Source organism: Equus przewalskii, chromosome 1 (genome assembly GCF_037783145.1).
Source record: "Equus przewalskii isolate Varuska chromosome 1, EquPr2, whole genome shotgun sequence".
Lineage (NCBI taxonomy): Eukaryota > Metazoa > Chordata > Mammalia > Perissodactyla > Equidae > Equus > Equus przewalskii.
The window spans coordinates 32,024,663-32,313,020 of record NC_091831.1 but is presented as its reverse complement, the minus strand read 5'-3'; the positions used below and the strand labels follow the sequence as shown (position 1 = coordinate 32,313,020).

Here is a 288,358-nt window from a genome sequence, read left to right as displayed (position 1 = left end):
CCTTTCTACACCTGAGGATCAGTTTCTCTGGGACGATGCTTTTCAAACATTAGTAAGCATAAGACTCACCTGGAAAGCTTGTTAAAACTAAGATCCCTGAGCCCTATTCTGAGATTCTAATTCAGTAGATCTGGTTTGGGGCCCAAGAATTTACATATCTAGGGAACAGGTTACCAGATGTTGATGTGACAGGTCAGTGGACCACACTTTTGCTGAGTATTGCTCAAGGGTCTTAGCTTTTATGCAAGAGTTTCAGTTTCACCCTCCTTAAGGCCTCTCTTGTCCCTACATAAGTGTTAAAACCCAAGTGCCTAGGTTACCCATACTGTGGTCATGCGCCACATAGCATTTTAGTCACCAACTGACCACGTAGACAGTGGTGATCCCAGAGGTTAGTACCATATAGCCTAGGTGTGTAGTAGGCTATACCATCTAGGTTTGTGTAAGTATACTCTGATGTTCTCACAACAATGAAACCACCTAACAACGCATTTCTCAGAATGTATCCCAGTTGTTAAGCGATGCATGACTGTAATCATCATCCATTCAGTATATCAGCACACTCTCCCCTCTGTCTTTCAGATTCTCCTTCATTGCCAGCACTTGAGACCTTTCCTACCAACCTTTTGAGCTTAGGTATGCATTGAGAGAGTGTGTGTGAGAGATGAGTGTATGTACTGCTTATACAAATTTTACTCATTATATGGATAAAATATCCCTATATTCTATTTAGATATTTATAATTACAGGACTTGTAAGTTATCTTTACGTATTTCCCTCAATAGTTTGGCCCCATTTATAAACCAATTACTGAGCAACTGGAAGTTTCCTATAAATCTTTATAGGCTTTTGGGAAAACATCCTTAAATACAACATTATTTTGGTTTCAATACTTAATTTAAGGAAATGCAGTGCTTTACAGTTATTTAGAATATCCCTTTTCATTTGAATATCTGTATAGTTATATAAAGCTTTCCAAATTGGACTCACTGTGTTTTGAGCTTAGTATATAATAATAAATCTTTTTTAAATGACATTCTTTTTTTTTTTTTTTTTAAGATTTTATTTTTTCCTTTTTCTCCCCAAAGCCCCCCGGTACATAGTTGTGTATTCTTCGTTGTGGGTTCTTCTAGTTGTGGCATGTGGGACGCTGCCTCAGCGTGGTCTGATGAGCAGTGCCATGTCCGCGCCCAGGATTCGAACTAACGAAACACTGGGCCGCCTGCAGCGGAGCACGCGAACTTAACCACTCGGCCACGGGGCCAGCCCCTTAAATGACATTCTTAATGGTTTGTTGACTTGTCATTTGTTTCTCTCCTAGAATTAGAATGTTAAATGTTTCTTACAAGCGATTTTAGTTGAGGATTTGGGTTGGTTAATTTCTACGTAAAGTTGTAGTATGGAATATTTTAAAATTTATTCCACGTTTTTGTCAGAAGATCTTGATATGACATGTACCCCTTAATGATTTTAAAGACTTTATCATATATCATTCTTTTTTTTTTAATTTTTTTTTTTTGAGGAAGATTAGCCCTGCTCTAACTGCTGCTAATCCTCCTCTTTTTTGCTGAGGAAGACTGGCCCTGAGCTAACATCCATGCCCATCTTCCTCTACTTTATATGTGGGATGCCTAGCACAGCATGGCATGCTAAGCATTGCCATGTCCGCACCCGGGATCTGAACCAGCGAACCCTGGGCCACTGAAGCCGAACGTGCACACTTAACCACTGCGCCACCGGGCGGGCCCCTATATATCATTCTTTATATTTTCTCTTCTTGAACTACATACAGAATTTCAAGGATCATTTCATCACTGTATAGTAGGGATACTGTAGTATGTAGTCCTCTTCCCAAAGACATCTAGCAGTTTTAGTGTTTTCTGTTAGCTATAATAACACACTTTTTAGTAATTGTAGAGTCAGAGAAGACTGTACAGTGATGTCTAGTACTTACTGATTACTTAGCATCAGTCATTGTATAAATATAATTTGGTTTTTTTTCCTTAAATTAACTTGTAGTTATGCACTCAACCGTACTAGTCTTTTCTGCACAGTCTGAAGAGATTTTACTGGACTGTTTATGTAGTCTTTTGTGCCATCTGAAATTCCCCGTCTGTATCTCCTTCTGATGATGTAATAATCACTTGTAATAATTAGATTAAATGCTGAAGTATCCTACTGCTTACACTTCTCCAGTCAAAAAGTACCCATTTCCTATCTTTAACCCAGTACACTAGCTGTATAACCTTATATTCTTTTCCTCAGTAGATGGAGAACTAAAGAAATGCTACCATATTCTGAAAATAAAACAGTTAATTCAAACTGTAATAAACAGGGCAAGAAAACTGTGACAAAGATGAATTGATTTGATTGTTCAGGTTCTCAAAGTGTGGTCCACGGACCGTCCCCCACCCCCTCCTGTGGTTCTTGAGACCCTTTTAGGGATCTGCAAGGTCAAAACTATTTTCGTAATGATATTTCATATTTCGTAAAAATAACTACTTAATGATAAAACCCTTGAGTACGTCTTATTGATATTCTGTGTAATGAAATGGGAAGTACGCGTAAAACACTTATTTGATTGAGTTGTGAGCTAAACGAGATGCTTTTTTCCTGGAACACCATTCTTCTTGGAAGAATGTCTGACAAACTGTGGTTATTCAGACTTCGGTAATTGACAGACATTTTCGCAAATCTGAAGTGAGCCTGTCACATCAAGGAAAAAAGATAACAGTATTTGTTGCCAAGGATAACATTGCAGCTTTCAAGAAAAAATTAGAATATTGGAAAACATATTATTCACCACTGGGAGTGTGACAACTTCCCTTAAAAAACCTGCCTGATGAGATTGGTATGATATTAACAAATGTGATTTTTTTTGGTCGGAAATTATACAATGAAACATGTCAACATTTTGAAGATCTACATAACTCAGTGAACTGATACTTTTGAAATGGCTAGTACTTAGTGTTACAAATCAAGCATTGGTCAGGGATCAATAGACCAGTGGATTTTTTTGTAGCAAAAATTTTATTTTTAAGTTAACATATATACAAATTGACCATTTTTGTACAGTTCTAGGAATTTTACTACATGTATAAATTCGTGTACCCATGGCCCCAATCAAGATACAGAATAGTTCCATCACCCCAAACAACTCCCTTTTGCTCTCCTGTTATAATCACCCCTCCCTAAACCTCTGGCAACCTTTGATCTGTTCTTCATCATTGCAGTTTTGTCTTTTTGAGAATGTCGTTTAATTGGAATCATACAGAATTAAGCTATTTGAGGCTGGCATCATTCACTCAGCATAGTGCCTTTGAGTCATCTAAGTTGCATCTATCAATATTCATTTTTTGGGGCCGGCCCAGTGGCGCAGTGGTTAAGTGCACACGTTCTGCTTCAGCAGCCCGGGGTTTGCCGGTTTGGATCCCGGGTACAGACATGGCACTACTTGGCACACCATGCTGTGGTAGGCGTCCCTCATATAAAGTAGAGGAAGATGGGCATGGATGTTAGCTCAGGGCCAGTCTTCCTCAGCAAAAAGAGGAGGATTGGCAGCAGTTAGCACAGGGCTAATATTCCTCAAAAAAAAAATTCATTTCTTTTTTAAAAATTAAAATTCACCATTTTAATGTGTATAATTCAGTAGCTTTTGGTACATTCACAGTGTTGTGTAGAACCATCACCACTGTTAAGTTTTGTAGTATTTTCATTACCCCAAAAGATATCCCATACCCATTACACAGCCAGCCCTGATGGTCTAATGTTTGGTGCTGTGACCACCATTGCTCAAGTTCCTTTCTTGGTCAGGGAACCACACCACCCGTCTTCTGGTTGTCACACCGTGGCGGATGCATGTTGCTGTGATGCTAAAAGCTATGCCATGGTATTTCAAATACCAGGAGGGTCGTTCATGGTGGACAGGTTTCAGCAGAGATTCCAGACTAAGACAGAGAAGGACCTAGCCACCCAATTCCGAAAAAGTTGGCCATGAAAACCCTATGAGTGGGGCTGGCCCAGTGGCCGAGTGGTTAAGTTCGCGCGCTCCGCTGTGGCACCCCAGGGTTTTGCTGGTTCGGATCCTGGGCACAGGCATGGCACTGCTCATCAGGCCATGTTGAGGCGGCATCCCACATGCCACAACTAGAAGGACCCACAACTAAAATATACAACCATGTACTGGGGGGATTTGGGGAGAAAAAGCAGAAAGAAAGAAAGAAAAAAAGATTGGCAACAGTTGTTAGCTCAGGTGCCAATCTTTAAAAAAAAAAAAACCTATGAGTAGTGGAGGAGTATTATACGATATAGTGATCCGAAAGGTGAGAGGATGGCACAAAAAGACTGGCCATGGTTCTGCTCTGCTATACACAGGGTCGCCAGGAGTTGAAATTGACTTAATGGCACTAAAGAAACCCGTTACATAGTCACTCCCTACTTCCCCTCTCTCATCCCCTGGCAGCCACTACTATCTTTTCTGTCTTTTTGGATTTGCCTATTCTGGACATTTCATATAAAATGAGTCATACAATATGTGGCCTTTTGTGTCTGGCTTCTGTTATTTAGCATAGTATTTTTTTAGATTCATCCATGTTATATCACACATCAGAATTTCATTCCTGTATTAGCTCAGGCTGCCGTAACAAACTGTTAGATGGCTTAAACGAGATATTTATTTTCTCACAGTTCTGAAGGCTTGGAAGCCTCAGTTCAAGGTCCAGCACAGTTGGTTCTAGTGAGTACTCTTCCTGGCTTGTAGATGCACACCTTCTCACTGTGTCCTCACACGGCCTTTCCTCTGTGCTTGAGTGCAGCAGGGCCCTTCTCTGATGTCTCTTCTTAGAAGGACACTAATCCTATCAGTTTAGTCCCTCCTCCCTCGACCTCATTTAACCTTAATTAAAGTACAGTTACATTGGAAGTTAGGGCTTCAACATATGGATTGGGGCAGGGGTACAAACAGTCCAAAATAATTCCTTTTCATGGCTGAATAGTACTCCATTGTATGTTTATACACCATTTTGTTTATCCATTCATCAGTTAACGGACATTTGGGTGTTTCTCCTTTTTGGCTATTAAGAATAATGCCACAGGAGAAAAAGGAACCCTCATACACTGCTGGTGGGAATGCAAACTGGTGCAGCCACTATGGAAAACAGTATGGAGATTTCTCAAAAAATTAAAAATAGAAATACCTTATGACCCAGCCATCCCACTACTGGGTATCTATCCAAAGAACTTGAAATCAGCAATTCCAAAAGTCCCATGCACCCCTATGTTCATCGCAGCATTATTTACAATAGCCAAGAAGTGGAAGCAACCAAAGTGCCGTGCAACTGATGATTGGATAAAGAAGATATGGTGTATACACACACACACACACACACACACACACACACACACACAATGGAATACTACTCAGCCATAAAAAAGGACAAAATCATCCCATTCACAACAACATGGATGGACCTTGAGGGTATCATGTTAAGTGAAATAAGCCAGATAGAGAAAGACAAATTCTGTATGACTCCACTCATAGGTGGAAGTTGACATATAGACAAAGAGAACTGATTGGAGGTTACCAGGGGAAAGGGGGGATGGGGGGAGGGCACAAAGGGTGAAGTGGTGTACCCACAACATGACTAACAATAATGTACAACTGAAATTTCACAAGGTTGTAAACTATCATAATCTTAATAAAAAGAAAAAGAAAAAAAAGAATAATGCCACAGAATAATGCCACTATGAACATTCATGTACAGCTTTTTGTTTGAACACCCATATTCATTTCTCTTAGATATATACTTGGGTGTAGAATTTCTGGGTCACATGGTAATTCCAGGTCTAACTTTTTGAGGAACCGCTAAACTGTTTTCCACAGGGTCTGCACCATTTTGCATTCCCATCAGCAGTATGTGAGGTTCTGATTTCTCCACATCCTCGTCAGCACTTAATTTTCCTTGTTTGTTAGTTTTTATAGCCATCCTAGTGGATATGAAGCGGTAGCTCGTGGTTTTGATTTGCATTTCCCTAGTGACTAATGATGTGGAGCATCTTTTCATGTGCTTGTTGGCCATTTGTAAATTTTCTTTAGAGAAATTTGAATTCAAGTCCTTTGCCCATTGTTAAATTGGGTTGTCTGGTTTTTTTTGTTGAGTTCTAAGAGTTCTTTATATATTCTGGATTCCAGACTCTCAGATTTATGATTTGCAAAAATTCTCCCCTATTTTGTGAGTTTTTTCTCTTTCTGTATAATTTTCTTTGATTCATGGAAGTTTTTAATTTTTATGAAGTTTAATACTTTTAAATTTTCAGGGTTTTTTGCTTATGCTTTTGGTGTCATATTTAAGAATCCATTGCTACATCCAAAGTCACAAAGATTTACCCCTGTTTTTTCCTAAGAGTTTTATAGTTTTCTCTCTTATATTTAGGTCTTTGATACATTTTGATTTGACTTTTATGTATGGTTTGAGGTAAGAATCCAGTTTTGTTCTTTTGCATGTGGTTATTCAGTAGTCTCAGCATCATTTGTTGAAAAGGCAGTTCTTCCCCACTGAATAGTCTTGGTATCCTGGTTGAAAATCAGTTGACCGTTGATGTATGGATTTATTTCTGGACTTTCAGTTCTGTTCTGTTGGTGGATATCTCTATCCTTGTGCCAGCAGCACACTGTTTTGATTACTATGGCTTTGTCCTAATTTTTGAGGTTGGGATGTGTGAATCCTTCAGCTTTGTTTTTCTTTTGGTTCAACTTGTTTCAAAACAAGATTGTTTTGGCTGTTTGGACTCCCTTGCAATTCCATATGAATTTTAGGATCAGCCTGTCAATTTCTGCAAAAAACATAGTTGGAATTTTGATATGGATTGCATTGAATCTGTAGATCAGTTTGGGAGTATTGCCATCTTAACAATGTTGTCTTCTGATCTAGGAACATGCAGTGTCTTTCCATTTATTTAAGTTTTCTTTAATTTTTTTAACACTGTTTTGCAATTTTCAGTGTGCACATCTCTATCTCCTTGGTTAAAGTTATTTCTAAGTATTTTATGCTTTTTGATACTATTATAAATGTAATTGTTTCCTTAATTTCAGATTGTTCATTGCCAATGTTTAAAAATACAACTGATTTTTGTATGTTATTCTTATATCCTGCAACCTTGCTGAACTTATTAGATGTAATAGTTTTCCTGTGGATTCTTCAGGATTTTTCTACATATGAGATCATGACATTTGCACAAAGAGGTGGTTTTACTTCTTTTCCAGTTTGGATGTGTTTTCTTTCTTTTTCTCTTACCTAATTGCCTTGGCTAAAACTGCCAGACAATATTGAAAGAAGTGGCAAGAGTGCACATCCTTGTCTTGTTCCTTATGTTAGTGGGAAGCTTTCAGTCTTTCGTCATTGAGTGTGTTAGTTGTGAGTTTTTCATACATGCTCAGTATCAGGTTGTGAAAGCTCCTTTCTATTCCTAGATTGTTGAGTGTTTTTGTCATGAAAGGGTGTTGGAATTTGTCAAATGTTCTTTCTGTATCAATTGAGATGATGTTATTTTTTTCCCTTTCTTTGTCTTAATATGGTGATTGATTTTTTTCAGTTGACTGATTTTTGTATCTTGAATCACCCATATATTCCTGGGATAAATCCATTATGTATAGTCCTCTTAATATGCTGCTGAATTTGGGTTGCTAATGTTTTGTTGAGGATTCTTGTATCTGTATTCATGAAGGATATTAGTTTGTAGTTTTCTTTTCTTGTGGTGTCTTTGTCTGTCTTTGGTATCAGAGTAACACCAACCTCATGGAGTGAGTTAGGAAGTATTCATCCCTATTCTATTTTTTGGAAGAGTTTGAGAAGAATTGATGTTATTTCTTCTTTAAATATTTGGTAGAATTCATCAGTGAAGCCATATTGCCCTTGGCTTTTCTTTGTCAGATTTTTTTTTTAATTTTGTTTTAATCTCTTTACTTGTTATAGGTTTGTCAGATTTTTTTTTTTTCTTGTTGAGTCCGTTTTGAAAGTTAGTTTCTAGGAATTTGTCCATCTCATCTGTGTTATCTATTTGTTGGCTTACACTTGTCCATAGTATTCTTTTGTAATCCTTTTTATTTCTCTAGTCAGTAGTGATGTCCCCACCTTCATTCCTGATTTTAGTAAATTGAGTCTTCTCTCTTTCATTTCGTGGTCAGTCTAGCTAAAGGTTTGTCAGTATTGTTAATCTTTTCAAAGAAGTTTTGGTTTCACTGATTTTCTCTATTTTTCTAATCTTTTATAAATCTCTGCCCTAATCTTTATTATTTCCTTTCTTCTGCTTGTTTTACATTTAGTTTCTTTTTCTAATTTTCCTTAAGGTGGAAGTTTAGGTTATCAATTTGTGATATTCTTATTAATTAATTAATTAATTGAGGAAGATTAGCTCTGAGCTAACATCTGCCACTAATCCTCCTCTTTTTGCGGAGGAAGACTGGCCCTGAGCTAACATCCGTGCCCATCTTCCTCTACTTTATATGTGGGACACCTGCTGCAGCATGGCTTGCTAAGCGGTGCCATGCTTTTGCTGCATCCCATATGTTTTTGTATATTGTTTTTTTTCCATTGTTGTCAAAGTATTTTCTGATTGTTATTGTGATTACTTCTTTGACTCATTGGTTAAGAATGTGTTGTTTAATTTCCACATATTTGTGAATTTTTCAGTTTTCCTGTTATTGATTCTAATTTCATTACATTATTGGTGAAGAAAATACTTTGTATGATTTACAGCTTGTTAAATTTATTGAGACTTTTTTGTGGGCTAACGTATGTTCTGCCCTGGAGAATGTTCCATGTATACTTGAGAAGAATGTATCTTCTGCTCTTGTTGGGTGGAATTTTCTATTAGTCTGTTGGGTCTAGTTGATTTATAGTGTTGTTCAAGTCTTCTGTTTCCAATTTATCTTTTATCTAGTTGTTTCATTTGTTATTGAAAGTGGCATGTTGAAGTCTGCAACTGTTATTTTTGAGCTGTTTCTTCCTTCAATTCTGTCGTTTTTTGCTTCATATATTTTGGGGCTCTTGTTAGGTGCATATGTGTTTTTAATCATTAAATCTTCTTGATAGATTGACTCTTTAATTTTGTAATGTCCTTTGTTGTCTATTGTAACAAGTTTTATCTTAACTTATGTTTCGTCTGATATTAGTATATCCACTCCATTTCTCTTTCAGTTGCTATTTTCATGGACTTTTTCTTTTCTTTCACTTTCAACCTCTTTGTGTCTTTGGATCTAAAGTGAGTCTCTTGTAGACACCATATAGTTGGATCATGTTTCTTTTATCTGTTCTGGCCATCTCTCCGTTTTAATGGAGAGTTTAATCCATTTACATTTAATGTACAGTCATGCATCACTTAGCAAGAGACATACATTCTGAGACATGCATCATTAGGTGATTTCACCATTGTGCAAACATCAAAGGATATACTTGCACAAACCTAGGTGGAAATAGCCTACTATACACTTAGTCCATACGGTACTAATCTTATGGGACCACTCTTGTATATGTGGTCCGTTGTTGACTGAAACATTGTTATGCAGCATAATTACTGATATGGAAGGATCTATGTCAATTTTGTTTTTTAAGTCCTCTATTACTGCCTTTTTTTGTGTGTTATGTAAATATTTTCGAGTGTACCATTTTGGTTCCCATCTCATTTCTTTTGCTGTATTATTTTTAGTTATTTTCTTACTGTTTGCCCTGGGGATATATAATTAACATTTTAATTGATAACAACCATTTCAAATTAATAACAACTTAGTTTCAATAGTATACAAATACTTTGATATAGCTCTGTCCCCCTGCTTTATGTTTTTATTGTTTTATTGCTTTATACATTATATGCCAGTCAACATAGACTTATAATTATTGTTGTATGTAGTTGTCTTTTGAATAGGAGTTAGAAACCAAAATACAACCTCCCTCCCTTCTTTTCTTTCTCAAATACTTTATAATAGAGTGCTTCTATCATGTTTTCAGATATTATTCTAAACAGTTTGCAAGTGTTTATTTAATTGTCTTAATTTTTTGAAATCAAATCAGTCATATAGTCAAGGAAGATGAAGCATAAAGAAGACAGTAACTTGCCCAAGGCCAGAGAACTATTAAAAGATAATGTCAGGGGGCTGGCCCCGTGGCCGAGTGGTTAAGTTCGCGCGCTCCACTGCAGGCGGCCCAGTGTTTCGTTGGTTCGAATCCTGGTCACGGACATGGCACTGCTCATCAAACCACGCTGAGGCAGCGTCCCATATGCCACAACTAGAAGGACCCACAACGAAGAATATACAACTATGTACTGGGGGGCTTTGGGGAGAAAAAATAAAATCTTAAAAAAAAAAAAAAAAAAGATAATGTCAGAAACTTGAAACCAGGTAATCTGGCTCCAGGATCCATACCCTTAATCACTAGTCTCTTCCTAGAGTACTAGTGTTCCTTCCATTACATTACAACATTGAGTGTAAAATTCAGTTGGATACATAAAAAATATTCATTCATGTCAAAAATTCAGGACAGATGAAGTGAAAGATACTGGGAGTCAACTGGGAGGAAAGGGAACAGTTGGAAGGGACTTGTGATCTATGGCCTTGAAGACCAAGCAGGGTCAAGACTGTTGAGATTTGAGAGAAGAACGTTTTAGGCAGAAGGAACAGGGTGAGGAGAGGGATAGGGATCAAGACAAGCAAAAGCAAGTTATATTCAAGAAACAATAGTTTGAATGTGCTTGAAAGAATGCAAGGGAGAGAGTGTTGAAAAGGTTTACTGTCGGAAAGATTTAAAAACCAGGCTTCATAGTTTGGCTTTTATTCTGTAGGTAATCATTGAATATTTTTGAACAGAGGACAACTATTAACAGTTTACTTTATATATAAATATGTATGTAAGTCCGAAGGCTAACTTAAACTTTAGTGTAATTTAAAATTTTCTAAAACATCCTGAAGCTTATTCCAGTGGGGGCCAGATTGAAGTTTGATCTGTTGTATTGCCATATATTAAGGTAGGTTGGAGGTGTATTATAAACTAATAGTTTTTAAAATATGCAAATTAGATATAGTTAAAAAAACGTGTTTGAGTATATCAAAAGGGATGTGCTTTCTTTCAACATCATCTCTTATATGAGAGGTGGGGGGATATTATATGCATTTATTTTAATTACGTGCCGTATACAGTAGTTCAGATTAGTTAGTATTTTTTGAGTGCTTACAACCAAGTTGTTTGCCAGATGCTGGAAATAAAACCTTAAATAAGACCTGGTTATATTTTCATCTCTTTTTCTTCCTAACTGGTAAACATTGAAATGCTCCAGTATTCACTCCTCCTCCTTCCTTTCCTTTTTTGTGTGCCCTAATTAGCTGATATGATCTCATCTAGTTCTAAGGCTTTAAATTTTATCTGTACTTTGATGATTTCCAGTTTTGTCTTTGTGATCCCAGTGTCTCCTTTAAACTTCAGACTCACCTATCCAATTACTTCCTGCATATTCCACTTTGATTTCTAAGAGGTTTGTCAGACTTAACACGTCCAAAACTGAACTAGATTTCTGTCTGCCCAACCTGTTTCTCCTCCGGTCTTCTCCATCTTAGAAAATCCTATCCCATTCACCCAGTTCTCAGACCAGAAGCCTAAGTGTTGTTTTCAACTCCTTTCCCTCACATTCCACATTGCATCATCAAAGCAAGTTGATTTTATCTTCAAAAAATACTCTGTATACCGACACTACTCTCTACTTCTATAAGTGCCACTCCATTTCAGGCTACCATTATCTCTTGCCAAGGCTATTGTAATAATAGTCTCCTAATAAAACATACCATACTTCATACCATATACTGCTTTAGTGCTGTCCCCTTGCCTAGAACATTCCTTTCCCAGATAGCTACATGGCTTATTCCCTCTCTTCATTCAGTGCTCAAACATGTTGCCTCTTAGAGTCTTTTCCTGATTTCTCTAAAAATTCTCCTCTCTACTCAGTCCCTCTCCAGCATTTCCCAATGTTATCAGTCAGGGTTTATCAGGGCTGACTTATTATCTTTCTACTCTGCTATATTATTCTTCAGCCACTGCTTCTTCTGCTTACCCTTATCACACATTATTTATCATCATCATCGTCATCGTCATCATCATCATTGTCCTCATCATCATCATCATTATTTGTATCATTTGTCTCCTCTACCAGAATTAAAGTTCCAAGATAGGAACTTTTGTCTGTATTGTTCACAGCTGCATCCCTACTGCCTCACTTATAGTAGATACTCAATAAATATCTATAGACCACCCAGGAAAAGAGGCTCAGAAACAATAGAAAACCTTTTTACCTTAACCGAAAACAAAAAAAAGCAAAAGACATTTCTGATTTCCCACATTATATTCTATTTTTAGTATCTTTGAAAACTATGTAAGGGCTAGCCTGGTGGCGTAGTGGTTAAGTTCACACGCACTGCTTTGGCGGCCTGGAGTTCACAGGTTCGGATCCTGGGCATAGACCTATACACAGTCCATCAAGTCATGCTGTGGTGGTGTCCCACATACAATATAGAGGAAGACTGACACAGATGTTAGCTCATGGACAGTCTTCCTCACCAAAAAAGAAGAAAGAAAAATATGTAATGACAAAAGGCTGTTGTAAATTCGGTAATGCTTTTTAAAGAAGTAAATGTTTTGTTCCCAGCAGAATATGTTCAGAAAAGTAGTGGCTGTATATATAGGCACATTTTTATTTAATTTACAAACAGTGCTTATATGGTTTTACTGACTGGGTAATGACTGAGTTCCTCTAAGGAATTGTGGCCCGCAGATTGTGAACTCCTGGTATAATTGACTCATTCCTAATCTACTTCAGATTTGCATTTAAATAGCTTCTTTTTAGCATAATCACTATACTCAAGATAGTTTGATATAATAGAAAAAATTGAACCAAAACTTCCCTTGGATTTCCAAAGAACTAAATTCATCTGACCTAGCTACTTTTACCTTTATGATTTTGGTTACTTAACATCTTGGAATCTCATTTCTGGAATTATGTATGTAAATATAATTATATGAAATTATTTTGGTAATATTCCAGAAACTCAGTATATATTCCTTTTCCCTCCTTAATATATTAATATCACTATTTTTCAGAACTTTCTCTCTCAATTTATTTCTGTCTTTGCTGTGATTATAGCTTTACACAAAAAAAGTGTCCTGTCATCTCCGTTCATGGACTAGCAAAGCAAGCCATTAATTATGTTTTGGTTTTAGTTCATAGATACAGGGAACTTGGTTGAGGTAGAGTGGAAAACCATCCTTTTTTCATCAAGTGTCAATTACCCTTCTATTTTATTTACTTTATTTCTGTCTCTTTGGGTTTTCAGCATACCAGACACACAAAATGGTGTCATTCTAAAAATCTCAAACCACTCAGGTAAATAGAAGGATATAGGAATTAGGAATGGTGTGTTTGCATTAATCCAACAAACATTTATTGACTGCAGGTTAAGGAATAGGCTGATGTTAAGAAAAAGATGAATAGGCGCCAGTTCTTTGCTCAAAATCCTAGTGGATAAAGTGCCAAGAAATTAATTAAGGTATAATTTATAAGTAGCACAACTTTAGCATCGATGAAGATGTTCCTAACTTTGCTTGTGGCTTGTGGGATAAAGGATGCCTTAGAATTTAACTACATTGAGGATTGCAGGAGAACATTGTAGGCAAAGGACATGCTATACTCATAAGCCTTGGAAGCATTGACATTGTTAATGATTGATAAATAAGTCTGGCCTGAGCATAGTGTATGTGGACAGAAAATGGTGGCAGGGGAGACTGAAAAGGTAGTTTGGGACTAGACAGACCCTCAGTGATCTTGCATGTCATTCAGGAATTTGAAGTCTTCAATATTGTCAGTCATCACAGGTTTTTAAAACCGAGAAAAGGTGAAAGAAGTGTAAGCAGTGGTATGAAGGATGGCTTCTGGTGGAGATGGTGGTGTAGGGGGATGTTCAAATAGTAAGATGAATTAAAAGTTGAGATGTTATTAATAGGTACTTTGATGAATCACAGGCTTTAGAATCACAAGCCTGGTTTTAAACCTGGGCTGTGACTCTAGTTGTGTGAAAAAATTAGCTGCTTAGATTTTCAGTTTTCTTAGCTGTACTAGGTAGTAATAATACCTGTTTCACAGTGTTCCTCTGAAGGTTCTGTTATAATGGATGTGAAGTACCTGATACAGTGCTTGCCTGACACTGAGAGCTCAATTAATGATAACTGCTACAATTATCAACCTGAATGATATGTACTGTAATTGTACTTATTAACATGAGAAATGGTCAAGGCCTGAATTTAGGGATGGAAAGAGAGAATAGATTTGGATTGATCTTTCTGAATTAGAAGGAATAAGTCTCAGTGACTGGAAGAGTTGGTGACTGACTTAGGGAAAGCGTGGAATCATGACCAGCTGAGATCTGTGACCCGAATGATGGGGGGATAGGGTTAGTGATGCCGTTTTCCTGGTAAAGAATACAGGAGTTGTCACTGGATGAGATGAAAGGAAAGGAATAGAAAGATTTTGATTTGGACTTTTTGAGGTATTTGGGATATCTTGGTGATGATATAAAGCAGGCAATTATAATTAAGTTCTGGGGCAAGAGATAAGAGATGGGAGAGTTATCAGTATATGCATTTAGCAGAAATGTGTATAAATCTTAATGGCAGGGTACATATATATATATTTTGTTGTTGTCGTCGTTTTTTGAAAGATTCACCTTGAACTAACATCTGTCACCACTCTTCCTCTTTTTTACCCCCTCCACAAAGCCCCAGTACATGGTTGTATATCCTAGTTATAAGTCATTCTAGTTCTTCTGTGCAAGTCACCACCACAGCATGGGAGCTGACAGACAGGTGGTGTGCTTCCACAACCAGGAAGCAAACCTGGGCTGCCAAAGCAACAAGTGCCAAACTTTAACCACTAGGCCATCGGGGCTGGCTCGGCAGGGGATATATTTTAAACATATCTGCTGTATCCTCACACTGGTGAGCTCTGTATAAATACTTGATTGTGTTTTGTTATTAAAGGTGAGGTTTTAAAAATAATATCCTTCAGGATGGCTTTGTGTATAGAAAAGGTAATGCAAGTAACTTTGATTTCTAATTTAATGTTCATTTTATTTAAACTTGGAAATTTAAGATCTAGTTCTAAAATACAGATCTTAGTCTAATTTTAACAAACTTTTAATAAGTACGGTCATGCACCACATAAGCACCTTTCAGTCAATGATGGACTGAATATATGACCACACATGATCCCATAAGATTAATACCATATAGCCTAGGTATGTAGTAGGCTATACCACCTAGGTTTGTGCAAGTACGATAGGGGACCGTCTAGGTTCTTCTGGCTGGTCAAAGAATTAAATTGACAGGAGACAGAGTAACAGGAGAAAAGCAAACAAAAGTTTAGTAACATATACATGAGAGAAACCTAAGGAAACCAAGTAACTAGCCAGAATGGCAGAAGCCCTCACCTTAAATACCATCCTTAGCTAAAGACAGAAGATGATGTTGGGGGTGGGGAGAATCAAGGACTTGAGATGCAAGGAAGGCAGTTCACATATAAGTGAAAAGGAGCACACATTTGAAAAACAAGTGTTTGGCTACACAGAAACAAAAGAACACAGAGGGGAGCCCAACAAAGAGACTTTTCTAGATTCCTCCCTGTATACCGCCTACTTCATATTATACTAAGATGATAGCTCCCTTCCTAAGATAGCTTTTTTAAATCTCAATTCTTTTAGGCAGTTAAAGGGGATGTAAGAAGAAAAGCTTTCTGAGTCTTTTGTTTCTTTAAAATAATCAGCCTAAAATAATCCTCATGATAAAGAGACACATTTTGGGGTGGCAAATTTTGTTTCCTTTCAGTACACTCTGATGTTCGCACAATGACAAAATTGCCTAATGATGTATTTCTCAGAAAGTATCCCCGTCATTAAGCAAGTGTGACTGTATTTTTGTTTAACTTCTTAAAACAGTTTATAACTATAAATTAAAATTTTTAAATTTTATCTTTAAATATTGATTTACCAAACAAAACCTTCTTAGACGCTTAAATAAATCTTGTAAATCTAATCGTGTAAACTTGGTGATGATTCTTAAAATACACTCTGCAGACTTACTAAGATTTTAGCCTAAAACCACAAGTCTAAAGCAGCTATTCAATTCTGTATTTTAAATTAGAATTACAGGGCTGGCTTCTAATAGGCCAAATTTTCTTAAAAATGTTACAAATATTTACCATGTATGTGTAGACTTATTTTGTTAACAGCTTTATTGAGATATAACTTACCTTAAAATTCACCCATTTTAAGTGTACAATTCAGTGATTTTTATTATATATAAAGTTGTTCAACTATCACCAAAATCTAACTTTAGAACATTTCCATCACCTCAAAAAGAAATGTGTCCATTTTCAGTCATTCCCATTTGACTCTCAGCCCTGGAAAACCACTAATCTACTTTTTTATCTCTATAGATTTGTCTTTTCTGGATATTTCATTTAAATAGAATCATATGGTATGGGGTCTTTTATTTTTGACCTTTTTCATTTAGCATAATGTTTTGAAGTTCACTTATCTATATTATAATAATATTTCATTGTGTGGATATACATACTACAGTTTATCTGTCCTAGATAACTTTTTTCTTTTCTTTTAAAGATTATTAACCTGCATAACATCTGTTGCCAATCTTCTTTTATTTTATTTATTTATTTATTTTTATTCTTCTCCCCAAAGCCCCCCAGTACATAGTTCTATCTTCTAGTTGTGAGTGCCTCTGGTTGTGCTATATGGGATGCCGCCTCAGCATGGCCTGATAATCGATGCCATGTCTGCACCCAGGATCCGAACCAGCGAAACCCTGGGCCACCGAAGCAGAGCACGCAAACTTAACCACTCGGCCACAGGGCCAATCCCCTACGTAACTTCTTAATACAAAAGAATTAAAGGTTTAGTTCTCTTAAATCATTCCTATACTTAATTCTTTGTTAAAAAAAAAAAAAAGAGAAACCTGAAAATAAGTGAACTAAGCTTCTGTCTTAAGTTAGAAAAAGAACAAAAGAGTAAACCCAAAGAAAATAGATAAACTTAGAGTGAAAATTAATTAAACAGAAAACAAAGATACGATGTAGAAGATCAAAAAAGTCAAAAGTGGATTTTTGGGGGGGCGGGGGGTGGTACTCAGAAAACAAACCTGGCAAGATTGATCAAGGAATAAAAGACACAGATAAATAATATGAAAATGAAGACTACAGATAAAGAGATTTAAAAGATAAGGGATTTATAGCAGCATTATTTACAATAGCCAAAAGGTGGAAGCAACCCAGGTGTCCATCGATGGATGAATGGATGAACAAAATATGACCTATGTGTTTATGGTATATTTTTCAGCCTTAAAAAGGAAGGAAATCCTGTCACATGCTGCAGCATGGGTGACTCTTGAGGACATTATGCTAAGTGAAATAAGCCAGTCAAAAAAGGACATATACTGTATGATTCCACTTAAGAGATACTTAGAGTAGTCACATTCATACAGAAAGTAGAATGGTGGTTGACAGGGGTAGGAGGGAACAGGGAGTTATTGTTTAATGGGTATAGAGTTTGAGTTTTGCAAGATGAAAAAAGTTCTGGAAATTGCTGGTCGCACAAACAGTGTAAGTATATTTAATGATACACTTAAAATGGTTAAAATGGTAAATTTTATATTTATGTGTATTTTACCACATTTTTAAAAAGATAAGGGAAAATACCGTCAACATCCATAGGCCAATAATTTTGAAATTAAAGAAAAATATAACTTGCCAAAAACCAACTCAAGAAGAAATAAAGAGCTTGAATGGTTCTATAAATATCAGAAAAGTTTAATAATTAAAACTCTTCTCTAAAAGAAAATAACCCCAGATGTTTTTACGTGTGAGTTCATCCCAACTTTTAAGGAAGAGAGCTTCCCAATTTTCTGTCACCTCTTCCAGAATATAGAAAAAGAGGGAATGTATCCCAGCTCTTTCTGTGAGGTCAGATGCCAAACCCAAACAGCTATTATAAGAAAAAAATTATAGGTCCATTTCACTCATGAAACAGATTACCGTTTTAGTAATAGAAAAAAATCATTGTTTTGTTTTATACTTTTATCCTTGAATTCTTCTGTCTGATATTGTTATTGCCAACTATGTCATTGCTTTCTCTTTTCGTTCCTTTTTTACATTTTATGTAGTTTCAACATGCCTGTGTCATCACTTTGAAGCTGTTATGAATTGCATAGTGCTGTGCCCTGACAATTTTTTCTCTTTTACTTTGTTAATTAAACAGTTAACATTTATTGCAACATGTAAGCATTTGGTATTATTCCTGAAATTACTTTTGTGTTTCTTGTTTAGTTGCTTGCTTTTTGTTTAATTTTTAATTTTATTTACTTTTATAGTTGACTTTTTTTATTGTTATTTCCTCTGGTGATTTGGAAATTCTTCATCTTTACCTATACATTTTAAGCAAATTTATTTTAAGCCTATATTTCTTTATCAACATCAAAGATTAATGACTCTTAACAAATTTCCCCCTCACCCCACATAAACACTTATCTTAGCATACTTTACTTAAGCATATTTTACTCTTACTTCACATAACATTTTGTTCTAATAATTTGAGATGTTATTCGTAAACCATTAATTTTTAAAATAATGTTGCATTCACCTACTTAAAGAATACTTTCTTATCTGTTATATTAAGCTGAACCCTTATGTTAGTAGCAACTATTTACCCTTAACTATTAGTTTTACTGGTATATTGCTTACCATTATTTTTTATATAAACAATGTTTCCCTTTTTAGGAGGTCTTTGTTCTGAATTATGTTTTATTTAGCTGAACTACTTTAAGTAACTCTTAGCCCTGAAGTAAATGGCTATCCTACTTTGCAAATCAGAGCATCTCTAGTACAGTTGTGCGTTGCTGAACGACAGAGAGAGATTCTGAGAAATGTGTCAGGTGATTCTGTGATTGTGCAAACATCATAGAATATACTTACACAAACCTAGATAGTATAGCCTACTACACACCTAGGTTATATGGTTCTAATCTTATGGGCCCACTGTTGGATATGCGGTCTGTCATTGACTGAAACATTATGTCGCACATGACTTTAATTTCTTTCTTTTACTCATATTTGTAAATAATAGATTGACTACAAAATTTTTTTTTACCCTCAGAATTTTGTAGACATAGCTCCTTTGGCTTTTAGCATATACTTTTTTTTTTTTTTTAAAGATTTTATTTTTCCTTTTTCTCCCCAAAGACCCCCGGTACATAGTTGTATATTTTTAGTTGTGGGTCATTCTAGTTGTGGCATGTGGGACGCCGCCTCAGTGTGGCTTGATGAGCGGTGCCATGTCTGTGCCCAGAATCCGAACCGGCGAAACCATGCGCCGCTGAAGCGGGACGTGCAAACTTAACCACTCGGCCACGGGGCTGGCCCTAGCATTTACTTTTTACTGATGAAATAATTGGTGATCTAAATCTCTTTCCTCTTATTTTAAGTAAAATTAAGTAAAAATTTCCCCTTATTTTGAGCTTTTAAGCTTTTATTCTTGAAATTCAGATATTTTACCAGGAGAGTTCTACAAGTATATACTTTTTCCCCCCTGAGTATTCTGCCCGAGTACATCTCAGAGCCCATTAGATACGAAGACTCAAGACAGTATTCAACATTAGGGAGTTTTCTTCTTCTCCTTTTTCTCCTCCTCCTTCCCCTTTTTTATAAATTAAACTTTTTTTTTTTAATTTATATTCTTTGCTTTGTTCTGGAAATCCTGTTTTACAGATTTTGAATCTCCTGGCCACCTCCTCATCTCTAATCTTATGGTTTTTTCCTTCAGATTCACTATACCTTATGAGGATGTTTCTTAAGTTGGTTTTCTAAATCACTGATTTGTTATATATTTTTCTACTTAAGACCGCTATTTGGTTATTTTGGCAGTTCTTTGTCTTTTTTTCCCCTCCCCCAAAACCATATTCTCCACTCTTTTTTGCAGAGCAGCTTGCTGTTTTTTTTTTTAATGTGGTTCCTTCTTGCTCTCAATAGGAATACTATTTATAATTTTTCTTCAAGTTGTAGTATTTTTTCTTCATTAATTGTGTTTGTTTGGGCCACTAGTTATGATTAGATTATAGTTTCTCTTCAGTATATATGGTGAAATTTCTTCATCAGTTCCTGTGCTGAGAGTTGTAAATGGGCCAGCAAATGGGCTCCTGAGAGTGCGTGGGCCAGGAGCAGATGCTCACGGAGTGAGGAAGAACTCTCAGTGAATGTAGTTATCTAGCAGCGAAGTGCACTGCTTAGTAATGAGGAGCCTGGTTTTTGTTTATTGCCTATAGAAGTTCATCCAGACTACTTTGGTTTTATGACACAATGAGATAGCTGGAACATCAATAAAAGGGGATTAATTACCTTATATTACCTTGGATAGAATATAAAAGATTATGTAGTCAGGTGCTTTTAAATTACTTTCATTTGGGGGCTTACTTGTAGTGAAGTTCAGTGTGGTGTTGGCAAGTTATACACCCTGAGTTTTAAGCAAAGAACTCCAGATGCTGTAAGTCCCCTCTTTGTTTATTAGGACATTAGTTGATGACTTATCAGCAAGCACCTTTGAACTAATATTTTATAAAATTATAATACTCTATTGAAGATTGAGCTCTTTTATACCAAGCACCAAGTTTTACAAGATATCCAAGGGACCTTGATGTAAAAATTGCTAATTTTTTGATAGGCTCCTAATTTTCCTTCAATACCTCTTTGTCTCTCAAACTGCTAATTTCTGTACTGCTTATCTCAGAGGAAAGGTTCCCAGGACCCATGAGCCATTTTTTCATTCCATCCATAATATTTTTCTTTATTTCAAAAGTACAGGCTAAATTGCTTATCTTAGTTGGCTATGTATTTGATATGTTCCTGTCCTGTTACTTATCATAACCCGCCTTTCCCCTTTTGGTTAGAAATAAAGAGAGTAGAGGTTGTGATTTAGATTGAAGAGGGAAATTTGTGAGAAATTTTGATCTTCTAGCTTTTGTTTTTGAGAGCTATGTGATTAAATCAGAAGCTAAAAACCAGGCATGTCGGTATGAGAGAAACGTTGCGGGAAACAGGAACACCTTCCTAGCGTTCCTGGAGCATTAAATCTCCTTGAGGAGATAAGACATAAATGTATGAAAAGAAATAAACCAGGATTTAGATAGCCTGTGACATTTTATTTTCCAGGATACTTGCATAGACAGTGCTTTGCACATGACAGAAAACATAAGGCAATTGACATTTATTTGAAAGGATCAGAAGTGTTATGTGAATTCTGAGGGTGAGAAAGCTGGAAACCACAGCTCCATGAGGGCAGGCACCACATCTGTTCACCACTGCCTCCTCGGTGCCAACGTCTGTTCCTGGTAGATGGCAGGCTGTCACTTAATGTATGTTGAATAAGCAAAAATGTATTTGTTGAACAAATCGAAGAGTGCCTTGAAGGACATAATTTATATGGGCAGAGGTCAGATACAAAGGCTTGAGAAAATATTAGGAGGTAGAAATGATGACCGAATACAAGAGAATACCAACCTGACTGGAGCACTAAGAATGAGCAGGAAAGTTCTGGGAAATAAGGCTGTTGACAATAGGTTGGGGTTAAATTACAAGCAGCTCTGATTACTGGACTCTAGATTTTGGGATTTGTTTTTTAAACAAAGTGGAATTTTTCTGAACAGATAGTGACATAGTCAAAGCAATGTTTTAGGAGTACAGTCTGAAGACAGTGCAGGTCGTAGTGAGGAAGAGCGTGGAGACCAGCTTTGAGACCAGTCGTGATGTTGGTTAAGAATTCTTTGGAAAGTAGTCATGTGCAATAATTTTATTAATATTTCTTTATAATATATTACATAGAAGTGCTTTTTAAGCCCTTGTGATTGAACATAATGACATGGCTGTCTTTTTCAGTATTTTATTTAATTTTCCATGGCATTTTGTTATTCATCTTCATGGCTTTTCTGTGAGATCATGGTATAAATTTTGAATACATTTTTTCTTTCCTTATTTGCCTTTTGTTAATGTCAAGCACAGCACATGAGACATTCCTTGTTGCTATGCAACTGCTAAATTCAATATTTAATATTAATAAAATTGAGTGGCATTAAATTCAGTTAACAGAGGGTAGCAAAATACAGCTTTACAGTGCCCAATTAATCATATTTCTAAGGTTTAACGTACTGTTGCAGATAATGAGCAAAAGAGGAGTGACTTGTTTACAGTTACTATTTTGGTCAAAATTGGTTGTGGTTAAGGCTTTGCATTCATGACCAGATTTTGTTTTTGTTTGATTCCTTTTGGTCTTTCCCTTTCGCTGCTTTTTGATGTGTAATTTGGTTTTGTTAGTGTCTGTGTGATATTGGTGAAGTTTCTATTCTGTTTTCTTATTCTTTCAAATTGTATTATCTTTTGTATTTTTAAAAATTTTATTTCCCAAAGCTTTTATTTGCTTTTTTCTTTCTCAGTATTATTTCTTGTTATATTAACATTTTTCATTTTCAAGAATTTATTCTTGGCCTGCAAATTTGGAATTTATCATAATTTCATATAAACCCAGGTAAAAGCGTATTAGGTTTGCTCTTTGGGATAAGTGCCACCTGTAATCTCCTTTAGTTCTTTGCAGTGTGTACTTGGTCCTTTCAAGATATTGGGTGCTTTCATTAATATTTGTGAAATCAGAATTTCTTTTGAGGTGGGTTGGAGGCCTTTAGAGTAGGAGGCAGGCAATGGGATTTATTTCGGGGAGGGGGTGCTAGTGCTGGGAATATTTAGTTTGCAGGCCCAAGATAGAATCTAGTAATTCCTTATCATTCTCTTAGCACCATCTCTCCACCCTCAAAACCTCCAGCTCAATCCTTCGCCTCCTTAGAGAGGTCATAGTGATTTAGTGGAAAATGCTTTAAATTATAGTGTGCAAATAATAAACAGGCATAGATACCTCCCATTTGCTTGAATGGGTACTGGTTGTTTTTTTTTTTTTCTTTTGCTAATGTCCTTGGAATAATTTTGATGGGAAGAACGAAGGAGAGTTAAAATAATTGTTCCTAACTAATAAATGAAAAATCTAGAAATCTAGAAAATAGTGGAAAAGAATCAACTCTCTAACTATAACGTAAATAACACAAACCCTAGAGATTACTCTGTTGAAAATGGTGGCTTAATACTAGGGACATTACAAAATTATTCCTATAACCAGATAACATACTGTTTCTAGGGACCACCTTTTCTACCCCCCTTACCTTCCAAACCCTTTATGATGACTGTGGTAAGGAAATGCTACTTACAGTATTTTAAAATAGTGATTCCCTCCCTTTTGAACATGAGTACTTTTTCACAATTCAAGTTTATAAACCCTTAGGTGATGGTAAATTCTGTAACAAAATACATACTGCCCCGAATTACTAGGAATTCAGTTATACTTTTTGTATTTTCTTAATTACAGTAATATTTCTCTGCATTTCAAAAATAGTATGTACACTGAATGTGCAAGACATACTAATTTTTTCTACAGGTCGTGCTTAAAGTAAATATGGATTCATGGCCCCCTTGTAACTATTTGAGTTCCCAGTGAGGTCCGTGACACATAGTTTGGGAATCACTGCTGTAATCCATTATTTCTGTTATGTTGTATAAAGGCACAATCTGATTCCCTTTCTCTTTTTCCTCCTTACTCTCTTAAGCACCCATAGAAAACAGCAAGAAAACAAAGATATTTTTAATTTTTTTTCTTTGAGTTGATCAGTACTTGAGGTAATAAATGAGAAAAGTTTTTTGTTTTTCATTTTCTGCTTTATAGTGGTAGAAGGTGATAATAGTTTAAACATTTATATACAGAGGTATTTGAATTTTTTCTCATGCTTTTTTTTTTTGTATGTATAATTAGTGGATTCTACTTTCATAAAGGAAGCAGCAAAGAAGTTACATGGCAATGTGAAATAATTACAAAGGTCTTTTTGGTTTCAAGTATTGTTATGGGTCTTTCTTTAGTGATACAGATGTTCTCAGTGAAGATTTTTCTTCTTCAGAAAACTGTTAGCTTGATAAATCTCTTATCTCAGTTGATATTGAGAAATATGCTGTTTAGATTTAAATTAATCCAGAACATTGTGGAAATTTTGAAGCAGTTTGACTCTTTCACTGGGAAAGGGACCTTTTAAAATGGAATTTTAAAGTTTATGTAAAAAGGTATTTGGGATCTTGTAAGATCGTAAGAGAACCTGTGAATTTCCACTGCTTCGTTGGTTATTCCTAGTGCTGTTTTGTATTGTTCTTGAACGTACTCTGAATTTGTTTGAATGTTAACCATTGACAAAAATACAAATGCTTTTAGATTTGTCATTGACTTTCTTTCCTCAGCATCGCTTCAGTAATAATCTGGGGATCCTTGAGAACTGGAAGAAAATACCATCGTTTTTTCATGCAACAGATTAATATTAAATTACTATAGGGAATATTATTGTAATACAGGATTTTTTTTTTCCATCTTTTCAGGATTTGAAAGTATTCTTGAAGGGCTGTTTGGACCTGCATTATTAAAAGATCTCAGTTTATTTAAAGGTACTTAAAATCTTCTTTTGGTATTTCAGATTCTTTCTGGTGACATATGATATGTTGGTGATTTAAGCCTCAGCCTCCTCTTTTTTATTCACAGTTTTATGTGGGTTAAAGCTATATCCATGTAAGCATCTTTTTGTGTTTACTTGATAATGCAAGTATACGTATGAATAAGTATATTAACTAGTGAGCCGTTATTGTTAAGAATTGTAACACAAATAAGGAACCTGTCTACTGCTTAGTTGAGGGGAAGGAGTTGCTAAGATAAATAATATTTCTGAAACTAGTTCTCATTTGTTTGCTGAAAAATTTTCTTTGTGACTATTAATTTGTTATTCCTACTATTTTTGCAGACTGTGAACCTGAAAGCATTTCTGATTGGACTTTTGATGCAAATTGTCTGTTTTGTTGCTTGAGAAGAGATAAAGTAAAGGTAACCAAGAAACTTGTGAAACTTGTCTAGTGTGATATTTTATAGTTTTTATTTTTTCAAAATTTGATTACTTTGTTGGAGAATTTGTAGGAAAAGGAAGGTATGATTCCATGTTTATAAAGGATTTGATAATAACTCAGTTTTGCAATTTAGACTGTTTCTAGTCTGTTGATTAGCCTATTGAGAAATCTATATCCCAACATGCATTGCTTTATTTATGTAGTTCACTAGGCAGAATAATTAACTAGATCTCAAATTGTTGTGTTTATTTTAAATATGAAATGTATGGTAATTCGAGTAATGGGAGTCATTTGTACGAAAAGAACAGTGACATGGATCTGGATCAAGTAGTTACTAATTCATGTAGATTTATGATGGACTATGGTTTATGCATTAGTATAAGATGTTTCTTCATAATATTTGAGTATGAATGCTGTTTTTATTCGATTGTAGAAATTGTACCTTTGGGTTTCTATTTTATTGCTTTGTGTTAAACGTAAATAGAATTTTTGTTTAGAAACACTTCAGTTGTTGGAAACATTTATTAATAATGGTTTACAGTCTTATGTTTTTTTCATAATACTTCTGTTCCCTGTTTTAAAGCTTTGGAAACATTTTGAATTCCTTTTTCTCCCTTGTACACTTCTAACTTCAAATCATTGACCATATTCTATCAGTTCTTCCCTCATAGTGAATTTCATTCTTTTTCTTTCCACAGTCATCATTGTAGTTTAGACCATTAGCATTATTTCTGGACTACTGAAATAATATGATTGGTCTCTCCCAGTTTTCTTCCGTCTGTTAAACAGTGCTACAAGATTAAACTCGTTCCCCCCAAGCCTCACCTCTCACATAGTGTGGAAATGTTACCCTATACCCAGTCTTCAGTGACTTTCTCATTGTCTTCTGGATTCGTTAGACTGAGGCTCAGTGCCTCAGTATCCTCCACAGTTCAGTCTGCTTCTCTTTCTAATGCTGCCCCACCAGTCTTACATAAAGTTTTCTTTCAGCTAAACTGGTCTCATCATTTGTATTAAACAACATGGTTTTACCATTTGGGCTACAGCATTGCATACTCATTGTTGTCTGTAGCTTGAAATTCCCTTGTTCTTACTCTTAGCTTAAACCCTTCCCTTCCTATAAATGCTATACCTCTGCTTTTACTGCATTTCAACCCTTCACAGTGTTGTAATAAATATTATCTATACTAGTTATTTGTCAATTAATATTTTGGCTAATTTTGTTCATCCTTTCCTGTGTTTGAATTTTATGTCCCTGACTACATTGTCAGCCTCAGAAGACTATAAACCATGTTGTGTGCTTCTTTCTACCTCTGCATCTGCATGTAGATTCTGTACCACTCTTTACCAATGTGGGCAAGTTGCTTTAAAATCTGAAAGCCCGTTTAAGAGCTTCTTAATGTTCTTCTTTTGTGGCGTCTTTTTCTTCCTTACTGCCTGAAAAAGTTGTTGCTGTGACTATCCAGGATGGTCTGTTTTCATTGAATTAGGAGTGTTTTGAAATTTAATGTGGTTTGAAAAAGACCAGAAAATTAAGCAACTGCCAATGAAGTTGAAATTCATTATTTTAAACTGTGATTGTGTTTCTGTGTGTTTTCGCGTGTTGTGACTATTGACCAAGTCATTTAATAGAATGGAAGAAGCAACTGTGAATTACTTTTGTTTCAGGGTGGGGTTCGGAAGAATGCCCTTCAATAGTTGAGTGCAGTATATACTTGTCATATGATTGGGTGTTCCATTGCTATATGAGGTTAAAATATTGTTTGAATATTCTTAGAAGAAAATACAGAAATAGCAAGGCATGGAACCATGTAGCATTTGAAGGAGTTGTTCTTACTGTTGGTAGTTCGACAGTTTTTAGTTGGTTTTCTAATTGGAATATTTCCATTTTACAATTCAGCTAGTTCTAGGAAATCTGTTTTTCTCCATTAGACACTCCCCTACCGTCTTTGGCCTTTATTTTTTTCAGAGACAGCCATAACACTATAGTGGAAAATAGGAAAAGAGAGAGCCTAGAAAATGTAAATTGTTAAGTATATATCTTTAATTGTGTTAGATTCAGAGTGATTGTGCTAGAAATCTTTGCAGGCACTTGGAGCATCTCATCTGAGGAGGACTAGAATCTGGAAATTAGATATATCTGTTGCATTGAGGCTTCCACTTCAGGGCTGGCTTGAAATTTCAAAAAAGAAGGAAATATCTGGAGAGTATGGTAACAGCCAAGAGGTGGTAGCATAGAGCATAATATTGGAATCTTGAGTTTGAGGTTGGTATGTAGAGGTAGCTGGATAATGTTTGGAAAAGCTGTTCGAAATACTGGTCTGATACTTGAGAGAGAGATGGAGGTTATGCATATTTCTTAGTTAATTGAATTTTCAGTAGATACTGACGCCTTTAGAATGCATAAAGTAAATGCATTATTTATATTTACTTTTTAAAATATGTAGGTGAAAAATACAAAGTAGCTTCTTTGGAAAGTAGAACAGGGATTCACCTAGAGATTAGTAAAACAATTGTTGATCTACGCTTCAGGAACTTACACTGGTTAGAAAATATAATTTGTAAGGGAAAGGCAACTAATATTTTTTGAGCATCTACAGTGTGCTAGTTACTTTTATTTGTTCCCCTTTAATCCTCACAACAACCCTATAAAATTGGTTAAAGGCATTCCACTTTTACAAATAAATGGGAAGGGTTAGAGAGACTAAGTTATGGGCAAAAAAGTCACAAAACTGGGATTTGATTCACATTTTTAGAATACATGCACTTTGATGACAAAACTAGGAGCAGGAACATGGAAAGTGGAGAGTAAGAATTAAGGAGGACTTGAAATTACTCAATTTGAAAGAGGGAGAGAATAAGTGAATACATGTGTAAATGGACATATGTGTATTTGAAATAACTAATCTCAGTTCTGCTATGAATTTGTTAGTGAGTGAATGCCTGGCTGGCTGGCTTCTTTCTTTCCTCCTTCCTTTTCTCTTTGTTGGGCACATAGTAGGCATTCTGTAAATTATTTACTAAATGAGGAACTAAGAAGTCAGGAGGCTTAATAAACTTGGAGCATTACAGTCTTTATAGCTAATTGTTTTGAGTGTTTACATGTGTCAAGCACATATACACAGTTCTCTGTGCATTATTCACTCATGAGGCTTTCATACTTTTTTTTAGCTTCTTTTTGAAATAATTTTAGACTTACAAAGCAGTTGCAAAAATAATAAAAAGAATTCCTGTATACCCTTTACCCAGATTCCCCAAATGTTAACATCTTGTGTAACCACAGTGCAATTATAAAAATCAGGAAATTAACCTTGATACAATACTATTATGTAATCTGCGAACCTTTCAAAATTCACCAGTTATCCCAGTAATGTCGTTTTTCTGGTCCAAGATCCGGTCTAGGATCACACTTTGTATTTGGTTATCATGTTTCCTTAGTCTGCTTTAGTCTAGAATAGTTTTCAGTTATTCTTTGCCTTTTATAATGTTGACACTTTTTTTTAAGATTTTATTTTTCCTTTTTCTCCCAAAGCCCCCCAGTACATAGTTATATATTTTAGTTGTGGGTCCTTCTAGTTGTGGCATGTGGGATGCTGCCTCAGCATGGCTTGATGAGTGATGCCATTTCCGCGCCCAGGATCCAAACCAGCGAAACCCTGGGCCGCTAAAGCAGAGCACTCGAACTTAACCACTCCGCCATGGGGCCGGCCCCTATAATGTTGACATTTTTGAAGAATACTGGCAAATTGATTTGTAGAATGTTCTTCAGTTTAGATTTGTCTTATGATTCCTCATTATTCAGATTGTGCATTTTTGTCAAGAATTCACTGAATTGATGTTGTGTCCTCCTTAGTGCACCATATCAGGAAGCACAGGGTGATGTTTACTTTGATCACTTAGTTAAGGTGGTGTCTGCCAGTTTTCTTTACTGTAAAAGTTTCTACTTTTTTTTCCCTTTTTTGTTTTTTTAAAAGATTGGCACCTGAGCTAACATCTGTTGCCAATCTTCTTCTTTTTTTTCCCCCTTCTTCTTATCCCCAAAGCACGCCCCCCTCCCCCATAGTTGTATGTTCTAGTTGTGAGTGCCTCTGGTTCTGCTGTGTGAGTTGTTGCCTCAGCATGGCCTAACAAGCAGTGCCGTGTCCACACCCAGGATCCTGACCAGCAGAACCCCGGGCCACCAAAGCAGAGCACATGAATGTAACCACTCAGCCATGGCCCTGTCCCCTTCCCTTTTGTACTTACTAGGTATCTCATGAAGAGGTATTTGGAGATTTTTGTAAGTATCTTTTTCTCATCATGCTAGTTTCTCATCATACACTGATTTTAGCATCCATTAATGAATTTTGCTTGAAAAAATTACTGCTCTGGTGTTTACCAAATGATGGTTTTCTATTTTTATTTTTTCTACCTCTATTAGTTGGAATTCTACTGTAAGGAAGAACTTTCCCTTCTCCTCCATTTATGTGTTTATTTGTTTACCTGTCAATAGCTTCATGGATTCTTATTTCATTCTATGATGGATTATAATTCCTCACAGTCATTGTTTATTATGTGGTTCACATTGTCCTAGATTTGGCCATTGAGAGCCCTTTAAAGTTGACTTTTCATCTTTTTGATATGATTCTCTCTTTTTTTTAAGCACTTCTTTACTTTTTGGCACCAAAAACTGTTCCAGGCTTACGTTTGCTTTCCCTCCTTAACCATGGATTTCTCCAAGGAACTTAGTTTCTTTTATTTGGAGACTTCTGTAAGTAAGCAAGGTCTGGGAACTAGCTATATTCATTGGTACTAGAGCCTCATTACTCTAGGCCTCCTCAGTTGTTTGAGCTAGAAAATATGTATATTTACTTAAATATGCATACACATTCATCTATATTTCTTACTTTGTCTATTAAAAACCGTGTCATGAGGCTTCTGTTAATTGCAGGATTGCGTTGATAGTATGAAGAGCTGACCCTGTAGTAGTGAGAGGGTGTTGGGGAGATGCGAAGAATAAAAAATTACTTTTGAATATTTACTATTGCTAAAAATTGGAGTAATTCTAAGGGATGACTTGATCTATGGTATGGCTGCTCTTGTCTGTGGCTGAGATAGAGTTAGAGAGCTGTTGTAGAGTAAAGAGCTTGGATATTTTAGTAACTAAAATGATGGGGGATAGGATGTTATACCAAAATATAAAATGTTTATGCTCTTAAGAAGTTTATTATTAAAGACTTAGTATTTGACTAGCATATTTGGAGAATATTTTAAGAAGTTAGGAGTTTAGCTGAAATTTTGAAGACTACATAGGTCTAGATAGGCAGAGATGAGAGGGGCATATCCTAGGTGGGGCAGAGCATTTACTTTTGAAAGTAAGCAGTGATAAGGTTGGAACCAGATATCCTTCAGTGCTCAGCCAGCCCAGGAATCATGTAACTAGATCCTTTTCATATTTATCATTAGTGCATCAGGTTGTGTTTACTCTGAACATTTCATAATTTCCTCTGTTTTGTAAGTATACATTAATTAGAAGTTTAGTTATATCCTTGGAACATTTTGATTTTTGTTGCTGTTTTTAACACATTGAAAGTTTTTAGTAAGAGCAGATGCTAAATCTAGTTAATATTATCTCATTGTATTCTATAACATATATTTATGCTGCATATATTAGCTTGGGCATATTCAGTGCTGCTTGATATGACTTTTCTGTCATCTTCTCCCAGAGTAACACAAATCAGTAAGTATTCAGAGTACCTATTATATAAAAGGAACTGTGGAAGAAAAATATATCAATATAGTTCCTGTCTATTAGGAGTGAGAAAGAAGAAACAAATATGAGAAGTTATTAAAGGTTATTTATTTATGAGATTTAAGTAGATACAGGGCAGAGTTAAGTTAGTACATGTTTAATTAACTACTTGGTTAACTGTACAAATTGAAATTACAAAACCTGACCTTGTATTTCCAGAGGTCTTTTATATAGATTATTTGAAAAGATTATGGAAAACCACTTGACACAGTGAATCATTGCTCAGTCTTAGATCCTATTAAATATCAAAGAGTTCACACCATCCCCCACCCCTAATCATTTGGCAAATTTATTAAATGTCTGGTTCTGTGGTAGGCCAGAGGGTATACCAAAGAAGTAAAAGACCGACCCCTCCTTGCTTATGGAACGTTGGTGAGGCCATGGGTGACTAATGCAATGAAAGGAGATTTAAATTAGGAAGATTTAAATCATCCTTCCTACACGCCCAGAACCAAAGCTCTGATATAGGTAGGAAATATATACAGTAAAATTTCCTTCTTCAGGGCCAGCCTGGTGGTGCAGCGGTTAAGTTCTCATGTTCCGCTTCAGCGGCCCGGGGTTCGCCGGTTCAGATCCCGTGTATGGACGTGGCACCGCTTGGCAAACCGTGCTGTGGTAGGCATCCCACATATAAAGTAGAGGAAGATGGGCACGGATGTTAGCTCAAGGCCAGTCTTCCTCAGCAAAAATAGGAGGATTGGCAGTAGTTGTTAGCTCGGGCCTAATCTTCCTCAAAAAAAAAAAAAAGTTTTCCTCCTTCGTTCTTATATATAATACTTTAAAAGGTAGTAGATAATAAAAGAAAATCTAAATACTATAGCAGTTGAGAAGTGCAGTGGGTGACAGTGGAGTTGCTTAATCAAGGAGTTGGAATTCATTGTGTACCGTAAGAAAATCTGTGTTTTACAACAATTGATTTGGTAGTCATTTTTAGGATGTAATGGAGAGGAATTTATAGTGGTGAAATTATAGGTGGCTCTTGTTATAATCCAGAAAATGAGCCTGAACTAGGGTCGTGGCTGTGAAGATGCATAAGGAAGGGATGTATGTAGAGAAACTGAAATAAAGAATTGTCAAAACTTAGTGATTAACGTGACTGTTTAAATAAGGGAGGGGAAAGTGATACTCAGGCTTTCCAAGCCAGTATGACTTAGCATGGTGAATTAGTAGAAGTTGAAAAGTAAGAAGGGAAAGGTACAATGGCCAATTTTTGTGGTAATAATAATGAGGTTATTAGCTGGAAGCAGTTTGTGGTGGAAGTGAACATTTAATTGGAGTGTCCAGTATACAGTTAGAGTTGTGGAAATTGAATTAAATGAGCGATCTGAGCTGAATACGTATTTGGAGGGTTTCTGAATACATGTGGTAATTGGAATATTTGAGCAGATGAAGTCTTTGGTGAGGGGTAAATAACAAAATACTGAGAATTGAAGAAGACCTGCATTTTAGGATGTGGGAAGAGGAATCAGATCAGAAGGAAGAGAGTAAATGAGTTGCCCATTTTGCATCAGATATCTTCCTGGCCCCATGCTGCGTGATGAGTATGGGAATAGATTGTTGTGTTGTTGCACTAATATGGACTCCTATGCCATTTCCTGAAATGGGCCCTAAACGGGTTGAGCAAGTACCCCCAGACATAGTACAATGGGCTTTCAGAGAATAGCTTCTCAAGAATACTGGTTGTGGGAGCCAGACTGTAAGGCTGACAGGGTTAATGAATAAATAGTTATTGTGGGAATTAAGAAATGGATGTAAACTACTAGTTCAAAAAATTGTTATTGACAGGAATGAGGAAAACAGGACCATGGAAGAAAGAATGGGCACTTGGTTTAAATAAAGATTTTTGGAGGAGGAAGGGCAAACTTACATAAGATTTATACTCTTGGAAGAAAAGAATCTGGAGGAGAGGAAGAAATTAAAGTTTTTAAAGGGAGGAAACAGTTGAAGGCAGCAAGATTGTAAGAGAACTAACAAGAAATTAGTTACTGAACAGTGATGAGAAATTCCTATTGAAATTAGAATACAGTCAGTGTAACTGTAGGGGTTAACATTTGCCTAAGAATAGGCAATTAAAGAATTGCCTAAGTATAAAAACTCTAGCTGACTGACTTGCTCACTCTGAGGGCAAAGAACAGTGAAGAACTCTCAGATAGGAAGGTGATGTTTAAAAAAATAATCAGAGGAAATAGGCTATAGTAACCGTACTCCTCTCACTTGAATTACTGCTTGGAGTTTTCTAGGTGTACCAGCAGCGGAAAAGATAGTTTCAAGAAAATTGGTTGGTAAGATTGCCTTGTCCAGCAAGGCATTTTTTTATCATTACTATTTTTTCTTTTTTTAAATTGAGATATAATTGACATATAACATGTTAGTTTCAGGCATACAGCATAATGACTCAGTATTTGTATGTATTGCAAAATGATCACCGCAATGTCTAGTTAACATTCATCACCACGCAGTGGCACATTTTTTTTTGTGATGAGAACCTTTAAGATTTACTCTCTTAGCAACTTTCAGATACACAATACAGCATTATTAACTATAGTCACCATGCTGTACATCACATTCCCAGGACTTATTTTATAACTGCAAGTTTGTACCTTTTGACCATCGTCTCTCATTTTTGCACACACATACGCACACACACACCCCGGCAACCACCAGTCTGTTCTATCTATGAGTTCGGTTTTTTGTTTTGTTTTTTTGATTCCACATATAAGTGAGATCATACAGTGTTTGTCTTTCTCTCTCTGTTTCACTTAGCACAGTGCCCTCAAGGTCAATATATGTTATCACAAATGGCAAGATTTCCTTTTTTTTTTTAATGGCTGAATGATATTCCATCGAGTGTATGTATAAATAGATAGATAGATCACATTTATCCATTAGGGACACTTAGGTTGCTTCCATATCTTGGTTCTTGTAAATAATGCTGCGCTGAACATGGGGATGTATATATCTCTTTGAGTTAGTATTTTCATTTCCTTTGGATAAGTACCCAAAAGTAGAATTGCTGGATCATGTGGTAGTTCTATTTTTAATTTTTTGAGAAACCTCCACACTATTTTCCATAGTGGCTGCACCCATTTACATTCCCACCAACAGTGCATGAGGGTTCCCTTTTCTCCACATCCTTGCCAACACTTATTATTTCTTGTCTTTTTGATAATAACCATTCTAACAGGTGTGAGGTAGTAGCTCACTGTGGTTTTGATTTGCATTTCTCTGATGATTAGCGATGGTAAGCACCTTTTCGTTTACCTGTTGGCCATCTGTGTGTTGTCTTTGGAAAAATGTCTATTTAGAGCCTCTGCCCATTTTGAATTGAATTATTTTTTTTGCTATTGAGTTGTATGAGTTCTTGATATATTTTGGATGTTAACCCCTGATCAGATATATGGTTTGCAAGTATTTTCTCCCTTTTGGTAGATTGCCTTTTTTGTTGTTGATGGTTTCCTACTGTGTGCTAAAGCTTTTTAGTTTGTTGTAGTCCCATTGTTTATTTTTGTTTTTGTTGCCTTTGCTTTTGGTGTCTAATCCAAAAAATTATTGTCAAGACTGATATCGGGGGATTACCATCTATGTTTTCTTTTAGGAGTTTTATAGTCAGATCTTACATTCAAGCCTTTAATTCATTTTGAGTTAATTTTTGTGTATGGTATAAGATAGTTGTCCAGTTTCATTCTTTTACATGTGGGCTGTCCAGTTTTCCCCACACCATTTATTGAAGAGACTATCCTCTCCCCATTTGTATATCCTTGGCTCCTTTGCTGTAAATTAATTGACCACATATGTGTGGGTTAATTTCTGGGGTCTCTATTCTGTTCCATTGATTTATTTGTCTGTTTTTATGCCAATTCCATACTATTTTTATTAGTAATGTAGTTTGAAATCAGGAAGCGTGGTGCCTCCAGGTTTGTTCTTCTTTCTCAGCTGTGCATTTTTAAGTAGGAAAAAAATCAGTAAAGTCTAGATTTTTAAAAACATCTTATTCTTGTCAATGTCATTTACATTTTATCAATGTAAAAATTTTTTTTGGTATTTTTTGTGCTTTGTACTTGCAATTCAGATGGATAGACATGGAGCTAATTTTCAACTCTAAAATTCTATAATTCTCTGAAAACTTTGTTTTTGAAATCTTGCTTGAGTTTCTTATAGTTAATCAAAGCCCTGAAAAAGTTTAGAATATGCCTAGTTATACGAAAATTTAGGTTAGAAAGACTCATATTATATTGAGCCCCTCGGTGTTTCATTTGAATGTCTTGTATTGAGTCAGTCTTTCATTTCTTTCTGGCCATTGGTGTGAGTCTCACTTTTTTCTTTCATTTCTTATGAACTGATATTTGCACTAGGCAGCCTTTCTCTTTGTTTTTTCTCCTCTATTATGAGAGCATATTTGTTGTTCTTTCTTCTTCCCCTATTCTTTCTTAGGTTTCTGTCTGTTTTGAAATTGTTTCCATTTAGCCATAGATTGTGCCCTGTTTTTTATTTCAGTATTGTAATAAAATATACAAAACATAAAATTTACTATCTTAATCATTTTTAAGTGTACAGTTCTGTAGTGTTAACTACATTCACAATGCTGTACAGCCAATCTGCAGACCTCTTTTCATCTCACAAAATTGAAGCTCTGTACCCATTAACCAATTCTCCATTTCCCCATCCCCCCACCTTCTGCAACCACCATTCTGCTTTTTGTGCCTTTGAGTTTGACTACTCTGGGTACCTCACAAGAGAGGAATCATACAGTATTTGTTATTTTGTGACTGGCTTATTTCACTTAACAAAATGTTCTCAAGGTTTAGCCATATTCTAGGATGTGTCGGAATTTCCTTCTTTTTTAAGGCAGAAATATTCCATGTGTGTATATGCCACATTTTGTTTATCCACTCATCCAACAGTGGACTCTTGGGTCGCTTTCACCTTTTGTAAATAATACTTCTGTGCATATTAGTGTACAAATATTTCTTCAAGAGCATGCTTTCAATTGTTTTGATTGTATAACCAGAAGTGGAATTGGTGGATCCTACGTTAGTTCTATTTTTAATTTTTTGAGGGATCACCAAACTCTTTTTCTACTTCTGCTGCACCATTTTACATTCCCACAAACAATGCATAAGGATTCAAATTTATCCACATTCTTGCTGACGTTTCTTATTTTTTGTTTTTTGTTTTATAGTAGCCATCCTATAATGGGTGTGGGGTGGTTTCTCGTTGTGGTTTTGATTTGCATTCGCTGATGATTAGTGAGATTGAGCATCTTTTCACGTGCGTATTGGCCATTTAAATATGTTCTTTGGAGAAATATTTATCAAGTCCTTTGCTTATTTTTAAATCAAGTTGCTCTTTTATTGTTGAATTGTAGTTCTTTCTGAATATTAAACCCTTATCAGATATATGATTTGCAAATATTTGCTCTACTTTGGCAGCCCAGGGTTCACATGTTTGGATCCCAAACATGGACCTACACACTGCTTGTCAAGCCATGCTGTGGCAGTGTCCCACATACAAAGTAGAGGAAAATTGGCACAGATGTTAGCTCAGGGCCAGTCCTCCTCACGCAAAAAGAGAAAGATTGGCAACAGATGTTAGCTCAGGGCCAGTCTTCCTCACTGAAAAAAATTTGATGTAGTCCAGTTTATCTATTTTTACTTTTGTTGTCTGTTCTTTTGGTGTCATAGCCAAAAAATCATTGCCAAATCCAATGTTACAAAGCTTTTCCCCCTGTTTTCTTTTAAGGGTTTTCTAGTTTTAAGTCTTTAATCCATTTTGAGTTAATTTTTGTGTATGATATAAGGTAAGGATCCAACCTGATGCTTTTGCATGTGGATATCCAGTTTCCCAACACCATTTGTTGAAAAGAATGTCTTTTCCCTCATTGAATGATCTTGGCACCCTTGTCAAAAATCATTTGACTATATATGTGAAGGTTTATTTCTGGGCTGTCTATTCGATTCCATTATTCTATGTGTCTGTCTTTATGCCAGTACCATATTGTTTTGATTATTGTAGCTTTGTAGTAAGTTGAAGTTAAGAAGTGTGATACTTGCAACTTTGTTGGGTTTTTTTTGCAAGATTCTTTTGACTACTTGGGGTCCCTTGAGATTCTACATGAATTTTAGGATGGATTTTTATATTTCTGCAAAGAGTGCCATTGGGATTTTACTAGAAGTTACATTAAATTTGTGGATCATTTTGGGTAGTATCGACAACAATACTAAATCTTTGCCTTTTTATTTCTTTTAATGTTTTCTTTTAACCTTATTTCTAAAGTTAAAATCAATAATATGTATGTATTTCGCTCTTACTGTGTCAGAAGTGCCAGGCACTGTGGTCGAAAGAGAGGTGCTGTGAGTGATTAGAAAGAAATTTTAGCCACAGTTGCTGTTTTCAAGAAACTATAGTCTAGTGGAGGAGGTAAGAAATATACGTATAAGTAAACATAATACAAGTTATAAAACTAGTACCGTCAGAGCAGTATAGATAACGTGCTGTGAGAGTCTAGACAAAGGCAAGAGTACCCTCAGCTGGGCTTTATAATACTGTTGCCTCAAATGTTCAGTTGGATATCTTTGTGTTTATAATGGTCTTGGGTATCTAGGGATATCCACAGTCATTATGGAGAACAGATAGAAATTCGGGAAGTCTTCTGATCAAGATTGGGTTCTGGATGAGAATTGGGGGAGTATAAACTTAATTTCCAACCAGTGGAAGGTTATAAGAAACCCTTGCCATTGACTGTGGGGATTGGCTTGCATTTGTGTTTTAATGTTTTTGATAACTGTATGGGCATAATGGAAGAAAAACTATAACAGCAAATGCTGATTGTAGATACTGGCGAATTAAGTATAACGGTAATAATAGTCATTTGTCACTTACATTTTAGACTTAATTTTCATGAACAGTAATAGCAATTAGATATACTAGTAAGAGTTGTTAATGGTAGGTTTGTTGTACGTTTTGAATACCATATTAACTCTTGATTGTGTATTCAGGCTTCAAACTTTGTTGTTTTGCTATCTTTAACTTGTTGGTCTGCTTAACAAAATTGAAGGTAACATTGACATACCTTAAAAATTTCATTAAGCACAACAATTCGTATTTTGTTAATGTAAAAAGCGATAATTTACACGAGGTAAGAAGGTTTCTTTTCAGATAAATGACCTTAAAGAGGTCAGTTTATGCTGTGTATGAGCATTTAAAATGCTGGAGCCATTTTCCCTAAGCTTTGCTGGCATTTAAAATAATAAGACATAGGAGAGTGGCATTTAAATCAATGAGTTGCATCTTGTCAGCTCTTTTTTTAGCTCATTGCTTGAAATGTCAGTAAGCCATGGGTAGCGGACATGGCTGTAGCTATAGGCCCATGATCTACTCAGGTATGCCTTTCTAACATAATTATTACAAAACCTGCATGCATACAAATACTTCTAATATCCAGATTGTCTATACCACATGCTATGAATTAAGAAAATATATATCATTTAAATTTGTAGAATCCAGGTACAGAGTGGGAATGATCTTGAATTTAGACAGGAATGGCTCTAAAAATGTTGCCCCTTCAGTTTTATATCACACTCCTGAAATCTAGGCCATCTTACCTTTTCCAAGTGAAACTTGTCATTATTTCTTCCATTTCCTTTCCTGAGGTGTTGTCTCTTAAAAAGAAAATAAACACCTATGTAAGCGTCCTCCCCTGTTCTTACCCCCCTCAAAACATTCAAACTCATAAGGTGACAAATATTAGTTACAAAAGAAACTGTAAGAAATGGTAATATTTATTTTTGTTTAAAGTTTAGCTTTATTAACTGTTTATTGCCCTAAGAACTGACTTCCACACTGCCATAATTTTGTTGCTTTATTTATTCAGTGATGTCCTTGCTATTTTAGAGACCAGTGGAGCTGTTTTTGTTACAATTCTTGGAGAAATTTAATAATTCTATCAGGGGTCAGCAAAGTATGGCCTGTCTCCAAATCCAGCCCACAGCCTGTTTTTGTAATGCCTTCAGACTAAAGAGTTGGGTTTTTTGGTTAAGAAAAAATAAATGGAGAGATGCAACAGAGACTGTATGAGGCCTGCAAAGCCTAAAATATTTACTGTCTGGCCCTTGACAGAAAATTTCTTATTTTGTCTTGAATACCTTCATCAGGTCTTTGAGATATTGAGACAAGCGTGAAAGTTGTTACTTCCGTATCCTGCTTACCATTCTCTTTGCTCCTCTTCCTCTGAACTGTATCAGAGCAACCCATAACATAAGCCAGATATAATTTAATGGCAAAACAGCTGGGATTATGGAGAAGGTAGAAGAAGAGACAGAGGAGATCTGGCTTATGGGACAAAAGTAGGATTCAGCATTTGTCCACTCTACTTTTTTGTAACTTTTTACTTTGAAATAATTTCACATTTATAGAAATTTTATAAGAATAGTACAAAAACTGTTATATAGCCTTCAGCTCGATTCACTAATTGTTAACATTTTGCCACATTTGCCTTATTATTCATTCTCATTCTTTCTCTCATAGGTATTACATATAACACATTTTCCTGAACCATAGGAGAAGAAATTTATAGACATACTCCTTATACCTCTTTACTCCTAAATATTTCCATATACATTTCCTAAGAATAGGGAGATGCACTTACTTAAGTACACATTACAGTTACCAAAATTCAGGAAAGTTAACGTTGATATATTATCTAATATATGAATCTCATTCAGATTTTCCCAATGACTTTATAGCTTTTTATCCCTCCTCCCCTTTAGTGCAAAATCCAATTTAGGATCACTCATTGAATTTGATTTTCAGTACTCTTTAGTCTCCTTTAATCTAGAATGGTTCCTCAGCCTTTATTTATTTTTAATGACATTGACTTTATTTTTAAGAGTACAGGCCAGTTGTTTTGTAGAATGTCTCTCAGTTTAGGTTTTCTGATGTTTCTTTGTCATTAAATTCAGGTCATAATCTTTTAGCAGGAATATTAAATAAGTAATGTATCCTTGTCAGTGCATCGCATGAAGTACACAATGCCAGTTTAGTAGGTGGTATTAACTTTGATGACTTGGCAAAGATGTCTGCTAGGTTTCTCCACTGAACTGTTACTATTTTTTCCCTTGTAATTAACAAGTAATTTGTGGAGAGATACTTTGAGACTATGTAAATATCTTTTCCTCATCAAACTTTCATCCATTTTAGTTCTAGTATTGATGGTAATTTTTTGCTGGAATCAGTTATTTTGCTGATAGTTTGAAAAATGATGATTTTTCTAACTCCATTATTCCTTCTACATTTTTTAGTTGGCTTTTGAGCACTTTTTTACTCTCTAATAAAAGATATTCTAAGTTCAGCTTGTCTTTTGCTGCTCCAGTACTGGATTCCATTTTTCTAAGGGGATCTGATGCCTTTGGTGAGAAATTGTTGAGGTACACACGCCCTTTTTTGGCCAATCTGCATACAACTTCATTAACAGAGACACAGCCAGCCTCTTTGTCTTGATTTATATCTAAGGGTATAGCAAAAATGGTGAAATGCCATGAATTTGTAGCCACTGACAGTGTATCTATTCAGCATACCATGCAAAGAAATGAATGATGAGTAAAAGATACTGTTTTCCAACCTAAAAGTATGTTTGCTTGAGGAGAGAGTCACATGAGGTTTTGAAAATATGTGTCACATTTCTACGTCACTCTGAAAATATGAGTAAAGATCGTTTCTTTGATCTCGTGATTAGTTCAAGATTTGAAATTCAGTGATACATTTAGAATCTTGTATCTTTAATATGCTGAACCAATTTTTAATGATTTTTATTAAGGTAATATTTATATACAATAAAATTGATCCATTTAAGAGAACAGATTAATGGGTTTGGGTAAATGTGTATAGTTGTATAACTGTCAGCACAGTCAAGGTACAGGACAGTTCCCTCACCCTAAAAAGTTTTCTCATGCCTCTTTATAGTCAGTCCTTTTCTTGGACCCCCAGACTAGGCCATCACTGTAGTTTTACCTTTTCTAGAATTTTATAAATAGGAGTCATATAGTATGTGGTCTTTTGTATTTGACTTTTTTCACTTAGCATACTTTTTTGATATTCATTCTTGGTCTTGAATATAATCTTTTTTTCCTTTTTATTGCTGAATTGGTCTCCGTAGCATGGAGGTACCACTATTTGCTTATCCATTCACTTTTTTATGAACTTCTGAATTGTTTCCAGATGTTGGTTATTAGACTTATTTACGTATAAGTCTTTCAGCATATATTTTCATTTCTCTGGGATAAATACGTATGATTGGAATTACTGGATAGTGTTGTAGTTGTATATTTAACTTTATAAGATACTACTATATGATTCAGCAAAGTGACTGAACCATTTTGCCTTTGCATCAGCAATGTATGGGAGTTCCAGTTTTCCATATCTTGCCAACATTTGATATTGTTGGTCTAAAAAACTTTAGACATTCTAGTGGGTCTGTAGTGGTATGTCGTGATTTTAATTCTCATTTCCCTGATGATTAGTGATGTTGAGCATGTTTCTCTATGCATATCTGTGAATCATTTGTTTGAATCTTTTGCCCATTTTTGAAAACTTACTGTTAAGCTGTTGTAGTTTTTTATATATTTTGTATAAAACCGTTTGTCCATCTTTTCTCTTAAAATTAGTTTTTTTAATATCCTGTCCCAGAAATCTTTACCTAATCCAATATCAAACTCACCAGAAAATCTCATATTTTCTTCCAGAAGTTTAGTAGTATTAACTCTTATAGTTTGATATCTGATCCATTTCTAGTTTGAGTGTATAATGTGAGTTAAGTGTTTAGGTTTATTATATTTTGTAAGATAATCCATTTGTTCTAGCACCATTTGTTTAAAAAAAACCTCCTTTCCCCTCATTGAATTACCTTGGCATTTTTGTTAGTTGACCATATATACATATGTATATTTGTGTACTCTGTTCTATGCCATTGTTCTATGCCAATACCACGGTGTCAGCCTTGATTACTGTATATCTGGAAATCAAGTAGTGTGAGTCCTCCGAGTTTGTTTTCTTTTTCAAACTTGTTTTGCTAATCTAGGTCCTTGACCTTTCTATATAAATTATAAAACCAACATCAGTTCTTCAAAAAAGCCTTTTAGAATTTTAATTAGGATTGCATTGAATCTATGGATTCAATTTGGAGAGGATTGCCATGTTAACAATATTGAGTCTTTCAATTTATGATCATGGTTTATCTCATTTTTATTTGTGCTGCCTTTATTTTCTCTCAGCAGCGTTTTGTAGTGTCATTTCCCTTCATCCTGAAGAATTTCCTTTAGCATTTCTAGTATTACAGAGAGAGAGCTGCTTCAAATTGTAGAGAAAAGGAAAGAGTAAACTCCTTATTTGAAAACATCTTTTGGATATTTGTTTTATTGCCATTCCAAAAAAAGTAGTGAAAGATGATAAAAGAGTATGTATGTTATATATGTTGTGTAGCTAAAGATAACCAAAAGCTTCATAAAGAACTTGAAGTCTTTTCTGTTGAAGAAGATTCCAACCCGTTCAGTATTATATCTCCTTGCTTGCTTTGGGTGATGGATCATCAGACCACAAAGTGTTGGTGGCTTCTGCACCTCTCTTTTCCTCTACCTCTCCCTATAACTCTCACAGCTCCCTTAAAAGAAATTACCTTAGGATATTGGAAAATTGACACAAGCAGAGAACATAGCAACTGAAGATAGATGACCTATACTTTCCTCTGAAAGCTGTATACAAAATTAAGTTTCACATACACGTATTCTTTATTTATGCCAGCAATAGCAGTAGAAAATAAAGGAAACATTCTTTTGATAATGACAATAAAAGTGTAAAATAATAAATATATGGGAACTATATGAATAAACAGAATTTTAATTGAGATCAATTAAAGCCTACTTGGGTAAATATAAAGCAGTTCCTGAAAAAGAAGAATGAATTTTTTCTTTTTGGTGAGAAAAATTGTCCCTGAGCTGACATCTGTTGCTAATTTTCCTCTCTTTGCTTGAGGACAATTGTCCCTGAGCTAACATCTGTGCCAATCTTCCTCTATTTTGTACGTGGGACACGACTGCAGCATGGCTTGATGAGCGATGTGTAGGTCACTGCCCAGGATCTGTAAACTGTGGGCCACCAAAACGGAGCACGTGAACTTAACTACTGTACCACCAGACCGGCCCAGGGTAATTGTTTTTTGGGGGTTTTTTTGAGGAAGATTAGCCCTGAGCTAACATCTGCTGCCAATCCTCCTCTTTTTGCTCAGGAAGACTGTCCCTGAGCTAACATCCGTACCCATCTTCCTGTACTTTATATGTGGGACACCTGCCACAGCATAGCTTGATAAGCAGTGCATAGGTTTGCACCCAGGATCCAAACTGGCAAACCCCGGGTCGCCAAAGCAGAACATGTAAACTTAACCGCTGCGCCACCAGGCCGGCCCCCCGCCCAGAATATTTTTATTTATTTATTTATTTATTTTTAAAGATTTTATTTTTTTTCTTTTTCTCCCCAAAGCCCCCCAGTACATAGTTGTATATTCTTCGTTGTGGGTCCTTCTAGTTGTGGCATGTGGGACGCCGCCCAGCGTGGTTTGATGAGCAGTGCCATGTCCCGCGCCCAGGATTCAAACCAACGAAACACTGGGCCACCTGCAGCGGAGCACACAAACTTAACCACTCGGCCACGGGGCCAGCCCCCTAGAATATTTTTAAAGATGTTACTTCTTCCTGAATTATTTTCTAAGTATAGTCATGTGCCACTTAATGACAGGGATACATTCTGTGAAGTGTGTTGTTAGGTGTTTTGTCATTATACAAATGTCATAGAGTGTACTTACACAAACCTAGATGATACAGCCTACTACACCCATAGGCTATATGGTACTAATCTTATGGGACCACCATTGTATATGTGGTCTGTCGTTGATCTAAATGTCATTATGCAGCGTATGGCTATAATGCTATTTACATCAAAACATAGCGTCTTTGGGGAGCTTGTGGTGGTGGGAGCAGAATTGACTAAGTGATTTTAAATATAATCTGAAAGAATAAAGGTAGAATGGCCAAGACATTTTTAAAATGTAAATAACAAGTGAGGATTTGCTTTCCCAAATACTAAGACTTGTTCTAAATAAATAATAATTTTAAAGGTATGATACTGATGCTTTTTTTAGTTCTTTATTAGTGGGAGAGCTTTTAAAAAACATAATGACTACTCCCTGCTCGAGAGCTACAGAATCAAAAGCTCTGGGAGTAAGTTCTAGGTATATACTTTTAAGAAGTTCACAGTAGATTCTGATATGACAGAATCACCTCCAGCTATGAACCAACCAGTCTAGGTGGACAAATTCCTGAATCCTGAAGGAACCAACTCCTAGGACACATAAATTACAGTTCAAATCTCCCACTTTATTCCTATTTAGTTCTGGGCAAACAAGCTGTTCTTTAATAAGTAGGGATAATAAATGCAAAGAAGAACAGTGGTTTTTGATTTACAGAAGAATATGTCACTTCATTTTATTTATTTTTTTTTGCCATACCGTGCATCATTTATGACTCTCTTTAGAATTCAGATACAGGGAAGGAGAAATAACATGAATTGTTTTACTTTCTATCTACTGGCTATTACATTAGCTTTATTAGTTCTATGTCATATGAACTTGTTTGTTCTTGTTGGTTCATTTAATTTTGGTATGTGTATGTATAGTGACGGAGGATGAGCTATGTTTTGTTTATACATCATTGCTATAAATTTTTAACTTGGTAACAAGATGCACTTGAAAAAAGTGTATGATTTTTGTGTATAGTTTTTATCTTTGGTTATTATTCTAGATAAAAACAAGTAAGTAAAACAACCATTTAACTGTTGAAACTTATTTTAAAACAATCATTTAAACTCTGGAAATAATTATCTTAAGGGCACACAGCAAATGGAGAATCATTTGTTTAAAAAAAAATCTAAATCTCAGTAAAAACAAGAGTTTGGCATTTGACTGGTCACTTTCTCTGACCACCTCCCTGAGCTCAGCTTAAAGGAAGCTCTGCTCTGAGGAAGAAGGTCTGACTAGGCATCTCTCATGCCTTCTAGCTTCTTGTTGCAGATGCTTTCTTCCAGTCAGGAGAGGTCTAAAGGCCTAGGGCTCGCTTCCCTCACTCAGCCTTTACTCAGAGTGGAGGTCTACTCCAGGCACAGTAGGCTGAGAATAATTCCCAAGAAAGTATAATTTCCAGTGAGCCCACCTGAACCCACAGTCGTTCCTAGTAGACAGAGGGAGTGCACCTGCTCAAGACAGCCTCCTGTGAAGTGATATCTGAGGCTGCGCACTGCCAGGGAAATAGACTTCAATAAACCTAGAGATAAAGAGGGACATTCTCTAGTGATAAAAGGGTCAGTCTGTCAGGAAAACATAAATTACATCCTAACAACAGAGCCTGAAAATGCATGAAGCAAAATTCAACAGAATTGGAGGGGAAAGTAAACAATTACACAGTAATGGTTGGACACATCAATACCCCACTTTCAGTAATAGATAGAGCATCTAGGCAGGAGATCAACAAAGATGAAAGACTTCAACAACACTCTGAATCAACCGGACCTAACAGACATCTACACTCCACCCAACAAGAGCAAATTACTCATTCTTCTCAAGTGTACATGCAACATTCTCCAGGAAGAGACCATATGCTAGGCCATAAAAAAGGGAATTTTAAAGGATTGCAGTCATACAAAAATATGTTTTCCAACCACAGTGGAATGAAATTAGAAATCAATTACAGAGAAAATGTGAGGAATTCACAAATATGTGGAAATTAACGTACTTCTAAGTAATCAATATATCAAAGAAGAAATCACAAAGGAAGTTGGAATATAGTTTGAGATGAATTAAAACAAAACCAAATCTTATGAGATGTAGCTAACAGCACTTAGAAGGTAATTTATAGCTGTAAAAGCCTGTATTACATATGTCAAGTCAATACCCTAACTGTCCACCTTAAGAGTCTAGAAAAAGAGGAGTGAACTAAATCTAAAGCAAGCAGAGAGAAGGAACTAATAATGATTACTTCCTTCCTGTTAGCAGAAATAAATGAAATAGTATAGAAAAATAGAGAAAATTAGCAAAACCAAAAGTTGGTCCTTTGAAAATATCGACGAAATTGATAAACCTTTATCCTGTGCTGATCCAGAAAAAAAGAGAGGTGACTCAAATTACTAAATCACAAATGATGTAGGAGAAATCACTACTGATTTTACAGAAATAAAACGATTTTAAAGGGAATACTGTGAACAGTATATTTGCCAAGAGATTAGATAATTTAGTGAAATAGGCAAATGCCTAGAAAGACAAACTACCGAAACTAACCTAAAGAGAAATAGAAATCTGAACAGACATACATTTTGCAGGTTGAATTGTGTCCCCCAAAAAGATATATTGAAATTCTAACCCCTGGTTACCTGTGAATGTGACCTTATTTGGAAATAAAGTCTTTGTAGATGTAATCAAGTTAAGATGAGGTTATAGTAAATTAGAGTGGGTCCTAAGTCCAATGACTGGTGTCTTTCTAAGGAGAGAGAGTTGGAAACACAGACAGACACACAGGGAACAATGCCATGTAATGATGGAGGAAGAAATTGGAGTTATGCTGTCATAAACCAAGAAAGACCAGCGATTGCTGGGGAGAGCACCAGAAGCTGCGAAGAGGCAAGGAAGGCTCTTTTTTAGAGCTTTCAGAAAGAGAATGGCCCTACTGACATCTTGACTTCAGACTTCTAGATTACAGAGATGTAAGAGTGTAAGTTTCTGCTGTTTTAAGCCATCTAGTTTGTGGTAGTATGTTCCAGTAGCCCTAGGAAACTGGTACAACTTAGAACAAGTAAAGAGATTGAATTAGTGATTTTAAAACTTCCATCAAAGAAAAGCCTATGGCCAGATGTCTTCACCAGTGATTCTACCAGATATTTTTAAGAGAAGTAATATACCGTTTCTTCACTAACTTTTCTATAATGTAGAGAGGAAGAAAGACTTCCTCATATTGTTGGGCCCGTATTGCTTGAATACCAAAACCAGACAAAGACATCACAAGAAAAGAAAACCACAGACCAGTATCACTTTAAATACCAACACAAAAATTCCAACAAAATACTAGCAAACCAACTCTAGCAACGTGTAAAAACTATGTACATTGTTACCAAATGAGATTTTTCTCAGGAATGCAAGGTGGGTTTAACACCCCAAATCAGTTAATGTAATACAATGTATTAATAGAATAAGTGACAGGAACCACATGATCATCTCTAATAGGTGCCCTCCCAAAAAAGCATTTGACCAAAGCCAACATCTTTTCAGGATAAAAACAACCAACAAGTTAGGAATAGAAGGAAACTTCCTCAACCTGACCTACAAAAATACACAGCTAACATACTTAATGGTAAAAGACTGAACAGTTCCCCCCTGAAACAGGAACGAGGATAAGGATGTTCACTCTCACTACTTATATTCAGCATTGTACAAGAGGTTCTAGCCTTGGAAATTAGGCAATAAAAAGAAACCAAAGTTACCCAGATTGCAAAAGAAGAAGTAAAAGTATCTGAGTTTGTTGATGACATGATGTTGTGTATAGAAAATCCTGGGGCTGGCCCTGTGGTTAAGTTCATGCACTCCGCTTTGGTGGCCCGGGGTTTCGCTGGTTCGGATCCTGGGCGCAGACATGGCACCGTTCATCGAGCCATGCTGAGGCAGCATCCCACATGCCACAACTAGAAGGACCCACAACTATAATATACAACTATGTACCAGGGGGGTTTGGGGAGAAAAAATCCTAAGGAATCTACAAAACACTATTAGAGTGAAATAAGTAAGTTCAATGAGGTTACAGAATACAGCACTTAAAAAAATTTAGTTGTATTTGTATACACTAGCAATGAACAATTTGAACATGAAATTAAGGAAACAGCTCCGTTTACAGTCTCATCAAAAAGAATAAAATACTTAGAAATAAATTTAACAAAAGTGTAAATCTCATCCACTGTAAATTACAAAACATTCTTGAAAGAAATTAAAGAAGATCTAAGTAAATGGGAAGATATCCCATGCTCATGGAAAGGAAGACAATATTACGAAGATGGCATTACTCCCCCAAATGACCTGCAGATTACTGCATTCTGTATCAAGACCCCAGCTTCCTTTTTTTTCAGAAATTAACAAGCTGATCCTAAAATTCATATGAGAATATAGGAGACCCCCCCCCCCGCCCAAATAGCCAAAACAGTCTTATAAAAGAACAAATTGGGAGGACTCACACTTCCCAATTTTAAAATTTACTAAAACTACAATGATAACATAGTGTGATAGTCACGTAAAGATAGATGCATAGATCAGTGGAATATAGTTGAGTGCCCAGAAGTAAAATTTATGGCCAATGACTTTTCACAAAGCAAGTTAGATCCCTTTCTTATACATACACAAAAATTTGCTTGAAATGGATCATAGACCTAAAAGTAAGTCCTAAAACTATGAAACTTTTAGAAGAAAATACAGGAGTAAATCTTCATCACCTTGAGTTAGCCACTAGTTTTTCAGATACAATACCAAAAGCATAGTTGACAAAAGAAAAAAATGATAAATTGGAATTCATTGAAATTCAAAAATTTTGTACAGTAGAATCAGTGAAGTCATAAGAAAGCTCAAAGATGAGAGAAATATTTGTAAATCATATATCTGATAATGGACTTGCAGCCAGAGTATATCAAGAATTCTTAGAACTTAACACTAAAAAGGTAAATATCCCAATTAAAAACTGGGCAAAGCATATGAAAAGACATTTCTTGGAAGAAGATATTTGGCCAATAAGCACATAAAAAGATGCTCAGTATCATTTGTCATTAGGGAAATGTAAATATAAGTCATGAGATATTACTTCTCATGTACTAGGATGGGTATAATCAAAAAGATAACAAGTGTTCATAAGTGTGGAGAAATCAGAACCCTCATTGCTGTTGGAAATACAATAAAATGGTGCAGCTACTTTGGAAAATGGTTTGGCACTTCCTCAAAGTGGTTAACATAGTTAACATATAATCCCAAAATTCCTCTCATAAGTATATATCCAAGAGAAATGAAAATATACGTCCACACAAAAACTTACACACAAATATTAAAAGTAGCTATTCATATCGTAGTAGCCAAAAAAGTAAAAACATCTCACGTTTATCAACCAATGAATGGGTAAAATATGGTATATCCATGCAATGAAATACTATTTGGCAGTAAAAGGGAAGTAAGTACTGATGCATGCTGCAACTTAGATGAGCCTTGAAAACTTCTAGGTGACAGAAGTCAGTCGCTAAAAACCTGAATATTGTATGATTCCATTTATATGAAATGTTTAGAATAGGCAGGTCTGTAGAGACAAAAAGTAGTATGGTCGTCGCCTAGGTTTGGGGCAAGTGGGAGAATGGGGAGTGACTGTTAATAGATACAGGATTTCCTTTTGGGGTATGAATTAGATCATGGCGATGGACCCATACCTCTCTGAATATACTAAAATAATCATTGAATTTTACACTTTAAATGGGTGAATTGTATGGTATGTGTATTATATCTCAGTAAAATTCTTGGAAAACACAACAAATAGGTGTGACTGTAATTGATGTGAGCCAACTAAAAGTAATCTGTATATTACAGAGTCCATGTTGATAAAATTGGTAATTATTTGATTCAAGAAAGAACGCGTGGCACCTGCCTTACTGAGTACGGCTAGATTAGTTGTTCTGTGTTGGTTCAGATTAGAAAGTAGCCTGAATGCTATATTAAACGTAGTTTAAGTGTAGATACTGTGTTCAAAGTCTGACTGAAGTGACTGAATGTAGGACTAAGGAGTTAAGTACAATGTATGCCATGTGATGTCTGACTTTTAAAAATCACTAAACAATGAAATGACATTAAAGTATAATACAATTGAGGATTTTATTGGACTCTAATACTTGTTCCTAATACCTTTTAAATGTTAAATCTCTATCAAAATTAGATTATTTTATTTGTGATTCATTTCAAAAAGTTATTCTTAATAATTTCTTTAGTCCATAAAAAAGAATGTCGGCAAATACAGCTGTGATAAAGGTTTTCTTAATGATTTATAACACTTGAAATATTTTATTTAAAATTTTTTAAACAAATTTTGTGGCAAACTTATGTCTTATACAGAAATGTTAAGGGATCATTGTGAGTTCTTCATATTAGAAAACTATTTGCAAAATACATATTTTGGTTGTACTGCTGACAATTCGGTTGATGGGGAAATCATAGAAAGCTGGTTGCAAATATTCTGGGTGTATTTAAAAATCTTTGAGGAAGTCATTTATGGATCATAACATGCCTTCAATGTCTTGTTCTTTCTTTTCATTGTGCCAAGTTATGTGCCCATTTTTAAGTTTAGAGCACTTTTAAGTTTTCCATGATATAAGTAAATGCATGTGTTGATACATTCCCATGATTCAAAGTAAATTATATGCACTAGCACTTAACACTTAAAAGATGTACTTTGCTTTTCTTTATACTCTTATTTTCTGTTATCATAGATTCCTGTTTGTTTATTAGCTACAAGAGTGGAAGTAAATGCAAAGCATTGTTGACCTAGTCCAGTGCTCGTGCAGTCTGAGAGCAGATTCAGGGTCGGTGACATGACTGTAGTGCAGCATTTTCCTCATTCTAGTGCAGACTTTCTGATCAGGATCCACTTTGTATTGCAAACCTGGTCGAGGATATATATGATAGTGAGGTGTTTCCCTAAGATACTGAAACGTTTACCCTTAGAACATGCAATGCACTCTATTTTTCAGTTCTTTTCTAAATGCTAGTTTTGACCTGTTAATTTCACAGCCCACTAATGATTTGAAAGATACAGTTTGTAAAATAGTACTCTAGGGACAGAATTATGCAGTCAAATATATTCTCCGAATTTTTCCTCCTAATTGTCCTTTAAAAGTGTTTGTTTTGTATCTGGGGAAAATAGATCTCATACTAGGAGGGCAGACATGATTCTCAAATGAGACATGGGATTTAAGGTATCTTTTTGTCTTAGTTGTCTGAATTATTGCTGTAGTGTAATAAGAACCAATATATTTGAATCCTCAAGGAAATTTTCCCTTTAGTAGTTATAGTTTAGAGTTTACCTGTAAGTTTTAAATAAAACTCACGATCAAAAAACATGGATAAACACCCAAAGTATATTTATATATTCACTTCGCTTTTATAGTTTTGTGAAGATAAATCTTATCCTGATGTAAAGTTTTGAAGTATTTTAATTGTATTGTAAACCTATTTGTCTTATCTGTTATTAACATTTGTCTTTGATTTTGCATCTGTGCTTTTGATATTGAAAGGGGAAAGATTTTTGTGCAAATATTTCATCACATATTTTTGCAGGGACACTTAGTCGGTCTGGATGAACCAGCTTCGGGAGCTGGGCAAGAAGCTCTGCTTAAACAAGAGCAAGCAAAAATCATTCGATTCGAGAGACAAGCAGAAGAGTTCCTCAATGCAGTCTTTTATAGAAAAGGTTGGTTCCAGTGAAGAATGACATTTAGCATCTGCTTGTCTTAAATTAATCTCCTTAATTTCAGTGTCATTTTTAAAAAGAGTTACTTTAAAAAATATTTTTCTTTATTGATAATACACTTTATAATTCTCTATATTTCTTTGGTCAAGTTAAATTTGGAGTAGGGTAAGGCAACTCCTCTCTCTCCTTTTCACTCAAGTGATGGTGCCATGTAAGTTTTAGTTAAACAGTTCTTAAAATTATTATGAAAGTCTAAAAATTGTAAGGTCTCAGTAGTTCTGTATTTTGCTAGACAAATTTTCTTACATAAGCAGTCACTGTTTTAATCACTTATAACCATAAAGCCAACTATGTGAAATTTTAGTAAGTCCTCACTGAAATTTCATTTGGGGAGAAAATGTAAAGTTATATCTTAAAATTAGATTTGCAAGCATTTTTTTCTTCTTGATATAGTCTTGTTTCCCTAAAACTTTTTAAATTATTCAGATTAGAGAAAGAAATTCATTATTATATATGAAAACTTTCCCCTGTACATTTGAGGTGGCATTTAATAGCTCCACTGCTTGCATTTCTCAGTTTGTCTTTCTCCTTGAAACTTTTGTAGGCTAGTTTTACATTTGTTTTCTGTGTCCACAAAGCATAATTGCCATCAGCAAAGACCTTCAGGAAGCTTCCCTTCATGATCTTTTCTAGTGAAGAGTCTTTACCTTCAAGAAATTCTTTCTAAATGGATTTGTATTCTTTAGTTACGCCTTTCCTCTAATTCCAAGATGGGGTTACTATGATAGATTCTTTAGAAGTTTTCTACGAACTTCTGATAATCCTGAAATTCTTATTTAATCTTAAGGAGACTTAGTGATTCCACTTTCTTTGATATTTCTTCATATGTTCTAGTTTATACCTCTCATTCCTCTAGAAATTCCCTCTGAAGTTTGAAGGGTGATTTTTGCCTGTACACTGGTTAAGTCTGATAAGTGCTGATTCTAGTGGGTTGGTTATAGTTGGAGACCAGCTGAGCTTCTCTGTAATGAGATCAATATTTTCAAAAGGGAATATGAGGTGAAGTGTCATATAAAGTTAAGGAATGCACAAGATTATTGTTTTCAGTGACACTTAAAAAAAATTTCTTTGATCAGATGCCTAGGCAAAATTAAATCTTTTAGTACATCCTCACTTCTCTTCTAATACCCTCCTGCATCCTCTGACCTAAAGCTCTCGACTGAGGCTCCCATGCTCACCTTACCATCCCCATAAAATACCCTGAATTCCAAAATTATGTTCAAAAATAGTAATTTTCTTAGTGTTATGATCATTTGATTGTTTTATTAAAGTAATTCACAAAGTATAAATGACTGATAGATCTGTTCTGTCAGTTTATTAACTAAATAAAATAACCTTACACTTCCTCTCTCTGCTGCTCCTCTCCTTTAGAATGTGTACTGAGTCATGGGTCTAATCTGCAGCAAACTTCCTAATTTACTTGGAGGAAGCACTTTTCATCCACTCTTTGCCTAGAGGGAGTTAATAAGGTCATCATAAGCAGATTCGTAGAGAGAGTTGTAGCTTGCTTCTCTACTATTCCCATCCCTTTGTCATGTAGGAATAATTTATGGTAAAGTTCTTTTAAGTTTTCTTGTTTAGAAATTAAACTTTTGGGCACATAAACTTTAGGGGAGAAATTCTTGCCTTGGAATCAGGCTCAAGAGAGACCTTGAGAGAATCCTCTGAAATTTTATGTAGAGTTAAGTTGTGTTTTTGTCTATATACTGGGATATGATGCTCAGAAAAAGAACTGTTTTTTTTGCAAGTGGAGGTCTTCCCCTTTGCTTTATGTGTTAATATTGTTATTTTTAGATATTTTATTAATCATCTTGGAAACATCTCAAAGATGGGCATTAGTACTCTTCAAATTAATACCAAAAATGTTCAATATCCAGAGATATGACAGGCAATTTAGCCTGAAGAGACTATTTTGTATTTAATAAATAATTCGGCTATTTGAATTTAGTCCTTTGTTTCCAAATATTGAAAATTGTATGTTTTAAATAATTGAGTATGAAAAGGTTATACATAGGTAGGTTGAACCACAGATGCAATAAAAGTAGGCTTTTGTATTATGGACTCTAATTCCAGTTTAAGAACAATATGCCTTCCCCAACTATCATAATCATATTTCTTTTCAGCTTTCTTTGTCACTTGTGTTGAAAAATTTGACATTTTTCTAAAAGTTAGATTTGCATTTTTTGAACATACAGGTGGCTGTGATGTAGCATTTACATGTTTTTCTATAGTTTTCATTTGACACAATTGTGCATGTTTCCCTAGGCATAGCTAGGTTTATAGATGTTGTTTTAAGTAAGTGAAAGAATGAAATGTGTTCAAGAAAGTTTCAAATGATGCAGAAATTCAAATGGCAGAGATGTCATTGATTCATAAACATGAATTGTGTTTCATGATTACATTAGTCATTCATTCAACAAAGACAAAATATGCTGCAGGCGTTTAAAGCTCAAAGGTAGCAATTTATGGTCTTTATCCTAAAATCTTTGACTCTTCACAAATCTTTTTAATTATATTTATCAATGTAGTTAAACACAAAGACATCTCATAACTAACTTCATTTTGCTTCCTATTTGGAAACTTTCCTCTGTTAGATATTCTCCAACTTTTCAGGAGATAAAAAGATAGCTAATACATTAAAACTTGAAATTATATACAGTCTCATTTGGAGGATTGTATGCTATATAAGGAAAAAATAGATCTTAAGTGGAAAGGTAAACGAATGTTAATAAGAAAACTCAGTAGAGAGATTTTAAAAAACAATGTATGGCTAAAATGTTTATTAAAACATTTAAGGAACCATTGTTAGTGATTGTAGTAACTTCTGAACCTTACCTAATTGAATACCTTTATTCTTAAACCATCCAGCTTACTCACAGTCTCTCTTAATAGAGGAAACTTAGAGTTAGAAATACTTTAGTAGAACAGAAATATCAGTATTGGTAGAGCAAACTTCATTAAACTCCAGAGAATTAAATAAGTGTTCTGACTTTATAACCATCTTGTGGTATTGAATATTGTCCTTCAGAAAAAAATTGTGTGTTCTTAGAAGTCCTATGAAGTTTTGATGGTGTGTTTGGTTTTTTGTGGAGATTTTAGATTTTAATAGTAACGAGTCAGTTTTTCTCAAAGTTTATAAATCAACCTAAGTTCCTTATAGCTCCAAAATACTAGGGATAAAGTAATTTACCTTGTGTAGTTAATTTTTAAAAGACCAATGAAACTCAGGTGTTCTGAGAACAGTCTTCTAAAGCCTCAGAAGTGTGGTAGGATGGTGAAGATCACAGGTGGAACATTAAGATTAGGGGGAGAGTTTTAATCAAGGGTGTACCACTGACCATCTATACAAATTTGAAGAGGCCACTTACTCTTTAGATCACATTTCCCTCATTTGTTTAAAAAAAAAAAAGAACTGTTTGATGTTGGTTGAGTTCACTGATCCACTTAATACTCAACTAATAAGAATGCATACTTTACACTAGGCAAGATTAGGTGCTGAGAATACAGAGATAGGCAAACATAATCTCTGTTCTCAAGAATCTTAGTGTCCCTGATAGTCTGGTGATGATAGAGAAATGATGATAATATATTTAATATAAAACATATTCCCTTTATTTTACCCCATTTGACCTTCAAGGTCCCTCCAGCGCTGAATGAGTTAATGAATTCCTATCGTCTTTATTTTAAAATTAATACTGATTAGAAATTGATAACTTAGATATTTATTTCATTACTTCCCTAGCTATTGTGTTTAATAGTTGACAGTGTATTTAAATAACTTATGGAAGATACATGGCCTCAGGCTTTTGAGATTTGGCATTTAAATTCCTAGCCTAAAATTAGGTTCTAAAATTATGGTCCCCGACCAGCAACATCTAGAAACTTGTTAGAAATACCAGTTTTTGAGCTCACCCTAGAACTGCTGAATCAGTAACACTGGGACTAGGACTCAGCAATCTGTTTTTACAAGACCTCAAAGTGATTCTGATGAACATTAAAGTGTGAGAACTATTGCCGTAGCCTGTCGTGGATCTTAATTTTAAAGATCTCCATTTACAATCTTGGTGTGCCTTCAATCTTTAACAAAAGGTAAATTAAGCACTCATGAATTGAGTAATCCATTCTTCAACAATTTAGGAAGAGATAGCTGAGGAAAAATCTTGGGGAAACCAGATGTGACCAGTAGGTGATAAACAGGGGAGTAATTATTTCATGAAAGAAGGGTTTTGGGATTTCTGTATCAGGTAAGTGATTCTTGCCCATAAGATATACTATTTGTTATCCCTTTTGTTATCCCTTTATGTGCTTTCATGATCCTGGGGTGTGGATGGGGGGATGTTTAGAAATAATTTTATGAAAATTTTATTTTTATAAATCTGATATTCATAAGATGTGAGATTAAAAATATAACTGAGGGAATACTATTTTTAGGATATTGCATTTTAAGAAAAAAATGAAATTTTATGTTTGCTTGAAAGCTGTCTTTTTTAGTACATTGTCCCACTTTAAAAGTTAATAAATCTTTGTTTACAGACAGTCCCTGGGTCTCCGACCCCAATATTCCCCTAGTGGCCCGTGAGATCATGCAGCGAATGATCCAACAATTTGCTGCTGAATATACCTCAAAAAATAGCTCTACTCAGGACCCCAGCCAGCCCAATAGCACAAAGAACCAAAGCCTGCCGAAAGCATCTCCAGTCACCACCTCTCCCACGGCTGCAACTGCTCAGAACCCTGTGCTCAGCAAACTTCTCATGGCTGACCAAGACTCACCTCTGGACCTTACTGTCAGAAAGTCTCAGTCAGAACCTAGCGAACAAGGTATGGTTTGATGTCAAGATCTCCTCTGTCCAATCAGAATACTTTAATTTGGGGAGAAAAAAAATTATTGGCAAGTAGGATGCCAGATGTAATAATAGGATAAAAACTAATGTGATTCTTAATTATTCCTGACTATGCGGTGATAGAAAAGTACAGATAAAGTGACAGTCTTACCTTTCAGTAGTTCATAGTCATGATTGATGCACCACTCAGGAAAGTTAGATGGTTACAGTTGTTCCTGATCTTTAAGTTACTTGGTATTTATGTAAGCATTTTATACTTTCCAAAGCATTGTCATATCCATTGTTTTTAAGACCCCTATGAAAAATTGTTTTTCCCCTTATCCGTCAACGTTCTAGGATTAGTACCTATTTGAGAAATAAATATGTCATGTTAAGTAAAAGAAATTATACTCTGAAAATAAGACAAAAATACATATTATTTGCATTTTTAAAAGAGAAATTCCTAGGGTTAGAAGTATTGAGAAGACAGTAGACACGCTTCAGCTTGTTAAGTGTCTTCAGTGTTTTATAAATAGACAAGCACATACATACATGCAGTATATTATGAATTAACCTTAGAGTATTCCCAAATGGTAATTGGTTGGTGAGGATCCTAATTTAGTGAAAAGGTTAAGAGGTTATCAATTTTACTTAGGAAATATTTCTTGAATCTTTGGAAAGTTTACTCTCAAGTACATAAAATATTCCTGTTGCTTTGCGATCTCGTTTTACCTTTAATTTCACAAAGATGAAATGAGCATTTCAACTCTGCCATTGTTTAAACCACTACAAATTGTAAATTGGTGATGTGTGTACTAATATTTTATTGTCATAGAAATCTTGAGTATGCAGAAAGGTTATGAGATGTGGATTTATTGGAAATGAGTACATGTTTATTTTGCAAAATAAATTTTAATTCTTATTAGAACCAAAAAGACTTTTTTTTGCCTATTGCAAGTAATTTATCAAAGATTTACACTTAATTGAGGGGCTTTAGTTGCTTCTTAAAGAATTTTTTTTGAATAGTTTTCCTTTGCTTTTTCCTGTTTCTATGTAGTGAACAGCAATCAAAATCTCATAAGTCGTGAGAGATTACCTAGCAGGAGACCTCCTAGTTGTCCTGTGTTCACATTGATCAGTCTCCCTTTGGTTACTGTATTTGCCAAGTTCTTCTCTTCTGTTTTATTGAGGATTGTTTTCTTTACCATAGATTGGTAGCTTTCATTAAAACTCTCTTTAAATATTGCGTTAAAAGCTTCAGATTTACAGTAGGAAAATGACAGCATGGAGGTTGTATTTAAAGTATTAGTAATGGAGATTAACATACAAAAATACCACTTAGTCTAATTTAACTTGTTACAGCTAGTGTTATGCTTAAGAGGTATGTTGTGTTTACAGCATGCACTTAACAAGAGAAATTTGAACTAGATGATAAGATTAAGATGAACAAACTTTTTAAAATTATATTTCCTAAATGGATTTTAGTGTGTTTTCAACTTAAATCACATTTTTAGTGGTAGACTTAAAATAGGTTGCCTATTTGATTAGACAGACTTAGAAGTCTTTAAATAATATTATCTTTGCTTGGAAATATTTTACAAGCAGTACATTTGCTTGTTAGATATCTAATTGAGTTAGATGTCTAATAGGATGCTTGGTTCTGTAAGTTTACAATTATGTTTTTAGAAATATTCATGAGACAACACTTATTTTGTATCAATGTGGGCTTTTTTGGTTTATAAGCTCAGTTACGTATTTATTTCTAACAGCCTAAAAATAGGGAGGTAAAATGTCCCCAGACAAGTCCTAAGTGGGTTCTATATTGGGGTGGTTTTTAACATAACTAGATAGCAAGACCTCTTTGCTGGCCAGTTGAAAATCACAGACGTTGAGTATTATCTTACTCAGTTGATTTTGGACAAAATGGCAGCTTTAAAAGTTGTCCAGACTATGAATTTTCTTTGCTAGACACGTCTGTAAGGGGGAAAAAGTCTTTGTGGGGAAAGTAAGTTCTAATTTTATGTTCTAAGAACATGAATTTAGCTTCAGTAAGAAAATGGTTAAACCTCTAGGCTGTTGTCAGTATCAAGACTATTTCCTTCTTTCTTTCCTTAAAATTTGCCCACCAATTTATAATAGCTTATTAATCAAAAAACCTTGTTTATAAAGATCAGCAAGTGAATTCTGAATCTCTGCAGGTTTTTTCCAAACGATTGAATCCACATATACAATTTTTTTCAGATGTGTCCAAAAAAGTAATGAGGACACATGCAAATTATAAATAGTTAACAATTGATTCATCTTACAGATTATCTTGTATTGTGTGTGTGTGTGTGTGTGTGTGTGTGTGTATGTAAATTGACTTTTAGGCTTGTACTTTAAAGTGACTTTTGTATTATTTAAAATTTTCTCAGGCCGTTCCCATGGCTGAGTACTTTAAGCTCTGCTTTGGTGGCCCATGGTTTTGCTTGTTCGGATCCTGGGCACAGACCTAGCACCGCTCATCAAGCCGTGCTGAGGTGATGTCCCACATAGCAGAACTAGAAAGACCTACAACTATGTACTGGGGGGCTTTGGGGAGAATATGGAAAAAAAAATAAATAAAAAATTTAAATAAATAAAATTTGCTAAATCAAACTTTTATATACTTTTCATCTTTTAGATAGACTTAGCTCTTGAGGAGTTTGGTTTTACAATTTGAATGAAATTGTGGCATTGAAAACTCATATGCTTTAGTCAAGGAAATTTAGAAAATGGAGTCTAATAGTTCTATTGCAGAACCTCATACTGTGTATACTGCTATTTCTTATATCTCACTATATTTTAACATCTTTAGTGATACGCTTTACCTTTCTTTTGCCCTATTAATAAAATACTTAACTCTTAGAGATATTAGATATAACAAGCTTTGCTAAATTTATGTTGCTTCTGGAGGAACAATATCCTAATTTTATTAATGAATGGATTTCATAACTCAAATATATGGCTAGTATGTCTGCTTAGTTGACTCTACCTACTGCTTTGTCATTTTTAGCCTATCCAGTTCACATTTGCTCCTAGTTTTTAATATCCTCAGGTGTTTCTTTGTGTCTCTACAGACGGTGTACTTGATCTGTCCACTAAGAAAAGTCCATGTGCTGGCAGCACTTCCCTGAGCCATTCTCCAGGCTGCTCCAGTACTCAAGGGAACGGGTAAGGGAAAATATTTGTAGCCTTCCACAGTTGTAGAGGGGACAGTTTATCAAAGATTGATGCCAATCTCCCTTGTATGTTTTAAAAATTAATCCTTCAGAGTAACACCCTTATAAGTGCGACTTTAGTAAAATGAGTTTTAGTCTGTCAATCAAACAATCTGTAAAGTCTAGAATTGGCTAGTATAGATCAATTTTGCCGGTTTAATACAAATAGTAAATAATCAGGAATATGGCAAGAATGTCTTTGGACTTTGTTGTTGAGTGTTTAGGAGTGTGAAACCCAACCTAAATAATTCCAGAGTTCAGATATCAAGGCAGTATTAGTGTGCTGAAGTTTTTGAATGAAAATTGGGCTCCAGTATTTAACTTGGTATCTCTAATGGAGTGTATGGGTCAGTGGGGGCTGTTCGTTTTTTTCTTGTTTGTTTTGTTTTGTTTGTTGATTTGAACTGCAATTTTAACTGTGTGGCAGTTCAGAAAATGTAATTGTATGTAATTTTTGTTTTTAAGTAGGTAAGACTGGTTGTAGATGTTGATGGATAACCATCTTATGCTGCCAAGACATTATTACATGCTCAGTTTTGATAATTCTTAGCAGACTAAAGTGAATTTTCTGACCACCTAATTTTATAGTGTAAGAATTGTCTAATTCTCCCTCTGTGTGCACATAGTAACCATTTAGAAAAGTCAGGTATCAGTGAGGATATTTAACTGCCAAATTGGAAAGGCATTTCCACAAAACTGTTGTGACCATAAATCAACTTCATCTAGGTATGAAAAATAATTTTGGTAAGTTAGTTAATATTTAGGTTTATTTAACTTTTAGAATATCAACATGGGGAAGTTGTTTAGATATTAAAGGAATAAGTAGAAACTAAATGGACTAATCTTTTTCAACTTACTCTTAATTACCTTCAAATTGAAGGATTACTTCACTGACTTCTAAAATGCTCCCTTTATTTTCTCTAAAATTCTGTCATTTTCCTTTTTCTTACCTCCTGTATTCACTCTAAAAATAACATTTAATCCATTTTGCGTAGTTTACTAATCTTTGTTTCCTTAAGGCCTTCTTTTCACTATAGTTTATGCTAGATGTAAGTCATCATGGTCCCAAATCATTGGGTTCCATTTATATATCAAAAAACTTGAGTTGAATAATTAAGGACACGTGTAGGAGAAGCTTAAGTGTGGTTTGCATAAATAAATCCCTTGCTTAAGATTCACTTTAAACTTGACCACCAGGTGCGTGTATTATATGGTTGAAGTTGCTGTGTTTATCCTTATGAGTGGAAAGAGTTTTCTATGTGGTATTGTTTTCTGGAAGACAAAAGCACCGACAGTACTGCCCATCTTTTAGTTGAATATTCATTGTTATCCTTTTTATGTTATTTATTGATAACAGCACAGAGTCTCCATTTTGGAGAACATAGCTGGTTTATCATCGCTTCTGCAGAGTTCCACTTTTGTGCCTAGTTAGTGTAATTATTCCCCTTGGGCATGCTTTACCAGTTGCCAGTTTTATCATTGATAATCTTTCTCTATTGTGAAAATGAAAACCGTATTAATTAACTTTGTAAAATAGTTGACTTTTTAAACATTGAAAGCTATCCACTTAAAATTTCAAAATTGATGTTTGGTATTTGAAGACGTTTTTTAACTAAAGGAAACTGCTACAAAATTGTGTGTATACCTTTGACAATAATTACTTTGACTAGAACATAAGAAATAAAGTTTTGGGGAAAATAAGGGCAGTTTCTTTAAAGTTTGGACTATTTCAAATGGAGAATCAGTGGTATTCATATATCTGCAAGTAATAGTGTTTTAAAAGGAAGAAGTGTGGTAAGTTATAATGCGATGGGTATTTTGGTTTGTTTTGGTTTGGGGTTTTTTCCTCCTTGGGGCCAGTAGCCATATTTTTTTTCCCCAAGCCAAATAAGAAATGTTATTTGGAATTGTTTAATTTTTGATAATGAACATCAAATTGTTTGTGGGATAAGTGATAATCATCTATGGGTTCCACCAATGTAAATGTTTCCAGTTTTATAGCTGGTTGTCATGAATGTTGAATATGTTGCATTAAAATAAATAATTTGGCTTACTCTTTTATTACTGTACTTGTTTAGTGGTAACGTCACATTGGTAACACAATTCTGTGTAGATCTATGGAGACTTGATGATTACTTTGTAATTAATAATTAAGGTGCTATTTTCAGACAGTTGCGCGAAACTTTTTCTCCGAAAATTTGTGAACCCAGCCAGAGACCAGCTGACAGGTTTAATTTTTCTTTGCCCAAAAAGCTCCTGGTTTTTTTTCTTTTTTCTTTTCTTTTTTTGTGAACAAGTTTTAAAACTAACTGCTGAGACTATTTTTTTTTAATTTTAGAGAAAAATAAATAAATAACACAAAGTGATGTTACCCAAGCAAGGCCTTCTAATAAAGGAGTGGTCCCCTCACCCACCCCTCCCTACCTGTGCAAGTCCTGCTCACATCAGTTTCCTTCCATCCAATTAGGCGACCTGGGAGACCCAGCCAGTACCGCCCAGACGGACTTCGGAGTGGTGATGGGGTACCTCCAAGAAGCTTACAGGATGGAACCAGGGAAGGTTTTGGACACTCCACATCACTCAAAGTTCCATTGGCTCGATCCCTGCAGATTAGTGAAGAACTACTGAGCAGAAACCAATTGTCCACAGCTGCCAGCCTTGGACCATCTGGATTACAGAATCATGGACAACACTTAATATTATCCAGGGAAGCCTCTTGGGCAAAACCACATTATGAGTTCAACCTCAGCCGTATGAAGTTCAGGGGAAATGGTGCACTCAGCAACATCAGTGACCTTCCTTTTCTTGCAGAAAACTCTCCCTTTCCAAAAATGGCACTTCAAGCAAAACAAGATGGAAAAAAGGATGCGAGCCATTCATCTCCTGTAGATTTAAAGATACCACAAGTTCGAGGAATGGATCTTTCTTGGGAGTCTCGCACTGGTGATCAGTACAGCTATAGCTCTTTGGTAATGGGTTCACAAACGGAGAGCGCGCTTAGTAAAAAATTAAGGGCTATTCTTCCAAAACAAAATAGAAAAAGCATGTTAGATGCTGGACCCGATTCTTGGGGCTCAGATGCTGAGCAGTCTACCTCTGGACAGCCATATCCCACATCGGATCAAGAAGGAGACCCTGGCTCCAAGCAGCCTCGGAAGAAAAGAGGGCGTTACAGACAGTACAACAGTGAGATACTGGAGGAAGCAATCTCAGTGGTTATGAGTGGAAAAATGAGTGTTTCCAAAGCTCAGAGTATTTATGGGATTCCCCACAGTACACTGGAGTACAAAGTAAAGGAGAGGCTGGGCACTTTGAAAAACCCTCCAAAGAAAAAGATGAAATTAATGAGGTCGGAGGGGCCAGATGTTTCTGTAAAGATTGAATTAGATCCCCAGGGAGAGGCAGCACAAAGTGCAAATGAATCAAAAAATGAGTAGGAATACTGTAGAGTGCCAATTACTGTACAAACTGGGTGAGCACTACTGCATTGTTCAGCTATCATTGCTTGTACCTAACTTCATTACTGTGACACTTGTTTCTTTGCAGTTTTTGCATTGACTTGTGTGCACAGAGGTGAAAGGTGCATTCTGAATGTTGCATATTTTAAAATTTTCATGTGCAGTATGGCTCGGGATATTGTTTGGCCTTTTGCATGTTTCTCTACAAAAGAGAATTGAGTTACCTCACAGAAAACAGATACATGGAAGTGGACTCCTTGCCTGTAGAGCCTGCATGCTTTTCTTTGTTTTTTTAAGTTATATTTGCCTTTATTTAAAAAAAAAAAAAAGGAAAAAAGCCCCCTTTTAGAAACCACCTCTGTCATACTGGGAGCTTTACCATTGCAAATTGGAAAGCCATCTTATAAAATTATTCATGTTTTTTTCTTCTGCAGTTCAACTAAATGAAGGATTAAACAACAACAACAAAAAACTTTAAGAACAATGAACCTTTGAATTTGAGAAATTTGGTTTTTCAGTGATAAATAATTATTTGGGTCAATTTACATTTTATGATTTTCTTCTCACTATTAAATTTACTTAACAAATGAGCAATCTATTTAGTGCTCACCCAGAGGGGAAGGAGGTGGAAAATGTGCACACACTACCTTCAGAAATGCTTCGGTTAATTACTTTGTAACACTACCTTTGCTGTAATTTCATTTGGGATTTTCTAAGGGTAGAATTTGGTCTCACCAACAAGTGAGGATATATAGCCTTATCTCATGGAGGACGAGCTCCGTTCTTACTCAGGAGCAGTCAGGGTACATTACATAAAACAATAGAGGATGCCTCATTTTAGCAAACTAAGTTTCTTTGTATTTTGAAATCTTTTTACAGATTTGATCATGTGCTAACTAATGACTGAATGCAACAAGTTTAAAATATTCAAGATCTCTTTATTGGGGAATAGGAGAAATAGGGAAAGAAATGTGTATAAGAAATTATAATATTACAAAAGTGGTATCTAGATTTTACAGCCTCAGTAGTCTGCCCAAATATCCACATGAATGAAGGATCCATGTTTGTGGTGAGAGAAAAAAACAACCTCAAGGTAACCTAATATGATTTAGGTTGCATTTCAGTTCTAAGAATAATTCAATCATAAATCAAGCTCATTAGTTTCTTTTTTAACCAATCCAGATACTAGTATAATGAGGGAGGGGTTGGTTTTTAGTTTTTATTTAATTTGTAGGTTTGAATTTTTTTTGGCATCCTACGTAATATCCCCTCCTTCACTTTTTCTGATATTTAGCTGATCTTTATGGTTGTTTAGCACACAGTTCATGACCTTTCAGATCATATTTGTATAAGCACTCCTTAAAGAACATCTAAGCTTTTTTTTGAGGTGGGCTTTTAAAATTACAGTAATTAAGTTTGGAATCTTTATTTTTTACAATTTTTTGCAAGAATAACTGATAAATAAAGCCCATGAAATTTAATTTTGCAGTGTGACCAAATTAAAGTTACTGTTTGTGCAAAACAAAATCCACGTTACATACACTCGATGTATTCAAATCTGCTGAGAAAGGTAGTCAGGCCCTTTTAAATGCTTAACCAAAAACACCCCCAAAAAATCATTGGAGTTTTTGTACAAAATAAAATCAAACTTGGAGTGTTATAAATTGAGGCTGATGATTTCAGATGGATACTAACAGTTTGAAGAGAAGTAGGTCCAGATGTTTCCAAGGCATAAATTCTCGCCTGGAAACTTTGGAGCAGTTAATTAGGCTAAATGTAATTTTCCCTCAGCATCCTATGTTTTCAAAGGTTAGGCACACCATTGCTGTTATTAAAATACATGCACTGCTCATTCTTGACCTAGCCTGAGCTTGAGTTCCTCTTTTGGTTTGGTTATTTTGTTTAATCAGTGGATGACTGAGCCTGTTTCCTCTTAGCTTTGTAGTCTTCTCAACAGAAAAGGCAGTTTGGATTCAGAGCAGTATATGACTCTGCAATATTTTCTAGCCTAGCTGGAAGTTGCAATAAAAATACTTTATGAAATGTATGGTTTTCATCTGCAGTTGAAGGAAGTTGTAGAAAGTTTGCTGAAAGCAAAAGGCTAAGCTTATGAAGGAATGCGTCCTTTGTTCCACATTCAATAATTTGTCACACACAATTAATTGCAGTCATGGTACCTTTTTTCATGATATTTGGGGTATTAAGTAGCCCAAGATTATTGTGAAAAGGTCCTTGGAGCAATTAATTTGTGCTTGTTTTTATCCCCTCTCAAAAAGGCATCATTTAAAGGCCCATTTAAAAATCTGGCCCTAAAAGTTCAACTTGTAGAGTTTTACTATTCAGAGAGGTTTAATCCTATGTGGTAGTCTATAAAGTGATGATGAGTTGAGTTATGTAAATTTTGTCATTGTAGTGTACATGGAGTGATCATTTTACTAACATAAATATTTTCTATGTGTGTTTCAGTGGATGACAATCGAGCAGCAGAAGAATGGTGTGCCTACCCTTTAATGCTGCAGTTTAAATAAGAGAACTTGTATTGTGTCATTTCAGATTGTAGGCTGAGAGTTGTAAATAGTGAAAATTTGAGTACTTCTATTATTTGTTTTGGTTAGAAAGTGAATTTAAAAAACAAACCAAACTCTAAACTTTTCTCAGATTAAAAGTCCTGAGACCTGAAGATTGTAATATTCATATCTGTGAAGCTTTTAAACATTACACTTGAGATCAGTCATGACTTGATATTCAGGTAAATTTTCTTTTCCAAGAAGCTTTTGAATAAGCATATTTCCTCCAAAGGTCGGTCGGTCTCTCTCTTTTTACTTTTTTGAGTGTAGATTATTTTAAAGCACTAATTGCATTACATTGGTAACTGCAATATAAAATAGCCATTATTGTTTTGTGAAGCATGGTTGAAATTAGATAGTGGTCCCTTTTAAATTTCATGAGCCTCTCAAAAAAAAAACTTTAAAAAAAATACAGAAAGCTGCTGAATATTTCAAAAGATATATATTTTACCTTATTGTAGGTTTTGTAAAGTTAGTTTGTAATATTCAGGTGCACTTTTAATGTTAAATTTTGTGTTCAGAGTTCCATTATACCATGTATTTCTCGGAGGTGGCTCATCACATGGCTGGCTGTCAGTCTTGGTGCCGCAGTGATCCCTTAATATTTGATTTCTCTCTTGATTTGCCACTATTCTGTATTGGCACTTTCAGTGTAGATATTCTAGTTGGGGGACGTCCTCATAAATGTGTAATAGAGATTGGTCTATTCGCATGCTTAATTTCTGCTACTCAGAGTTTTGCATGGCCCAAACAACAGTTGACCATTTTTGTGGTATGGGAAGGTATAGTTCACAACTGTTTTTGTCACAAAAGCCTTTCTCCTTGCATTTTCCAGTAGGCGGATGATGACATTACTCAAACAATATGATATTAGTCAAACTAATGTTAGGAGATAATGTATTTAAAGTCAGTTCTTGCATTTTTTATGAGAAAACATTGATAGAATAGATAAGCTGTGGCACTATAAAAATCAAGAACACTGAATAATTCTGTGGAGGATAGTTGGTATTTTTATCATTAGCTTTCTCATTTCTGAGACAGGAGAATCATCAAGCTTGACAGCAATGTATTGTATTATATTACTTTGTTCATTAGGCTTGCAGGTGACTCTGAACTGTGTTTGTGATGAGCTATATGCTTTTTCTCTTCTCCCAATACCATGAAGGACAAGGTCTCTCTTTCAGGAAAAATAATTTATATTTGTGTATAATACTTTTTAATATTAAGTTTGTTGTTATTCTGAAGTTTAGATGTTGCTTGATAAACCTTTGCTGCAGCAGATCATGAATATGAGTAAGGCTTTGTGTGATAATAGGGGTCCTTATGTGAAGTTAATTACTGTTCAGTTCTGGTGAGCAAGCTTGACAAGTGTGAAGTGTGTATTAGCTTTATTTGGTACACTTTTACTTTACAATATTGAAGTGCTTTTAGAACTCTGGTTATCGTATATAAACCATTACCTCAACCAATTGGCATTTCCATTCCCCAACATTTTACCTGAGCTATAATATGAGCTATATGGGATCAGATAGTAAAACAAATAAGGCACAATGAGAAGTTTAGTTCCCAATTTTCTGGAGAGAACTCTAAATTAGGCTAAAAATGACTACCTGCAAGGCCCATATCATAACTACCTTCTCTCATTAGGCAGTACACAGCAACCTTTGAGCTGCTAGTGAGCAATGTGTTCTCCCTCTGCCCCAAGTAAGCACATGTTGTGAGGCCTGGTTCTAAGCCTTTGTGATTCTCTTACATTTCATTGACCCGTAATAGTGAAGCTTGGATTCAGTTAGTTATTTTTATAAAGCAAATTAATGAGTCAGGCCAATGTCAGAACCTGAAATTATTTTGAGTAGTTACAGCAGATATATGACAGTTCAGTATCATTTTAAGAGCTCTTATCCCTGTAGATGTAATTTTAAAACCACACATTTTTGCTTTTGTAATTATTATTTCTTTAACTAAATGCCAGAGGTTGTTTTCACGTGAACCACCCTTATCTATGTATTCAGGTTGCTGTCATTGGTGATAGAATATGGCAATAGACTGAATTGCTCCACTTAATCTTTTATAGGAGACATTGAAGTTATAGGTTAAATTTTGACCTTCATGAAGAGATCAAAGATTGTTTTCCTTGTTACCTTTCCATTAGGTCTTCGTTAATACTGTGGTCAAGCCAGTGTTTTTAAAAACTTAATGGCTTTAGCCAAACAGCCCATTTAGGAGACTCTTAAGCTATATAGGAATTTTCTTTAAAAATCTGATTGCTTTCAAGCTCTACTGAGAAGGAAAAAAGTATAATTGTGGTACAAGGAATGCAGACCTCCAAAGAAATCTTCATTTTTCTGGATTCATTCTGTCCTTGAGACTTGAGTAGGATTTGTGAACTTGGTGACTGAAGGGAAAATAGAGGAAATTCTTTGTATATCCTCTGTCTCTTATTCCCAAATAACCTTGCAGTTGCCTTTTAAAGAAGCAGACGTTAGCCCTGTAGCTGTGTGCCCTAAGTGTTATGAAGGAGATTGGGAGGGGGGTGGGAAGTAGGATGGGAAAGTATGTAGACTTGAGAAAAGGCTAAAGATTCTGTCCTACAATCCTAAAAATGAGTCGCAGGATAGATAGTGTGGTTAAAGTTGGGCCATCTTCATTTGATAGTCAGGAAAATCTTTTAGATTGTTTGAAAATGAGAATCAAGGCTAGTTAATGTTGATTTGTCAAACAATAAAACATGAGTTAACTCTGCAACTATTTGGGGAGTAATTTTAAGGTTTCCAGTTCATTTAGAGCTGTATCAATAAAAGCCGAAAAACAAGCACTTTTAGTTAATCATAGATTTATTGGATGTAGCAAATGTTATAATATTTAATCTTTATTGTTTGAATATGAAAATGAACTCTTTACCCCATCTTGAACTGTCATTGAACAGGCTCAAGATGATCTTTTCAACACTGGAAATGACCCTACACACATACCAAAAAAATCTCAAGCAGTAAGGCATATTTGAAGATCCATACCTCTTAGACTTTTAGATTTGTCTTGGGAAAGAATTTATGAACCTATAACCAGTATTAGTGCAGTCTTGGGTTCCTTGTTCTGCATAATTGCACCCTTTCTCAGGTATGTCCTGAAAACATAAATTTTAAAATAATCTCTTTAGAGATTAGATTCTCAGTGGATAGTGTGTAAGGGGACTGGGGCGGGGGGTTGGACACAGGACACTGACACAGTAGAGCAGGGATTTTTAACATTCAATAGCCAAATAGAATTTCAATCTAGAATATTTTTACCCCCTCAGAATGAGTGAAACAACATCTGTTATTTGGTAAATACCTGGTGCTACACTCCTAAAAGTCTTTTCTTTCATCCAGGTGACTTTTTTTTTTTTCCTGCTTGGTGGAAGGGTATATAGTAAACTTTACTGTCACTAGGAAGGCACTTGTCCGAAATGTTTAAAGTACTAGAAAAGGGATAATTCAGCACTTTTTCTGTTACAACACTAAAAGTCTTAATTTATCTTCAGAGTCTTAGGTACTGTAAGTTTTAGGGTGATTATTTAAAAATATAAAGCATAACTACATAATATGGGGTCAGATCACATTAATATAAATAATTCTTGTCTTATTAAAAAAGACAATAACATTTTGTACCTTTCAAGCAATTCCAAGTGATTGCCTCATTTTTCCCGTTTCATTAAGCATTTCAGGCTTAAGAATTTGGAATTTGAGAGGAGGTGAGGGGAAAATTCCCCAAAATGAAAAGTTGTGTCAGACCATTTTAGAAAAATAAATCACTAGGAAAATGGGTAGGGATTCTCTCTCCCTTTAAGTCTTCAGGGAATGAGCAGTATTTAGAATCTTTGGCTGAAATTCAAGCCTTTTTACTGTGTAAATTTTTAATATTAATTCACTGACATGCTTTTTACATCAGAGGACTGAAAATGGATCTTAATGTTTTTAAGTTGTGGAAGGGTATATTTCTAAAATGAGGGGGGGATAATTAACTAGGTTAGTATACCAGCATTAGTAAGTTTAAGGAATTTTAGTATGTAATAGCAAGGTGTTTGATTAAAAGTCTAATCCTATATTGCTAGTCGAAATTAGTTACATTCTGATCTAGGAAAGATATAGTCATGGATATTGGTATGCTGTGCTGTCAGAAAACCAGACTAAGATAGAAACCTTTATCTGACTCCCACATGTTGCTTGTTCTGATGGGATGTATACTTTACAGCAGCTTGTTGCTGCTTTGGGAAGAAATGTATAAACTATACATTTGGAGTGTTTGCATATAATTCTTTATAACCTCTACTTTAAACTGTCAGACATTGGTATTTTATCAGTCCACACTGCTAAATAAAACTAATGTTCTTAGGAATCCAACTTGTACACACTGTTTAAAAACCCTCAGGGACAGTTTACACACTATTCTCATTCAATTCAGGTACTTTGATGCTATTCTTAAACCTAACAGTGACTTGTATTTTTCTGTTTTGCTTTTATTTCAACGTGCTGGTAGCACATCCTTGATGAATGTCAACTTAAAAACTCAGTTCAGGTATCCAGGTATAACTCAGCCAAACAGATTTTAAAGCTGCATATAACTCTCCAGCACACGGTGCCTCACACTCTTATAGTGGCATTCTATATATTCAGTTATTACTACTGAGCAGATAATATGGGGGTTCCTGTTAACAGTGTATTTAAAAAAAATGCGTAAATGTTTAGCCAGCACATGCAAAACACACATGCACGCACGCGCAGACACACACACACACACACACACACAGAGTTAAACTATATATTTTTAAATGCCACTAATAGCCAGCACAATTAAATGACATTCCTTGCTGCTTCTGTAAACCTAACAGATGCAGTTCCTCCTCAATGTGGCTCTTGCTTCTTCACCATACTACTACTAAATTCAAGCACTGGTCCTTGGGTGTCTGACCTCTACATTCTAGTTTATGCAATGTCTTTAGAGAATTCTGTGCACTGGCCACTGTGATGGAACCGTTGGGCCAGGAGTGCTCTGAGTTTATTAGTAGTGATTCTGCCAAAGTTGGTGTTGTAACATGAGTATGTAAATATCAAAAACTTAGCAGAGGTGTAGGTCTGCATATCAGCAGATGATTTTGTCAGTATATTTTGTAGCCTTGAAGTCCTCAGTGACAGGTGTCTTAAGATGTGAAGTTCTAATTCCAGTGTTTTAGCCCTTTGCATCTTTAATGTTAAGACTTGTCTACTAGAGGTCTTTATTCTTTAAAACTCCTTTTGTTTTCCTCAGTGTTGTCTGTGGTTAACAAAATAGATTATTCCTCTGCTTTAATATTTGATATCTTACATCTAAAAAGAATTCTCCGTATATAAAACCCATAGGCTTTGAAGATATGGAAAATGGCATCTTTCAGATTTCTAGAAATTCAAGTATCATGCAACAAAACAGGAACCCCCTTTACTCTTATGGACCTCATTTCAATATACTGTTTACAGTTTAACGGAATTGTATAATTTAATATTTCTCTTGTACTGTAGTTTATATTTATTTACAGATTTTTTGTACTGTGTGATTTGAACTTTTTGTTCCTTGCTATGATCAATGTTTATGTAGTAGAGCACTTATGATCACAAATTAAGTTTTTTGGTTTGATTGCACTACATTAAATTTTTTAATACAGTTCTGATTTTTGACTGGACTAAAATAAGCTGTGTCTTAATGTATGTGATGAGTACTTAAAACTTTAATCCATGTGGTCCCCTTTTTTTTGCATTGTATGTCAAAAGCGCTAGTTCTTTCGTGCATGTGTAAGATTTAATGGTTCCATTGTATTATTTGACCATGACATTTTGAAGAAACATTCCCAGCTGTAATGTTGTGTATGGTAGTTCTCACTGGATGCTAGACTTTTCAAAACCACTATTCTTCTAATAAATTTTGTTGTGAAAGACTGTTTTAAAAGCTTGGTTTCTACTTCCTAAGATTTTGATTCTTTTAAAAATCCACAAAAGGGATAAGGTTTTGAAGTGTACTGTAAATGCACGTGGTAATCAAAGTTGGTAATTTTTTATGATGAATTCTTGTCCAGATGAAGTCTCTTAGATAATGTAGAAGTTGCTCCTTCCCAGTTGTGCTTCAGTATTTGGATGCAGTACTGCCCTGTAGCTCTGTGCCTTTACTAATTTGATACTTCTCTACCTCAGTTTTCTTCATTGGATTATTCACCTAAAAAAAATATTTTCTGCTAAATAAGATACAATGATATTTTCATAATACCTGCTTGCTAGACTTAGTTTTTGTTAATTTTCTTAGCGTAAAACTTTATGCTGAGATTGCTTGCTAAAAAGAATAATGATTTAGTAATTTTTGTGTGCTCTTTTCTTGAGGCATAAGTATGAAAGCAACATTGTCAATCACTTAATTATAGTAGTTCTGGTTCTTGGGAGGGTGCTGGTGTTTTCTTTTACCAGGACAAATGAAAGAACAGCATATATGTTGCTCAACATTTATATTGTAGTTTTTAGAAACTAAGTCTCGAAAGAAGTTTTGTATTATAAAGTGATTCCTGTTGTAAGGTGGTTAGGGAACAGCTGGATTATAGTGATAAAGTTTAAAAATGAGAGCAAAATATTTTAGAAAGCTGGTTTTTCAAGCTCATGATACACATGTAATTAATGCAGGGTGGTTGAAGTGATTTCTGATCACTTCTAATGGCATTTGATATTCAAAAATGATGTGTTGGTAGTTGGTCTAGATTATCTTTTAGTTAATATTTTTTGTCTTATTTGCTTGGATGTCTAGCTATTTCTCCTTTTGGTTCAACGTTGATAGTATTGGAAATTTTTGTTGCTGCTACAGGCTTATTCACTGGTTCAGTTGTTCTCCTTAATCAGTTATGCTGATTAAGTTTATAGAACATTTTTCTGGAAACCTAATTATTCTTTCTTTGTATTTTTCTGTTTTGCTTTTATTTCAACGTGCTGGTAGCACATCCTTGATGAATGTCAACTTAAAAACTCAGTTCAGGTATCCAGGTATAACTCAGCCAAACAGATTTTAAAGCTGCATATAACTCTCCAGCACACGGTGCCTCACACTCTTATAGTGGCATTCTATATATTCAGTTATTACTACTGAGCAGATAATATGGGGGTTCCTGTTAACAGTGTATTTAAAAAAAATGCGTAAATGTTTAGCCAGCACATGCAAAACACACATGCACGCACTGGAGCTGTAGCTCCTTGTTTCTTGTCATTATCCATTCTAAACTGGTGGCCAGATCAGTGTAGTCTGATTATAATTTGGCAACTCATAAATGAATTTATTTTAGTGATCTAGTTGATACTTTCTCTTCAATTCTTGTGACCTTGTTTTAAAAAAGGATTTATTTCTTCTAATCCAGAATATTCTTCTCTGATTCTGCTGATACTTGGAATTAATTCAGGGATCCTTATGTCTTAAGAAGGTGTAAGAATCAGGGAAATGGAGTGGAAAAAATGGAAAATAGTATAACTTCCTGCCATTTCCTGAATTGTGGAGTTATTTTTTCGCCAAGGACTGTGACTTTCTCTCCCTGGACACTTGTATTCAAATGTAAAGACATATACCCAAGTCATATGGTCTTAGATTTTGTAGCTGAAATGAGTGAAAAATCCTTTTTTTAATAGGAAGTATTTATTAAATACCATAGTAGATAACTATTCTTGTATTCAGAATGTCCGCTTTATCATTATTTGCTTCTCCAAATGGTAAGCATTTTAACACAGAACTTTATTCCTCGTACTCAGCTTATATGTTGTTAGATTTTTGGTGTTTTGGGGGAAATGGTAGTGTGAGTATCAAACTGCGTTTACAGCTGGAGTAGACAGGCTCGTATTCAGAGGTTAGTGGAAAAGAAATGTTCTCAAAACAAAATGTTATTTAAAAAGGTTGATGGGTATATAATTAATGGTTTAAGCCATGATTTGGTTAGAGTTTAACTTGAGAGTAAGCAAAAATATATCAAAACACTTAAGTATTAAATCTTCTTGAGTCTGGAGCTTTTTATAGACGTAAGAATACTATTGTTTGTTGACTAGTAGTTTTAAAGTGTTGATTGTGCTCTTCTTGCCAAGTTTATTTATCAGCAATATGGAGTGATAAGGGTTATTTGGTACTGTAAATTTCTTTCAACTTGGTATACTAGAAAGATCATTTGTTTTTTCATCTGTAAAGTGAGAGTGTTGGGCTGAATGCTTTTTAGGCCTCATTTCAACTCTGAGTCTATTAAAAATGCAATTTTATATTAAATGTCAAGTAAATAGCATTAATTATATCTGTTTAAACATTGGGAAATAAAGTAGCATCCCTTTATTGGATAATAAGGTCTTAAAACCTTAAGTCTCGACTTTATATTGCAGCATTTCCTAAAGGAAAAAAAAATACATCTGAATGTCATTTTAGATGACTTTTATTTAAAACAAATCCATTTTCAGTTTTTATTATGAACTATATGAATCTGACGATACTTTTGCAAAAATTAGCTTGAGCAGTTACTTTTTTTTTTTTTTTAAGATTGACCCTGATCTAACATCTGATGCCAGTCTTTTCTTCTTCTTCTTCTTCTCCTCCCCAAAGACCCCCGGTACATAATTATATATTCGAGTTGTAGGTCCTTCTGGTTCTGCTCTGTGGGATACCACCTCAGCATAGCTTGATGAGTAGTGCTAGGTCTGTGCCCAGGATCTAAACTGGTGAAACCCTGGGCCACTGATGTGGAGCACGCAAATTTAACCACTTGGCCACGGGGCCAGCCCAAGTTACTTTTTATTCTGATTAATTTTAAGGTATATTATTCATGATTTCTATTTCTGTTGTGTGCAGACTAGTTCTACCTTGAATGTCAGAGCACAGAGAGTTCTGGGGATCATTGGATATAATCTGTGTCAGTCAGAAACAGTCTTTTAAGAATGCAGGTGCCTGGGACCTACAGTAGATCCACTGAATCAGTTTACAGTCATGCGTCGCTTAATGATAGTGATACCTCTGAGAAAGGTGTCCTTAGGTGATTTCATCATTGTGTGAACATCATAGAGTGTACTTAACAAACCTAGATGGTATAGCCTACTACACATCTAGGCTATGTGGTACTGTTCTGATGTGACCACTGTTGTATATGCAGTTCGTCGTTGACCAAATGCTGTTATGCAGCACATGACTGTTCAAGACTGTAAGGCTTTAACATGTTATATATTTTCAAAATGCAACACAGGAAGGTTCTTGGTTTGGGGTACCCCCTTTTTTTTCCCGTTTTTGAAGTTTGTTTATTCAGCAAGACACATAACGTTAAATTTACCATCTTAACCATTTTTAAGTGTATAGTTCAATAGTGTTAAATATTTTCACATTGTTGTGACCATAGGAGGTTTTGATTAACCCACTGAATTAAATGCTGTCGGTCCCATTCTAACCTTTAATTTTTTAAATAATAAAAAAGGAACTTGGGGGAGTTTGGGGGACTTGCCCTCCTCACATAATGAGTTGCCCTTAATACTCATGATTGCAAACCATTATACTTATCGCTATACCGCTTTGGTGCTCTTGAGTAAACCTAGAATTAGAATGAGGGTTTTTATCTACTAATAATTTTCTGTTTCACTTTTAACTAATTAAATCTCAACTATTAATTTAGCTTCCCTCTTGAATGAACTTACATGGTTTTTTAGGAAGAGAATTAAATCTATATTATGAAATTACCAGTAAACAAATTACACTTGAAGCATATAAAACGTCATTGTTAAATAGAAGTCAGCATTGTTAACTCAGTGCTGGAGGAGGTGAATCTTGAAGAGTAGGTAAAGCATCTATGGAGGGGAGAGAATATCTGAGTTTACAAGACAGAATTTGATGAGCCTGGCTTAAAATCCCAGCCCTTCTTCTTTCCTAGTACTTGATCTTGAGCAAGTTATTGAACCATTATGAGGCTCAGTTTTCTTATCTGTAAAAGGGAGTTTAAACTACCTACCTCAGAGATTTGCTCTGAGGCTTAAATGAGATACTCTATGTAGAATACTTAACACCACGTCCACGCTTTTTGCAAGTGCTCAATAAATGAAAGCTGGGAATGAAGCACCTGGCAGGAATTGATTTAGCATGAGGGGTAGGGAGAGTGAGAAAATCAGATTAAAAGTTGTAGAGGAAGCTGTTTATATTGATTAGAACTTCGAGGCAGATGAGTTTGTATTAGACTGAGACACTGGGCAGCCAATCTTGCTTTAGCTCTTCAGTCAAAGACATGAAAATGTTGGAACTACAATTGAAACCTGGAATGCTGCTTTTCTGCATTTCTTGATCCTGTCACAGGGGATTATTATCAAACTATTAATCATTCTTTGTTTCTTTTCAAAGACTAGATACAATAAAAGTTATTTGGAAAGTAGATGTTTAAGATGAAATATTATAAAGTTAGGTAGAATTTATTTGCATTTCCATTGTATACAGAGGTTTTTGTATGTTCAAGGTTGAAATTTTACATGCTTTAAATCTGTAGATTTTTCTTTTTATGTGGTGATGGAGTTTGAATAACAGAATGTAAGAACTAAGCATGGGAGTGTGGGAATGTGTGCGTGCATATGTGTTTAATCATCAAACCTTTAGTATTCCAGTGAAAGAATTTGGAGAATCTTCTGCCTGTTTGTGATTTTAGTTAACACTCTCATCAAATGTTCTGTGCATTTCAAACAGATAAATCAGATCATGGCTAGCACAGTTTAGAGATGTTCATTCCAGCGTCTGTTAAACTGACTTGAGACATTTTTGCCAGGAAAACCTGTCAGTGTAGCTTTAGCTAGAGAGAGAGGAATTAAAAAGAAAATAACCAGGATAGCAGATTCTGATGAGGGTCTAGGAATTGGTGAGTCTGTGTAGACCAGTTTTTCAAACCGGATCAACCAGTTGTGACCTATTAATCAGTTGTAAGATCAATTTAATAGGTCCTAACCAGCATTTTAAAAAGAAAAAGAGAGAGAATCAGAGAACATAGCATATAATAAGGATAAATACTATTTCATTGAAATTTGTGTGTCATCATATACATACAAACTGGGATATATGTACTGGGTCACTTTGTGAAAAAGTATTTCTTGTTCTGTGTTGCAGTCAAAAATTCTATGGCTTTTGAAAACCATTATGTAAACCATAGTTTTTCATCCCAGTATTTCTGTTACCTTGAAGAGCATACCAGCAACCTCCTGTGTGCTTAGAGTTAGTAGCCTATACTCCTACTGTCTGACCTTCAAAATTCGTTTCTCCCTTTCCCTGCCTTGTTGATTTGAATTCATTTTTGTTGAAAGCTTTCTTTTCCCTTCTGATTATATGTCAAAATGTTTCTTCTCCCCTTTTCAATTCCCATGAAAAATGTCTTGGGAAAATTATTTTCACTAATAGTAATTTATTTGGTTAGTTTATTCATCACTTATCCCTGAGAAGAGATGAGCTGGACCCCAAGTTTTAGGTAGTGAAGCTACCAAGTTAAAAAGGACAAAGTGCTGGACCTAGAGAAGGTTCACAATCCAGTGGAGGAGATAACCATGTCGACTGTTACCATGCAGCATAAGTGCTATTTAATAAAAGATAGAAACCTTGAGAATAAAGTTAGAAGAAATATCTAACACAGCCCCCTGCTGTGGAGGATGGAGTGTGAACAGTGGGAAGTTGACAGAAGTTTGATGCCAAAAAATTAAGATCAGAATTGGGCTACAGGAATATGACAGTTCTGGATAATGCGAAGCAAATTCTAAAATGGGCAGAAACTAGTGGTAGGGAGCTTAGAATGTTGTATTCTCCAAGGGAAGTTGAGTCAGTGTAGTTGGACTAGCTAGTGTATTGGAAGTGAGAGAAGTGATGGAAGTAGGGGTAAGAATTGAGGTGGAATAAATACTTAAGTTGAGTATGTGTGTGTATGAATGTGCATGTGTTTATGCATTTAGTTATGTTTTGTCTTCCAGTATATCTGAGTAAAAACTTGAGTGTAGATAATTCTGCTTAGTTCACCCCACTCCAGTATATCTCCAACAGTAGCCTTGAGTGTTTCCAGAGAGAGGTGGAGTGGGGAATGGTTATAAAGGACTGTTAATTCCAAGAGTGCCCCATTTTAAAATATACATACCTCCTCTAACATTCATGAGGTGAACAAGTGAGAAATAACATTAAATCTTTATAAGGTTCCATAAAAATCCTTTTTTAATGTTTTACCTTTTACAAAGTAGTCTAAGTCCTTTAATTACAATTATTAGGACTGCTGTCATTGTGTCAATTTTAAGTGATTTACTATATATATGACAATAAAAGTAGAATTTGCCACTTTTAAGGATTATGCCAAAGATTTGTATGATTTCAGGAATAGAGATGAAGAACCTCAAGAAAACAGGAGAAAAGTTAGGATATAGAAGATCCCATAAAAATCACAAAAAACGCTGAACAGTATCAAATATCTGCTTATTTAGATATATAATCTGCTAGTCTCTCACTTCCTTTCACCCAAAAAGAAACTAGAAATATTTGTCAAAAACAAAGCACTTTACGCGCGGCCCAGTGGCGTAGCAGTTGAGTTCTCACGCTCCGCTTTGGCAGCCTGAGTTTCACCGGTTTGGATCCCCAGCACTGACCTACGCACCGCTCATCAAGCCATGCTATGGCAGGCATACCCCATATAAAATAGAGGAAGATGGGCGCAGATGTTAGTTCAGGGCCAATCTTCCTCAACAAGAAGAAGAGGATTGGCAGCGGATGTTAGCTCAGGGCTAGTCCTCAAAAAAACCCCCGAAAAACATATCACTTTATTTCTTGAGAGGAAAAGACTGTGTTGCTGGGATCTGTCATGTGAACTATTAAATGTCCTTTTGTTTGTGTTTTTGTATACTTGTGTCAGCTCCCCATGCCTCCTTTAGGTCAACCCTCTGTATACACACTGCCCTGCAAGGTGGTGCTATGGGTTTTTGTTGAGTTTATCATTATTCTTATTACAAAAGAAACAATTTCCATTGTAGTGAACTCTTGCCTGAACTCTGACTCCTCTCAGTCCCACTCCAGGGAGACCATGGACAGTCCTTGGCCTCTGTTCAGCCTTGACAAATGTTTCTTTCCCCTCACCCTCCTTTAAAAGAACATCAGGATATGGTGCATTTTCTCTCACTTGAGGAATGAGCGCCTCTGTATTTTGCTTAAGCAGTAGTATTTTTTTAGCCCATCATTGTCCTGGTCATTTAAATTGGGAAATAAAGGCCAGTTTCCCCCAAAGAACAACATAAATTTTAATCCCCCACCAGACAGACAAAAACAAGAAAAGGCCAGTCTCACTGTCTTGTCATGAGCTCTCAGGTAATCCTGACCTTCTAAAATGTCAGTTTTGCCTTTAACATCCAGATCTTTCTTTAATCTGGTTTCACTAACTCAGTGAGGCTAATGGCAGACACTCAGTTCAAATCAGCCCTGGGTGGAAGTCTGTCCTCTTTGTTTGAAATTGTGTTATTTCCTGAAGTCTATTTCAAAGTGTTTTCTAAGAATTCTTAGTTATAATACTCATTAGATTAATAATTTAGGTTTGTACTCCCACAAATCAGCATTAGCTTTTTTCACTTAGGGCTGTTTCTTCCTCCACTTCCAGAAACTATCATTTTTTAAATTTATGCCATTCAGTCCAAAATCTTATGTCTTTCATAGCCTTTGAATCCTTGCTCCTTTTCTTTAAATTAATTAACACCAAATGTAATGTATTTGGTCTTGCATGTGTAGTCTTACTTGGAATGATAGAAACAAAAATCAGTTTGGTGAAAACTTGTTCAGTTTTTGACAGAACTGTCTTTTTTGTGAGCCCATGACATTCTTAGGAGATGGAAGCATTGTACTATTGTGCTTAATAACCTCTTGCTCTGACTTTCTACTCACCAAGTAACTTTCTGATTATATTTTAGCTTCCCAGGTACGTTTGCCTATAGGGTGAAAATATGTTAAATAGCGAACATGAGAATCTCTTTGATAATTATATTTTATATTATAATTTAATAGATTTGACAGTTTGGTTAAATTGTAGAGAAACAGGAGATACAATAGAGAAGCCTTAAACGGCTTCTATAATATTTAGATCTACTCTGAATAATAGCCTTTTATCAGGGATATTAAGCCCTGAGATACAGAAAAGCTAGCAGAGTTTTTTTTGTGTGTATGTAGAGGACCAGAAGTAAGGAATTAGGGAACCTAATTTCAGATTGTCTGACAAAAAAATACAACTCTTATTGCCTTGAATGGGAGCTGATGATGCATTTTCATGTTTTCTTGTATTTAAAGAACACAATCAGGCCAAATTAATTTACAACTCTTAATTTGGTTTACTCTGTCTAAAGTGTTGTCTGTAGCTTTCTCTCCTCATCTGTTTTCCTGGGACTACCTTTTTCTGCTACAAAGATTAGCTCCCATCCAAACATCGTTCACATTTTTCAGTCAACAAGAATATATTTTGATCATCAGTGATGTTGCATTTGCCAAAGCAGTTTTAGTGGTGGTTAGAGAGCATATATTAGAGAGACTTCTTGAATCCTGCAATCCCAAATTCTACTCCTAAAATTGTCATCTCAGCTCTCTGCCAGATCTCTTCTCTATTTGCTCTTTTTATCCTAACATGACATAAGCATTGACCATCCACCATTTATATTAAGCACAGGAATGCTTTCCTTTGGGAATTTAAGTACTGCAGTATTGACAAAGTAGGTGAGTTTAGCTGTGTCTAACCTCTGATCTAGAAAAACTTCATTGAGTAAATCATTAAAGACAGGGTTGTGAAACAACGTATGTTCTTAAATTGTGCCTTTCAAAGTTTTTATGAATATTATCTTATCCTTTTGCTACACCCTTAAGAATTAGGCATTGAACTGGGGATGGAAAGACAAAATGGTCAAGGTCATGTAGGCCATTTCTCACTAAGGAGAGAAGCTCGAAACTAATCCAGGTAGTTGGAAGTCAAGTTTCCCTCTTCTACAGCTCTTTCCTCCATTTACCAGTTCCTAGAATCTTACTCCTTTTTAATGGTGGTGGTGAAGTATTTCTGGTTGATAAGAAGTTCACTTACCTACCACAGGGAATCCAGTTGTTGAGCGGAAGAAACATGAAATCAAACAAGTGATTTCAAAATCTGTGATGAAGTATTGTGCTTGTAACAATCTGATACAGTCAGATGGGAAGGACGTACCATGATACCAACTGTAATCACTGAACTGAAAGACAGTGCTTGCGCTTAGGTCGAGCTGGTCTGCAGGACAGAACTCGTCCCTCTCTGGTCTCCCTGCTCCCTGCCTGAGAGTATTGTGAGTCAGGGCAAATGGTATGTTTAGGCTCTATGAAAGGCCTAAGGCTATTGGAAAACTTAAATAACTAGAAGCAAAGGTACAGACCAGCTGTTTAAAAGTGGCCAGCATCCATTTTTTTCAAAACATAAAGAAATAGTAATAGAATTAAACTTCAGCAATTTGAAGTTAATTTTAAAAATTAAATATTCAAATGATATGAAATTAAAATTCATCTAAACTTAGGTCTTATTGAGCAAATTTCTAGAGAAAATCAAACAAGGTAGGCTGGATAATTTAGAGGCACAGTCAAAAGTGATTTTATTACTATAGTTATAAAGTTAGCTATTATAACAGGGCCGTTTAATGACACCTGAACAAAGGTTAGTATTAATGTGAGGGTTCCCAGATCCAAGTGAAGCTTCTGGCGGGCTCGTGCCTGTGTGTCCAGTTGCCTACCAGACATCTCAGATTCTGCACCTTATGAACACTCAACTCAGTATGCACAGAACACAACTCATGAGACACATACACACCCCAGCAATCACCAGCTGCCGGCTTTATCCCCTGTTTTCCTATCTCAGTAAATGGTGCTGCTCAGGAGGGAAACCCAGGAAGCATCCTCGGTACGCCCTTTCCCTCTCTGCTCTTTTGCTGAGAGAAAACAGAAAACATGAAATGCAGCTCATCCTTACACTCAGGAAGCTTACGTCTGCTTTGAAAGCTGAGACAAAGACAAGACAAATTAAGTCAGTAAAAGATACAAATTATTGGGTAAATATGCAAGATCCTTTATAATTGCCAATGAATTTTACAAACCACTATGGCTTAGGATTTCAGGAAAGGATACACTGACTCCAGGTTCAGATAGTTTTGAGACGGCCCAAGAGGCAACTGATGAAGAGCACCCCACACTTGCTCTAAAGACCTGTGGTTCACCAGTACATTGTTCCTGATCCTTTTTACCAGGAAAACACACAAATGACCCTTGGTTCATGTCTCTCTCTCAAGCAAGGTTGCCATTTGCAGTTTTAATCTTTTCATCTCCTGAGCTTCCGCAAACCACTGCTGTAAATGACTCTAAAGGTTGGTGTAGCCTGTGTCAGCCTCTCTGATGCTATTTTTCAGCATCTGAATGTGGTACTGCATTGTTCCAGGTTAGAGTTCAGTGCATACTAATAATGTTTCTTCGGTATGCCTTAGTTGTGAAGGCGCCACCTTACCATCATGCTGTGAAAAAGACTAGCTGAGCCATATTGCCACAGTCATTGCTTTAGGGCTGATTGCACGGCCCTTTGGAAGACCTTACGTTAGTTGAGGGTAATTAAAATATTGAAGCACTACTAAATTATTGAAACATATGGGACAGCAGCAGATCCAAATCTCACAACCATAAAGGAAGTTAGATAACACCTATGGATTAATTATTGTTCGGTTTTTTATTCTGTGTGAGCATCATTTTAGAAGAAAGCACTTCCTCAGTTTCCCTCAGAGCACTCAGTCCTCTTATTGGGCACACACCTTGATTTCATTAATCTCCAGGCACGTTGTTCATCCCAAACACTGAAGCCGCCTGCTGGAGCACAGCCTCAGGCATGAAGCAGTCCAGAAGACTTTCAGACTGTGGCGATGGTTGTGCTTCTTGAGTTGGGAGGAACCATTTATCTCTTCAGTTCTTGTACAATAAGATGCCGTGATATTTCTTAATCTTTCTTGTAGACCTTTGTCACCCTTTTTTGTGTATTGTTAAAATGTACTTATAGTATAGTCTTTGATGCATTGAAAAGGCAGTAATATCCCACTTATTTATAGTCACCTATCTCAGAAGCCTCAGGAACACATCCAAGAACCAAAAACTGAGGAGTAAAGGCCTCTGAGTAGTTGAAGTTGTTGTTAGAAAACCCCTGTGCTTTACTCAGAAAACTATTCCTCACGCCTTCTTTCAGAGGCTAAAGTACCAGTCCAGCACTTGAGTTAGGATTTCTCAGCCAGTGAGCAGAGGTGCACTGCTAAACATAGAAGTGGGACGCCTAAACACAGCTGCTATTTGCAAGCCAATAAGGAGAAAGATTTTATAAAATGCCAACTGCCACTGTAACTTTTTTGTGTTTCGGCAAATTTACTTAATTGAGTAGCCCTCAAAACTATCAATATGTTTCAGTTGAGTACAATAAAATTAATAGCCAAAGTTCAATAATAGTGCACATGGTAGTGACCCTGAGTCATTAAGAAAGAATAAATTGTGTTCAGAGGAGGTTATAATTCTTAAAAGACTTCCATCAAAAATATTTTATACTTTTAAAGTGTTTGGTACTTGAAGGGTAACCTTTAATTATCTAGAAAATTCATTTTTTTCAGTTGTAAGAAAGCTTCATAAACTTTCCTGAGCTCTGCATTGTTTTTTTTGACGCACGTTTGATGTGATTGGCTGACAATAATGGTAACTGATATTTTCATAAACTTTGTAGGTTTTCCTTTGCAGCAATCCTAAGTGGTAGATGGGATGGGTAATCTACTAAGACCCAAAATGGTTAAGTGTTTTGGCGAAGGTCACATAGCTAGTAAGTGGCAGACTGCTCTCCACCGTCTCACAGTACTGTATCCTATAACACACATTGTGCTTTCGCATCACCTGATAGGCATAGCCACAAGGTACCTCTTGGAGGGGTCCTTCAGCAGGGGCCTTCTGACTTCTCCCTGAGCCATAAAGTCTCACGCAGCTGCATGAGGAGTTTGTTAAGCTCCCGTGTACGTCTTGTTGAGTGCAAGAGTTGGAAATGACTGAACAGTCACTAACCCAGGGGAGTCACTGGTGTCTCACCTATTCTGAAGGAAGGAGATACTATTTGCCTTTCTCACACAGCAGAGGGAGCTTCTTCCTGTTGACCTTCCAGATGTTACCTTTTTTTTTTTTTGAGGAAGATTAGCCCTGAGTTAACATATGCTACCAATCCTCCTCTTTTTGCTGAGGAAGACTGGCCCTGAGCTAACATCCGTGCCCATCTTCCTCTACTTTATATGGGGGACGCCTACCACAGCATGGCTCACCAGGCGTTGGCATGTCCACACCTGGGATCCGAACCGGCGAACCCCGGGCCCCTGAACCGGAACATGTGTACTTAACAGCTGTGCCACAAGGCTGGCCCTAGATGTTACCTTTTTAAAACTTTTTATTGAAGGACACTGTACAGAAAATATACACATCATTAGTATACTGCTCCATGAGTTTTTTCCTAGTTTCTTTTGGTCTTTTCTTTTTGTTAGATTTTGGCCCTGTTGCCCACATGTACTTTTAAAGTTCACCATCCCCATGTACCTGTTATAATACTTCTGTAATGGTCTTTTTTCTTGGTTTATTCATAATTCAGTGATGAGTTTCAAGTTTGGTATAGGCATTTTCTAAGACATTTTTCATCTTTCTAATCTGTAGTCTACTGTAGGCCCTTTCAGATGCCTGTGGCACCACTTAATAAAACTGCCCTCTTGCTAGTTGTGAAAAAAACACAGTGTAACCTTTTCTCTCGTAAAGCAGTTTAAACAACAGATTTGACTAATGGTTTCTTAGTTTTGTTTTGTTTTGTATTTAGACATGTCTCAGCAGCTTTATTCACCACTTGGTCTTCAAATTTTCCGTGAGTCAGGAACAGAGAAACTGAAATTGAGCACCTGCGGTTTTGTGCTTTGTGCTTTATGTACGTTATCTAATATTGAACAACAGTCCTTTGAAATATTGATAATCAGTTCCGACTTACAGATGAGGAAACCAAGGTTCAGAGAGGTTAAGTAATTTGCCTAAGATCCTGTAGAAAGTAAATGTCAGAGCTGGAAGTAGAATATAAGTTTTCATATGCCACAATCTGTGCTCTTTCCATTAAAACCACACTGCTTCAGAGGCCAGAGCAGAGTGGGGAAGTAGGAGGCTGATGTGGGCTGCCTGGGGTAAGCTTGCCTGTGAAGGCACCTCATGACTGGGTGATAACGTCAAAGAGTAAAGAAAAGAAGAATTAGCTGGAAGACATCAAACAACACCTGTTAACACACATTTATTAAGCTGCCCTCAGTACTCTGCTACATTACAGAGAAAGCCAGATAATAGGCTCTTGGGGAAACACCATCCCGAGAGAGAGAGATTGTATCAAACTCCGGAAAATTGGGGCATTCCCACTGCATGGGGTTAGTAAAACACGCAGATCCAGAAACTCAAGGCAGCTCTGAAAACAATGGCTGTCTAAGCAGGAATTGCCTCTAGCCTGTCTTGAATCTAGTATCATCCTTTCCCACCACCCCCACTATCCAGGTTAAACTCTAAGAGTTGTGCTGGAGAACTTAAGGAAATGATTGAAAAGGGTTCTTTAATGTAGAATGACTTCCTGTGGATTATTGTAAAGTGTTTGTTGGAGCTCTAGGAGAATGTAAAGACTGAGGTGTGACTGAAGACATGATACTGTTACCTTGCATTGACAGAGCCTTACAGTTTATAATGTGATTTCATATGTTTCTTCACTTAGAAGCTAGGAATCAGGAATTGCTTGTCATTCCATCCTTCAGTCTGTCTGAAATGTGAAGTTATTGATCTCTCTTCCTCTATGCCCCAGGAAAGGGTAGAAGGATTCCTGCATTACTGTTGGCAGAATTATAAAGTCCAGCCAATTGATCATGCTAAGGAACCATGTTAAAACTATATTGTCTCTAAGTGTTTTTAAACTAAGATTTGTAATATAGTGTGTCTGAATTGTCAGTATTGTGGGCTTATAAACTAATAAACAGGAATATCCAGGCCTAAAACAAAAGTATATGTTGACCAGCTAGAGTTAATAATGTGGCCAGAGTTTTATTTTTTGGAAAAAAAAATTTAATGATTTTTTTTCTCTATAAGATAAAAATTATTTGTGAATGATCACTTAAAAAGTATGAAGGATATTGCCACTAAAAATTGAGACTGTAACAGAGCTGGCCTTATATTTTAATGAGGTAAATACTCCTCATTTATTGAATCTAATCTGTATGGGCACTCAGAAGCAGTTTTGGCCGGAGTGTCCACTCTCTACAACATGAGTAACATCTGGTGAATTTTATAATGTAAAAATGGTTCTTTAGAAAATGACCATACTAATTCTTTCTTTCTCTTTGTCTGTCTAGTGAGAATTCATCCGAGGCAATAGCAGTAGATTCTAACAGTCAGTCGAAGTCCCCACTGGAGAAGTTTATGGTCAAGCTGTGCACTCATCATCAGAAGCAGTTCATTCGTGTACTGAACGATCTGTACACTGAATCTCAGCCAGGCACTGAGGACCTGCGAGCTTCTGATTCTGGAGCAATGGATGCATCCACTTGCAATGCCAGCTGTGCCCAGCTAGGCACCAAACATAAGGAAAAGGATGCTCTGTGTCTCAATATGAAGTCTCCTACTTCTGCGGATTTGTTTGTAGACTCATCGGGTTCTCATAGCCCTCTCCACTTGACAGAACAGGCCCTGAAGGAGCCTCTGCCTGAGACAAACTCTGTAGATGGAAGAGAGAATGCCTTGACTGTTGTCCAGAAAGATTCCTCTGAACTTCCAACCACTAAACCTAATTCTGGTAGTTCAGTGGATAGTTCCACTCTGGGATACCTCACTGCATCTAATTCTTCCTCATTAAACTTCCACCACATCTCTAAGAGCTTGGAGGGGCAAACCACTGGACAGGCGCAAGACACAAATGTGAAAATATGTGAGGATGGTAAAGACCATATGCAGAATTCAGCTTTAGTAGAAAGTCTAATTGCAGTAAAAGTGGCAGCTGAGAATAGTGAGGAGAGCAACAGCTGTATTGTTTCTCAAAGAAATTCGTTCAAAGCTTTATCAGAAGAGGCTTGGGACTCAGGGTTTATGGGGAATTCATCTAGAACTGCTGACAAAGAGAATGCTTTACAGTGTAGCTCAAAAACACCTTTGTGCCAGGATTTAGAGGCAGGTGAACAAGATTCAAGGCCAAAGCAGGAGAACCATCTTCACTCACTAGGAAGAAATAAGGTGGGTTACCATTTACATCCCAGTGATAAGGGCCAGTTTGATCATTCCAAAGATGGTTGGTTAGCCCCCAGCCCCATGCCAGCTGTACACAAAGCATCTAATGGACATTCACGAACCAAGATGATATCAACCTCCATTAAGACAGCTCGGAAAAGTAAAAGGGCATCAGGGTTGAGGATAAACGATTATGATAACCAGTGTGATGTTGTTTATATCAGTCAGCCAATAACAGAATGCCACTTTGAGAATCAAAGATCTGTATTATCCTCTCGGAAAACAGCCAGAAAGAGTACTCGAGGATACTTTTTCAATGGTGATTGTTGTGAACTACCAACTGTTCGCACACTGGCCAGAAATTTACACTCCCAAGAAAAAGCAAGCTGCTCAACACTAGCATCAGAGTCAGTGGTCACTCCCAAACAGACCCTTATAATTTCAGCCCCTAGACCGACAGTAGATGTGCAGCATCCCAGAGAAGACAACCCTGAAGAACCTATTAAAGAAATAACCTCCCTCAAAGAAGGAGACAGAGATGTTTCTTCTGAAAAGGACTCACAAGAGTCTGAGGTTTGCCCCATAACAAATAAACTGAATCCGAGCAGCTCCCCCAGGTCAAAGGACGTGTCAGCCTCCAGCCCAGGGACGCCTCTCCCTGCTCATCCTCCTGAAGAGGACATGCCAGAAGGCAGCTCCATGGTCTCAGCTACCACAGCAGGTGGCATACCTTCCCCCAAAGGAGACCAACAACCAGTTGAACTGCTGGATGCAAAGGAGATGAGTGTACCCCAAGACTGTCACCTGGTTCCCTCTACTGAGAGCGTTTCTGAGGGAGACAGTGAAGATGTTGTTTCTAGGCCTTGTTCTTCTCCTGAAATAGTCAGTAGAGAGGAAGGTCCTCTGTGTTCAGAAAATCAAAGTCCCACAGTGGGCTCGGAGCCTCCCCTGAGCCTGGGAAAGGCTGAGGACAACCAAAGCATCAGTACTGAGGCTGAGACTGAAGACACTCAGGAGCTAGACACTGACCCACTCTTGCAGGAAAGCAGCACTTTTACTAATGAAAATCCTGGTGAAACTGAGGAAGGTGAAGCAGCAGGTGGTACAGGAAAATTAGAGGGAGAGGGCAGTAATGTAAAACATCCTTCAGAAAAAGATATGTGTGATCAAAACCTTGACTTACCTGAAGAGAATTTGGACAAGAAGAAGAAAGGTAAAAAATTACCTGAGGCCTCTGATAGGTGCCTAAGAAGTCAACTTTCAGATTCTTCCTCTGCTGATAGGTGCCTAAGAAATCAAAGTTCAGATTCTTCCTCTGCTTGTTCTGAGATTAAGGTTTCTAAAAATCCTGGTGCAAAACGTTCTAAAAAAGAAGGGGCCCCTGGTGGGACAACACCTGAGGCCTTTCTGACTGTTGGTTTCCGTACAAAAGCTCTGGAGGACACTGGAAACCCAAATGTTGATGAAAGTCCCTCTGAGAAAGACGCTGAGCAGCAGGAAGGTGAAGGAGGAGGTGGAATCATCACGCGGCAGACTTTTAAAAACATGCTGGCAAAAGAAGTCAAAGGGGAAGAAGGAGATATTTTTCCCAGCAGTGATCCCATAACCACAGTTGGCCAGCCTCTGCCTGGAGAGAGACTAGAAACTTCCTCTACTTGTCCTGAGATCAAAGTTTCTAAAAATTCTGGTGCAAAACGTTCTAAAAAGGAAGGGTACCCTGGTGGGACAACACCTGAGGCCTTTCTGCCTGACAGTTTCCATACAAAAACTCTGGAGGACACAGAAAACTCAAATGTCAGTGAAAATCCCTCTGAGAAAGAGACTGAGCAGGAGGGTGAAGGAGGTGGGATCATCACTAGGCAGACTTTTAAAAACATGCTGGCAAAAGAAGTCAAGGGGGAAGAAGGAGATATTTTCCCCAGCAGTGATCCCATAACTACAGTTGACCAGCCCTTGCCTGGAGAGAGACTGGAAATCTATGTTCAGTCTAAGTTAGGCGAGAAAAATGCTCATGATCCCTCAGAAAGTATTCCATGTACTTTCCCAGAACAACCAAAAGAGAAGCCAGGACCTATTCCTACACAGGATATCAAGGAGGTTGTAAATGAGGTAGACAGTGCAAACACCCAGCATAAAGATGATGATAGTGACGTGCCATCTGGCACACTTGGGTTGTCAAGTAGTGGAAGTGGTGATGCTACTGAGTCCCCAAAATGGGTACCAAGGCTTACAAGACTGACCTCTTCAACCTACAACCTAAGACATGCTCATTCTCTGGACTCTTTGGATACTACAAAAGTGATTTCCGAAAAGGAAGTGGCACAAGGAAACCCAATGCCAAAGGAAAATGAAGCTTCAGAGAGTGGAGATCCCTTAGATGAGGATGATGTGGACACAGTGGTAGATGACCAGCCAAAGTTTGTGGAATGGTGTGCTGAGGAGGAGAACCAAGAGCTTATTGCTAACTTCAATGCCCAGTACGTGAGAGTCCAGAAGGGCTGGATCCAGTTGGAGAAAGAATCCCAGCCAACACCAAGAGCAAGGAACAAGTCAGATAAACTAAAGGAGATTTGGAAAAGCAAGAAAAGGTCACGGAAATGTAGGGGTTCCCTGGAAGGTCAAAAGTTTTCTCCTGTTCAGATGCTGTTTATGACAAACTTTAAATTATCTAATGTTTGTAAATGGTTCTTAGAGACAACTGAAACCCGGTCTCTAGTAATTGTGAAGAAGCTCAATACTCGTCTTCCAGGAGACATCCCCCCTGTCAAGCATCCTCTTCAGAAGTACTCTCCTTCTAGCCTGTATCCCAGTTCACTACAGGCTGAACGCTTGAAAAAACACTTGAAGAAATTTCCTGGAGCTACTCCTGCTAGGAACAATTGGAAAACACAGAAGCTCTGGGCTAAATTTCGAGAGAATCCTGACCAAGTGGATCCAGAGGACGGCAGTGACATCACCCTCAACCCCAATTCGGAAGACAGCATAGAGGAAGTCAAGGAAGGTAGAAATAGCCATCCTCCCACAAACTCACCCACTCCAGCCAGTACCCGGATCCTTAGAAAATATTCCAATATTCGAGGAAAGCTCAGAGCCCAGCAACGTTTGATCAAGAACGAGAAAACGGAAAGCCCACTTGGTCTGGCTGTGGAAAATAAACAGAGTTGTAAGAGTGTGTGCATCAACCCTCTGATGTCCCCCAAGCTTGCCCTGCAAGTAGATGCAGATGGGTTTCCCATTAAGCCCAAGAGTACTGATGGAATGAAGGGGAGGAAAGGGAAGCAAATGTCTGAAATCTTGCCGAAAACAGAGGTTCAGAATAAACGCAAGAGAACAGAAGGCGGCAGCACTCAGGACAGAAAGGACAAGGGGCCTGCAATGAAAGCCAGCAAAGAAAAGCATATTGATGGATCTACCAAAACCCCTGCCGCCAAGAAGCCAACTGCAAAGGACAGAATCAGCCAACTGCCCAGAAAGTCTTTGAAAGAGAATAAAGTGAAGATTCCTAAAAAGTCCCCTGGGAAGAGCTGCCCTCCCTCCAGGAAAGAAAAAGAGAATACAAATAAAAGATCTACCCAGCCTACAGCCTCAGAGACAGTGACGAAACCTGCAAAGCAAAAAGGAGCAGGTGAATCCTCTTCAAGACCACAGAAAGCCGCAAACAGGAAGCAAAGCAGTGGAAAGACTCGGGCCAGACCCTTGACAAAAACCCCAGAGAACAGTGCAGCCCAGAGAAAGCGAAAGCTGAAGGCCAAGCTGGACTCTTCCCACAGCAAACGGAGGCGGCTGGATGCAAAGTGATTGAGAGGGTGGTAGAAGAGTAAAACTGTTCTATAGAAGTAACCCTTTATTTTGCATTAACTGAATTCTGCTTTTATAAGCTTATCAAGCCTTTCAAATCTGCAGTTAATGGAGAACACCACAATTTAAGATGTCAGCAAATGCGTCTCAGATGGAGAAGGGAACTTGCAGAGTCTTTCTCTGAGGCTGAGTAAGGGAAGTTATATATTATATTCTGGTTGTTCCTTGGGTTTTAAACTTGGAACTAAGCAGTTTTAGTTTTTAAAAGTACAGTGCCTTATTTATCCTTTTTGTTTTTAAATTTACAGAAGCTAAAAAGCTGATCTATGTGATTAAAGGCTTGTATTTTATACTTGATGCACAAGCACTTGTACTGTAGCCGAGAAGACCACCATCATGCACATAAAAGTAGCTTTTCAGCAGCCACCCTGCAGTGTCTGTACGTGAACAGATGCTCCTCTTTGCAAACCCCAGCAGTGAACTTCCCTCTCTGTCTTGTTTGTTTGTTTAAATGATATTTGAAAGCTAAACCAAATCATTTTTATGGTACATGAAAATGCAGAGGGAATTTATAATTATTATAAAAGATCAATGTTTCTGTTATCCCTTTTTAAAAAATCATTTTCATTGTTGGTCACTTCTCTCACCTTTGATCTTTTGTCATTTGAAAAAATGTATTCCAAATTATGTGCACACGGGACAAAAGGTGTGTCACAAGGTGTTAGTATTGGTTTATGACCTCTAAAAATTACTCACATCCCCCGGATTATTTACATTACTGATTCTTACCATCCTTTTCATGTTTGGCCTTGCAAGCTTGCTAGCACTCTGACAAGGTTTTCCTCCTACTTGGGGAGAAAAAGTCTAGGATTATTTTTTTCCTCTTGAGCTGTAATTTGACAATTAGGATAAAAGTGACTGTTCTGATATTCTGTTTTACCCTGAGAACTTCCATATTCAAAGAAAGCCAAAATAATATTTCCAGTAATAGAAAAGTTTAAGAGTGTGTGTGTGCGTGTGTGTTTGGGTGCATTTGCGTGTGGTTATCAGCCACAAATGTCTCCCAACCCCAGTTCTACAGGAGGGAAGTAAAATTTTTCCTCCTTATGCAGTGTGCTAGGATGTTCATGAGCTGCCTAATTAGCACATGCCGGATGGTTTAAATGTGGCCCAGGGTCTCTGTGAGCATCCCTCAAACCACTTTGGCACCACACTCAGAAAAGTGTAAACAGCACAGAGTTATGTAAAGGTCCAAACAATTTTGCAGTTGGAGGAAGCAGCTCCAACATTTCGTAGTGGGCCCTACACCCAGAGCTGATGTTAGGCTGGCATGTTCCAACGTGAACGTACATGTTTAGAGTGGGTGTCCATTCTCATTGGTTAGCACTGTACTAGTAGTTAATGCTTGTAGTATTACTCCTGCCTCTATCATGTCGGGCTCTGTTCCATGGCTCAAGAGTGAGAGCTGCAATATTTGCAACTGGTGTTGTTTGCCTTTCCCAAGTGAAGCCTGAGATGAGTGTGTTGGCTTTGCCTTGGTGCCTATAACATTGCTCCATTGTAAAACTGTGTGTACTCAACATTTCCATTGGGTCACTCTACAAAAAAGGCTTGGTTGTTAAACCCGCAACCACCTTCTCTAACATGATCTGTCACTGAAATAGGTTTATATGGACAGCTGCTACACTGTCCTTCTTACTAAAAATTTTTCAGTTTAGATTCTTTCAGATCTGTTTAGATAAATCCAGATGGACTTTTTCTCATGCATTAGTTCATTCTGATCATGATAAAAACAGGCCTTCTACCCATTCTGTTAAATGTTTGCTGTATATAATGACAACTTCTGATGATTGGATCGGACTGGAGAAAAGTGTTTGATTCATGGGAAATTGAGAATTGTGTTGAATTTCATAGATAGTGAAGCTTACTATCTTCAATGAAGCCTTGCTTTTTGTTTCCTTTTGTTTTTGTTTTTTTGTAATGTCTCCTCTATCCCATGAGTCTTTTTTTTTCTTTTTACTATCTTTGACTTTGGCCATTCAAGAGCTACCTATGTTAATGAAACTGCTGAGTGTGTATGTTGGCAACCCTTTCTCAGCATTAAGTTGCACAGAAGCATTAATATGTTTTGAGTGGGTTCATTTAATCTTTAAAAAGTGGTTTTAAAGTTTAAAAGAAATCTTTTCAAATAGTCGTCACTGGATGTTGTTTTTGTGGTGACTTAAACAGCTGAGGTTTGCCGATGTCAGGTGTGCTGATTCCTGTACATGTGTTCAAGGTGCCCCCTTAGCTGCATATAGACTACCTTGGAAGGATGCTTGGATCAGGTAAGGGGGAGGTGTGAGGCAGTAAGTGGGTGGAACTTTCCCAGTTTCAGGTTTATAATTCATTCCATTCCTTTTCGAAGTTCTTTTTCATTTTTAAAAGCTTATTTCAAGGTAATAGCCTTCTCTCCCATTCTAGGCAGCATTTGAGAATAGGTATCAATGTGTATGTATTTATTTTATACACCTCACAATGCAATGGATCGTCTTTAAAATCAACTTACACTTTATGGTAGTGACTACATTTAAATAGACTGGGATTCTACATAATTAGACACTTAAAAGTTTAGTCTTATTTTTTATGTGTTGACCTCATTTTTCAGTTAATTCTGCTAATAGAAGAAAGAAAATCTTGAGGGCCAACTCTAGAAGGCCCTTAGAGCCGATGCTGGCAAGCCCGTCCCCTAGACACCTCCACGCCCAGGCCTCGTCTAGACTCAAGTCTCCCCTTGTTTTCCCTCTCTTGCAAAGACCTCCTTCCAGTAGCCATCTTCAGTGTGACTTGCCACCAGATGCAAAGGCAGTCTGTCCCACATTCTGGATTCCAAATCGTAAAGGAGTTCTGCTCCTGGGCCAATACTCAGTGCAGTGACTGTCGCAATGTTGGAGCTGAAGTTGATGACCAGAGAACACTGGTTTTACCTCTCAGCTTCTGGAGGAGCTGGAGATGCCTGGGAAGCAATCGCTGAAGCCTACTGTAGTTCCCCAGAGCTGGGCTGTCTTCAGGAGACCCATTTTCTGTCTCCCATTTTATATCCCATGAGGCTCCCCGGTTTGGGAGGACAGCATGGAGACAGCCCCCCAGGTGGGGTCTGGAGTCCTGCTCCTAGCTCTTCTTCAGACACGCAGCAATCTTGCAGCGCAGCAGGCAGCCAGGAACCTTTGTTCTGCTCTTGAGGCTTCCTACATAGGAATGGGATTGGGGTCTGTCCATCTGCAATTACTGGTCCCTCAGATCCCTTAGGTGGGCCCATCCTGTGGTGTCTGTATTTCCTTAAGCCTCCTGCACAAGCCTTATCTAGAACAATAATCAGGCTGTGGGCTGTATGCCTCACTGTCCCTGCAGGAGTACTGATAGATGAGGTGCAGTCAGTCAGCCCTTCACACACGTGGTGCTTCTGATGGGATCCTCTATGCATCACATACTGTGCAGGTGAACTTCTCGCTCTTCAGAGAGGTCATCAGTAAGACACAACTTCAAGACAGTTACTTTGAATTGAAATTTGGGCTCTTTCCTGCCTTGTGATGGATTCTGTGGTGAGGGCTAAAGCTGTCACTCTCATTTATGGGCAGCGTTCCTATTGATTAGTGGACCTAAGAGCCAAGTAGGAAAAGACAACATGCTATGCGATACAAGCTGGAGATGCTATAGTGTCACCATCACATGTGTGGCGTCTCGTCAATGCATCTGGCACCAGGCTGGAATTTCCCAAGGCACTGGCCCACAGAGCCACAACTGCTCCTTTTGATTTTAGGTCAGTTGTGCGGGCTATCTTTTGGCTTGCAGACTGGGCTGGTCAATCTTTTGTAAATAAAATTTTGTTGGGACATGGCCACCCTCGATTGTGTATGTATTGTCTCTGGCCACTTTCTAGCAGAATCGAGTATCTGCAACCGAGACCGTATGGCCCACAAAAGTTTGCTGACCCCTGCTTGAGAAAATAATCCTTTTTCAGGAACAAATCTTCCCTGATTCATCTTCTCCTTTCTTCTGTCTCTTCCTCTCTGTGCTCCTCTTTTCTTCTCCTTCTTCCTTATCTTACCTCAGTTTTGTGCTTCCTGTTACATTTCTTTATTTCTGCTTGCTAGAAAAGAGACACATTGGATTGCTCTAGCACATCGAATACCGTCTCCTGAAAGTGGAGCTACCTTAGCCTCACATCCTCCTTCTAGAATCACCCAAGTCATTTGGCTGTGATCAACAGCCAAAATGAGGCCACCTTGGGTACTTTGAGGAGAGTGTCCTTGCTCCTGCTTTTGCCCTAGAATTGAGCCAAAGCTGGTCAGTTCCTTCCATTATGTCCTCTCAGTCCCATCTTCCTTTTCCCAGAGCCCACATGGCTTCCGCTCAGTGCTCAGGAAGCATCCTTTGCTCTGTCCTTCAGAGAGGGGCCATTATGCAGTTATGCTCATCTGGTGAACACAGTGACACACAGGCTTTCTCACCTGCCCGGGACCATTCCACTTAACATAAGGTGCTCAGTAGGCAAGCCACATGGAAGTATAAACTGCCCATTAAAAAATAAAATTGGTGCTCAGAGTTTTATAATGTGCCAGAGGTTGGAGGAATGCATTTTACCTTTTTTTTTAAAGGATTATGTTCATATATATATACATATATATATATATATATATATATATATATATATATGTATATAAAACAGAAACCATATGTGGCTCACACAGCCTAAAATAAAAAATATTTACTACCTGGCCCTTTACAGAAAAGGTTTATGGACCCTTGCAATATGTCATTCAAGATCAAATTGTATGGACAGTTAGGCACAAACATATTTTTTCAGGTAGTCCAGAATTGCAACATTTCTTTCCTTTTAGATTTTAGGGAATCGTCCCTGTTCGTCTCAGCACACAGCTGCTGTTGCACCTTATTTGTGAGTAATGCTTGTGCATTAAAGAAAAAGAAAATATCCCTCCTTTGTTGATTGAATATTTGTTGAATCATGGACATACAATCTCACATAACTACTTATCCTATTAGGATAAGTAGTTAAAACTAAAAGTAGTAGTCTTCTTCATCTTTATGAATTAGAGTAAACTTGACTCTTGTGGAGAGACGGTCCTCTATGGCAGTGCTCAAGCTAAATGGATGTACTGATGACCCCAGTGCCTCTCCCGGCAAGCACAGGGCGGGTGCTTTTACCCCTTGAGCCCCTTTACGTTTTCAAGTACAGTATATTTGCAAGTTTGTCACTCCCCACGCTTCACTCATTACTTGTGAACGTAAGTGGCTGGTCTTTGCCTGTTTGAACCTCCAAGCCAGACCACCTATTCTCAGCTCTTTTAAAAATACCAGCACGTCGCTGGCACCCCGTCAGCACACCAGCAGCTTTAGACTGAGGAAGTTCAGAGGGCTCTTGCCTGGCCCGGGAAGCTCGGCCCTGGTCAGGCCTCACTGACCTCATTTGGAGGAGCCACCCTTGGCACTTTGCCTCTTCCCGCTTCGGCTTCTGCCACCAGCTCCCTGGCGGCATCCTCTCTGGAAGAGTCCTGCCTCCCAAGTGCTTCACTGAACACACATATGTCAGAAGCATTTCTCTTTTCACCACTCTTTAGTTTTCTTCTAGTATTTAGCCATTGGGTCCAAATGATACTCGATTTATCAACTTTTTCACCCCAATTGCTTTCTGTAATCTGTACCTCGTGTTGTCTTTAGCTGAAGCTGTAGCATTTGGGAGCTAGTTTGTGGAAAAGATGCTATACAAACAAGATTTGCATAATTTTGTATCTTTATACGACAGGTAGGGGTTAGTTTTAGAGCCACTGTAGCTTAAGGTTGTTAGTTTCACTGGTGGTTTCTGCGTTCTCTGTCGCTCCAGGGAACTGGTTTCAAATACATATATATAATACATATTTATACACACCACTGTGGAATTTATTTCACTGTGTAAGTAATATTTTCCTCTTCAATTGTTCAAATGCTTCCACAGAAAGTATTTATTTTAACAAAAAAATTAATTGTCAAAGGGCTTTCCAAAAAAGTGTTCTTTCTAGCCACTCTTCTCCTCAACTACCATGCTCAGCCATTGAACCCCCAAACACCACAGTGAAGGCAGAAGGGCGAGGCCTGGAAACCCTCACTGTATTTGGGCAGATGCAATGTGGATTGGGAACCTGAGCACATCCCACCACTGTCACCCCATCCCAGAACAAAGTGGGTCTCCCATAGTCGGTATGGCTGTGCCAGGCATGGCATGGGGACCTGCCTCACGCAGCCCGCTTTTTGCATGCACAGTTGGTACATTCAACTGTACACTTCAACAGGCTGTGCAGGGAAATGAGCCTTAGTTGTAACCCCAAGGAAATCCAAACCCATGCCTGTGGGAGATGGAGAAACTGCTGGTTGCCTAAAGAAAGCATTAAGATTATGTTAGTCTTTCTCACGTTTGTGAAAGACACTAGTCTCACTGTCATTAACCATGGGAGATAAGCATGTTTCCTTCTGCACCTTGACCATACTCCTGAGCACCTCAGCTCACCTCCCCCCACCCCGTCTCAGCAAGCATCTGTGCAGGTGGGGGCCAGCCCCCCAACCGAAGGTTACAGAAGGAGACCATCTGTTCTAAGATGTGTGCAGCTTTGCTTCTCAGGAGTCCTGGTCGGCAGTTCAGAGCACCCCTAGATGTAACAGAACTGATGCTTTATGGTCATGTTCCTCTTCCCTGTGCCCCATTCCTGGGCACCCCTGTCCAAGTCATGACTCTCATTCTGCCCAGCTGGCTGGACTGAGAACTGCAGCTCCAGGACTGCAGCGAGCTGGCACCCGACACACAGGGATTTTGTCATCCGTTGAACCATAATTTGCATATTTACTTATGGCCTCCCTTTGTCTTTTCTGAACAAGTGAGGAGGACACTTGAACAGTAATGCTGGAGAATGTTTTTTCTAAGATACTATTTGTAAGCAAATCTGATTTTAAGATGAAATGTGAATGGGTAACTAGGTGCCAGGGAATTTAGCACTGAACTAGACAGTCAAAACTTTTTTAACCTTTGCAGGAAGAAATAAATTTTGCTCTCATCTAAGTGTTCACAAGAAGTAATGTTGTAAATAGTTTTTAAAAATATTTATTACATGTGCTGTATACAGATTCATGTTCTGAGTGATGTTGGTTCGCATTGTAGTATTGTAGAGGAATATATTTTGAGCAGTGGACTTCCTTTCATGACACAGTTCACACATGGAGAAAACAAAAACCAGCAGGTTGAGAGCTGTTTGGGGCCTTTGATCTGTAAAGTTACATCAAATCCAAGCTTTAATTGCCCCTCTTCTCATCTGGTTATGTTATATATTATATATATACGTATGTATGATAAACTGGTCAGTGGTCAGTCCCCAGATCTGCAGAGCAGATTTCCAGGTGTTCTCTCTGAAGTGTTGCCCATAAGCAATAAGATCCTAGGTAATAACCTTTATTCCGGGCTCCGTGTTGGCCCTTGTCTCAGAGGATAGGGTGGGGGTAGAGCAGCTCTTGCTAAGACCTCTTGCCTTTGCTGGAGAGGTTGCTGTACTTGAATTTTTGCTTCTGTTTGTCTGCACGCTCTTTCATGTAATCCAACTCTAACAATGGATGAGAAATCTGCCAGCCCCAGACACATCAAAAATTGGGCATAGAGATTGAAAAATTATCAATTTTCTATAGATTTGTAGGGTTTTCAGAATCTAGTTGAGGCAAAGCTCATTTGGCTGTAAAGTAAATGTAAGAAGTTTTTACATTAGAAATTTAAATGGCCAATTAAAAGTCCTTTGACTATATCTGACCTGCATTTGAAAGCTAGCCCATTTCCTGTAATCCTTCTCTGTGCCTGGGTTTGAAATGTCTGAAGCCCCCTTCATGTCTGGGGTTAAACCATTGAGGTCAGTGCAAAGAGGGCAGTTGCCCCTCCGAGTCTCCCAGCGTGTCCAGTTCAACAGGTTTCTAAGCTGTTTAGCAGCCTCTCCTTGTGACCGTCCTAAACTTTATGAAAAATACCCCACACCCAAATAACCATGAATAGAATAATGTAGTTTTTTAGACTTTTGGACTATGTCTTCTCTTTTGTATTTATGATGGTGTTTGGAATTTTTCACTAGTGTTTTTTTAGATTGAAGTGGATGCATTAGGATAAAACTTTCCATTGCTGAGCCTGAAAGCAAGCAAGAGGAAAGAAACTGACCTATATTGTGTCATTGGGAAGGTGACTACTTCTTGTGGTGGTGGGAGGGCGGGGAGGGGGTGTCATAGGTTATGTGGGGGTAAAATAGAATTCTGGCCTGAGGCTCCCCAAGTCTTATTACCTTGTAATAAATAATCCCCTTATTAGCCTCACTTAATCTCAATAGAAGCCTGCTGTTTACCCTCAGGGAACAAGTAGTTTTCAAAATTGAGCTCCTCCAAGGTCATTGGCCAGTGCCTGTCTGCAGACATTGGTCATCTTTGTGAACTCATGGCATTATTTTCCCGTATGCATTATGATATTAAGAAATTCAACCCTAACCTGTATGAAAAGCACAGCCCAGGGTCCTACTTCAGGCTAGAGTTAATGCCTTTGAGGGGCCAGGGGGTCGTAGGAGGCCCATGCAATTTAACTGAAGCTCAGGTGCCGTGTTGGATTTTTATTCTTTTTAGGCCACCACCTTTCAGAATGAGTTTAGGGGCTGCTGATCCGGGTGTGGATCCAGGGAGCTCTAAGATGAATCTCTGCCGTTCCTTTAAAGGTCTTTCTGGTTCCTCCCAGTGTTGTCCTGCCGAGGTCAATCTCGTAGTTGTTCAGATGTGCTCCTTTTTACTGTCTTGTGAGTCTTAGCCAGTGATCCAGATGCCCAAGGAGACAGTCTCTGGAGGGCCTAGCCCCTTCCAGATGCCAAGATGTGCTCCTGGCCTGTGTGAAGGTGGTCTTTCCAAAAGCAGGGAAATGAGAAATTCTGCAAATGGTAATCCAGATGATCAGCGTGTCTCTCTTGGGCCTGGATTTCCACTGTGTTAGTGAGTGTAGGAAAATACTGTGTCTTTAATGGATGAAAATTCAATGTATGCTGTGAATTTGTTGGTTTGAAACATTGAAAGTTTTTCATTAGACAATGTTTACATACCTCACCTGAAGAACCTTTGAGAGTGTATATATGAAATTTAAAAATATATTAAGTTGCTTTAAAACCATATGTATAGCTATAAAAGTTGGAGTTATTTTAACTTTGAATATGTACCAAGTCTCTTAAATATTGAAATCTTGTGGACTTTTTGTGCTCCTGTGTTTTACTTTCCTATTAGGCCATGTAGGAAACTGTGTTCTTGTTCTTGGTGAAGGGGCCCTCGCTGAAATCCAAGCTTGGAAGGATTTCCTCTGTTGTTCTGGATTTTCTTGTTTGGTTTTGAGGGATGGGGGATGGAGCTAGAGGATGTGTGGGAGGGATTTCTCTAACATTGACATCTATTCCATGAGCTTTTTCTAGGCGCTTATTTTATTGCAGCGTATTAAACTTCTTTGATATGAAAGTGTGTTTGTGTAGTTACTGGAGAGGGTACAGAATGCATTGAAGCCCAGCATTCCACTTGTAGCCTATGACAAAGTCGGTAAGTTGCCAGAAGGAACCAAAAAGCAATACTTCTTAATACTTCTGCCTCTGCCACCATGTCAAGACTTAAAGGAACATTGCCTGCTATATCTGTGGCCATTTTGTGAGATGTGTCTAACTTCAGGGAAAAGAAACAGGATGGATCCTGGGAAAGTCCCATGGCAGAGTTGGAGAGGTGCCCGTGCTTCATCCTGAGGGGCATGGAGCTATTGAATTCATGCTCCTGATCTCAGGTGAGCCACTGTTCAATAAGGGGGCAATGTGCACAGCCACCCGGGAGGGCTGCCCCAGCTCTCTTTGGCCTATGTTGGGGTATGGCAGAAAGTTGGCAGGAAATCCTTCCATTTACTAGCCTCATGACCTGTTTCATTATATTCTTTCAACTCTGCTTGAGATAGGTCTATTTAAGGATCCAGTGGGCCAGTGATTGCTGTGGAACCAGCCCTGATTTCATTAACAAGTTCATCTGGCAGTGGCCATTGACATGCAGAACTACACCCAGTGACAGGAACCCCTCAGCTGGCAGATGGGCCACCCCTTCTTAATTTGAATTTGGAGAATTATCTTGTTCCAGATTAGGACTTTTCATTGTTAAAACAGACCTCTTTGCCTCTAGTGTTTATTAGACAGAATACCTAGAATATGACCTGAGAGGTGCAGACTGACTGGCTTGGGGTGAGGGGACATCTCTGAAGTCAACTCTGAGGCCTCAGGGTGTAGGGATAATAAAGATGCGTTATCCCCAATGTCAAGAAAACACGGCCCCTCTGGTTGGACACCTGGACGATCCTTGCCTTGCCTTGCCTCCACCCCACAGCCAAGCCCTGCTGTGCCCATTCCCCTGGCTGGGGGTTTCCTTTTAACTGTGAAGTTTGCTACTTACTTTACTTTAACTCAGAGTTTGCAAACTGGTGGCTCACAGTTGTGTTGTATTTCGCCTAGTGTTTAAAAAAAATAAGATATTTAAAAACTATGAGTGTTTACATAAAAATTGATTTCTGGCTTCTCTTAAAAAAAAAAAAGATAATGAAGATCTGACAAAACCAGTACCTGGGAAGAATCAGCTGTTGCTTAGAAGATTGGAAAATGTGTACTTCAGGTCACCACAGTTCTGTCAGTTCCATTTTTCCCTTTTTCTTTATGGTAGGAAAATAGGTCTCTGTACCTCTGCTTTGTCAGGAGTGGCACTACAGATGATGGGCTGGAAGGGGGCGTGCCCACGTGACTTTCCTAGGTAACCTACTGGCCACCCCGGACACTTGAGCTTACAGCCCTATTTTAACCCATTTTCTCTGCTTTACCTGGTTCATTACATTTCCTCCAAAATCCCTAATTGCTCTGAAGGCATTGCAGTTACCATCACTGCCCACTTTCAAGGTGACCACGTGCTGTTTGTTAAGATGTGGTTTGTGCGACCATCACTATGACTTCGTCCTCTAGTGGGAAATTAGTCTATGGTGCGGGCATCAGGGGAGGACCAGCCAGATGCCCTTGGTGTCGGGAACCTTGTCCAGCCTGACTGCCAGGGTCTGGCCTCACCTAGTTGCTCAGGTCATGCATCCTACAAAACTCCTGAGTGCAGTTTTATAGTCTGAAATCATAGTAGAACCAACGTAGAAGTATGTTAGCCCCCTTTCTCCACTGATCCCTAAGAACCGCTGTTCTGGAAACAGGCAGGTTAACCTTACAGGACAGTTTGAGAAGCCCCACTGCTTTCTAATCTGTTGCCCTGACACTCTGAAACCTTCAGAGCCAGGTTAAATGTGGGTATGGCTCTGTGCACAAGCTTACAAATTATGGGTGTGACAGCAGACACTTGGAGGGAAATGAGGATGAGCAGCCTCCCCAGGTCGTGTGTGCTGTGCTGTGCCAGCCTCTGCCCTCAGACTGACATCCCCAGGGAGCCATGACTGAGCTGTCCCCCAGACCTCCCCTTCCCTCTTCAGGAGGAGCCGACCTCCTTTGCCACTTCAGGAAGACCAGAGAGTACCGAGGGCAGACATCCTACATGTGCTGCACCTAGAGCTGTCCCTGATTGTGGCTGCTGTGTGGGCACCCTGGGAGGATGTGTCAGCAGCCCCAGGCTCATCCTTGATAGAGAAAAAGAGATCAACAAGGCAGAACCTGAGTGAATCAATGTCATGTTCACATGGAAGACAACAGACAATATCCAACATGTTCTAAAACAACACTTACAGGAAAAGGGCAGGCGTGGCTCCCTCACGGGCCTGTTCTAAGCAGTCTCTCTAAGAGTGATCCAAACAATACTACAGGAACCCCCAAACAAAGTCTCACAACCACATAATCAAACGAGACATTGGATGTTGACTTTAACATATAAAAATACTATAACAAAATGAAATACAAATATATATTAGAATCTGTTAAGTATTCTGTATAAAGAGATACTTTCGTGGTTAGGCTAACAGCAGGCAAAGAGGAGACGAAGTCCGGCCTTTTCCTTTTCCTGACACCTTCACAGGGTCCCCAGGCCACTCACCAGCCATGCTGCCAAAGCACAGCAACCTGGGGACTTGCCCTGCTTGTGTCTGTTCAGTGCGGAAATGGCCAATGGCGACGTCAAAGCAAACTGAAGGTCTTTACCAAAGGGGTGGCAAGGTGTGGAGATGATTTCTCAGAGAGATGAGGTCGTGGTAGCCGCCTGGGACTCAGCGGGCCCACATGTGAACAAACAAGATGAGCGGTGATCCAGTTCCTTAGCAACTTGCAGAGTGGTGGCTAAGTTGGAGGAAAAGTTGATCCTGGGGTACACGGCTCTCTCGGCCCCTTGCTGCCCTCACCCTTGTGGTGGATCCCAGTTTTCCAGCTCGACCGAGGGTGAGTGTGGAGCAGGCAGGGGGCATGGGGCATTGTGGAGGGGCAGGTGGGGGCAGCGACAAGCTCACAGAGTGTTCCCTGTGAACAAACTTCATCCTCTGCCCTCCCAGCCCCATGGCACTGGGAGTGCAGGACTCCTGGCAGCCATTGCATGTCTGCAGGTGCCCTTTCCACTTTCTGCAGAGTGAAGAGGCTCCTGCCAGTCCTTGCCCCTTGAGCCTGGGAGCTGCTTCTCCAGGGCAGTGGGGAATGGTGGTGACCAGGGGAAGGTACGTGGCTCAGGGTTGGTGGGTCCCAGAACACCTCTCTTCCATGGGAGGGGCAAGCTAGCTGCACTTGAGCTTTCCTGCCTATCCAGCCTGGTGCTAGCTGCTCTCCGGGCTCCCACCGTGGCCCAGAAACTCCAGGTAAAAGAGAGATGCCGTGTACCCCTAGGAGAAGCCCTGCAAGGCCCAGGCTGTGGTCCACAGTGGAGAGAGACCCTGTGGCCTTGCTCAGAGCTACAAGAAAATAGAGTCCGGCCCCTGGTGCAGGGCAGATCCAGCCATGAGGACACCTCCTGAGTTGGGCAGGGCAGGATCCTCTTCCCATTTCAGAGGTCTCAAGACTGAAACTCGCTGGCCTGAGTCCCAGTGTAGTGTGTGCCAGCCTCCCACAGCCACAGGAGGCCCCAGCCCCCTACTATTCAGCATCAGGAGCTCCCCAACGCTGCCCACAGTGGCTGAGGACACAGGCACAACGCCACCTCAACCTCACGGCAACACACTCCCCCAATCTGGCCTTCTGCTTGCAGACAGAAAGAGCCAGGAAAGGGACATGCTCACCACCCCCCCTTGCTCACAACCCCAGGGGTGCACTCTCCTGGGGAGACATCTGGGACAGAAGAGCATGACCTATCTTCCAGCCAGCTCACTATTTAGGCTCAAAGATAGTCTTTCTACACTTTCATTCTGCATGGAAGAGAAGCATTTGTAGTCGCAGGGTCAGGTATTCAGTGACTTCAAACACTGAGTGCTTCCTTGCAAACACCTCTGGTGAGCAGTTCCAGCCTGAGCCAGGTCTGTTTTTGGGGTGCTCAGCGGCTCAGCTCTCTTCCCAAGGCCTCCTGGTTGCTCCTGTGACGCTCTGTGATTAGTTCACATCTGTCCATGAGCACCCACAGTACCCAGCCTGTTAGGCACATAAATACTTGATGATGGGATGAATGAAAATGGATCTTCTAACTCTTCCAGCCTCCCTCCAGGAGCCGTAGTAGGGAGGGTCCACATTGCTCATTCAGTTATCCCACCTTCCCATTTGATAGCTGAGGAAACCGAGGCCCATGGAGAAGTTTGCCCAGAGTGACAGAGCCGGGTTTCTTGCTGCCTGGACCACTGCTCCCTACTGGTCTGCATGTGAGGGGATCTGAACCCAGTCTCCACTGGAGGAGATGCCCCCCCCGCCCCCCCCCCCCCCCCCCCGCCCACCAGGCCAAGCAGCCGAGCCCAAGCCCCTTACACCCCGTCCTTCTGCCAGTGGCTCGCCAGCAACTGTGGCTGGCTAGTGGCTGAGGAATCCTGGGACCAATGCCCCTTTCGTGGCTAGTGACTGGAGGTGGTGATGTTTATTCAACTGAAACCAAGAATCCCCTGTCTTTTTGATGGGTCCCCACCCCATGCAGCCCCAGTAGCCGTTTCCCCCACATGAGCCTCCTCCTTGAAGTTACAATGGTCATCCCATAACTTTAGGATTCAGAGGTCTGGTTCTAAGACCCACCTCCACCCCCAGCCGCCTTCCGGAGCGGAGCGAGCAGTGGCTGCAGCGCTGCCAGTCAGCTCAGGGAGCAAGGGTCACTCCCTCCCTGGCCAGCAAGAGGGGGCCCTTCCCCCCGCAGCTTGGCCCACTGTCATTAGACGCTGCAGCAGCAGAAGGAGCTGAGAGCCAGGCTGGCTGCCCCAGGGCGGGCTGAGGGTACTTCAAGGTTATCTGCAGGGGGCAAGGGGCTTCTGGGGCCAGCCTGGGCCAGGTGAGAGGGACAGGCTGCTTTGGGAGGAGCCAGTCCCTTCTTCAGACCCAGGTAGCAGGCAAGGACGGGTGTGTCAATATCTGCACTTCTTGGCCTGACCTCACGCACACATTCATTCAACAAGTATTTATTAAGCGCCTATTTGTGCAAGGCACTTCCGGAGAGGGCGGTCCTCAGCCCGAGCCACGCCCACCCGCTCCACCCCCACCTGCGCGCCTTTTGCTGTAGGAAGGCGGCGCGGCCGGGGTGAGGCCGGCCCCGCCGCCCAGGAGCGTCCTGCTGATGGCCCCACCCAGGCCCAGCGGCTGCTGCTCAGGCTCCGCTGCGGCCGTGCCCCTCGCTCGCCCTCGCCCTCCCCGTCCACGCCAGGCGCTACGCGCAGAGGGCACAGCCACACTTGGTGGGCTTCTCCACCTCCTCAGCAAAAGAGGTCCCGTCGCTGCACTCAAAGGTGAACTTCCTCCGCTTCAGCCGCAGGCCCTGGCAGCAGCCCTGGCCTGGGCAGGAGCCCCGGCACTCCACCCACGACAGCGGGCGCGTGGTCTGGCAGATGGCATAGCCCCTCTGGACCTGGTGAAAGTCCCGGACAGGGTCCCCCCGGCACTCGGACTCTGGATGGGACAGACACCAAGAGAAAGCCTCAGGGCACACCCATGGGCCAGCGCTGCCCCCGGGGGAGGCAGGAGGAGGAGAAGGAGGGCAGCATCCTTGGACGGGTCCTCTAGCTCTCAGACCCGCCTCTGTCCCCGGCATCCTCCCTGCCCGACATGCACATGCACTCGCTTCCTCCTGGGCCCACAGTGGTGGGGTCGGTGGGAAAGAAGAACTTTCTAGCTGCCAGGGCCCTCCAGGACAGATTGGGTGGCCAGGCTAAGGTGAGCTCCCGGTTGCTAGAGAAGTGCAAGAGGTGGCTAGAGGCCTGGGAGGGAACAATGTTAGAGAAGAAATTCGTGCCCAGAGGGTGTGGCCTAGGGGACCCTGAAGGTGGCTGAGGCCTGGATTTCTCAGGGTCCCCCTGCCCTCCTCAGCAGTCTTGATTCCAGCAAAAGCATCTTGGTCACGCGGGCCATGGAGGGCCTGGGAAAATTTCCCCAACCCTCAGACTTCCTGCTGCTCCCCTGGTCCCAAGGTGATGGGGCCAAGATGTAGAGGCTCGGGCAGGAGTTGTTAACCCTGGGTGGTCTCTTCTATAAAGAGAGACCCCAGCCAGAAGGAGCACTTACCCAGGATAAGGGGGCTGCAGGGCAAACAGGGCCAGGGAGAAAGGGGCATCTGTCTGGGGGTGGGGCTCAGAGCCCAGAGGCTGGAGGGCACTAAAGCCCAGTAGCAGCCCACAGTGCAGGAGTGGGGAGGGGCACAGAGGGGTCGCTGGGGTTGGAAGGAAGAAAAGTCAAGTCACTACAGAAAGTTGTGGGGAGGGGCCCTGGAGGGGGCATGTCAGGAGGGGGGCCCCTGACCTTGCTCACACAGCTCGCCCGAAAAGCCAGGGTCACACACACAGTGTGCCCCCTTGGTGGCCGAGGCCTGGCAGTGGCCGTGCAGGCACTGCAGGCCCCCGCAGGGGTCCGCGGGTGCCCCAGCTTGGTTGCACAGGGCCCCTGAGTACCCATCCTGGCACTGGCAGCTGTAGGAAAGAGCATCGAGAGGCACACATTTCCCGTGGACACACCTGGAGGGGACAGAGAAAAGGCACTGTGAGGACAGACTGGAGCCAATCCAAGGCCCACCTAAGGGTGCCCCACACCCCCAGTCTTGGCTTCATGGGATGTTATCCTCTTCTCACGATTAAGGGGAAAGGAGCAAAATGTGAGTCTGTGACTAACCCTAGGGACCTTTTCCTCAATAAAAACTGAAAACCAGAAAAAACTAATAAAACCCTGTGTTAGGCCACATGTTCCAATTTGGGGGCTTATAGTACAGTCTTTCCTCACCAGGGGAAAGTGGCACTTGCAAGGAAGGGAACCTGCAGGTGGGCAGGGGCGAGGGCTCACTTGTGGCCATGACAGGGGCCATCAGCTGGCTGGTCGCAGTGCAGGCCTCCCCAGCCGGCCTCACAGTGGCACACGGGCCCCGGGGTGGCGTTGGGCTGGCAGATGCCATGCAGGCAGTAGAGCTTTCGACAGGGCTCGCAGCCCGGAACCACGCCTGGCTTCATCCGCGTCTTGGTGAAGTCCTGAAGCTCATTGTTGATGTACAAGTTTCGGATGCAACCGTGGAAGCTGCTGCCGTTGAGGATCTGCCACAGGCGGAAGGCGGCCGAGTTCACGTCCACGGGCATCCCTGGGGTGGGGGAGGGGGCAGAGCTGAGCTGAGTCAGGCTCAGACCGTGCCTGGCACCCACCTCTGAGGTCTGCTGGCATCTCCACAGTGTTCCCTCTTGCCCTCGGCCTCTGTCCTTCTGTCTCTGCAACCCTGAGCCAAGGTCCTTTACCACCTTAGAGGGTCCAGACTCCTTTCCCAGAAGAAATGGAAAAGCTGCTTCCTCTGTGATCAGAGCCCAAGGGTGCCAGGCCTGGCAGCAGCCAGCTGATAAGTGAGGCTCTGGGTGCCTGACGTCTGGCTGCCCTCGCCCAGGGCTCCTTCCTTCCCTCTGGGACACCAGCCTTTACCTCCCAGAGACCCCAAAGCAGCAAAGGACCTGGGCCTAGAGCTCATGTGGATGGATGGCACTTTGTCACCCACTTTTATAGTCATCACTTCACAGCAACCCTGTGAGGTAGACATCGCCAAACCCCATTTGACAGTTGGTGCTCAGTGACTTGCCCGAAGTTGCACAACTAATAAGCAGCTGGGGTGGAACCCAGGGGTCCAAAGTCTCGGCAAGGCCCTCTGCAGCGCTGAGATGGCCCCACTGCCTCTGGAAACCTGCCTCGTCTGGACCTAGAAATATTCTAGATCGTGGACTGTGTCGTTTAGCCACAAAGCCTGTAAGCTTGCAGCAGCTCCAGGCCTCTAAGGCCCCGAGACTGGGAATGGACCCTGAACAAGTGACAAGCTCCTTCTGGCCTAAAGCCAAGAGGAAAGGTGCCCACAAGGCAGAAGACAGCTAGGAAAGTCCCAGGCCCCGACACCTGCTGTCCTCCAGGCCAGGCCTCAGACCCAACCCAGGCACCCATCCCTCCTGGTCAGTCTGGACTGGGCAGAGAGCAGCATGGGCTCTGGGCAGGGGAGGACAATCCATCAGCAGCTTGGCCATTGACTAGGGCCCTCCCCCACCATCCTGGACTGCCCCCCATAGTCCAGTGCCCTGGACACCAGCTCTCTTGGAAAGCCTCAGACCAGAGAGCAACAGAGGCCCCACCTGGAATGACTGTCACCATCTCCTGATGGAGAGGCCTAGGGGGGCCAGCTGCAGCTCCACCCAGGCCAGGTCCTCACCTCCCACATAGAGGGGGGCCTCGCTGTTTAGCGTGTAGTGTTTGCCGAAGTTGTCCATGGTCATGGGACTGCCGCCATCAATGGAGAGATTCACCATCTGGTCAAGAGTGACCAGCTCGACTGTGTGGAACTGCCCATCATTAATCGTCTCGGCACTGGAAAAAAACGGGGTGCCCCACCCCAGGGAATGAGCTTCAGTTTGGCCCATCCCTTCCAGGGCACTTCCCCAGAAAGGCCACTGGACCAGCAGCTTCTTCCCAAAGGACCAAATCTCTAAGGGAGGGGACCTGGGGACTCAGTGACCTATGGCCTGGTCCCTGATGCTTCCCTCTGGGGACTCTCTGGGGAAAGTGAGAAGTTTGGGGCAGGGGTGTCCAAGTTATCAGTCTCCGCTTCCCCACTAAGGAGCCCCCTGAGAGGTGGTGGTGGGATGGGGAAGGGTGGGACCACTGCTCAGGCCCCAGAAAGCCTCAGACCCAAGCAGGGGCTGGACTAGATGGTTTGAATGCCATTTCCGCTCAAGCAGCCCAGGTTTCTGGTGGTGCCAGGAACCACCTGCTCTTGGCCCAGGAGATGCCTGAGGGCTGCTGGTGGGCACGAGGAAGCCCTACCTGTAGATGGCAGAGCTGGGGTAGCTGCCTGGGTCGTAGCTGACACGCACATGGCCCTGGTACAGCTCCACTGCGATGTGGTCGTTGTCCCCGTTGTACAGCAGGATCCCATTGTCCTCTGCCGTGGAGACCTGATGGGCAATGGCACTTTCCTTCTACCCAACCCCACACAGCAGAGACACAGGCTGGTAGGTGGGGCAGTTGGGGGACCCACAATTGGAAGAGAGATGCTATGTGCAGAACTGTCCTCCCCTGGCTGCCCAGCCAGCCCAGGTGACACATCAAGGGGGTGCTGACAGAGGCTGGCAGCCCCTGGTTCATAGCCCATCCACTGCCAGTCTGGCCAGGGTTGGGACAGGCACAGCAGATGGGCCAGCTGAGGCCCAGAAACTAAGTGCTAGGAGGAGTAGGTAAGAGACCTTGGGACCATCTGCCCAGAGAGGAAAGTTAGACTAGATGTGCCGTAGCTGTTCTGTGGGCCTCAGGGAGCTGCCTTGGGGCCAGAGTGGGACCTGCAGAGGAGATCCAGGAAGACTCTCTAACCACCTGAGCCACCAAACCTGGAAGGAGCCCCTCAGGACAAAGTGCCTGTCACTGTAGCCATGCAAGCAAAAGCTGGAGTAGTGCCTTGGGAGGGAGATCCCTCTAGGATGCTGTAGGAGCCATGATCTTTCTTCCTGTCTTGTCCCCTTTCCCCTCTTTCTCCCTGTAAAGAACTGACTCCCTGGTCTGTAGAGCTGGCACATGGCCCAGGCTGGACCAATCATGGCACCCCATCTCGCTGGACTCAGTGGTTGGTCCAGGGATGGTCATGTGACTGAAGGCAGGCCAATGAGAGGTCTTCCCTGAGGTTGTTGACGGTTGTCCAATGAGAGCTGGCAGGGAAGAGGCAGCCATGGGGCCAGCAGGATAAACTGAGTCTACCTAAGATTGTGCCAGAGGCAACAGCTGCGTAGGGGTTGGGCAAGTTTTACTTTATGGAGCAGTTAGGCTGGCTGTGGTCTTGCTGTGTGGGCAGTGTGAGCGGATAGGATTCTGGGGAGCTGATAAAGGGAAGGAGAGCAGAGTGAGCATGTTTGAGAGGCTGAAGGGTTCTGAGAAAAAAAGAGAGGAGGACAAAAAAAAGGAGAGAGGAGAGATGTGGCATTTGGGATAGGGAATGGAATTTTGGGAAAAGAGAGAGATGACTAAAGAGGAGTTTTAAATTTTTTATCATGTGATGTACGATATAATCTACTCTCCTCTCCCTCCCCAAGAAATATTTAGCAAACAATCTGTTGAAGTGGGATTTGCTTTTTTTGAGGGCAACATAGTGATGTTCTGAGGTGGAATTCAAGACAGGAAATGGCAAAATAAGGGACCCCAGGGACATTTGGTTAAAGATATAAACCCAGAGCTAACTCTGGCTGTGTTCGAGCCACGTGGAGAAACGCCATCTGCAACATTAGGAGCTGAAGCTGAGGAGCAGTTGAGACAAGGGAGGGTGGGAGAGGATCCTGGTCAGTTTGGTTTTCTGCATCCAGTCACCCATGAAACCACGTCCACCTCCGCCCTTCTCTGAGGTTGGTTGTGTGACCCCATAACCTCTCCAACTGTGCTTTAACTAGTTCAAGCTCAGATCCTGACACCCACATCCAAAGAGCTTTGACTGATACCTGGGCAGGGATGCATCTTGATGCTCTGACCCGGGGGGTCCCCTGCTGCCCGGCTCCCCTCTGTGACCGGGCGCCAGGGCACGCACCTGCAGTGTGATGTTGGCCCGCGGCCAGTTCTGCAGGTCGGTGAACTGCAGGTAAGTGTCCCGATCCACGAAGTTGACACTGAGCAACTTCTCACATTCGGGGCCACCAAAGCCCGGGAGACACTGACACACCGGCCGGCTGCCCTGGTCCACACAGTCGGCCCCGTTCTGGCACTCGGTCCCCTCACAGGGGTTCCTGGGGGCAGGCGGGCGGGGAGGGGTCTCGCAGAGCTGCCCACTGAGAGGGAAAGGACACAGGTCAGAGGGAGCAAGGCAAAGGAGCAAGCGGGCGTCTTCCTCTCCCACAGTCCTGGAGAGACACTCACTGAACATCTCGGGAAACTGGATCCTTAAAGCAACCGAAGATGCTCCCAATGAACAGTTCTCCTGAGAGAATTACGAGCCAGAAGGATACTAGGAAACCAGATGAGAAACAAGTGTGGTCCCTGAACCAGCAGCAGCTATATCACCTGGGCACTTGTCAGAAATGGAAAACCTCCTGCGTCTGCACTTTAACAAGATTCCAGGTGACTCGTGTGCATATTAAAGTTTAAGAAGCACTCACTCCTCGTGTTGCTAGACTGCTAGCAAGTTTGACTATACCCATTTTACAGAAAAGAAAACTGAGACTAAAGACACAAGCAAAAGAGAAAAGGCTCATATTACTAAAGAAATAAGAGGGGACATTACTACCAACAGGTGGTTCCAGTACAGGCTACAGCACTCTGTGGCAGCAAGTATTCACAGTAGCCAAAAAGTGGAAACGACCCAAACATCTATCAATGGATGAATGGATAAACAAATGTGGTCTAGTCAAACAATGGACTGTTACTCAGTTGTACAAAGGAACAAAGTTCCAATACATGCTACCACATGGATGAACCTCGAAAACATGATGCTAAGTGAAAGCCAGTCACAAAGGACCACAGATTATATGATCCCATTTATATGAAATATCCAGAATAAGCAAATCTATAGACATAGATGTTAGTAGATTAGTGGTTGCCTAGAGCTGGGAGGGAGCGGGGTTGGGGTGACAGATAAGAGGTGTGGAGTTTCTTTCTGGGGTAATGAAAACATTCTAAGATTGATTGTGGTAATGGATGCACAACTCTGGGAATATACTAAAAACCATTGGGTTGTACACTTTAACTGGGTGAAGTATATGGTATGTGCATCGTACCTCAATAAAACTGTTAAAAAAAAAAAGATCCTGGGAGGTGGGGGGCAGAAGGAGGGCAGGTGCCCTCCCCTCCCAACCTCCCAGAGGAACCAAGATGCAAAGGTAAATGTCCTTAACGGCAGGACATATCATCAGAGGTTCTCTGGGCAGGTAAGTGATGGCGCACTGCCCAGTAATCTGTGCCCACCCGCTCCTCCCTCCACCAAACAGGTTAGGGACCCTCTGCCTATGCTCTGAGCAGCTAAGCAACGCTCCCAAGGCCACACAGCTGGTGACTGGCATAGCCATGGTTAAAACCCCAGGACCCAACTCCCAGGCTAGCCATGCCTGGGGGCTCCTGCCAGCCCGGGGCTGATGGCTAGGAGGAGTTGGTTACTCATGGTGCGTCCAGAGGCCACTCACCTGTAGCCCTCAGCACAGACGCAGGAGTAGCTGTTGACTTCGTCCATGCACTGGGCCCCATTTTGGCAGCCATGATCCCTGCAGTCATCCTGGTTCTCACTGCAGTTGTCACCTGTGTAGCCTGGGGCACACTCACACCTAGGGGGCAGGGGGCAGTGGTGGGCAGTCAGCCCCACACTCAGCCCAGAGCTCAGCCAGGAGCCTGTGGGGCCCAGGGGCTGGGTGTGTGTGTGCGACAGAGAACCTCAAGGCCCTGTAGGTCTATGGGGTCCCCCAGGAGGTGAAACAGAGCCCTAGATATAAAGATGCCCCAGCCCATCCTGGGACCCTTTTCTAGTAAAATGAGAGAACTTGTGTGGGCTTGGCAGGGGCGAGAGGCCAGGGGGCGGGCTCCGGGCTGGGAGGGTGGACACCAGGGGCTGGAGGAGATGGGACTCTTGTCATGGAGGACCCACCCTCACCAGCAACAGCACACCAAAGCCAAACTCCAGCCCCTTCTCAATCTGCCCGGCTGCTCCCCCTGCGCATGGCCCTGCGTCACACGGGGCCCACCATCCCTTTTCCCTGCCCTCCCCAACTCCAGTGGGCAGGCCTCTTGGCTCTCAGAAGGGCCAGTGCCTGCCTCTCTGTGAACTCCTGACTCCAGGCCGGCTCCTGCTGGGCCTCACTGCTTGCCTGAGTCTGTCCAGCTCTGCCAACCATCTGCCTATCAAAGAAAGAGCACGTCCCTCCACCCGCTTTTCAGTGACCCTCTTTTTTTTTGCCAGATTCTCCCCATCCTGCTCCCCCTACAGCAGGCCCACCCCAGCGGCTCTCTGCCTTCACCCCTCTTGATTCTGGAATACCCTCTTCTCTCTCCCAGCCGCAGTGCAGCCAAGCCAACACCTCACCTCCTCCAGGAAGCCTCTGGTGAACACCCCAGCTGTCACTGAGCAATCCCTTGCCGGAAACCCTTCCAAACTGCAAACTCCAAGGGTCCACCACAGAACCTTGCAGGTACGCGCTCCTGCCTGGACTTTTCACTCATTCCCAGTGTTTTTCAAGCTGTAAGAAATACCTTTCTACCCAGTACACACACACGCACGCACACACCACCCCCCCCCCCCCCCGTGAACCAGTTTCCTGCCGCCATACTTGTCCTTACTGTATAAAATGGCGTGATGCTCATTGATATTGTCTGTTTTATTTTTTCACATTCATCTTGACCCACCTGACTGATCACAATCCACTAGTGGGGCCCGGGCTGCAGTCTGAAAATGTCACAGTAGCTAAGCCACCACCCACTCACTCGTTTACACTCATTCTTTCATTCATTCAGTGAATGTGTGCTGAATACTCGCTGGCTCTCAGGTGCAATGCTAGGCGCAGCTGAGTGTCTGTTAGTTCCATCTTCCCGCCGAGACAGGAAGCTGAGAGAACACGCACTATAACCTGCGGTGTGCTCGTCTTCTTGTGGGGCGAGGGCCTATCCCAGTACCTCCAAACTGGACGACGTGCAGTCCTGCTTTATTCCCCTCTGAGGCCCAGCCCCTCTGAAGAGCGGGTATGCCACTTGATGTGCCACTGCCTCTTGGTCTCCCGCACCAAAGCCACCCAGCAGCTCACCCAGAAGTGCAGTGTCTGTCCACCACGTGGACGGAGGCCCCTGTGCAGCCCCTCGACCTCGGATCCGGGCCTCGATAATCCCCCAGCTCTTGCTTCATGCCCCTGGGCCTTGGGCGGCTCCTGTGCACCATGGGCTCCCTGGGGGACTCCACCCCCCGCCCTGGCCAGCTTCCTCAGCCACAGACCCTAAGAAGCCCTGCCCTGACCACCTGTGCTGCCCTGACCAGTGGATGCAACGCTGCAGATGAGAGCAACATTTTTAAAACCCATTTAAAACCTAAAACTTTCAAACAGCCGTCTTCAGGTGACAAAGCACTTCCACATATGCCAGTAATAATAATGGTGACAACAGTCAATGACCCCTTACCCAAACCTGCTGGGGCCAGATAGGTTGGGAAATTCAGAATTTTTTGGATTTTGGAAAGGTAAGAGTTCCTACAACTGTGTACTAGGTACCATGCCAGTGGGATCTGGGGCGGCCCCTTGATCAAACATGGCCACATTTCTGCTTCGAAATCTCTGTACATTCACATACGTGGGATGAATAATGGCTGAGTAATCTCCATCAGTGCAGCTCAGCTTTTATTCCAGATCTGTTCAGTTCAGGTTAGATTTTACTATCAAATGGGGTTTTGGTTTTCAGAGTTTTGTAAACTTTGTAACTGGAGATGAGGAACTGTGGATCTGGAATGATAACAGCTATTTGTGGAGCACTTATCAGATGTCGGACCTGGAGCCAAGTACTCTCCATGCATTTGCTCATGCGATCCTCACAGCCACCCCAGGAGGAAGCTCCTGGTACGCCCAGTTTGCAGATGAGAAAAACGAGGCACAGAGCAATCAAGGCATCCATTCAGGGTCATGCTATAACCCAGGCGTGTCTGGCCGCAAAGCTGTGCCCACCACCACCTCCTGCACTGACTGGCAGGAACCTGCACAGCCGAGACCTCGACAGGTGAGGAGTTAGCATGGGGATGGGGAGGTGGTGGAGGGGAGGGAGCTTGCTGTCCATGACCTTCCCTGGCCCTGGAAACGGGCACTACTGACCTGGGCCCATCTGGGGTGCCCACACACTGGGCCTCATGCTGACACGGGTTCAAATCCGGGGAGCAGAAGTCCACCAGCTGCTCACAGGCCCTTCCTGGGGGAAGAAGGAGGGAGAAGCAGGGGAGAAGCTGTTCTCTGTGCTGTTCCAGGCAGCCGGCCCAGCAGAAACCTCCTGCAGACACTGAGGCAGGTCCCCGGGTGTTCCGCCCACGGGAACGGGGTGTGCGTGGGCCCTGGCCTCCCCGCAGATGCTCAAACCCTGCCAGGCTTACCCGAGTACAGCAGGGGGCACTGGCAGGTGTAGTTGCCCACGCCGTCTACACAGATGCCCCCGTTGGCACATGCGTGCTCCACGCAGTCATCTGTATTCACCCCGCAGGTCGGTCCTTCAAAGCCGGTAGGACAGGAGCACCTGGGCGGGGCAGGGGAGGAGGGCGAGGTGGGTGGGCCCACACCCAGGTAGGCAGCCTTCCTGAGGCAGTGGTGGAAGCCTGGGGCCACCAGTCAATACGATTATCCCTGAGCTTTGGTCCCTACTCCAGGCCAGGCCCTTGCTAGGTGCTAGGGGTTAGAGGTGAACCAGACTGGCCCTACACTCGTGGGACTCACTCACAGTCTAGAGGGGGAGACAATGAGGAGACAGGTGACCAGAGGAGAGGTGGTGGGTATCAGGATAGTGCAACAGTGAGGCTGGGGAAGGTGGACAAAAGAGCAGAGGACACCTAACTTCTTCTTCAGGGGGAACGGTCAAGGCAGGCTTCCTGGAGGAGCTGATGCATTAGCCAAGGACCCCGACAGGAGAGAGCAGGAAGAGGAGGGAAGGCCTTGGGGGCAGAGGCATATGCAAAAGCCTGGAGGAGAGAGCCTTTCACCGTCCTATTGGAGGGGACCTACTCATCCAAATAGTTCAGGATTTGGGGAGCACACACTTCCGGGATGGGGTGAGAACGGGGCTGCAGAGTGAGCAGGAGTCAGGTGGTGGAGGGCCCTGGAGATCAGTGATCCTCAAACCGGGGTACACTGTCCCCTGGGGCACCCATTCCAAGGGGTATGTGGGTCACAGAGGTCTGAGAAATTAATTTCCAGATCTTCAAGTTCTGCACAAACTCCTCCCTAAATTGATCATCCCCAGAGCTCCAGAAAGGCGTGCGTGCCTCTCCCCGCCCGAGTCCAAGGAGGGACAGGCCTGGGGCTAAAATCCTCAGGTGCCAAATAAGGGGACAGCAAGGAATATCGATGTTCCCCAAGTGAATGAACAAATGCTTTTGCAACTCAAAAGGTCTCCAGTTCCGTGCATTAAAAATCACTAAGGAAGACCTCACGGAACTGTCAGCTGATAGAGCATTAAAAATAATTTTTGATGACAGATCACTCTGGGATTTTGGCATATAAACTCGGAAGGATTTCAAAATAATTAAATGACATGGCTACAATAAAACTTCTGATCCCATTGATTTATATATGTGAACCAACTTTCCCAGCATTTACAGCTATGTATATACATATTAAAAAGGAACTGATTGGCTGCTGAGCCCTCTTTCATTCTGTAATATTCACTCCTGGAAACAGGAACTGATGAGGAGAAAAGAACACCAAAAAGAAGCTCCATCTATCTTAGTAAGAGATACGGTCTAACAAAATTTTACTTTTGGGTGAAATGATTATCAATCAAGTTTTGTAGTACAGTTATGTTGCTTTGATCAAGTGTACAGTAGACTATTGATACAAAAAGGTTTGAAGCCTACTGTTGCAAGGCACGTCCTAAAGTTGAATTTTTTTTCCCCAAGAAGGCTTGGGGGGTTTTAAGCGGGGACGATGGGATCAGCCTTGCATTTCAGAAGGTTCCCCCTGCTGGGGGTTGGGGGCAGGGCAGTGGGCGTGGTGGGCACAGACGGAGGGTAACCCAGGAGGCCCTTGTAAGCCTCAGGGTGGAGGGACAGCTCAAGGGGGCACCCCCTTCTACCTAAAGGGCCCACCCTGACGGCCCCCGACTCTGTAGGGCTGCTAGATGTGAGGGGAGCTTCCACAACCCCCCAGCTGCACCCCCTCTCTGCCCAGCAGGGGGAGTTCATTGGGGGTGCCCTCTCAGGCCCCCACTCTCCACAGACTCCCCCCAGGAATCTAGCGAAGGAGTAGGGGGCTTTGACGGAGCCGCTGCCAAAGCCCAGAGGAGGACCGAGCCTATGGGAAGGACACTGTTTCCAAGGTGATGACGGGAAGAGAGGCCTTTGAGTGCTTTCTTTTTTACATCTGCTAATATGGGTTTGCAGAGACAGGTTTGGCCATTTTCTGCCCGTAGACTCAACCTCATTTTCTGAAGAGCCAATTTGTTCGACTGGCAATTTATTTTCAGCAACTAAATACTAGGTATTCCTTCAGAAAGTTCTGGGTCCGGGAGCCTCTGGGAAGGTGGGGGGGCGTGTTGAGGGGTCCAGGGGAAGCAGGGTCTGTGGAGGGGCTTGCATGGCGATAGCAGAGAAGAGTCATGAGGGCCGGCCCCTCACGGAGCGGTGGGAAATGAGCTGCCCATGTGCAACCAGTGTGACTGTGAGTTGTTGGGGGGAGGCCCCACCTCAGGCAGGCTCAGGGTGGTGGCTGGATAGGAAGGAGCTGGCTGGGCGCCCCACCTTCAGGCAAATTGGCCCAACAAGTAGACATTTCACTTTGATTGGAGGCCTTATGGGTTAGTGGAGATTATAGGGGTTTCAAACACCCCCAAACTGCTTCTTGGCACTGCCACTGCATATGCCCTTGGCCATGGTTCCCAGTACCATCAAAAGACCCTCCTGGCACCTGGCAAGAGCAGGAAGAGGCCTGGAGCAGAAGTGGGCAGCGCAGCTCCAAGCCCCAGCCTGTTGTGTGCCTGGGGCAGACCCTAATCTCTCTGGGCTTCCACTGCCTCTGGGCAACAGGGTCTTGGCCTGGGTGGGCATGGAGAGACCTCTAGTGAGGGCCTGCTCCCCCTGAGCCTGCCCTCCATCTCCTCCCAGAGCACAGGGGGACCTGGGCCATCCCATTCGGAGGAGGAGGGCACCGAGGCTTGGGTGCTGGACCTCATCAGCACCCTGCGTATCAGGTTCCAGCCCCTCCAGGCAACTCACGTGAAGCCGGCCTCTTCACCCTCTTGTGGGTGGCAGGTCCCACCGTTTCCACAGGGGCCGCTGGAACAGCTGTCCAGGGACACCTCACAGTCTCGACCCTGGGGAGAAAAGTCAGTGATGGGATCCCAGGGAGACCCAGGGGCCAGAGTGAGCCAACAGAGACAGCCACCCCCTCAGCAGCTTAGCCTGCCTGTCCGGGGAGTTACTTGTTCATTCATTAATTCATATGTGCGGTCATTAATTAAACATCCCCTCAAGCCTGCTCTGGGCCAGGCACTGCTCTGGGCACTGGGGACAGAGTAGCAAACAAGACAGACCCAGCCTTGCCCACCCTGCACACGAGCAGCCCTCCTCCTCCCGGCGCAGCCTCCACTCACCTTATAGCCGCTGGGGCAGGCACACCTGTACACCTCCAGGGGGTCGTCATGGCAGGTGCCCTGGTTCTGGCATGGGCTGGACAAGCAGGGATCACACTTGGCCTGGACAGCCAAGGTGGGGGGACCTGCGGCCAGGGGGAGGGCGTCAGTGCAGGCGGAAGGCAGGGCTGGCATAGAGCCCCTGATGCCGAGCACCCCAGCCCTGCAGGGACCTGCCAGAAGCCCTCTCCCCAAGGAGATTTTTGCCCCTCGCTGTATTTTCTCTGGGTTGTGTTCATACTCTCCTTTCGCAGTCCACCTCCAGGGCCTCTGGACCCGCCTCTGTAAAAGGGGGTTAATAACAGCCCCTGCCTCCGGGGCTGTAAGAACTAAGGAGCCAATCCACAAAAAGTGCTAATGGGCGCTGGACACCTAAGGAGGCCCCCAGCTGACGGCCAGGGCAGGGCCATCGGCATGCGAGTGTCACAGTCACTATTATTGACGTTGGCTCCCCATCCCCTCACACCCCTTGGAGGCAGCCTCCCCAGCCCTGTCACCCGCCGACCAGGATAACGAGGGGTCCTCCTCAGCAGGCTGGAGACGCAGCTTTGCGAGGAGGCCGTGCTTAAGGGGAAAAAGGTCCCTTTGCCTTGAAGTTATTTCTCTCCCAGGCTGATGCGGGAAGGACCTTTCCCATCACCTCTCCAGCTCTGGGCAAGACCTTCTCCGGCCCTTTGAGGACTCCCTGGTCGCTCTTCCCTGAACTTGGAGGTGGATGAGCTGGCAGCCAGGCTGCTTAGGGCGTCACCAATAAGGGACATGAAGACCTTACAAGAATACATAGTAAGACCAGCCAGTGAACTCCGGTTTCCACTTAAGACTCCTTCTAGAAGTGGAGAAATCTCGGCTCTGCTGCAAAGGCATGAGTATGAAAAAACAACACTTTTCAGTGACAAGTGAGGGAAGCGTCAGGGGCCTTCTCGGTACAGGCAGGGGCGGGCTCTGTTCCGTGATCCGGGCGCTGGTTACTCCGTGCATTCAGTTTGTGAAAATTCAGAGAGCCATTTACTTAGGATCTGTGTCCTTTTCTGTTATACGTGTTATATTTCAATAAAAAGTTAAAAAAAAAAATAACGAAAAACTTCTCACTAGTTCCACCCCACTCCGTTAAATAAATACTGAGCAAATGTTTCAACGTAAATTGGCCCGCTCCCAACAGCCAACAGCCGAGCCACAGATGGAGCCCCTCTGAACTGTGTCGCCTGTGACAGCATCCTGCACACAGGGTGGCCCGGGGCCTCCTCATTAACCTATGGCTGTCAGTTTCATTTCCGAGGATGGTCCTCGAGCTCGCAGAGGGCAGAGGCCGTGCCCCATGGCCTCCGGTGCCCTCCCCCAGCTGTCCCCCTGCACACAAAGCTGGGCCTGAGGCAGGCACTTGGCCACCTCCCTCTGCTCAGCAGGGCTCCTGGCACTTGGGCCGTCGGTCCATCAGTCAATCCATCCCTGAAGGGGCATTTACAGAAGCCCAGGGTGAGGTGCCTGCAATCACACTCAGGCCCTGTGTTTCTGCAAATGTCAGGAGAGTGGCAGCTGGGTCCGGTGCTCAGGGCTTTAAGCTAATTGCTGAGCACAATTCCTACCAAAGGGAGGCCTGAGTGCTCGCACTGCTGAGAGGCTTGGGGCTTCCAGAAACACTGCTGCTATTTTTATGTTCCTTACATAACCCCCGGGAGGGATTAAAGCCCTCACAGCCTGAGATTTTCTGCCTGGCTTTTTCGTTCCTTGGACATCAGGACTAGAGGGCAGCCATGCTAACAGGCAGCAGGTGCCTCGCTCCTGCCACCTGACCCCACCCAGCCGGTCCCTGCAGAGACATGGGAGTGTCTGGAAGGCCCTGCCAGGGTTGGGCAGGTCCTGGACCCCCAGCAGCAGGAAGGGGGGATGCAACCCACTAGCCACCAACGTTTCTCGCACTCCCGGGCTCACCTTGGCATTCAAACTTCTTGGCAGGCGTGGTGAGGAGCAGCTTGCCCTCCATGTCTGGGGGCCCGGCACAGCGGGCAATGCCCGGCTCCTTGTAGCCTGTCTTCACCCAGCTGGACAGCCAGCGGAGGTGGCAGTCACAGTACAGAGGGTTGGCACCAATGGCCCTGGGTCAGAGAGCAGAGAGAAGCAGGCGTTACAGCTTCATGGGGTCCTTCATCCACTGGGCACCTAGGGTGCTGGGCACTATGCCAGTACCCCCACTTCAAATCCAGTAGCCCCACTTCATGAGCATTTACTGTGTAACAAGCTCTGTTCTACGCACTTCATATGTCCTATCTTACTTAGTTCTCACCACAACCTACTATCCCCATTTTACATGTTGAAACCAAGGCTCAAAATAGTGGAGGCACTTGCCTAAGATTTCACAGAGAAAGAGGGGAGGCGGGATTTGAACCTGTGCCATCGAGGCCAGAGCCTACAGATGCTGTGCCTCCAGAGTGACCCAGGGAGAAAGGAACCACCATTTACCACTGCGATGAACCAGCTGCTTTTCCCACGATAGTATATCTAACCTCTCAGCCCCACAGTGTTAGTGTGCTTTTCTCCATCTCAAAGACGTGGGAACTGAGCCTCACGTGGAACAAGTAATTTCCCCGGGGTCACACAACTAGTGAAGGGCAGCCCCTGGACCCAGACCCAGAACTGTCTGACTCTGAAGCCTATACTCTTTTTCTTTTCATTTTTAATTAAATAAGGAGCACATGAATGTGTTGTCACCATAAATCATTTTCAGACATTGCAGACAAAAGTCTTCACCTCACGCAACAACATGAAGGTACGAAGTACCACTGAATTGTACGCATTAAAATGGTTGATTTTATATTACGTGAATTTCACCTTGATTTTTTAAAAAAGGCACATTCCTGGGGCTGGCCCAGTGGCACAGCAGTTAAGTTCACACGTTCCACTTTGGTGGCCCAGGATTCGCCAGTTCGGATCCCGGGTGCCAGACCTACGCACCACTTGGCAAGCCATGCTGTGGCAGGTGTCCCACATAAAATAGAGGAAGATGGGCACAGATGTTAGCTCAGGGCCAGTCTTCCTCAGCAAAAAAGAGGAGGATTGGCAGCAGATGTTAGCTCAGAGCTAATCTTCCTCAAAAAGAAAAAAAGGCACATTCCTGTGTTACTGACAGGAGTGCAAAATGGTACAACTCCTAGGGAGGGGAATTTTGTGCTCTCTATCAAGTCAACAGTGCAGTTGCCTTTGATTCAACAATTCTGTTTCTGGGAGTTTCTCTCACAGCTGTACCTGCACAAGTGTGTAAAGACATGTGTGTGATGGTATTGATTGCAGCATTGTTTGCAATAGAAAGCCTGGAAACCCCCATGTTCATGAATGAGGGAGTGAGTAAATAAACGACAATATATCCATATTACCAAAAAATGTCTACACCCACTGTTGCTGCCAACCACAGGACACATGGCCACATGGTCACCATGCTCAGGCATGCAGCCTTCCAGTCCTTTCCCATATTTACACATAAATTAAATCCATCCACCACACATCATTACTGAGCAGCTTGCTTGTTGCTAAACAGCATGTCTTGGAGATTTTTCCAGGCAGCATATCTGGATCCCCCTCATTTTATCATACTGCTTCACAGCATCCTAAATAATGGATATCTCATAGCTTACTGAGGCAGTTCCCTGTTGTCAGACATCTGGTCCACAACGGCAGTGGACACTCTTGTACGTGCCGCTTTGTGATGTTTGAGCATTTCCCTAGAACAGATGCCTAGAGGTAGGATTCAGGTCACAGAGGAAGTACATGTAAACAAATGTTAACAGCTGCCCTTCAAAAAAGGTTGTATCAGCTTACACTCGCGGGCAGTGTGAGGCCACGCCTGCTTCTTCACATCCTCAACCAACACCGTATACGGCCAGCCTCTTAACGTTTTACCAATGCGGTGTGCAAGCTCATAATCTTCTCACTAAACCACAGTGAGAGATTTAGAGATGAACAAGGCACGGATTTGGGGGCATGGAGGAGCCAGAGCTCTTAGACCCAGCAAACAGGAAAATCAGAGCATCCTGTCTGAAGCACATTTATATCAACCTTATTTCGAAAATATAAGGCTGTATAATGTTAATGAGAACGGGTAGATTTATTAAGCAACCCAGGGATGCACTGCCATTTTCCACCTGTTTTAACTGGGCAACAGAGAGGAGGTGGATCCCCCTGAGACGCATGCGGTGTGATGAGAGCAGCATCGACTCTGAGCAGGAATTCCCCGAAATAGCACAGCTGATGACTGTGCGATCTTATAAAGCAGGCTGAACATGACTTGGACTCCGGCCCCAGCGCAGCTGCTCACTGCCCGGGTGACCTTGAGCAGCTCGCTTAACATCTCTGGGGCTCACTTTATGATTCGATAAAGAGGCTGCAATCTGGAGAGGGGAGAAAGAGAAGCACATATAACCTAAAATGAGCACCAAGGGAATAATACAGCTTGGAAAAGAAAGCCAGTTGAACCTCGACATGTATTTAATTTTTTTCTGTCCTGATTTGCTGCCAGCATCCATCCTGGCTAATGGGACGGGGCAGACACCTCCCTCCTTCCACTGAGCAGGGCCAGCGCTTGTCAGAGGCAGAGGACGCTCAGAGGCTTTGATTTTTTGAAGCTTCAGTGTGTTAACACACAAAGACTTTTTTTTTTAAATAACAGGAATACAAAAATGATGGTATATTTAAAATGTTTACATTCACCAGATTAATATTTTTAACATAAAAAGTGCCAGGAAATGTAATTATGTTATTCAAAAGATAAATACAGAATTTATTTTAAAATATTTTTTAGAGTATACTGCAGGAGTGTGGTCTGGCAATAAGCCACAAGTTTAAAGTTTATTATGAATGGCGTCTTCTTTCAGCCCTGTAGCTTTTTCATAGAAAATGACAAAAAGACTAACTTGAGGCCATTATGAATGTGGAGGCCTTTGACATCTCTTAGGACCTCCCCAATTTCAATTCCCCCTTGAATGGTAGCAAAGTTGCACCTCGAATGTAAGTGTCCCTTTCTGACTCTTAATATAAAAATAATAATAAAAAAGAAGAAAAACTACCAAAGTCAATATAAAGCTATTCAAAACTTTAAATTCTGGCTTGACCAATACATGCTTTCCTTGTTTCTGTGCAGTGCAGACTGAGCTGCTCCTGAATTCAACATTTCAAGCTTTACTTTATCCAAAGTCCAGTTTTCTGTGGCTGCTTCAGTAGCACTAGTCATTCACTTTCACCTGGGGACTGTTTTCCCAGCTCCTGTGAACTCAGTGGGGAGTGGAGACGCACAGGCCCAGCTGAGACGCAGGGGTGGGGATGGCAGCCAGGCCACTCATCCGTCCAAAAGGACTGCGGATTCAGGTTCATACTCCAACACAAGTATAAATAGCCCTGCGTTGTTGGTCGTTGGGATAACTTGGAAATAGTTGAAACAGTAGATATTCGGTGTGTTCCTGCCAAGGCCCCACTGGGCTTCTATTAATGTAACCAGGACCAAAATAGCTTTCCTGCGGCTGCTTCACAGAGGCGCCGACTATAGAGTTTAGCAAATACTAAAACTTCAAAATCCCCTTCACCTGATCTGTACCTCCTCTGCCTGTCCTCCTCCCAGGGAATTTATGTGTGTGCATCAGTCTCCTTCTACTCGACCAAAGCTTCTTGAGAGCCGGAACCATAAATCCCCCACAGTGCCTGACACCAGCAGGCATCCTGTAAACGTTTGATGAATGAACTCCTGCTTAAAAGCATGAGAAATGCACAAGCCTCAGTATGAAAGCAAAGGAAACCCAAAAAAGAAAAGAATCACCTATCATCCCATAAATGTAACTAATTTAACTTTCATGTATTCCCTTCCAGTGCTTATGCTCATACGTGTACATCAATGAAATCAGAATGTACTATCTTCTTTATTCTGTGTTTTCAACAAGTAATAAATTACCGTGCCATAATTATCATAATTAACTCCTGACTATTCTGTCATATGGGCATACCATGATTTACTTAATCATTCCATCCTCACTTTTCACACTAAATCCTTAATGAATTCGTAAATCTAACCTTCCAGTGTGACAGATTAGAGGCAACAAAATGCCAGATTATAGAAATGAAGGATGACATTGGGGAACCTTGGCACAGGATCTGGCACATAGTAAATATGTGCTGATGGATGGATGGATGGATGGATGGATGGACAGAGAAATGGCAAAAGATGAACTAACAATATAAAAGCAAACAGCAGCAGAGAGATGTGCAGGGTATTGAAGCCCAGGGCAGTGATGAGCACTCACAATTATTATGGCATGTTCGAACCATAGCAGACCTTAGAAATAACCTTTCTACAGGTGAGGAAAGAGGCCTAAAGAGATGAATGAATTGTGTGAGATCCCACTGCAAGTTGATGGCAGAACAAGGACGTAACACCAGTTCAAGGGGTTAAAACATGGCAGACCTCACCCTCCACCACACCCTTGGCCCCCCCACCCACTCTTCTGCACACTGCTGGTGAAGAGGAGAGGCCCAGGCCAGAGTCACAGTAGGAACAGAGGGCACCTCCAGGGGCCAGGAACACTGGGTGCTAATTCTTGGGAAACCCCTGACTTGTTAACGTAGTCATGGGCGCATCCCTCCCTTCAGATTGCATGTGGCCTTTGTGAAGGCCAGAGTGAATATGGTGAGTGTCTGTCATCCTTTTACTATTCCTTGACTCCCTGTAAGTGCTCAAGAAATCCTTATGGAATAGTGGCAGCTCTTCCGTGCAGAGGAGATAATGGATACACGTGTGCACATGCACGTATGTTCCATCAGCATTGCATGTGCACACACCTGAATACATCATATGCACATCTCCCACACTACTGCCTAGTTCCATTTGAAACCCTGGGTATAAAGGGCAGAGTTTATTCACAAGGCTGTTTCATAATAATGGAAGATTTCTTTCACATAGATGCTGTCTTGTAGAGAAATGGGGCTTCAATGCAATTAACAAACACACCTAATCAGTAATACTGATGCCCTCTTCTACAGTTACTGCTTAATTGATCTTTACTTATTGGTTTATTGCTTACAAATTGGATCTGACTTCTGGGCTGATGTCACTGATCTCCCAAAGAAAGTCTGAATTTATAGATAGGCATGGGCTCAAAATTTGTTTTTGCAGCTTTGGTTTTTTGGTTGTATAAAACATATGTTGTTTGTTCATCTCCCATTTGAAACTCAAAGCCTTTCAATTTTGAGCTGGAGACAAGGTCAGAATGTATATGGGTATCGTTCAGTTTTCACAGGGAAGGAGGAAAGGTAGCCAACTGTACATTTAAACCCCAAGCATAAGAGATACACAAAGCGGGAATCCTAAGGCAGGAAAGGTGGACCAGATGCTTGCAAAGGCCTTGCCTGCCAGGTAGAGAGCTGAAGCAGATGCTCGGCACAGCCCAGGGTAAGCCAAGGAAGCTGCATGGGCCCAGAGCAGCACCAAACCTGGTGCCCAGCAAAGACGAGTGCAAATACTCTCTGGGGAGAAGTATCTCCAATTTTGGTCCTCAGAATTCCCAACGTCAGCAAAAAAATGAGCTCAAAACCAAAAATTATCAAACACAGATGGCAAGAAGCCCCTAGGAATGAGTGTCATCAAGAGCAATGAACAACACTGTCCCTGCCTGAGGAACTATCTCCAGCCAGGCTCCCTCCTGCCTCATCCCATCCCATCCAGCCTTCACGTGTCACCATGGCTTTCCACCCGTTTCTACAACTTAATTCTTCCACGATTCCCTTCTGTCTATAGAATAAAGTCCAAACTCCTTAGCATGGCACAAGAGGCCTTCACATTGGAATTCCAATGTCCCTTTCCAGATTCATCTCTTCCCACCTCACACTCCTTACCCAACCAAACCTCCTATATCCTATGCTAGACAACATGGCATCCCTGAATACGTCATTTACTTTCTTGCCTCCACGCCCTTACACATGCTGTTCCTTCTTCCTAGAATGTCTTTCCCTATCTTCTCCAAATGGCAAACACCTAGTGCCTTTCCAATGGCAGCATAAATGGCATCTCCTCTGTGAAGCTCCTCAGACTTCCCCAGAGTTAGTCACTGCTGCCTTTGAATTCATTTTATAATATCTCAGAATATCACAGAGGGCAGAAACCTTGTGTTAGTAAATTCTTCAGCACTTGACTCACTCTGGTTACTCAGGACATATTTATTGAGGCAATAAAGAATAAATAAAGAGCTTTGGAATCAGACACACCTAAGTTGAAATCCTGTCTCTGTCATTTCCTAGCTTTATGACCTAGAGAAGCTGCTTAACTTTTCAGAATCTGGGATTGTAAAACAGAAATAATAAATCTTACCACCTAGGACAGCGCCTCTTACCCAATCCACTCCCCTGGCAGACATCGCTAATCAATCACTGCACTCTTCCCAGCGAGTCCAGACTGGCCCTGGAATCTTCATTGCAGGCTCATGGCAGTCTCTGTCAAGTTCGTGGAGCCAGTGCATAGCACAAAACCTACTTCCCATTTTGGTCATGAAGTAAACATGACACCACAGATAAAGCATTCACACATAGTAAAGTATTTGTCCCAAGCAGACCCTCAAGAAGTGGCTCCTATTACTTTTCTATTTCTTCAAGACTAAGATTGTTAGATGTACTACTGATTTAACATGCTTTGGGAAGGGTAGAAAGATATTACCATATTAAATATACAGATCATTTGTAAGATACATTCTGATTTTAGAGATTAAAAATGTGGAAAAGGTGAGTCTTAGAACTGAGAAAATTCAGTGAAATTGTTGAGTGAAGGACCTTAAAGTAGAGGTGCTTGGACCCCAAAAGACTCTCTGATCTGGGTGGGCCAGCCCTCTCAGGCCCTGGGCCCTGGGCTGTGGGGCAGAGAGAAGGAGGATGCAGTAATACTCAGAGGCCCAACTGCAGTCCACCAGGCCCGAACACTGCCTGAATGTGTCCTCTGTGTCCGGCCCAACCTCCAGAATTAGGATGGCGCTGCCATGACCCATTGCTTTTTCATTTTATGGAGGTCATAATAGTTTATAACATTGTGAAATTTCAGTTGTATGTTACTATTTGTCAGTGACCAGATATATGTGCCCCTTTACCCCTTATGCTCACCCCCAACCCCCTTCCCCTCTGGTAACCACTAATCTGTTGTCTTTGTTCATGTGCTTGTTTATCTTCCACATATGAGTGAAAGTATGCAGCGTTTGTCTTCCTCTGTCTGACTTATTTTGCTCAACATAATACCCTCAAGTTCCATCCATGTTGTTGCAAATGGGATGATTTTGTCTTTCTTATGGCTGAGGAGTATTCCATTGTATATATAGACCATATCTTCTGTATCCCATCATCAGTCGATGGGCACTTGGATTGCTTCCACATCTTGGCTACTGTGAATAATGCTGCAGTGAACATAGGGGTGCATATATCTCTTTGAATTGTTGATTTCAAGTTCTTTGGATAAATACCGAGTAGTGGAATGGCTGGGTCATAAGGTATTTCTATTTTTAACTTTTTGAGGAATCTCCATACTGTTTTCCATAGTGGCTGCACCAGTTTGCATTCCTACCAGCAGTGTATGAGCGTTCCCTTTTCTCCACATCCTCTCCAACATGTTATTTTTTTGTCTTGGTAATTAAAGCCATTCTAATGGCTAAGATGATATCTCATTGTAGTTTTGATTTTCATTTCCCTAAGGATTAGTGATGTTGAACATCTTTTCATGGGCCTGTTGGCCATCTGTATATCTTCTTTGGAAAAAATGTCTGTTCATGTCCTCTGCCCATTTTTTGATCGGGCAGTTTGTTTTTTTGTTGTTGAGTTGTGTGAATTCTTTATATATTTTGTCAGATATATGATTTGCAAATATTTTCTCCCAGTTGGAGGGTTGTCTTTTCATTTTATTCCTGGTTTCCTTTGCCTTGCAGAAGCTCTTTAGTCTGATGAAGTCCCACTTGCTTATTTTTTCTTTTGTTTCCCTTGCCCGAGTAGACATGGTATTCAAAAAGATCCTTCTAAGATCCATGTCAAAGAGTGTACTGTCTATATTTTTCTCTAGGAGTTTAATGGTTTCACATCTTACCTTCAAGTCTTCAATCCATTTTGAGTTCATTTTTGTGTATGGCGAAAGGTAATGGTCTACTTTCATTCTTTTGCATGTGGCTGTCCAGTTTTCCCAAGACTATTTATTGAAGAGACTTTCCTTTCTCCATTCTCTGTTCTCAGCTCCTTTGTTGAAGATTAGCTGTCCATAGATGTGTGGTTTTATTTCTGGGCTTTCAATTCTGTTCCTTTGATCTGTGCACCTGTTTTTGTACCAGCACCATGCTGTTTTGATTACTGTAGCTTTGTAGTATATTCTGAAGTCAGGGATTGTGATGCCTCCAGCTTTGTTCTTTTTTCTCAGGATTGCTTTAGCTATTTGCAGTCTTTTGTTGCCCCATATGAATTTTAGGTTCTTTGCTTTATTTCCATGAGAATGTCATTGGGATTCTGATTGGGATTGCACTGAATCTGTAGATTGCTTTAGGTAGTATGGACATTTTTACTATGTTTGTTCTTCCAGTCCATGTGCATGGAATATCTTCCCATTTCTTTATGTCATCATTGATTTCTTACTGTAATGTCTTATACTTTTCATTGTCTAGGTCTTTCACCTCCTTGGTTAAATTTATTCCTAGATATTTAATTCTTTTTGTTGTGATTGTAAATGGGATTGTATTCCTGAGTTCTCTTTCTGTTAGCTCATTATTAGCATATAGAAATGCAATTGATTTTTGTAAGTTGATTTTGTACCCTGCAACTTTGCTGTAGTTGTTGATTATTTCTAACAGTTTTCCAATGGATTCTTTAGCGTTTTCTAGATATAAAATCATGTCGTCTGTGAACAGCGAGAATTTCACTTCTTCACTGCCTAATTGGATTCCTTTTATTTCTTTTTCTTGCCTAACTTCTCTGGCCAAAACCTCTAGTACTATGTTGAATATGAGTAGTGAGAGTGGGCACCCTTGTCTTGTTCCTGTTCTCAGATGGATGGCTTTCAGTTTATCCTGGTTGAGTATGATGTTGGCTGTGGGTTTGTCACATATGGCCTTTATCATGTTGAAGTATTTCCTTCTATACCCATTTTATTGACAGTTTTTATCATAAGTGATGTTGGATCTTGTCAAATGCTTTCTCTGCATCTATAGAGATGATCATGTGGCTTTTATTCCTCATTTTGTTAATGTGGTGTATCACATTGATTGATTTGTGGATGTTGAACCATCCCTGTGTCCCTGGTATAAATCTCACTTAATCGTGGTGTATGATCCTTTTCATGTATTGCTGTATTTGATTTGCCAGTATTTTATTGAGGACTTTTGCGTCTATGTTCATCAGCGATATTGGCCTGTAATTTTCCTTCTTTGTGTTTCCTTTGTCTGGCTTTAGTATCAGGGTGATGTTGACCTCGTAGAATGTCTTAGGAAGTGTTCCAACTTCCTCAATTTTTTGGAATAGTTTGAGAAGGATAGGTATTAAATCTTTGAATGTTTGGTAGAATTCTCCAGAGAAGCCATCTGGTACTGGACTTTTATTTTTTAGGAGATTTTTGATTACTGTTTCAATCTCTTGTGATTGGTCTACTCAGATTCTCTATTTCACCTTGATTCAGTTTTGGGAAGTTGTATGAGTCTAAGAATTTATCCATTTCTTCTAGATTGTCCAATTTGTTGGCATATAATTGTTCATAGTATTCTCTTATAATCCTTTGTATTTCTGTGGTATCCATTATAATTTCTCCTCTTTCATTTCTAATTTTATTTATTTGAGCCTTTGTTTTTTCTTAGTGAATCTGGCTGAGGGCTTGTCAATTTTTTGTATCTTCTCAAAGAACCAACTCTTTCATTGATCCTTTCTACTGTTTTTTTGGGTTTCAGTTTCATTTATTTCTGCCATAATTTTTATTATTTCCCTCCCTTGCTGACTTTGGGCTTTGTTTGTTCTTCTTTTTCTATTTCTGTTAGGAGTAGTTTGATTGCTGATTTGAGTTTTTTCTTGTTTGTTAAGGTGGGGTTGTATTGCTATGAATTTCCCTGTTAGGACTGCTTTTGCTGCATCCCATATGAGTTGGTATGGTGTATTTTCATTTTCAGTTGTCTCTAGATTTTTTTTATTTCTCCTTTAACTTCTTCAATGATCTATTTGTTGTTCAGTACCCTGTTGTTTAGTCTCCACATGTTTGTCATTTTCCCAGCATTTTCTTTACTTGATTTCTAGTTTCATAGCATTATGGTTGGAAAAGATGCTTGATATGATTTCAGTCTTCTTACATTTCTTGAGGCTTGCCTTGTTTCCCAACATATGGTCTCTCTTTGAAACTGTTCCATGTGTGCTTGAGAAGAATGTGTATTCTGCTGACTTCGGTTGGAGTGTTCTATATATATATATATTAAGTCCATCTGGTCTAGTTTTTCATTTAGTTCCACTATTTCCTTGTTGACTTTCAGTCTGGATGATCTATCCATTGATGAAAGTGGGGTGTTAAGGTCCCCTAATATTATTGTGTTGCTGTTAATAACTCCTTTTAGGTCAATTAATAGTTGCTTTATGTACTTTGATGCTCCTGTGTTGGGTGCACGTATATTTATAAGTGTTATGTCCTCTTGGTGGAGTGTCCCTTTTATCATTATATACTGCCCCTCTTTGTCTCTCATTGTCTTTTTTATCTTGAAGTCTACTTTGTCTGATACAAGTATGGCAACATCTGCTTTCTTTTGTTTTCCATTAGCTTGGGGTATCATCCTCTATCTCTTCACTCTAAGCCTGTATTTGTCTTTAGAGCTGAGATGGGTTTCCTGGAGGCAGAATATTGTTGGGTCTTGTTTTTTAATCCAGCCAGCAACTCTGTGTCTTTTGATTGGAGATTCAATCCATTTACATTTAGAGTGATTACTGAGGGCTTAATACTGCCATGTTATCTCTTGTCTTCTGGGTGTTCTATATTTCCATTGTTTCTTTTCTCTTGTATTTCTGACTGACATTTCAATTTGGTGGTTTTCTGTGATGGTTTTCTCAGGTTTCTCTTTACTTAAGATTTGTGGCTCTGTTCTGATTTTTTGTTTGGTGGTTACCACAAGGTTTGTTTAAAAGATCTCATAGGGGCTGGCCTGGCTGCATAGTGGTTTAGTTTGCATGCTCTGCTTCAGCAGCCCAAGGTCCTCCAGTTCAGATCCCAGGCATGGACCTACATACCACTTGGCAAGCCTTACTGTGGCAGGCATCTCACATATAAAGTCAAGAAAGATGGGCATGGATGTTAGTTCAAGGCCAATCTTCCTCAGCAAAAAGAGGAGGATTGGTGGCAGATGTTAGCTCAGGGCTAATCTTCCTCAAAATAAAAAGATCTCATAGATGAGACAGTCCATTTTCTGATAGCCTCTTATTTCCATCAGTGATTACTGATATATGAGGGCTTAATGCTGCCATGTTATCACTTGTTTTCCAGTTGTTCCATATTTCCCTTGTTTCTTGTTCTGTGTATTTCAGACTGACAATTCAGTTTGGTGGCTCTCTATGATGGTTTTCTCAGTTTTCTCTTTATTTATCATTTATTTCTCTGTTCTGATTTTTTAATTAGTGGTTACTGTGAGGTTTGTATGAAAGATCTCACGAATGAGATAGTCCATTTCCTGATAGCTCCTTATTCCCTTAGTCTAAGCAGATCCCATCCTTTTCCTCTTCCTCTTCTAAGGTACTATTGTCACAACTTATTCTATTTTGTGTTGTGAGTTTGTGCTTAAAATGAAGTGATTATATTTATTCTTGATGCGTTCCTTCCCTCTGTCTCTAATGTCATAATTGTTTGCTAATCTGTTCTGATAGAGAGTTGTAATTTTCTGATTGTGTCTGCCTATTTATCTCCTTGCTCAAGGCTTTGTAAACCCTTTCTTTTCTTTCAGGTATGAGGGCTTGCTTGATTATATCTTGCAGGGGGGATCTTGTGGCAAGGAACTCCCTCAGCTTTTGTTTATCTGGGAAAGTTTTTATTTCTCCATCATATCTGAAGGATATTTTTGCTGGATAGAGTATTCTTGGCTGAAAGTTTTTGTCTTTCAGAATTTTGAATATATCATTCCACCCTCTCCCAGCCTGGAAGGTTTCTGCTGAGAAATCCACTGAAAGCCTAATGGGGTGCCTTTGTAAGTTATTTTCTTCTGCCTTGCTGCCCTTAGTATTTTTCTTTGTCATTTATTTTTGCCAGTTTCACTAATATATGCCTTGGAGAAGGTTTTTTCACATTGATATAATTAAGAGTTCTATTAGCTTCTTTTACTTGTAATTCCAGCTCCTTCCCCATGTTTGGGAAGGTCTCAGCTATTATTTCTTTGAAGAAGCTCTCTCCTCCTTTCTCCCTGTCGTCTCCCTTTGGAATACCTATAATCCTTATCTTGCATTTCTTAATTGAGTCAGATATTTCTTGGAGAATTTATCTCTTTTTAGTCTTAGTTCTCTCTCCTCCTCCATCTAAAGCATTTCTATATTCCTGTCCTCTAAATTGCTGATTCTAACCTCCATAATATCAGCTGTGTTATTTAAGGACTCCAAATTTTTCTTTATCTCATTCATTATGTTTTCCACCTCCAACATTTCTGATTGGTTTTTCTTTATAGTTTTAATCTCTTTTGTGATGAACTCCTTCTGTTCATTAATTTTGATCCTGATTTCATTGAACTGTCTTTCTGACAGTTCTTTCTGACTCTCTTGTAACTCGCTGAGTCTTTTATGACAGCTATTTTGAATTCTCTGTCATTTAGATTACAGATTTCTGTGCCTTCAGGGTTGATTTCTGGGTGCTTGTCATTTTCCTTCTTGTATGGAGATTTAATATTATTTTTTCATACTGTTTGATTGCATGGATTTGTGCCTCTGCATAGTGATAGTATCTGGTTGCAGCTTCCACCTGCTGTCACTGGGTGGGGGTCAAAAGCTGTGTGATCTGAGCCTGCTATGATCCTTGTCAGCTATGCCTGCCCAAGCCTGGGCCACTCCTTGGGACCACAGTGGCCCTGTGGGCAATCCCCTTGGATGAGAAAGCAATCATGCGGAGGCTCAGGGCTGCTGCCACCTGCTCCCACAGTGCTGCCGAGATGTGCTCCCCACTTTGGGGCCACAGCAGTACTAAAGGTGTTCACAGAAGCTGGAAACTTGTTCCCCTGGGCAAGCAGATCTGCCACCTCTTTCTAGGTCACACTAGCCATTGTGTTTGGTGGGCTGGGCCTCCCCACTGGGTCCAAGCCTGGCCCACTCCCTAGAGACTGTGGCAACACTGTGGGCCCTCTCACCAGATGGGAAAGTGATCATGTGGCGGCTCAGGGCTGCCATCAACTGTTCCCACAGTCATGCCGAGGTGCACTCCCACCCTTGGGGTCGCAGCAGCGCTATGAGCACTCCAGCTGGGAGAGCAGTCGCACACATGTACAGGGCTGCCAGGGGGCTGGAGAGTGCTCACCTATCTCCACCACCTCCCTCTGGGTAGTCCATCCCCCTTCATTTTCTTTTCTTTTCTTTCCTTTTTTTTTTTTTTTTTGAGGAAGATTAGCCCTGAGCTAACTGCCACAAATCCTCCTCTTTTTGCTGAGGAAGACTGGCCCTGAGCTAACATCCATGCCCATCTTCCTCTACTTTCTATGTGGGATGCCTACCACAGCATGGCTTGCCATGCGGTGCCATGTCCACACCCGGGATCCAAACTGGCAAACCCTGGGCTGCCAAAGTGGAATGTGCAAACTTAACCACTGCACCACCGGCCTGGCCCCTCCATCCCCCTTCAGATGTATAGCTGCATGGGTCTCTCAGGCGTCCTGATGTGCTGTGTGTGTATCCTCCACTGATCAATGAATGTCCATTTAGTTTTAGTTGGAAGGGTGAGAGACAAAGGGAACAACTCATTCTGCCATGTTGTTGACATCACTCTTCTCATTGCTTTTTTCTTTTTTTTTATTGTAGTAAAAAATGTATAACACAAAGTTTGCCATTTTGACCCTTTTAAGTGTACAATTCAGTGGCCTCGATTATATTCACAGCATGGTGCAACCATTACCACTATCTCTTTCCAAACTCTTTCATGACCCCAAACAGAAACTCTGTATGCATTAAACAAAAATTCTCCACTTTCCCCTGCTCCCAGCCCCTGGAAACCACCATTCTCCTTTCTGTAGCTATGATTTTGACTATTCTGGGTATCTCATATCAGTGGAACCAGACGATATTTGTCCTTTTATGTCTGGATTATTTCACTTAGCATGTTTTCAAGGTTCCTCCATGCTGTAGCACATATCAGAACTGCATTCCTTTTTATGGCTGAATAATATCCCATTGTATGTATACACCTTATTTTGTTTATCCATTCATCGGTCAATGGACACTTGGGTTGTTTCCAGTTTTTGGCTATAGTGTAAATAATGCTATGAACATTGGTATACAAGTTTCTATTTGAGTCCCTGCTTTCAATTATTTTGGGCATATACCTAGGAATGGAAACACTGGGTCATATGGGAATTCTACTTTTAGCTTTTAGAGGAATTGAGCTTACTATTTTTTAAGAATCCTCATGATGCTGTCAGCTAAATGGTTTTGGAAGCAATTCTATATCCAATTATACCACTTCTTGGGGTCAGGAAATTTCTGGAGCTTATCCCCCACCATGTGATGTCAGAGGCACAATACTGGTGTCATGCTTATGAGCACGGGCTTTTGAAACAGAGACAGAAGACTCCAGCCCTACCAGCTACACAACTTTGGGTGAGCTTCTCACATTTTCTGGTCCTGTGTCCTCACGTGTAAAATGGGAATAGCACTACCTAGGTTGTAGGATTGCTGTGAGGATTAAATTAGGTGATGCAGGTGGAGTGCTTGGCAATCAATAAATGGTCATTACTACTTTTATTACTGCTTGTGAAGAACTGTTCTCAAATTCCGTTGTTGCGACTGATGAAAGACAGAATGTGTAAGAGCCTGAGATGGGGAGCACGTGAAGTTCACAACCTTAATTAGTTTCAGGTAAAAGCAACAAACTCTGACAGTCTCAGGAGGTGAGGTCTTTCCTGGAATCCAAGTTCTGTTTAAATCCAAAGAGGCCCTGAGAATTGGGCCAGAGTTACTTACAGGTGAGACAAGGAGGTCACGTCTGCGAAGATGCCCTCTCGGAGGGTAGAGATGTCATTGCCATGCAGGGATCTGAGGAGAGAAGAAGCCGTCAGTGCCTCACCTAGAGAGAGACACGTGAGCACTGATGGAGGGATGGGCGTGGCCCTCTGCTGAGAGGGACTTGGCGTCTTACCCCTCAGATGTCTCAGTCTATGGGGGAGATGGCCGCCAGCTCAGAGACCCTGTCCTCTTGGCCACCAGCAAGTGAGTGGGAGCCCCTAATAATCCACATAGACCACCCTGCCCCTTGGCCCTTCTGGATGACTCTGTTTTTGCCATCATAAATAACTCAAGCACCATTTCTGTTTATATAACACATGGAACGTGTGCAACCGTGTGCCCTCCCTCACTTGGGCCAGGAACGTGAGGGAGTAGGCATCTTTTTGGTAAGGAAGTTACTCTGGGAAGCCATAGGCTGGGGGTGAAGAATGTCACCTTGCCCCAGGAGGGGCTGCCAGACCACTCTCATGCATAGATACATGAGAGGCCATCACAACAGGCGTGACAGAGGGCTTTGATCACAGGGCAAAAACCTCACAGTGGGAACTCTTAGAAAAGGTTCACGAATCTCTTGCAAACAAGCATTCTCCATCTGAACAGGAGACTCACAAATGAAGGGCTAGATTATCTTGGATGCTGCCCCATAACATCCTCCCCCAACACTCACCCCTAACACGACTTGGGGCCAGACAGCAACCCCCATTTCTCAGATAGTGTCCCATTCATTCCTCAGTCTCTGTCAGAGGCTTGAATAAGAGCGGACTGGCCTCCCACCTTTGGACATAGTTGGCCCCGCTGGGGCCCCAGATGTGGGGACCTTACTGCCCACTGGGTGGGTGGCAGGGCCCTCAGTGGGGCAGATTTCCCTGGAGGAATGAAGAGCGGGGAGACTTACAGTAGGCGCAGGGAGCGCAGGCCCTGGAAGGCCAGAGGAGGGATGCACTGGAGGGCGTTGTAGCTGAGGATCCTGTGGAAGGGAGGGAGGGAGAGAGGAGGGAGGGAGGAAAAGGGGAGAGGTGGAGGAAGGGAGAGAGGAGGAAGTGGGGGAGAGGGGAAGAATGAGGCGGGAGGCACCACAGTGCCGCCCAGGCCCCTGCAGGCCCAGGGAAGTGCTCAGGACACAGGGGCAGTTTTGCTCAGCAGCTCTGTGGGGGAGGCCAAGCAGTGGATGAGAGCATGGGCTGAGGCTCTGGCCTAGTAAACCAGTGATCTCCAGCATGTCCCCTCGCCCCTTTATGCCTTAATCAGCTCCCTCGGCAATAGAATAGGGACAAAAACAATGCCAACTTGATAGGCTCTTCTGCGGGTTAAAGGAGACCCCCCAGGGGAAGCTCCCAGCTCAGTGCCTGGCTCCCAATAACGGCTCAGTAACGGGGAGCCACTATTAGGAGGACTGAGGACATCCCCTTGTGGAGGCTGCACCAGCAAGGGGCACAGGTGCAGGCCCTGTGAAGTTGACCCTGACAAGCACCTGCCCGGGGAACATACCATCTCAGTGCATCACCTCCAGAGGGGACAGGGGCAGGCTGGGCATGTATCGTAATTTACCATTAGGAAGCTGTGATGATGAGGGAGGGGCCATCACGAGCCCCGTCATACAGACGAGGAGACAGGCTCCGTGAGGTGAAAGAACTTGCCCAGGGCCATGTTATTAAGTTGGTAGACTGGGTTTTCATCAGTTTTTCAGTCTCCAGAGCCCACAGGCTAAACCACTCTCCCCAAATGCTTCCAAATAAATGAACCCATCAAGGGCAGACAGGCAGCCTGACAATAAGGGAAACGATACTTGTAGTAGCCCCAAGTGGAAAGAGCCCAAATGTCCATCAATGGACGAATGGATAAACAAAACTGCGGGACATCCGTACAATGGAATACCTCTCATGGATGAAAAGGAAGGAATGACCAGTACATGCAACAACCTGGAAGAATGTCAAAATAATTATGCTGGCTGAAAGAAGCCAAACCAAAAAGGGGTGCTATTGTATGATTCCGTTTACGTAAAACTCTAGAAAATGTGAACTCATCTATAGAAAGCAGCTTGGTGTTTGCCTGAGGCTGGGTGCTGGGAGGGGCGGGGTGGGGTTGATTATCAAGGGGCACGAGGAGACTTCTGCCAGGTGATGGAAGTGGTCACTATCTTGATCGCGGTGATGGTTCCACAGGTGTGAACACAAGTCAAAATGTATCAAATTGTGCATGTTAAGTATGTGTAGTTTATCATATGTTAATTACACCTCAGTAAAGCTATTGCTAAAGTAATAAGAGAAAGAAGACGTTCCTGTCACAGGAAAAGGCTCTGTTTCCCTCGCAGCTGCAGGGTCGCTTAGACCAGGATGTCTCAGCCTCAGCACTACTGACAATTCTTTCTTAAGGGGCTGCCTCGTGCCTTGCAGGATGTTGAGCAGCATCCCTGGCCTCTACGCATGAGATGCCAGTAGCTAGCCCCACCCTTTTCCAGCTGTGACATTGCCAAATGTCCCCTGGAGGGCAGAATGGTCCCTGGTTGAGAACCACTGCCCTAGACCACAGCAGGTTCACACCAGGCTCCTGAAGACTTTGGAACAGGAACCAGCTGACTAGCAGAGCCTGGGGCAGATAAGTGCAGGTGAGAAACTGGAACCCGCACTTCGTGGCCTCGGGCCGGCATGCTGCTCCTGCAGGCCTGGCTGGGTCAGGACCCCGTCCTGGCTCTAGTGTTGGACTGCAGCAGAACCTAATGGAAAATTTTAAGTTCTTGGCACATTTTCTGTAAAATGAAGTGTGGAGAAGGTGAATGAGATACACTCTTAAGCTCCAGACATATATAAGCCATGTTTGTTAATACTTTCCAGCCAGTCACTTGGAAAATAATTAAAGCAGTCAGTAAAATATCTTAGAATATGGGCATAAAAGTGTTCAGAGGGTCACTGTCCACAATAGTCCAAACTGGAAACAACCCAAATATCCATGGAGAGTAGAACGGATAAGGAAGGTATGGCCTGTTCCTAGAAGGAATAGTATGTGGCAGTGAATATCAACAGACCACAGCTTCACACAAGATGGGTGGATCTCACACACATAATGGCAAATAAAAGAATATATGCTGTATGATTCAATTTATATAAGGTTCAAAGATGGGCACAATTACACTTCATTGTGCAGAAATGCATATGGAGATGGCAACACTACAAACAAGATCTCATCTTACAAGTCAGGGTGGGGACTGCCTCAGGGTGGGGGAGGGAGGAATAATGCCCAGGAAGGGATAGGGGGACTTTTGGGGTGCTAGCTGTGTTCTATTTTTTGCCTTAAGTGTTTACACATGTGCTAGCTTTATGATTATTTATTAAACTGGACATTTATATTTTTTGCACTTTTCCGTACATGTGCTGTATTTCACAATAAAAAATGTTTTTACAAGTCTCTTCAGCTGGCAGCCCTGCCACACTCCCTGGAGGGTGAGGGAGTCTGCAGGCTGCGAGCAACCGCCAGGCTTGGGGAAAGTCTCTGTGGCAGCGGCCGCGTGCCTTCCCCACCTCCCCCGCCCTGGGACTCACAGAGTGGTCAGCTGGCTCATGTTGGTGAAGGAGGAATTGCTTAAGGAACTGATCTTGTTGTTACTCAGGTCCCTGGAAAAGACAAAAGCATCATCGTTTAGAAAGAAATAACTCAACCCTGGCTCTCTTACGGCTCCTCAACCTCCCCCTCTCTGCCCACGGCCACCCCCCAGCCAGGTGGGCCAGCGGCTCCAGCTGCCACTCCAAGGGTGTGGGGAGGGGTGGAGAGAGGCACGTGATTCACAATTAGCTACAGCCCTCTACCCTGCTCCCTGAACTCGCTAGGTCCCCCAGGCTTCATATCTCCATTTCCTCACCCCCTGCCCCAGGCAAGTATAGCCTTGTTCCCGCCCCCTTCCAACATGGACATGCTCCCACCAAGGGCACGGGCCGCCTCAACTGCCAGATCTAGTGGGTGCTCTCCTTTCTCTCTTGCTAGCACTCTATGCAGGCTGGTTCACTAGACCTCCCTACAATCCTTTGGGATTCTTGAGGGGCTGCCTTGCACCTTGCAGGATGTTTAGCAGCATCCCAGCCCTCTACTCTATCCTGCCCTCTTCTCAAACCTTTCACCTCCCCATCTTTCCTCAGACCCCTGACGTCTTCCCGCTCTCCCCTCCTCCCTAGCTGAGCCTCCTCCGTCTCTGGGCAAGTGCTTCTTTCTCACCCACCCTCAGGCATGGGGATCGCTAAGGCCCTACCTCTCTCTTCCTCTTCCTTTAGTCCACTCTGGGTGCTCTCGGGGATGCTCCTGCTTCTGTCACCATCGTGTGCTGACGGTGCCCTCCTCTGTGGCCCCAGCCGGCCCTCTCTCATGAATTTCCCCCAGGCCTGATGTCCCACAGACACTGAAACTTGCCTCCAGATCTTGTGCTTTCTCCCACCCCCGTGCCCCGTGCTGCACCTCGCATCCTGGTCAACAACTCCGACAACCTAGAAACCCCGCCCTATCCACTCATATCCACCTCCACATACCCTCTCCATCCCTCGTCTTATCCATCACTGGCTTGTACCTCTGTTCATCTGTCACATCTGTCCCCTCCCCCTAAGCTTCTGCTTATGTCAAGCCACTGTCATCTCTGTCCTCACACTGTGCCTCCAACCCTCACCTCATCTCTCACCCACAGCTTGGCCCCATTTCGATCCATCTTCCACAGGGGTGGGCACCTGAGCAATCTCTCTATGACACAGATCTGACCAGGTCACTTCCCCACCAAAAACCTAAAGCACCAACTCCAGACCCTTTAGCCCGGTCACCTGCCAGGGCCTCCAGGGTCTGGCCTCACCTCTCCCTCATTACTCCCCACACATCTTGCATGGATTTGCCCCTGGATATCCTGTTCCCTCCGCCCATGTGGTGAACTCTGGCTCTCCCCGAGCCCCGCACCCTGAGTTCATCACTTGCCCACCTTTGAGCCACAGCCCTGATCTGCATTTTCCTCTGCTGGAGCACTCACACTCCACACGACGTCACATGCTCCCGCTTCTCCCTTCTGCCTGTCCCCCAGACCGTGACATTCGGGAGGAGGAACCAGGGCTTATGGGCATTCACATCTGCTCGCTTCACGCAGCTCTTGGCTCAGCAAATGTTCGTAAAAGGAAACCCCGTGCCCTGCCTTCATTTTCTCTTAGTAAACTTCCTCCAACCAGTCTCACTCAGAATCATTCATTGTTCCGAGATACACATGTGAGTGCTTCACGAACAGTCCGTACACTGTGTGGTCCCTCCTCGTGATGAGGAGGGGGTGGTATCCTGACCCCTGACAGGCTGTTTCCAGTAAGAACTGGCCCAACGTTAGCCCTCTTTCCCTCCTTTCCTCCTCAAGTTTATCCGAGCTGCCTCAGATTAGACCAAAGAAGGGTTGTCTCTCTCTTTGGCACTCGGTCACCAGCCACCAAATCACTACGCAGCCCCTCTCTGGCACAGTCGAAACACATTTGCTAGGTCATCAGCAAAGACAGAAAGCTGGAGCTTCAAAATTCTGTAAGCCAAGGCGACTCAAAATATCCAGTCCTTGAACTGGATGTCTGAACAAGGAACCTGAGCCTAAATGCAGTCACCTATGACACGAAACACACAGCTAGCTTAGCTAACGTTTTTGTCACAGCAAGACGTTCTCAATGAAGGAGGCAGTAGGATGATTTACATTCTGGCGCAAGTTCCTTATCTAATTGCCGACCCACTACCGACGGTTCTCGGGCTGCCACTGGTCCACAGACCAAATTGTGAGTAGCACTGCTTCAAGCAAAACTAAGATGGAATGTTCTCTGGACTTCTTTTTGTTAGAATCTGGCCAATGAGCAGATAAAGACAATTGAAGTGAGGTGTTAATTAGGCTGGAAGGCTCAGAGGAGCTGAACTTATTCTCAGGCTTGTCTATTTTCATGGGGCGGAAAGAGTGAAAGGTGGAAATAACAAAAAAGCAGATGTTAGCCTAAAGAAAAACTTAGTTATAGATGTACATCATAGCTGCCGTATTTCATATTTGGCTTGGGGGCCAAGGGCGGACTGTTTTCCATCACCCTGTACTTCTGCTCTGGCTCCCACCTTTGCAAGGATGACCCACATTAACAATAATCACCAGCCAAGAGGGAGGCTTGGGGAGATGGCTGGGCAGAAGCAGACAGGGTCCAACCCAAGGGAGCCTGGAACAATGCAATTCCCAAGCATGGCCACTAGGTGGCAAAACAGCTCTATGCACGGATGCTCCCAGAGGGAAGGGGTGAGATTAAAAAAACAAAGTCAGCCAGAAGTGGGGTCTGTAGGGACCCTCCACATTTAGATGCTGATGGCCCTCCTGTCCTCGGAGGCAGGTCTGGGATCCTCAAGTGGCCTGGATACTCACACAAGCTGCAGGTACTTGAAGGTGGACAGCTGTCCTGGAACCAGTGTGAACTGATTGCCATCCAGGTAGCTACAGGAGAGAACACAAGCAGTTAGTGCCACCATCTCGGCCTCTGGCGGTGCCTGGCGCTGGGTACATGTAGACCACACAGCCAGCCCGGAATCACTTATGGGAGGAGAAAACATGTAAATTTCTTAGGCTGTTTGGGTAGATGCCATACAAAGAACTTGGTAAAAGCCACTGAGACGTGAAGCCTCTCTTGGCTTCCTTCCCGCCCCCCAGTCTCACCCTCTCGGCCTCCTCCCTGTCTGTGGGCACTACTCAGGGCTCAATCCCGGGCCCCCTGCCCTTCCCCCTCTGCTCTGCACTTCTGGCCAAACAGATGGGTCTGCATGTTCACACCTCCCAGGCACCCCTGCCAGGCCCCTCACCAGCTACTACGGCCCCTTTCTACCCGCGGGGAAGGTGCATGAGGCCAGTCCTGTGGAAGCCCCAGATCCAAACATCTCCAAACCTGAGCTTGGTGTTTTCACACCCAAACCGGCTTCCTCCAACTCTATCAGCATCACAGTCCATGTTCCTAACCACCCAGGCTCAGGACGCTGATGTGATTCTCCACCTCCCTCGGCAGCCAGTCCCACAGCTGCTGGCTTCTCCTGCCCACTGGTCTGTCCCCATTTGCTTCTGTTCTGCTCTCGCATCACCCCTGACTGCGCACCATCACCCGTGCCTGGGCTCCCGCAGCAGCCTCCTTCTCCCCACCTTGGCCTCCCTTCTGAGACCCACTACGTACACTGCCACCCTAGTCATTGTCCTTCAAGCCAAGCCCAGCAAGAATCTCCCCAAAGAGTCTCAAGTTTCCCCATGTCTACAGGGTAGAGCTTGGGCTTCAAGATGCGACCTGCCCGCCCCTCCCCCCACCGCCACCAGCCATCCATCCTTGCTAAGCAGCGACCCAAGCGCCGGGAGCTGAAGCCCCTGCTGGGCTCCCCGCACAGGACCCACCGACGGCGGCCTCCCCCTCCCCTCAAGGGTCCAGAGAGCAGCAACCTCAGGCTTGACTCCCCCTGACCATCAACCTGTGTCATTCAAAGGGGCTGCCCGCCCTTCGCATTTGATCCTCTCAGTGGCCCTTGTCAATATGCCCAAGTAGCCCCATTTTACAGCCGAGGAAACTGAGGCTCAGAAAAGTCAAGTGGTTTTCCCAGCCTCTGCACTTCAGCCTCTTCAGTCTAAGAAGGCAGGCTGTCCCACCCGTCCCGTGACCCCCAGGGTTGCGAGGAGGCACCAAGGAGGAAACGGGGACACTAACACTGCGACAGAAAACTACGCAAGGGACGGGGAAGGTGAGTCACAGGACAAGGACTGCAGTGGTTGATGTGCTTGTGAAGAAATGGCCAGGCTTGCAGGTAACGAAAGAAACACAAACGAAAACCTCGTGCACTCCTCACAGGGAGAAGAAAGGCTCCAGTACAGAGGCCGCCGGGAGGGACCAATCCAGGGACAGGAGGAAGGACAAGCCTTCCCTCTGGAGGTGTCCGTCAAAGAAGACCAGCTCTCCACCCGTCTGTCTGCCGGACACGTTGACGTCCACCCCCGCCCCCCGACACGAGCTCAGATACCAAAGCCAAATCAACAAAGATTTTAGCTGCACGACGCCCAGTGTTGAAGGGCGGGGGTAGGGGCAAGAAGGCCATCTCACACGCGGCCGTGGGAGCACAAAGGAAAAGCTTTTTTGGAAGGCATCAGGCGAAAGGCCGCAGGAGTCCTAACTACCCCTGCTCTTTGACCAGCAGTGTCACCAGAGGGATGTCCACCTTGATGCTATTTACCATAGTGAAAAACTGGAAACAACTTAAACAGCCAACAAAGAAGGATTTGTCATACAGATCACAGTCGATTATGTCATGGGATATTATGCAACCAGTAAAAATAGCTTTAGTGAGAGAGTTTTTGACAGAGGGGAATGCTCGTGAGATGATGTGAAGTAGAAAAAGTAACATTATTTCTTATTTTAAGGGCAGAGCTTAGTTTAAAGGGATAAAGTGCCCGCCATGGGTGACCGCGCCATCGGGTGACCGCAGACGGAGGTCAAGGAGAAGCTCACAGCCTCTCAGACCAGCGTCCCCTGCGAAGCCCCAGCTCCAAGCCCCTAGTCACCTAATGTCTGCTCTCGGTCACCTTCTCCTCCCGACACCAGGCTGTGGGGTACTCACAGTTCGGTGACATTCTTGGGGATGCCCTTGGGCAGGGCCTGGAGGTGCTTATTGCTGCATCGGACCACGGTGTCCAGGCAGGCACATTCCTGGGGGCACTGCGGGCGGGGCAGGCAGCCCCCCTCCTCTCGGCCTGGGGAGGAAGGAGGAAGCCACGTCCATGAGGGGACAGGCCTTCTTAGGGCCTCCTAAGCCAGGGCCCCGCTCTGGGACGCCTCAGAACGGAAGCCCCTCTCTGACCCTACCTCATGCCCCAGTCAGTCTCTTCCTGGCTGCACCCCTCCCCACCAGGGGCAAAGCCCCCTGGACCCATTTTGAGGTTTTCTTCTGCCTCAGATCCAAGGTGGACCCAGGCACAGCAGGGAAGGGGGACGGCAGCCATACCATTTCTTGAGGACCCACTATGTGCCGGACACCGTATCTCCCATAATCTCCCTGACAATGCAGTGAGGGGTGCCACTATCACCCCTAGAATGCAAGCACCACGAGGACAGAGACTTGTGTCTTCCTCTTCTTTGTTCACTCCAGGAGCCCAGCCCCTAGTGCAGGGCCTGGCACGCAGGAGCCCTCAAAATAGATCCCCTGAATGAATGAATGCCTGGATTGCTATTTCACTGAGATCTGGAGAAGTTAATAATTTGCTCAGGTCAGAAGGCTGGTCAGAGGCAACACAGGGTCTACACCCAGGTCTGGCAGAATCTGAGTTCAGCTATCACAATATCCTTCATTGATTCACTCATTTATTCAATAAATGTTACTGAGCACTGGCTGTCTGCCTTCCTTTCTTCTGAGTGGGTGTAGGAGGGACAATAAGAACATCATGGTCACAGTTGCTGAGAGCCCCAGGAAGCTGGTGACAGTGACTGTCGGTTATGGAGGGCAGTCACGTGCAGGCCTGTGTGATAAGGATGAACTGAGTCCTCAAAATCTCTCTCTGGGGGACGTGCTATCAGCCTGCTCTAGAGACGAGGAAGCTAAGGGTGGAGTGGTTAAGCTACCTGCCCGAGGTCCCCCAGCTGGAAGAGGTGGCACCAGGACTGGAATCCAAGCCAGCTGCCTCGGGCTCCTGCCCTCTTGACCACTACACTCTCCTGCCTCTTGGCAGCAACATCTCTAAAACATTCACATCCTTTCACTTCTACGAAGTCATTCTAAGGGGAAAACCACGTAGACGCGTGGAGAGTTATCTTCCAGGATGTTCCTGATGGCCTGAGTCATGACACCAGAACTTTGGAAGTCCCTAAACGCCAAGCGGGAGACCGCGGGTTGTGTCCGTCGTGGTGTCCTCCAGACAACAGACCATCAGCTTAAAAAGGTTTGCACAGGCGGTGCTGCAAGGTCCACGTGTGTCACCCACATGCACAGAGACGCACAGCAAAGATGGGGAAGGTCACACAGCGGAATGTTGACCGGAGTCACCCAGGGTTGGGAAGCGGGAGGGTCTTCACATGGTGACCTTTTTATTCTCCTTCTGGATTGTCTGTTGTGGTGGTTGTTTTTAAAGAAATGATGATGCGTCACTTCATAATAAGAAAAATAAAAAGAAACTGTGCCTTGGAAAAAATAATGCTTTAGAAGGATACTTAACGGCATACGACTATGCCCAAAATATATAGTTAGGTTAAAAAAACCAGAATTTTTTTAAAAGACTAGCAAGTTACTATTATATAAAATGATATAAAAATATATATGTGAATAGTATGGAGTTTTTCTTTTTCTTTTTTCTTTTTCTTTTAAAGATTGGCACCTGAGCTAATATCTGTTACCAATCTTCTTTTTTCCTTCTTCTTCTTCTTCTTCTTCCCCCCAAATCCCCCCAGTACATAGTTGTATATTCTAGTTGTGAGTGCCTCCGGTTGTGACATGTGGGACACCACCTCAGCATGGCCTGATGAGCGGTGCCATGTCCGCACCCAGGATCCGAACCGGCGAAACCCTGGGCCGCTGAAGCAGAGCGCGTGAACTTGGCCACGGGGCTGGCCCCATGGAATTTTTCTTTTTAAATTGAAAGCAAAATTGCTCTTAGAAAATCCGTTGATTTTGTTTAGAAAAATACCCTGACAGTCTTATCTGGGGACCTGAAGGTCCCCACCCAGTCCCACCCTCCCCTGGCCTGGATGGGCCAGCCTGAGAGCTGAACTGGCCCTGGAAGCAGACTGGAGAGGGCAGGAGGGGGCCGAGGTAGGAGGAGCCCAGGGAGCAGGGATGGGGGCTGGAAGCCGTAGGCAGTGGGGAGAAATCCCCTGTAGCAGGGCTCAGATCAAGGCCGGCTGGGCCGAGATGCAGCTTTGCTCCGTCACCTTCAGTAAAAATCTGCTTCAACCGCTGCCTTGTGTGGGTCATGCTCTGAGGGAAAATGAGAGATGGGGTGACCTTCTGCACGTGTAGGGAAAGAAGGGAGTGGCCACAGAAGAGAGATTGAGAATTCAGAGGAAACAGGAACATTGGCACAAGAAATGACCAAGCTTTCCCCCATGGAGGATGGGGGCCCAAGAGGGTCCCATTACATATGATGCACAGGGTGACTCCAGGAGTCTGGAGCACTTAGGAACAGCCAGGAGGCGGATCTCTGGGTTAAATGTACATATATGAAGAAAACACACTACAACGTGAACTATGATTTTCTCTGAGTGATGGGCTAATAGGTAATGTTTATTTCCTTCTTTTATCCATATTTTCCCTTTTTTTTCTTAATAACAAGCACAGTATTGCTCTTCTAAACACACAAAGACACCACTATGGAGGGGTAGGTGGAGGACTAAGAGGGGTCTCCCTGCTCCTTGCCCCTCCCCTCTACAGCGCCTCCCCTCCCCACGGGACCCCTCCAAAGGGCAGGTCAAGAGGCGCTGCCCGCCCCCTCCCCACCCCCCGGACCTGGCCCGCCTGCCCTCTCCCCCACCGCCCAGGGGCTCATGAGTTACCTTCCTCACACCTGAAGTCAGGGAAGGCCACGTCCTGCAGGGGAATCTGCCGCAGGAAGTCTGGTTGCTGGCACCGCGGGTTCCCCGTCACGATCTTCCTCTTCCGCAGCCAGTCGCCCAACCAGGCCAGCTGGCAGTTGCAGTTGAAAGGGTTGGCCAGAAGGTTTCTGGAAGAGGCAGGCTGCGTGACCACGAATTGTCTGGGTTGTCCCCGCAAAGCCCTGTCCCGCCCGCCACGTACTGGCCACACAACCACCCAACACTCTTTCTCAGACACCCAACAGCTACCAAGAGGCAGCATTCTAAGATGGCAGGACCCACGTCTCAGCAAACCATGATGCCCCAGACATCCCCAAGTGAGTCCTTTTAAGTAACCACTCGACAAGACTGTACCCTTGGGATGGCGAGGGGTGGGGGGGTTCCCAGGGTTCAGATGGCTGATGTCGGGGCCCGGGCCTGCCTGTCCTCTGAGGGCTGGACTTACAGTGTGGAGAGGGCCTGGAGGGTGTCGAAGGCTCCAGGGGAGATGGTGGCAATCTGGTTGTCATAGAGCGAGAGGAGTCGGACGTTGCGCAGGCCCGTGAAGCTGTCGTTGTGGATGCAGCTGATGCGATTGTTCCTCAGCATCCTGGGGAGGGCGGGCAGAGGAGGGGAGAGCCATGCTGTGCCCTGCAGCCGTCTGCCTGCGCTGTGCCCGTGGCCTTGAGCCACAGGGAGGGGAGCCACAGCACCAGACTTGTACACACCTGTGCCCCCCTCCAGGCCCTCCTGCCTCTGAGACGCCCTCCTCTCCATCCTGCCTGCCCGGCCCCCACACCAACCATCACCTTCACTCCTTGGATGCCCAGCGCCTTGCCCACCTCCAGGCCACACTCCACATCAATGCCCGACAGACTTTCCTAAAACCTAAACCCGGTCATGTCCCTCTCCCGTGTAAAGCCCACAGCAGCCTCCACATTGCCCACAGAATCACGTTTAAACTTTTTACTGTGACCTACGGGAGCCAACTCAGCCCCAGCCCAGCACCTGTCCCCTCCCCACACAGGGCGACACACCCTCAACATCCCTGTCCTTCAGGCAGGCTGCACAGCCACATCGCCATGGCCTTCCCCACCCATGACTTCCTTCTAGAATGACCTTCTTCCTCTTTTATATCTGCAAAGTCTCTGTTCACCCTCAAAAATCTGGCTCAATTCCCCTCCCCAACCAAAAACAAAAACCAAGCCTGACACAGAATAGGCAGCTTGTGAAAGAAATTAAAATGGTTTATGAACGTTCATGAAAAATGTGCAAACTTACTAGGAATCAAGGACATTTAAGCAATATTGAATCTTTGCCTGCCAAACAATTAAAAATATAATAATAGGGGCCGGTCTGGTGGCACAGCAGTTAAGTTTGCACGTGCCACTTCGGTGGCCTGAGGTTCACAGTTTCGGATCCCAGGTGCGGACATGGCACCACTTGGCAAGCCATGCTGTGGTGGGCATCCCACATATAAAGTAGAGGAAGATGGGCATGGATGTTAGCTCAGGACCAGTCTTCCTCAGCAAAAAGAGGAGGAGTGGCAGCAGATGTTAGCTCAGGGCTAATCTTCCTCAAAAGATAAATAAAGAAATAAATATAATAATAACAATAACAATAATAATAATGCCCAAGCTCAGCAAGAGTGGGAGTGAATGGGCACTTCCACATGGGCTGGCAGGAGGACAATTTGGGACCCACCCAGAAGTGTGTTTGGTAACATCCTTTTCAGCACTTTATGCTTCCACCCAGCAAGTCTACTCTTAGGAATTTATCAGAAGGGAACAATCCTGGACAGGCACAGGATTTCACAATAATGATATTAATCACAGTATTGTTTAAAAATTAGAAATAGCCTAAATTTCCAATAATTATGTAATATATAGTCATTCAAAATGATGTCATCAAAGAAATTTTAATAATACGTAAAAGTGCTCACATTGTGTTAAAAGAAAAAGCAGGTTACTAAATAAAATGTATTAAAGGATTCCATTCAAAAATATCTGTATGGATGCAAGCATATGTTATGTGTGTGCCAGTCTCTATATATATATGAGAGACTGGAAGGATAGCTGTTTTGATCAACAATTAACACAGTTGTTTCTGCATGGTGGAAGGGTGACGGGCATCTCTCTTCCTGTGCCTGCGCCGTCACTCGTGCCCTCTTGCTGGCTCTGACCAGCACCAGCCCCTCCCCTCTCGGCCCCTGTCCAAGTCTTCCTCAGAAAGGACCTAAGTGGATGAATAGCTCACAGTAATCCTAGGCAGGTGTAAAGAAGAAGGAGGCAGCCCTATATGAACAGCCTGGAAAGATGGCCACGCTGTATTCGCAAATGAAAAAAGGCAAGCTGCAAAACACAGCGAATAACAAAATTCCCTTTCCGTAAAACAAACAAAAATCCCCAGGGAATCCCTCCACCCATTCATTGACCTTACACAGATTCCATGATACGTGCTCGGAAGACAAATGCGCAGCCCAGGACAGGGCTGGGATCTAAACCCAAGCAGGTGGCTTCTAGAGCCGTGTTGCCAGCAGAGTAGCTGCTAGCCATGTGTAGCTGTTTAGATTTAAATTAATTAAAATGAATTCTACAATTTAGTGCCTCAGTAGCACTAGCCACAGGTCAAGTACACCATAGCCACGTGAGGCTATCGGATTGGACAGTGCAGATATGGGACATTTCTGTCACCGTGGGAAGTCCGACTGGACAGCACTGGCTCTTGGACACCCTAAGGGTCTACATGCCCATCTGAAGAGCTGGTGCTGCCTGAGCAGAGAGGGGGTTCCCTGCAGCCTTCGCAGGGGTGGGGGTGGGGTGGATGACCCCAGGGTCCTACTGAGTCCCAAAGTCTGGTTAGCTATGGCTGGGCTCTGGGGCATGGGATCCCAGAATCCCAGGGATGGTGGGCTATCCCTGCTCCCCCATCTACACCCACTTGAGTCACCTCTGCAATGTCCCCTCCATGGGGCCATCCAGCCCCTCCTGCCTGCAGCAGTGCTGGCCACTCCTGAACTGAACACACGTGTGGTGCTGCTGCAGCCTGACCCCAGGGCAATGAAAGGGAACCTCCCTCCACCCCTTCACCAGGCGTCAGCCTCACACCCCGGGGACCAAGAAAGCAGGCCTCACCACAGTCACTAACACCTGATACTTGGCCCACTGCAGTTAGGGTCCTCAGCTGTACCCACCCTGCCAGCTGGAGCTGGGGGAGGGGGTCTCTCACCCTCTCTCCTCCTTTCCCTTTAATACGGACACCCACATCTGCCTTGGCTTTTGCCTACCGCAGTCTGGCCGCCCATTCTGCTCCCCGGCCCGTACACTCACAGGGTCCTCAAGCCATCCAGGCCCCGGAACATGCCACTCCGGATGGACTCCAGCTGGTTGGCGGTCAGGTGCAGCTCGCTCACGGACGCCGCCCCCTCAAAGGCCCCGTCTTCGATTTCCGACACCTTGTTGTTGCTCAGATTGCTGGGAGACAAGGCATGGGAGGAGGATGGAGCTCAGGAGCCCTCTTCTGCACCCCACCCCATGCACGGGGGCCCTGCCTCTCCAGGCGAGCTCCCCCACATCCGGTATTTTCCTTCTCCTTCCCGGGCCAGCGTCCTAACTGCAACCTTCCCACCAATGGTAACTCACATTTTCTTCAGATGATTGAGTTTTTTAAACATCCCAGTGGCCTCCAGAATGGAAATCTCATTGTTGTTTAATCGTCTGTAAGAGGCAATGAAGAGAACGTACACAGCCATCAATGACAAACATCAAAGCGTCTTCCAACCTGAGAATATTTGGGACTGAAACAAAGGGTGCTCCCAGAAGAATTTAACTGGAAGGGTAAATTGATCCTACTTCAAAGGAAGGCTAGGGGGTGAGTGGGGATACTTTTAACACTAAAAATGCCATGAAAATTGACATACATAAGTGACAGATATGTGTAGGTATTTACACACGTGCATTTATATGTGCGCAAATTTATATTTTTAGGGAAAGAAAAGCAATAGTTAAAGGATGGCTTAAGCCTCAACTTGATCTAATGGAACCACGTCATCCTGGTGACCTGCCCGGGGGCCAGAGACTGCTCCAAGGGCGTGTAGGGCTGTGAGTCAGAAGCAGAGGGGCTGCAGGGGTGGGGAGCTGCTTCCTGCCAAAGCCAGCAGCTGCCATGCTGGTGTCTCCCATGGTCCCTAAATGGAGCAAGACCAGAGGGAAACCCAGAGAAGGCCCAGGAAGGTTAGTGGGAACTGGGGGCAGGGGAGGGGCATGGAGGGGCGGTGGCCCTCACAGCTCGGCTGTGGACTGGGGGACACGCTCCGGGAGCTTGGTGAGCTTCAGGCTGGAGCACTCCACCATGCTGGCCTCGCAGCGGCACTTGTGGGGACACACCACATCGCTGTTGCATTCGCTGTTCAGCTGGTAATCCTCCGTGCCTGCGGTGGGAGGGAAGGGTGGGGGAGCTGAGGGGTCCTGGGAAGGCTCCAAGCAGCCTTGAGTCTCCCAGGCCCCTGCAGCCCGCCGCCCCAGCCCCCTGCCCACCCACTGCCACCATCCCACTGAGGCTGGCCTTGGTCCCCTCTCCTACCTGGAATGAAGTATTGCTCTTTGGCTGGGGAAAGAAGCAGAAACGCATGATGCCGAGACTGCCCAGGACCTATGGGAAGAGCCCAGGCCCCCGCCCCACTGCTGGGGTGAAAGCACCTCAGGGACAACGCTGGGGTCCCAGATCAGGGCCCCAGAGCCCATCCGCCCAGCCCCTGGGTGGAGAAGGCCTTGCTACAAGCACAGATGTTCCCTGCCTGGGACGATCATCAGTTAAACCTCTTAGGAAGCACAAAACCCTGGGCACTCTCACTTGCAAAGGCACAGGATGGGGACAGGGCAGGGAGGCTGCAGGCTCCTGACCAGGATCCGGGCTCAGAAGCTGACCCACACTGTCCCCATCCAGATGCTGTTTCTGCTGCCCCAGAGCCCAGAGGAGGCTATCTCCCTGAGGAGGGTCCTCAGGCCCCATGAATGTCCTGGAAGGCTTGAAAGCAGCAGCAAGAAAGAGAACTGGCCTGGGCGTAGAGGGACCTGGGTCCCAGTCTAGGACCTCCCTGGGGACCTTCAGCAAGCCCTACTCATCCCTCAGTCTCGGGAAAACGAGATTAGGACAAAACAACTGCTCAGACCCAAGTCTAGAACTGGGGCCGACTCCCTCCAGGTGGGTCCAGAGTGGCCTAAGACACCCTTGTTGGAGTCATCCAGGAAACATCACGGGGTCCCTGAGCAGACTGAAGACAGACAGGCAGGTGGACAGACAGACAGGCGGGGGAGCAGCTACCTGAGCACCGAAACTTCTTGCTCTTGATCTGCCCGATGCGCTTGTTGGCGAGGCGCCGGGGGCTGGCGCAGCGGGCCCCGCTCGTCTCGATGGGGTTGGTGCGCAGGAAGTCCGCCAGCCACTTGAGGTTACAGTCGCAGATGAAAGGGTTCTGGGCCAGGTGCCTGTCCAAACAGGGCAGGATGGGGGATCAGAGGCAAGGGCTGCAACGCTGCACTGACCTCCACCTGGATGGGGCCTCGCTGCTTGCTCGTGGCCTGAAACCTGTGCTGTCCCTGGGGAGATGTGCACCACCTGGGGGCAGCCACCAACCACACAGGAGTGCTGCCAGAGCATCGCAGCAGGGAGGGTCTGCGCACGGCTCTGGAGCTTCCAGCTGTCCCTGCCACAAGCCCCCTTCAGGCCTCACTGTGTCCCCTGTCTTTCTACTCACCTGTCCCTCCCTCTGCCCTGGGACACTTCACAAGCATGAGTGAATGCAGGGCGATCTGGGGACTAGTCAGAGCACCCTTGTCCTCCCACAGGTGCGGGGACAGAACGGGCACTAGAACCCAGGACCATCAATGCTCAGAGGTCCTTAGACACCACAGCGCCACAAGTCATGGGTTGTCCCCTCCCTGTGGCCTCGAGCAGCAGCAGTCTCTCTCTCACGGCCTCAGTCAGGATGGGGATGGGGCCAGGGGTGGCAAGGCTGGGCCTGCAGCTGGGTGGGAGGGTCTCAAAGCTCCTGCTGCAGAACCTCAGCTTTACCTGTAAGCTCCATTCCCATCCTAGCCATAGCGGCTACCTCCCCTTGACCATTTTACAGGCAGTCTCTCTTTTTTGGGTGAGGAAGATTGGCCCTGAGATAACATCTGTTGCCAATCCTCTTCTTTTTGCTTGAGGAACATTGTACCTGAGCCAATCTTCCTCTATTTTGTATGTGGGACTCTGCCACAGCATGGCCTGATAAGCAGGGTGTAGGTCCGTGTCCAGGATCTGAACCTATAAACTCTGGGCCAACAAAGTGAAGCGCGTAAACTTAACCACTGCACCACTGGGCAGGCCCCTACAGGCTGTCTCTTGATACACGGGAAACTCAAAAAACATCACTGAGTAGCTACTCATTGGGGAACCACTCATATTCTCTTCCTGGGGTGGCTGTGCTATCAGCAGGAAAAATACGGGGCAGGGGCAGCTGACAGGCGACACCAACTGATGCAACCTGGGTTGCTGTGAGAGACCACATGGGTGGCTTTCCCACTCTTGGGTCCTGACTGCCCCAGCAGGCTCAGACCAGCCACACCTGAACCGCCCCAGCAGCCAGCTTACCCACCTGCGTCTGGGCCACCACAGCACAGGGCATACCCTGTGTTCCAAACCAAGACAGCCAGGGAAGAATATTCCAGCACCTGTCCTGGCTACGTACCTGAGAGCCAATGCTTCAGCACAGAAATACAGGGAGACAGAACAGGGGCCAGCTCAGAGCACTTGCCATGCCTCGGCCATGTTTGCTTTGTCTAATGTCATCAGTTCAGACCATCTACTAGCCTCGGCCCAGCCCCTCTGCTGGGGCTGCAGAGCTCTCCCAGCAGAGGCAAGAAGCCTGCCAGGGTCTGCGCCCAGCTCAGTGCAGACCTTGGCCGCTCTCTCTCCTGTCCATCACCTCCTGGGCTCTGCCCTCTGGCTCCTGATGGGGGTGCTTGCTCAGAACCATTCCTGCCCAGCCGTCTCTGCCACTCCCCTTTGCAGCGCCCGCCCCCCCCCCCCCCCCCCCCCCCCCCCGCTTCCCCCTGAGTCTCAGCTCCTCTGAGCCTCACCAGGTAGGCTGGGCACCTCCCACCCCTTCTGCATCCAGTCTGACATTTGTTTGCCAATTTAAACTGTCAATTTGCACAGCGAAAGAATGTGTTTGCTGACTCCCCAGGGCAGAGTTTGTAGCGAATTTAAAATACACTAGGATTCAGGGACTGCTCTGGGATCCTCCCAGCGGCCCATCCACATCTGTCTGTGCCTTAGTGCCTGGCCTCTGCCTGAACTAACTGCTTCCCTTTGTCACAATCTTAGTAGAAAACTCTGTTTAAAATCAATTCAATTATATCGTTTAGAAATGTATTAAAATGTTCAAGGGGTGTGGAGTAGAAAACATCTTTTTTAGGAACAGGCTATTTCTGTCTAAACCAACCTATGAAAACTTAAACCACCCACAGAGAGTCAGGTGGCTTCTGTACAAACTTAAGTATTTGATACAAATTAGAATGTTTAACAGTTGCAAAGGGCAAGGAGCTGGGGAGGGAAAATGCTCAGGAGGAAGGAAAAAAAATCTGTTGGGGAAAAGATAGTCATGTTAGAGGCACAGCCAGAAACGTGCCACCCATGTGGCCATGCAGTTATCTCCACGAACAGTTCCAATCGTGGAAGGCAGAAACAAGACTGATCCTGGTGTCTTTCTTGGAATAGACATTAACAAGTCACACCAAAAATCTTTTGGGGCAGATGCTCAACATCATTAGTCAAATTAAACCCACAATGAAGACACTACTTCACCCCTGCTAGGATGGCTATAATCAAAAAGACAAATGACGCCAAGTGTTGGCAAGGAAGTAGAGAAATTGGAACCCTCTTAATACATGGCTGGTAGGAATGCAAAATGGGGCAGTCACTTTGGAAAACAGTGGCAGTTTCTTAAAACGTTAAACATAAATTTCCCATGCTACCCAGAAGTTCCAAGAGAAATGAAAACATTTGTCCACACAAAGATTTGTAAGTGAATATTCATAGCATCATTTATTCATGATGGTCCCAAAGTGAAAATCCAAACGTCCATCAACTAAAACGGATAAACAAAATGTGGTCTATCCATACCATGGAAAATCATTTGGCAATAAAAAGGAACGAAGCACTCTTACATCCTGCAATGTGGATGGACCTCTGAAACATTATGCTAAGTGAAAGAAGTCAGTCACGAAAGACGATATATGGTATGATTCCGTTTTTATGAAATGTCCAGAAGAAGCAAATCTATAGGGACAGAAATTAGATAAGTGGTCGCCTGGGGATGGGCTGGAAACAAGCATTGATTGTAAATGGGCACGAGGGATTTTTGAGGGGTGATGGAAATGTTCCAAAATTGGATTGTGGTGATAGTTGAACAACTATAAATTTACTAGAAATCATTGAATTGTACACTTAGAATAGGTGAATTCCATGGTATGGAAGTTATACCTCATGAAAGCTGTTTTAAAAAAGATTTCTTAATCTCTTGGGCCAAATTAAACTGCAGCAAAATCAATACTATGACCCAGGGCCCTCAGCCACAGATGGTGGAGCTGTAGACAAATAAGACAAGAGCTGGTGAGTTTAAACCTGCTGGGGTCTCACACAGACCCAGTCAAGGGGTTTAACCACCTGAGGCTGGAATAAGAATATCCGACCACACTTTGGATTTGCATTTCTTTTATTCTTGCTCCAACTTGTACTTCAGTTGTTAATATATAATAGTTGTTCATGAAAGTTCACTTTTGCTTTACAGCCTTAAATAACGAGGTCCATTCTTACGGAAAAAGCACAATTGAGGAGGAAGCTAACTGATTTCTCAGTGATGGTGAAGAGATGCCTGAGACCAGATCCTTGCTCTACTAGATGCTGGGTGACCTTGGGTGAGTGACGTACCTTCCCTCTGCCTCAGCTTCCTTATAAGTAAAGTCAAGGATGATAGGCTCTACCTCCACAAGCCAGTGTAAGTATTAACTAAGATAATACACACAAAGAACAGGGGTGGGCATTCAGGAAGAGCTCGATAGACATAATGGCTGTCACTGTTCTCAGTATTACTACCACGACTATCTGACCTTTCTGTTCTAACATTCTGCTCCACTATCACCCTGGTGGCAGTGGCCAAGATCCCAGGGACAGTACTTGGTGGGCAGAAGCACTGTCTGAAATCACGCCAGGTAAATGGACACAGACAGAGGCCACCCGCAGCGAGCACGATCTGTTTGATTTATTCACTCTCCTTCCCCCTCAAGAGGGAGACGGCTCCTCGCATGAGACCTTCAGTCCCATTCCCCATCCCCAAGGCTTTCCCATGTGTGGGTCCCCATGAAATCTCCTTAGTGTGTTTCTCTTGGACGCTCCGCCAGCTGCATAAAATAATCTACCTTGCCAATGTCTTCCTATAATCTCTGCTTTCACATATGTATTTGGCAAGATGTCCCTGTGGTGCTCCCCTTCCCCGGCTATAAGTAAACTAATTAGCAGGAGTGGGCTGCAGGCAAGTGCGTGGGCCTTAGTGAGTTTCCTGGCTGACGTCCCTGCTGACGTGCAGGGTCCCCAGGGAGCAGGAGCTGTGCCTTCTACTGGACCTTTTTGCACCTGTCCCGGTACTCCCTGAAAATATTATCTGACGGAGAGCACTGCCCAGCAGATACGGTGGCAGGGATGGCAACAACAGCGATGACCACAACAATATTAATAATTAAGGCCCATTAAGCATGCATCACAGGACCCATGGGTCAGGGCATCGAGTCAAACTCCAGGCTCAGAGCTAAAGACGCAGAATGGAGGAGACCACGCAAGTGCCAGAGTTTAACCAAACAGCAGAGGAGAAGTTTCCCTATACAGAAGCATTCCAGCTAAAAGACAAGGACTTTTTTTTGAAAGCATAACCACAGCAGCATTATCAAATGAAGAAGGAATGTTGGGATTCAAATATCACCATTTCAGGGTTCCTAATGTATGAATGGGTCCAGGCACTGAAATCAATGGCTGTGTTTATTACAAAAAGAGAGACAACCAGCCATCGTGTGTCTCCTGATGGAAGCACACAATCCTACCCGTGAAGTCATCTTGCCAAAAAAAAAGAAAAAAAATCTGATCCTGCCCAAGCTCCTAGATGACATTTCCTGTGCAGGACACAGGACACAGGACGGTGTGGGACTACTCCACGGGGAAGGCAGTCAGCAAAGTCCAGCTGAGGGGATCTCCACAGATCCAGTAATGCAGTGTCCTCAACAGATAAATTGCAAGGAAGACGAGATGGAGAGGACCCCTATGGATTTAAAACAGCTCAAGTGATGCATCAACCCATGGCAGCCAGTAGTATGCACAGGCCTTCTTTAAATCCTGACTCAAACAAATTGTTTCAAAAACTGTGTAACATGCATGAGATGCTTGGGAATTTGAACACTAATTAGATACTTGATGATATTAAAGAATTGTTAAGTTTTTAGATGTACTAATAGTGTTGCGGTTGTGTTTTTAAAGAATGCTTGCCTTTTATAAATATGTACGAAGTCTGTGTAGATGATAAGTGATTATCTGGGATTTACTTAAAGTAGTTTGGGAGGCATCGAGGAGGGGAAGACGGGCCAGGAGCTACAGCTGGGGGATGAACCCTGGAAAGTTCACTGTGCGACTTCTCATATGCTTATAATTTTCTATAAGAGATTAAAACAAATTCCTAGAGCTGTTGCTCTCTAATTTTTACTTTATAATCATCATTGCTGTTACTATATTTCATGTGATTTAAGACATTATCAGTTGCAAGATGTACTATTATCTTATGTATTATGAAGAAAGAAAACAATGCTGCCAATTAAATACTTCGTCGATTGTAATATGCAGCCCAATTTCAGAGCTGTTAATGTAAAAATAATGTGTGTTTTAGAATCAATGGGCCATAATAATATTATTATTAACTGTAGCCAGCACTTAAGAAGCAGTTACAATGAGCTAAGCTCTGTGCAAACATCCCCTTTAGTCTCAGAACAACCCTATGAAGATGATACCCTCAATTTACGAATGAGTAAACTGAGGCCCAGAGAAGAGAATTAACTTGCCCAGCGTCACACAGCCAATAAGAGGTGTAGCTGGGATTCGAACCCAGGATTGTCTTACCCAGAGTCTCTGCTCTTTCCTGTAAAAAAGGCCACTCTGGTAAGCAGGTACAGCAAGACAGTTGCCTGTACCTGCAGGCTGTTTCCTCCCCCTGGGTTTGCTGCTGGGGTGGAGGGGAGGAGCACAAGAGGACACTCACAGGGTCTGGATGGCCCGCAGGGAGGTGAAGGTGCCCTTGGCGAGACTCTGGATCTTGTTGTCGTACAGGGAGAGAAGAGAGAGGTTCTGCAGGTCCTGGAAGGCATCGGGCCGGATGCAGTTGATCTTGTTGGCGTTCAAGAGCCTGTGGGCAGAGCCAGGCGGGAGGAGAGAGGCACAGAATGGGACTCATCAAGACGCCCGGGGCACCTTCCTCGGCACCAGGCATGCATCATCTCAGGGAGAAGTCCCCGGGAGCGAGCCCAGAGCATCTGGCCCTCTGGATGCCCACTCCATGCAGAGGAGCCGAGAACTCTGACTGCCTCTTCGTGCACAGGGACCATCTTAGTCCACCCAGTCTTCCCTCCTTCCAGGAGCCACTAGAGGTGCCCCAGGATTCTGGGGAAGCAGGGGCCACAGCATAAGGCCGTCTCCCAAAGGCATTCCAGGGCTCTTCTTCCCTCTCGGAGTTCTCCTGGGTCCCCCAGGCAGCCCAGAGGGAGCCTTTGGGTTCTGTGCCTCTTGGATCCCGGGAGAGAACTCTTGCGTGAACTCTCAGGGCTCTAGGAGGCTGAGCTGGGCCTGGTTGTCCCCGTGCAGCAAACAACTCTGTCCCCAGCCAGGCTGAGCTCCTCAGGAATGCAGGCTGCTCTCAGGAGCCTCTCAGCTCAGGCGATCAGCTCTGAGTGTCCCTCTCCCTCCCTCTCTGGCCTCTGCAGGACCCCACAGCCTCTCACAGCTTTGCCAGGTCTGCCTTCCTCCCAGCTCATTGCTTCGAGTAAGTCCCACACCCCAAAGAGACGGAAAAGGCCAGTCTGAGAGGCCAGAGGAAGACTGGCCCCCTCCTTGGGCCCCCCAAAGGACACCCACGGACAGGTCCTTACAGGAGCTGCAGGGTGTACAGGCCTCCAAACACACCCCGGGGGAGGTCTGTGATCTTGTTCCCATAGAGGACTCTGGAGAGAAGCAGAAAGAGAGAGTGAGAGGGCAGCCCTCCGGATGGGGCATCGCTCTGTAACTCCTGCACACACAATGACACCACCTCTAAGCCACCCATGCCCCACATTGTACTGGTGTAGGTGCGTTGTAAGAAGTTGCCAGCAGAGGGCAGTAAAGATCACTAGGAAAGGGTGGCCTCTTTCCAGCTTGCACAAAGGTACCCAGTGGCTAGTGGCGCCGGGACCCCCACTCCTGCAGGAGCACTCTCCCAACGCTGCCCTCACGCACGGATCCCACAGCAGCTGCAAAGCGGCCCTTCAGGAAACCTCATGGGAAATTAACCTGGATCCAAAAGGAATCTGTTCAAAGAGGGGAGAATCCCACCAGCAGGGATAATTAACATATTTTCAAAGAATTACAGCAAAACACTTGAAGGCCAGACGGCACGAGCGAGCGGTATGAGCTCCAGCACGCCAAGCAAGTCTTTCCAGAAACACCAGAAGGAAACAGACCCAAGAGCTAGCCATGCTGAGACCTGGGTGGTGGGATTGCAAGTGGGGTTTTGATCCTGTAGTATTTTCAGTTTTCTACAGTGAGCATGAATTCTGCATATAATTAGAAAAAAGGCAAAGGTTTGCCAAAGGCATGCAGGCAGGATGGTTCAGGCAGACGGTGACAGCATCAAGGGTTCGGGGGGTGTATTCCATTCCCGATATCACCAATAGCCCCTACATGCCACCCCGGTCAACATTCGGTCTGAGTAAAACAGACCGAGAGCTGTCTCTTCAAATGCAGCTTCAAGATCTTTCCTGAAGGGGAGCGCAGGAGCGGAGGCCCTGCAGGGGGGTCAGGCCAGCCCGCATGGGGAGCTCCGGGTGGCTTGAGTGGAGGCAACCATGGGACCACAGCTTGGATTGTACCCAGTCAGTGCCAGGAAGCCTCTGAGACGTGATCAGATCTGCCTTTGGAAAGATCCCTCAGTGGGCTGCGTGGAGAGCGGGTAGGAGGGGGCAGGAGATGCAGCAGTGAGGCAAGATCAGGACCTGCGAGATGGACGCTGTCAATGAGATCTGTGTGCCTGACATCGGTGGAGAGGTGGCTTCGACCAGGTACCCAGGAGCATCAGGAACCCACTGAAATGGGTTATTGTCATGTTCCCATTTAGGAGGAGTTTCATTCACTTCTCAGAGGAAGAGCCCTGCATTTTGGCACGCCACCTCCAGGGTCTGATCGCCTTGGTCAACGATGGTGACCCATCTCCAGCCTGTTAGGTACAGCTGTGTAGGTTGTACACTGCACAACTTAAAGGGTGCCATTCACAATTGGCCCCACCCACTACCTCAGACTCTACTCCCAGAGAAGAGAGTGCACACAGAAGGCGCTGAGCTGGCAGTCTCCTGCACTCCCCAAGGGGGAGTTCCATTCTGTTCCACTTCCCAAGGCCCTAATCTCTGAGAGGCATGTGTCCAGTGCTGCTGAGGGACAGGTAAAAACACTCATTCTTAAGAGTAACAAATGGCCCCTACTGTCGGGGAGCTTGCCCGACCACAGGGTGCCCTGAGCGCACTCCCTGTAGAGACAAAGTGCCGTGGGACCGCAGAGAGTGAAGGGCTTGGTGACCCTGGGGGTACAAGGAAGGGTTCTTGGAAAAAGAGAGATGAAGTAACAGTTCTGAGATGAATTTTTGATGCTGCACAACATTTCATAGATTGACAGGCCCCCCCAATAAACCCTTGAAGGAAAGAGAAGGGAAGTACTGGAGACAGGTGAAGAAAAACACAAACTTCACATCACCCACCACAACTTGGGATCAGAGCACGTTTGGGATAAAAGATACAAGGTGTGGCAAATGTCACAACTGGAGCTGGTGGCCGCTGCCCTTGTGGGTGACCTGGGAAAAGCTCCTCTGTGGGGAGACAAGGCCAACATGAAGGCTGGGCCAAATCAGATGACTGCTGCAAAGAATGCTGGGAAAATCCCCATGGCTGGGAGAGCACCACAGTTGCCAGGGGCAACTGTTCTGCCTAGCTTTCCCATGCACTTGGCCCTTGATTCCCTCTAGCCCTTCCAGCTGCAGAGGGTCCACCAGTGAGGAAGAGGGAGCTGGGCACAGCAACCCTGGACTTTGCAGCCAGAAGGAGACCCACTGAGGCCAGGGTGGGCAAGGGCTGTGGTCCCCCTCCAGCACCCATCAGAGGGACCCTGGGCCCTGCTGGCCTCCCTGGGGACGCCCTGGACCCTTGTGGGAGCCCTGGTGCTGCTACTCACAGCGAGTTCAGGGAGCGGAGGCCCTGGAAGGCATCGGGGGCGATCTCTGCGATCTGGTTGTTGCTCAGGTCTCTGCAAGGTGAGCAGAAGGAGAGAGGGTGGCTGAATCCTTCAGGGGCCACCAGGCCCTGACTGGCCCCCTCTAACTCCCAGAGGCCATGGGAGGGCAGGGCTTTCTTTGAAATTAGAAATAAGGGACCAGTTCTCCCGTCCATCTGAAAAACCCACGGCCACTAATTTCCCCGTGCAGTCAGGCAGGGCAGGGAGCTCCAGCCTCGGTCCATTCCTGACAAGGCTTCACCCTGCATCCCAGCTGTTGCCTAGAACCCCTCTCGCATCCACAATTGCTCCTATTGGTGCCTGAGCTGAAATGAGAGGATGACAGTCAGCTCTGGTCATGTGCCAGATCGGGCTCAGCACCCCATTTAGGCCTCACAACAGCCCTGTGAGGAGGCCACATGGCCACCATCCACACATCACAGATGAGCCTGGCGGAGGCTTGCCCAGGGCCACTCAGCAGTAGGAATCAGAGTGAGACCTGCCCGGGGCTGTGGCACGGTTGGTCTAGGCCCGTTCTCCTGCCCCAGGCTGACTCCCAGGGGGCAGCGGGAGGCACTCACATCCTCCGAAGCTTTCTGTAGGGAGAGAAGGCTCCTGGGGGGATGGACTTGATCCCGTTGAGCTCCAGGCGGCTGCAGAGAGAGAACACAGAGGAAGCCCAGGGTCAGGTCGCCCCAGCCCCAGCTGTTGCCTGCTGGGCTCGCCCACCCAAACCAGGCCCTTTGCCCCTGCTGCGCCCGCTCCCACCTCCATGTGGAGTAGATGGGCTGGTACAGGCAGAGAAAGGGGCTACTGTGAGTCAGGATCCATCATCCCAGGCTGCTGTGGCTGACAGTGGCTACGACTGATGCTAATGCTGACTGATTCTAGCAGACTCACCCAGCTCGGCTGGACAGATGGACCACAGAGGGACACCCTTCCCTAACCCTCCAGAGTCGCCCAGGCTTAGGCAGAGAGCTCAGCCCAGCCAAGGCAAACTGTGTCTTCTCCATTTGCTGAGGGGCCTCAGCAAGCCCTGGGGTGGTGCCTGTTCCAGCCCTTCACAGGACCAGCAGGGCCTGGCCTAGCCCGGGGGCCTGTGTCCCAGCACCTGCCCCACCCTGTACTCACATCTCCGTCATGGTCTCGGGCAGGTTGGCGGGGATGGCGGTGAGGCCTTTGCCACGACAGTCCACGATGCCATTGCTGCAGGTGCACATGGCTGGGCAGGAGCCCGAGGAGAGGGTGCAGGAGGGCACGCGCCCAGCCTCCCCCTGGCCTGCGGAAACAGCAGGCTGTGACCTGGGTGTCCCATGTCAGCACCTCTGTCCCCAGCTGCACACTGATGGGTGGGGACAGGGGACACGGTGCTTTTCTTGATGAGGATGAACCAGCTGAGGTCACCAAGAACCACGCTGTAACTGTGGGTGCCCAGCACTTCGCCGGTACTTGTTTGAAGTTTGCTGATCTTGAATCTGAACCTAACAGGGCTGCAAGACACTGTGAGTCACACACTAGGAACTCCTGTCTAGATTCTGGAGCTCCGGGTCCTAGTCCAAGTCACTCAACACTTCTGAGCCTGAGTCTCCTTGTCTGTCACCAGGGATGACAAGGACTATGTTTTTTGAGTGCTCACTCTGTGCCACATGCTGGGATAAGTGTTGTACATGCAGCATCTCATTTAATCCCCCTGCTCAGCTCATGAGGAGCATGACATTATTGGGGCCATTTTAAAGGTGAGAAAACTGAGTCCTTGATATTCGTTCATTTGCATATAAACATTTTAATTGAAGTATAAATTATATAAAGTGCACTATCCTAAGTGTATAACTGGCTGAATTTCTACTTACAGATACACTCACGGAACCGTGCCCCAGACACGGAACATTTCCGTCACCCAAGAAGGCTCCCCCGCCCCTTCCCCAAGGTCACCACTATTCTGAGATCTATCACCAAGATTTGTTCTGCTTGTTTGTGGGCTTCACATAAACGAGATCAGACAGCAGCTTCTCTGGGGTCTGGCTTCTTCTGCTCAACATTAGCTCGTAGAGTCGCTTGTGGTGGTGTGTGTTTCAGTGGTTTGTTCTTTGTCATTGCTGAGTAGTAGTCTAGTGTATGGACGATTAGTGGATCCGTTCTCTTGTCGGTGGACATGTGGGTTGTCTCCAGCCCTGGGCTGTTAGGAGAAGCCCAGGATATTCCTGGAGGCATTTTTGCAAAGCATGTGCATGTACCCAGCAGTGGAGTCACAGGGTCATGGGGTAGACAAATATCAAGCTTTTGAAGTTTCTGTCAGACACTTCTGCAAGGTGCAATCCCATTTACACTCCCACCAGCATTGCCACCTTGAATCCTTCCCTTGGCTACCCTGAAGGTGGGTGCCCAGATCAAAGGAGACAAAGCTACGAGAACTTCTGGCAGACTGTGAAAGTGCCCTTCGAAGGAAAGGGGATGCCAGGGTGAACAGACTCCAAGGAGAAAAGATGCCTGAAGCTAGAGACCGAGGCCCTCCAGATGCAAAGCGAAAGGCTCCATTTCAAAATGAAAATTGTCCAACCCCAAAACCTGCAGCAGCTGTGATGGCTCAGAGGGGCAGCCTCAGCCCCAGCTCTCCTCACACGCGAGTACCTACCCATGTGTGCTCACACTCAGACACTCACACGCTTGCACACTCGCCTTCACACACTCGTTCTCTCAATACACATTCACACAGACTCACTCTCACACACACACTTTCTCACACACTCTCATACACACTCACACAGACATACTCACACACTCATATACTCTTGTACACACTCACACACTCACACTCACAGAAGCCCAGAACACTGCAGTGTTCAAGCACAGTCTCGGGCGCTGCCAGTGCTGTGGAGGAGGTGACAGCCGCCCCCTCCCCAGAGCCTCACATTGAGGAGAGGAGGCCGAGCCCAGTAGGTGCTTCCCCTTCAGCTGCACGTGGCTGGCAGGCTCAGAGTCCACAGACTTGGGAAAAATGGGCAGCCCCTCATCCTCTGTTGTGAATCTGAAAACCTTTCATTTGGGGCCGGCTCGGTGGTGCAGCAGTTAAGTGTGCACGTTCTGCTTCGGCGGCCCCGGGTTCGCCAGTTCGGATCCCGGGTGCGGACATGGGACTGCGTGGCAAGCCATGCTGTGGTAGGCGTCCCACATATAAAGTAGAGGAAGATGGACATGGATGTTAGCTCAGGGCTAATCTTCCTCAAAAAACAAAAACAAAAACAAAAACAAAACCCATTCATTCACTCAGCAAAGATTCCTTGAGCATTTCTGTGCCAAGCATGGGCCAAGTGCTGAGGAGATCGCCGGAAACCCCAACACGCGTACTCCACGTGCTCATGGAGCTTCCAGTCTATCGGGGACCTCCCCCAGGTCAGAGAAGGCTCCCTGGGCTCTGGAGGGTAAAGAGGAGTTGGCGGGCAACAAGGTGGGAAGGGAGTGCCCAACAGGGGCACAGCCTGTGAGAAGGCCAGGATGGGAGGCACCTGCTCCAGGAAGGGCAGAGGTGGGCATGGCCAGGATGCAGGGAGTGAGGAGGCACCGGGTAGGGGGAGGCCGAGATGAGCTGGCCCCAGCCTTGCAGAGCTGGAGGGCAGTTTGGACTCTCCAAGCACGGGGCCCCGAGTATAAAGCAGCAGTGACCTGTGCAGACTTGTAGGTCCTTTTAGGTCTTTCTGGTGCAGCATGGAGATCGCAGGAGCGGGAGAGGAAGTGGGGTGGCCAGTGGGGAGGCTCTCACGGGCCCCCAGGTGGGAGATGGAGGGCACAAAGTCTGGAGTCCACCTTACCTCAAACCGAGGCTAGAAGGCCCAACTCAATGACTCTTCCAGGTAGCAGGTGAGGCAATGGGAGGAGGGGAGAGGTGGGAATGGGAGGGGCAAGGAGGGGGGAGGTGAGAGGGTGGAGGAGGGTGGGAGGAGATGGGAGGAAGCATTGGATGGCAGCAAACAAACTAAAGCGTGGGGCAGAGGGGACGATGGTGGAGGAGGCAATGGGTGGGGGCCAGGAGAGGTAGAGGGGCAGGAGGGATAAAAGAGTGGAGGCAAGAAGTGATACATAGGGACAAAGGTGATAGATGAGAACAGGAGATAATGGAAAGGGCAGGATTGGGAGATGGGAGGGGACAGGAGGTGATGAGTAGGGACAGGAGGTGATAGATGGGGACCAGAGGTGGTGGGTGGTCCAGAAAGTGATAGATAAGGACAGGAGGTGATGGGTGGAAAAAGGAGGTGAAGGGTGAAGACAGGAGGTCAGGGGTGGGCCAGATTTAATGTATGGTGACAGGATGTAATGGGAAGGAACAAGAGGGGTGGAGGGAGGTGACAGGAGGCAGTTGACAGGCAGCCAAGAGCCCCAGCTGGGCCTACACCCACCTGAGCAGCTGAACTCGCTCTTCTGGACCTCGGCCACGTTGAGGCCGCGCAGGCTGGCGGGGCCTGAGCACTGGGTGAAGAGCCCGATAGTCGGCCGCTGCCTGAGCCACTGCGAGAGCCAGGCCAGGTGGCAGTCACAGAATAGGTGGTTGGAGTGCAGGCGGCTGCAGGGGGACAGGGCGGCTCACAACCCACCTGGGTCCCCAGCCCCCAGCCAAATAGTGGGAACTCCTCCACCTGGGCAAGGGCTGAGCTGCACTGGGCCCAGGCCCGGTCTACACCGTCAGCTGCACAGCTCAGCCCCAACTTGGGGATTATCTGAGCAGCGGGAGGCTTCCCGGCAGCTGCCCCCTCCCTGCCAGCACGCTCGGGGGTACCCCTGGGCTGGAGTGTGCCCAGAGGATATCGGTTCACCTCACTGAGCTCACCCAGACCCATGCCCCAAATCACACAACTCTTTTCCAAACACAAAGACAAATCATTTGTCTCCCAAGGAAAAGTCAAATATAAATGACATTCAACGGCCTTGTATTTTAGATCACCTCCCTCCCCTCCGACTCCAGTCAGCCCCCACCCTGGGCTGGCCGCTGAGGGTGCAGAGGAGAACGAGCTCCCCCACTGCCAGCGGAAGCCTTTGCCCCCTCTCCCCACCACCCCGGCACGGGTGCCCCCAGGCTCACTCACAAGGTCCGTAGCTTGGGCATGTGGTTGAAGCTGGACACAGGGATGGTGCTGATGTTATTGTTGTTCAGGGTCCTGAATGGGAACCAGAGTCATTTCGAGTCTGCCCCACAGGAAGTTACGTGGGAAGGGACAGCGCTTCACTCTGACAAACGGGCAGACTCTCAAACCGTGTTCCATGGTCTGCCCTTGACGGGGAGCAGCACTGGGCTGGACACGGGGGCTATGCCGGAGACCAGCAGACACCAAGCCACCCACAGGGAAAACCCCGACCTGAGACAGTGATTATGGGGCAGCTGCATCACAGGCTCTGAGTCAGGCAGGACAGGGGAGATGGAGCAAGGAGAGGGAGGGGATGCGTGCAGGCTTGGGCTGACTTGGGAGAAAGGTTGGAGGGTTTAGACAGACAGAGGGAGAAGGGGGAGGCATTCCTGCCTCAGGTGTCAGAAACTCCTTGAAGACACAGCCACTCGCCCTGGGCCACATCAAGAGCGGGGAAGGCCTGGGTCACGCTGCTGTGGCAGTGACCCCAGGAGCGTGTGTCCTCCCATCCTTGGTGGCACGTCTGGGAGAGCAGAGAGCATGGCCTCCGCCCTGGGCCTGGAACCCGCCTCCCCGGTCTCCTGCCTCCTGCACTGCTCCCAGGCCCCGACTCCAGCCACCTGGGCCTTGGCCCCTGCGTTAGGGGGGCTCTCCATGCTTCTGCCTCCCTTCCCAGACTTTACTTACAGCACCTCCAGCCCCCGCAGAGCTCGGAAGGCCCCTTCCTCGATGCAGCTGATCTGGTTCTTGTCCAGCTGTCTGTGAAGCAAAGGAAAGTTGTAGAGCAGAGGGCACGTGGCCCAGGGCAGGCATGTCTGCACGTTTTGATCACGCATTCCATTAGTTTAAAAAACGAGAGGCCTGACCCCAGTCATTTGTGCAGCACATGCATGTCTATCCCAATAGTGAACGATAAAAGCTTAAACTATTTCTTATTTTTAGTTAAAACAATAAATATAAAGAAAAGTTACATTATATTCCTCTACCCAACCTTGCATATCTCCTGGGGAGCAGGAACCACCCCTCAACTTCCCATTTTGGAGACCACCTACAAGGGTGCTGGCAGCTGAAAAATGAGGCTGTCACAGGAGCGGGGGCAGCCAGAGCTGGCAGACTGATTTTAGCCTGAGCGCCAAGGGCGACTGACGAGTGCGGCTACCTGGAGTAAACCGCAGCTGCGATGGGGGCCCCCTGGGAAGGAAGGCAGTGATTCATCACCAAGGTCTACTACAGGCTCTGGGGGGCGGAGGGGAGGGGTGAAAAACACGCCAGGCATTTGTCATCTCTGCGGCAGCTAGACTTCGGGAAGGTGGGAAGCCTGGACCAGAATAAATTTGAATATGAGAAATAAACCATTACATTTAAATAGCATTTGGCAAAGTGTATTTATTTCCATATCTCATTTAAACCTCAGAACAAGCCTGTGAGGTAACTATGATATCCCCATTTTACAGAACAACATATCAAGGGCCAGTGAAGTTAACTGACTTGCAGCAGCTTATACCACATGTACCTGGAAGAAGAGATTCAAACCCAGCCCTCCCAAACCACTGGAGGGCAAGGGCACAGAGACTATCCATTTAAACGGACGGAGAACATCACCCAAGCACCCCACAGTTCATGACACTTCCAGTCCCCAAAGGTTGCCTGTTTCCTAGGACCCCAGAATGTTCCAGAAGACTTTGCTGGCACCAGCCATCTCAGAACTCAGACCAGCTCCTTGGCTGCCTGGACCACAGAGCACAGGGAGACCCTCAAGGACGATGCCAGGGGCGGCCCTGCAGCCCCCGAGCCCCTCTCCCTCCCAGGCCTGTACTCACAAATTTTTGAGATCTGTAGCTCCGCGAAAAGCTTTCCTGGGGATGGCCTGGATGGTGTTCTCACTCAGGTCCCTGGGAGGATAAAGCCAGAGGGAGAGAAAACATTGGTCAGAAAAGATTTCTCCAGAGTGCCCTGCTGAGTCAGGGAGCTCGGTGGGCCACACAGCACCCAGACCAGTCTCAGCTGCATCCCAGTACATGGGCCAGGGCTGGACACACCTGGTACGCATGCGCTGAATGAATGAATGAGCTGCAGCTCGTCCCAAGTCACTCCCCTTCTCTGGGCAGAAGGGTTGCAGCTGGAGGGAGAAGCCTGGGACACTGGTGACCCCAACCCTGCCTGCCAGACCCACAGAGGTCAGCTCGTCCCTGGGGCATCATCCAGAGATGCAGAGGGGCAAGCAAAGGAGGGGCTTCTTGACGGCCCGCAGCCGCCCTGGGACCTGGGGCGGGTGTACCGGCATCTCACTCTGTGTTTTACTGATCAGGAACGGAGTCTCCAGAAGAAGGCACGACTGGATCCCAGGTAACCCAGCCAGAAGGTGGCCAACCCAGGTCTGAACTCCAGGCTAGTCTGACTCCAGATCCTGTGCTCCCGGGGACTGCAGGGAGCAGAGCCACCACTGAGAGCCTGGGCCCACAGCGGGGTCTAGAGCAGGCTGGCCCAGGGGCTCAGTGCAGCACCCCTGCCCTGCGGCTTCATCACCTCCCCATTATTAACGTCCTCATGTGAGCGAGGATGCATTGCAGGGACTCTGCAAATCCCGGGCCTCTGCGAGCCCCAGGCCAGCTTCCACTCCCAGGCAGGACTGGGCCTCTGGCACCTGTCCCCCTGTCTGTCCCTCCCTCTCTCAACACCCTCCCTACAGACTTTAACAAACGCCCCTTTCCGGGGGAGCTTTTCCTTCCAACAGAGGACGTAGCGACTGCTGCCGTGTTCCGAGCACAGCTCCCCAGCTGCATAGCCCAGCACTTCACACGCGTGAGAACTTGACCCTCACACTAACTGTGGGGCAAATACTGTTCCCATGCCCAGTTCACAAAGGAGGAAAGGGAGGCTCAGAGAAGTTAAGCAGCTTCTTCGAGGGAACACAGCTGGTGTTCCCAGCTGGTGGGTGGTGACCCCAGAATTTGAACCCAGGCAGTCAGGTCCCAGAGCCTCCCCTTGCACGGCAGCCCCGGGAGTGGGAGGTGGAGTGGGAACTGTTACCTCGCCCATTTTGCAGAGGAGGGAACTGACCTCAAGAAGCTAAGTAACTTACCCAAGGTTAGACCAGGATGGGGCCCAGGCAGTCTGCTGGAGAGCCCTGCATCGGACACATCCGGCAGCCAGGGGCTGACTGTCCTGACGTGAGACCCAATGCCAGGCAGTTTGGAGGAGCCCCAGCCCCTTCTCCTGGGCCTGGCCCATGGGGGTCTAGTCATCCCTTTCAGCCATTCACCCCACAGGTCCCAGGGTTCACTCTGAGCCACGAGAACACGGCCCCCAAGGTCCCCAAGCGCACCGTCCCTGAGCTGTGGGAGCTGTTCCCCCTCTGTCTGGGTTTTCCTGCTGAGACAACAAAACAGAAGCGCCACAGCAGAGCGCAGGGGGCCCTGAACTCAGAAAGGCCACTTCGAATCCCGGCTGCCCCACCTCCTGGCTGTGTGTCTGTAGGGCAGCCCTTTTCCCTCCTGAGCCTATTTCCTCATATGCCAAGCAGGGGAATACAAGCCCGGCAACGACTGGCCCCAGGCCCCCAGCCCTTCACAGAGCAGGAACCAACGTCTGTAAGCTCCCTCCTCTCCACACCCCAGCCTTCCTGTCCCCTAGCCGCCCACCTGACCCCAGGCACCTGTGGTCCAAAGGGGCTTTGTGGCCATCAACACCCCCCGTTCCCTGTCCTCTCTCTCTCTGAAGGAAGGCGTCCCAAGCCTGTGACACAGATACCTCTCTCTGCTCCCAAACTGAACAGTCTTCCATTCCAGCCTGTGTCCTCCTCCACTCTCACCGGCCTGTCTGCGCCCCTTAGTGCAACCACGTTAATGCAACAGAAGCACCAGGCTCCCGCAGGTGAACTGCTGCCTCTTCCTCCCAGCGGGCAGCTTTTGGTGGTTTTAAAACATGTCCACACATTCTCTGACATTCTTCCCTTCCAAAGACGGAGCCTAACTCTCCTCCCCTTGAGTGTGGAAGGGACTTAGTAACTCAATTCCAAAGAAGAGAATATGACGGAATAACTTCTGAGACTAGATCGTGAGACACGCAGCTTCGTCCTTACTCTCTCTCATATCACTCCCTCTGGGGGAAGCCAGCCGCCATGTCACAAGGACACTCAAGCAGCTCTCTGGAGAGGCCCACAGGGAGAGGAACTGAGGCCTCCTGCTGAGCCAGCACCGTTTGCCAGCCATGTGAGGGAGCCGTCAGGAAAGCAGGTGCTCCAGCCCCAGTCCAGCCTTAAGATGATGCCGCCTGCTATTATGGGAATGTCTGTGTTCCCCCAAAATTCAGGTGTTGAAATCCTAATGCCCAACATGATGGTACTAGGAAGTGGGGCATTGGGGGGGGTGCTTTGGTCATGAAGGGGGAACCCTCGTGAATGGGATTAGTGCCCCATGAAAGAGGTCTGAGAGAGCCCCCTTGTCTTTCTGCCACATGAGGACATGGCTACGAGCCAGGAAGCGGGCCCTCACCAAACACCGAACCTGCCAGCACCATGATCCTGGACTTCCCAGCCTCCAGGACTGTGAAAAATAAGTATTTCTTGTCTATAAGCTACCCAATTTATGTTTTTTTCTTTTTTTTTTTTTCAGGAAGACTGGCCCTGAGCTAACATCCGTGCCCATCTTCCTCTACTTTATATGTGAGACGCCTGCCACAGCATGGCTTGACCACAGCAGAACATGCGAACTTAACCGCTGCGCCCCCAATTTATGGTATTTTTGTTATAGCAGCCTGAACAGACTAAGGCACAGCCACAGCCAACATCTTGGCAGCAATCTCATGAAAGACCGCCAGCCAGAACCACCCAGCCACCTAAGAAAGTGTGAGATAATAAATATTTATTGTTCTTTTAGGCACTACATTTCGAAGTAATTGGCTACAGAACAATCAATGACAAAAACAGTGGTGTTGGGGGGAATGGTCGGGGAGATCAGAGGCTTGGAAGTTGTGCTGGAAAGCATAGTGCTGCCCGAGGGCATGAGGACCCCTGAGAGCCTTTGAGGATGGCAAGGCCATGCTTAGACCGGATGTGAATGAACTGAAATATGTTGGAGACTTGGCTCCATCATTTCCCTCTTTGGGCCTCAGTTTCCTCAATTGTCAAATGCGTAGGCCAGAACAGATGATCTTGAGCACGTGGGCCCACCACATGCGGAGGACTCCAAGACATAACAAGTGAGGCAGTCGCTTCTTAGGGCATCTGAGGTCCCGGGGGAGGGGAGGTGGAGGGGAGGGAGAGGGGAGCCCATTGCTAATGAGGAGTGGGATGAGAGAGGATGGACCCGGCCACCTGCCTTCTCCTACCTGCAGGGAGTCAGGGAGAATGGGGCATGTATGGTGAGGGCAAGAGGAGGGCAGGGAGGGGCAGTGGACTGGAGACTTCTGCCAAGTCAGGAAGATGAACACACAGAGGGTGGGGACCTCCAGCGGGACCCTCATCCGGTCCCCAGCCGGCAGTCTGCCCTTCTGCCACGCCTGGGAGGGAACGCTGCACCAGCAACTCACATCCATTATTCCGTTTAATCCTTACCACAACCCTGCAAGGAAAGTTTTTTATTTGCATTGATTAGTTTATTGATTGAGGCCAACCTTGTTCCAGAAAGGCTTTAAGGCAGCTTATAGGGATTTATAAAACAGCAAGAGAGCAGGAGTGAAAAGTAGGGCAAAGAGAAGAAGAAAAATCAATAGCAGATACCAAGAAGGCAGCACCACGTGACCCACACCCCTGCTAGGTCCGGGCAGAGTGTGGGCTCTGGGCTTTCTGAAAGCAGAGGTGGAAAGGGGGAAATGGCCAGTTAACAGCGTCCTCAATATCCGTATAAATGTAAATGGACCAGTTTCTCAGGAGTATAGCGGATTTGGGCACTAAGATGAGACAAGAATTTCTCCAGTGGTTTTCATAAAAAAATAACAGTGTGGCCTAATCACTAACACTAGAACCTTATAACAAAAGGGTTCCAAGTGTCTGTTTGTTATAACAGCTTTGCATCAAGGTATGATGCAGGAGAAGCAATTTTATAAGGACTCACATGGGGGCTAAGTGGGGAAGGGAGGGGAAGGGACAGTCTGTGCGAGGGCAGGAGCCCTCACAGAGGGCACGATCCAGGAGGAGTCACTCAGGTTTGCCTGGAGCGAAAGAGGATGTGGGCAGGAAAAGGCTTTGCAGGCCAGAGAAGGTGACAGCTTATACCAGAGAGGGGTGTGCTCCGATGGCCTTTTAGACTTGACTCTGGGGCACCAGCGCTTACAGAGGAAAGATACTGCCCCCAGGCAGGCAGGTGATGGGACACCAAGACCCAACCCATAAGGTGAGGGTCCAGGGGTGTGTGTGGACCCACTCAGGTCCAGCCCACAGCAGTGAGCAGCTCACACTGTTAAAATGAGTAAAGGAAAATGAATTAGAGACACTGGAAGAGGCCAGCCTCTGGACCAGATGGGTGCACCTTGGAAGTCTGAGGAAAATGTGGCATGCTGGCCACAGAGAGGGTGTGGAGAGAGCCTGAACTCCCCATTGAGAAGGATCCAGATTCGATTCCTGCTTCTACCATTTATCAGCCATGGGGCCCGGAAGGAACACACCAGGGGGCTTCAGTTTCCCTATTTGTAAAATGACGATAGAAAAACCTACCACACAGGGGTTTGGAGAAGATTAAATGAGTTCGTGTATTAAGCTTCTGTCCTAGTACCTCCATCTGGCAATATTTAAGAAATGCTGGCTTTCCTCCCACCTTAAATGCCAGCCAAACCCTTTCCTAAGGTCTTGCCTGCTGTTTCCAGTTTGCTCACTAGGCTGCGCCAGAAGCCTTCCCTGGACTCGATGTCTTCCCAGCCACATCCCAAAGGAAAGAAAGCTATTCTTACTGGTTTTGCTCCAGCTGACCTCCTACGTGGTCAACAATTGTCTTGTCTTCCCAAACCTCTCTGAAATAAAGTTTCTCATCTCCATTTCCACCAGGTTGACATGCAAACCCAAAAGGCACCACCTCCATCCTTCCTCACCGCATTTTCCCGGGTCCTGAGCCTCCTTTACCTCCCTCAAACTTGTTCATTTTTGCCCCATCCTCCTCCACAGTGACCTTGTCACAGGCCCCGAGGTGAGGAGCATGGCCTGGGGGGTGTCGGGGAGAACGAGATACACGGAGAGAGGCCATCCCAGAAGAGGGAGGATTCTGGAACTGGAAGGACAAACCAAAACCGGGAATAGCTGGTGGGCTGATCCTGGCCCCAGAAGGAAGCAGAGGCGCAGAGCCATGGGGCAGACAGGGGTGCAGAAGGAAGTCCCGGGCAGACAGCGAAAAGCAGGTTCCCAGGACAAGGACGCAGCAGCCAGCCCATGGACAGGACTGGGGAGATAAACACAGGCCTGGGGACAGATTCTAAGCGTGAGGATGAGGTCCTGGATTTCTGACAAGCTCCCAGGGGATACGGATGCTGCAGGTGCAGGAAGTACACACTGGGAGGCCAGGGCGTACAGGAGAAAGCCCACAGCTGAGTGACACAACAGTGACTTGGGTTCACAAGCCCTGGCTCGCGCACTGAAATCATGTGGCCTTGGGTAAGTCACTTAACCTCTCTGACCTCAGTTTTCTCATCTGTAAAATGAAGGTGAGAAGTGGCACCCACCTCGCAGGATCTTATGTGACAAGTGCTGTGTTCTCACCTTTGCCTACTATTCCACTTGTACTGATTTCCCCAGTTCTTCAAATCCCTCCTGCCTAAGGACCTTTGCACTTGCTGTCCCTCTGCCTAGAATATTCTTCCTCCACTCTTCACCCAGTAAACTCCTATTCATCCTTCACACTTCAATCTATAGACACTTCCCCTGATGATCCCTCTGCTCCGGGCTCCCAGGACCCACGTGCTTTTCCTTCTCAGCACTAATCCAGGGTTAGACTGAAATACTGAGTTTCGGTTAACATCCCTCTCCCCCTCCAGACCATAATCTCCCCAGGGCACTGTGTCTTTTCTCCCCTAATGCAACCCTGGACCTGGCACACTGCACGGGCTCAGTAAATCTTAGCTGAATTGAAGTGGAGTAGCTCCTTATGTGACTGTCTTGCTCCAATCCTTCTGCATTTTCCTGAACAAAACAAGGAATTAGGACAGGCTGTGTGGCTGAGATGGGGAGGCGGGGGCTTGGAGCGGGACAGGCTGGCTTGGCGTCATCACCGTGAGAGGACACTGGCACCTGCTCTGCCTGATGGGCACGGATCCAGTGGGATGTGGGCTCTGAGACGAGGGCGGCGCTGGAGAAAGCAGCACTGGTCGTCGATGCTGTTCAGTCCACTCAGGCTCTCCTCCCCTGTCCTCAGGGCATATGACTAACCCACTTCGGTTTATTATGAGCATGAGCAGGTGCTTTGGGTGGCCTCTAAGGAAGGTGAGCAACTCTCCCAGGACCCCACAGGAAGAGAGGGAACTGGGGCCCCTGAGAGTCCACCCTTGGGGGTTCAAGGTTAGGGTCCTGCCAGCAAAGGTCCCCCAGCCTGAAGCCCAAGCTCAAGGGCCCCGAGCGGCAGCCCCTGGGCCTGGGAGCATCCCAGTGACCCCAGCTGGGTCCGAAGAGGGCAGCCAGGCCCACGCCCGACTCAGGCACCGTCCCAGGGCCCTGCTCCTGCCGCGCCGCCTCCGGCACACTTGTCAAGCCCTCCAGCCTCTGCCAGGGCTGCTGAAGCACGGCTGGGAAGCCGGGGTCGGGACCCCATGTTCTCGCGGCTAATCCCCCTTCACGCTCTAACCAGATTGGGCCCTGCTGGCAGACCAGCCTCCCAGGGGATCAGTGACGGGCCCTGCTGGGGACCGCTGGGGACCAGCCAAAGCCCCACTCGGCACAGGGTTCCTGCCGCCTGCTGGCCCACCTACTCCCACTGCAGAGCTCGGAGCCTGTCCAGCTGCCTCAAGCCACACAGAGGATCTGGGCCACCTGGCCTGTCCCCTCGTCCCTCTGCAGCCTGTCTGGTTACCCTGAGCCCACCAAACAAGGGGCCTGACTGGCAGGGAACTGGGCCACCTCACCTCACTGTTGGATTAAGGACTCAGCCCCAGAGCAAACAAAACCAGCTGTGTCCCCACCAAGGGGCCTCATGCAAGTTTCATACCCCCTGAGCCTCAGTCTCCTCCTCTGTCCGGTGGGAATAATCTAGGGGTGGTGGGGCCTAACCGAGGCTATGTGTGGCGCTCTGGGTCAGGGCTGGCAGAGTCGGTTGCCATTGCTTGTACTTTATAATTGTCCTTATGGGGCTCTGTGTTCGGGTGGGTGGGGGGCGGCCAGGCTTGAAAAATCCAGGACTGGGAATCAGGAGGGTGAGGCTTGAGGTCAGCTCCGCCACCAGCCGCTACATGATCTCAGTCTCGCCTTCCAACAGCACTGACTCCCAGCGAGGTGGGGAGGATTGAATTGCACACTGTGGGGGTCACGCCCTCCACACCCAGCATGGGCAGCCTCACACTGCTGCTGCTGGTGGGCACACCAGGAGCCCCACAGCGGGTGACTCAGCACCCATGTCTCAGGCACCTGGACCAGCGTTGGCGGAGCCACCTGGGAGTTTGTTAGAAATATGAACTTTCTGGCCCCACTTACTGAATCAGAATCTGCAGTTTAGCAAGACCCCTGGGCGATTCATATGCATATTAAAGTTTGAAAAGTGCAGCATCTAACAGAAGGAAGTCTAAAAATGTTTTCTGTCCCCAGATAGGGGGAGAACACACTGGGCTGCAGCCCCTGTACCTGACCAGCGTTTCAAAGCAAGGGGCACAGGCACCACCTCCTCTTCTTTGGAGCAGGGTGGGGGGCCTTGAACACAGACACCCCCCGTGGGCAGAGAGAGGGAAAAGCAGCCTGTGACCCATCCCCTGTGGCGTGCCACTGCCCACCTTCATGGGGAATGGAAGAGAGGGCAGCAATGATGGCCACTGCATTGGCACACTGCCCCCCATGCATTCCTGCTGGGGCTGGGGCAGGTGGACACTGTCTGAGAGCATTGGTAAGAACCAGGCTGTGGTACTCAGCTCCTCTGAGGAGCTCAGGAGTCACCGCTCCAGCTCCGGGCCCCAGGCCTGGGCTGGGAGACAGAGCCCCCTGGGCTGCTCTGCACCCAGGCCCCCGCTGCAGGATGAGCTCCCAGGGCAGAAGTTGGTGGCGCCCCCTATTGGGATGCCGAGGGGCTCCTGGGATCTGGCGGGAGCGTCCCTCCCTTGTCTCTGCCTGTCCTTCCAGCCCTCCCTCAAATCCCACTCTTCCCACCCAGGAGGGAAACAAATTCTGCGATTTCCCCTCCCCGCCCTGCTCTCCCCAGCCCATGGCGGGACATTCAGGTGCCCCAGATCCACGTTGTGTGGGCGTATTACATGTGTGTGCACAGGTCCCCAGGTGCCCTTCAAGGTAGGTTGTTGAGAGGCATTTGGTGATAAGGACCTGAACCTGCCGCCTCAGGCTGCGACCTCAGGGCAGGGACCAGGGCTTTGTCACTCCCACATCTCAGGTCCTCCCAGGAGATGCAGACTCACAGCTTCTCCATGGCTGGTTCTCTGTGTGAATGAGTTTGTTTCATCACCTCCAGAAGTCAAGTTTGGGTAGGGGACAGGGGAGGGTGCTGAAGAGACCAGGGAGCAGTGTCAAAGGGACACATGGGTGAGGTGAAGGAGGAACTGGTCCCCTGGCCAAAGACCTACTTTCCTTTGGTCTTGGGCCCTGCCCCCCTGCCATGGTCCAAACAAAGGAAAGACCCCAGGGAGCTGCCCCTCCCTCCTCCTCTGAAGTGGCCGGTCCCCAGTCCCCCTTGCTCATCCTTGTGTGCTCTCCCGACCCCTCTCCTCTGCTCCCCTGATGCCAGAGTCAGGCCAGCTGGAGTAAGCGGCTGAGAAGCCAGTGTCCCCAAAGGAAGCCTCAGTGAGGGTGAGGCTCTGATCAGCCAGTAGCTGGTCTGGGAGGGCAGCCAGGTGACCTGGGTTCAAAAGGAAGCTCAGGGGCCGGCCCGGTGGCACAGCGGTTAAGTGCACACGTTCTGCTTCAGCGGCCCGGGGTTGGCTGGTTCAGATCCCGGGTGGGGACATGGCACCGCTAGGCAAGCCATGCTGTGGCAGGCATCCCACATATAAAGTAGAGGAAGATAGGCATGGATGTTAGCTCAGGGCCAGTCTTCCTCAGCAAAAAGAGGAGGATTGGCAGCAGTTAGCTCAGGGCTAATCTTCCTCAAAAAAAAAAAAAGGAAGCTCAGCCCCAACTGGCTGCCTCTTTGTGCCTCAGTTTCCTCTTCTGTAACATGAGCTTACAAGGGGAGTAAATAAGGGAAGGTATGTGAAAAAATCCAGAAGACCATCTGGCACTCTGTAAGTGACAATCAATTGTACTTTGGTAAGGCTTCCAACTACCCCGACTCGTTGCTGGGCGGTCCAGCTCTGTCCCCTCTCCTCCTCCCTCCTGAGGCAGCTATAAGATACATGGAATCAAAATACATGCATGCTCTGTGAGGTTTTCAGGTTTTAAAGAATGTTGAACACCCCCTTCCCCCAGGGAGCTCCTGCAGGTGGTTTTGGAGGCTGACACCATGGATGGTGGGGTTGGAGGTTTGAGGAGAAAAGGGCTGGTCTGAGTACCCAGTGTGTGCCAGGCGCTGTCGGCTGGAGAGGTGCCCTCCCTTCCCCGCCGACCATACCGCCGGAAACCTGCACATCCTCCGGGGGCCGGCCCCCTCCCTCCAGCCCCGCAGAGTTAATGTTGCAGAAACCTCATTAGGAAGAGACATTAAGCAGCCCCGGATCCCTGTGCCATAAAACCAGCCTGGGGAGCGTTTCCTTGAACCGGGCTGTTTGCTATGCAGCCACTGAGCATCACTGCCAGTCAATTCCCACAATAGAGTCATCAGAGGAGATGCATGCAGCCCACAAAGACCACGGAGCCTTGCCAAGGAAAAGCTGCTCAGAGTCCCAGTCAGGAGCGAGCTGCTCGGGGAAAAACAGGAAACAGAACCAGCAGGCCCAGGTCTCAGCCACCACAGCAAGAACAGAGTGATGGCAAAAGGTCGGCTGAAGCAGGCAGGGGGAATGCAGGCCGCTCCGCATTTGAGTGACAGGCAAGGAGGCCGTCACTGTACTCAACCACCACGCACAGAGCCCCAGGAAGCCCCAGGTGCTCTGCTGAGTCCTAAGCGGGGGTGCACTGGGGGAGACAAGGCTCTTGTCCTAGACACCTACAAGTTGTTAGGACCAATAACTTCAGAGAGTCCCAGCCTAGAGGCACAATGATGAGGATGCAGCAGGAGACAGAATCAAAATAAAGAGGAAAGAACATGAGTCAGACAACCCTGGGTTTGATTCCAAGCTCCACCATTTACAGCCTGTGTGGCCTTGGGCAAGTTACTCAACCTCTCTGAATCTGAATCATGTGTAAAGAGAGTTAATCTCAGCTCCCTTTTGCTGGGTTGTGGTGAGGACTGAATACCACATGTGCATTTACATAAAGCACAAAAACAAGCAAAACGAATCTATGCTGTTAGAAGTCTGGATGGTGGTCACCCACGGGGTGGGGATTAACGACTGGAAGGAGGTACACGGGGCTTCCAGGTGCCCATGATGTTTTCCTTCCTGATCTGGGGCTGGCTACACGAGAGTGTTCACTTTGTGAAAATTCAGCGAGTTATAGATATGAAGATACATAACACAGAGAGAGAAAAGTTGCACTTTTCTGTAGGTATGTTATACTTCAATGAAAAGTTTTCTAAAATAACATGTAAAGCAGTAATTCCGTGTGCGGCGCTTTGCAAGAATTCAACAAATGCCAGTGCCCCGCCTCCCTGATCCCCCCTGGAGGAGACAAATGGAGAAAAAATCTTCCGAGGTGACAAACACTCGAAGAACTGGGGCTTACAATTGTAGGTGGTGGGGAAATTCCAGGCTGAGGGGAAACTGCCCAGTGGACACTTCAGGGGAAACAACGCCCACCCCAAAGTGACGAGGGGCTGGGGACCAACTTCCAACAGCTGCGGAGGGAGAGAGTGGGCACCGGGGTGCATGCACATGCTGACTGCTGGGGGAGGATGCTGCATCCCAAGGACGAGGCGTCTAGACCTCAGGATCAAGCCAGGCGGGGGGGGGGGGGGGGGGGGGCGGGCTGGAGAGGCGAGGACTTGGGGGAAACCAGGGCAGAAGTAGGGAAAACGAACCAACAGAAGGGCCTTCTGAGCAGGTCTGGATTCCTTTTCCACCTTGTTTCAGGTAGGGGTTAAGGCAGTTTTAAGAATACATTATAAAATGGAGCAAGATAACAGGAACCAGAGGAAGAGTAAAAAAAAAAAAAAAGAAAAGAAAGAAAGAAATGAGTAGAAATACCAAATGAGAAAGAGAAGCACGCCCTACAAAAGACTTTGCATCTGCTACAAATGGGCGCTGGGCTTCTCCCAGCCTAGGGGACGTCAAGACTGATGAGCAATTTACCAGGTCCGTACATGAAAACAAGCTTGGGAGAGGCGTGACCTTTCCTGGTTCTAAAACCAAGCATGGAGGCCTCCCACGGGTCCCTATGAAGAGGCAGCCATAGCATGGAAAGGCAAGACCCTCACCAGCATCCCCAGAGGAGGCCCAAGGACGCTAGGTCACCTCCTTCTGAGTCACTTCCCCAGAAGCCCAGTCACAGATCAGCCAGTTCTCCAAAGGGTTAATTTGCCAAATTTCTTTGTTTCCTTTACCAATTTGGTTTTAATTGGGTTGCTTTCCATTTGTCTTCACAACGACCTGTTAGGGGCAGTTGGGTTACCCCTGCCCCAGCTCCCCGCAGTTACAGGAAGAGACCAGGACAGGGACTTCACTAATTTACACACCAGGGCAGAGACAAATGGGACAGTCCTTAAAATGGCTATGATAAAGACAAAATGCAAACCAGTTGACTCACACCAAATAGTTAAAGGAAGTAAGTCAATTTGATGAATTGGTCATTTGACAAATTGGCCATTCAGTGAATTGACTTTTGGCAAACTGGCTTTTAGCAAAATGACATTTGGTAAATTGGTCTGCTTCTGACACAGCAATGTGTTTCACAGGGCAATTACTCACACACTCCCAGTCCAGACTCACGGCCTGGTACCAGAGCTCAGAGAAGTCATTCTGCAGACGGGTCAACCCCACACCATCTAGGACACTGCTCTCCACTGGACTGGTTTAAGCCAGGGTTGATTTCAGAATATTTTGAGGGATGCATGCCCTGCACAGCGTGCAGGCCATCCTTCATCTGTCTCGTTTTGTTAAGCTCATCTAGACTCTGTGGGCAGACTCTGTGTGTTCTCCCTGATAAGGATGTGGGAGTAGGATGGGCAGGATTCAATGTGGTTTGGGAAGATAGAGAACCAAGGAGAGGGGCAACAGGGCTGGGCAAGTAGAATCCAGGCTGTGCTGGGGAAGGGGCCTCCACTCAGGGCAAGTGACCAAGTTCCCAGTGTGAGCTTCCCCAGAGAAAATTCTGAGGCCCTGGCAGGGCAGCCCATGCCAGAACAGATGTCTCATTGAAGCCTGTGGCAGGAGCAATCCACCAAGGAGGCCAATAGAGTACCACTGAGCCCCGGGGGCATTCCCAACCCTCTCTTCCCTGGCCCCCAAGGGAAACTGCGGCCCATTTCTTTACCAAAGACCTTGCCATTGTCTCTAGTCCAAAAGACCCCAACTCCCTCCCTGGTAGGCAGAAAGACAGAGCCCTGCCATGTTATGGGGCAAGGAAGGTTTCTAGGCCCGGCTGAGTGTGACCTGCAGGTGGTCACAGCCAGGAGAGCTCAGAGGAGCCAGGAGGAGAAGCTGTCTGAGGAGCTGTCCGTGGTCCTGAACCCTCTCAGCAGCTCTACCTCTGGGCAGGACTAAACACACACCTTGGAGCCTAGCCACCTCCAACCTTACCCATACAGCCCCCACTCCAGACCTTGTCTACTCAGCTTTTCTGTTTTCACAAGCCCACAGGGAGTCTAGCTCATAACATACACACAGAGGGTTTGGAGAGCAGTATTATGAGCCTCAAGGGACCCACGCTTAGACTCTTAGGAGAGGCATGTGCTGAGTACCATCCATGTCACTGAGCTACTTCTAGATGGAGGTGAAGCTCGACCTTCATCCACTTCTTCAGAAGTCCGACCTCCCACTGCCTGGACACAGACCCAAGCACAGAGAGGCGCTGAGAAGCCGTCTGGCCATGCCCCAAAAAACTACCCCCAGATCCTCACACAAAAGCCACCCACTTTAAACCTTAAGACTTAATTATCATCACTGACTCTTGTAGAAGACACAACTATTATTAATGAGGATGATAGCTGCAAAAATTGAGTATTATGTGCCTAGCACTGTGGTAGGTATTTTATATGTTTTGTATATGTTATCTCATTTAATCCTTGAAACAACCTTCTGAGATAAATAGTCCCATCACTCTGGTGTGGATGGGAACAGTGGGAGAGGTTAGGCATGTCCCCCATGGGGCGGGGCATGGGGTGGGGGTAAAGAGCATATGGGAACACTCCATGCTTTCCAGTCAATCACTCAATTTTGCTGTGAACCTAAAACTGCTCTAAAAAATAAAGTCTATTAAAAAAAAATACTCTCACCATACCTGTTTTCCAGATAACGTAATTGAGGCATAGTAACTTTCCCAGGCTGTCTGACTGCAGAGCCCACAAGCTAACCCACCACGCTACACTGGCTCACACACTAGAATCATCAAAGTGATGGACAGGTGGGTGGGGAGGCATCTAGAAGCATACACATGTCAGCAGTGACACTTGATAGATGAACCTGGAGGGAGGAGGTGAGAGCCTAAAAAGCACAGTATGATAATGAACATTCATAATGTTGACACTGAGTCATCAAGAAAAGGTGAAACTCTGTTCAGGACTCTCTGTTTTAGAACTTGCATAATTGTATAATAAATTTTAGACATATCTCATCAAAAATGGCATGAGCTTCCCACGTTTTCCCTGAGCAGCTGTGCCGTGGGAGAGCAGAATGCCAGCCCCTGCCTGGGATGAACACTGCCCGGGGACTTCTGCTTGCACCTGGCTTCCCATAGGTATCTCAGAAACTGTCACTCCTTCCAAACCCCTTCAGGTTTGAAAGACAAAGAGGCGAGCTTTGGAGTCCCGTGGTGAGAGGCTTCAATCACAAGTCAGTACAGACAGGTGGCATCCCCTGCGCCTCTGAGAATGAAGGGGTGCTGGTGAGGGGAGCCTGGAGGGAGGACCCAAGACCATCAGCCACTGGCTTCTCACAGAGCCTCTGGCACAGCCCCTGGGCCACCATGCAAGAGCCCCCAGCAGAATGAATGATCCTCAGGGCTCCTGCCCTCAGTCTTCACCTAGGTGTGGAAATGAGACTAACTCCGCAAAACCTGGAACACAGAGGGTGCCCAGACCTCCTGGCATGGTGGCTGAGGCCAGCTTCTAGGAGAGACAGGCAGAGGATGGGGGGGGGGGGTTGTCTCTGACCACCAGTGTGAACAGCAGAAACTGATGTTCAGGCTCAGGAGCCTTCACCTCAGCATCCAAGTCGGTCCAATTTCTGATTCTCTAGAAGGGACAGAAACACCCTCCAACTTCCAGGAGGCTGGCCCCAGCAGCCCTGCCCACCCCAGGGAATGGCTGGCACTGCCAGGCACCCTGCTGTCCTGCCTCATCCCCTCCGCACCCCAGACCACGGGCCCCCAGCCAGGGGCTACAGAGACTCAAGGACCATACAGCGGTTGCAACACCTGGGCATCCTCATGCACACCTAGCATTGTCTGCAGACTGAATGAGAGACATGTAGAACCTTGGGCTTCACCTCTCTGAGCCTTATTGTCCATGTCTGTAAAATGGGGACAGACAGTCATGATCTCAGAGAGGTGCCACGAGGATCAGGTAGGTGGGCGGCCAGTTCAAGGCCCAAGGATGGGAGCTATTGCCGTTGCTGGTCTTCCTAGTCCTCCCACACGGGTGTGGATGCTGTTGTGATAGCTAAGACACGGATTCAATTAGAAGTGCTGCTGGATTCATAAGGTCTTCCTCAAACATGCCATGTGTTTTCTCAGGCACCGCAGAACTGGGCCCATGCTGTTTTCTTCTGAGCACTTACCATAGCTTTACTCAATCGATTATCCATGGAATTATTTAATTAATGTTTATCCCCTCAATTAAAGTATGCCTTCCATGAGGCAAGGGCCATGTCTGTTCACTGCAGGCCTGGCAAAGAGGTGAGATTCAGTAAATATTGGATGATTATTTTCGCTACTCAGAAGGTCAAACTAGCATTCGGGAGGGGGTCTGTGATGTGTTGACATTAAAGACAGGTCCCCCTTGGGGACTGTCAGGTATACGGGGTCCCCTGCCTGTGACCCCCCCCCCACACACACACACACACAGCTGTTGTTCCTCTCAGGGCTCAGTTGTTCTGCAAAAGACAACGGCTCCGAACTGGATCCAGACTGCCTTTGTGACCGCGTTGGCTGGGGAGGGCCACAGCCCCTGGGAAGAAAAGCTGAGCATCCACTTAGACTGCCCTCTTGCTGTGCTCCCAGCCCACCTCGCTGTTCCGCCCTCTCCTCGCACATCCCCCTCCTCGGTGTCTCACAGTAGCCTCTGCCATCTCCGTCGCTGCACCCGTCACATCGCACGTCTGTGTGTCTCTTGCCTTCCGATAATAACGACAGCGCAGGTGTGAGAAGGACTCATCTGCCCCCTGCCTGCCTCCTGGAGGAAGGCACACCAACAAGAATGAGGGGACAGGCCATCACCTGAGCCACACCTAAAGTGGGCACAGCCACGCCTCGATGGCGCGGCAGGCACACAAACACACCCTCTCCTCGCTCCCCAAACACCTGCCTGAAGCCGCTGTCCACTGCTCGCGGTTCCTGTACCGAGTGTCCAGCCAGAGGCGCTAACACCCTGGATCTGATCCCTCCAGTCTAACCTCGTGCTCCAACTCAGGATCACCAGAGCTCGGCCCTGGGTGGACTGCGTGCCGAAAGGCCCAGTCAGTATTTCCCAGTTTTCGTCTTTCACTGTTGGAGAACAAAGCCAGGTTGGAGAACAAGAGGTGGAAACTAGAGCCTTGTTACTCAAAGTGTGATCAGAAGATGTGCAGAACTGACCTCCAGAGAAATAGGGCCTCTCGGGCCCATCCCAGACTGCAGAATCAGAATTTGCATTTCATAAGGGGACTGGTGTGCACAGTAAAGTTGTGAAGCACTGGAGAGAGCAGAGGTTCTCAAAGTTGGCTGCACATTGCAACCACCTGGGGAGGTTTAAAAATACTGATGCCTGGACCCCACCCCAGAGATTCTGGTTTCATTGGTCAGGGGTGGAGCCTGGACATTGAGATTTTTCAAAGCTCCTCAGGGGATTCCCAAGTGCAGCCAGGATAGAGAATCCTTTCTATGCAGGTGAACTTTAACACTGTCAGCTCTGCCCCTCAGGCTCCTCATCTTGTCGTCCGCCACCCAGTGCCCCACTTCCAGTGATACTTCCTTCTCCAGCCCTTTCTCTCTCAGTATTTCCAATCCCCCAAGATGACTGGCGCTAATCAGGTGTTAAGGAAAGTGGGCCCAGTGGAGTAGTTCATACTAGCAGGTGAATGACTGATAGCCCCAACTTCCACAAAGTATATGCATTTTAAAAAGAGGAGGATTCCTGACTCAGCCTTCATCATTGGTGACATCTGATCAGTCTGAGGAATGTAAAGGAAACATTTTGAGCAGAGAGGGCCTTCCTGGTAGCCTTGAAATTCACCTTTTCTATTCAGCCAAACTTACTATTCAGGAAAAGAGGTTTTTATAGCACAGTGGAAAGTCTGCTACTAAAATAAGATGGTTGAGCAAAGACACTTCTGTGCTTATCTGTGCATATTTGCCCAATTTTCTGCCTCCTACTGAGCTGTCCCAGGACATTTTTGGTAGGAGGGAGAGAGAAGAAACGGGACCTCAGAAGCCAGGAGTAGGGGCTGGAGGCCAACGCTGCAGGTACAGGATCAGAAGGTGAGCGCCTCCATGAAAGGAACGAAGCACCACAGCTGCCACGCCTTCGTGGTAACTCTGGCGTCAATGTCCCTGCACAAAGATGCTCCCCTCATCCTCACAGGCTGCCATGGGGAGAGGCCAGAGATCAGACCAGGCTTGTTTATCAGATGAGCAGCAGAGGCCTGGACAGCAGCCAGAATCTCAGGTCACATGCTCCCAGCCCCCCAGGGCACCCTTGGCTTGTACCCCGGAGGGAGAAACTGCAGGAAAGCACTGGGCTGTGGCCCTGGGGGAGCAGCAGCCAACAGTCAGGCTCAGGCTATCTGGCAAAGCCATCAGTGGACAGGCAAGGGAGCCAGAGACAGAAAGCTAGGGATGAGAGCCCAACACAGAGACACAAGCAGAGAGAGAAGGAAGAGAGACGCTAAATGAGGAAAAAGACAAAGGAGGCAGACAAAAAGAGAGGAGAGAGAGAGGCCAAGACCCCCATTGGGGGGATGAGGCGCTGAAGCGGGAGATGGGGCACTGGCTTCACAGCAGCGGGAGGCGGCAGCGAGTCCACGCCGCGCCTGACAACCAGCTAAGGTGCAAATGGAAAGCACGCAGCGTGGAGCCTGCTGGGCCCCTGCCTCTCTCAGGCCGGCCGGCCACCACAGCTGGAGGTGTCAGGCTCTGATGATGAGTGTGAAGCCTGCAGGTGACCTGCCTGTGAGGACACACCCTGTGTGTCTAATCACCGGGCAGAGGTGGCAATGGAGTTCCGGCCACGGCAGCCCCTTCCGGGCAGAATCAAATCCCTGGGTGTGTGTGTGGTGGGGGGGTGCTTCTTGTCTGCACTGTGGCTGGGAAGGGAAGGTTTCTGGAGCAAGAAGGACCTGCAGCTCGGATGGCTGTAGGCTGGGGGACAAGGCGAGTAGGGGAAGGCTGCCATCATGGAGCGGTGGGGGCACTGGGGAACAGTGGGGCCCTGGGTGCACAGTTCATGTTTTCTCTCACCCGCCACCATTCCAACAAATACTTTACATGGAAGTTACGAGACTGTCTGGGTTTGAATCCTGGCTCTGCCTCTTACTAGCTGGGTGACTCTGAGCTTGTTGCCCAACCTCTCTGTGCCTCACTTTCTTCTGTAGAATGGGAATAAATAATAACTATACAGTCAAGGATGTTTTGGTCAACAACGGACCGCATGTATGACAGTGGTCCCGTAAGATTAGTACCATACAGCCCAGGTGTGTAGTCTAGGTTCATGTAAGTATACTCCATGATGTTTACACAACGACAAAATCGCCTAACGGTGTATTTCTCAAAGCGTGTCCCCATCATTAAGCAATGCGTGACTGTATCTGGCTCACAGGCTGTTTCGAGGATTCAGCGAGTGAATAGGTGTGAAGCGCCTTCAGACCAGTCCCCACTGGCTCGTGGTGAGTGCCGGGTGTGTTAGCTGTCACCATCCTTGCTGCTGTTGTCCACGCAGCCCCCTGTAAACGGGCACTGAGGCTGGGGCTCAGGCACAGCAGTGACCAAGACAGATGAGGTCCATGCTTCCCTAGGTGGGGCGGAGAGAGTCAATAAAAAGCACAACCAAAAAGACCAGGAAGCTGATGTCAGAGACAGATGAGTGCCGTGAAGGACCCCGAGCAGGGCACCACGCTGGAGAGTGACCAGGAGGAGGGGCTTCTGTGGCCAAGGAGGTCAGGGAGGGCGGCCCTGTCTGCCTAAGGGGAAGCCAAACGGTGAGAAGGAGGGAGCCACGCAGAGTCCTGGGGAAGAGCGGTGGAGGCAGAGGAAGCAGCAGGGGAAAGACTGTGAAGTGGGAATGAGCTTGAAGTGTCAGGGGACAGAAAGGAGGCCAGCGTGGCCAGGGTGCCATGAGGGAGGGAGGAGACGCGGCTGGGAAGGTAGGCAGGGACCCAGCAGAGAGGGCCTCATGGGCTGGACTTGGCATGAGTTAGAGGGTGTCAAGCAGGAGAGGCAGGATCTGATCGGGATTTTTCAAGAAGAGCTGGCTGCTGGGAGGAGGCTGAATTACGGAGGCGTTGGGCGGGGGACAGGGAAAGCAAGAGCCCAGCCCTCTTGACATCCTTGGGAGGTGGGGTTTTTGAAGAGGAGGAAACTGAGGCTCAGACAGGTGCTGCAGAATGAAAGGGGTACAAAGAAGGGCCACATGGCCACCATTTCCTGAGTGCTTACGTCTCCCCAGGCTCGCGCCTCGGTACTTTCACCGTCGCCATTTACAGAAGAGGTTAAATTGGGAACCTGAGGCCGTCCAGCCAGTGCTGGAGCGTGGCTAGGCCCCAGGTCCAGCTGACCCCAAAGCCCGCGCCCTTGCACACTGAGGCTGGCGCTCTGTGGGTGCTGAGGGGTGGAGAAGACCCCTGAGGGGCCCTGGGTCTGAACGTGTGCAGGGCTCTGTCCAGCTCCAATCGCAGCCCCTCTGCCTACTGCATAGGTGGCAGCTCTCCACCCTGAGGGGAGGAGGTCCGTCCAAGGGCGGAGGTGGTGGTGGAGGCAAACCCTTTATAATGTGCTGAGATCATTTACCTACATCGAGAGGATACCTCCTTGTGCTATCAAACTGTGGCCCTACCAAAGGTTCACTCTGGTTTGATATAATTCTATCACTTATCCCCAGAACTCAGAATCTGTCTTTTACAGAAGGCAAGTGCTAGAGATTCAAATCACAGGTTTAGAGTCAGCCCTGATGGCCTAGTGGTTAAAGTTCTGTGCTCTCACCACTTCAGTGGCCCAAGGTTGTTCCCAGTCATGGAACCACACCACCTGTCTGTCAGTAGCCATGCCGTGGTGGCAGCTCAAATAGAAGAACTAGAAGGACTTGCAACTAGGATACACAACTATGCATGGGGGCTTTGAGGAGAAAAAAAAGAGGAAGATTGGCAACAGATATTAGCTCAGGGTGAATCTTCCCCAGCAAAAAAAAAAAAAAAAAGTGTCTCAAAGCACGGATTTGTTTTGATTTTTTTTTCACTTAACATTCACTTTGCAACCGCATCAGAAAACCCATTGGTGTAGGCCTGTTCAGACATGTTTCGTGCATTCTTTCTACCATCTTCTCCACGGAAAGGAGCTTCTCCTGATGTCTTTCCATGAAGCTAGCCAGGTTCCCCAGAGAACTTCCTTTTTCATTCTACTAGCGATCAGGGCCTCTATTCTGTGAAGTGACACGTGTACTTGTAGATTTTTGTGTGGGAGAGTAGCAGATTATTACTGTCTGGTAGAAGAGATAACCTCAAGGGTTAGTGATCGCCCTGTAGGACATTAAGCAGCTTTGTATCTAACTGTAATTTTATTTCAACATTCTCTGCCTGTCATTGATTATAAGCTCTCAGCGCCTCAAATTCGCCTTGAAACCACTGTACCATCCTGCTGGTTTTCTCATTAAGGAGTTAAATAAACCTTTGGCACACGGTCACTCGAGATTGGTACGAGAATAGTGTTTCTAACTTTTCACAATTACGCCGTGGCAGTGGTATTATCTGCATCTTGCAGACGAGACCACTGGGGCTAAGCGAAGCCGGTGGACCAGCTGAAGGTCGTGGAGCCAGCAGGTGCCAAGGCAGGATCGGACGCCCCTCGGGCTGAGGCCAAAGCCCACGGTCTCACTGCGCCAGCAGGTCTCACAGGTCGTCTGAGGTGACAGGCCTAGAAGATCTGATCAGACTGCTGTGTTTCACAGGAGAGGCCCTGACACCAAGAGGGGCGAGGAGTCTTGCTCACAATCACGCACAGGGAAGGGGCTGAGGGCAATTTCAGCTGAAAAGACGTCTCTCCTTTAACGACTGCCTCGTCTCATACACTTGGCTCAGGTCTCTGCTCAACCCAGGACCCCCACCGGGAGCAAGAAAGGGCACCTGCCGCATGGCGATCTCCCCCACCTGCTGGAGCAGGGGCACCTCTCCTCAGTGTCAAGCAGGACTCTGACCCAGAGCCCATGGAGGCCCTGGGGGGCCACAGAGGGGCTGTCCGAAGTCTGTGCATCCACTGGAACTATGTGCAAATTGTGCCCACATGCATGTGCATCAGATTCTCAAAGGGATCTGACTCCGTAAGACAGCGCACCCTCCTCTGAGAGACTGTCTGCAGAAGGCCCTGCTGGGAGCACGAGAGCCGCCTGAGAAGGAGAACACGTGACTCCCCAAGCGCTGGCAAGTGGCCTGCTGAGACGGGCCCCGGGGTGCTGGACGATGAGATCGAGGGCATTCCTGAATGGGGGCACTTCATCGTTGAGGCACCTGGGAGGCTCTGAAGCTGTAAGATTGCATGTGAGAGGCTGGGGCCTAGAGACACAGACACCCACACGGATGCCACCGCTGGTGGCACCAGAGCAGCCAAGGGCCAGAGCGTCTCCCCCAGCACGACGGGACGTCAGATCCCTCAGGGATGGATTCTTGTCTGTTTTGTTGGCCAATTATCCCCAGACCTAGAAGAGAGCTGAGTATATCGCAGATGCTCAATAAGTATCCGTGGACTGAAGGAGAATTGTCCAGGAGGTAAGAGACACGTCCCTGACTGATGATACCTCTGAAAGCCAGGCCAAGGGCAGCACCCAAATGATAATAAGATGAACAGCAACTAACATGCCCTGAGCTTTTCCTGTGCACCAGGCTCTGGGCTCAGGGCCTTCCCTGGCCCCCTCTCCATTCCTCACAGCAGCTCCCCAGGGTCGTTCACTACTGTCAGCTCCATTTCACATGCGAGGAAAGTGAGGTTCAAAGAGGTTCAAAGAGGTTCAGGGACATGCCCAAGGGCACAGAGCTGGGGAGCCCAATCCCCAACCTGGATCAGGTCTGTCTTAACCCAAACCTGAACCATTGCACAAACCCTGCCCTCCCTGGATTCCTGGGAGAAGGGGCAGAGGAAGGAGCCAGCGAAGAGAGACAGAAAACGTGAAGTGGGGGAGGAGAGGGCCGCAGTCAGAAGATGGGACCCAGGCTGCACGGCTCCGCTGGGACAGCACTGACGAGACCCTGGGAGGGGACAGGAAAGGCGAAGGGAGAAGCAGCAAGATGCAGCAGAGGCTGCCAGCTGTCCCCAGCCAAAAGCCAGTCTCCTCTTTTTCCTTCTACTAGAACTGTGGCTTTTATTTTGCCCCATGTGCCCAGAAAAAAATTTACATTTTCTACCTCCTTCGCATATAGGAGTAGCAACAAGAGGTAAGCGGAAGTTGCTGAATGAAAAAGCTTCCAGAAAATCTGTGTTAAAGAGACTGACTTAGTTGATAGAGGTGCCGTTTTATCCATCCTTCCCCTCTTTCCTCCTTTTTCCTGCCTAGAACTGATATGAGATGACTGGAGCTCCAGCAGCCATCTTGAACCATGAGGTGACCTTAAAGATGGAAGACAAAGAAAGTTGGAGCAAAAGATAGAAAGATCCTGGGACCCTGGCTCCTAGCTGACTCTGGAGCTGTCATACTTTTATGTGAAAGAGAAAATCCTATATCTAGTTTCAGTGACCCTTTAATTTTTTTTTTTTTTTTTTAGCTTTCTGTTATATAGGGCCAAACCCAATCCTCCCAACTGGCACAGAAATCAACTTGGAGGAGGAAAGCAGCAGAGCTGTGGAGCACCCAGCACCACATCTGCAGAAACAGCAGACGGAGGAGCTGCATGCCTTGACACTGGGCCTGACTGCAGCAGAGAAGCAAAGTCCTGAGACGAGGGGGACAGGCCTCCTTCACCAGAGGCTGTCTCTTGGGGCAGGTAACAAAGGAAGGCAGGGGGCCACAACAAAAGTGACGCTAAATGACAGAATGCCAGAGAAGCTGAGGACCGTAAAGATAGGGATTTTCAGAAGGTGACACAAAAACCACCTGGGAGAAGACTGTTCCAGTGCTGAGACTGTCACTCGCTTTGCAGAAAGGCAGCTGGGTTCAGCACCCCAGAGGTCCTCTTCATCCCATCCAGAAGAAAGGCCACGGCCCCCAAAGCATGTGGATCTGTGGGAATATTCTAGGCAGCAAGTTCCTGGGCTAATGCTGGAGCCAGAACCTCCAGGACCACTGCCAGGCCACGGGGAACCCTTGTGGAAACTAGAAAAAGCTGCCCCTTCTTCAAGACACTTTCATTTACTTGGAAATTGTCAAAATAAATATACAAATCTACATCTATGATGTGTGAATGGTGTTCCTTAGAGGTGGCGCCCTTGGACAGTGCACAGCCTGCACAACTGTACACAATGACTTTGCATATCTATCTGGTCCCACCACACCTGCATCGACTGCCTGGCTCCAAAACTGGCTGAATGCTATGCTCCTAAGGATGTCCTAGCCTTATTGAGTGACAATTATGTGAGGACATGTAGTTCCTGGTTAAGAAGACAGGAGAGATTTCTACCCTAAAAAAAGATGCAATGTCGAGTTTGGGCACCTGGGTTAAATGTCACTTATAAGGAAAATGCAGCTGTGTGGAGCAGGCAACAGCTATACTAAGACCAGAAGTTACGTATCTCTTGTCCACGAGTGTGATAAGGACCCAGCACAGTGCCCAGGGAGAAATCCATCTAACAGGAATTTGTGGACTGCGTCAATGTATGACAAAAGGAATGGGAGCATGATAGCTCTGAATTTTATTATAATTAATTAAAGCTACTTTATGTCATTTTACTGTGCTTTTTCCCCCTTGGAGAGAAGAAAGAACGTTTACAATTTATGGAATTATTTTAAAAAACTAAATGCAAATGAGTATACCTCAATAAATAAATTATTCCAACCTTAATTCCCCACCCTGCCCCAACTGCCCGCAAAACCCACCCTAATTAAACTTCACGCCTGCTTTCCAGCCAGGGTCCAGCTGCTGATGTCACCACATCTTAACGCGCCGTTCTTGCAGACCACCCACTGTTTCCTGCGTAAGGTCCCCCTGCTTGGGGCCCTCCACACCCTCCACAAGCCCGTTGCCCTTCACACCTTCAGACGCCAGCTCAGGGACAAGAGAGGGGAAATTAGCATGTCCCACATGAAGGAAGGGGTGGGGCTGAGTCAAGCGCCAGTGGGATTCTTAATGAGAAGAAGTGGAGTCCGCCTACAATGCCCGTGGGTTCCTGAAACCAGTCCCCGGGGCAGAGGCGAGCCACCGCGCCTTGGCAGGAAGAGAAGTGACGCGGTACTTGTTGAACTTGCATTTGTTCTGGGCACCATAATGGATGTGACGCTGATGGGGAAGAATGCTCCGGACTCTGATTCAGAGGCCGAGGCCTTTGTTTTCTGCACTAGCTGGGTGACCTTGGGGGAGTCCCTCTGCCACTCTGGGCCACAGTGTCCCCACCTGCAAAATAAAGGTCCTGCCGATCACCTCTAAGGCAGTGCCTCTCAAGCTGTAATGTGCACGCAGTCCCCTGGAGACTTGTTCCCATGAAGATTCTGACTTGGAGAGTCTGGGGTGGGTCTGGATTTCCGACAAGCCCAGAGGTCCCTCCTGGACCCGGCCTGGTGCTTTGGCACCTCCCCAACAATCAAGCAGAGAGAATCCCTCGCCCGGAGTGCGGCTGGCAGCTGGCCCCTCCTGCTCCACTCTGGCACCCGTTAGCATTTCAGCCCAGCAGACAAAACAGCCAGCTGCGGACAGAGCCCAGGGACCCAGCCAGCTGTCTTCTGCTTTTCCCTTTCCAAACAAAATTTGAGATATCACTTTTTTTAAAATCACAGAACAGCTGAGAAAAGAAAACAAGTATTTCCTCCACATCCATCTCTGCTTCCCACCCCAACTCACCACTTGCCAGAAACCAGCCTTGATATCTTGCCGTCATGGGTCCCAGCCCCCACACCATCACCCTCGTCTCACAGGGTCCCCCCACTGCTCCGGCCCTCCCCACTGCTCTCTGGGCTCACCTCTGGCAGAGCTGGCTTGCCAGGCTTATTTTTAACAGCTCTGATTGAAACTAGGATCCCGCTGACATTTACACTCCCTCATCATTATCAGTTTGAAGCTTCCAGCAGCCAAGCTAAAAAGGCTTCGCGGAGCAGGAGGGGCTGGGAAGGAAATGTCAGCGGCTCGGGGCTCCTGCCTCTTGCGGAGCTGTCTCATCACCTGCCTGGGCACAGCCCACCAGCAGCAGCCTGACCGGGAGACGGGGGAGGCGCAGAGCCCCCACCCCCACAGCCCGGCCCCCAGCAGCCAGCGGCTTCTTGTTCTCACCACCACATTTTCTCCCCCAAGAATCAGGACACGTGGTGTGATTTAGAAAGGCACGGATGTGAAAAGACTTACAGAGGCAGAAAAATTAAATCCCATTTAGTTGCGTATTTAATGAGAGCCACCAACAGGCCGCTCCTGGGCAGCCTTCTCATTTAGACAAACAGAAACCGCCCAACCATGGCTCTGCTGAGCGTACAGCTTCCTGTCCTCTCTTGAGTTCTGGAAGATCCAGAGCTCCCGCTTTCTCATCTCTAACACAGGGGTGACCCTCCCCGTCCTCAGACGCTTCCTGGGAGGACGAGATGAGAAGAGGCAGCACCAGGCCCCCAGCAGAGGCAGGTGCTGGCCCCCTGCTCACGCCAGCGCCCCGCCAGCCGTGTCCACAGCCGGTCGTCTCCCCCAGGACCTCCCTCCTCCTGCCCATCAGACGTCAAATGCTGCCACCGCTTCTCATCCTTCAAGCTACGGAACTGCTGCGCCTCGGCAAGAAGAGAGGGGAGAGCACGGAGCGCCTGATGCTGCTCTGCCTCCGAAGAAATTCGTGGTGGTGTTTTATGTCTGCTCAGCAGGGTCAGAGTTCACGGGAACGTGTCTGATTCGTTTTGAAACTCCAGTTGTAGAAGGTCTCGGGGACCACCAAATAATGTACTCCTGGGTCAAAGAGGCAATAATTTTTACAGAGAAAGCATTTCCAACTCAATACACGAAAATGTCAGTTCATTAAGATGGTGGAGGTGGGGTGGGGTTTAGAGGTAAGAATCAGGGTGACATAACGCTTCCGTTGGGAGGAGGAATTAGCTATTAAAGCACAGAAAGAACAACCACCGTCTAGATTTCTTGTTGGTTTCTTTATCACAGATGTCTTGCCTTGACTAGATGGATACTAACACGAAAGCAAACAATCTAAAATTTTTGAAAGAGATCTTAAAATAATAAAAAGCCCCATCCATCTCAAGGAGCCCCCTCCAGGAAGTCTTCCCTGATTCACCCCACTCTGATCATTCACGATTACTTTGCAATCTTGCAGCACTTGGCTATACGGTCTGGTCTGCAATCCACTGCACGTTAGGCAAATCACTGCACTTCTCTTGTTTCCAGCATCCAGGAAAGGCCTTTGCCAGCCATGTACCCTGTCCATGGGCAGCCACTCGCCTCGTCCTTCGCTGCCATTTCCTGTGGAGAGAGGTAGCAGGCCGCGGTTGGCTTGTTCAGTGCACTGACTGCCCTCCACTTCCACACACACAGCTGTGATCACCAGCCTAATGACTTGGTTAATGTCACCGTTCTGATACGAACATGCCAAGAGAATCAGGAGCCCAGCTGATGGCTCGGTTTGCAAAATTCTGATCACGCTGCCAGCTATCAAGCGTCGGCAAAACCAACAGCCTTGAACTGTCACAGCTGGGACAACGACTCCCCAGGGCCTTCCACATAAAAAACAGCGGCCAGACAGTGTGGGGGTGCAGCGTGCATGCAGCCACGGGCCAGGCCCTCAGGGAGCTCACAGCCTGGCACTGAGAAACAATAACAGTGACGATACCGATGGCTAAGAGTTCCAGAACTCTCTCTGTGCTACACATCATCACATGTCACCTTCACAGAAGCCCTACAGCTCAGTGCTACTGCGGCCCCAGGTCAGAGCTGGGGAGGGAGGCTTAGATGGTGGCCGCTTGGACCACAGGTGGTCGCACTGCTAGGAGGCAGGGGCCAGGTTTCCAATCCGATATTCTGACTCTAGAACCTAAGTCTTAACAATGAGGCCAACTCTACCACCTCAGACCCGGAGAGAGACAGGACCGGAGGGAGACAGGACCTGAGAGAGACAGACCCTGAGAGAGACAGGACCTGAGAGAGACAGACCCTGAGAGAGACAGGACTTGAGAGAGACAGACTCTGAGAGACACAGTCCTGAGAGAGACAGGACCTGAGAGAGACAGAGCCTGAGAGAGACAGGACCTGAGAGAGACAGGACCTGAGAGAGACAGACTCTGAGAGAGACAGAGCCTGAGAGAGACAGGACCTGAGAGAGACAGACCCTGAGAGAGACAGGACTTGAGAGAGACAGACTCTGAGAGACACAGTCCTGAGAGAGACAGGACCTGAGAGAGACAGAGCCTGAGAGAGACAGGACCTGAGAGAGACAGGACCTGAGAGAGACAGACTCTGAGAGAGACAGAGCCTGAGAGAGACAGGACCTGAGAGAGACAGGACCTGAGAGAGACAGGACCTGAGAGAGACAAAGCCTGAGAGAGACAGGACCTGAGAGAGACAGGACCTGAGAGAGACAGGACCTGAGAGAGACAGACTCTGAGAGAGACAGAGCCTGAGAGAGACAGAGCCTGAGAGAGACAGACCCTGAGAGAGACAGGACCTGAGAGAGACAGGACTGGAGAGAGAGACAGACCCTGAGAGACAGATCCTGAGAGAGACAGAGCCTGAGAGACACAGGACCTGAGAGAGACAGGACCTGAGAGAGACAGACCCTGAGAGAGACAGAGCCCGAGAGAGACAGACTCTGACAGAGACAGGACCTGAGAGAGACAGGACCTGAGAGAGACAGGACTGGAGAGAGACAGACCCTGAGAGAGACAGAGCCTGAGAGAGACATGATCGTGAGAGAGACAGATCCTGAGAGAGACAGGACCTGAGAGAGACAGACCCTGAGAGACAGATCCTGAGAGAGACAGGACCTGAGAGAGACAGAGCCTGAGAGAGACAGGACCTAAGAGAGACAGGACCTGAGAGCGACAGACCCTGAGAGAGACAGACCCTGAGAGAGATAGGACTTGAGAGAGACAGACTCTGAGAGAGACAGAGCCTGAGAAAGACAGGACCTGAGAGAGACAGGACCGGAGGGAGACAGGACCTGAGAGAGACAGACCCTGAGAGAGACAGGACCTGAGAGCGACAGACCCTGAGAGAGACAGACCTGAGAGAGAAAGGACCTGAGACAGTCAGAGCCTGAGAGAGACAGGATCGTGAGAGAGACAGGACCTGAGACAGATAGGACCTGAGAGAGACAGACTCTGATAGAGACAGATCCTGAGAGAGACAGATCCTGTGAGACAGACTCTGAGAGAGACAGGATGGTGAGAGAGAAAGGACCTGAGAGAGACAGGACCTGAGAGAGACAGTCCCTGAGTGAGAGACAGACCATGAGTGAGTGAGTAGGTCAAGCACTTAACAGCCTCTCAGACAGGGCTACCCAAATGACCCGAAGATTGAGGGGACGTCAGAGAGAAGAACACCCCTGGCCTAGAGCCTGGGAGCTCATCAGGATGCGAGGTGAGGGCCTCTAGAGGAGAGGGCGGATTCAGAAAGACAGTCCTGAGCATGTGGTGGGGCTGAAAAGCCTGGCTGCCCTCATGGCATGTGGGGAGAAGCCAGCTTGGAAGGAGCCTGGTGCCAAGGGGCCCTTGAAAGCCACCGTGAGGAAGGCGGACTTGAGCCAACAGCATGAGGACCCCTGCAGAGTTTTGAAAATGAAAGCGACCAGATCCATGATGCCTTAGGAAGATGATGCCTGGTGCCCCAAAAGGATGGCTGGAAGGGGGAAAGGGCAAAGGAGGGAGGTGGGACCACTTGGGAAGCCACACCACTCCTTAAAGCGCTAGTGATGGGGATCCCAACTCGGAGGACCTGGCTTCTCCCAGATGTGAAAAGTATCCGGAGAGGTAGATCAACGCGGCCGTGAGCATGAGCTCTGGAGGCAGTCTGGCCGAGGGGCCCTGGGCAAGACACTTAGCCCCTCTTGTCCCCAGTTCCCGGGCGATGAAACAGGGATAATACTAGATGCCCACGTGGCTCTGCTGAAGGGCTACACAAGCCCATGTGCGTGAAGTGCTCAGCCCAGCACCTGGCTCACAGTCCCACCCGCCATCAGCTGTCATAACTAACATTAAAGAAACACGGAGCTGGCGGGAGGTCCTGGGAGGCGCTGTGACTGCATCTCCATGAGGCTACCTGGGAGTGAGAGATAGGGCTAAGGAGAGGAGTCAGGGCCAGCAGCCTGGATTTGGGAGTCTCAGCGGAGAGCGAAGGCTTGAGTCACAGGAGGGCGTGAGATGTCCCCACAGGGCTTGGGAGCGAGCACGGCACACGGGCCCCCCAGAGCAGCAGGTTCAAGAACAGCCGATGGGGCCACTGCCACCTGGGAGTTCCCAAAAGCAAAAGTTGCACAAAGGGAATGAGATTCTCCAGGGGTAGGGGCCAGAAGTTACTGGATCTGTTGTGCGTCTGGTCAGGTGTCCATCTGTCTGTCTCTGGCTGCCGCTGGCTCACCCATTTCCACCTCTGCCTGTGGCTGGGCCCTGGCCCTCTGTCTGCGCACACATGGACACATGTTGGTATTTGGGGGTAGGGTCGCTTCCAATCTTTTCCTTCACTTTTCCTTTTAAGCAAGTCCAGTTTGATGGTCCCTGGGCAGCTGCCCTGACCCAGGTGTGGGGACAGGCGGTCCCGGAAGGAGAGGGGAACCACGGCAACTTCCCGCCTTGGGGAGGCAGTAGACCCCGAGGGGGCCCTGCAGTGTCTGGTTGCCATGAAATGGAATTTATTTGTGGAAATCGGGAGAGAAGCGGCCGGGGCACCCCAGTCAGAGCTCTGACGGAACTGACAGCTAATTAGACAGCTCCATTTGAGCCTTGCATTGAAAAGCCACTTAATAATTAAACGTCTTATCTGTATTTAAATTCCTCTGACAATATATACTTAGAGTGTGGCCAGAGAACCCATTTTCTCACTTCCATCATTCTATAAGACACAGTATTTGAATCCAGGCATCCTCCCCAAGTGACATCATGTGGCTCGGTTTGTATCGGGAGCGCTCCAGCGTCGGGGAGCTCTTCCTCCCGGCTCTCGGATTGAGGCAGCACAGAGACTCTGGCTCAGAAACAAGCTCGACACAAATATGTCCCTTCACAAGCCACTGAGCTGCGACCGGACAGGCAAGGGGTGGGTGAGGGGACCCTCAGCCTAGTGGGGCACAGGGAGGGGCAGTGGGGTCAGCTCGGCTGAGCGTAGCCAAAAGGAGCGCATTGTCTGTAAAGCAAGAATAGAATCTTTAAAATAACAAAATAAATAACACAGTATTCATTTATGAAAATAAGAAGAAAAGTCAGTCCACTTTTCATTACCACTATGCAGAGGCAGTTCTAAACAGTGTCAGTGAGAAACTACTGCTGCGCGCTAACAAGGAGGCTCCCCCTACCCCTCTCTGGGCCACTGCCACAGCCGGGAAGCCACAGGGCCCATTGGGGAGGGAGGAGGAGGCCAAAGCAGAGAAATCTGCTTAGAGGGAGGAAAAGAAAGGTGTGCCACATGTTTAAAGGGACAGACAGACACAGGCCGGTTTGGGCCCCCAGGCATGCTCTGCCCAACCTGCAGGAGCAGGAGATGACGAGGGAGGGGACCTCTGTGTGGTCCAAGGAACCTGCACTCCACCCTGCCAGCAGTAGGGGCCGTAATGTCGCCAGTGCCCCCACGAGGGCTGTGGCGGCTGTGCAGAGCTATGGGGGATGGGTAAACACCAAAGGAACAGGAGGAAGCCTCAAAAAGGAAACCAGCTTCAGGCGGGAGAGAGTCATGGAGATTCCAGTTTGGGACCCAGATGGAGCAGCTGGAGAAAATAAGAGAGGGAGGCTTCCCGCATCCTCCGCTGTTTGATTGGCGCTCTCCTCCCAGGACACCCCAAGCACTGCTTCTCCCCTTCTCCGGGACAGCCTCTCTGAGAGCACAAGGCTGCACTTCCATCTCCCCTTCTGGAAGTTTCTCTCACCATCCAAAGGAGCCAGTGAAATCCCTGAGAGTACACATTCAAAGGAATAAGATCTGGAAGAGAATTTAAACATGACCTAGTTCAACTCTCTCTTCTGACAGATGTAAAAAGCCCAGAGAGGTCAAGTGACTTCTCTAGAGTCACCCAGCTGGTTAGCTGGTGCTCCTTCCATCCCCTCTGCCCACCATGCTGTTGGGAAGCACTACAGCATCACAGGGCTTTGCAGGCAGTAAGCTGTGGGTTCAGACCCTGCTCTCCTCTTACAGCCATGCAACGTGGGGACACACCACACAGGCTTCCTGGCCTCGGACAACAGCCTGGGCTGGCGGCTAGACTGACCACGAGCCGCCGAACAGCGCCCAGCACCACACAGCACCAGCCCTGCTCTGGGGGTGGCTATGACTTTGCATTTCTGGGGTGCTTGAGTCACAACACCCCTTGAGTCACAGCCAGTAAGACTAAGTCTATCTGGGACTCAGTCTGATGACCGTTAAAACTGGCCTGGACTATCATTAAATTCTGGAGCATCGAGGATCTCGGCAAACACTCACTGCGCCTGCCTGAGTTGTGAGCCTACCCTCAAGGTGTTCTGGTTCCAGTGGGTTCAACCTGTGCCTCTCACCGCGGGCTGTGGACCAGCAGCGTCCACCTCACTGGGGGCTTGTCGGAAAAGCAGAATCTCAAGCCCCTCCTGGACCTGCTGGATCAGGAGCTGCAGTGACACAAGACCCACGGGTGATTCCGATGCACATTCAAGCTTGGGAGGCACTGGTCTAGGACACTGTGGGGACACCCAAAGCTGATGACCTTGGAGAGAGGCCAATGCTCTGTACATCATCAGAGACCATCACAGACTGTCCATCTCAGGGTGGGTGTGACATGGTGCCACCATTGCTCTGCTCTCACACAGGAGAGGATGGGAACAGCTGGGCTCAGACACAGCGCAGGGGGAGAGGTTCTGAGTTTCAGAGGATGGCAAGCTTGTTGTGCTCCAGGGTGAGACGTCATGACGCAGCCAGCCACCAAGTTAGGAAGCTGCTCTACATAGTGTCTGGGGAGTCCAGGCTCTGGGGTCCTGCAGACCTGGGTCTGCATGCCTGCTCTTCATCTGCTAGCTCTGGGATCTGCCGCAAGTCCGCTAAGGTCTCCAGGATGCATTTCCGCAACTCACTGTGATGTCAGGACGCGAGGAGATCCTGGGTGTAAACAGTGGGCACTGGCTGGGTCCCTGGCAGGTGCTGTTAGCAGTAACAGCTGGGACTGTGAACTGGGGGAGTGAGGAGACTGACTGTTCCTCCCAATATCCTCAGGGGGCAGACCCGGGCCGGGTGAGCAGTGGTTGCACATCCCAGGACAGCTGCTTGGCCTTAGTACATGGAAGGACCGTGGGCAGGGAGCTCCCAAACGGTCACTGCTCAGCAAGGGTAGGCACAAGCGCTGCATCGGCTGGAGGAAGGAGGAGATGGAGAGTGAGATCCTCTCCTCGTTTCTGCTGCTGTAAGGTGGGGGTTCCAGCCTCTCCCAAGATCCAAACAGGCATCTGCCGCTTCCTCTCTCCCTGCAGCAGGACAGACGAAGCTGCACCGGAGTGGACGCCAAGGACCCGCCAAAAGCCCCCCACACTCTTGTTCCCAGCAGCAGCTTCCAAGCAACCCCCACCAGGTAACCAAAAAGGAAGGCGCCACTGGTCTCCTTAGTAACCACTTCCAAGGCCCCTCGGTAATGATTTTCACAAGCTTCCAGCTCTCTCCCCAAACTGCTTAATTTTTATAACAATCATACTCTTCTCTTCTAAACATCCATTTTAGCACATTTGAACAGAACACAATGTGATTTCCAAACCAAGCCAGACAGTGATTTATTCACAAAGTGCAACGCCCTCGATTAATGAACCCTCTGGGACTGAAGTTCTTTCTGACAAAGACACCATTAAAAATAAAGCCGGAAAAAACCTCACACAACCCCTAAACGTTTGTCACCCAGTCACAACCGACAGGGGGTGTGCACAGTGGCGGCTACAGTGACGGCTCACATTCAAGCAGGCTCCAGCCATTCTTGGCTACTAAAGGAAGGAGGGAGCAAGCCATGTGGGTATCTGGAAGAAAGAGTATTCTAGGCAGAGGGGATGGCCAGTACAAAGGTCCTGAGGCAGGAGCATGCATGGTGGTTCCAGGAAGAGCAAAGACATCAGGGCGACTGGAGTGGGAAGGGAGAGAGAGGTAGGAGGGTATGGATTTTGGATATCACACTGAAGGAAGCAAGAAGCCATCAGAGGGATCTGAACAGAACAGCAACTTAGATTTAGAAGACGATGCACTTAAGGCACTACGGACAGTACTTTGCACAGAGTAAGTGCTCATTTAACATTAGCCGTTGTTATACACCACCCCCTGGACTTCTATCTGGTCACCCCGCATATGCAAATGCACACACCACTCAAAGCCCTCAGCAACACCCCTCTACCTACTGAGGGGCCCCAGATCATTCCATCTGAGATTCAAGCCCCTCTATGACAAGGTCCAATGCACCCTTCTAGCCACCACCCCAACACACGTGCCCCCTCCAGACTCGTTCTCCCTAAACCTGCATATCTTCCCTCTTCTTCACTTTCGCCTGTGCAATTCCCTTCCTCCTAGAGGCCCTCTTCTTTCAGCACCTCCTATCATCCTACCCAAAGTCACACCCATCTCAAAGGCCACCTCCTCCATGAAGGCTTCCATTATGCACCCCCAGATGGATGTCATATGTCCACTCTTAGCCAAGCACACCATGCCACTCATGGACTTTCTCATCCTTGGTGTTGGTCTCATCCCCTACCGAACCCCACCTCTGGCCCCCATTGTCACCTGTGAGGAAGTGACTTATGAAGCTCCTCTGCAGGGCCTGGCCAAGGCACCAAATAAGCCGTTATGAAAATGAGCGGAATAACACAATAAACGCACAGTCCCTATTTGCCCCCATCCACTTGGCAGAGACCCAGCTAAGACTCAGCCAAGCTGTGAGGGGGCGGCGTTGGCCTCTCCCAGCCTGTCCACGGGGCCCGTGCAATTATAAATGGAAGGGGCGGCATTCCTCTTCTTTCACATCGAGAAACTCAACAGACGAATCTAATGACTGCTCAGTTCCATCCAGGTTAAGCCCAAAGGCTTGAGCCCCTCTGTGAGCATAGATGCAGGTATCTCACAAGATAAAAACAGCCACGACAAAGAGGAGGAGGAGACGCCCAACACCACACACACACAAAAGCCCAGCGTGGCGGCGCGGCCACATTCACATCCTCGCATCTGGAGAAAGGGCATCCTTCACACACCAGGAGGTCCTGGAGCAGCCACCAGGCACGAACCAGACGAGAAGGCACTGAGGCTGTTCTTGCAAAGTCAGCAGCGGGGAGCCCTTTACCCACCTCACAGAGGCCTCCAGGGACCGAGGTGGGAGGAGGGTGGGGGATGTAACTCACCACCCCGTCTTCACAGAAGACACGTTAAAGAGCACTGAACCCCACGTGGTTTTCTGAAGCAGGCAGAAGAGATGCCAGATCAAACGGGGGTCAGAATCTTCTAGATGACTGCTTAGCCTGATGCAGACAAATCACAGGACCACAGAGCAGCCTCCGGAGGGTCTGAATTAAGGAGCTCATGGTGCAAATAGGGCCAGGACTCATGAACTGCTGTTCCCCGGGCCTCTTGGGGACGCTCTGGCTCCTCTCTCTCAAGCCATTTCACCAGGCTAGTCCCTGCTCAGGGCCAAGAACCCAGCAGACAGGCAGCCAGCTAGAGAGGCGGCCGGCAGCCAGGCCTTTGCCAGAGGCATACTCAGTTGGCTCCCAGGTCCCACAATGGCACCTTCCATGGACTTCCAGTGGTGGCGCTTCTGTCTTCTTGCTGTCTGCAGCAGCTGCTCACCCTACTTCCCAGCGATAACCTCAGTCGTTTTGTTTTGTTGACCACTCTGCTCTCGTGGTCAGGTGGACAGGACTCCACTCCCAGCTCTGGGGCCACCTCATTATTTCCATGGTCATGATGATCAGTTGGAAATGGCCACAGAACCCATCAAAGTCAATATGATGGTGTGAGACTTTGGGGACAGAGGCTAACATTCTTTCCTGGTGGACTTGGAGCTAAAGGCTGGCGCCTCTGTAGCCACTGTGGAACATGAATGGAGAAAGTGCTGAGAATGGGGTTGAGGTGGAAGAGATTAAGGGAAGGAGGCAGAGAGAGAATGAATGGATGGATGAATGAATGAATGAATCCGGCCCTGGTATCATCATTTGAGCCCCTGCTCAGGCGTCATCTGTTTCAAACTCAGGTCTGCTTGACCCCAAAGGAGGGTATTGAGTGTTTATTGCTGGGCACGATGCACCTGCCATTGCATTTAATCCCCACGAGAACCCTGTGAGGCAGGCTTTACTTCCCCCTTGATTTGTAAACAAGGAAACCGAGCTTAAAGAGGCAGATTCACAAGAAGTGAAACCGCAACCAGGGGTCACCCCCAGGCTCTGACCTTTGAGCTGTGTGGCTCCACCCCTGGGCGAAGAGGCCAGAGCTCCAGAGAGGGCCGGGGCCCGGGAGTTCACCTTTTGATAATGGAGCCAGAGGAGGGCTGCCCGCGGAACGGAATGGCTGCCGAGGGACTAACAGACAGAATATTCTTGGGGAGAGAAATGCCACGTCTGCTGGGATATGCGTCAGGAAGATCTCTCAGGGCCACAGAAACCTGCAGAAGAGCAGCTGATAAATGTCAGCGCACACAGTCATCCTGGGTAATCCATACGAGCGGGCAACAGCCTGAACTTTTTGAACAGCAGCGACTCTGAGCCATCAGCTATAACGCCAGAGGCAGCCCCGAGAGTCCTCCAGGGGGATTGCCAAGGACACAGGCCGAAGCCAGAAAAGGTACAAGGCAGTGACACCATCAGGAAGGTGTCAGAAACAAAGAACAGCAAGGGACGTCAGGGAGAAAGCACTCTCTGCTACTGGAGATGCTCATCCCTGCCCTCAGGCCACGCTGCTGCTCTGAGGGTGAATGAAATGCCAGTGGCCGTGTGTTTCAAAATGCGAAGCTGTCGCATTATTTTCACTCTACTTGGTCTGGGCCTCCTCTGTTAAAATGAAACCCTGGTCTTTCCCCAGGGAGGGCAAGGCAGCTCGGGTCTCCCTTCCCTCTGGGCACCTCACATCCTAACTGGACCACACAGGACCCAAAGTCTGCTGATTCCCTTGCCTTTGAAGCCCATTTGGTCGTGGATCAGTGCCCACTCTCCAGACACGGCTCTTCACTGCCCAGAGAGGAGGATGCAAGGATGGCAGGAAATACTAACGAAGAAAATTAAGGAAATAGCCAGGACACGTACAGGGAGCCTCCTCCAAGGCCTGGCTGGGGAAGCTCAGGCCCCCAACCTGCTGGGCTCCCCCAAAGTCTGGGAGACCTCGCCCGCCCATATGCTGCCAGCCCGGCTAAGAGTGGGTGGGCTGGTGGAGGCGGGGAGCCCCCTGGGAGGGATAAAGCAGAGCCAGGGCTGGAGGCAGCAAGGTGCCAGCCCACTCAGAGGGGGCCCTGTGCACCCTCCCACATTCCCTGCCCATTTCACCCACAGGGAAGAGGAGGAGAAAGGCCCCCTGCCTGAGGGTCACTAGTATGAGGACAGGGCAGAGGTCGCTGCGTGAAGAGAGAGCAAAGCTGAGGCTCTGGTCTGGGAGGAAACAAGGAGTCTAACTGAGGCACCCTGTGCCGGATCCTTCCTGCCTCCAGGCACTGCCCTCCTCCCCCATTTGCCCGGGAGACGCCTCCTTGGGGAAGTCCTCCTGACTCCCACCCTCCTCCTCTTCTCTCCACCCATCCCGCCCCTCCACAACAGTCCCCTGGGGGATGTATCAGCTCCCGGCAGGTGCCTGCGTGAAGCACTTTCTGGAAGGGAGAAAGCAGCGGTAAGAGCGTGGACTCTCCTTGGCTGCCTGGGTTTACATCCCACCTCTGCCACTTTGTCACTTTAACCAAATCATTTAACCTCCCTGTCCCTCAGTTTCCTCATCTGTAAACCTGAGATAAAAATGACAACCTCACAGTGTTGTTGCAAGGAGTAAATGAGAGGATGTTTCTAAGGAGTTTAGCACAGTACCCGGCACACGGTAAATCTCAATAAACACAACAGGTTCTGTCATTTTAGTAATAATAATGCTGGCATTACTATCAATAATAAACAGTGAGCACCCTGAGGCCATTTGCAGTCACAGCCACTCTCTCAAGAGTGACTTAAAGAAAGAAAGCAGAATGGAAGGAGGATCACCTCTGAGATGCTGGGGGAGAAGTGCCTTCCCACTCAGGGCCCTGATCAGAAGAAGGTTCTGGAAACATCCTGGCAGGGACCCTTCCCAGTGAGAAGCTGTGGGCCCCTGCTGCTCCCTGCATCTCCTCTCCAACTCGGCCGTCTTCCCTCCTCACACGTGAGCCTTGTCACACAGAGAGGGAGGCATGAAAGGATGGAGTGTGGAAATTAACATTTCAAAGTCAATATTGGACGGGCGCTGCCATGAGCTCCCTGAGTGGCACGTGCGGGAGCCCCAGCACAGAGGAGGGTTTCGGGGCGGATCTGGCATGTGCGATCCCCACAGCTTTTGTGCTTGATCAGTCGTCTCTCATTTTCCTTCTGTAGCACATTAAAGAGAAACATCGCCAACAAACCTGCCGCAGACAAGCTGCGCCGGCGTTCAGACACAGCCCGGCCCTCCCTGCTCGGGAAGAGATGGAGAAACTTTTGGCCTCCTCTCCTCTTGCAGATCCCCATGAGCCCAGATGGGCCAGAATTTGAGGGGAGAGAACATTGTGCTCAGCCCGGTTAACTCAGATACCCATCCAAGCAGGATTAGTTCAGACAGCTACTGACCTCCCAGACTGGCCCAAATGAAGCACAGAAAAGCGTCCATCACTTATCCATTGACCCACAGTCCATCCAACAACCACTGAAACCGGCTTTTCCTTGCGAAATATTTGTTGGCTCATTCTCTGCCTGACAGGGGGTCACGCCCATGGAGAAGGCACAGACAATTCCATGGCCCATAACCATACACAGGACCAGTCAGCCCTCACTCAGGGCATGGTCGAAACAGTCATGGTGACAGACTCTCCTGAGAGCCTTGAGAAGGGCACGGGGGAAAAGGGATGGACAAACTGGTACAACCATTTTGTAAAACAGTTTGTAAGAGCCAGTAAAGTTGATGATGCACATGCCCATTACCTGGCAAGCCCACTCCCAGGTATTCACCTAAGAAACGCTCCCAAACGGGCACCCGGAAGCACGCCTCAGGATGTTCCCAGCAGCATCGTTTGCAGCCAAAAAACCTGGAAACAATCCAAATGTGCACTGGCAAGAAAATGGATACATTGTGAGAACTCTATACCATGGTGATAATGCACAAGCCACAGCCACCCACATCATCAGGGACGAATTTCAGGAACATAAGGCTGAGTTATAAAAACAAACCATATTGCCGAAGAATGTACACAGTTTGGTTCCTTTTATAAAAGTTAGAGAATAAGCAAAACTTAAACAAATGCTTACATATACATGTAATTATACTACAAAGGAAATAACAAACATGAAAATAAGTCTGGTAGCTCCCTCTGTTGCTGTGGTTGGGGTGGGGAGGGGACCAGGGAGGGGCAGGGGCCATCCAGCAGCCCTGTGACGCTCTTTTGCTTGAATTAGGTGGTAAATTCATGGATACTCATCTCATTATTCTGCTCCGCCACTAACATATACTTATCAAGAATTCACTTAAAAAAGTATTTTCAAAAAGAGGGCTGGCAATAATACCGGTAGGGGCATCTGAAGGCAAAAAGGGGCTGGAATTCTGAGGAGCCACAATTCTGCTGAAGCCAAACCGGATGACCACTAACGTCCTGCCTGCTGAGAGTTCCGGTTATTGAAAACCACAGAGACAAATAACAGTAATAACTGAGGGCCCATCGTGTCATCAGCACAGGCTAGACTCCTCATATAGATTATTCTAATTCTCATCTGTGCAAGACAGGTGTCGTTACTGCCATGGAAAGTACGGTGAAGGGACAAGGCCAGGGTCACCAAGCTGGTCCTGCCACTCAGTGGGAAACCAAATGCCCCCTGTGTGTCCACGCCAGCAAAGACTGCGTCTTTCCACAATGCCAAGCAGCCGCTCAAATATTTATAGACATAAATGGTGAATGAACCAAAGCGCAATTCAATCCAACATATATTTATAAATATTTATAAGCAAATGCTTTGCTTTGATAAGGCCTATTCTCTGAAGTGCCTGGCGTCAGACAAACAGGGCTTTTTCTGCGGGAGTAGGCTGTGGCTCACCTGGGAACGTCCGCTCGTTTCCATGAACACACACACTTACATCTGCGCTCACATCCGTATCCAGATGGCCCACCACCCCTCACTCATCGTCATTAATTTAACACACCGTGAAAATAAGACTTGGGCGCTCAGGGACCACAGGATGCTATGTTTGTGAGGGAATTCGTGCTTCTCTGCCAGAGGCTCCCCATCACTTTCAGGATGAAATCCAAACCCCTCAGCAGAGTGACACGTCCTGGCCGAACTCCCCAAGCTCCCATCTTCCCACTCGCAGCTCACACCCACATCCCGACCCGAAGGCTCAGTTCTGCCCGCAGGTTCTCGGATGCATCGTGCTCCTTCTCGCTGCCTGCCCTTGCACAGGCTGTTCCCTCTGCCCTTCCTCTCTTCACCTCTCTCCTGCCCTGGCTAATGCCTACTGGATGCTCAGAGCCCAGCAGTGGTGCCTCCTCCTCCAGGGAGCTTTGCCGTGCATCACTGCCAGGCCCCCTGGTACCCAGCGCTCCATACCAGCTCTCTCCGTTTTCTGCTCTGTTCTCCCTACAGACCTCGAGCTCCCCTTTCTGCATCCCCAGCCTGTAGGCTGGATAGACATGAACTCAGAGCTCACTATAAATAAATGCGTGTTGTCACCAGCATCTCACATCCCAGGGCCACATCAAACAACAGTGGGCCAGGATAGACGATCCACGTTCACGCATATGTGCCAGCCTGTGCTGAGCCTCCACAGCATTATCTGACTTAATCCTCAGAACCACATGGTGAGGCACTGCGCCCCCGCTTTCACAGAGGAGGAACTGAGCTCTAGGAAAGCCAGCGACAGGAACAGAATCACGCCAGCCGTCCCCCATGCCTGTCTGACTCCAAAGTCCATGACCTGTGATTAACTTTTTGAATAAACCATTGAATACTCTCAGAATCTGGAAATCAGAGGACATTAGACCTGAAAAGCATCTTGGGAAGCAACAACAACTTTCAGAGGTCATTTTTGTGTCCCTGAGAGTTTTTTTTTTTAAACCATCTGCAAAGATGCACTAATGACAACATCTTAGATTTTGTACAGCCCCTTGCAATTTCAAAGGATTTTCCATCTAAATCGATTTTTCTGAAAATTTCCCTTTTAGGATTTTTAAGGTGGGTTTCATGGGTTGTCCCCAGGGTGGCCTGACCTGGTCCAAAGACTTTCCCACAGATGTGTGAAGAGTCTCACTGGCCCCAGGCAGGGCAGGGGAGTCGGCGGGGGAGGCCAGGAGGAGGACAGCCCCCACCCCCCCACCCCTCAACCCCCCCCCCCCACCTGCTGGACCCTTGGTGCTGCCCGTGGCCACTCCCACCTCTCCCAGGCCTTCAGGACACAGCACCTCCCCAGCAGGGCAGGAAGTGGAGATGAGTGACCCAGCAAAGGAGCATCGTCTGCCCAGTTTCTGACCACTTCTCCACCGGGCGACTGTCCACAGCGGCCGTGTTATAAGCCAGGAGACCAAAGGGATGAGTGAGAACAACAATTCACCCCAACCCTCAGGGCCAACGTGGGGCAGCCAAGGAGGCCCCGAGTCCCCCCCAGAATAAATGGGGCTGGGCATAGGGTACATTAGGGCTGGGAGGTGGGGGGTGTCTACCTCAGAAGCACCAACTCTGGGGTCTGCCCAAGGGGGACAACTCAGCCTACAGGGGGCCTGAGTGAGCCCAGAAACAGAGGGAGAATCATGATTGCCCACTCCCAAGTCTTCCCAAGAAGGACCTCAAAGGCCCGGGACACCTGGAGCCACAGGAAGAGTCCCAAGGCAGCTCGTCTTCCCAGCCTCCTCTGAGCCCTCCTGAGCTGTGGGATCTTACGCCAACCCTTGGCTTCTCTGACTCTCAGTTTTCTCCTCTGTAAAATGGAGAAAATAATTCCAACCTCATAAGGTTGTTGAGAGGATTAAATAAGACGAAGTATATAAACCCCTCAGCGCATAGGAGGCACCTGATAAATGGCATCTCCTGTTCGAAGGTTCTGCTGCTACATGCAAGAGCCTTAGCCACATGCTGCCTGAGAACGGGGACCCTGTCCGTGTTGTCACCATCGGATACCCGGTCACAGAGCAGGTGCTCAGCAAACAGCTGAGGCCATTTGGCCTGGGAGGAAATGCATGGATGACAGAATGTGGGGCTGGCCCAGCTCAGGAGCCCCTTCCTGGCTTCCCTGCAAGGCTGGTTTATGGGCTGCCCACCCACGTGCTGCTTGCACACGCCCAGGGCCAAGGTGCTCACTACCACCAGAGGGCCGGCATCCACTCTCAGGCCCTTCTGCTTTAGAAGTGACCTGAAGTCTGCCCAGTGCGGGTCCCACTTCCGGAGAACGTGGAGTGAGCCACTCCCTCCCGTACTTGACCCCTTTCTTCAGAGCTCGCAGCAGCTCCGGGGACCACCCCCAGCCTTCTCTTCATTGGCTCAAACCCGTCCAGTCTCTTCACTGACCCCTCACAGGTCGATGCTGTGTGCTCGTGCATTTGGCAAACTTTTCTGCAGGTGAGGCGTGTGGAGCCCAGCCCATCACTGGGCACCTGGGTGTGCTGGGTCCTTCTCCTCTAGAAATCCAGTTCCCACTGATGAACCATCCCGACCTCCCAGGGCACTAGAGAAACAGTATTTCTCTGCCCTTCCTTCCAGGCTCAGAGAGGAAGCCTGTGTCAGATTCCAAGTCTTCTGCAAACTAAGGAAACATATACTCCTCCCACAAGGACTAAGGGGCAGCTGGGGAAAAGGGAGCCTTGCCGTAAGGTCGAGGGCTCCGTCCTTGTCAGGCAGAGTACAGGGGACATGGCGGAGTGGACCAAGGGTAGGCTCTGGAGTCACACCTGCATACAAGCCTTGACTGTGTCAACTCACCTGCTGTGTGCCCTTGGGCAAACTGCCTGACCTCTCTGAGCTTTAATGTGAAAAAAGAATCAACAAAACATACCTCACAGGGCTCTTGCAAGAATACAATGAAATAACGTATAGAGAGAGACATTAGCTGGCCTGGGTCAGGGCAGGTACTGAGTAATAGTCTTCTATGATGATGATGATGATGGTGATGAACAAGAAGGAGGAGGAGAAATAATGGTTAATCACCACACCACACCACTTCCTCCTCCTCACTGGAGAGGACGGCCTTCCTGAACTGTTGGAAGCCCACTGCAAGTGCATTCCAGGGTCCTCCTCCCTATCTGTGCTGAGGCCTCGGATCAGCACCCCTTTCCCACCTTACAGAGGCAGGAAGAGTGGAGGCCCCTGACAAGGGGGTGCCCGCCTTCCACAGGCCTGGCCAGGCCTCCTGGACTCTCTCTGCAGTCTGCTGAGCAGGAGCATGTCCTAGCTCCTTGACGCACGGCAGGCAATGAGGCTTGTCTCCTTGGCCTCGTTCATTTCTGGAGACAGTGGGGCCAGGGGCTGGGCGCCCTGCCCAATTAACACTCTCAAGAATGCCAGGGGGGCAGCTGCGGTGGCAGTCGGGCTCCCCAGGGGGACGGGCCCAGGTGTTCCTGCCTCCTCTCCTGTGCAGGCCGGGGGAGGGCCCAGGAGCTGCAAAGGGGTTGGGGAGGCAGGGTGCCTGCCGAGAGCCTGCCACCAGGCCCAGCCCACCCTAGGACATCTGGGCTTCCTTGGTAAAGGTGGGGGAGCATCTGGCAGCCCACGTCCCCTCCGTGACCTGCACACCATGGAGACAAGAGGATGGGTGGGCTCCAGAACTAGAAAGACCTGCGATTCACTGCTGGCCTCCCGCTGATTACTTGTCTGTAAAATGACACCACGCTCTGCTTCACTTGGTCGGAAGCTGACGTGAAGGCGCCTGGCTTGGGACTTAGTCCCCAGTCAGCCCCCAGTCACATGCTGGTTTTCCCTCTTCCCCTCCCATCCGTGTTTAGCGTGGGTGGCAGAAACACCTGATACCTCACTTCACAGAGGGAGAAGATGGAATCAGTAACACACACACACATGCAATTTTATCTCTGTGCTTCTGAGAGAGAGACGAAAGAAAAACGCTTGACATGGAAAAAGGTTACAGAGGCTCTGACATCGAGGAACGCTACCCTGGAAGGTCTGAGAACGAGCGCATGAAGGGGATGTGCAAAAACTTAAGTAGGTAAAAAAGGAACCAAATACAGAGAAGAGAAGGACGAGAAATAACATCTATTAAAAAATCATAAGGAAAGACGGCTTCTTGCCTCTAATAATTTATTTGCTTATAAAATTTGCTCTAAACATACTCTACTTCAATATTTATGCTTGCTTGCATTTAGCTAGCTTAATAAAGCTATTTATCTTTGTGTTAAAAAAAAGAAGAATGTGACTATTCAAGGTGTAAACCCATGAGGGTGTGGATTTCCAGGAACTTAACCCTCAAGGGGCTATAGGACATCACTGCCACCTGGTGACGGTGTGCCCAAATTGGAGGGATAGAATTTGAGAAGTACTTATACAAGTCTCTGGTTGCTGAAGCTGAAAAACGCCATGAGGCTTTGTCCACATCACCCACATGCAGGTCGCTCCTCAGTTACCAGCAACTATTTTGAAAAATCAGTGAACTAAGGTCTATTCCCAACCCTACTTGAAGGCAACTCATTTCTGAATTGCAATCTAACCTTTTTGTTCCCTATGAAATGAAGGGAAGGGGCCTAAAAGATCTCTGAGCTCGCTGCTGGCTTGACATTTGAAAGTTCTATGAACGTATTTCAGAACCCCCAGGGGTGTCTGTCAAAATGCAGATTTCTGGGGCCGGCCCCACAGCCAAGTGGTTAAGTTTGCTGCTCTGCTTCGGCAGCCTGGGATTCACCAGTTTGGATCCTGGGCGTAGACCTACACACCACTCATGAAGCCATGCTGTGGCGGAGTCCCACACGGAAGAACTAGAAGGACTTACAACCAGGATATACAACTATGTACTGGGGCTTTGGGGAGAAAAATAATAATAATAATAATTAGGTACCTTGAGTTTCTCAACCTCTGTAAGCAGAAAAGGGACCTTGTGGGCCAGCCCCGGGGCCGAGTGGTTGAGTTCACATGCTCCGCTTTGGAGGCCTGGGGTTTGCCGATTCGGATCCTGGACACAGACCTGCACACCACTCATCAATCCATGCTGTAGCAGTGTCCCACATACAAAATAGAGGAAGATTGGCACGGATGTTAACTTAGCAACAATCTTCCTCAAGCCAAATAAATAAGTAAACAAAAGAGGAAGATTGGCAACGGATATTTGCTCAGGGCCAATCTTGCTCACCAAAAAAAAAAAAAAAAAAAAAAAAGGCAGATTTCTGGCTCCAGTCTCAGATTCTGAATTAGAATGTCTCAGGAAGGGCTCTGAATCCACATTTTTAACAAGCAGGTTCTTATCTTTCTAATGGTTGAGAATGGCCATCCCAAGGCCTTGAATGTCATATCTAAGATGCTGCTTTATTAGACCCAGAAGTGTTGAGGCGTCTGGCCCATCAGGGCGCCCGAACATTTCCTGAGGGCCTGCATATCACACAACACCCAACGCAGCTTCACAAGGACCCAGGGTGTAAGGAGGTTTTAGGCCCATTTTGATGATGGGGAAACTGAGGCTTAAAACAGTGACATGAACAGCCCAAGATCACAGGCTGAGTAAACTGTGGCTGTGTCTGAACCCTCATTTTCGGAATGCCCATCAACTCCCCAAAGATCCAGAGCCTTCTTGACTCCACCCTCCACTTCTCGGTGCGGTGGGGCTGGGCTTCCCACAAAGCCACGGAGTTCAGGGCCCGCTCCCAGCTGTCAAGGGCCTTCTTCAGCCTTGCAGGACGTACTTCCAACTCCAGCCACACTAACAGGGGATCAGCACCCCGTGTCATCCCTTGTCATCCCGTGTCATCCCGTGTCACCCGTCAAAGCGCTCCTCCAGCTCTAAAATGGTCATTGTGGGCTTTGACGTTCAACCAAGAAAGGCGAAGCTAGAACCAAAACCTGTGCTCCTCTCATCTGCCAGGAGCACACACGTTTCTTCAGGAGGAAGAAAAGGCGGCCAGTCTCTCCTGTAACCGCTACTTCCACCTAACAGACAAGAGCAACACGCTGAATGATTCAAACCTCAGCTCTGTCACATACCAGCTGTGTAACGTTGGGTAAGCTACTTTACCTCTCTGAGCTAGCATTTCCTCCTTGGAAAAGTGGGGATAAAAAGTCCTCACCTTATAGGGTTGCTGTAAGGATTAAATGAGATAATACATGTAAGGTGTTAACCACCATGACTGGGATATTTTAAGCACTCGATAATGGTAGCTTTTAAAAAAATGTATTCACACACTTTCACAACATACGGCTTAGAAAGAAATGGAAGTAACTCTCTGCTCTGAGCTGTCCATCTCACCCAGACATGCACAGGATCACCCAGAAGCTGGAAGGGGCCGTGCACCCACCACTGATGCTCACTGGGGACCGTTGGGGGCAGGCACCATGCTAGACTCACATCTGTTCTCCCAGAGGACCAGCTTCCTAGACTGGGAAGAGCGCCCCTTCCCCACCGCCCCTCCCACCCTCTTGTAAACCCACAGGGACTTCTCTGGGGAAGCCCGCCCTCACCATGAAGGTCAGGAGGTCGGCTCATCACCATCTTTATCATCACACAAGATGGCAGGCAAATCCCCTTTCCGTGATCCTTTGAGGCGGGGTCGGTCTGTCCATCTCTAATGGAAAGGGGAGGGGGAGTGAGCCGCTCCTGGCCAGCCGAACCGCCGCCTCTGTGTTCTTCAATTACTGGTACAAAATGATTTGATGAGAGGAACCAAGCCGACATCTGGGTTTCAGTTAGCATCTGACATGGGGCCTTGCTAATTAATCTGGAGACGTGAATTGACAAAGGCTCAAATCTGAGCGCAGTCAGGGGGAAAGCCGGCTGATGGGCCGTGAACAGACGGTGGTGTGCGGCAGGCGGCGCGTGGAGGTCACTGGGAGTGTCCGGGAGGACTTGGAGATGGCGCCTTGGGTTCACCCATCCTCCCTGGCTTTGTCATCTGACCCCCAGAGGACAAGTGGGAGGTGGCCCAGCAGCGGCTGGGAGGGGCAGGGCTGACGCCTGGTCTGAGTCAGCAGCCAGCTAGGAAGAGACAAAGGGGCCCAAACATTTCAGCCCTATCAGCCAGATGGGTCATTTTGTTCCCACCTGGCCCAATGCTGGCACATCTTCCTGGCTTCAAATTCTTCCTCATATCATCTTGAAAGTGAAAAAAAAATTATATATATATATATATATATATATATATATATATACATACAAAAGGACAAAAAATTTATATACATATACAAAAGGACCTATCCATTTAACAATTACTTATCAATAAGTCACCTTTATAGTTGACCCCTTACTAGGCACTGCACATGGAACTAAGACTTTACACACGTTACATTTAATCCTTACGCTAACCCAATGAAGTGTTATCTCCATCTTATAGTTGAGCCAGACGAGGCCCAGAGAGGTTAAACTAGTTGCCTACGATTGCACAGCTAGCAAGTGCAGAGCCAGACTCCAGCCCAGGATTGAGCAAATGAGGACAGTGTACCAGGCCCCCGGTTAGCACAGGTAGCTCTCCACACCCTCCCCTCCTGCCCCCCACTCCCTATAACCATTTCAGTGTGACTGTTTGGGGCAGGAGTGCTGGAGTCACAGAATCTCTGATGATTAGGGCCAAGGAAGCCCTGAGATCATCATCGACTGTCAAAGTACATCCCCGCTGGCTCTGGAAGCAGCCTGAGGCCGAGGGGCAGCGAGCAAGTGGACAGGCACCCTCTCTGCCCCGTGTCCATTTACAGCACCAGGTTTGCTGTGAGACTTATTTTGAATAAACAGACTGCTGCCTGTAAAATCTGTGCCCTGCTGACTCAAATCCACCACTCACATCTTAGAGCTAAAGAAACAAAACTCCAGGCAGGTGTGGTAACTGGTCCGGAGGACGGAGCTGAAACCCAGCTTTCCCAAGCCCAGTCCTCACGCTTCACACTGTGTCCAGCGGGCAGCTCAGAATGAGGCGTGGTCCTTCCCGGGCACCATGTTCTCTCAGGCTTTGCATCCGCTAAGAGCACGGGGCAAGTGCCTCCCGGCTGGGATGTCGTAATTCTAAGTGGCCAACACCCAGGCGTGCTCGGCAGTGTGCCTGGTACACGCACACGCTCCATCAACAGTAACTATTGTTACTGCTTCGCCTCACTGCTCCACAGTGCCGAGAAGGCTCCCAGCCGTCCCTGGACTCTGGTCCTCCCTCTCCTCCCATCCCCGCCCAAGGGGGAAGCTGCCTATCTGAAATGAGAGCCGATCCAAAAAACACGAACACAGTCCCTGGCATGAGAAGAGCTCAGTCAAGGTCGGCCAATATTGTCGTGACTGTTAGGATATTCCCCGGAAGCCTTCTCTGCTCCCGCCCCTCCATGACTACGAGACATCCAGAGCCGTCCGTCTCGGCGGCCTGGAAGTGCCAGCATCTCACGCCTTTCTCCCGGCTGACAGTTGGCACTCCTCGGCATTCTCTCCTTCTGTAGACCTAGTCATGGCTCCCCGGTTTCCTCTGGCTTTTGAAAATTAATTATCAGTGATTTGTTAAGTTCATTAGCTCTGCCTCTCAACAGCACGGAAGGCCTGCCATCTGGACCCGTCGTCTCATTTCTATGCGAGTTGTTCCGTAATTACACAATAAGCGGGGTCACCCTGTGAAGCCACGCTGCACACATTCGGCATCCCCATCATTTCTTCAGATGGGCACAGTCCCTTACCAGGACCAGAGGATCTGTCTGCTGCTCTTGGAGCCGCCATCCCTTCAGACATGTGCAGAACCCCCACCATCCTTCTCTTCTTAAGCACTTACTGAACCATACTACACGCCAGGTCCAGTGTAGGTGCGGTTTATACATCCTTGTATTTGCCCCACAGTAATTCTGGGAGGTTATCATCATTAATGCATCTGCAGATGAGGAAACTGAGCTTCAGATGGAGGAAGCAGCTTGCCCAAAATAATGCATAATTTTCAAGGAGTGGAGCCTAAGATTTGAACCCAAGTCCTCAGCTGACACCACAAAAACCTCAGGCTGAGTGCAGCATGATCCTACAAGGCCACCCCCAGCCTTTTCGCTGATTCCCCCCTGCCTCCGCTACAGGCCCCGTCAGAGGGGTCGTCCTTCGCTGAGCTCCATTTCATCTGCCCGTTCCTGCCCGATCCGTTACAGGCCAGCTCAGCCCCGGGGCTTTACAGGCGTCAGGTTCTTCACAGGGTGGACTCAGGTGAAACGATATGAAGGACGGATTATACTTACTGAGCACTCACTATGTGATAACTGCTAAATGCCTAGATTTTCTCAGTGAACCCACACAACCCTTTTATAAGGAAGGGAACTATGGGAATTGTCATACCCACTTTATAGAAGGGAGACCGAGGGACAGAGAGATTGAGCCCTTGGTCACCCAGTGAGTAACTTACAGAAGCAAGATTTGAACCCAGGCACCCTGACTCCAGAGTCTACTGAGCCATCCTCCCTCACAGGGAAAGAGCGAACTATGTCCCAGAGAGGCCGCCACACACGTAAGGACACCAACCACACGGACGATGGGTCTAGCACGTCAGGAGGCGAGTGTAGACAGATGCCCACAGCTCCATTTTAGGCAAGTGAAACCCTGTTTTCAAGAGAACAATAACCTGTAGGGAAGATGATTCTTAGAACATTCATGCAAGAAACATTTACTGAACACCTGCTAGGTCTCAAGGGCCGTGCCAGGTACTGCGGACACTGAGAGCACCACAGATGTGTACCCCAGTCTTCAGGAGCCAGACTCTGAAGAGATCATTACAAGAACCCAGAGGCCTGATGCATGTTACGAAGAGGTGAATCAAGGGAGCACATGGCAGAGAAACCCCATCCAGCCCACGAGGAGAAGGGAAGGCTTCGCAGAGGAAGCAGCATCTCAGCTGAGATCCGGAGGATGACAGAAACTGTCCAGATGATGTGTATGTGTGTGTGTGCCCGTGTGTATGTGAGTGCCCACACACGCATGTGCATCTCCCCAGGGAGATGTTTGTCCTGGGCTGAGAGAACAGCATGTGCAAGCCCAGAGGTGAGCAGGGGGATGGCACAGCGGAGGAACTCAGAGAGGCTGGTACCACCTGGGAAGCAGCAGGTGACTCATTTGTCGAACAAATGTTTAGTGAGTGCCTGTGACGCTCCCTGGGATTTCCTTATCTGCAGCTGCTCTGCGAGGCCAGCAAATCTGCCCTGCTCTGCAAGTCAGTCCTGCAGCTGCCTCGTTTTCTGGGCTCCTCGGATAGTCTCCGAGTCCACGCCTCGCCCGCTCCCCAGCTCTCCCGGAAGTTTGTTTCATCCGCCTCTATCTCAGGGCTCACCCCCTCCAGCCCTCCTAACATTTCAGCTCTGGTCCCCGTCAACCATGCAACAGCCCACCTAATCGGGGAAGGGAAAGGAGCCAAGGTTTGTTGAAGCCAGCCCTGCCCCAGGTGCCTTCACACACCCTCCAATGAACCCAAACAACACCTCTATAAGTTCTGCTATTATCCCCATTTTACAGACAAAGAAACTGAGGCTCAGGGAACTGCGTGACATGTGTCCCACATCACAGAGCTGGTCATGCTCTTCCCAGCATTCCTTGCTCCTTTCTTCCCCAAGAAATGATCTTCCAAAGTCAGCGTTCTGTCCTCCCTGAAGGATTGTCAGAAAGTCACAAACGTTGAGCAGCTTCTCCCTAAAAACCTGACATCTTTTATCAGCATGCCACACTTCAGCAAAGCAAACAGATTCCTTTCAAACTTCCGTGAGGTGGAAAAGTGTGAGCCATCCAGCAGAGGGGAAATGGAGAGACTGCCCTTCACTCAGCAAAGAACGTAACGATCCATGGCGAGCCCAGACAATCAGACTTCTCCAGACGGTCTGGACTATGCCTGGACCATTCAGAACAAGCACCTACTATGTGCCAAGCTCAGCTCCAGGCACATTTGGAGACAAAGAAAAAACCAAGTGCAGGGTCCCTGTTCACGAGGAGTTAACAGTTAGTAACCGAGCCACAAGAAATATTGACATGCCAAAGCAAAGTCCTAAAGCCTCAGTTCTCCGCCAGGTTCGCCAGCCCCCAGGCGGCGCAGGAGGTATCCCAGGGGGTCCTCAGCATCGCTCCATTCAGCACTGTCGCCTGAATAAACAGCGGGCCTTTGGCGTGTCTGTAGACTCAGGGGGATGAGTCAAAAACAAACTCCCTTAAAAGCATTCCTGCAGTGGAAGCCTCGGGGGAGACCGCACCGGAGTTCGCTTTCTACAGGATACAGTTCTGGGATGTTTGCATTTTTATAACGGGTATGTATAACCTCTATAAATTCGTAAATAATGTAAGTGAAAGTGGTCTTAAGTTCGTGGTATCTCGTCCCTGTGCATTTTCTCAAATGAGACACTCTCAAAGTCCAGATACGACCCCAGGGCAGTGGAGCCGGGTCTATGATTCTTTTGACATTCAGAAGGGACCACCGGCCTTGGGAAGGTTGGGCCCTCGGGATGGGGGCCTTCCAGCCTTGTGCTCCCGCTCAGCATGGTGCTGCCCTCCCTCGGGCCCTGCTGTTCCAAGGCTGAGGCCATTTTATGCCTTATTAATAATTCACGGGTACAAACAATATTGCCAGCTGGATAGCCTCTGTCAGGGGGAGGGGCCTCTGAGGAGGATGGCGGGAGAAACCTCTGACCTTCTAGAAGCAAACATCCACCATGTGCCCACCCAGCCTACCAGAAAGAGACAGGACCTGGAAGCACTTTAAGAGTCAAGTTCCAGGGGCCGGCCCAGTGGCACAGTGGTTAAGTTCACATGTTCCGCTTCGGCGGCCCGGGGATCACTGGTTCAGATCCCAGGTGGAGACACGGCACCGCTTATCAAGCCATGCTGTGGTAGGCATCCCACATATAAAGTAGAGGAAGATGGGCACAGATGTTAGCTCAGGGACAGTCTTCCTCAGCAAAAGGAGGAGGATTGGCGGGGGATGTTAGCTGAGGGCTAATCTTCCCCTCCATCTCCAAAAAAACGAGTCAAGTTCCAGCCTGAGAGGGCTTAGCTTTGGAAACACTCTTAAAGGCCCCCCACATTCTTCTCAGGGCAATGGGATTCCCAGGAATACCCAGCACGAGGTCCATTCACCCCCCAGGAGCACTAGGTATGGACAGTCCAGCCCTTGTATAAGGAGGCAGCCTGGGCACTAACAGGACCACTAAACTAGGAATCCAAAGACTGGGTCCCAGCTCTGCCATGTGCCCGCTGTGTGACCTAAGATAACTGGCCTCACTTCTCTGAGCTTCAGAATACTCCTATATAAAATGGAGATGGAATAGAAAAATGGGGGAAGGACTCAGACAGATAGTTTAACAAAAAAAGGAACACAAAAAAGCCTTACAAACATTAAAAAGAGATGCTCAGGGGCTGGCCCCCTGGCGGAGTGGTTAAGTTCGCGCGCTTCGCTGCAGGCAGCCCAGGGTTTCGCTGGTTTGAATCCTGGGTGCGGACATGGCACTGCTCATCAAACCACGCTGAGGCAGCATCCCACATGCCACAACTAGAAGGACCCACAACTAAGAATATACAACTATGTAAAAGGGGGCTTCGGGAAGAAAAAGGGAAAAAAAATAATAATAATAAAAAAAAGAGATGCTCAACCAGACTCATAATTAAAGAAATACAAGTTAAAACAAGATGCTTTTTTTAGCCCATCAAATTGGGAAAAATGAAAAACATTAATAATGCCCAATACTGAAAAAAGTATGGAAAAACAGAGATTCTCGTGTGCTGTGAGGATGGTACAGCCCTTCTGGATGGCAACAGCCATCATAAAATAAAACGTATTCTGAGTTAGCACTTCCACTTCCAGGAGTTTGTCCTATAGACCTCTCAATATAAGTGCAAGAGTCAGATGGACAAAGATATTATTTTGTAGTAACGTTTTTCAAAGCAAAAAATACTAAAAACAATTGAATGACCCTCGATGAAACATACAATGAGAGCCTGGTGCTGAGAAAATGAACGGGCAGCTCTAAATGTGCTGCTACGGAGGGAGAAGAACAGGCCGTGCTCCCACTTAGGGGAGAGAGAAGAGAGAGAAGTGGAGACGAGCACAGCTATGTTTTTTGTGCAGAGAATATTTCTGGAAGTCTCCCCAGGAAGCTGTCTCGGTAGCTGCATCTGAAGGGGACCAGGAGCTCTGGGGCGGGACAGACATTTCTCTTCACTCTGTATGCTTTTGTCCTAATTAATTTTTAAACCAGGCATTAAATTTTCAATAACTTTAAGACACTAGGGTTTTGTTTTGTTTAGACGGAGAACATCCTGCCTGTGTGAAAATTACATGCAGTCGATGCGAGAGCGTTTTGGAAACTACAAAGGACCACACACGTGCAAAGCGTTGCTAGTCTGCACACACGTACGAATTCCCACATGCAACGCAGGTGCTTCTTGAAGGTCCGGGTGAGCGATGGATCGGGATGGGGTGCTCCCTGCTTCCTAGCAGTCACACCACATTCAGGTGTTTCAGGAGCCATTGAAAAGGACAGGGTCTGAATTGGCCTTGACCCAAGAAGTTCAGGGTGGGGCTGGGGAACAAACACCGCTTCAGGGATATATTTTATCTGATGAACCCACTTCAAGGCCAGAGGCTGGCTCTCAAAAAGTAGGGCTAAAGGAGGCCTGAGAGTTTTGTCTTGCCAACTGACAGATGCCAACACCAGGCTGTCTGCGAGAGCCACCTTACAGCTGCAGCAGGCATCATTCCTGTCTCCCTAACACCCCGCCTGCTACCAGGCCCACAGGACCCACTCAGCAAACGTCTGTGGAATAGATGAATGAGTGGCCGTGAATGGGCACCCTGCCCAGGAGCTCACAGACTGTCAGATCCAGAACAACTTTCTGGAAGCCCCTGAACCCCACCTACAGATGTGACTTGCTCAAGGCCCACGGCCAGAAGGGATAGAGGCAAGACTCAAACGCAAGACCTGTGACTCTCGCCTCGTGCTTCCTGCCCTGCATGTTTCTCGAGCGTGCACAGAAGTGACATTGTTCCAGATCCCTCTGTCTACACCATTCTCAGCCTTTAAAGCATCTTTAAGTTGGTCTCCAGTCTGACATTTTTGTAAAGCATCCAGACCCACCAGCGCCATCAACCCAGCCTTGTAATTTAAAACAGAAAAGGAAAGAAAAGGCCTCTCACTGCCATGTGCTGTACATTCGTCAGGGCGATGTCTATCCAGTCCCTGCAAGATGCCACGAAGGTGCGGCTCACCGTCTCCTTAGGAGGGGACTCAAGCTGTCTCCCCCGCAGGGTCAGATGTACAGAAGCAACCCTGGAGGCCTCACCAGAAACCATGTCCTCAGCACAAATCTGAGGCCCAGGGGCCCCATCGGCTCACTTCCATGTATAAAGTTCCACTTCACCAAGAACCACGCCCTGTCGTGGAAACGAGGGGCCAGGCTGCGGCTCCCAGCCCTGCTCCCACAGCTGGGAGACTCCGGGTAACTCCTGCCACCTCTCCAGGCCTCAGTGTCCTCATCTGTAAAGTCGAGATGTGTTTTAGAGCCTCTCTCAGATTCTTTCCAGTTCATATAACACTAAAGCAATGATTCCTCGGGGACGAGAAGTGGAAACCCCAAAGGCAAAGATTTTCAAGGAAGTGACAGGCAACAGCCCCGAACAGAGCGGCTCCCACACCAGCCTCCTAAGCCAGCCAAACAAAGAAGCCCCCTGGAACCCACCATACGGTGTCAGGAAGAGCCACACGCTGGACCACTCTGCTCCGGGCCTCCCAGTCAACACCTGCTTCCCGCCCTTCCTGAGTCAGCTCCTCTGCCCCACCACCTCTCATGAGTAAAGCTGGCCTCAGCCCTGGCTCTTTCTTTCAGTTCTCGATCTACGCTGCCCTCTCTTACTGGACCTCCGTAGTCTCGGCCCCGTCCCTCCCCTTCCACCAAAAGCCTGAGCCAGAGAGTCCCAGGGGGCTCTTCATTGCATTTGAGAAACAAGCCTTTTGAACAAACATGTGTAATCTAAAGATGGGCCCAGCAGGATAACCAGGAGTGCTCATCTCTCACCTGGCACAATGCCTGCCTCAGGCAGCCCGGGTCCATCATAGCTAAACACACACACACACACACACACACACACTCCCCAAATCCCGCTCCTCTTCAGCAAAGAGTGTGCTCCTCTCCCAAAGCTCTTCGTCCTAACTTACAGAGAGGGCCCCCCCCACCGCGACTCTGGGAGTTCGGGGTTAACATGCCCCTCCTCCCCAATGCCCACAACCTGCATTGTGTGTGTAGGATCCACAGAGAGTATTGCAGCAAAGAAAGGCACGCCTGGAGCCCAGAGCCCAAAGCCTGGGGCTGATGGCGGTTGCTAAGAGACAGAGGATGCCCAGCTGGAATCGTGACTGAGGTTTCTTGTTTGTGCAAGAGCAAGATGAAGAGAGAAGGAGAGGACGTGTTTGCTGTGATCACTTTCAGCCTCCACCAGACCCTGCTGGACGGAGAAAAGATCTCACTTACAAATATACCCAACGATGTCCAGTCTCTCCAGCCTTCTGGCAGCAGAGAAAGCTGTAAGTTCCAGTCTTTCTCTATTCCTTAAATATATGCCCTGAAAAACTAAGCCAAAAAAAAATCCTAGGAGAGGATAAAAGTCATTCTATTCTGTAAGGTGCCCTGCTGTCAAGGAGCAGTTTCAAGTCCCATCTGTGGGCTCAGATGGTCTCCCTTCAATCCTAGCTTCTCTGCTTACTGCTGTGTGTCTTTGGGCAAATCGCTTAAGCCATCTGTGCCTCAGTTTTCACATAAGTAGGATGAAGCTAATCTAAGTTTCTTATAGGGTGTTGTGAAGGTGGAGCCCTGTAAGCCATGTAAGGTACTCAGCACAGTGCCTGGTTCTCAGTTAGGACCCACAGATGTTTCCTTTAACTAAATGTGGATTGTCAGAGCTAGATCATCCAGGGCTCCCTTATTCCACGACGAGGAATCTGAGCTCCTAGTCCAAACCAGGAGTCCTGTGACTGACGCAAGTTGGGTGAGAGAAGAGGGGGTCATTTCCATGCCTCTCCACCATCCCGTCTCTCCCCTCCCATCTCCCCGGCCTCCCAAGAAGGTAACCCTGAGCCACTGTCACCACAGCCTGCTCTGCTCTCTTCATTCCTTCATCCAGGGCATAGGTCTTGAGCCCCTCCGCCTGGCTGGCACCACACCAGGCCGTGGGCATGGCACAAGAACAACGTGACACAGTCCTGTTCCCACCCCCAGCTTACCACTAACGAAGCCCACACATGTCCCTTCACAGCCAGATGCAGACTCAGCCCCTTCCAGCGCCCCCAGTCAGACCCTCGGCCAGGACTAAGGCCACCTCTCTCCTCACCCAGGCCCTGGCGTGGCCCCTAGATCCTAAAGAGGGTGAAGGCAACGAGAAGAGGAAAATCAGAAGGAAACAAACTCTCCCGGCAGAGCAGGAGGCCGGTCCAGGGAAAGGGGACATCAGAGGAAAAGGAGACATTTTGGACAGCACCCCCCGCGGGTGGGTGAGCGAAACTTCTAAATCCTAGATCAGGCATGTGCTCTGATGCACGGATCTATTTGTGCAAAAAGTCTGGCACAGTATGGTGGTCCCTCAAAAAAACTCCACAGAATTACCATTTGATCCAGCAATTCCACTTCTGAGTAGATATCCACAGGAACCGAAAGCAGAGACTCAAACAGATCTGTCCACCCATGTTCACAGCAGCATTCTTCACAATAGCCAAAAGGCAGAAGCAACCCAAGTGTCCATCGGTAGATGAATGGATAAGCAAAATGCGGTACTGACGCACAAGGGAACGCGATTCAGCCTTAGACGGCAAGGAAATCTCGTCACGTGCTGCAGTCTGGATGAACTGTGAAGACATTATGCTCAGTGAAATAAGCCAGTCAGAAAAGTACAAACACTGTGCGATGCCACCGCCATGAGGCACCTGAAGTAGCCAAATTCACAGAGGCAGAAGGTAGAACGCTGGTTGCCGGGCGAGGGGACGGGGGATGTGGGGAGTTACTGTCTAATGGCTACTCAGTTTCTGTTGGGGAAGATGAAAAAGTTCTAGAGATGGATGGTGGTGACCATTGCACAATGTGAAAATACTTCATGCTACCGAACTTTACACTTAAAATGGTTAAAATGGTTAAGTTTTCTATCATATATATACCACACACAAAAAAAAGTCTGGCAAAAGTTTCCGACACGAGGACATTTAGCTACACACGTAGCACAGGACCCTCCTTGAAAGGATTGAATAACAAGATATTTGGAGCAGCATGGAAAATCTAGGAGGCTGAGTTGCCACCTGTGAAATGGGAACTTCCAGGAAACATCCTTTGAATTAAGCTCACAGGGGGCCCACCCTCAAGTCCCACGTGCCCCAGAGCGGCTGAGCCAGGAAGCACGCATCCTCGGCTGCTGATGGGGAGACAGGAAGCAGGGGGAGACCACAGATCATTCTCTGAGGGAGCAGTGTGGGTGCGGGGGCACCGGGGCCACCAGGAGGTCTGGTGCAGACAGCGCTCTGAGTGTCTGCAGAAAGAGCCCATGCTGGGGCTCCAATACCCCCAGCTTCATGACCTCACAGATCAGTTACTCTGTGGCTTAGCGTTCTCATCAGAAACACCAGCGATAATAATCCCAACTCTGTGGAAGTGTTGAGAAGATTAAAGAAATGAGAGAACACATAATGTAATGGTAAAGAGCACAAACTCTGGAGCCGGACTGCCTGAGTTCAAACACTGACTCTTCACTTTCCAGCTATATGACCTCGGGCAAGTTCTTAATCTGTCTGTGCCTCAGTTTCCCCACCTGTAGAATAAGGATAATTGCACTCACTTCCGAGGGTGACTGGGAGGACTAAGTCAGTTGAGATAGATCAAGCATTTGGAACAACATGGGGCACATGGAAACACGGCACCAGCACTGCTAGTATCAGTGGTGCTGAGGGTGGTGTCCTTGCTATTCTCTCTGGAGTCTGGATTTCTAAGGACATTTCTGTCTTCCTTCTTACCTGGATTTGCTCAGGGAACATGCGCTGTGGTCTGGACCCATCAAGGAGCCCAAGTTCCCTGTAAGGATGGCACCTTGGCCACGTGGACCATTCTTGGTCATCAGATGCTGGGCGGCCGGGACATTGAATGGAGTCTGTGAAGCCCAGGCAGACCCTGACGGGTGAGGACCGCAGCACAGAACAGGCCAAGTGAGGGCAGTGTGGGTGACCGTGACCTTCCCCATCGGTCAGCACCAAAGCAGCGCACTTCTTTCTGCCCCAAAGGGCTGCTCAGCCAGAAACAGCCTTGCGCTTTCTGTGCAGCTGTCCATCCGGGGTCCACGAGGCACCACCTAACACCCTTTTCAAATTCTGCCAACACCTCTCACACACACGCTCTCGTCACAAACAGGCCCATTCGAGCAGCTAATTCAAATAAATTCCGCCCAGCGCTGACCGCTCCTGGTGGACAGGACAATGCAAACAAGGCCTCTTTTCAGGCCGCGCCCACCCAGCGCTGGCCGGGGCAGGAGGGCTGAGCAGCGGTCCTCAAAGCGTGCAGGCCCACGCAGGGCCAGTGACACCCTGCCCACCTTCAGCAAGCATTTCTGGCCCCCATCTATGAGCCAGGCACTGGAGACCCCCTGCGAGCAGCAGGTGCGAGTTCTGTCCTCCGGAGACTGTGCCATGTCCTCCGGAGACGCAGGGCATCCAAACTCTCCACAGAGGTCCCCAAGGCAGCACTTCCTGCGGGTCTCTTGTTTTATCTTACACATCCTGGTCCATTTTGCATTCTCCTTAACATCCCATTTTTTGTTTTATCAATAGTCCTGATAATAACAGCCACCGATATATAGTGAGAACTTGCCTTGTTTCAGGCACTGTCTGAGCTCTTCGAATATATCACTCCACTTGCTGTGACAAGCCTCTGAGTAGGTACTATTAGAGCTCTTATGTTACAGATGAGGAAACTGAGGCAAAGAGAAGTTAAGCAACACGCCCAAGGTTACATATCTTGCAAATGGCAGACCTGGGGTCAGGAGCCCAGCCTGACCCCCAAGCGCACTCCATCAACTGCTATCTAAATGTAATACGGAAACCCTCTAATCACATAAATGCCCATCCCCCCACCTCAGTTTTTAAGTAAAACTGAAGCTCCAGGATGAGTGCCTCGTTTAGCCCCGTGGCTGCATGCCCAGATTGGCTCACTGACCTGGCCCGCAGGGCATCCAAACTCTTTGAAGTTCAGGTTCTAGGCACTGCGACCTGAGGGGCCCCTCTGCCAACCACATCCCCCTCCTCTGGCTTCCCAGACCCTTCCCTCTGCAGGCTCCAGTCTGGCCCCTCTGCAGGCTCAGGTAAACCCAGTTCCCCAAGAAAGGTGACTTGAGGTACCCCTGCCATCTCAGTCCCCCTCTCCCCACTGCCGTGGCGAGAGAAGTTAGAACTGTAGTATGCCTTGTTTGCTTGCCCTCTTAGAGGTCCCACAGCTGACCCTTACATTTCCTAGGATGCCCAGCCTAGACTCCTGTGACCCCCTTGGTTCCCTGAGTCTCAGGCCACCTCCAGAGTTGCCCCCATATAACAGGTGCGCGTGTCACAGTCCCATGGCCATACCTGAACTGCCCATCTGAGCTCCACCTTGGCTCCCACCCCAGACTACAAATCCAGTTACTAGGCCTTCCCCCCTTCCTTGTCTGAGCTCCAAGTCCTATCCTTAAACTCCATACTATGATTCGGCAGGACCTAAAAGGCCAAATGCGCCCTCACTGTATTTCCAAGGGTCACACGTCCCAATTTTTCACTGTGCACTCCTATACCTAGTGGGGGCCGAGCCACCACTGGGCTCTCCAGGACCTGCCAGAACATGCTGGAGACTCCTGTGCCTCTGAGACCCTGCGCCTTATCGACCTGCCTACATCCCCAGCATCAGCTGGGCCAGCCCTCCCAGCTCCCAGCCCACCCCTTTCCCTGCCTGAATTAAGACCTGCCTCACAAGAGAGAACGGCCATGCTGTCAAGCAGGAGGAACCAGGCAGATGAGCACCTTTGGTGGGCACGGAAGGAATCACTGGCAGTCCCACTTCCAGGAGGCCTTGAGTGTTTGGATAAGGAACAAGGACAACAGTCACCAGCTCATGTCCCCAGGTCATAGAGGAAATCAGAGTGAGCCTCAAAGGGGGGAGAGGCACGTTCACAGCAGCATCATTCGCATTAGCCGAGAGGTGGAGCAACCCACCGGCAGCTGAATGGACAAACAAAATGCGGTGTACACACAACGGAATATTAATCCACCTGAAAAGGGAGGACATTCTGACACATGCTCCAACGTGGGGGAACCTTGAGGACATTTGCTAAGTGAAATAAGCCGGTCACAAAAAGACAAATATTGAATGATTCCCCTCACATGAGGTACTGGGAGTAGTTAAATTCATAGAGACAGAAAATAGAATGGTCATTGACAGGGGCTGGGGGCAGGGGAGAATAGAGAATTTTGACTTAATGGTAAGGAGTTTCAGTTTTGCAAGATGAAAAAATTCTGGAGACTAGGTGCAAAATAAGGTGACTATCCCTAACATTACTGAACTGTATGCTTGAAAATGGTTAAGATGATAATCTTTATGTTGTATGTATTTTGCCATAATTAAAAATCTAAAAAAGAAAAGTGGAGAGAGCTATTTTGAGTAGATTACACATAATCTATTTCCTCTCCATTCACTCTAAATCGCATTTATGAGAAGCTGTGCTTAAGGGTTTGGGGAAGGAAGGATCTGGATATCTAGGGCCCATAAAAGGGTGCCCCTGCTCTATCCCCAGGCATCCTGCCCCCTCTGCTCTCTGCAGGGTCCCCTGAGTCACTCAGATTTGCCATCATTTTTGGACAGCCTAGTGTCCTTGCTATTTTAGATCTGGACAGTCTCTTTGCTCAAACGGTGCCTCTGGGCTGTCTGGCCTGCGAGTAGATATCCAATTACACTGTCGAGTATTTCCTGGAGCATTATCAATCCTGAGGCCTGGTGGGCCCCCAGCTCCCAGCAGGTGGTCCTGAACCTTGGTCAGACCCCTCACTGGCCTTCTGAAGTCCCCAAGAGGCCACGGTGGCCTCACTTCCTCTCCCCAAAGGGGTGTGTTTGCTCTGCTTTGGTGGGGGGATCGTTAGCTTGGCCCATCTCGTGCCCCTCGCCCCATCCTGCCCCCGCCCACCTCCTCTCCCGAGCCCTCATCTCTCCACTGTCGTTGGGAACTGCAGTTGTGTGACAAATGACTGAGGAGGTCCTGGGGACGCCATTTCATTCTGCAGGCATTATTGTGCCTGACCTAAACCCAAATACCCAGGCCCCAGTCTCCCGGGTGACACCTGAAGGCCCCAGTTTCCTGGCAACCAGGAACAATGGCCCCTGGGAAAAGCACACACAGTTTGGGAAAGGGCAGCCTTTTTTCTCTGCGCCCCTGGGTAGGATGGGGAACGCTCTACTTCTGCAGAATCTGGAGGGAAATTCAAGCCATGAGGGTATTCGGACCTCCCGTGCCCACCTCCCCACCCTAATCCTGAGCTGCAGGAAGTCTCCCAGGCGAGCTGCAGCTCACCCACCTGGGGTTTTCTTAGCTGCCTCCTAGCGGGACAAAAGCCCCTTTGAGCAGACTCACTGCCCTCCTTCCCCTCCGCACTTCTCTTCAAGCCTAAGTTGTACTTCGTTCCCGAGCCAACTCGAGGCATTCAGACTTCTGTTGTGGTGACGCCCAGTGTCACCTTTTGCCTGCAGAAATGACACTCTCCTTTCCCTTTGAACACCCTCAAAGGGTGTTGGGAGGATTAACAAGAGCTCACGTGCACAGCAGGTGCTCAATACACAGCAGCCGTCACCAAGACCACTTTCTGGGTTCTGGCCCATCACCTCTTTCCCAACGGAAGCAGAGAACCACAGTGACCTGAAAGAGACTGAGGAGGCCCCAGGCTGACCTGTGCCTTTCACCGTACACCCCTCACACTGCAGGCATCCAGGAGGGCTGAACTGCATGGGTGCAGAGTCACAGCCCCCAGGGTCCCCATTTGTGAAGTATCTCCTGCCTACATGCTAGGAAAAGGGGATCACATTTGTTTTTTTTTAAATTCACTCAAGTCTTGTTCATCTAAAAAATTCCTTCTGATTGAAACCCACACGGCAACTCCTGCAACACCAGCTAACTGAATTTTGAGGAATGTTCTTCGTCTGTGGCCTTTTTGTTTTAGCTGTTGGGACTCCATGTTGCCACCCATCCCCAGGGGGACAGGAAGGGAGGAAGGGTGTGGCTCCTACTTTACGGGATGGGATACCTGAATAGAAGAGACTCAAGGCCAGCAGAGTCAAGGAGGGGTAATGTCACAGCTGGGACCAGGAGGCGACCGTGCACACACAGCTTGGCCATCCCATTGGCAAAGGACGCCAGGAGCAGAGGCAGGAGCCCAGAGCACCGGTTAGAGGGGCCAGCAGGCACCTGGTCCAGAGGAGCAAGCCTAAGTCCAAATGACAGACACGGGAGAAGATGTGCAGCGAAAGCACAACAGTTCGAAGACGCCAAGGATGGAGTGAAGCCAGAGGGCTAACTGAGGTGCTGGTGAAGGTGGGACAAGACCTCAGGGTCACGAGGGACAGGGACAAGACCACCAGCTCCCAAGGCTGGATGGGCAGGCACAGAGTCAGACGGAGCAGCTCCAGTGAACAGAAGGGCAGAGGGCAGGGCTCAGGCACTCCCGCCCCAGGAGGCCCCCTGGAACCTCCCTCCAGCCCTGCCCCACCCAGCGCCAGTGCCTCTGGTATGGCTCCCAGAGACCCCCAGTCCTTCCCTTCACGGCCCTCATAGCTGCTTCATTACTGATTAGAGCGCTGGAAGCTCTCTTTCTGTCTCTGCCCCTCGTGACACAGTTAAGTCCTGCTTCATCGGCCATCAGGAGTTCTGAATAAAACTCTTTTTCTCCAGCTCACGTTGACTCCCATCCCCAACAGGACCTATCAGCTCTGGAAAGCAGAGACCACATCCTTTTCTTCTCACCACTGTACTCCCCGGAGACTGGAATGACGCAGGCACAGAAATATTTGTGGAGTGTACTACAAATAAAAGATTACAGATCAGACCTAAGAAAAGCCAGAGGCGGACAGCCAGCCTGAGGCGGATGCCTGTGCCCCCAGACTCATAGGCAAGAACTTCATGAACGGCATCCATGGCAGATGGCCAAGCAGCCTGGGGAGCACATTGTTTACGGAACTGGCTTGAGATTTTTGTTCCCTTCCCCATCCCTTAAGTGTGTGCCTATGTCTTCATCTGACGGTAACAGGTCAGTCAGCTAACATGCGGTTCCAAAATACTGAGGCCCAATGTCCAGGTGCTGTATGACCCCATCAGCTTCTCCCCAGGAGAGAATGGAAGAGACTGCACAGTTCCATCCTCCTCCCTAGAGGGGAAGACCCTTAAAGCCAGCGATGGGCGTGAAGGGCCAAGGCAACAACAGACCCAATGCAGACAAGACGCGGGCACTGCAGAGTGCGCCCGTGCACCGCAGCCCCTAACCCTCACTGCAGCCCCATGATGGAGGTCTGTTATTACCCCCGTTTTACAGACAAGGAAATAGGCTCTGGGGATGCATCGCTGGTCCACGGTCGTGTAGCCAGAGTGGCAGCCGCAGAACGTGAATCCAAAGCCGTCTCTCACAACCCCAGTGCACTGGGCTTAAACACAGGACTCCCTAAGGAGGCAGAGAGGGAGAAGCAGAACTCTCGTGACAAACTGGAATCCTCAAGGGTGACAGAGAGAGTTGGATGCCTCAGGAACTGGAGAGACAGTGAAGATGCCCAGGTGGCAGCGACTTCTTGCCGGGCAGCAGTGAGGCCTTGGGAGGAAAAAGGCCTCGAACCGGAAACCTGAGCAGACGTAAATCCAGGTGGGACGCAGTCAGCACCCTAGCTCGGAGCTCCTTCAGCCCCTCGGCAGCTCTCCCTGGATGCCGTGCTCAGGGCCTCGCACCACTGGGCTCCCTCCCCAGAGGGGCAGCTCATCCAAGAGCAGGGAGGGCTCCAGAAGCACACTTAAACACCATTGATGCTTCCTCCCTTCCGTCCCAAAACAGCAATGACTAGGACCAGGTCGGGGTGGGTCTTCAGTTACAAATCTTTCCCCTAGGCATGGTTAACACATAATCCTACTGTGCCTGCCCTTAAAAAAAACAGCCCATGACCTGACCCGCCACACCCTGGGGAGGCGTAAAGAAGGAGTGGTGGCTGGCAAGGCACTCCAGACCCCCGGGCGTGCTCCTGAACTTCCGGGGTCCTTGAGGTGATCACGGAATTTAACATTGGCTGGGACTCTAGGGCTGACTAGCCGAGGCGTCAGCATCTGCATTTGGCATTGACGATAAGTAAAGAATGGAGACACGCTAATGAAACCATCCTCTGAAAAACCAACCGTCTCCTTCCTCAACGAAAATGAAAAGCCAACTATCTCTGCCGGACGTTTTCCAGAGGGCTGACGGGCATGACCTGCTCACCCTGAAGCACCGCTACAGCCGTGAAACGAGCAGAAAGGAGTGATGCTCCCGTGTTAACAAAGCGCCTAATTTCAAGCTTGCAAGATTTGGAGGCACGTTCTTGGTCTATAACACCGCATCCTTGGGGCACGATGTGACATGCCTGGGGGCAGTGGCCGAGTCACATGGCATCCCCCCAGGGTGTGAGCTGATATTCACAATGGGGACAGGGATTGGAACAGACTGAACAGGGCCAAGTCGTCCCTGCTAGAGTCAAAACGCATAACTGTCAAGGCCCACACCTCAACAAAGGCTGATGCTGATGCTCTCCCAGTTAAATGAGCTGTAGAGACGAGCATCCTTCCAAGCTGGGCTGAGCCGATGCCCCAAGAAGTCAACAAAGAGGGAAAGGAAACTTTTTGCTGATTAAGCTCCAGTCCCTTTGGTCAGCATTAAAAACAAATGCATTTTTACTTTATTTCTTTAAAAAGAATATTTTCCTCCACCTAAATAATAAACGAAACTCTTTACAGAGCCTCTACAGACAGGAAACATGAGGTATTAACTGAAATGCTTTGGAGAGGCATTGTGTTTACGGCTCACTTCTTTCTTGCTGGAAAGAGAGAATTTCCAGAATCTCAGGCCAAATTCCCAGAATCTCAGCCACATTTGGTTGCCTTTTTATCTTTGTTTGAAACAAACAAATCAAACAACAAATCATCAAAAAACCACCTCTGAAAAATTTCGCTGCAACATATTCTAAGTATAGAACGAGCATAAGATGCCGGTTTTTTGGAAATGGAAATAGAACTGGTTTCTTTTGTTCCCTGCATTTCCTACTGTTAGAGGACTTAGCTATCAAGAGAAAGACAAGCTTTGCTTCCTTGATGGTTGACCACACGAAAAACTCGGGCCAGAATCCCAAGCCCCATCACTGGCGTCATCTTATTTAATCTCTGCTCAGCTGTTTGAGATAGGTCTTCATTATGCCCTTTTCCCAGATGAGAAAACTCAGTCTCAGCAAGATTTAGCCACTTGCCCAGGTCAACTAGTACATAGCAGAGCTGTGAATTCCAGAGTCCAAACCCGTAACTTCCATGTTATGCCTGATCCCCAGCTCTGGTTATTTTGGCAGCATCAGAGGATAGGGAGAAAGTCCAAATGGAAGCTGTACAATGGCCTCCCCACATAAGGGCCTCCGGGTCACCCCTGCCTTCAGAAATGCACAAGTGACACCTGCCTGCACCTCCACCATCAACAGATGGCACTTATCAGCAGGGATGCACTTCTGCAGGGATCCCAGGGGACAGAGCCATTAGCAGTCTGTGGTCAATGCTCAAATGCCCTCAGCCTTCTCCTAGAGACAACTGAGGGCTCATGCCATGTCCAGCTGGCTGTGAAAGATGCTATTAAAAATCATCAGTTAATGAGTTCTGGCCTTTGTTCACAACAGCTTTCTGTAAGGACCTGCCAAAAATGATTTCTTGTCCTTTGTTTCCTATCAGTGGAGTTGATGACTTGCAAGAAACTGGTTTGTTTTTTCCACTTGCCTTTAGAGGAATAAGACATTCAAATGCCCAGGTGTAGTGACCACATTTCAATATATCTGAGACAGAAGATGAATGGCATGGGGAAGCTTATGTTTGAACAGCTATGTAACTTATATGTGCATTTGTCCCTGTGAAATACGATTTTTCACTTCTATTCGTTTTCTTTCACATTCCTTTTTTTTTTTTTTTTTCATTTCATGGGCACTGGGAGGGAAGATGTCAGGCTACATATCAGCCGTCAACTTCTCACAGCTTACCCCCGCCACCCACTTGAGAAATCAGCCCTCGCAGAACCACCAGCGAACGCTCCAGCCGGGGCCCTAGACCACATCTAATTCATCCCAATATTCCTCAGCCAGACAAATCACGGCACACGGCAGGCTTGTAATGAATGGTTGAGTGAATGACTCCATCCATCCATCCAGTGGGGCAAGCGGGGCCCAGGGTACCCACCACCAGCTGGGGAAGGCAGGGCTGCCTCTCAGCCAGGCGGCAAGGCAAGGGGCATCCCCAGAATTCCCATCTCCTTCAGGGAAACCGCAAGCACCCAGGAGCCTAAGAACAGCTGCTGCTTTGCAAACATCAACCAGGAATCGCATTAAGGATTCCCGCCCACAGTAGAAGCCTAGGAGGAGAGGCTCCCAACGTGCCCCCATCCAATGTGGCGCCCCTTTAATAATGCTCTAGACCCGCACCTGGGGGCAGATGCCCCGGCTCTTCTCTTCTTCTTTCCTAAATGTTTCCTAAAGCTTACAAAGAAGAGAGTTGGTCACACATAAATAAATAGATAAATGTCATTTTGCTGTTTTGTTTTGTAAGGAAAGAATATTAATGTGATCAAAAATGGCTGGTCTGTGACAGAGAACTAAAACCTCCACCGACAAGCCACTATTCTGGATGCGAGGATGCGCCTGGTTGTTTTGGGAAGCTCATGGAAGCCATAAAAGTCCAAATACCAACTGCTAAATGGCTTTCTCCAAAAGCCCCAGGCAATAAATATGGCCCCCTTTGAGAGCTGACATGTTCAAAGCATTCTCCGAAAAATGTGGGCAGAGTTCCGGGGTGTGAACAGGCAGCCTTGGCCCCGGGGCTGGTCTCCAAGTGCACACGGTGCCTCAGGCCCTGGGCTCCCACTGGCCGGGTGGGGACTCTGGAAATTTGGCGGAGGGTGCAAAGCCTCTCATAGGTGAGTGCCCTGGGGTGGTACCAACCACAAGGTCTGGGCACCAGGCGCATCACCCCACCAAATGCACACGCAGCGCCAGCGGTGGAAACCAGTTCTTTGCACTGATTGCTGGCACTCAGCCTGCGGCTCTGGCTTCTGAAGAGAAAGGCTCTCCGCTTCCTCTCCGTCCTTTCCCGGGCCCTGCAGGGCGAGGAAACCCCAACACGGCTTTTCCCCTTCCAGCCATCCCTCACCCCGGCCTCAGCCCTGGGAGCGGGAACATCTCCGGCTTAGCTTTGGGGCGGGTGAAAGAGTGGCCCCTGTCTCGCGGCCAAGGGGAATGTCACGCCACCAGAATTTATGTGCCAACTTTCCTTGTACCAGCTTTTCCCAGGTTACCTCCCTACCCATTACTACCCCATTAGTAGCCATGTGCGTTCCCCTAACTGTCACCAGCCCACACTGCCTCTTTGTTACCCCGCAGCTCTGGGACCGGCCCCTCCCCAGCAAGGGGCTGAGCTTAAACTCCACATTGTGAAGTGTTTCCTCCCTCTGTCCTGTCCCCTCTTCCCGCCGCCTCCTCTGGGCCTCAGAGCCTTTAGCAAAACAAACCCGCCAAAGGGCATTCTCCGCTGTTTGCACAGCACGAGTGGGCCCCCAGCCGCCCGGTGCCCCTCGTCCTCCATGAACACACTTCCCCTCCTTATTGGTATTCAGTCAATACCTTTTCTGACCCTTCCCTGCTTGGCCTCCGAGATCTGCCGACAGAAGGGCCTTTGTTGAAGGAGCCGAGGGTACAAACACCAGGGCTCCGAAGACAACGAATGGACTTCAAAAGGGAAAGGAGTCCTTGCTGGGGGACCCGGGGACAGCAGCTCCTCTGGGCACCTCTAGGACCAGACTCTTCCTGAGGACAAACCTTCCGTGTCTTTTTACAGATAAGACCCCATTTCTGGAGCTATTCGTTGATTTTTATTGTTCTAAATTTGACTCCAAAACATGAACCAGAATTCAAGATCTGGTAAATATTTTGTTACACAGCTCGCTGGAAGCACTTTGCTGTGAAGGATAACTTCCAACAGGGAGGCTCAGATGAGGGGCCTCCGGGCTCCCACCGGCTGCCAGTTTCCTGTGTCTGCCAGCAGACAAACCATCCCAAACACCATTTAGACCAGCCTATCCCCTGCTCACATATCCTCCGTGTGTCCCTGGTTTACCGGCTCTGCATCTCAAAGGGCCCCCGAGGCCGTCAAACCCAGGCTCCCCCAGCATCCTGGGTGCGGAGTCCTGACAGATGTGGATTCAGTCCCTCCTTGAACTCTCCCAGGGATGAGGCGACAGCAGGGCAGCCCACCCCTCGGCAGCCAGTACTTCAGGAAGCCTGCCTCGTGCAGAACAAAATCCACTTCCCCACACCTTCCGCCTGCTCTTCCCAGTTCTGCTTCTAGAATAAATCGACTCCCTTGTCCTCATGACAGCCCTTTACATAGATTTGAAAACTACTCTCAGAGTTCCTCTACAGTTGTTTTCATCACGCCACACAGCCCCAGGCCCCTTGACAATCTCTCATGCGAGATGGTTTCCAGATGGCTCCCGATGTTAGCCACCCTCCTCTGAGGATGTTTCGTGTTCTCCCCGCTGCCACCCACAATAAAACACAAATCCTAGTACTGAACACTGTGCTCTGGATGTGCTCAGATGAGCACAGACTAGAACAGCCTATCCCCTCCCCTGGAGAGGACACCCTGCCTCTATTAATTCAGCTTAACACCATATTCTTTCAGTCACCTTACTGCATTCTTGACTCATCCTCAGCTTGAAGTTGCAGGCCTTTTTCATAACAAGTGCTGCCAAACTAGGACGCTCCCATTCGGCGCTTTCACAGTCATCTTCATATTTATCAGTGTTTAATTTCTCCTCATTGATTCCAGCCTCGTTCGTGGAGATCTTTTTCACTCTTGCTTCTGTCAGCTTGGGTATAATGGCCATCTTTGGCAGTTTTATGCTACCTGCAAAGCTGTTGAGCATCCTTTCTGTGTGCTCATCCAACTCATTAATGAAAACGATAAAGCAGGGTCCAGAAACACTAATGACTTGTCTAAGGTGTCACAGCCAGATGAGGACAGAGCCAGATCCAGAATTCAAATGTCCTGACTCCTAGTCCAGTGCTCATATCTATCGCACTGTGTCAAAAAGTCCCCAGGACCCCTCAGACAGCTGGCTCTCCAGCCCTCTACCACCCCCATCTCCCTACTGGTCTATCCCAAGTGGCCCTGATCATAGGCAGGAAAGTCTGGTATGGGCTGGCTTCCTGGGAAGAAGATGGGGAAACTACCCCCTGGCTGAAGGATCCTGGTTGGTTAAATTGTACCAGCTTTCTGCAGCTACGGCTCTGTGCTTCTCAAGGGAGTCTCTGGAGCTGCCCACCCAACAGACCAGGACAAGCAGGGCTGGGAGGGCGAGAAGGTCCTGGGGTACTCCTTCATAAAGCTGCCTGGGATAAATGAGATAGAACAAGCGGCTTAGAGAGATTCTGGGGATAGCTCTGAACCTTGGAAAGAATCTATACTATGACAGTCACTTACAGATAGCTTCAGCCCTCTTACAAACAATTCTCACAGATCTGTCCTAGAAACATGTAGGGTCTCTTGAAGAATCTGCCAAAGATAATGGCCAGTTAAAAGGTTGACCCGCAGCACATATCCTTGCTCTGAGTATAACTCTAGAGAGCAACACTAAGATCACTGGATGAACATGCCTAGAAAACAGGTCAAGGTTAGTATGAGGATTCCTAATAATCAGAGATACTAACCAATAAGACCAGATGTCTTGTGAAGTAGTGAGCTCCCCGCCACCGATGTGTTTAAGCAGAGGCTGGAGTAGATGACTTTTGTCCCATTTGATTCCAGAGATCTAAGTTCCTGTACCCTCTTTCTGCTGTGACAGGTCCCTTGTGATTCAAAGTAAAAAGCCATCGTTGGACCCCAAATAGTCAAAACAATTTTTAAAAAGTAGAACAAAGTTGGAGGACTCACACTTCCTGATTTCAAAACATAAAGATACAGTAATCAAAACAGTGTGATACTGCCATAAAGACAAACAAGTGGACCAACGGAATAGACTAGAAAGCCCAGAAATACACCCTCACCTATCAGTCAAATGATCTTTGACAAGGGTGCCAAGACCGTTCAACAGTGAAAGGACAGTCTCTCCAACAACTGGTGTGCAGAAAACTGGATGTCCATATGCAAAAGAAGGAACTTGGACCTTATCTTACACCATATTTGAAAATTAACTCAAAATAGATCAAAGAACTAAACAGAAGACACAAAACTATAAAACTCCTAGAAGAAAACACAAGGGAAAAGCTTCATGAGACTGGACTTGGATATAACACAGGCAACAAAAGCAAAAATAGACAAATAGGACTACATCAAACTTAAAATATTCTGACCATCAAAGGACACAATCAACAGAATAAAAAGGCAACCTAAGGAATAGGAGAAAATATTTGCAAGTCATATATCTGATAAGGGGTTAATATCCAGAATATTTAAGGAACTCCTACAACTCAACAATAAAAAATTAAATAACCTGATTAAAAAATGGACAAAGTAACCCTGATGAACACAGATTCAAAAATCCTTAACAAAATATTAGCAAACTAAATTCAGCAATACATTAAAAGGATCATACACCACAATCAAATGGGATTTATTCCAGGGATGCCAGGATAGTTCAACATCCACAAATCAGTCAATGCAATACCTCACATTAACAAAATGAAGAATAAAAATGATATGATCAGCTCAACAGATCAGAAAAAGCATTTGACAAAATTCAACATCCATTTGCGATAAAAACTCTCAATAAAGCGGGTATAGAGGGAACAAACCTCAACATAATAAAGCCCATATATGACAAGCCCACAGCTAACATCATACTCAACAGTGAGCAGTTGAAAGCTTTTCCTCTAAGATCAGAAACAAGACAAGGAGGCCCACTCTCACCACTTTTATTCAACATACTATTAGAAGTCCTAGCCAGAGCGATTAGGCAAGAATAGGAAATAAAAGGCATCTAAATTGGAAAAGAAGAAGTAAAACTGTCACCATTTGCAGACAACATTAGGTTATATAGAGAAAACCCTAAAGACTCCACCAAAAAACTGTAAGAACTAATAGACAAATTCAGTAAAGTTGCAGGATACAAAATCAACATACAAAAATCTGTCACATCTCTATACACTAATACTGAGCAATCAGAAAGAGAAATAAAGAAAGTAATGCCACTTATAACTGCATCAAAAAGAATAAAATATGTAGGGATAAATTTAACCAAGGAAGTGAAAGACCTGTATACTGAAAATTATAAGACATTATTGAAAGAAATTGAAGAAGATGCAAATAAATGGAAATATATTCTGTGCTCATGAATTGGAAGAATCAATATTATTAAAATGTCAATACTACCCAAAGCAATCTATAGATTCAATGCAATCTCTATCAAAATTCCAATGGCATTTTTCAAAGAAACAGAACAAATAATCCTAAAATTTATATGGAACCACAAAAAGCCGTGAATAGCCAAAGCAATCTTGAGAAAGAAAAACAAAGCTGGGGCATCATGCTCCCTGCTTTCCTACATTACAAAGCCATAGTAATTGAAACAGTATAGCATTGGCATAAAAACAGACACATAGGTGCCAGCTCAATGGCATAGTGGTTAATTTTGCACACTCTGCTTGGGCAGCCGGGGGTCCATGGGTTCGGATCCCCAGCACAGACATACACACTGGTCATCAAGCCATGCTGTGGCAGTGTCTCATATACAAAATAGAGGAAGACTGGCACAGATATTATCTCAGAGACAATCTTCCTCAAGCGAAAAGAGGAAGATTGACAACAGAAGTTAGCTCAGGGCCAATCTTCCTCACCAAAACAAATAAACTAACAGAAAAACACATAGATCAATGGAAGACAATAGAGAGCTCAGAAATAAACCCATGCATATATGGTCAATTAATTTATGACAAAGGAGCCAAAAATAGACAATGGGGAAAAGAAAGTCTCTTCAATAAGTGGTGCCAGGAGCCAGCCCTGATGACCTAGCAGTTAAAATTTGGCACACTCCACTTTGGTGGCCTGGGTTCGGTTCCCAGGCACAGAATCACACTACTTGTCTGTCAGTAGCCATACTGTGGTAGTGGCTCACATAGAAGAACTAGAAGGACTTACAACTAAAATATACAACTATGTACTGGGGCTTTGGGGAGAAAAATAAATAAATGGTGCTGGGGAAAACGGACAGCCACATGCAAAAGAATGAAACTCAACCACTGTCTTACACCATATACAAAAATTAACTCAAAATGGATTAGACTTGAACATAAGACCTGAAACCATAAAACTCCTAGAAGAGTTTTATAGCTGGTAAGCTCCTTAACATAGGTCTTGGTCATGAGTTTTTTAATCTGACACCAAAAACAAAAGCAAAAATAAATAAGTAGGACTACCTCATTCTGAAAAGCTTCTGCACAGCAAAGGAAATCATCAACAAAATGAAAAGCAACCTATTGAATAGGAGAAAACATTTGCAAACCATATATCTGATAAGAGTCTAATATGCAAAATATATAAAGAACTCATACAACTCAATGGCAAAAAAAAAAAAATGATTAAAAAATGGGCAGAAGATCTGAATAGACACTTTTCCAAACAAGACATACAGAGGACCAACAGGTACATGTAAAGATGCTTAACATCACTAATCATCAGGGAAATGCAAATCAAAACCACAATGAGTTGTCACCTCACACCCGTCAGAATGGCCATTATCAAAAAGATAAGAAATAACAAGTGTTTGCAAGGATGCGGAGAAAAGGGAACCCTTGTGCACTGTTGTGGGAATGTAGTTTGGTGCAGCCACTATGGAAAACGGTATGGAAGTTCCCCCAAAATTAAAACTACAACTACCATATGATCCAGCAATTCCGCATCTGGGTATTTATCTGAAGAAAATGAAAATACCAACTCAAAAAGATATATGCACCCTCATGTTTACTGCAGCATTATTTACAACAGCCAAGACGTAGAAGTGGCCTAAGTGTCCTTCGATGGATGAATGGATAAAGAAATTGTGGTATATCTATACGTAATGAAATATTATTCAGCCATAAAAAAGAATGAAATCTTGCCATTTGTGACAAGATGGATGGACCCCGAGGGCATTAAGCTAAGTGAAATAAGTCAGAGAAAGACAAATACCATATGATGTCTCTTATATGTGGAACCTAAAAGAAAAAAAAATCAAGTTCATAGATACAGAAAATAGACTGGTGGTTGCCAGGGTAGCAGGGTGGAGACAGGAGAAACAAAATACTTTTTTTAAAGTTGGTGAAAATAAGTAAAAAAAAAAAAAAAAAAAAAGTGATGAACTCAGGCTGCAGAACAGAAGGAAAGATATATGTACTAAGAGAAGTGCTTTCAGCCTTTGGCTTACAATTAAGTTTACTGAGATTCCTGTAATTTGCAGCCTTTTAGGCTTGAGAAAGCTAAAGGCTTCTGTACTCCAAAGGAAGCCACTGACAGTGGTGAGAACAAAGCTGCAGCCTTAGTAGGAAATAAGATTGATGCTTTGTTGGAAAAATTCTCTGGTCAAATTAATAGTGTTTTCCTCTTGACAAAGCTGATTGTTTCAAATGTCCTGAAGGTGGTGGCCATTAAGTTAAAGGAGAATAGGAGAACGGATAGAGTGCAAAGAAAAGCAGCTAAAAGCCCAAAATTCTCAGGTTTGGAAAGTTTGTCTGAACCAGTGGTACTCAAAGTGTGGTCCACTGATTGGCTGTCGGTTCATGAATTTTTGGCACTGGTCTGAGAAGAGATGCTTGAGCTACAATGTGAATCAACTTTGACACTAAGATCACCATTTAGTTCAGCTGATTTTTTTATGTCAAGACTTTTCCAGTGAAGGAAGTAGTATGTTCATTTGCATTCTGGTGCAAACATCTTGTCTTGTCACAGTCTGGAACTCTAAGTAGAATTGGTCTAGAAAAGATCCTTGGCTGAGGCTACTCACACATGGACTGATTAGAAAGAAATATGTTAAAAATCTACTAAACTTTGAGGCAATATATTGCCAAAAATATCCCAAGCCTGACTGGAACAGTCTGTGACTGTTAAACTCAATAATCCTGCATCAAAAAGAAGCAAGTTGCCCAAAGCTATGTGGCTTCCAGAAAGGACATCCTCGACAAAGCTGAGCTCAGATGTAACCAGGAGGATAATGGACAAGGAAGAACTATGCGAAAGCAGAATCAGGTAAAACAGAGAGCAGTGGACAAGGGAAGTCCTCCCAGACGATTTCAAAGATTTCAAGGGCTGCCAGATGGGCTAAGCAAGGAATTTACTCTACAGCCAAGGCAAGGAAGCTTCACTCTTCCTGTTCAGAATGACTTGATACTGGTTAGGATGTGGAATTTAGCATTCTCCTGTTTCTGAATGGGAACTTTTACTTTGGTATCCTCTGCCACATCCAAACCCGAGGGAGAGGACTTCACATCACCCAACGGGGTAAAAAGGGACAAAGGACTTGAATGGGCATTTCTCCAAAGATGATATGCAAATGGCCAACAAGCATATGAAAAGATGTTCAACATCACTAATTATCAGAGAAATGCAAGTCAAATACACAGTGACGTGTCACCTCACACCCATTAGGATGGCTACCACCAAAAAACAACAAACGATGGTGAAAGGATGCAACCACTATGGAAAACAGTATGATGATTCCTCAAAAAACTATAAACAGAACTACCATATGATCCAGCAGTCCCACTCCGGGGGATATGTCCAAAAGAACTGAAAGCAGAGTCTTGAACAGATATTTGTACATCCATGTTCAGAGCAGCATTATTCAGAATAGCCAAGAAGTGGAAGCAACCCAAGTGTCCATCAACATATAAATGGATAAACCAAATGTGGTATACACACACCATATATGCATACACATGGAATATTATTCAGCCTTAAAAAGGAAGGAAATTCTGACAGATGCTACAACATAGATGAACCTTGAGGACATTATGCTAAGTGAAATACGCCAGTGACAAAAAGACAGATACGGTATGATTCCACTTATGAGGTACCTATAGTAGTCAAATTCATAGAGACAGAAAGTAGAAAGGAAAGGTGGTTACCAGGGACTGGGGGGAAGGGAGAATGGAGAGTTGTTCACCATGTAGAGAGTTTCAGATCTGCAAGATGAAAGTGTCTGGAGATCTGTTTCATGACAATGTAAATACACTTCACACTACTGAACTGCACACTTAAATGGTTAATACAGTAAATTTTACGTTACGTGTTTTTAATCACAATTTTTTTTTAAAAGCCATCAATGACGAGCGGCAGGACAGCGTTAAACTGGGAAGGACAAATAGAAACTTGGGTTTCAAAGAAGCAGAACTGAGCTACAGGTACATTAGTGAAAGCCAAGGAGCCTTTTAGAATATTAATACCTACCCTTTATTTACATGTGACAACCTCCGCTGCCCCTGTGGACTTTTGATGCCAAAGTAATAAAGTCCCAAAGTAACCAAACCCATGTGTATGTTCTAGGAAGGACTTTTGATGCTAAGAGGCTCAACATTAGAGTGAAGATTAGATTAAGCAAAGGTCAATACCAGTCAAGAATTAATGAAAAAGGTAATGCACCGTATCCAGGTGTTTATTTCTTTAAATCTTGGACTATTATAGATCACAAATTTAAATGTAATGAGTGGCAATATGTGTGAATATTCCCGCCAAGTTAATCTAATAGAGAGCTCTACATTATAGTCAGCTCCTGGGGAAAGCATTCAAGAAAGAGCTGTAGAAATTCTTCTTCCATTTGTCTGAAGTCACTGTCTCATTTCCAGTCTATAAAACCAAAGAGGAAGAGACCGCATGAGTAAAACTCTCAGGCAGCAGCTAAGCTGCCGAATCCAGAGCGAGCTGAGGCAAGATGCACCGGGAGGTAAGAAGCTCTGTCCCCCACAGAGAAGATGGGCGGTGGAACAGGGCAGGCCCTGCTCGAGACAAGGAGGCGATCAACTGGGGCTAACCTGGGACCTCCTGCTGAGACCATGATGACAGAGGAGCCAGACAAGCCCACCAGCCTGGGGCGGCCCATGAAGACTTCCAAGGTAGCAGATTGTCCTCTATGTCCAAAAGCAGCTGGATGGGGCGTGCCCACCCACCTCCCTCCCTCACTTCCAGAATGATGGTTTGGGTGATAATGGTACCCAGAGCACCTGTACTGGTCCATACAAATCACCCCTAATCCTCACAACATCCCCTCATTTTTTGTTGTTAGTGCCATCAAGTCCATTCTGACTCCTAGCGACTCTGTGTGCAGAAGAGCAGAACCCTGCCCGGTCTTTTTGTGCCATCCTCTCACCTTTCGGATCACTACATCAGACAACGCTCTGCTGCTTTTCATAGGGTTTTCAGGGCCAATTTTTACAGAAGTGGGTGGCCAGGTCCTTCTTCCTAGACTGTCTTAATCTGGAAGCTTCACTGAAATCTGTCCACCATAGGTGACCCTCCTGGTATTTGAAACAACAATGGCATAGCTTTCAGCATCACAGCAATACGCAACTGCCACAGTATAACACCCGACAGACAGGTGGTGTGGTTCCCTCACCAGGAAATGAACCTGGGCCACGGTGGTGAAAGCACCAATGAACCACTGGGCCAGCAGGGCTGGTTCCCTGCCCCTCATTTTACAGACAAAGAAAGAGATATAGAGGGGTTAAGTAACTTGCCCAGAGTCCCACAGCTAATCAGCCCCCATGATCAGTGGAGGAAAAGAGAGGACTCAATTCTGAGAAGCTTAACTACAACATGGAAGAGCCGGGAGAGCAGCCCAGAGGGGCTCTTCCTGGGTGGGCTCCTGGAGCTAGGATGGTGTGTGTACATAACTCCATAACCCCAACCGGGGAGGGGCTGGGCTGGGCTGCTGGTCACTGAGGGTTGCTGTCCTCCACAGGGAAGACATAATGTGGCAGACAGAATAAGGTCCCCCAAAGACATCCACATCCTAACCCCTGGAACCTATGAATATTACCTTACATGGCAAAAGGAGTTTTACAGACGTGATTACATCGACAATCTTGAGATGAGGAGGTTAACCTAGATTATTTAGGTGAGCACAACATAATCACAAGGTGCCCTTATCAGGGAAAGAAGGAGGCATGAGACACAGAGTCAGAGAAGCAGATGTAGCCGCCGAAGTAGAAGTTGGCGTGAGTGATGTGGCCACAGGCCAAGGAATGCGGGCAGCCCCTAGAAGCTGGAAAAGGGAAGGCACAGATTTAAGGAACCTTGATTTAAGCCCTCTGAGACCTATTTCAGACTTCTGCTCTCCAGAACTGTCGGAAAACATATTTATGTGGTTTTAAGCCACCAAGTTTGTGACAGTTTCTCACTGCATCAATAGGAAACGAATACAGTCAGCAAGGACAACCCTGACGGCAGCCACGCCCACGGCCCAGCACGGGATCCCGGCCAGAGGAGGAAAATCAGTGAGTCAGCATCCTTGAAGGCAAAAATGGTTCCTGGTCCGTTAAACTGTGACAAGGCAGTGTGGAAAAATGGGGTACATGTTCTCCATCAGCTCAGGGGAGACAGCAGACATTAGCAAATCTTAAGTTGCCTCATTAAAATGTGAAAAAATACACCATATACCAAACTCCAAGAGTTTTTTGCAGAAGTTTTTTGCAAACTTTTAAGTCGTCTAAGGATGTGCAGTATTATTTTTATGCTGCCCTTTTTCCCTAAAAGACAAGAACTTCCTTTCAGGTTAGTGCCCACCTCAGCAAGCTCTGGTCAGCCCCAATTCTGGATGTGAGAAGCCCGACCTCTCTTGGCTGGGCAGGAGATCTCTCATCCAGGACCTGCATGAGGATCAGCTCACACGGGGCCACTTGTCGGCACCAACACCTGGCCAGATGGAGGCCTGCATCTCCTCAGCAAAGGTCTGGACCCCACAGAATTATGGGGAAAAGAGCTAGAGATTTGGGAAAGACTTAGGGACAGGTTTATCAGCTCCTTACCTCTCCTTCACCCACCCCACTCCAAGGACCTCCGCAGGAGCAGGAGACCCAGCGCAGACTCCCCACATTCACACTGGGAGCAAAGCCAGACTACCATGGAGGCAAACAGCCAGGGCTCCTTGCCCTACAGCACAGGGGGGAGGGGTGGGACACAGGAACACGTCCAAACGCACAAGGCAACGGTTCCCGGCCATTTCACCAAAAAGATGGATTTTGATATCTCCCCGATGATACCCCCCAAACCTAACATTTGAAAGATCTGAGCCATTAACACACCTCTATTAGTAATATATCTTTCCACATTTTTACTATTAAAGAGTCAATGAATCAACTGCCAGGTGGAGCTTCTCATTCGCATCAGAAAGCCAGTGTTGCACCACCAAACTGATAGATGATTCCACCCCAAAAAACAAAGAAAACACAGTTGAGTTAGCACGTTTGGCCTTTACCACACACACTGCAAAGGGCTTGAGGAGAACCATCATATCTTCTTTGAGCTTCTCAAGACCTATGGACACCTAGCTGGGAATCCCAAGTAGAAAATAGAAAAACCTGCGCCATAGTGTTCAGCCTGAGGGGAAGGTCTGACTAGGAGAGACGGCGTCCTGGCCCACCCTAAGCAAAAACGGAGTCAGTCAAACCTCACTGTATGCAAGTCACCATCGCATCACCTGAGTCAGCCTCTCGCCTACTCACATCCATTTCCACCAACTAAAGGTCCGTGTCTCCTCCTTGATTCTCTCCTCCCATCACTCCCAGCTCAAGCTCTTCTGGCCTCCCAGGAAGCAGGGACTCCCTGTAACCACCCTCCACACCCCAGGGGACCCTGCCCACCTCTCCAGAGACTCCAGCTAACCCACCCCCAACAGATTTTATTTGTCCTATGAAGCAGCACTGAGCTCTTGAACAACTGGCTTCATGTTTCTAGGCCACGAGTCAAGGCCAACCACAGGTCAAGTAGAATAGGGGCAGCCAGCAAGTACTGAGTCCACCAAATCCGTGAAGCCGAGGCCCCACACAGACCTGCAAAGCCCCGAAATCAGAGACAGGAGGGAGGAACTGGGGAGCCCCATATGAACAGCAGAAGGTTTACTCTCCTCCCTCAGCCTTCGGAACAATCTCTGCCACCAGAAAGACACAACTTACCGACTAAACCCACTCATGCTGGGGAAACAAGAATGGGCAGGCCTGGGTCCCTGCGCAGTCTGGTAGGGGAAGCAGGGAAAAGGTGATGAGGAATACTGTGGGGGCTCTGACAGACATGTGAGCAACCACTGAGAGGCAGAAACAACCCAAGCATCCATCCCAGCTGAATGGGTAGAAAAAATGTGGTATATCCATATAATGGAATATTACTCAGTCATAAAAGAGAGTGAAACTTTGATATATACTGCAACACAGATAGACCTGGAAAATACTGAGTGAAATGAGCCAGTCACAGAATGGCAAATATTGTATGATTCCATGTATATGAGGCACTTAGAATAGGCAAATTCATAGAGACAGAATGATTACCAGGGCTGGGGGAGAGGGAGAGATGGGGAGTTGGTGTTTAAGGGGTACAGAGTTTCTGCTGGGACGATGAAAAAGTTTTGGGCATAAGATGGTGCTGATGGTGACCCAACACTGTGAATGGAGTTAACGCCTCTGAATTGTACACTTACGAATGGTTAAAATGAGAAATAGTAGGCTATGTATATTTTACCACAATAAAAAATAGTTATAAAGAAAAGAGGGCACTGAGGCGGCAACAGTTAATTCTGCCTGTTAGGGAGGAACTGAGGAGCTGTGACGGGGAGGAAGCGTTTCTGGCAACCAAGGGAGACACGTGGGGCCATCTGTCCCTGCTGCTCACATCTCAGGTACAGAGAGCAGGAGGAAGGAGAGGAGGTCTTGGGGGGAGCAGGGGTTGGGGAAGGACGGCTTTCACCCCTGCTCAGTCACTCTGCTCTTCAAGAACCCTCTGTCACTGGCCCCCTCTGCCTATCACCCATTCCAGGATCCCCTTTCTAAAAGACAGAGCCAGTCTTTACCTCCCTCTGGGCCGGGATCCACTCAATACTCTAGAACTGTGGGACCCTGCTCATGGGGCAACCACATCCTCTCCATCCACCTGTGTCTCCCACATCCTTCAACACCTAACTTGGAACCCACTTCCCTGGAAGACTCCTGGGCAATCGCCTTCTTCTTCCAAGTTTCTCTATTTTCTATAACAAAAGGCCCTACAGCATGGTGGGCAAGCATATGTCCTGCATTCAAAGCCTGGATCTGCCAACCACTAGCTATGTGACCAATTTACTTAACTCTCTGTGCCTCAATTCTCCCAACTGTAAAATGGGGATAATAATAGCACCCATCGCATAGGACTGTAACAAAATGAGAAAACGCACATAAAATATGTGGCATATAAGTGCTTAACAAAGGTAATTATTATTGTAACAATTACATATCACTTTGGTATTAAACTTTATTTTATTTATTTTTTTGCTGAGGAAGATTCACCCTGAGCTAGCATCTGTGTCAACCTTCTTCTATTTTGTATGTGGGTTGCCGCCACAGCATGGCCACCACTAAGTGGTGTGGGTCCATGCCTGGAAACCAACCCTGGGCCGCCAAAGTGGAGTGCGCCAAACTTAACTGCTAGGCCACAGGGATAGCCCTAACCTTTATTTAAAAAGAAAATATTTGAATGATAGCTCAAACACTTTTAAATACCTTATTTAATTGGAAAAAAACTAAACCCCTTATCTCTTGTCTTTCTTTGCTTTTCTCTATTTTCCAAATGTTTGATATCATAGCAAAATTATTTATATAATTTTGAAATGGTTTAAAAAAAATCCTCACCCCCTTAAAAGTTATTCACAACAGCCCCCTCCTGTGTGCACTCCTCTCTTTTCAGAATCTTCTTGATGCTTAGAAACTCAGTTTGTTCCATGCTGATTTTTGTAATGCTGTAGGAGAGGACCAGCGGCTTTTCATTCCTTTGAGCCCCTGGAAAACGTCCCCAGCAGGTGACCCAGAGACTGCTCTTCCTCCAGCCCTCCTCCAGCCCTGGGTTCCCTCGGCTGTTCGCATTTGTGAAGGCCTGTGTGGTTCTGAGACAGTGAGGGCAGAGCCAGGGGCCGGGGCTGTGTTTAGGACACTAATCCATGCTGGGCATGTCAGCCCACCCTGGCACGCGGCTGTCAATCTCGGGCTGGCTGCCCTCTCCGGCAGAGGCTCCTGGGCCCAGTGGGACACTGGCCTTTCCACTTGAGCCCTGACAGCAGGCAGATTTAATGACTGGAAGGCACTTTGAGAATCCAGAGTGCTCCATAATTGCCAACTCATAATCCCCAAATTGTTCCCTGCTCAGCCGTGGGAGGTGAGGCGTCTGCCCTTGGGAGGGTCCTTGTTAGTGTGGCTCTCACACCAGAAGCAGGCCGGGCAGAGACAAACAGGGGCTCTGACCAGAGAGGAGCACCCATGTAAGACTCAGCAAGCGTGCTGGGGAGCAGGGCTTCCCAAAATGTGGCCCAGGCCAAGAGGGGCTTGACAAGAATGCAGATGCTTAGGAGCTCTGATGACAGTGCCCCGGGAATCTGCACTGTAATGAACTCCCCTAGCCGACTCTCACGCACACTAATTTGAATGCTGATGGTTTAGAGGTAGGTGCATGGGTTTGAGGTCCAGGGGACCTGGCTTCCAGTCTCAGCTCTGATCCTTATTGTCTGAGACCTTAGCAAGTTACCCAACATTGGACCCAAAAGATCCAGGTATTCCCTAAAAAGAAATTTTCAAGAGTTTCCGTCAAATCAGTTTGGAGGATGCCTCACCCTACGTGTCCCCTGGGGGCTTTATTATGCACATGAGCAGATTAAAGGGGCTAAAAAGCCCTCCACAAAGAACCCTGCTTGACCCAGCACTTCCCTGAACCATCTAACAAGGAAGCTGCTGTCTATCATTAATGCCAAAACCTCTCACAGACTTAATATCTCTCAAAGCTCGTGAAATTCTTTCCTGGGAAGAGGGAAGTCTAGGGAGTGAGGGACGGCATTTTAAAGCCGCTCGAGGTTGTTCTGGCGGGAAGGAGCCCCTAGCCCCAATCTGGGAGAGGGGCGGCCACGGGAGCCCCATTCCCCGTGCTCAGGGGCCTCGGTGACGGCAAGGCTGGTTCAGTTCCACAGATCTGCTGCCAGGAGTGGACGCGTCACAAAAGCGAGGTCACCTTCCAGCTTCGGATAATTTCCCTTAGAGGCAAGACAGATGCATTTTTAACAGCTCTTCATTTCAGCAGAGAACGCCCTCCTGCCTCTGATGGGGGCTTGGGACTAGGACAGCAAGGGGGGCTTTGTTCTTCTGACCAGTGCTGACAGTTTAATTAAACTCAGCTCGAGACGGGGTCGGCAGGGTCAGGCATTCTCCAACAGGGCTCCTGCAGAACATCACATCCCAGCCTATGGCCACCAGGGCCCTGGTAATGAGTTATCCTGGTCCTTACAGCAGGGATATAAATGAGGGGAAATAAACGCCCTGGGCTGCCCTTAATCCCCCACCCCCTCCCCTCCCACGCCCAACAGAGACACAAAAGGTCGATCTTGTCAGGACACATATTGGTTTCAAGGCTAAAAAGCAGCCCAGAGGAACTAGGTATCAGAAGCGGCTTCCAGATGAGGAAGGAAAGGCAACCAGTAAGAGGATGGATTGAAGGCAGCGGGAGAGACCTCTCCCCAGACCCGGGTGGACAGAGACGAGGGGAGCTGACACTCACTGTGCTCCCCACCCGAACGTGGGTGAGGACTGGGTTTTACTGCTGTAAGAGAAGCAGGCAGGTTCAAACATGTGTGATCCCTGTGTGCATCCATGGGGCAACATCTCCACAGCCTCTGGTGGCTGACTGTCAGGTGATGGAGCTGACCCCAAATCCAGGTAAGCTGCCACTAGGTTATAACTGCCCCTGGCAGGGGACAAGGGCCAGCCAGTGAAGCATCTCCCCCTCCTACTCCAACCTGCTGGTCCATCAGAGGAGGGCAGACTGCTCTCTGAAAGCACGAATGGTAACCCCCTTCACCTCCTGGGGAGACAGTGCCCCGCTTGTCTGCCACTCCCAGTGTTCTCAGCACCTAGAACAGTACCTGCCCACAGGAGTCCCTCGGTAACTGTTGGATAAATGGGTGGGAGGGTGGATGGGAAGGCAGACAGAAGGTGAGGGGGTGGCTGGATGTGGGGAAGGGATAGGGGACGGGAGGATGGGTAAGGAGTCGGGGAAAAGATGGGTATATGGATAGGTTTATAGGGGGTTAGTAGATGGGAAAGTGGAGGGTGAATGGATGGAGACTGGATGGGGGGTTGGTGGGTAAATGAGTGCAAGAGTGGACAGGTGGGCACATGGACAGGTGGGTGGGAGGGTGTTAGGTGGGAGAACGGGTGGGAAGAGATGAAGGATGGAAGGATGGGTAAGGAGTGGGAGATAGACGGGTGGATGGATGGATTGACTGGTGGGTTGGTAGACGGGTAACTAGGAGCACAGATGAGTGGGAGGCTGGCTGGGTGGTAGCTAGGTGATAGAGGGGTGGATGGGGAGGGGGAGACAGGTAGGTGGGTAGGAAGATGAGTGTAGAAGGTGGATAGGTGGTGGGTAGAGGACGAATGGGTGAGGCAGGTGGATGGACGATATGTAAGGATGAGCTTTAGCATCAGACAGACCAGGGTTCAAATTGGGCTCAGCCCCTTGGGCATGTCACAAACCCCCTGAGCTTGCAAATCTTCATCTGTAAAATGGGGAAAATGCTGACCTCAGAAAGACATTCTGATGATGAAATCAGATCATTTTTCAGGTTGTTCAGCATGAGCCTGGGGCAGAATAACCTTCCGTTCGTCCTAACCAGTACCCTAACAACTACAGTTTCTGAGACCTTACACAACGGTCCTGGGAGACTGAGGCACTGAGAGGATGTCTCAGGACAGGGGCGTTTCTGCAGAGGCTCTGACTCCCTCTCACTGTAGACAAGGAGTGGCGGGTGCTATCTTCTAAAGAGATGGGGGTGGGTACTGAGCAGGAACTCCAGGCCTACCCGAAACGGGGGCATCCCCAAGGAGGCAGAGAACACACTGGAACTTCAGGGCACTCAGAAGCACTTCCAGGGGCAGCCTCACCTTCTTGCTCCAGGTACTCAGGAAAGTACCCCAGAGTACAAAAGGCAGATTCCCTTTGTCAACTTCCTGAACCTACGCAACCATTGTCCCAAACCCAACTCCAGCTGCTGCCTGCAGGGCCCCTTCTGCAGGACAGCACACCAGCCTTTCTCCGCGGCCAGCCAGTCGGATGCCTGATAGAGGAAGTCCCTGAAAGGCAGGGGCTGATTCTGAATTAAGAGAGGTGAGGCCGAATCACCACAGGGGTGGGGGACCAATGACGGCAGTGCACAAAGGCTCGAGGGCAGCGTCAACTTGGGGACTGTGGTGCCTCTGAAGCAATTCGCATGTGGAGTCACCTAGTGTTCCCTGAGCACCTACTATGTGCCGTGAAGTTTATACCTGACGCGAGAGTGGTTACACCTCTCTTTAATCCCCACCACAGCCTGTGAGGTAGATGTTAGCATCCTTATCTGACAGAAGAGCAAACAAGGCCCAGGAGGGTTGAAGGAAGGGCTCCAACATCACCTATCCAGCATTCATTTCAACTCCTACTATAGAGGCTTTTCATTGCTTTTAAACACTGGAAGGTTTCCTACCATGAAAATAATACAAGCTTCTTATACATCTGGGAAACATAGAACAGAAAAAGGTCACCCAAGACAAACCCTGTTGGCATTTGGCAGTCATTTTTTCTGTGCCTTATCTAAAGTTATTTATTTAGTGATCACGTTATCAATACAAGTTTGCATCCTGGCTTTTTATATCACAAACATGTGTCTGTATTACTTTATGTCTTTCATAAAGGCCACCTTTTTTTTTTTTTTTTTTTTGGTGAGGAAGATTGGCCCTGAGCTAACATCCATGCCAGTCTTCTTCTATTTTGTATGTGAGATGCCACCACAGCATGGCTTAATGAGCAGTGTGTATGTCCATGCTCAGGATCCAAATCCATGAACCTGGGGCCACCAAAGCAGAGTATGTGAACTTAGCCACTATGCCACTGGGACACAAAGGCCGCTTTTGATGACAACAAATATTCCATTGAGTAAACATACCATAATTTACTTAACCATTCCCCCAATGCTGATTATTTCTATATTCTTTTTAATATTTGATACTTCAATATTCTAAGTAATGCTGCAATGAACATGTTTGTGCTCATGTGTTTACTTCAAGGGGATTTTTGTGTGTGTTTTTGGTGAGGAAGATTGGCCCTGAGCTCACATCTGTTACCAACCTTCCTCCTTTTGCTTAAGGAAGACTGCTGCAGAGGTAACATCTATGCCAATTCTCCTCTATTTTGTATGTGGGATGCTGCCACAGTGTGGCTTGATAAGTGGTGTGTAAGTCGGTGCTCAGGATCCAAACCCCTGAACCCTGGGCCACCAAAGCAGAGCACATGAACTTAACCACTATATCACAAGCCAGGCCCCGCACTCGTGTTTTATTATTTCCTTAGGGTAGATCCCCAAACATGCAATTTCTAGGTCAAGGTTTAAGCCTATTTTCAGGCTCTTCATGGCCGCTTGAAGGCCTGGTGTCTAATTCCAGCCCTATCACCAAACTGCTCTGTGGTCCAAGGCAAATCACCTCTCTGGGCCACAGTCCCCACATGTGAAAAGAAATGGACGGAGTACTCCAACACCGGGGGACAGATTAGCAAAGAATAACCAATAACAGGATTTAACTCCTGGAAGCTACACAGACAAAATAGACTGAAAGGCACCGCCTGACTCGCTGTGTGCCCGCACCTTGCCCGGCACATGTGGTCTCTCTCAAACTCGTTTTCATGCTGATTTAGCATAACGGCCGCTGCATGAAAGTCCGTGATCTGCTCCAGATGAAAAGAATTAGTAACGGATCCCTCAAAGCTGAGGGGAGGTCAACAGGTGAGAGATCAGAACGCCAGGCTCTGCCTCCCCTCTCACCCGCCTCCTGGGGGAATGCGGCCCCGCTCCGGCTGCTGGAGGAGGGCGGGCTCCCGAGTATGATGGTACCAGGGGACCCCACAAAGCCCCCAACACAGCCCCGAGGCCCAGGGGTGATCTCCTGAACTAAGTGGGCCAATCAGGTCGTTTCCCCAGACATCTGGAGTTGGGATCTGAGACACTGGGGGGATCTGAGCTCCAGAGGTGCAGGAAGTAGCAGGGAGTCAGCACTGCGGCTAACCAAAGTCGTGGTGGAACTGAGACGTCGCCGAGGAGCCCAGGACACTGGTTTGCAAGGAGGAGAAGGACAATAAGGTAGATATTTAGAAAGAACTAGAAATGCCCTTCACATCTCAGTCTTGGTCCTAGCTGTGCCTCACTTCCTGCCTTGGGGAGCCCTGGAGTCTGCTGGTTGTGCCCTTACAATATCCCACCCTGTGCTTCCCGTCACCTGCCTGTGGGGGTTTCTGTTCCTGGAACCAAGAGTGCCCAAGTGCTCCTTGGCCAGGTCAACTGGGAGAGTTAACAGAGATGTTCTGGAATGACAGATGCTCAGGTCAATCGATTAGGGGTGGAGGTGGGGCAAAGGATATTAGCAAATAAGTCTTTAAGCACTTGCTCTTGTATCTCTCCCTAAAATCATCACCAAGATGAAAAACTCAGCGAGCCCAGACACCAGGCACAAACAACCAGGTGAATAAAAAGCCCTGTTTAATCATCTCCCCCAGAACGGGTCCTTTTTGAATGGCCTGAATTGGAAGGACACCAGGTTGCACTGGCCCTAGTCATGAACTCAAGTCCTAGGCTGACCTAAGCAGGGGCACGCTGCACGGGAGTCCTCCTCAAAGTCCTGCCGGCTCACCCATCTGTGCTTATAGATGAGCTTAGGAGATCTCAAGAGGAGAGCTAAAGAAAAGAACCTCCCTTCACCTGGGTGCGGCCACACTCCTGGATGAGAAACCTCTCCTGCCAAGTTAGGGACCCAATGCCTGGAAAGAAAAGGCAGTAAGTGTTCGGGAAAGGTTCTGGCTCTAGAGCCTGGAAAATTCCCCAAAGGGCTAGAAGCCTTCCATCAGGAGGGGCCTTCTTCTGGAAGCCACTCTGTTGACCGCTGACTGCTCCTCTCCCCAAGGCAGCCAGCCCAAGGTCGCTGGGGTGAGAACATCCAATGTTTCTGGAGGCCACTGTCCCCCCAAGGCTCCCCGCCCCACAGGGCGCCAAGAGCAGGAGTCAGGCAGACTCCTGTCTTCTTCAATGGCTCTGCCATTCCTTGAATGGAGTTCCGTGTGCCAGCCTTTGGCTACAGACCCCAGTTATTTAATATTCCTTAAAGCATAGAAGTCCTTTTCTCCAGGACTCCTGTTAAATTATGAGCCATGAAGAGCGCTGGGTGGGGAGTCCAAAGGGGCATCAGTACTGACCCTGAGGAGGTCACTTCACCTCTCCAACCTTGACTTTCATTTTAACTCCCATCAGTAGTAAAATCGGGAGACACCGCCTGCCTCACAGGGTCACAGGCATCAGACGAGACAGCGCACACAGGAGCGCCAGCCCCACTGCAGGGCCGTTCAGTCACCCACGTTGTCATGGACACAACGAACATCTGTTGCGGGCCAACCGCGGGCCTGGATGCTTTATGTACACAATCTCATTTCAGCCTCATGATAGCCCAACAGTGTACAGGGAAGACAAAGAGGCTCTGAGAAGTCAGACCAGCCAGAGTGGGACCCTGAAAAACCCAGGACCACCTGACTCTTGATTTTCTACTCCTCCAGGATACTTCCGATTGCACTAGGGATCCAAGCTCCTCAGACACAGGCCAGGAAGGCAGCCAAGCTGGCTCCACACTGTCACTGCTCTCAAGAGGGAGCCCAGGGACATGGGGGCACCAGTGCTGCTGGCGGAAGGTACACTTAAGTGCTGGAGGGAGACAGAGACCCCTGTAGAGCTGATCTCTCCCCTTCAGGCCCCAGAGCTGGTGGAAGGCTATGGCAAAAGATGTCAGCCCCCAAAAAAGCGAACAGGGCTGGAGGTGACCTCAAGCAAAAGGCTGGAGGTTGTGCATTTAGATTCACATGAGGGTCTTGGACATTTTAAAATAAATGACAGATGGAAACAACCAAAGTGTCCATCCATAGATAAAGAAGATAAAGAATGGAGTACTACTCAGCCATGACAGAGAAGGAAATCCCGCCATTTGTGAAAACATGGATGGATCTAGAGGGCATTAAGCTAAGTGAAGTAAGCCAAACAAAGAAAGACAAACGCTGCATGGCGTCACTTGTACGTGCAATCTAAAAAAAAATCAAACTCATAGAAACAGAGAGTGGAAAAGTGGCTGCCAAGAACTGGGGGCTGGGGGACAGGCTGGTAAAGGGCACAAACTTTCAGCTATAAGATGAGTAAGGTCTGAGGATCTGATGTATAACATGCTGACCGAAGTTGATAAGACTGTATTGTATAATGGAAATTTGCTAAGAGAGTAGAACTTAAATGTTCTCACCAAGAAAAAAGACAAATATACAAGGTGATGGATGTGTTAATTACCCTGATAGAGGGATCCATTCACAATGTATATGTTTATCAGTTCACCACAATGCACACTTTAAATATCTTCCAATTTTATTTGTCAATTATACCTCAATAAAACTGAAATTTAAAAATAAACACATAAATTTTAATAACATAAAATAAATGAGGGAGGGTCAAAGTGGGCATCCAGAGCTTGAAGGCAGCCGTCCACTGCACCCACGCTCTGAGCCCTGGGTACTGGAGGGCAGAGGATCAACACAGCCAAGGGGAAGGGAACTCGAGCAGGTCAATACTGCAGGGAGAGGGCGGGCAAGAGCTTGAAAGGCTCAGAGGGCTTAGGAGAAGGAAAAGAAAAGGACAGAAGGAAACCAAGAGAGATGTTCAGGATGAATTTGCACCTGGCACCAAATGACGGGTGGGTTACAGGGGACTGAAGGAGAAGGCCCAGCTCCAGCCCAAGGTGGCAAAGGCCAGCAGGAGGGAACGTCACTGAGAGTCACTGCAGAGAGGCCTCCAGGCCAGGAGGAGGACAAAAATTAGAGTTCCACCTTAAAGACAAAAACTTGACAGCAGGATCCACACAAATCCTGGAGCGGCCTGGGACCCCTGGGCTAACCAAGAGGTCTGGAAATCACGGCAGAGGTGGAAAGAACTGGCCCTGTTTAATCAGAGGGGAAGAGATCAAGCTCCAGACGCCAGGAGGCCGCAGGCAGGCCCCTCAGCACTCAGGCAGCCCCGGGTGCCGTCTCCCTCCGTGCCCCCACCCCTCCGTCTTACCCGCACCTCCACCTAGGTGCTGTCCTCTGAGCTTCTTTAGGGGAGAACCAGCCCCAGAGGCTCACACAGCGCTTTGCTGGGCCCGCAGAAGGTCCCAACCAACGGTTTTCAGGTTGTTAATGACAACCAAACCTCCCTCCCAACTCAAAATTCAAAAACCAGACAGCCCTTCAAAAATCTAACAAGAGGACATGGTTCTTCTAGGGCCTTACAGAAAGCAGAGCTAGAAAATCATAAATCATTAAAAAGCAGACTTAGAGCTCAAAGTTAAGAAAATGTTTCTAACATGCAGATCTGTCCAATAATGGAGCTGATTAGCCGGGGAGGTGGTGAACTCCCCACCACTAGAGGTAGCCAAGCAAAGACTGAAGGACCATATGCCAAGGAGCTGCAGGAGAGATTCCTTAGATAATCTCTAAGGTCCTGTCCAAACCAAGATCCCACAAGATGAAATATACGGTGGAACAATTACAGACACATTTGGTAAATCGCTGAGCAGCAGAATTGGCCACTACCCTTTAAACATGAAAGAAGTACATTTACAGCAAATCAAAGTGTGACTTTATGCCACGGTAAATAAGCTTACAGACCTCGTTACTCCAAACTGAAAATAGAAGCAGTTTGAGAAGGGCTTAGCTGAATGAGTAAATACTCGACCCCAGACGAGTTCCCAAAGGCAGCGAGAGAGGCCTCAGAACAGTTCTCCCCTAAAGTCCGGCAACACGGTAACAAGCACCCCCCTCCAACCCCAGAACGTCCTCACACCAGGACTGTCAGAGGCAGTGCAGGGAGCTGGATGAACTGTGGATTCTGTCAAGCGCTTGCCGTGGAGAAATGCCCCCCACAGCTCCCTCCTACAGAAAGGGCCTGGCCTTTGACCTCCTGAACGATTCCTGCCAGGTGAGCAGCATGGGAGTCACGGTCAGAGGAAAGTCCAGGCCCCAGTGACCAAACACACCCCTCTCACAGGGTGAGGATAGGACCACAGGGAGCTTCCTGGGCAGGGAGCATCACTCACAGCCTCGACAGAGCCTGGTTATTCTGGAACAGCAGCTCTGGTAACGTGTGCAGCAGGTTCCGGTTCAGTCGTCTGAAAAAGAGAAGAGAGGAAGAGTTGGAAATCGCCCAGCTATCCAGGAGATCAACAGACTTTCTAGAAAGCACTGGATTCAGCGTCAGAGGGCCTGGGGTTCAAATCCTAACAGGGTCACTCTGTAACCCCAGGGAAATCACCTTCTCTGGGCCTCAGTTTCTTCATCTATAAAGTGGGAATTTTGCCATCTAACACTTGGGAAGGATAAGAACAGAATATCTGTGAAAGCCCCTCCCTGAGGACCTGATGTGCACTGGGCAGTCAGTAAACAGAGGGTCTTTCCTTCCCTCATCTCCTCCCACACCCATTGTCATCAGCACTTTACATGTGCAGACCCTTAATAATACATAAGGCACTGATTCAAATGTCTCAGTTTGTGAAATATACTCCATCGCTGTAAGTTCTGATTCTTCACTGCTTTCATCCACATTTGGCTCAGTGGCAACTTACTTTTTTTATTGTTTGCTTTAGGTCTTTTTTCAAAATGAAAATAGTTCTATTGATTTTTTTTATTATTGATGAAAATGCATGCTTAGTAAAAAAAAAAAAGCCTCAAATAATAGAAGAATATGTATTCAGCTACCTGCATTGTTCTCAGTCAACAATTTGTGGATGTCCTTCCATGCCAAACAAGAGAGAACGACCCTTTTATTTTTAATGACTGAATAGTACATGTGTCTTTTGTTTTGTTTTGTTTTTGCTGAGGAAGATTCATCCTGAGCTAACATCTGTTGCCACTCTTCTTCTTATTGCTTGAGGAAGATTCACCCTGAGCTAACATCCATGCCAATCCTCCTCTATTTTGTATGTGGGTTACCACCACAGCATGCCCACCAACAAGTGGCATAGGTCCTCACCTGGGAACTGAAACTGGGCCACCAAAGCAGAGCACACTGAACTTAACCACCTGGCCACAGGGCCGGCCTCTGTCATTTTTAATTCCTCTACTGATGGACAGATAACGTTTCAGTACTATAAACACAGGCAGGAGTGGCAAGTCTGGTTCTGGAATGTGGCCTGACAAGGAGACAACAAGGGAAGGACTTGGACTTGTCCTAGGAAGGCAGCGAAGTGTAACCAGACTCAGCTTGCCACCTGAGGCCACCAACTCTCTGACACTGGAGTGTAGGGCTCCAGCCCATCAGGGGATGTGAACTAACAAAGTGTGGAAGCTTGGCACCCACACGGTGTCCGTGACCACCTGCAGGGGCATCACCTGGAAGTTGGTAAGAGCTGCAATATTGCAGGCTCTACCCCAGACCTGGCACAGAATCTGCGCTTCAACAAGGGTCCCCGGAGGACCTGTGCACGTCAAGGTGGGAGAAGCACCGGTGTAAAATGCAGCCCCTGGTCTCCGGTCCACAGCACAGTTTGAGCTTCACACAAGGATCTCCTTTAATGGTTCTAGACAATGATAAACCAGCTCGGCAAATGCTTTCCTTTGCAGGGGAAGGGAGGAAACATAATTCTATGTGGCCAGCAGTAACCGGCCTGTGGTTCCCTGCTGGAGGTCGCCTTCGCTGATATGTGAGAAAGGTTCCCTTCTCTAGCGCGGTGCAGACAGTCAGAGCTGCAACTCTAGACCAGCTGGGAGAAGTTCACTCCAAAGGGCGGGCTCTGGGGCAATGCACTGTTGCCTCCGAATAACAGGGGCCACCAATACAATCCTTCAAGCCACAGGAGCGGACGCAAGATCGCTCCAAGTCCCTAACCTCATCCAGTACCTCAAGGCTGTATTTACACTGCCTGGTAATCATTGGTTTGGGTTCTGTTTTGTTTTCCCCCCCAGACTTTCTCAATTTTCCAGCTTCAACTTCTGAAAAACTCTTAAGAGGAAAAAGGATTTGATAGCAATTTTAAAGTGGAAAACCACAGGACAGCGAAGGAGGGACCCAGCACGGTGAGGGACCTGCAGGCGGCTAGGAGGAGGAGCAGTAGCGGCTAGCAGTCCCTGTTAGCCTTACCAGGGGCCAGGCGCCAGGATACCTCACCATCGGAGGGAAGCAGAAGGAAAAGGCTAGTTTCTTTCTCTTGGGCCTGACAACAAGGCCTTGCATCCACGCACACCCCCTCCCATCTCCTCCTGGCAACAAGCCCACAGGGAAGCTTTACCACCACCATCCTACACACGGCTTGGCTCGGGATACGTGTGTTGACTTTGTGGGGTTGTCGCTTTGATAGTTGAGGGAACTGGGATGCCTACAGGTGAGCAACTCACCCAAGTCACTGCCAGGTGATAGAGGCGGGCTTGGGAAGCCTGCCTTGCCCGACTCCCCATCCTGGCTGCCTCCACGCGACACATCGACCCCCACTCCACCAGCCCAGGGTGACTGAGTGCTCCACTCCCTCCCGATATCAGACCGACTGACACCCAGGGCACGCCAGTCCTCACAGCCGGCAGGACGGCACACTTCTGCTTCTGCCCTCGTTTGCAACTGCTTACAAGAACCAGTTAAGTCTGTTCCCAAACCGGTTTATGCCAGAGGTACTTATAATTATAATTATATAATGTAATTAACTATTACAGAAATGAACGAAACATGTGTGAAAAGAGAGAGTCGTCTCTTTGAAAACTAAGTTGAATGTTTTGGAAAGGGTCCATTAAAAAAAACTGGTGGAGGGGCCGGCCCCGTGGCTGAGCGGTTAAGTTCGCCCACTCCGCTTCGGCGGCCCAGGGTTTCACTGGTTCAGATCCTGGGCGCGGACATGGCACCGCTCGTCAGGCCACGTTGAGATGGCCTCCCACATGCCACAACTAGAAGGACCCACAACTAAAATATACAACTATATACCGGGGGGCTTTGGGGGGAAAAGGCAGAAAAAAACAAAGATTGGCAACAGTTGTTAGCTTAGGAGCCAATCTTAAAAAACAAATTTCAAAAAATTTAAAAATTTTTCAAAAGCTGGTAAGTAAAGAGCCATTGGATTAAATAAGACTGGAGCACAGGAGGGTCATGAAAGAAATTCAGAATTCTCCACCCAGATTGCTTCCAAGGGCCTTTCAAAATCTCCCTCCACCCTACAGAAAACAAAACCAAGAATCATAGACAAAGTATGCGTGCGGTTTAGGCAAGGACAAAAAACAGGACTCCAAGCAGCATCTCATACCAAAAAGCTAGCCCTTGGCAAAAAAAAAAGGGATGGGGAGGGGAGAGAGAAGATCAACAAACACATGTTTATATATTTTAACTTAAGATGAAATGTTTAGGGTACATATGGTGTTTATGACTCCCCACTGTATCCAACTTTTACGATTAACTGATCCACCCCTGGGCTCTGACCAGCCAGAGGAGAGTGTGCTGGCCATCCACAGCGAGCAGCAGACGCCCCCAGGGACAGAGCAGTCCCACGCCCCAAAAATAACTGCCCCCTGTGAAGTTGCTGGTGACCCACCCCGGAAGAAAGAAACTGGAAAAGAGACAGACTGGAGAAGGGACAAAGTCTGCAGGGACAAGGAGTGACTCAAAACAGAGGGCCCTGCCCCGCCTTGGCTGGCAGCAGCAGGTGTGACGGGGGCCACCTGGGTCTGGGTGGTGTCTAGACCCCCACCCAGCTCTTCTCCTCCCCCAGGGCATGGCAGCACCAGAGCAGGAGTGGGAATGGGTTGGATCCACATTGGCCTCTCAAAGCCAGGTCATGAATATGTATTTTGTTCTGAGCCTTTTAAAGAAAACAAACAAGACTAATGGGGCCCCTCATCGCTCCATTTTAGGCCTGGATGGGGAATGCCAAAGAAAGATCACCTTGATTTTCCTCCAGGCTGCAGGAAGGCAATGAGACAACCACATTCTTTCCCTTTTATTTAATACCTTATTTTCTTTGATATAACAGAGAAACGTGAAGTATTAAGTCATAGTCATTAAAAGCTCAGGCTGTGGAGGCAAAATGATTCAGGCTCTAATCCCCTCTTCTGCACTTAATCACTTAATAATCACTTAATAAGGCAAGTGCCTTAACTTCTGTCCACCTCCACTTCTCCTCTGGAAGATATCACTGACCATAGTGTTGCTTTAAGGAGTAAATGAGATATTGGCGGGCAGAGAGCTTATCTCAGTGCCCAGCAGAGTAAGGCAGTCAATAGAAACTATAATCATGATTACAAACTCGCTGTAAGAAAATCTACAAAAATGAAAAGCACAAAGAATAAAATTAAAGTTACCTATTATCCCACCACTCAATGTAATGAGAGTTAGTATTCTCAGTTATTTTTCTCCCCCTGTATTCTGTACACATATCAGTCGACTTTATTTACACAAATGTCACTTCCTGCCTTTTCCACTTATTACATTATGAGCACATTCCCATGGCCTTAATTGTTCATCAAAAATGTGATTTTATATCTTATGTCTCCATCAGAATGGCTGTTTCCAACTTTATTGTATTTAAATAATGTGCAATGAATATCCTGATATATAAATTTTTAGCCATGTCTCTGATTATTTCCTTAAAATAAAATGGACTTCCTGGTTCGAAGGGCATGAACTTTAGGAGTCTTGACACCTACAGCCAAACCAAAGCAGAAAAATGAGATTAGTGACCACGGTGAATGTGAGTGTCCAGCCCCACCTCATTTAAACCTCATTCCTCTTTTTTTCATTATTGCCAATCTGTAATGCAAAAATTGACCAAGATCTATTTTCAAACTCGAAAGCCCTGTAAGGAACAAACCATACAAACCATGCAAATCAGAAACATGCCACCACTTTAAGGCCTGGATGTGCTGTGGCCCCGGCCACCCAAGACAGGCCTCTGCTGGGGCGTCCCTGACGGTCCCCTCGGAATGCCAGTGCTTCTTTTGAGGCCACACAAATCGATGCATAGTGGTTATGCCTTGGGTATGAGATTATAGGAGGAAATTTCATTTCCTCTGTTCTGTGTGGATTTTTTGCCATAATGTATTTTCAGGGGAAAACAACAAAGACAGCTGCATTTAGAATGTGGGGGGAGGACACTCTCCAGCTTCCTCTTCGCCATCATCCCACGATGACTCTGTGACCGATTCCAGGGCCACAGCTGCCCCTGGCTGCCATCAGTGGGCAGGAGGCAGGCTGGGCATGCAGGCCTGTCCCTGAGCAGCCCCTCCTTGATGTCCCCTCAGCATGAGCCCCCACCGCCCTCCTGAGCCTGCACCTATGGATACTCACAGCCGCTCCAGCTCCTTCATGTCGTCGAAAGCCCCTCGTTCCACCACTCCAATCTGGTTCTCCATCAGCTGCCTGGGGAAGCAAAGAGACGAGGACAGCTACAGGATGTTGGACAAGGACTCGTAGAAACAGCTGGCACGGGGGAGTGAAACAGGAGCAGTGCCAGAGATGCACACAGACCCACGTCCTGGCCTGAGCCAACAAAATTTTCTTGCAACTTTGCAAATTTCCTGGCATGGACTCCACAGCACACCCAGCCCAACAGTAAGATGCGCTTCTGGCCCCAGCCCCATGCTGACCCGTCTGAAGCCGCCTGCATGGCAGAAGGCCAGGGGGCACCAGAGCACCAGATCATCGCTCCAAAGGCATGCTCGGGGAAGCCCAGACCCAGGCAGCAGGCAGCAGGGGCTGGCTATGGGCTGCTGGCGCACATGCCCTGCTTTGACCCGGAGGGCAGGTGTCCAAGGGGCAGAGCAAGGGGAGTTGGCCAGTAGTTGGGGGACGGGAACCCGTGCCAACTGGGCAAAGCCCACACATGCAGCAAACCCATGCTACAGTTGGCAGACAACACCACCCTGCCTGCACCCCACTCCGCCTGCCCCCATCTGCTGCCCACAGAACCACCTGGCTCCGTGGAACTCTGCACCTCCTCACCACCAACATGCCCCGAAACCCAGGGCGTCCGGCGGGCAGGCAGCACTGTTCACCGACAGATCACTTTTTGCATGCTAATTTTTGAGATCATCAAGTATGTTTTTCTCCCTGCGTTTTCCCCTCTCCCCGCTGAAGCAAGTGGCTTATGTGCTCCCGCAAGGGCCTCAGATGAGGTTGCGGGCAGGCCAGGGGGCAGAAGCTGCCACTAGACACTTCTCTTCCTCTGCTTTGTTTCCAAAAGTCTGCACTGTTGAGGATCTCCTGCTGGAGGCCTGGGGGCGGGGTGGGGGCAAGGAATGCCAGGAGGGAGGGCTTCCCCAGACTCAGAAGAGGTTCCTAGAGCCTGGGAAGGGGTCAGAGGTCAGTGAGTTCTGGAGCAGCAGAGACCTCTGCCCAGCAGTTGACAGTTATGACCAGAGAAAAGAGCAGCCACAAGCTCCCCCAGATCCCTCAAAGACTTTCAGAGCTACAAAGTCAGTAGTTCTGAAAGAACTGAGGCCCCAGGACCCTTGCACTACCCTGGGAATCCTATGATTGTCTGATGTTGAATTTCCTGCCAGCCAGGTGGGATGCGGGCTCAGAGTCAAAAGTGAGTAGATACCCAGAGAGTAGGAGGGGATGAAGGGATCTACCCTGCCCCTCACTCCTCACCCCTGCCCAGCCTCATGGGTACTTCTGACGATGGCTCCTTTGCTAGCTAGTGGCCAAGCCCAACAGAGCCACACCCAGCACTTCCAATATAGCATCTGTCAGGCACCCAAGAGGAGTCACTTCCGTCCTCAACTGCCCAGACTCTCCTCCCTCTCAAGTCAGGGGGGCTGGGGCCTTGCTGGGGAGTCTTTCAGGTTCAAAAGAACTGTGGAGGCTGTTATGGACTGACTTGTGTCCCCCCAGAATTCATCTGTTGAAGCTCTACCCCCCCATTGTGACTGTATTTGGAGAGGGGGCCTTTAGGGAAGTGATTAAGGTGAAATGGGGTCATAAGGGTGAGGCCCTAATCTGACGGGACTGGTGTCTTTATAAGAGACAGGGACCCCAGAGATCTCTCCCTGTGCACACAGAGAAAAGGCCACATGAGGACACATGCAAGGAGGCGGCCATCTGCAAGCCAGGAAGAGAGGCCTCGCCAAAACCTGCCCTGCCAGCACCTTGATTTTGGACTTCCAGCCTCCAGAACTGGGAGAAATAAATTTCTGTTGTTTGAGCCATTCAGTCTGTGGTCTTTGGTTACAGCAGCCTGAGCAGACCCGGGTTTCCCCCACCCCAGGAGAGAGCCAATGGACGAGACAGCCCCATGTGCCCAGCCCAGGCCCTGCAAGGCAGCGACAACTGGTGCCCACGCCATGCCCAATTCTTCATCCAATTCTCCAGTCATGCAGGAAGCAGTGGCCACTCCAGGTCAGAACTCACCATCACTTCCACCCTACCCCACTCAGGGCATCCCAAACTGACTCCATAGGGGAGGGGCCCAGCTGGCCTACAACCATACACACCACAGCCGGGGCTCTGCCTGGGACCCACAAAGCCGTTGCTGAGGGTGGGGGCAGGAGGGAGGTTATGAGGAGGCAGAATCCCATACTCACAGCACTCGTAGCTGCTTGAGCCCCGCAAAGTCATTCTTATGGATCCGAGTGATGTTGTTGCCATTGAGCTCCCTGGTGGAGGAAAGCAGAGAAGGAGATGGTGAGAGGCCCGGGGTGGGCCCCCAGGCCAGCGGCTCAGCTCCAGGCTCCCTCTCCACCTGGCTCAAGCCAGTCATCTCACCAACGGGGCTGCAAGCCTCCCAGCTAAGCCCTGGACCCCCAAGTCTGTGTCAAGACCCAATAAGCCGAGGCGTCTTTGCAGCAGATGTCCACCAGCAAGAACTCACAGGGCATGGATTCACTGCTGGGAAAGCTGTGGAAACCTGAAATACGGCTTTGCCCTAAAAGAGCTCAGTCTTGTTGGAGAGATAAAACATTCACACAGGAAAGAATTTGGAAACTAGCCAGTTGGAGAGGCTATTCAGGTGGAATCCTCACTGAGCCTCAGTTTCCTCATCTATATAATGGGAGTAATAACTGTGTCTACTTCATACGGTTAGTATGAGGCATCAACAAGTAAGGAGCAGGGCCTGCGCTCGGAAAAGCCCCCCTTGGAGTTACACATGCTATCATCTGGTGCCACTGGTGCCAACGAGCTGTCCGTATCCTGAGCAGGAGAGAACAGGGAGGGCCATGCCATTTCAGGGAACTGAGGAAGTGGGACTCAAGCTGAGGCCCAAAAGACAAGGCAGATCTGCAGCAAGTGGCATGGAGCAGACGATCCAGGGAAGGAGAACCCCCCGGAGGATGGGGTCGGGGGAGACAAGCTGACCGTCAGAAGTCATGGTAAACAGGGTTGGGGAAGGTGGGTCCAGATCACAGAGGGCCTGAGAAAGCAAGCGAGGAGAGGCAGGGAGCCAGTGAGGCCTTCGGCAGGAGCCTGCCATGAGGTCAGTCCTGCAGGGGGCAGCAGGGCAGAGCCGAGGAGGGGAGGCCGAGCCCACTGTCCACATCCAACCCAGAGCCAGGCCTACAACTACAGTGGCTCCTCCCCTCACACCACCCCGGCCTCTGGCCCTTCCTCCCTTCCAAGGCCACATGTGCTTCTCCCTCAGCCCTCCCAATCATCCCTGGGCACCGTAGACGTGGACACCACCTTAGAAAGACACCATCCTAGAGGGCGTCTGGCCCCCGCTCCCTGCCTAGCCTCTCAGGCAAGCTCCCTCAGCCTCTACGGGGCAGCTCCTCCTCACAGGGGGCCAGCGCAGCCTCAGAAAGGCAGGCCACACCAGGAGGCAGGCACTCCATCCCCAGAAAGTTTCTCCGTTGAGCCACACATGGCAGAATCTCACTCGGGCCCAGCTCCAAACTCAGCTGTCACCACCGCATCCAACCTGTCTCCATGTAGCAGTTCCGCGTTCACAGCCACACGGCCTCCTCCTCTTTCTCACCACTGTCACAGTCACCCGAGTGTTTGGCAACAACCTAAGTGCTCCCATCCCAACACACACACACACACACACACACACACCATGTTCAACTGCAGCCCAGTCTCCTCACTGACCAACTTGGGTCAAAGGTTCCAGGTACAGGCACCAGCCAGACCCAAGTCCAAGTTACTTTGAAAAACAGCAAGTTCCCTTTCCTAAAAGTGTTTCAGAAGCGTGTTTGGCCTGATGATGCTCTTGAGTTGCTTCCACCAAGAACAACTTGTTGTCGGTTTTCACACACTCTGGGAACTGGGCTTTGCGTCCGTCCTCGAGAGACGCTGGAAAGTAGTTACTGTGCCCACCTTACAGACGAGGAAAGAGTGGTTGGACAAGGTTAGACGCCTTCCTGGGGTCACCAGTCAGTAAATGACAGAGCAGGGATCTGGACCGTGGCCGTCTGATCCCTCTTCCACCAGGCCAGGCTGTCTCCCCAAGTTGACAATAATCCATTCAACTCTCTCTCTGCCCTTCCTCTGGGCCTGGCTTCTGATCCTCAGAGCAGCTGGGAAAACTCACTCCCTGCTCCCCATCTCTTTCCTAACAGGATCTCTCAGAGGGGCCTGAGGTCGCCCCAAGGTAACAGGGCATTGGTGACAGCCCCAGACTGAACCACTTCCCGGTCTAAACGCTGTGAGGACGCCTTCTCCGCGTAGACAGGCCCCTTTCAAGTAAAGGTCTTTTTTTGTTGAACTATTCTTCCCTGCAGCAGCCACCTCTGAGCCTCGCTCGTGTTGCACCCCAATGTGCTCCTTGTGCAACACGACCGCTCTTCAAACACTGAGAACGTCAACACGAAGCCCCTAAAACTGGTTCCTCCGCGAGCAGGGCTGGTTTCCCTTGGGCTATCCTACTGAAGTTTTCATCCCAAAACTAAAGCCCCAAGGAAACTTCGGTTGTCTTATTTTTTCATTACTGTCATGTGTTGCTTAATGACGGGGACACATTCTGATAAACATATCGTTAGGCGATTTCCTCACTGTGCGAACGTCATAGGGGTCACTAACACAAACCCGGATGGCACAGCCTGCTACACACTTACGCTATATGGCGCTCATCTGAAGAGACCACCATCCTATATGCGGTCCATTGTTGACCAAAACGTTGTTATGCAGCATATGACTGTATAAAGATACGTCAGCACTGATTATAAGAGCAAAAACGTTAAATGGACATCAACAGAGCATTGACTTTCAGCACATCCATGAAACTGAACACATGCAGCCATTTGAAATCATCCGTTTGTCTTGACAAGGAAAGCTGTTCAAGACACAGGATGTGGGAAAAGGGTCGAAAGACAGCTCGTATTCTATGAGCCCGCTTATGTGAAAACTCACACGCACATCCACACAGGTACATGAGCAGAAAGAGCTCACTACGGCTGTTCGATGAATGTTAATGCCTGTAACTGCTGAGTGGTGGGACTTGAAGTGATTTTAGTTTCTTTTTGATACTTTTCTGCATTGTTTGAATTTTTGTGTATGAGTGAGGAAGATTCACCCTGAGCTAACATTCACTGCCAATCTTCCTCTTTTTTTTTTTTTCGCTTGAGGAAGATTAGCCCTGAGCTAACCTCTGTGCCAGTCTTCTTCCACGTCGTATGTGAGTTGTTGCCTCAGCATGGCTGACGAGTGGGATAGGTCCTGCCCAGGATCTGAAGCCGTGAGCCCCAGCCACTGAAGCAGAGAGCGCCAAACTTCACTACGCCACAGGGCCGGCCCTTGTTTGAATTGTTTTTTTATGGACATCTATATTTTTATAAGCCAACATAATATTCAAGTTATTGATTTAGAAATAAAAGTAATATATGCACATTATTGAATTTTTTCAGTTTCCCGAAGAATAAAGAAAAAAAAATCACACATAAACTCATGATCAGAAGGAACCCTCGTTAATATTCTGGAATATTTTCTCTCAAGCCTCTTTCCTTTAGATACAATTTTTATATAGTTGGGATAATTCAACAAATATTTATTGAAGACTTACTATTTGCAAAGCATTTTGCAAGGTTCTGAAGATCCGAGGCTGAATGAGACATAAATGGCATGCTCTCCTTCTAGAATGTGACAGCCTGTTTGCTCTCCACCCAGGATTCTGACTGGCCAGCTACGGGGGCAGTCCCCAGTTCCCTGCTGCTGGAAGAGCTGGGCTGTTTTGATACTGTTCATTTATAAACAGTACTCCATAAAGCTTGGTGGGCATGTGGGGGGCATACGTTCCTAGAAACGGAATGACTCAGTCAGAGGTCACAAAAAATCTGATGAATTTTACAATCGTTCACTCATGCCTTCTCATGGTAAACATGGTTTACAAGGCAATTGACTCCAATTATCCATTTCACAGACAGCAAAACTGAGGCAAAGACAAACATGAAGACTTGTCTGGACAAGGCAGGGCCCAATGTGGAAGTCGGGAATCCCTTAGGATGGAATTCCCACAGGGTGGGGAGGGGTGGGTGGAGGGCTCACATTTACCTGCCTCTCTTCTTACCCTTGTGCAGCAGGCTCCACCGTGCAGACTCCAGGACATTCCTTAGCCCGTCCTCAGTCGATTCCAACCCCTCCTCCTCGATTCCCACACCCCACCCCACCCCTGCTCAAGACAAGACCCGGGACAGGCAGGAAGAAGAGAACGATGGTGCAGGCACTGGAGCAGACACAGCCTCTCTCTTTCCGTAGGCCCTGCTGGTGGCTTCCAGGCAAGAATGTCCATGGAGGCCCAAGCCCCACCAGCCCCCAGCCTCCCCCATCAGCCCTGCTCTCTAAGCCCGGAGCTAAGTGCCTCCTCTGGGGGAGAGCCCTCAAGAAGGCAGCCTGGGAGGCAGAGGCAGCCCTCATCAGGCGCCCGGGTCTGAGGCTGCAGTTTAAGGAGGCATTATCGCCACTCAGGCCGAGAGAATGACCTCCTGTGGGTAGCCGGCCCCCTCCCCCTCAGCAGGGCGGCCCACTAGGATGGAGTGTCCAACCTGGCCCAGCCACTTCCCTCCGAACCCTCACCGGAGGCTGCTGGAACGAGGCACGGAAGTCATTTTTCTCCAGCACCTGTTTCCTCCAACAGGTAGTCCCCGAGTGTTGCCATGGAGACCCCCCTGCCCAGCAAGCCACCTGGGATAAATGGCAGAAGCTGCTTCCACCTTAAGACCTTTGCAGCTGGAGCAGCCAAGCGGGGTGGGCCTTCTGGGGCAGTTCCCAGCCTCCGTTTCTCAGGAAGAACCCAGGATACAGAGCTACCCTGGCCTCCCTGAGGCTCTTGCCACCAAAGCCCACATCCACCACTTCTCCTTATTGAGCACCTACTGTGTGCAGGCTCCAAGCCTAACTCCCAGCATGCTTCATCTCATTTCACCCTCCCAGCAACCTATGAAGTGAGTCACATTCTCCCCACCTTGCTGATGAGGAAACCAAGGCACAGACTGGTGAAGCAATTTGTCCAATGCCACACAGCTAATAAGTGGTGGGGGGGGGACGAGACCAGGCCATGTGATTCCACGTTCTTTCCCCTACATCACAAAGCCTCATGTCGCTGGACCCTGTCGAGTGCACCCCTCACCCTGAGGGTCATGCCTTGGACAGAGCTGAGGAACAACCTGGATGCTCTGGATAGGACACAGTGGGGCACCAAGAGCAGTGCTTGGCACTCATAAGTGCTCTCTATTTCAGCATTATCTGCCGCGATTATTTTTACTACTACTGCTGCTGTTGTTGTTGTTTTCCTCAAAAACCATGGCTCCACCAGGAAGGTGGTGTCCCAGGCTCAGCTCAGGCTGGTGCTGGACTGACTGGGCCACGCTGAGCGACAGGAGTCAGCTACTCACGCCCTGCAGGTCCCAGGATGCCAAGGCCCAGGGAAGACACCCTGAGACCGTTCTCTCTCTTCCAAAGCGATGAGTCTGCACCACCCTTCTCCCGCAGGAGGAAACACAGGCCAGCGGCAAATGGCCCTGATTTCCATCCGTTCCTGTGTGGTCCTAACCTGAAAGGAAAACCTTGGTGGTAAAAGACCTTGGAGAAAATCCTCTGAAGCAAAGTTACCAAGGAAAAAACAAAAACACACCAGGATTTCTTGAATCCTCTCAGGAAACAAGAATCTGATCCTCAGCAGCTAAGTGTTTGTGATAAACCGAAAGAAACCCTCGATTTCCTAGAGCTTCAGGAATAAACAGCCTGGGCCCCTCAAGGGGTGTTCTGGGGGCTCCACGCGCTCTGCAAGCATTTCTCAGCCAGAGCTCCAGTCGCTCCTGGTGCTGGTTCCCAGAGGACCCAGACATTCCCGCGGCACCCCAAGCCTGCAGCGGCGATGCAGAGACCCGGGCTGCCCTCCGAACCCCTTCCTGCCCAGTCTCCAAAAAGTACACAAGCCCTCTCTGACTGTGGCCGAGCCAGGCCTCCGGCTGGGGAGCTGCACACCTCCGTGCTGGCCTTTGAAATCCTCCCCTCGCCAAACCCACAGCGCTGAGCGTCTGCAGAGGCAGACGGGGAGCTGCATGAGGGAAGAATTGCCCTGCCCGGCCGCCACCCAACAGCAGTAGAGAAGCTGCCATGCTGAACCCCACGACTCTCCGCCAGGGCGGCCCGCAGAGCCACCTAACCAGGCACCCCACGTTCACTCTGGCTCCCCTCCAATCTGCTCTCCAAGTCACAGCCAGAGTGATCTTTTCAAGATGCAAATCTGATCATGTTGCTCCCCACTTAAGCCCTTCCATGAATCCCCATCGCCCTTGGAATCAACACAAAACTCTGCTTAACAGGAGCTACAAGGCCCGCTGGCCTGCCCCCTCCTCCCTGTTCTGATCCGCTCCCTCCTGCCGTGGGGTCTTTGAACGCACCCTCCTTCCTCTTTGCCTAATAATTTCAACTTTTCCTTCCAGTGATCAAACCTCCCCACCACCCCAGCCCTCTCCTCGGCAGCACAGAGCAGGGGGCAGTTTTATATGCATGTGGGGGCTTCCTTGACAGATGTCTCAGCCCCTTACCCAACGTGAGATTATAAACTCCTTGAGGGCATGGAAAGGGGCAGTTTTTCTCATTATTGTAGCCCTGGAGCCTAACACCGTACATGGCACCTGATAGATGTTTCAGGAAGCATTTCCTGAATGCATGAATAAATTTCTATTAAACCCGACACATTCCAAATAGCATTGGGTTGAGGGTTTTCCATGCTTCCCGGCTCCCCAACTCAAAAAAATAAAAAAATTTTAAAAACACCTACACTCATTAAGAAATGCTCTCCCCCAATGGACATCAGCCAAGAGAAGCTCCACACACAGAGGACGCTGCTGCTGTATGGACAACCCCTTCGCAGCGCGCGGGTTAAAAGACTAATTTCTCCTCAGCTCCTTTCGTAGGAAAATACCAGCCCCCAGGGCTTCAGCGGCTCTGCTCCTCCACTTCCGCTGCCTCAGGGCCTTTGCCCATGTTGCTCCCTCAGCTCCGAACAGCCTCTCCTCCTCACCTGCCCACCAACACATGCAGCTGGCTCACTCCTAGCATCCTTCAGGCCTCAATGTAAATGTCCCCCACCCTCTAAACCAGCCTCCCCAAGCAGATGTCCACTTAGCTCTCCTCCAGAGCCAGGATTTTGATTCGGAGTTGTGTGAGGTCCTTTGTTAAAGGCCAGTCTCCCCTGCCAGGCTGGGAGGGGCAGAGGCTACATCTAGTTTGCTCACTGCTGGATGCCCAGCACGTGGGAGGGGGCCTGGCACACACTAGGTGCTCACTAAATAGAAGCTGAATGAGCAGTCCTGCCCGCTGAGCCCGGCTGCTGCAGGGACATGCTCCCGTCAGCCAACCAAGCCTTTCCCACGGTCTTCACGCCTCCGCGGGTCCTGATCCGAAGGTTCCTCCAGCCCCCCAGCAGAGCCCACAGGCCTGGCGCCAACCCCAGTGCTGGGACCGCCCTCCATGTGACAAGTCAAGAAGCCCCAGGGCTCAGTAGTCAGGGGCCCGCGTCAGGGCAGATTTGCTCCGGATCCCACTCTGCCTGGCCTCCCAGGGACCCATCTTGTCTCCTTGGCTTGAGTAACAGCAATATCCATACAAACCGTCACAACCAAACCAGCTCGTTTCAGCCTCATAGTAGCACCTGGCTCAAAGGTTCATTATCAGTCTCCACTTACAGAGGAGGAAACTGAGGCACAAAGAATTTCAGTAACTTATTCAAGACCAACCAGCTGGTAAGTACGTTGAGGAGGTTAAGACTTGAACCCTAGCCAGTCTGACTCCAAGGCCGAGCTCTTTTTTTTAAATTTTAATTCTTAATTGCGCTAAAATACACAAATATAAAATTTACCATTTTAATCATTTTTAAGTGCACGGTTCAGCAGTGTTAAGTATATTCATATTGTTGTACAGCAGATCTCCAGAACTTTTACATCTTGCAAAACTGAAACTCTGTACCCATTAAACAATGACTCCCCTTTCCTCCTTCCCCCTTGACCCGGGCAACCAGCATTCTGCTTTCTGTCTCTATGATTTTGATTACCCCAGGTACCTCACATAGCAAAATTATACAGTATTCGTCCTTTTGTGACTGGCTTATTTTTATTTAGCATAATGTCCTCAAGTTTCATTCATGCTGTAGCATGTGTCAGAATTCTCCTCCTTTTTAAGGGTGAATAATATTCCATTGTATGTATGTACCATATTTGTTTATCCATTCATCCATCGACGGACACTTGGGTTGCTTCCACCCTTTAGCTATTGTGAATTATGTCGTGAACATGGTTGTACAAATATTGACACTGGCTCAACACAAGGTTGACATAAGGGAAGCCATATTGTAGAAAAGAGACCATATTGTAACTTTGAATGACCTCTGATTAAGTAGCACAGCTGGACGTGCACCCTCCAGGAGATGTGCATGCTCTGTAGATTTAATGGCCCCTCCTAGCTGCCAGAAGTTGATAACGTTGCTCGTTTGAGTCTCTAGGAATGTGACAACCCTTAGATGGAGGGGTCATCATGGATGTGCTGATATCCATGACAACTGAAAGATCTAGCATGGCAACTCCCAGTCTGTAACACCAGAGGGTCAACATTCCTAATCCCTCCCCTGTAACGCACGGGTCTGGGTTCAAGACTAACGGCTTCAAGATTTGCGGCTCCTTAAGACGGTTCTTTAGGATGCTAATTGACCATCTTCCGATTTGCCAGCTTATGGCTTAACAAAACGCCCTTTCTCTGCCACCATCTTGCCTATTGACGGATTGACTTTTGTCTAGCGGTAAGCAGATTGTGCCCTTGGCACAGTAACAATATCTTTGAGATCCTGCTTTCACTTCTTTTGGGCACATACCTAGAAGTGGAATTGCTGGATCATATGGTAATTCTATGTTTAATTTTTTAAGGAATCATCATACTGTTTTCCATAGTGGCTGCACCATCTTACCTTCCCAGAAACAGTGCACAGGGCTTCCAATTTCTCCACATCCTCGCCTACCCTTGTCATTACCCATTTTTTTTACAGTAGCCATCCTAATGGGTGTAAGGTGGTCAGACCCCAGCTCTTAACCCCAACTTGATGGTGGATTCTGTTCTGAGGCCCAGACTGCACCCCAGTCCCTTCATCACTGAGGCCCAGCTTTGCCCGTGCCAATCCCCTTCCCAGGTCTGGGGCCCACCCCAAAACCACAACCCTGCAGCCAGGACCCCACTGCCAGCCACCAAGCCTCCACGTCCATTGCCTGCCAGCAATCCACTCACTGCCCACCCCAGGCCCCTGAGAGGCCGTCTGGCAGCCAGCTCCCTGACACTGACCACTGACCTCCACCTGCACCACCACCTCCCTGCATCCCCTCATTGCTGCTCACCATCCCACCCTCAGGCTGGACACCCCTCCCTATGCCAGCCTGCAACTGGGGTCCACCCTGTAAAAACGTGCAAGCGGGAATCAGTTGTGGCCAGTTTGCCTTTATGGCCCCAGTGCTAAGCCTGACAGGGGTTTTGTAGATGCTCAATGAATGTCTGATGAATGAATGAATGAATGAGTAAATGAATGAATGAGTGAAAGAAGTCAGGCCTTATTAAGACGTGTGGAGTGGTAGTTAAGTTTAAGAACTAAACACAAACACATCTCAGAGCCTCAAGATTCAAGGACCCTCAGCGCATCACTTACTAGCCTGCTGTTTGACCCAGAGCAGATGACTCCACCTCTCTGAACTTTCTCCTCATCTGCAAAGTAGCAGTAAGTAATACCTTCATCCCAAGATGAAGGAGGAGGAAAAGGGCGGACGTGGGTAAAGCATCCCACTCCGGGCCTGGCACAGGGTTGGGGGGCTCTAAATGGTGACCACCAACACCATCAAAACTCCCCCTTCACTGCTGTCCTCCTCAGTTCTTCTCTGACCTGTCACAGGACATCTTCTCTGTCTCCCCCTATCCCCAAGGGCTCTGGTTCCTCCCTTCCACAATCGCCCTCGACTCCCTCTGCCCCAAAGGGGTCTCCAGTTCACCGGCCCCGGCCCCTACGCTGCAAACAACTCGGTCCCGAGCCCACCCGCCTCTGAGTGCCTGTGCTTGTTCTCTCCTCCCCAAAACTTCCTCACCACCTACTCACTCCCCGACCATCTGCCTTCCGCCTGCCATTCTCCCAGGAAACCGTTCTGCCCTGCTTCACCAGTGACCCCCATCACAGTTCCAGAAGCTTTCCTTGGCCCTCAGCCTCAGACAGACAGGCTGCCCTCCACACTGTCGGCCTTCCTCCCCAACCCGAGACTCCTCCTTTGGCTTCGGCAGTAACTGCTCGCCCAGGTTCCAATCCAAAAATGTTCAGCTGGTGCTCCCCTGTGCAAAACAGGGCAGGAGCCCCTCTCGCCTCTCCACCATCTCCTCCCGTGTCACCTTCCCTTCCTCCTGCCCTCTTACTGTGGGCGGGAGCTGAAGGCAATCCTCAGGAGTCTTGGAAGGATGTGCTTGCCTCACCAGGAAACCCCAGCACCAAGCAGTGCCTCTCAGATTGTGTCCTGGGCACCTGCCACATCCGAATCACCTCAATTGTCTTTGCCAAAAACCAGCTGACTCAGCATCTCTCAGACAGGCCTGGAAATCTGCATTTTATAGCAACTTCCCAGGAGATTCTTATTCCCATTGGAGCGTCTGTTCCACTGTCCTCAACCATTTCCGCAGGAGGCCCCCGCCACCGTCTCTCCAACTGTCTCTCCAGCCTGAACACTCTGCAGAGTAACCATCCCCCGTTCCTACCTTGAGGGTCATCTTTTCCACGTGGCTGTTTATTGGCGATTCAAATAAGACAGGCAAAACCCAAGTTCATGGCTTCTCCTCCAGCATCAGTCTCCCTCCCAGCTTCGCTCCATTTACAAGCTCGTTCTCCCAGGCTCGAGCCAGAGGGTCCCCCATGACCTTGCGCCCTCTGCGCCCTCTGCCTTGCTCCAGGTCTGCTTCCCCTCATGCTGTGGCCTCTGCAGCAGCCTCCTAATTCTACAAGGACTGTAGCATTTCCTGCTGCTGCTATAACATACTGCTACACGCTCAGTGGCTTAAAACAACACAGACTTATGATCTCATAGTTCCAGAGATGAAATATCCAAAATCAGTCTCACAAGGTTCAAGTCAAGGTATGGGCAGGGTTGCATTCCTTTCCGGAGGCTCCAGGAGAGAACCCATTTCTTGCCTTTCCAGCTTCCAGAGGTCGCCTGCATTCTTTGGCTTGTGGCCCCTTCTCTGCATCACTGCAACCTCTTGCTTCTGTCCTCACGTATTTCCTACTACTGACACTGACCTCCTGCCTATAGGGACCCTGTGACGACATTGGGCCCACCCAGATAATCCAGGATCATCTCCCACCTCAAGAGCCTTAATTCAATCACATCTGCAAAGTCCTTTTCACCCTGTGAGGTAACATATTCTTCCAGGGATTATGATGTGGACATCTTTGGGGACCATTATTCAGACTACTACAATGACCCTATTTTCTAAAGCAAAGATCAGAACTATGAAACCTCTTACCAAAAGTTAAAAAAAAAAACTCATCAAACACATCTTTTGCGCACCTACTAAAGACCAGGAGGACACAGTCCCTGCCCTCAGGAAACTCAAAACCCAAGGTGCCCATCAAACAAACTCCCTGCTTAAAAAGGATTAAAAGTCTCTTCCCTCCAGAAGAATTCCAATTAATGAATGTAGAAGAAATGAGGGAAACAGAAAGTCAAAATTGGATAATAATGGTTTCAGGCAAGATCCATTAATGGATGCTAAAATTAGTAGGTGAGAATTTGAGGACAAAAAGGACCTTACACAGTCTCAAAGTCTCTCCCTCCAAATACTGCAATTGCAATTTGCAATTCCAAAGGCAAATGGAAGGACAATAACGTTACAGTGGAGAAACCCGCCAAACACCACCTTAACCAAGAGATCAAGGTTAACATCACCAGCAATGAGACATGTCGACGTCATCGACCCCCCGATAGGATGTTCTGAGAAGGACACATCGCCTCTGTGTCATTCTTGTCAAAAATGCGTAACCTCAATCCAATCATGAAAAACAGCAGACAAAGCCAAACTGAAGAACATTCTACAAAATAACTGACCAGTCCTTTTCAAAAGTGTCGAGGTTGTAAAAGACAAAGGAAGACGAAGAAACTGTCACAGATTGAAGGAGACTGAGGAGAAATGACAACTAAACACAATGCGGAATCCTGGATTGGATCCTGGAACACAGAAAGGACGTGAGTGGAAAAACTGGTGAAATTCGAATAAAGGCTGTAGCCTGGCTAATAGAAAACTAGGTTTCTTAGTTTTGATCATCGTCTATGGTTAAGTAAGATGTTAACACGAGGGGAAGCTGGGTGAAGAGTGTATGGGAACTCTCTCTCTACTCTTTTTACAACTTTTCTGTAAGCCTAAAATTATTTTAAAATAGAAGTTTTAAATTTTTTAAAAAAGGATAAAAATAAAGCAAGGACAGCAAAACCACTGTCACAGAAAAGCCAGAAACCAGTCACCATAACCAACTGGTCTCCTCACCGCCAGTTGGTCTCTCCCTCCATTCATTCTCCACACCAAAGCCAGGCGACAGAATGTCTTAAACACCATCTTGCACTTGTCACTCTCCACTCAGAACCCCAGGGGGCATGTGCTCGAATGGTCTTGTCAAAAGGACACAGGAGCAGCTTGAAGGGGCTCCCACTGGCCAAATGCGGGATGCTCTGAACATCTTAATAAATAACGATAGCAACAAATTATAACCCAAAGAACACAATAATAATCCACGAGTCCATGCTGTAATAAACAGACAAACAGATGGAGGAGAACGGAAAGATCTTTCTTAAGGTAGAATGCCAACTAATAAATAGAGAAGAGATAATGGAGTTAAAAATTTCCCATCAGTGGGCACTAAAACTAGTGGGTGACAGTTCGATGAGGAATAGGATATTCACGGAGCCTCAAAACATCTCTCTACAAATTACTTATTAATAACAAAGGGGAAAACAGTAACTTTTCAGCAAAGAAGCCTGGCAGACACCAACTTAGCAAGTAATCAAAGCTAAAATCACCAATATTGGGACAAGTTGACGTCCCGTGTCTTCTGACATGACCCACTGAGAGGCCACAACATCATCTATTAGCATTCCTGCCCAAATGCATAACCTGAATGGAGTCATGAGGAAAGAGCAGATGAAGCCAAATTGAGGGAGATTCTACAAATTACCTGGTCTGTATTCTCTACAAATGTTAAGGTCAAGAAAAACAAAGAAATGCCAAGGAACTAGTCCAAATTAAGGGAGAATAAGAGCCATGACAAGTAGATGCCATGTGTGATCCTGGACAGGCTTCTGGACCTGGAAAAAAGATAGCCACAAAAGACATTATTGGGACAATTGATGAAATTTCACTATGAACCACGGAGGAGATAATAGTGTTGTATCAATGTTAAATTTTCTGATTTTGATAGCCTTATTGTTCTTAAAAGTACACACCAAGGGCTGGCCCCGTGGCCGAGTGGTTAAGTTCACGCGCTCCGCTGCAGGCGACCCAGTGTTTCGTTGGTTCGAATCCTGGGCGCGGACATGGCACTGCTCATCAAACCACGCTGAGGCAGCGTCCCACATACCACAACTAGAAGGACCCACAACGAAGAATATACAACTATGTACTGGGGGGCTTTGGGGAGAAAAAGGAAAAAATTAAAAAATCTTAAAAAAAAAAGTACACACCAAAGCATTTAGGGAGAAAAAGTGATAATGTCTCCATCTTATTCTTAAATGGTTCAGAAAAAAGTGTGTGTGCACGTGTGTGTGTATGTGTGTAATATATGAGAAAGCAAATGGAGCAAAATATAAACAATTAAATCTGGATAACAGATATACAGGAGTTCCTTATATTTTTGTTGCAACTTTCCTGTAAGTTTGAAATTACAACAAAATAAAAAGTTATAATAAGCACAAGAGATCTTTTTGGATGACGAAAATATTCTAAAATTGGATTGTGGCGATGTAGATTTAGTAAACATCATTGAATAATAATAAAAAGTTTTACACACACCCCCTCTGATGGCTCCCCATTTCCCAGCCCCACGGCCCAATGTCCAGCCATTTCTGCAATCGCCTCTCAGAACTCAGCAACACAGATGTTCACCCCTCAGCTGGGTCTACTCCTCACTCTTTTTCCCAAACATACGGCACCCCCTTCTGAAGGCCCTCAGGTCCCCTTACCCTCGCTTGACCTCTCTCCTTACCTAAGCCACGCACAACGTCAAGGCCCCGTGTAAACCCACCTCCCCAGTCACCGCAGGGATCCGACTCCTGATCTTTACTCCCATCTCCTCCTCTCTAAGGACAATGGGGCACTTCCTACCTGCCAGACATTAGTCCAGGCACTTGGAATATGTATTACAAATGGAATACGTGTTACACTTACATATGTACATACTGCGTTACACGGAATACAGCAGTCCCCCTCATCCAAGGGATGTGTTCCAAGACCCCCCAGTGGAGGCCTGAAACTGAAGACAGTACCAAATCCTAAATTCACTACGTTTTTTTCCTATACATACATATTTGAGATGCAACAGCAAAACTAGCACGAATTTCTTTTTCCTTCAAATTTCACAGACAGGAGATTTGTTCTTACCGTACATCTTAGTAAACTCAGCATATGATTTTTTTTCTCTTCTTGTTAAGTCAAAAACTTCCACCTTTTCAACTTAAAGGAAGCACTTTAAGGCTTCTCTTTGGTTTATGAGAATTGCCAGCATCACTGCTCTTGCACTTTGGGGCCATTAGTAAGTAAAATAAGGGTGACTTGAACACAAGCACTGCGATATCGTGACCGTCGATCTGATAATGGAGTGGGCAGAGGGACTAATGGGCAGATAGCGAATACAGCGTGGATACGCTGGACAAAGGGATGACTCACGTCCAGGGCAGGACAGAGTGAGACAGCAGGAGATTTCTTCATGCTGCTCAGAATGGCAAGCAATTTAAAACGTAGGAATTGTTTATTTCTGGAATTTTCTATTTAATATTTTCAGACTGGTTGATTACCACTGAAACCGAGGAAAGCGAAACCGCGGATAAGGCGCAAACTTCTGTATTTCATTTGCACTCACAGCCCTCTGAGGTAGGTGCAGGTAAGTCCTATCGGTGGCCCCATTTGACAGACAAGGAAATCGAGTCACAAGTGAGCCGGCCCAGATCTCTCAGGTGGGAGTGGATGGAGCCAGGATTCAAACGGCGCCGTTCTCACACCAAAGCCTGCGCCGGCTGCCGGGGTGTCTCCGGCCCCACAGACGTCCTCACACATCTGTTCTTTTGCAGGCGGACCTTTCTCTCCGACCAGGCCGCGAGCTCCCCGAGGACCTTTCTCGACACTCCGCCCGCGGCAGGTGCCCAACAGCTGTTTGTCCGCCACAGGCTGGCTTCCAGAGGGAGGAGGAGGGGGGCTCGAGCGCCATCGAAAAGAGAGCCAATTCCGCCCCCGCCCACCACAGCCCAGCTCCCTGGCTGCCGCCCAAGGCCCGGCCGTCATCTGCTCCGGGTAATAAGTATTTGTATGGCGATAATTACAGCATTTGGGAAGAAAATCCCATTAAGCGAGAGCCCCGCCGAGCTGCTAAGCCGGCACAGAACTGGAGGCGGCAACTCCGCCAAGCTCCCGTCTGCTCCCAGCAAGGCAGGAGCTGCGTGGCCCCGCCGCCCCTCTCCCGGCCCCAAAGGAGCACGGCGCCCCTGCCGGCAGCCTCGCGCAGCCTGGGCCGCCACAGCCAGCCCCCGGCCCGGCGAGGGGGCACCGGGAAGGGGCAGCCCCGACTCCGCGGGCTCCAGGGTGCCCAGGGGATGCGGAGCACCGGTGGCTGCCGGTGATGGAGGAGAGAGCAGGGCCACCCTGGGATCCAGCACTGAGTGGTGCCCAAGCTCCTTTCACATCCCTGCAATTCTGTCACCTTAATAACCATAATAACACTACCATTTCTTGGTCACTTGCTGTGTGCCAGGCCCAGAGTGCCTCTCCCAGCATTACCGCATTTAATCTTCACCACCACACTTGGAAGCAGGTCCTGTCATCATCCCCACTTTACAGGCAAAGAAATGGGGTCCGAAAAGTCACACTTGCCTCCAGAGCACTTATCCCAGTTGCAATTATGCGTTTATGTTCATATTGTCATTCATTGCTATCTCCCCTGCTGGACTAACACTCAGGGAGGGGGTTTCAGGTTCCGTCTGGCACTATTCATTCCACATGATGCAGATGTTCAATAGATAGCTATCTGTTGAATGAGTGAATGAAACCCCAGAACTGGCCCCAGGTCCTCCCAGCTGCTGAGTGGCAGAGCGGGGCACAAAACCCAGGCCGTCTGGCTCCAGAGCCATGCCATCATGCGGTCCCCCTTGCAGAAAGACCCTGCACAGCACCGCCCTGCTCCGTCTCCAAACCCCAGGATGTGGTGCCAAGATGCCCAGGTACAGGGAAGGAGCCCCCCTGAGCAGCCAGACCCAGGAGAGCAGCCTGCATCGTGGCCACCACTCAAATGCTTACTCTCCTGCCCTGCTTGAACCCCTAAACCCTTAACTCCATCTCCTCAAATAATAAAAATAATAATAACATCATCTAATTGAATCAGAAAGCATAGCGTTTTCACACACATAGCGTGAGTGAATCCTGGCAAAGGCCCTATACAGTAGTAAGTGTGACTATCCCCAGAGGCCATGGGACAGGAGAACACCAGCCATGCGCCAAGCATGCCACCAGACCCTCTATACGCATTCACTCACTTAATCCTTGCCATCAACCTGCAAAGCTGTCATTGTGCCCTTTTATCCATGGGGACACGGTCTCAGAGCAGATGGAGTGACAGCGCTGGGGCCCTACCACCAGTCATTCAGAGCCCAGCAATAAGCCCCGTGCACCTGATACTGGAGACCCAGCCCCGCCAGGGGGCAATGCTCCCTGCAGCGTGCAGGTCTCCACTGTAGGTGACCACAGTGCCCTGCTCAGAGAGCTCAGGCTGGCCAAGCCCCGCTGGCAGACATGGCTTCGGTCTGGCCCCCTGACCCTTCTCACCACAGCCACCATCTAATTGTTATTTGGAATTCCAAACAGGCTCCCAATCAGCCCAGGGTGCCCTGGGCAGTCTTCCTTGGGCACGACCACCCAGCCCTGTGGAATGCAGCCTCCAGACTCAGGGAGCCAAGCCAGGAGAAGACACAGGCCCCTCAGGCCCCTGCAGGGGCCAGGGAGGTAGGGCAGTGGGCACACTGGCCAGGAGGCAAGGGGACATATCGAGGAACACAAGAGAGCGGAACCCCATGGCCTGACGAGCAGCAGAACGTGCTAGGTGGGCCTGGGGACAAACGGAAGCCATGGGCCTTCTCAGGGCCCTTCCCCGCCTCTCCATCCTCCGGCCTCTCCCCTCTCTGCACCTGCACCCAAAGGGGAATCTGCAGCAGGCCTAGAATACAAGTGCCCAGGGCGGAGGGCAGAAGCAGTGTCCCCACATCCTGCACTGTGTCATCACTCTCTCCTGAACACTCTAGTCCAAAAGAATTTTTTAATTTAAAAAAAAATCCAACTGAAAGTCAATGTCCTTGAGTGGGAGAAAAGCCAATTAATAGTGGCCATGGCCGGATCCCTCTGAGCCTGGCCCTATGAAGAGAGGAAGCTTCCAGAGGCCTTCCATTGCCGTGAATTATTCAGCATCCCTTCCCCACCTGGCCCACCAGCCCCACAGCCCGTCTGGCTGAACCAATTTCCTCACCAGCTCTGGGGCCTGCACAGCCCATTCCCAGAAGATCCGCAGCAAACCAATGACAATTTCTTCCCACTTGAGGGGACAGGGCTGGACCCAGAGTTATGGAACACATGATCATAAAGTTGCCGGGGCTCACGGGCTGCTGCAGAAACTGCCCAGAGGACAAAAGGCGGCTGCACAGCTGCAGTCCATAAAAATTTCACAGCCTCAGAAGGAGCCGCCGGTCCAGGCTCTGATGCTGCACGACACCCATATTGATTAGAGAGAGCGTTTGCCACCGTTATTCTGACCCCGCCCGGCTCTCACCAAGGCCGCTTTTCAGGATGTTCTTTTCGTCTTCAAATGGCTCTTTCGAGGCCTGCCTGCTGAAAAGGCAGGCTCCCTCGTCTCTCTACATCATTGCCAATCCGAGAAGTTGTGCACACAGCAAAGATCGGACGTCCCCCCGCTCTGCCCGTGATAACTCCCCCCTGGAGTCCAACCCTGAAACCCCCAAAGGAAGAATCAGAGAGAGAAAGGGCTTCCTGACCCTTCCCACCTTCCCAGCCTCGCGTCCTGTCACCTCCCACCGGACCAGCATGTTCCAGCCTGGGGCCAAGCTGGGCCAGCTGCCCATGAGGACAGGCATGCTCGTACCCACAGGCCTTTTGCTCCTGCGTCCCCTCTGTCTGGGCTGCCTGCCCTCTCTGCTTGGCAAAATCCGACCCAACCACTGTCGGGTCCCAAAGTGCCTGATACAATGGTCCATCCTCTGAGAAGCCCCTTTACTCCAGAAAAGGGCTTCTTAGCCCACTGTGCCCCCCACAGCCCCATCACACTGCCGGCCTGGCCCTCTCCTAAGAGCTTACGGTTAGGTATCCCCTGCCGGTCCTCTCAACTGTACATCCCTGAGCGCAGGGACTCGCTCACTCCCGGCTGGAGCATCAGCACCCAGGGCAGTTCCAGGCTCTGTAACATTTGCAATAACGAGACTCTTCTCCTGATCGTATCACAACAATAGCTCTCATTTAGCAAGCATCATAATGTACCAGACACTTCCTTTCTGTTATCTTCGGTCCTCACAAGAACCAGAGAACTGACCTATCAACAGCCCCTGATGGAAAGCAACTAAGGCTCAGAGAAGTTAAGTAACTTGCCCAAAGTCACACAGCAAATAACTAACTGAGCTGAGCCTCCAGTCTAGGCAACCAGAGCCCTAACTCTTTCCTCTGCAGTAGGAAATTACACTCCCACCTCACCGTGATTGCAAAAGAGCTCAAGAGTTCACGAAAGTCAAACAGACACTGTTCTCAAAACTAAAGGTGGAGAGAGAACAAGGAATGACGTGACTTCAAGATTCAGATCCAAAAGCAAAGGAGAGGGGCTAATGCGTCTCAGACCCAGGCTGCTCCTAGGGCAGCAGCTGCAGGAGAAATGCCCAGTGCACAGGCAAAGGAACAGAGAGGAGGAACAGGTGTGGAGGGTGACCTGCAACAGGGGCTCTCTGGATGGATCCTGACACTCAGGCCCTCTCCAGGGCCACACAGGATAATGCACAGGCTGCCCCAAGGAAACATGGTGCCGTCCAACCTGTCCCCATGCCAGCATCTTTCCCCAGCCCCACAACACACACGCGCTCACACACGCTCACACACACACACCGATTGCCATCTAGATTGCGTCTAGATTGCAAATTCTCTGAAACCTCCATGGGAATTTTTCCAGACTCAGCCAAGAATAGTCTGGGGCAAATGTGTGCTCACTAATTGCCGACCTTGGTACAGAGTTTGATCCAGGAGACAGCTCTCTCCAGGGTCAGATTTCTGCCTCTGACCAGCTAGGAGCCATGGAAATGTACTCAAAAGTTATCAAAATATGTACACCTTTCCCGAGAGCCACTGCAGTGGCCCAGGAGTGTGGGGAGGAGGAGGCAGGTTTCAAAGGAGCCAGCAGCCTTTTCCAAAGTTCAGTTCAAAAATCTCCGGAGGCAGCCACCTCTGCAAGCAGCACAAAGGCCCTGCATGTGACCAAAAATCTACACACTCTGCCCATGCACGGGGACTCACGGCCTCGCACTGCTGAGATGACACCACAGATACTAGAAATTCACAGACACACATTCTGCAGGAGAATCTCGGAAAACAAATTATATAGGTCTATAAACACACGCTAACCATCCCCACACACACCCTCCAAAGCTCAGCGGGTCTAGAAAGGGCCAAGTTTCCTTACCCAATTTAGAAGTGAGAGAGAACAGGGGAAGAGAAATGATGTTTTTTATGACTTTTCATGGTCAATATCTTTAACTTACTGTCTCCCACTCCAAGCTCCTGACTTCTTGGCATTATTCCTGGAGCTCCGGGTCCAGGTCACACCTACCCCTCTCTGGACGCTGACTGTAACATACCCCAAGCCCCAAACCCAACTCCCTCAGGTCCCATTGTCTGCCTGGGTTGGGGATGGCTGGATGTGAGGCAGAGGACCAATGTGTGGCATCCGCAGGGGAAGAATTCTTAAGGCTCTGGGGCAAACAATGGGGAGGAAGCAGGAGACTAGAAACTTCAACTCCATCCCATCCTGCTGCCCATCGCCAGCCTGCAAGCCCTCAGAGCCAAATCCACACCTCCCACGCGGAACACAGCCCCAGCCTCGTGGGCCCAGAAGGAGACAGCGCCTGGCGAGTGCGAGGAGCTTCCCCCTCGGGTGCCAGGAAGGCTTGCTGGCACCAATTCACAGGCACCCTGGAGGAATAAAGTGCTGGCGCAGTGGGAAGGGCCTGCCGGTGCTGAGCGCAGGGTGCAGGTGTGAGGATGGGAGCTGACAGCCCCACCGAGGGCCCTTTGAATCCCGGGAAAGGGAAACAGTCGCGCTTCTGGCTCCTGGCTCGACAAGGACCCTGGCAGGCACTGACGCGTCTCTTGGCTGCCGAGCCCGGACCCCACGGTCCTGCCCCCTCCACCCCCAGCCCTGAATTGCGTCGGGGTGGGAGGGCAACCTGGGGCCCCCTGTGGGCCGAGGTTGGGGGCCATACTCACAGGCGCTCGGTGTTCCGTGGGATGTTCTTGGGGATGGCCTGCAGCCCCGTGCCGTGGCAATCCACCGTGGTGCCAGTGCAGGTGCAGAGGGCGGGGCACGCCGTGGCACCCAGGCGCCACGCGGCTGCCCACAGCAGCAGCCAGAGCTCGGGCCGAGCCAGCCCCGCCGAGGGCCCCCTCCGGGGCGTCAGCGCCATGGTGCCCTCACCGCGTCCCGCTCGCGTGCCAGACGGCGGCAGCCGCTTACCATCCCCGTCCGGGGAGGCCTCCAGGTGCGGTCCCGGGGCAGAGCCACCGAAGAGACCGCGGGCTTGCGCGCTGCGCCCTTGCGGGCTGGGAGGCACCTTGCTCCTCCAAGCGACGGCGCCTATGCGCGGACGCAGGGAGGGCGCCTTAGGCTGAGGGCGCTCGGCTCCTCTCCGGTTTCTCTCCGGCTGCGTCTCCCTCCCTCCCTCCAGCTCCCAACTGACTGCTGCGAGGAGGAAAATGGGCAGGCCCCGCGCACGCACGCACCCCGCGCGCACACACACACGTACAATCACACACTCTCACACCCGCACGCTCACTCCCACCCGGCAGTCATCCATCAATCGAAAAGCACACATCCAGGGCCAGACTCCTCCCCGCCCTCCTCCCCACACACACCCCTCCGCCCCCGCCCCCGCCCCCGCCTCCCGACCACCACTTGGCGGCTGCTGGGAGCAGAGTACAGTTTCAAAGGTGGAACCTCCGAGGAGCAGGGGGCTGCGGTCAGGGGGCTGCCGCAGGGGGGAGGGGGGGCAAGGTTCGGCCTGCCGTGTCCCAGCGAGAGACACACACACACACACACACACACACACACACACACACACACACACACACGGCGAGGATGCGCACACTTAGACGCACGCACCCGGTACCCGCAGCCTCAGCTGCTGGTCCAGAAGGAGGACGGCATCTTATTTTGCCGCTTGGACCGCTGGTCACAGACAGGCTCTCTCCGACGGCAGAACCAGCTACCAAGCCCCATCAGACTTGCTTTGTCAATTCTTGATGAAAGGAAGCTCCGTGCCCCGGGTGGCTGTCTCCAAGCCACCTACCTTACTTAGCCTGGGACCTCGAGGTTGGAGCCGGGGGTGGCGGGGTGGGGAACATGAAAGTCCTAGGCCAAGTATTTCTCCTCCCCTCCCTCAACACAGTCTCCACCAAGATGGCAGCAACCCCACTCCTCCG

General features: G+C 46.4%; 2 protein-coding genes across 36 annotated transcripts in view; one reads left to right on the top strand and one right to left on the bottom strand.

Annotated features, from left to right (window-relative positions):
* The window catches only part of LCOR (ligand dependent nuclear receptor corepressor), a 123,677-nt gene extending 30,748 nt beyond the window's left edge, over positions 1–92,929 (top strand). For 6 of the 34 annotated variants that reach the window (XM_070560176.1, XM_070560187.1, XM_070560195.1 and 3 more), the window contains 6 exons: positions 24,601–24,666; positions 25,017–25,096; positions 51,339–51,471; positions 56,065–56,352; positions 59,453–59,546; positions 86,066–92,929. In XM_070560176.1, coding sequence (XP_070416277.1) covers positions 24,601–24,666; positions 25,017–25,096; positions 51,339–51,471; positions 56,065–56,352; positions 59,453–59,546; positions 86,066–90,731 — 5,327 coding nt within the window. In that variant the 3' untranslated portion in view covers positions 90,732–92,929. Of the gene's footprint in view, positions 1–582; positions 637–24,600; positions 24,667–25,016; positions 25,097–51,338; positions 51,472–56,064; positions 56,353–59,452; positions 59,547–62,060; positions 71,561–86,065 lie in introns of those variants that run through there. The other 28 variants (XM_070560379.1, XM_070560337.1, XM_070560343.1 and 25 more) reach the window with 7 other exon arrangements.
* Positions 92,930–105,302: 12,373 nt separating this feature from the next.
* On the bottom strand, positions 105,303–287,959 carry SLIT1 (slit guidance ligand 1). 2 transcript variants are annotated; one of them, XM_070560146.1, is made up of 38 exons: positions 287,147–287,959; positions 266,503–266,574; positions 264,266–264,337; positions 259,047–259,118; positions 168,920–168,991; positions 167,787–167,858; positions 167,061–167,132; positions 166,377–166,540; positions 163,117–163,264; positions 162,567–162,638; positions 161,947–162,018; positions 159,624–159,695; positions 158,741–158,884; positions 152,725–152,888; positions 151,984–152,007; positions 151,687–151,831; positions 151,044–151,118; positions 150,732–150,875; positions 147,869–148,012; positions 147,385–147,551; positions 144,464–144,596; positions 142,248–142,316; positions 139,402–139,473; positions 136,761–136,832; positions 135,824–135,895; positions 120,605–120,768; positions 118,637–118,761; positions 118,260–118,357; positions 115,431–115,570; positions 115,159–115,252; positions 112,507–112,644; positions 110,922–111,159; positions 109,181–109,311; positions 108,570–108,724; positions 107,183–107,471; positions 106,649–106,860; positions 105,689–105,802; positions 105,303–105,496 (listed from the first exon to the last, which is right to left on the bottom strand). In XM_070560146.1, exons 1-38 carry the CDS (start codon positions 287,341–287,343, stop codon positions 105,330–105,332), a joined length of 4,647 nt encoding a protein of 1,548 aa, XP_070416247.1. In that variant the 5' UTR covers positions 287,344–287,959; the 3' UTR covers positions 105,303–105,329. The 2 variants fall into 2 exon arrangements, with proteins under 2 accessions (XP_070416247.1, XP_070416253.1); XM_070560152.1 differs by having other exon boundaries at positions 105,303–105,802.
* Between the last annotated feature and the right edge of the window lie 399 nt (positions 287,960–288,358).

Bases quoted from the DNA above. Each gene is read 5' to 3' on its own strand.
- SLIT1 (XM_070560146.1), bottom strand. From the start codon at position 287,343: ATGGCGCTGACGCCCCGGAGGGGGCCCTCGGCGGGGCTGGCTCGGCCC. The intron at 259,119-264,265 runs GTGAGTATCCAT...TCTCTTTTTCAG, and splicing joins ATGAAGGAGCTGGAGCGGCT to ACGACTGAACCGGAACCTGC. The intron at 111,160-112,506 runs GTGAGTGGCCTC...TTTCCCTCTCAG, and splicing joins GTCTGTGCTGAGGGCTACAG to TGGGCAGCTCTGCGAGACCC.